The sequence below is a fragment of the Cricetulus griseus genome, chromosome 4, assembly GCF_003668045.3.
Source record: "Cricetulus griseus strain 17A/GY chromosome 4, alternate assembly CriGri-PICRH-1.0, whole genome shotgun sequence".
Taxonomy (NCBI): Eukaryota; Metazoa; Chordata; class Mammalia; order Rodentia; family Cricetidae; genus Cricetulus; species Cricetulus griseus.
In genome coordinates this window covers 160,395,687-160,684,044 of record NC_048597.1, presented here as the reverse complement: position 1 = coordinate 160,684,044, position 288,358 = coordinate 160,395,687, and the positions used below count along the sequence as shown (strand labels likewise).

General features: G+C 46.6%; 2 protein-coding genes across 4 annotated transcripts in view; both read left to right on the top strand.

Moving 5' to 3' along the window:
* The window catches only part of Htr3a (5-hydroxytryptamine receptor 3A), a 10,290-nt gene extending 5,526 nt beyond the window's left edge, over positions 1–4,764 (top strand). The window contains exons 5-9 of one of the 2 annotated variants that reach the window (XM_027412093.2): positions 263–432; positions 2,778–2,938; positions 3,286–3,496; positions 3,575–3,796; positions 4,466–4,764. In XM_027412093.2, the coding sequence (XP_027267894.1) occupies positions 263–432; positions 2,778–2,938; positions 3,286–3,496; positions 3,575–3,796; positions 4,466–4,764 (1,063 nt within the window). Of the gene's footprint in view, positions 1–262; positions 433–2,777; positions 2,939–3,285; positions 3,497–3,574; positions 3,797–4,447 lie in introns of both variants that reach the window. The other variant, XM_035444483.1, reaches the window with a different exon arrangement.
* Positions 4,765–73,307: 68,543 nt separating this feature from the next.
* On the top strand, positions 73,308–252,457 carry Zbtb16 (zinc finger and BTB domain containing 16). Of its 2 annotated transcripts, XM_035444652.1 has the most exons (6): positions 73,308–74,584; positions 163,535–163,632; positions 190,433–190,519; positions 244,966–245,136; positions 249,924–250,091; positions 252,228–252,457. In XM_035444652.1, exons 1-6 carry the CDS (start codon positions 73,317–73,319, stop codon positions 252,455–252,457), a joined length of 2,022 nt encoding a protein of 673 aa, XP_035300543.1. In that variant the 5' UTR covers positions 73,308–73,316. The 2 variants fall into 2 exon arrangements, with proteins under 2 accessions (XP_035300543.1, XP_035300542.1); XM_035444651.1 differs by lacking the exon at positions 190,433–190,519 and having other exon boundaries at positions 73,317–74,584.
* Positions 252,458–288,358: the final 35,901 nt, after the last annotated feature.

The window sequence follows — 288,358 nt, the reverse complement described above, 5'->3', positions numbered from 1 at the left end:
TCTCTGCCTTTGAGAGCTAGGTTGTTAGTGGAGTCAAAGAGAAACACCCTTTATTGTTTGGAGCACAGCTTCCGTAATAGTGGGTCAAGAAGCTAAGACTGATAACACTGGAAAGTTAAGGCCAGACAAAATGTCTGGATTATCTTGCTGTCTAGATCCTCCCTGAATTTCTTTTCCTATTGGGCTACCCAAAAGATCTTTAGCCTCCCAGCGCAAGGATCTGCCTCTTCACCCCACAAACTTATTCCTCTTCCCTGACCAGTGTGGACGTGGGGAAGTCTCCGAACATTCCGTATGTGTACGTGCATCACCGAGGTGAAGTCCAAAACTACAAACCCCTTCAGGTGGTGACTGCCTGTAGCCTTGACATCTATAACTTCCCCTTCGATGTGCAGAACTGCTCTCTGACCTTTACCAGCTGGCTGCATTCCAGTGAGTATGCGGACTTGTGGGTGGGACAGAGGTTGGGGCTCTCAGGCACTTGGGGCCAGGAGCACTCTCTATGATACACCCTGCATTAATCAAGACACCACTTATTTTTCTCCCCCCTTCTCTTCCCTTCTGTCATATCTTTCATTTATCTTGTTCCTTCATGGTTCTGGGGATCTGACCTAAGACCTTGCCCCAGCTAGACAAGCACCCCACCACTGAGCAATATATCCTGCCAGGTGTCTTTTTAATGCCAATGAGGCTCTGTTTCCTATTCCTCCAGTTGGAGCCAATATTGCTGTTCTCACTGCCTCCGCTAGTTGCTACAGGGAGTAATGAGACAGTGTGAATCAGCTCCCAGGCACTCTGCAAGGGACAATTCTTACTCGGTATCTCAAAAAGGATCTGGCAGGAAATGTATCTCAGACCCACCCACTCCTCTTCACCCCTGAGTTAAGACATCCCCTCCTGCCCAGGTGTCCTTGTTCCCTTCCTACCCTAGTCTTCCCCCATGCACTATCCCCACTGTGGCTCATGTTCCCACAGCAGCCAGTGAGCTCTTATTAAGATGCAAATCTGATCATGTCATTTAAACCCCTCGATGGTTTCCCAGCAGTCCTGGGACCCAATCCAAATCCTTGACCTGATCCTGCCCACAGTGTACCACACCAGCTTCATCTGGTGTGTGCCAGCCCAGCTGCCTTCCTCTGGAGGCCCAGAGGTTCTGTCTGTTCTCTTTATCACAGGCTGTTCCCTCTCCTAGGCTACCTACCCCTCTTCCTTCTACTCTTGGCACCCCAAACACAGCCTGATCAACCCCTCCACTCGCCTGATTATCCCCCATGTATCACCACCTCCTGAGAGGACGTCCCATAGTCCCCTAGACTAGTTATCTCTTGTGCAGTTTTTAAAACACTGTTTTTTTTTTCTTACTAATTTCATCACTTGACAACACTTGTTCAGTCCACATCTAATTTTCTCATGGGTATAATTTCAGAGGAGTGGGAACATGGTTTCTGGTCCACTATTAGACTTTCTAGCACAGTGTCTGGCCCTGAGAATTTTTATTGAGTATTTAAGTGCCAGATATTTAGTGGAGGACTTGGGACTGCACTATAGGAAGACAGTCTGTCCTGTTCTGACCTGTTCATTACATTAAACTTCAATTATAGGGGCTAGAAAGATAACTCAGCAGTTAAGAACACTTGTTGCCCTGCCAGAGGACCCAGGTTCAGTTCCCAGCACACAGCTCACAACTGTAACTCCAGTTCCCAGTTATCCAATGCTCTCTTCTGGCCTCCATAGGCATTGCACACATACAGCACACAAACATCCATTCAGGCTAAACACTCATACATATACATGTTTTAAATACAACATGACATGACAGTCTTCCATTTACTTCTCTATGCATATCCACCCACATGTATGTGCATGAACACACACATGAGCTATCTATGGAGAACACATATTGCATATACTATCATACACTGCTACTTGATTCTTTTTAGCAGCAGTGAATCTCCGACCTTTCTCAAAGTTAGTGTGTATGAGATCTTCCTCATAAATTGTAACTGCAATAGACTCATCTAGGTGTATCATTGTTTATTAAGTATTTTCTCACTAATCGGCATTTAGATAGTTTCCTTTATATGTATTATATATATATATATATATATATATATATATACATATATATATTCCATACACTATATATATATATATATATATATATATATATATAGAGAGAGAGAGAGAGAGAGAGGAGAGATATCTGTGATATGGTACAATTGAGGATTTATCTTATTTTCCTAATTCTTATTCAAAGACAGGTAGTTCTGTGAAGGCAGGGGTAAAAACGTGTTTAATTCATTTCCTAGATGAGAAGCTCTAACAAAGAAACATAGAAGGCTGTTTGGAAGGTGTGGTGTCTGTGTGTGTGTGTGTGTGTGTGTGTGTGTGTGTGTGTGTGTCTGTGTGTGTGTAAGTGAGTGAGACAGAGACAGAAAGCTTCCCAATTAATGCTTCCTGCGGTTCTTTGCACTGTGCCCTCAATATAGGCTTGTGAGATAGACAAAATATGTTCTATCACCTCACTTTTTTGATGCCCCTGCAGCCACAGCATGCCCACTCACATGGAACTTCATTTCTATATAGCTGTGGAAACCAGGGCTGAAGGTTAAGGGCAAAGGTCTGGGGTTTAGAGATCTGGCAAGAAGGAAGGTTCCTTGGGTGCTGTCTGGCCTATGCCTCACCTTTTTATACTTGAAGGCTCTATACTTGAAAGTCCAAAGCTGTTTTCTTTTCTTTTCTTTTTTTTTTTTTTTTTGGCCTTTGTCTCTCTTTAGTCCAGGACATCAACATTTCCCTGTGGCGATCACCAGAAGAAGTGAGGTCGGACAAGAGTGTCTTCATGAATCAGGGCGAGTGGGAGCTGCTGGGAGTGCTCACCCAGTTTCAGGAGTTCAGTATGGAAACCAGTTACAGCTATGCAGAAATGAAGTTCTATGTGAGTGGGTGTGGCTGGGCCTGGAGGAGCCACAAAACCGACTAGCCCTCCACATTGGGGATGGAGAAAGGAGGCAAACTGGGAAGGACCTAGTAGCCCTTGTGCCAACTCCAGGTCCATATGCGTTCCATGCAACTTCAGCAAGGGCGATGGGAATGCAATTGAAGCACCCTGTGTTTATACTCAACAGGCATAAGCCTGGTGCCAGAGGAAGGCTATGGGTCTGTTACTCTCCTTCCCCAAGAAATCCATGCTAGACATTCTATAAGACAGTGGGGTGGGTATGGGGTAGTGGTTCCTAGGTTCCTGTCTGCCCAATCACTCCCAAGCTTCTGTCCTGGTCCCAGGTGGTCATCCGCCGGCGGCCTTTATTCTACGCAGTCAGTCTCTTGCTGCCCAGTATCTTCCTCATGGTCGTAGACATTGTGGGCTTTTGCCTGCCCCCGGACAGTGGAGAGAGAGTCTCCTTCAAGATCACGCTCCTTCTGGGATACTCAGTCTTTCTCATCATTGTGTCAGACACACTGCCGGCAACAGCCATCGGCACTCCCCTCATCGGTAAGGCCTTCCCCAAGGAAGTGTTTGCTGTGGTGAAGACCGGCCCCCACCCTTAGTGGATCTCTTTTTCTGGCTCAGGTGTCTACTTTGTGGTGTGCATGGCTTTGCTGGTGATAAGCCTTGCTGAGACCATCTTCATTGTGCGGCTGGTGCACAAGCAGGACCTTCAGCGTCCAGTACCGGCCTGGCTAAGGCACCTGGTCCTACAGAAAACAGCCTGGTTGCTCTGCCTAGGGGAGCAGCCCATAGCCCATAGGTCCCCAGCCACCTTCCAAGCCAACAAGACCGATGACTGCTCAGGTGAGAGAGGATAGGGACACACTCACACATAGAATCTGGAGGCTGTGACATGCCAGGGATGAAGGATAGGATCTGGCAACTGGTGCAGGATGGAAGCAGGAGGATGCTTCAGTCAAAGATGTCAATCAGACTGGAACCTTGCTTCCCTTTTCCCTTTTTAAAAAAGACAGGGTCTTGCTATGTAGCCCTGGCTGATCTGAGCAAGCTTTCACAGAGATCTTTTCTGTTTTGGAAGTGATAGATGGATGCCTTTAAGACATGTACCATCAGGCTCAGCCAGGCCCTTTTGCTTTGCTTTCAAACCCCTCGTCAGTCTAGGTGAATGAAAGGTGGGAGTCATGGAGGCTGAGCCCTATGGACTGAGAAGGGCTCAGAGGAGCTGGGTGTGAGGGTGAGTGCATGCCTTGAATCCCAGAACTTGGGAGACACAGGTAGGTAGAGCTCTGTGAGTTTGATGGCATTCCAGGCTACGTAGTGAGTTTCAGACTATCTAGGACTACATAGTTAGACCTTGTCTTGAAGTGAGAGGGAGAGATGGACACAGAGAGAAATGTAGAGTGTAACTGAGGAAGACACCCAACTTCTGACCTCTATACCTCACCCCTCTGCCACAGCATCAGGGTATCTCACTGGCCTCCCTTTCATACCAAGGCTCTGTTCTTCTTCTAGCCATGGGAAACCACTTCAGCCATGCTGCGGGACCCCAAGACTTGGAGAAGACCCCAAGGGGCAGAGGTAGCCCTCCCCCACCACCCAGAGAGGCCTCGCTGGCTGTGCGTGGGCTCTTGCAAGAGCTGTCTTCCATCCGGCACTTCCTGGAGAAGAGGGATGAGATGCGGGAGGTGGCTCGGGACTGGCTCCGAGTGGGATATGTGCTGGACAGGCTGTTATTCCGCATCTACCTGCTGGCCGTGCTGGCCTACAGCATCACCCTGATCACACTCTGGTCCATTTGGCATTATTCTTGAGTGAACACAACCCAGAAGGGCTGGTTAGGCTAAGGATGGAGGATTTCCCCTTAGGTGCTTCATTCTGTTTCCAGCACCAATTAGTTTGAGCAATCCCAAACCAGTGTCTGAACCCTTGGCTCTGAAACTTAGTGCTGAAGACCCATTCTGTCTCCCCAACTCATTCCCAACTTCCCCACCATGGCTTTTAAGTATAATATCCTAGTTCAAGAGAAACCAAGTATGCTCTAATTTTACTCATCAACACATCGAGCCTGGGTTTGCTTTCCGGTACTTCCTCGATTAAAGCCCTTGGAACTGCTCATTTCCACAAGATTTGGTTTTTGATTGAAGAAAAACTAACCCTCTAGCATAGGTGCCCCAGACTTCTGCATCTATTTTATCTATCCCCTAAGGGCTCCCTTTCCAGGTCACCTGTGGCCACTTCCCTGGCATTCAGCTTTGTCAGCCGATGGGGGTAGGGGGATAATAAAGCACAATGGTATCTTGCTCCGTCTATGACCATTTGTATTGAGCTTTGGGAAAAGTCTGGATGGTGGAATTACCTGTAGTTTCAGTTGACAGATGCTTTCCGGGCGGAGGAACTAGAGAGTGACATGACAGCCATCATGATGAAACAATAGGAGGTAGATGAGTTTGAAGGTTAAGGCTGACCATTTATCAAATGAGAGGAGAGAGGAAGGCTTTCTGCAATCCATTGGGAAAATGCTGGAAGGATCCATGTGGGCCAACTCTTCTAGATTTATGGTCTCTAGGGAGCAAGCTATTACACTGCAACAGAGTGCTGCCAAGGAGATAAGACTTCAGCACCACGGCCAGCACCCTCCCATTTGGTGTTTAGTAGATGCTGACTGCAAGGCTTGGATTGAGGCATCTCCTTTTGCACTCTTAGTAGGTAATGTCTAGTGGCCCTAACCAGGAAGCAGGGCTTGGTGGGAGGCAGAGCTGGGATAATGCTCTTGGACATACCTTATCCTGGTCACCTGTGCTAGACAACAAGCCTTAAGCAAGCTAAGTAACACCCCAACTTCCACTCACCTACCTAACAGGCATCTAGGAGAAGGAATATTCTGTCTTAGTCTCAAGAGTATATAGATGAAGTTCCCTCTGACACTTTATCATGTTCCTATCTTATTCCTCTCCCTCTCTTGAGTTTCTTGACACTCAAAGGAAAGCAAGGTAGAGGGGGACTAGACAACGAATGGCCAGGCTATAGAGACAGGAACCCACCAAAAAAAAAAAAATGTCTGGGATGAGACCAAACAGTTCCATTACCTCCTAAGCTATTCTAAAGCAGCCAACAATAAGAAAGTCAATGCAAACACTGGGGATAGCACCTTCTCAAAACCCCAAACTCTGCCATTTCAGTTCATAAACCACCTGGGAAGCTGAGCAGAGTGCAGAAATTTGGGGCCTTGGGTTTTGTCACATGTGAAAGGGCCCAAGGCTGAAGGAGGGATCACATGGTTTACCTTTTGTTAGGTGCCTTTTATCCCAGAATCCCCGCCAAACAGAAAGAGCTCCTGGATTCTAGCTAGCTCCTCAGGTGACCTGGTATTGAGGGCTCATCAGCACCTCTATCCCAGACACATGGGCTTTTGAAGACTTCAGAATTTCACCTTTATTTTTGTTTTGTTTGTATGCCAATCAGGCTCTGTTAACAAACAGGAGAGTATGGGACCTAGAGTTGCCTTTGGCTGAGCAAGAATGGGCAAGATGTAGAAACAGTTCTCCTTATTTGGGATAGGCTCTGCAATTCCCCTCTTGGAGCCTGGTTTTAGAGTCAAAAGATGCCCCACCTACTAGGACTTCTGTGCCTAGTCACTTGCTATCAGAAGGTTCTTATGTCCCAGGCCACAAGGATAGAAAGATGGACAGTCAATGCACCACTGGCCATTAAGTGGGTAGCTATTGACAAAGTGTTCAACCAGAGAGCTAGTAAGACACTCATCAGCCTATTGATTCCCCATCTCCCCCTTTTTACCCTTCACTCGTAATCAATAGGGCGACAGAGCCCAGTACTGAGGCGGCCAATTAACCACCTCAGGAATGAGCTGCTGCATGTAACATCTTCCGGTCCACTGGCTACATCCAATGGAGCATTGATCTGGCATCTGTGTCATGCTTCCCAGGGATGGGAAACTGAGGCCCAGCACTGGAGAATGTCTCCAGTGTACCAACTTCTCTTCATCAATGCTAATCTTGGACATGCCCTAAGAGGTCCTTATCATGTTTGGGGACACATCCAGTCACTTGCTTATCCCCTTCCTTTCATAACTAAAGTTCAGACTGAGGCAGTCCAAAGAGGCTAGGCTGGGCCTCCAGTCCCTAATGTGCCAACTAAAAAGACAAGTAAAGCCATGAAGAGTGGCTTACATCTGTACTTGTGAGGCTGAGGCAGAAGGATTACTGTTAGTTCAAGGTCAGCCCGAGTGACAGTGTGACCCTGTGGAGAGAGGGTGGTGAAGTTTAACAGACAGAGAGGCTTATGCAGTGTATCCATGTTGAGATAAAACAGATAAGAGGGTATAGTGATCCTAAATTCAGGTTTGGGTTAATGACATAAGCTTTAGGAGTAAATGAAGGGAGATTTGTGGCAAGTGGCAGGATGTATGAATAATTAACCAATCTTGGTCTAGATAAGGACCTGCTACTCCTACCCATCATTGCCTCTTCTGCAAGGTGGTCCCAAGAGGTCCTTGGCTTGAGGGACCAAGGTGGCTCTCAGAAGATAATGGCTTCTATCCCAGAGCTGTCCTCATCTAGGGTGGGTGTAGTCTGAAGTAGGAAGATAAGTTAGACAGACACTCTCCAAGTGACTAACATACAGACCCCAGAGAAAAGCCCCAGGCTCCAGGTAAAAAAGACCATAACAGAGTGAAGGGAGAGAGCCAGCCTTTCATTAGCTCATGCTTAGCTGTGGGGAATCAAGGCCTATAGCACTCTCCAGCTTCTACCAGCCTGCTTTAGTCTACATGGTCCCACTGCCTCTGATCCTGTCCTATGCAAAGGGATAGGCTTCAGGTCTCCACGCCCCCTCCGGCAGGGCACCTCTTCATCTCACCTCCCAAGTGCTCCTCGGCCTTTCCCCACCCACCCTGCTTCTAACAGTCTCCCCCAAACTCCACCAGAGCTGTGGAAGTACACTGTAGCCCTGCAAGCCTTGGTGCTCTACAAGTCTGCAGCTCAAGCAGCTAGGAGATTGCCACTGGCTCCTAGGAAGGAAATGGCTTTTGTTCCTGATGTTGGCCACCTGTGCTCAATGACCGAAAAGGCATGCCCTAGAGTGGACACCTGGCAGCTTTCAGGAGCACTGGGACAGGCATGTTGAGTTTAGCAGCCAGTGCAGGCGGTTGGGGTAAGAGTGGGAAAGCAGGGGGCAATGACGAGGAGGACAACGATACAACTGAGTTCCCCCAGGCTAGCTTAGAGGAAAAGTTTCCTGGTGATGGAGGGGGGAGTGCAGCTCAGTGTTTGCCAGCCAGCTTCTCCTCCATCCCCCTCCTCCCCCAGCCTCTGAATCAATACATTCTGAATCTAATCTAATAACAGAGATTTAACGAGGGGATAATGCGCATGGAGCCGCCAGGCGCTTTGTCTCTTCTTTCAGGAGGCAGCTGGGGCCCATTATCTGGGGACAATGCCCCATGCTAATCACTCCCTCTGCCTCCCTCTGCATGTTTGGGGGAAGGGGTGTTGGGCAAGAAGGGGCAGCTCCTTTGACTGCACCGGAGGCAGTCACACTGGTCCAGCCCACCCCACGCAATTGCCTTGGCCTAACACCAACTCCTTGGCCTTCTATTCCAGCCACACTGGGTATCCTGACCTGTGAGAGGTGGAGGGCATCCCAGCAAGGCAAGCACACAGCTACTAACTAGGTTTCAGATGGGACTTGGGTGGGCTTTTTTGTCTTTCCGTTTTTCTAACTTAGTCCTCTATAATTTAAGCTACCCCACTGAAGCTTGTGATGGCCAGCCCTGAGTGTCAGTGTCGTGGTTAGAGAATTCAACCCTAGTTTTAGGGAATAAGAATAACCCATGCTGAAATAAAAAGCTGGTCTTTCTCTATTTCTCTTTCTCCCTCTTCCCCACTCCTTTCCTTTCTGTTATATCTGGAAGTGTGGAAGTTAGACTGAAGGCAGAACTTCCTGGCAAGGCCAATGCTAACAATGCTTATTAAATCAGGAGTCTGGAAAGGAGCAAATTGCATCTCATTTCCTAGAAACCTTTCAAAAAGGGACCTTTAGCTCAGTTTTCTATTGGAGCTTGCAGGAGGAGGGAGCCCAGAGCTGCGTTTGGACATCCACTGCCTTCTGAAACATGTTTACTGAACAATATGAGTGTGTTGTGGAGTGTCAGACCCCAAGTGTAAAATCTTCCATGCCGGGTCTCCTTGTGTGTCCACCTACTCATCTCTGAAGTGGAGTTCCCACTATTCCCACATCATAGATGTTAGGGGTTTTGTGATCCCAGTGAAGAAATGTTCAGGGAATCTACAAGGCTCTAGTAGAGACGCCCGGCATCATGCCGGCCCTTTTTTTTTTCATTGGCTTGGGTCACATTTGGAACCAGTGAGAATTAATTCTGGTAAGTGGTGGATGGGGACCTTTGTCCTGCTGTTCCCATATTAAGGACAGACCTAGTCAAATGAGCTAGGCACTTACCTTAAGGCCAGGGAACTAAAGAGCCTACTTTTGCCATGTTGCACCCAAACACTGGTGCCCATTCTGCCCCTTTGTTATGTCCCATACTTAGCCCCAAACCTTCGGCTTCCTAACAGAGTTCTGCCATAAAACTTCAGCTTAGAGTTCCTGCACTGAAACAGTGTGAGAGCCTTGCACACTCTAGGATCCCATGCTGAGCCTTGTCAGGTCTCCCATGCAGCCCTATGACCCATGTCTCTTTGTAATGAGCTCTAAATCCATAGAAGAAGGAGCGTTGTGAGAGTGGCACATGGGACTTATAGGAACCCAGGAACTCACTTCCCCGAAGTTAGAAGAACTTTTCCAATTAAGGGTTCAGAAAGAAAGAAATATCCAGCAAGACATCAATATTTGGCCAAGACAACTACAGCTGTGACTTCTAAATTCTGTCCACCAGGTGGCAGCAAAGCCCAGAAATTCTATGGAAAGTCAGGCACAAAGCCTTTTATTGCCCCCCTTCCCTGCTACACCTTCCAAATAAAGACCCCTATCCCTCACCAGTGGTGTCTGCAGCCCCCTTCCTTTAAGGCCAGCCCTATCCTTTGGGCCACCAATAAAGACAGCATTCCTGAGCTCCAAGCATTCAGGCAGAGCAGCGCCCCAACCCCTCTGCCACAGACTTGCCCACACTGAGCCCTGTTGCTCTGAGGCTCCTCCCAGGCTCTGACCATGCTCATCCCCCCATCCACAAAGTTGGCTCTTCTATTTTCCTCCTTTCTGCACATGTGATGAAGATGTGGGTGGCTGGTGGTACGGAACACTGTTTTGCCCAAAGCTCTCTCAGCCTAAGACTTTCTCTCTCCTGCCCAACTCCAGCGCCTTACTATACCAACTTGGAACTACTTCACACCATCCTGGGGGAAAGCAGCTGGTGGGGGGATGGGCACAAGTGCTAGGAACAGGTCAGTGGGTGGACAGACAGGACAAGTGCCTGAGAGACACTCATTTACCCCAGGCTTGGCTCAAGGAAGCACCGAGAAAGACATGGCTGTCCTAAGCAGGGCTTTCAAGAATCCATTCCTTTACTTATCAGGACATGTACAATGTCCACAGTGTGGCTACTGCCATGCCCTCCAATCATTCCCTGTCCCCTGCTCCCCTGAAAATCATCAACCTACTGCACCTGCTCATAGTCAGACCTTGTGAACTCAAGTTCCCTGAAAAGGCCACATCTGTGTTGAAGATTTTGCATATTAATTGACTGATTAGAACATCCACAAATGTGGAGACTTGGAATGTGGCAGATCCAGAACTAAAATTATCATGGGCTATCTTTAGTACCCATTTGTAGGCATTGGCCAGCCATGTCTGGATCTAACTTAACATCCTTCTGACTATCCGGTAAAACCCATTGGAGTACCTTAACTAACAGGCCACCCTTGGGCTTCCATTGACCAAAGCTAAGCATGTCAACAGAGTGCACCTTAGCCCTACAGCAGAGACTTCCCTTCTTTATTAAAACCTATCCACCCGCTGCTCCTACAGCATAGCTGGTAAAAGCACTGTGGCATGCGTTCTTTGACTGTAACCATTTCCACAGTGCAGCAGCAGGTCATTTATAACAACCTGAATCCATATTGCTTGCCACGGACTCTCATATTTGGCTCATAATAAGCCATCTATTTCCCCTGGAATGAAACTGGCTTTTGTTGTTGTTGCTGCTGCTACTGTTGTTTTGTGGGAGGGGGTTCATTTGTTTGAGAAGTCCAAAATGGAGCCACAGGGCTGAGTGCCTTCTGGACGATCAAGGAAAGAATCTGATCTGCCTCCTGGCCTTTCCCAGACTTGGGTCACCTGTGCTGACTGTGGGGAGTTCTGTCCCACCTTCACAGCCAAGTCCAAATGTCTCAGCTCAGCTTGGTATTGGCATTCACTGCCCCCAGCTTGCCCCCCTTCTCTCTCCCAGTCTTTTCTTCCCTGAGTTCCCCTTTCTCACATTATCTTTATGAAAAAGTTGGATTTTTAATTATGCACATGCTTCTGTTTCTGCAGGGGAGCATGGACACATGTGTGCAGGTGCCTGAAGAAGTCAGGGCACCAGATACCCCTGGGGCTGGAGGCACAGGCAGTTGTGAGCTGCTGGACATGGGTGCTAGGAACCAAACTCAGGTCCTCAAGCATAGCAGACAGTGTTTGTAATCACCGAGCTCTCTCTCTAGCCCCAACACATCATCCTCTTTTTCCCTTGTGTGTGTGTGTGTGTGTGTGTGTGTGTGTGTGTGTGTGTGTGTATGTACACATGTGTGTACATGTGTGTGCAAGTGCATATGCAGAGGCCAGGTTGACATTGGGTATCTTTCTTACCTTCTCTCTGAACATGGATGTCACTGATTTGGCTAGGCTACTGCAGCAACTAGCAGGCCCAGGGATTCCCCTGCCGCTGCCTCCCTCCAGCATTAGGGTTACAGGCTCATGATACCAGCTTTCTTTGTGAGTGCTGGGGATCTGAACTCAGGTCCTCATGCTTGCACACCAAATACTTTATGGACCATCCATCTTCTGGGCCCTTATCACACCATCTTCTGGCTCATCTTTCACACAGATCCCTGTGGCTCTAACCTGCCCACACTGATCATCCAGAACCTGCTCATCTTGAGAAGTCTCCACTCAGCACCCAGCAAATGCCTTCCAATTCACAGTGTGTCAGACTCACAAGCCTTAGCGCTCAGGAGGTAGATATCCTTGGCAGGGTCATCATTCCTACCCTGAGATCTTGGGCAATCTTCCCTGTGCCTCCATCTTCCTGTCTATAAAAACCAACATAATAAAGCACCCATCTTGTGAGGGTTTAGTAGATGGTGGATAAGTTTCATTCACCGTTTATTCTTGCTGGGTTTTTTGTTTGTTTGTTTTTTGTAAATCTATCTGCCTCTAGCACAGAAGAGTTGTGAAGTGAGGCAGCCTGGACACACTGAGTTAACACAGAAAGAGAAATCACATTTGTATCAGGCAACACGTGCTGTGTGTTCACCAGGTAAATATGAATAAGCCCTAGACACTCAGGAGAAGGGGACAGGAAAGCTGACTGGAGGCCAGGATGCCAGTTCAGCAAGAGACAGAGGACCAGGTTTGGCTTTTCCCATCTCCTCTCACCCCCAGCGCAGTCTCCTGAGTGGAGATGGTGCCAAGGGCTTCCTGGGCTAAAGGTCCTACCCTGGAATGTGGCTCAGACTTATTCTCCGAAGATCTGAGATACCGGCAACCTCCTGGTCCAGCTTTTCTGTCCAGGACAGTGGATGCAGGAGATGGTGTGGTGATGTCAATAGGACCTTCCAGGTCAGATCCAGTAAATGATGCCTTTCCCTCCAGGTGACACTTGACTAAGGGTTCAAGCTCCATGAGTGCCCGCCCTTTCCTCTTGACTGTTGTGTTCATACCCCTTCTTTTGCTCCTAAGACCTATTCTTGGTGATGAAACTCAAACCCACTAAGCATCAGGCTTATAGTTCTCACAGGGGTCACTCTGGTTTGGGACTGTGTCTACCCAAAACAGACAGCATTGACTTCACTGTTGTTTACCCAGAGAGGTATCCAGAGCTGAGCACTGTGCCTAGCATGGGGTGGAGACTCAATACTATCCAATTAACAAGGGAGTGTGGTTCCTAGTAGAGTTCTTTTCTGTCAAGATGACCACAAAACCAGGGCCTTTCTGTCCTGGAAAAACCACTGCACACGCAGCATGCCATTAAGTGGGGTCATCTGGTGCACCTGCTGCTGCCTTGGGCTTTCTCCAGCCCTTTCAGCAGCCCCAGCCCCAGAGTCATGAGAATCTTCATGTTCTTCTGCCAATCTATCTTCCCCAAGTCAAGTCAAGCTAGTGGCTGGGGTGGGGAATCTCCCACTTTGCTCAGGGTAGGGTCATGGCTTCCTTCCTGACATAGACCAAGGAGTCTGAAAGGTTTCCTGTGGGGATCACAGGTCAAATGTTGCATGATTCAGCAGAGCTTATAGGAGACTGGTGATTCCAAGACCTCCCCTCCCCCAGCAAGATGGATGAACTGGCTCTGGTGCAGGAAGCAGTCGGCATGAGCTGCACAAGGACTACCACTCACAGAAAGGGCATGGTTCTCACCCTTCTCCTCTCCCTTCTCTGAGAGATGGTCTCCTAGGTGAGGCAAGGTATGGTGGGTGTGGTTTGAAGAGGGCACTGCCAGCAGATGAACTCTCACTGTGGGGCTGAAAGTTGATTCAGCAGGACTAGATTCACAAGAGAAGCCTGATAAACTGTTGTTTTAAAGACCTATTTTCTATTCGGGGCATGATGGCACAAATCCAAGCATTTGGGAGGCAGAGACAGGCAGATTCCTATGAGTTCAAGGTCAGTCTGTCCATATAGTGAGTCCTAGGCCAACAAGAGCTAACATAATGAGACCCTGTCCTAAATAAATAATAATAATAATAATAAAAACTGTTTTCCAACAATATTCCAATAATGCTACCTTTGTGAGAAGACATCTGTAAGCTTCCACAGAAAATGTGCTTTTATTTTTACATTTTTGGCTGAAAGGGGAAATGGATTTGTCTGCCCCCCTCCTGCCCCAGCCTCCTAACATCTTCTCAGGCTCCCCAGGTTAAGAGTGGAGCAGAATTCAATAATCCCGTAGCCAGGAAGAGACAAGTACCTCCCTCCCATCCAACCTCCGGTCCTAGATATCAGAAATGGGAAGACATGAGGGTCTGCTCTGGTGCATGCTGGGTCTTGGGCTCTACCTTACTCTCCTAGTGAGCATCTGAGGCCCCAGCTTTACAGGGTGTCTGTGTTGGTTCACACAGGTTGTACACTTGTAGGGTAGAAGGTATGGTTCTCTGGAATGCTTGACCCAAGTCTAACAAAATCTGCATATTTAAAAAGAAAACAGCAAGATGGCTTAGCAGATAATAATGTTTGCTCAACAAGGCTGACGACCTGAGTTCTGTGCTCTCACATATGTGTGTATACATGCTCACAGCCCACACAAAGACCAAATGAAGACAAAGAAAAGAAAAGCCATAGTGGGAAAGATAAAAATCCAATGGCCACTGCCTCAGGCACAGAGGCACTCTACAGTGCCTGAAGGTCTTCTGGGCTCCTTGTAAAGTATACCCCCCCACCCCCGCATGCCATGGAGTTGAATATACTAATGAGGCACTTGATATGTAAAGTTGTGTATAGCACTCCCTGTAAGGAATAGAGCAGGGCAGAAAAGCCTATGCTATGCAAATGAGTCCCAAAGTCCCACTGTCACTTAAGTGCTGCAAAGCTCTGATCCTTGGTATAGTTACTGAACTCTCTCTTCTCTAACCCACTTCTTCCTTTGGAAGTTGTGGTGGCTTGATTGAGAATGTCCCCCATAGGCTTGGCTATTTGGATGCTTCGTTTCCAGTTGGAGGGATTTTGGGAGGTTATGCTAAGGTACAGCTTTGCTGAAGGAAGAAGGTCACTGGGGACATACAATCTGGTCCCAATTCCAGTTCATTCTCCCTGCTTCATTAATGTTTGCTGTTGAAAATGGGACCTGTCAGATTCCCGTTCTAGCAGCCTGCTACTTTGCCATTCTTACCAATATGGAGTCTGCCTCTGAATCCAGAAGCCCAAATAAACGTTTTCTTCTAGAAGCCACTTCTGGTCACAGTGTTTGATCATAGTAACAGAAAAGTAAACAATACAGAAGTGTATCTTCTGTGTGTGTGTGTGTGTGTGTTTCTGTGTACCTGGGCATGTGTGAATCTTAGTAGGAAGGCCAGAGGTCAACCAGGAGTACTATCCATCTTGTTTAAGACATGGTTGCCAGGTGTTGGTGTTGCATGCCTTTAATCCCAGCACTTGGGAGGCAGAGGCAGGAAGATCTCTGTGACTTCGAGGCCAGCCTGGTCTACAGAGAGAATTCCAGGAGAGAAACCCTGTCTTGAAAAACAAAAAAACAAAACTAAACAAAACAAAAAAAGACAAGACATGGTCAGTCTGCAGTTCCCTGATTGGGCTATGTTGACTGCCAGTCCTAGGGTTCTGCCAGTCTCTGCTTCCCCAGCTCTGAGATTACAAAGGTCAACAGTCACATCTGGCCTTTCCCTCCATTTGTTTATTGTGTATGTGTACCATAGAATACACATAGAGGTCAAAGTGCAGACTATGGGAGTCAGTTTTCTCCCTTCACCATGTGGGTCCCAAAGATCAAGCTCAGGTCACCAAGTGTCAAAGGCAAGTCCACGTATCCACTGAGCCATCTTGGTGACTCCACAGTCTTGGCCCTTGAAGTATATATTTTCCTAATAAACTGTTTCTGCTTCTGCTGCAACTGTGTGTCCCTGCTCAATTCCTCCTTCAGGTACACAAAACCCTGAGACCCCTGTGGAGGTACCTCCTGGACCCTGCCATCAGCTGCTATAGCACCATTTACAGGGATGTAGTATGAATGGATTCTCAGAAGTTACCTCACTCAGGATCACTCACACTATCCCCTTAGACACCATGGTTAGTCTAGTTATAATATCTGAAAAGTTCCTGCCCTGCCACCAACACCCAACTCAGGTCAGCTCCTCTCTATGAAGCCTTGCATCCTCTCTGGGTATCTCTCCTGTCCACTGTCTTCTTCTATCACCTGCACATGCCTGTAATCTGCTTGGCTTTACTATTACCCACGCACTGTCTTCCACCCCAGCTGCTAGCACAGTGCCAGACTGATAAAGGCACTGGGATTGAGTGGGAGCTAGGTATAGGGGTGGAAGGGTTAATGATGCTCTTATGCCCCATCACTGGACATAAAACACTACAATCTGGGGAGAAATGCCCTCTCCACTCCTCTAGGTGATAGACTGAAGACAGGAAATGCAAGACAGACTAAGGTAGTAACTAGTCACCACTATTGGGCACGTCCAGCACTTTTGAACAGTAGTGTTCTCTACAAGAGTCAGAACATGACTCAAATCTGTCTAATAGGTCACCCCTTCCTGTCTCTTTTCCACCTCCTTTTACTTTGCAGTGTGGGGTTTTTAAAGCCTATTTTGACTCTCCCCGTTGTAATAAGAAACTAGCAATTAACTATTATAAGGCTGTTTTACAATCGCATGGAAACCCCTTTTATCCACTTTGCCTTAAATGGTTATATCTTTTATCCCTAGTTTTCAGGAATATAAAACTTTACAGCGCCCGCTGCAAACCTTCATACTTTGCTTTCCAGTTTATGGTTCCCTCTGCAGATATAGCTTTCACATAAATAACACTTTCATCGGTACAGTATTGGGGCTGGGTCCATCAGTGGACTTGGGAGTAGAATATTAGTTTTCCACCGAGCCAATGTCCTAGGTAGCCACCATCAGTCCTTTTGCCGCCAATAAAGACTGGACCAGCGGACTTTAAAGAAAGTTATGGACCCCAGTGGGAAAAGATTAAAGTGGTGGGCACCTCCCCCTCCCCTTATGATACTCTGGTCTGAGACCTGTCTCCCAACTCTCAAGCAAAGAATGTTCTAGATACTCCCATTTTTGTGTAAGGAAAGGTTTCCCCAAAGTTACTAGATAGTAGCAGTCCTAAGTTAGGTGGAACTCCCTGTGACAGGCCAGGAACAGAGCTCCCACAGGGAGGGGGTCCTCAGGTGGAGCCTCTTGAATTTGAGTTTCTGTCATTTAATCTGTGCCCCATCAAAACTACAGCTCTGACATCTCACATGGGCTGATGGAGGCCAGAGACTGAATGAGACAAAGATGCTAATGGAAGTTCCCTCCTGGTTGGAGATAAAGCTCAGCTGGTGGAGAACTTGCCTAGCATGCAGGAAGCCCTGCACCCAAGCCCCAGCACAGCGTGGAACTGGGTATGGTGGCACATGCCTGTGATGGAGCACTCAGGAGGTAGAGGCAGAGGAGTCAGAAACTCAGTTTCCTACATAGAGATTTCAAATGTGACTCCAGCCTAAGATACGGGAGATCCTATCTTAAAGAAGTGGGGGAGGAAGAAGGGTGTTAGAAGGAGGAGGAGGAGGACTGCCACATTGTGCTAGAAGGCAGGGAACTCCTCCTGCACCTGACCTGCCAGAGGACCTCATGGTGGCCTTGCTAGATCTTCATTGCATGGCACAGCAGCCAAGAAAGATGCCTCCCAAACTTTCTTCCCTCCTTCCTTGACTCAGGTCAGCCTTGCTATGCAGCCTCACAGCATGGTACTCATTTGTCTTTTATTAGACATTCCCCCTAATAAAATCCTTGCACATTTTAATCCCCTCTTGACATCTGAGTTCATGAGACCTGGAATAATGCACATTTCATTTACATAAGGAGAGGGGAGTATACTCACATCTTGCTCCTGTAGATAGCTTCTAGAAAGACCCACAGCCAGGAAGACAGGCATGCACATGTTTGTATGAAATGCTGGGAGCCAAGGTATATATCCCTAGGTATAGATTTATGTAGGCAAGTAGATGTCAATAGCTAGAAATACAGTTCTAAAAATGATAATCACCCAACACCTGGGAATCAATCTGTAATTAGTGGTGATGTTATGCGTGGGGAGAGCAATGGATGTGTAGCCACAACAACAATTATCTTAATACACATCTTTATTTATACACATGGTTTTACTTAATCCTCACAGCTATTCTACGAGGGGTACAATTACTATCTCTGCATCACAGATGCCGAAAGGGAGAGCAGGAAAAGCCTTCCAGAGTGAGGCAGTAGTTTACTAGATGTAAAGCTTATCAATGAGTAAGTAGGGAGAAGAGGGGGACAGAGGGCTCAGCGTGTATAAATATACATGGGGATAGATGAACAAACTTCCCCTCACGATCATGACTTTTCGTCTGTAACCGAGGACCCAGAAAAGAGCTGTGAATTCAGAATACAGTACTGACTAATCAAATTCAGCTCACTGTCCAGCAGGGATAAGAGCCCCATTATTCCCTTTTTTGGTGGGCAGAAGGGAGAGCAGGTCTCACTATGTAACCTAAGCTGGTTTGGAACACACAGAGATCCAACTGCCTCTACCTCCCATGGGATGGGAAGCATGAGCCACCACATCTAGGACATGGCATTCTCTTATCTTGTTACAGGTACATCCAATGTAGTTTACAGGACAAAGAACTGTACCAGGACACATGCTAAGGTAATAGAAAAAAGAAGCAGCTAATTAAGAAAGTGGCTCACAAGAATGGGAGCAGCAGTGAGTGGGGAAAGGCATAGGTTCAGAGGCTCTGGGCTTCAGCTCTCATGGTCCTTAGTAGTCATGTGCTAACACCTTTATAGGTCATTTACACAGAGCTCACCTTTCCCATGCTTATATGTTATATGCAGCTGGTTTTTCTCACACATGCTGCTTTTTGCAGGCAGCCCAGGTGTGGAAGGTTCCATTCCTCTGCCAATTGGCTGCTTTCATATGCTAACCTTGGTACTGCTTTCTCCAGCCCCTACTCTCCTGCCACAATCTGATGCCAGGAACTCCAGTCCCAACTCTTTGAAATTACTCTAATACTTGGCAGGTAAAAATATATGTCTGTACTTTATTATCATTCTTTATTATTGTTGTTGTTATTTATTGGTTTGTCAGAGAGAGAGAGAGAGAGAGAGAGAGAGAGAGAGAGAGAGAGGTCCTCCCATTGATTCCAAGACTGACCTGGAATTCACTACATAGCCTAGGCTAATTTTGAACTTGTGGAAATCCTTCTGCCTCAGCCTTCAGAGCGCTGGGATTACAGTTGTCAAATATAAGCCCCCTCATCTGTCCTATAACATTCTGTTTTCTGTAACTAGGCTTTTGTTTTGTGTTCAGAATGAGAAGCAAGGTCAGGAAAGCCTTCCCAGTTCCCCAACCCAATGGTGACATTGTCAAGGTCATCTTCCCAGGCCTCTGTGACACTAATGGTGTTGCCCACTTGCACCACTCTGAATCTCTTGACCTGCTGAATGCTTTCCACTTTCCACCTTGTTCCTTTCTCATGGGAATCCTGATCTGGGAACCTTCCAAGAGTTGAGTTCCATCTTTTGAGATGAATCCTGATTGGTCTAAACCACAGGTTCTCAAAAAGAGCGCCAAGACCAGAGATCTCAAATTCAGGGCTGGCAAGATGGCACAGGGTAAAGCACATGTGCCACAAGCTTGACCACATGAGTTTGAATCCTGGAACCTCCAGTGGGAGGAGAGAACCGGCCTGAGCATTGTCCTCTGACCTCTACAGAAACACTGGTACTCATGAGCCTACCCCCACCAACCCCTGCACCTAATAACCACACACACAAGAATAAATAAAATTAAATTAAAAATTAAAATCAGGGGCTAAGGATGTAGAGTGATTGTCTTTCATAGTTAAGTCCTGCGTTCAATCCCAGCGTTTAAACCAGATGTGGCAGCACGTGCCTGTACTTAGGAGTGATAGGCAAGAGGACCAGGAGTTTAAAGTCATCCTTGACCACATAGTGAGTTTGAATCCAGGCTGGAATATCTGTGACTCTGCCTGAAAACAACAGCGATAAAATAAAACAACATAAATTTTGGAAGAGCCTGGGGGATGTCACAGTATGTGAAATAAGCCTGCCACAGAAAGACAGAGATGGCAAGAGTTCATTCGCACATGGAAGAGGAGGTTGTTGATACAACAGAGGATAGAACGGTGGCCACCAAAGGCAGAGAAGAGGGAGAATGGGGAGAGCTGGACAACAGGTTCAAAGTCCCAGTTAGATAGGAGCAAGTTCAGATGTTCTGTCAACAGTGGGGTGACTACAGTCAACAAAAAAGTACTATCAATTTCACAATCACTTCAAAAGAAGATTTTGAATGTTCTCAGACAAAAATGATACACTTGAAGTGACAAATACCATAATAATGCTGATTTAACAATTTCCGCAAAGTGTACATGTATCAAAAATCACATTGTAGCCAATAAACCTGCACAATTACCACATGCCAATTAAAATAAGATAAAACTTAAGAAAAAATACAAATTCCCAAACCTCACTTCCAGTACAGATCTGCTGAGTTGGAGACTGGAGATAGACGGAGCCATACACTCTGTGAGGTTTGGGTTTTCTTGTTGTTGTTTGCTTTTCTGTTGCTAGGGATCAAATCCAGGACCTTTCCCGTGCTGGGAAAGGGATCTTCCTCTGAGTCACACCCCCAGCACACAACCTGTCTTATAACAAGCCTCTAAGTGCTCAAATTGGAACCCACTGGTCTAAGGCAATAGCGATGAGTGGCCCTGTTCTCTCCCCAGCGATTGGGTTAGACTTAGGCATGTGATGAAACCATGCTGATTGCCAATGAGAAATGAAAGTCTGTCTGCTGGTGAAGGAGTGCTGGGAAGGCAGGTGGGAAAGGAGGCCCCTTTTTGTTTACTTGACATAATCATAGCAGATGACTCAGGCACAATGACAGCCAGATCTGAGGAAGCCAAACGGCAAGCCCCGAGTTGACAGTGGTGGAGAAGGAAAACAGAAAAGAAGGGTTTTCTAGGGGTTGAATTGAGTCCCCACTAAGATAGACTGAAGTCTTCACTCCCAGTACCTTAGTATACGGACCTTACTTAGAAAAAAGGCATTTGCAGGTCTAACTGGCTATATTAATGTTAAATTAGAATAAGGTGAACTCCAAGACCAACCAACTAGTGCCCTTGTGAGAGGAGAGAGTTACCCAAGAAAAAGAGATTCACACATCTCAGAGCTACCTCTGTGAGTCAAGCCTATGCAGTTACCAAGACAGCATCATAGCCTAAGGGAAGGGGCATTCCCATGCGACCAGCCATCTGGAGGCCCTATGGCATGCTTGAACAACCTGCAGCTTCTGCATGCACACCTGGACCAAGCTTCTCTGGTGTTGACGTGGCAGCGGTGTAGCTTGGCAGTCTCTTCAGCTAAGGTTCATTGGTCAGAGCTAACTCAGGTGACTCACGAATGTGGGTGGAGACTTTCTAAGACACTAGGAGTTCTTGGGGATCTGTGAGGATCTGCAGGTGGGAGCTTTATGTCAATAAGATCTGTATTTTATGGTCACCACGATAGCCTTTGTTCCTGTGGCCCAGTGAGACTAAGAGACTACCAGAAGACACTGTAACAGTAACAGGAGCTGTTCTAGTTCCATGTGTGGTTCTGTGACAAAATACCTTAACCCAAAGCAACCTAGGGGAGAAAGGGGCTTAGTTTCGCTCCAGGTCCAGGTTACAGTCCACTTTAAGGGGAAATCACAGTGACAGGAGCTTGAAGCAGTTAGTCCTCACACTCATAGTCAAGAGCAGGGAGAGAAGAACCATGCATACTCCCTCACTTGCTTTCTAGTGCTCAGCTCCATTTCCCTGTTCTTACATACATCAGGTCCTCCTGCCTAGGGAATGGCACCGCCCACACTGGCCAGGGTCTTCCTACAGCAGTTAACTTAGTAACTTAGCACCACGAACTGGGCAGTGGTGGTGCACACCTTTAGTATCAGCACTCAGAAGGCAGAGGCAGGCAGATCTCTACAGAGTGTGTTCCAGGACAGTCAGGGCTACACAGAGAAACCCTGTCTCAGGGGGCAAAAGAGGCAGATCTCCAGCCTAGCACATGCAAAGGCACTAAGTTTGGTCCCCAAGCACTACAAGACACCCACACCCACACCCACACACATGCAAGCCAATAAGTCAACTCAATATAGACTCACCTCCCAAATGATTTTAGGTTGTATTAACCTGACAACTAAAGCTGATCAGCACAAGACCACATTGGATTTAACTGCAAACCCAAATCTAGGATCACCTCAGGCTCCTTCATCTTTCAAAGTTCATTGGTATTTAATTCCTATTCTACTTTATAACTATTTTGTCATCTATCATTGTTGCTTTGTTGTGGCTGCTGCTTTCATGGTAGCCATTATTTGGTCTTCCTTTGTGTGACAGTTTATATGCCAATTTGACTGGGCCATGGAGTGCCCAGATAATTGGCCAAACATTATCCTGGGTTTTTTTTTTTTCAAAGGATGTTTTAGATGATGCTAATAATGTGAATGAATAAACTCAGTGAAGTCGATTTCCTACTGTTGTTCCTTTGTTTATTCTGGATGCTTTGCTAAAGGGAGCAGGAGGCTCAGGAAACGTGTAAGAAACAAGAGGCCCCTCCTGAGGTTCTACATGCAGTTAGCAGTGTCTCAGAAAGAGGAGGTTCTTTAGTGAAGCTGCCTATAAATTGCATAGGAAACTGCTGATGCAGCTTTTGTGAGAGGTCACACAGTTCAATGGTACAGATGCCCAAGTCATTCATAGTCTTGTAAGTAACCAACCCAAGTTCCTGCCTGTTGTGGTGATAAAACACTCTGATCAGAAACAACTTAGGGGAGAAAAGGACTTATTGGGATGACACTTGCAGGTCACAGTCCTTTGCTGGGGAAAGCCAGGAGAATAACTTGAAGCAGAAACCATGGAGGAACACTGTTTTCAGGCTTGCTTCTGGGTTCATGCTCAGCTAACTCTCTTGTACATCCCAGGACCACCTCCCTAAGGATGGTGCTGTCCACAGTGAGCAGGGCCTTCCTGCATCAATGAACAATTAAGATAACCCCACAGACATGCCGGTAAGCCAATCTGATGTAGGCAATTCTCTAAGACTTTTCTCATGTGACTCCAGACTGTGCCCAGTTGACAAAGCCAACTAGGATATAACTCCTCACCCATGTTCCTGTAAGTAACCCCAATAAACTGGTTAATTTTAGTTTCTCTTATCTGTCATCAGTGCCTTATCTGGGATAAATACTGTTATTTCGCATCTTCCCAGGGAAAGTCACAGGATACTCACCATAATATGTATGGGCCTCATGCAGTCAAGTTGAAGGTCTGAACAAATCAAAAGGCTGACCCCTGCTTTCAGAAGAGAATTCCTGCAGCCCGAATGCTGTGAGTTAGGACATGTTTCTGTTTTTGTTTTCTTGACCTTTGAGTTTAAACAGAAACATCAGCTCTTCCTTGATCCTGCCTGACTTCAGACTGAGCCTACATCATTAGCTCTCATGCGTCTCAGGCCTTCAGGGTTAGACAAGAACTATATCATAGTACTTCCTATATCTCCAGGTTGCTGCTTGCAGATCTTGGGACTTGATTTTTCTGGGTCTTTCTATCCACTCAATCCCTATTCTTTGGTTTCCATTTCTCTGGAGACTTTCCACTCACCTAGACTACTACAGAAGCCTCTAGAGGATCCCCCACCTAGACTACTACAGAAGTTTCCAGAAGGATCTCCAACCTTGCTGAGGCACTTGGGCTTCTTCCGCTTTGCTTTCAGAGTGGTCTTCCCAAAACATGCCCTGAATGTGTCTCTGTATTCTAGCTGGATCCAGTGACTTCCTGTTCAACACTTTAGCATCTGTGATTCCTCGGCTCCTCCCTACTTCTCCATTCTTCTCTTCTTGCCTCTTTACCCATGTGCATAAACTCCAGCATCATTGGGAATGCATAACTCTTCAAAAAGGCCTGGCTACCTCCTGCCTCTAGGACTCTTCACAGCCATTCTTCCCACTTGGGATGCCTGGGCATCACATCTGGTCTTGATAGCTTAACTCAGAGCCTGCTGCTAATGAATGTTTGTTTCAGTTCCATGCACAGAGTTCAAGAATATGTAAGGCTGGGTGACAACTCCGCCTGAATGTACTGTGTGCAAACATTGGCCAACATGCTCCAAGATGACCACTCATTTAATGACCTCCAGGGAGGGGCCTCTGGCAAAAGCACTTCGTAGGTCATGGGCTGGCCTAGTGTCTAGGCATGGATGTGTGTTTACTTATGCAAGCAGAAGCAGATTTATGGATATCTAAGCTCTATGAAACTTTATTCCAATAAATTCCTTCTAAGGACCTAGAAAATAAATGTGTCCTGGGCTTTTTTGGTAACCTTTAAAAAATGTGTTATTTGCCTTAATATTCTCTCTCTCTGCATATCTCTCTCTCTCTCTCTCTCTCTCTCTCTCTCTCTCTCTCTCTCTCTCTGAACTTTTGATTTTCCTGCCTCCAGCTCCCAAGCATGGGCTCTCAGACCTGTGCTGGCTTATGCAGTACTAGGAAATCAATCATAGGGCTTCATATATACTAGACAAGAATTCTACTGACTAAGCTATATCTGTCCTTTATTTTATTTTATTTTATTTTTGTTTGTTTGTATCTCATTTTGTAGCCCAGGCTGGCCTCACACTTGCTGTAGTCCTCCTACCTCAACCTTCTAAATTCTGGGATCACAGGAGTGAGCCAGCCACACTTAGTTCATCCTCATTTTATAGATAAGAAAAATGGTTCCTAGGAGTTAAGTAGCTTTCCCATGTTCACTCAGGTAGGAGGCTGAGGGACTCTGTCATCTGACCCTAGTTCCCAGTACTCTCTGTCACCTCAGTCTCTAGGGTCACAGACAATCCTCTAAGAGTCCTCTGCCTTCACTGCCATCTTCTCAGCATTTCACTCTTGCAAAGTAAGATGTCTGTGTGTGCCACATGAACACAGGTGACCATGGCTCTGTGATTGGCAGGTATGAGATTGGAAGTGTCTAAGCCATCCCTGACAGCTGCAGGTGTCAGGGTGGGAATTGGAAGCACTACAAAGGAGAGGTCAAGGGTATTGGCTTGAACCATACAGATACAAATCCTGCCTTACTCTCTGGCTATGTGCTATTGGCCAAGTTACTCAAGCCTGAAGTGTCCCAGTTTCTGACTGAAAAACAGAGATGAGGACATACCCAGGTCTTTGTTCGATGTGTTGGTTAATAGGAACTGTTAACTGTGTAAATAGCCAGTTCCCAGGACGGAGGAGCCCCAAGTAAAGAACAGCAAAAATGGCTATGACTAGCATTTTCTCTTAGCTCCATTTCCACCTGGAGTTGGGGACAATGCTTTGAGATAGGACTGGCCCTGGATTCTTAGAGGAGCCACACCAGTCTAGCAGGTGTCTAGACTGAGCCCAGATGAGGGCAAAGGGTATCTGCCTTCACTTCCCAGCACTGAGGGTTGACAAGATGCAGCTGCTTAGGATTTGGGCCTGGTACAGTCTCTGTGGCTATCCCCCTACCTCTAGGCAGCCCTAGTAATATGGGACCCTGGAGAGCAGTGACAACATGGAGCGTCATGGAGCTTTCTGGTGTTGAAAGCTAGCTCTGGCTTCTATTTTGGAACCTAGAAAGGTCATAGTTTCTACCTGTTGGAACGGCAGGAGAGACTCATGGCAGCATCTGGGGTTCCCAGCCTCCTGGGTCCCACTAACTAGGAGACATGAACTTCAGATCCACCAAGTGCAGAGCTGACACAGACTTCCTGCTGAGCCCCACAGGTGCTGCTCTGTACAGAGTGCCCAGTGAGCCACATGCAGGGAGCTATATAAAGAGTCCCGGCCTCTCGGCCCATTCCTGGCTTCATCTGTTTTGTCTTTGGCCATGACTACACCAATAGTTTAGCTAAGTAATAACCACAGTGGCCGGTGGGGCGGGAGTCCTCCAATGACTGGACAGAACACTATTGACTCCAGAGGGCCAAAACCTTCACCCCACACCCAACACCAGCATTGAAAATGCCCCCACGGAACACCCTGTAAAAGCTGCAAGCTTGAGACTGTAGCTCAGTGACTACAGTGTTCGCCTAGTGCACGGAGCCCCTGGGTTTGATCTCAGTCCTGTATAACCAGGCCTGGTAGTGCATGTCTGTAATCCCAGCACATAGGAGGTAGATGTGGGAAGACCAGGAATTCTAGGCCATCCTAGGCTGCACAGTAAATTCAAGTTCAAGGACAGTCTAGGGTACAGGAGACCCTGTCTCAAGGAGGAGGAGGAGAAAAGGAAGAACAGGAAAAGGCACAGTAACAGCAGCCATAATGGTCAGTGAGCCATGTCTGTGGTCCAAACCTCCATCCTCAGACCTTCTTATGATACCAGAGCTCAGCGTCTGGTCCCTTGCTTTGTTATTGTGTTTATAAGAGACTTTGACCCATCCATGCTATTGTCAGGTCAACTGATTTCAAGGCATCCATGGTGATCTGAGGCCAGCATTCTACAGAAGGAAGCCATCTGTGGGGAGGGCAAGATTTGGGGTCAGAAGTGCCCATTTTAATACTCCAATCCACTGACAGTTATGACCCTGTGTGGTCCTCAAAGCAGTATCCCACAACTTACACACCATTGAATGCCGGTTCTCAGGCTCTACCTTGGACCTGCTGACTCCAGAACAGAACAGGGTCCTGAACTCTGTTGTGTTGAGTCAGCCTCCAGATGTTCCTGACGCATACTAGAGACTAGACCAACACTGTTGGCCATACCTCTGGGCAGAGACTGCAGGGTTTTGCTCTAGACAAGACTATTGTGCCTGACAATGCCTAGCTCCTCCCTGTGTGGTTGGGTGGTCTTTGTTGTGCTGCAGACTAAGGGACCCAGGACCCATTCCCACTCCACGCAGGACTTCGGTCTGCACCATGCATGACTTTATACCACACAATGCTGAGGTACACTGCCTGAAACACCACAGCTCAGAGTCCATACCATTGTACACTGTGAACTGCAATGTGTTCAGTATATATATCAAATTTTCTTTTATTTTCTTAAAAAGGAGTTTGCTTATATTTTATGGGTATGAGTGTTTTGCTTACACGTATGTGAACCACATGCATGCAGTGCCTGTGGAGGCCAGAAGAGGGAGCTGGACTGGAGTACAGACCATCATGTGGGTCCCGAGAACCAAATTCAGGTCCTTCACAAGAATAGCAAGTGCTCTTAACTCTGGAGCCATGACTCCAGAGCCTGTTTCTAACTATCTAAAACAATCAGAAAATAGTTACTTTTTTCTTTTTATTTCTTCTCTCATACATTACATCCCAACTGCAGTTTCCCCACGCCACCCCTCCCAATACCCCCTTCCACCTCCCCTTTCTCCCAGATCCCCTCCTCCTCCATTTCCCTTCAGAAAAGATCAGGCCTCCCTGGAATATCGGTCGGTCGAACACAGCATAACAAGATACATAAACATAGGCATAAACCCCCATATCAAGGCTGGATGAGGCAAGTCAGTAAGAGGAAAAGGTCTCAAGAGCAGGCAAGAGAGTCAGAGACAGCCCTTGCTCCTACTGTTAGGGGTTCTACAAGAACAGAAAGCTACATAACCGTAACACATATGCAGAGGGCCAAGCTCAGACGCATACAGCTCCCTGATTGTCACTTTAGTCCCTGTGAGCCCCTATGAGCCCTGCTTAGTTGATTCTGTGGGCTGCGTTCTTCTGGTGTCCTACACCCCTCTGGTTCCTACAATCCTTCCTCTCCCTCTTCCACCAGGTTTTGGAGCCCTGCCTAATGTTTGGCTGTGGGTCTCTGCATCTGCTCCCCTCAGTTGCTGGATGTAGCCTTTCTAATGACAATTAAGCTAAGACACCTATCTAGGTCTCTGGGCTACCCAGCCTCTGGTTCCAGGCCATCCAGGAAGTGTCAGGGGACTAGGCCTCAGGTTGGAGCAGTCGTTGGTTGGCCACTCCCACAAGTTCTGTGCTACCATTACCCCAGCACATCTTGCAGGCAGGACAAATGGTAGGTTGAAGAATTTGTGGCTGGGTTGATGTCCCAGTCCCACCACTGGAAGCCTTGCCTGGTTATAGAAGCTGGCCCGTTCAGGCTCCATATGCCCCATTTCCAGGATATTTCGCTAGAATCACCTTCGTAGGTAGATTCCACTACACTAGGTTTTCACATCCCCTTCCCAAATGCTCCCTGAAATCCAGTCATTTCTCCCAGGACTCTCTCCCTCCAACCCCTCCCCCTCCCAGCTACTTTTGTTATCTCATTCAGGCATTGTGCTCTGCAGTTGTTCAGCACATTGATTGCTTAATTGCCACCAAGCACCGAAGAAAGGAGCTGCTATTCATTTTTGTTGTTGTTTGTTTCAGAGACAAGGTCTCATATCAGGCAGGCCTCAAACTTGTTATGTAGATGAAGATGACCTTAAACTTCTGATCCTCCTGCCTCTGCTTCTGCTGCCTGTGTTCTGATAACAGGCTTTCCCCATCCACAATACCTGCCCCCACATACCTTAGTCTGCGATTACCAAAGAGTTCCTACAAGGAACTGACCTGGAGTCTGGTCCTTTTATCAGCAGGTGTGGGATGAAGGCCTGAACCATGGCCCCACACTGCCATCTGCAGCAGCCTGCAGTTATCAGAGATCTCCATGCAGGTGAAGATGGGATTCTTGGCTGCACCACAGAAAAAAATTCCAAGACCAGTCAATATGAAATAGAGTTGGAATTTATTGGGAAGAAAGTATAATACAGGTTTTAGCCTAGGGTGTGTGCCTGTGTGGGGTTGGGGGCGGTGGTTTAATGGAGTGAGAGCACAGGGGTGCCCAGAGAAACAATGAGAGGTAATCAAGTGTGGGCTCCTCAAAAGAGTGTCCATTAACTGCCTTCATGGTGGCTCCTGGATACACTCAAAAAGCTGCTGCAGAACTTGACCAGGGTCACAGGGTGGCTCTGTGTGTACTGGGTGAGATTACAGCCGATAAAGAAAAACCTGGGTCTCGAGATGTTTTTTCTATCAAGTTTATTCTTATTTGTGAGACTTCCAGGAAATATCTGGGAAAGGAGTAGGCATGCTTGAAGCAAGCATGATTCATTGCTATTTTAATATTCTTATTTGAAAGTTTCCCTGTATAATAGAAATGCTGTCTATTTCAACAACCTTCACAGCAGACACGGCTAATTATGCTGCTTTTTGATTCTCTGCTGGTAATGGACAACCAGGCTCTTTCCCCTTTCTTTCTAGCCTGCCTCAGTTGGTGACAGGGACATGCCATCTGATTCAAATCATATTTCAGATTCCTTCCCTCTGGCACTACCCACTTAAGGGTCATTGGCTTTCAGTAAACTCCAGTGCTCCTAGTCACTAGAGTGACCATCACAGCTCAGAAAGGGACAAGATGGCAGATTTGTCTCCCTTCATGAAACAAAGGACAGCAGAAAGGAACTGTATCAGCGACTTTTCTCACAGCTGCAAACAAATACCAGCAGCTAAGAGATGAAGGACTGCTTTTAGCACAAAGTTTGAAGAGACGTTCATCACAGCAGGGAAGGTATGACAGGGGAGCTTGCAGCTGTGGTTTTGGTTGTGGCTTCTTGTTCACATGTAGGTGGAGCAGGAGGCACACAGGGGACAGGAAGCCAGGCTGTGCTACAGCCTAAAGGTACATCCTACAGATATCCACTTCCTCCATCGAGGTCCCATCTCTAAAGATCCCACAAGCTTTCAAAATAGGCCACAGCTGGGGGTCAGGTGTTCAAAGTGGGGGAGGATAAAGTGTGGTGGTTCATGCCTTTTATCCCAGCATTCAAGAGGCAAAGGCAGACAGATCTTTAAGTTCCAGGACACAGGACAGCAAGGGCAACATAGTAAGACCTTGCCCCCCCCAAAAAAAGCAGGTGGGGGCATTTTATATCCAAACCATAACAGTATCTCCAAACATGTCACAGTAATGAAGAAAGCAGTCTGGCCCAATCAGGCTGCAATTTTGTAGGTTTTGGCCACTATTTCCATACCTGCCCCCCACTGGGATAGGACAATCCATGTCAGATGGCCCCAGGAGTGGAGAAGCTAATGTACTTTCTGATGGTTGATAGCCTGCTCTCTCAAGATTGCCTGTACACACATGTGCGCACACTTACACATACACAAATGCAAACATGCAGTCACATTCTCACTCACATTCACAGACTCGCACACTTACACACACGCACACACAGAGACACACACACTTTTTTACATATGCACACACAGACTCACATAACACACTCTCACATATGCACACCTAGACACATACATGCACATGCACAGACTCACACACTAACACACTCACACATGCATACACAGACTCACACACATATTCACTTGCACACACAGACTCACACACACACACACACACACACACACACACACACACACACGGAAGAGGGAGGGGTCTGAGCACAGCAGCTTAGTCAAGACACTAGATGGGATACGAAGCCATAAATCAGGAAGTTAACCCCGTGGGTCCCATCCTTCTTCGGGTCTGTATGTGCTAGGAGTTTAGCAGTTTAGGGAACCAACTAGACAAGGCCTAACATGGGACTGATCCCATCTACAGGGGTAGCTTCTGTGATCATGATCACATGGTATGTTAGTCTTGGTGGAAGCTGGGCAGGTGGTGAGGGGGGATTCTCTGTAGTATTTTCTTCAACGTTCTATAAGTCTAAAGTCAGGTCCAAATAGGTTTCAAAAAACCCTGTCATCTTTCTCAGTGTCTGTGCCTTGCTGTCATGTTCTCAGCAACTCTTGCCCTTCATTTCTGCTCCTTTCCCCCTTTCACTCTGCCACTGTCCCCTTGTTTCTCCTTTCCACAAAAATCTACACCCCACACAGATATCCACTCTGTCAGCACATTCCATTGACTAAAAGTCTCAGAGATCCCCGTGCTCTGGCCTCCATTCAGTGCCACTTTCTCATCCCTGGGTCACGTCACCTTCCCCTTTGCCTTACCATTACCTGATTCTTTTTGGTAGACCCTTCACTCTGGAATGGATACAGTCAGTTCACTCTCCACTCACCTGAAGCTTTGACTAGGCATCTCCCCCCATGAATATTGTCACTGATTCTGAGTCAGCTACTGAGAACAACTCCACAAAGCTTCATTGTAAGATGGTCCCCATACCAGTATCAGTGGCATAAAGACTTCAAGTGGATCCCTAAACAAAGTCTAACAGGGGCTTCTGCACATAGCACAAAGAATAGTGGTTTGGGTTGGTTAGTTTTAACTCTCAACTCAACAACCTAGAATCACTTGGGAAGATTGGCTTAATGAGGAATTACCTAGATCAGGTTGGCTTTGGGGCTTAGCTGTAGGGAGTTGTCATAACAGTTAATTGATGTAGGAAGACTCAGCCCATTGTGGGCAGCACCATTCCCTAGGCATGGGGCCCTAGACAGTATAAGAGAGGAAAAAGCTATTTGAGAGCAAATGAGCAAGCAGTGTGCATTTGTTCATTTCTCTCTACTCTTGACTATGGATGTGTGAGTTCCCGCTGTCAAGGAAGCCCCCAGTGAGGGGCTATAAATAGAATTGTGAGCCGAAAGAAACCCTTTCTCCTTCAAGTAGCTTATCAGGATATTTTATCACAGCAACAGAAATGAAAGTAGAACAAGTCAGTGTGGTGACACACACCTGTAATCCTACAACTTGGTAGGTAGAAATCGGAAGTTTAAGGTCATCATTGATATTGAGAGTTTGAGGCCAACCTGGGCTAAGTGAGACTGCCAAAACAGAAACAAAATTAGCTGAGATGGGTGTCTCTTCTTGGACTGGATATGAAGATAAGGCAAGGAAGAGGGAGTGGGCAGGGTTTCGGGTCAGTATCTGTACGGTGTGACTTCTAAACAAGAGAAGGGAGGGAGAGGTTTCAAGCCATCTCAGTGGCTTTCATGGTTCTAGTCACTGCTAAGCAGGGGCTACAGGTGATATTAGGGCCACCTGCCCCTTCGAACACATCAATTGGAAAAGAGACTGAGCTTAGAGCAGGGCCCATTACCTCATCCTGTCATACTGGCACCCTGTCAGTCTCTCTCAACTGGGGACTCTCATAACACCCTCTTTAGTCTGGTCCCTGGACTGAGTTCAGTGCACAGCTCTAAAGTCCACACACCCTCCAAAAAGTGCGCTCCTAGTTTGATAACTACCAATTCCAGCCACAATATTCTATGTCACAACAGTAGCAAACCCATCATAATATTGTAGCCTTTGGGAGCCCCATACTGGGGTGGGGTGGTGATCGGTTTATAAGAATCAGTCATTGAGCCAGGTGGTGGTGGTGGTGCATACTTACTCCCAGCACTCAGGAGGCAGAGGCAGGCTGATCTCTGTGAGTTCAAGGCCAGCTCAGTTTACAGAGTGAGTTTCAGAACAGCCAGGGCCTCACAGAGAAACCCTGTCTCCAAAAACAAACAATCATTGGCTAATGACTATACCCTAATGACTATACCCGGAGGGTAGGAACTAAGCTATTCATTCCCAGGCACTTCCAGTAACTTCTAGCACAGTAACTTCTTGCAATTTGAAGGCTGTGACCTCAAAGAGACCTGGGTACCTGCATTGGTAATGTACCCAGCTGGGAGTCTGTGAAAAAAAAGGAACACTGGCACACACTGGCAGGGCAGAATGACATATTACAAACTACAGCTGTTGCACTATTGGATAAGAGGGCCAGGGAAAGCCTTCTTGAGGAGCTGGCATTTGAATAAGAACCTGCTGGAAGTACAGCAAGTGTGAGCACTTAGGCAGTTAGCCTTCATTTCCAGCAGTGCCCTACAGCTAGCTAAGACTCCATTTTGTGTTAACTAGCAGGATGAATGGATGAGCCGTGAGGGTGTTTCCACCCCCCACCCCATGTGTATGTGTATGCAAATACACCTGCATGTTTGCATGCATGCATGCATGCAGACGCCAGAGGACAGCTTCAGGAGTCATTCCTCAGATGTCATCTACCTTTTTTTTTTTTTTTTTGAGACAGGGTCTCCTGGCCTAGCACTCCATGAATAGGCTATAATAACTGGCCAACAAGGCCCAGGAATCCACCTACCTCCACCCATCTCTTCAACACTGGGATTATATGTACAAGATATTTCCAGGCCTGGCTTTTTAAATTCAGGCATTAGAGACCAAACTCAGGTCTTCATGCTTGCGGCAAGCACCTTACCGGCTGAGCCATCACCCTACCTCTCCCTGTGCCTTTCCACCTGCCTAGGAAGGAATCCATGCCCATTCCTAACCCCAAAGTCCAGATGGAATGCTGTGGTCCATGACGCATGCCAACCAGAAGGTCCAATTGCAGACCTCCCCTGGCTTGACCACAGGGAGTCAGAAGAGAAATTGCATATCAAGTCCTATGGCATCCTAGTGAAGAAAACACTCCCAAGTGCTGGAGACTTGCAAACTTGCTGGGTGCGCGTGGGCTGCCTCAGGAGCAACAAATGAGCCTGTGCAGATGGTGCTGAGATAAACGACACCATCTTTTTACTGTAGCAGTACAATTGTAAATTTCTAGAGACATTTATTAGGTGGCGTCTCCCTTCTGTGGGACTGTGCCTGGGCTGGCACGAAGAGCCTCTGCAAGCAAGGTGGAGAGTGGAAACCCAGCTCTAATGGCTTGGTGGGCACCCGGATCTCTCATATCCCTCTCCTCCCGTTCTCGCTTCTGACAATTTATAGTTCAGTTTGATGTGTGAATAGCTGTGTCTCTCCAGTAATATGTATTCTCTGTAAGTATTCCCTGCTGTGGCGGATCCTAAGAGAACTCCATCAAATAATTATCTTCCCTTTTTATTTATTCTCCGTCTTTTCACTTGATCTGCACCACTATAAAATATTCCCATGGTCTCTTCTGAGTAGAAAGCCTTTTTCATGATTGTAAAGTTTATTTATATACAGTATTAACTCTACACTCTGTGGTCGTTCATCTCAGCACTTGCCCAATTTGACAGCGCTCTGGACCTAGGAGAGTTTCCTCCACCTTCCACCAGAACAGGGATTGCTGGGGTCTTGGGGGGTCACCGGCTTGTCCACAGGCCTGAGTGGCTTGGAATAAACAGCTCAGGAGTTTCTGTCAGGCTTTTTCCCCATGATCCTGACCTTGAGAAAGTAGCCCCCACCCCAGGGCCTTTGTAATCATTGCTAAGGCCCCCTTTACCATAGCGTGTCTCTATCTCCTTTAACCACAATTTCTGCTTTCCAGAATCGAGAGAAACTGAAGGTGTGCAGTAGGAGGCCACAGGACCAGGGTCTAGGTTTCACACCACGTTTTTGCCCTTCATGGTCCTCAAGTATAAAATATGAATAAAACTGGCTGGGCATGGCAATCTACTCCTTTAACCCCAGAGTTGGGAAGCAGAAACAGGTGGATCTCTGTGAATTTGAGGCCAGCCTGTTGTACTTACTGGGTTCCAGGCCAGCCAGGGATTCATAGTGAGACCCCATCTCAAAAGAAATGGTGGTGATGATGGTGATGATGGTGATGATGACAGAACAACTTACAAGGTTTCCAAAGCTAATGACTTAAAGGTCACTCAGTATCACTGTCCAGATGCCCTATGGATATGGTGACAAGTAGAATCCTGGGGCTTGCTGGCCAGCTAAATCTGTGAGCTACAGACAAATGAATGAGTCCCTATCTCGAAAAACAAGAGTGAAGAACTCCTGAGGAGGGACACTTGAGATTGACCTCTGGCTTACACACACACACACACACACACACACACACTTATCTATACATAAACAAGAAGAAAGAAGGCACAGAAAGGGAATTTAACCAATATGTACATTAGGAAAAAGAAACGATAAAAGGGTCTCTAGACCTCCACATTTGTTTTTGGATACTGACCTGATCTTTAGATTTAGAGGAAGAATTGGGGCAGGAGGCAAGAGGTATACATAATTAAATTGCCCAAGTCCAAGTGTGGTTGACCATTGTTTCAAGTGACCTGATGGAGTAGATGAGCTGGTTCCCAGGAGTTGATTAATCACCACTTCGGGGTACAGCCTCATCCCCTGACCATTGCATTCATCTGGGGATAGCTTGTCCTGAGATGCTGTGCTGCTCCTGGAATCCAAGCTGACTGCATGTTGAGGACAATGACTAGAGACCTGTGTGTAACAGGACATTGTAAGAGCTGATAATAAGATGTTTCGGTTACTCTTTGTGCTTTCAGCCTTGAAAGGGAAAGAGGTAGGCGAGGTGTCACTAGTTTCAAGACAGACATCTCTTGAGTGACTAACATGTTATATGCCTAGGTAAGCAGGCGACTGGAAGTAAAGGTGGCAGATGCAAAATGAAGGCCAAGGTGCCAGGCTCTATTCTGCTTTGAATGGCATTGATGGCCCAAGTGAGAAGACAGTGTTCCAAAGAAAAAGCAGGCTCTAAATGCTGTTCTGGAGTCATCAGGATCAGAGGAATGGTGCAAACTTATAGCCCTTCTTCCTCCTCTCTTCCCCCTCATAGACAGGGCTGGCATTAGGGTTGGGGCTAGTCTTACAGATGGGAAAATAGGAAGACTGGGAAAGACTGGGAAAGAAGGGGATATGGGAAGGGAAGGGAAGAAACCCCTCATCGCAGAGTCTGGCTGAAGTCTTTATTTTTTCAGTTTTTTGTTTATTTATTTTGGAGGATTGAAACCTTTACTCTTCTGAGAGTCAAGAATTTCCACAAAACTGAAAAAAAAATGCTGTGGAAATTGCCAGCATAGAGACAATATCCCTTTTATACAGAGTTATTAAAAAGTAACAGTGAGTCATGCTTATGGCCTAAGTATATATGATCAAGTATGGCCTTTCTCCTTTCCTAGTTGTAAATTTCTGAGTACTGTCACAAGGAACTCCACTTACACTGAAAGATATGTCCTAAGCCTCTAGTGCAATGGTTCTCAACCAGTGGCTCATGGCCCCTTTGGAAAACTTCTATCTCCAAAAATATTTACATTACGATTCATAATAGTAGCAAAATTACAATTATGAAGTAGTAACGAAAATAATTTTATGGTTGGGGGTCACCACATGAGGAACTGTATTAAAGGGTCACAGCATTAGGAAGGTTGAGAACCACTGTTTTGTGCAAATGCAAAGATTGACCCATGCTCATGTTTTGTGCTTGGAGATTGAACCCGGGGCCTCACACACATCAGGAAATGCTCTTCCACTGAACTTCATATCCAGCCAGGGTGATCTGCAAAAGATGTTTCTGAACTAGGTCTGATGGCACAGGCTACTTGAGAGATCAAGGCAAGAAGGTTACAAATTCAGACCTACTGGGACTACAGAGTGAGTTGAAGGCCAACTGGGCAACTTAGACCCTGTTTCAAAATAAAAACCTTAAAGTGTGTGTGTGTGTGTGTGTGTGTGTGTGTGTGTGTGTGTGTGTGTGTGTGTGTGTGTATGTGTTAATATAGCTTAGTAGCAGAGTGCTTGCCTAGAAAGAAAGGGATCCCTGTGACCAGAAGGAAGAGCAACAGAAGAAGGAGGAAGAACATTCCTAAACTCTCCAAGGTACAAGGCTGAGGAGTCACCATGCGACACCTGTCTTACAGAGGAGATGCACATGGAGATCCACTGTCCTGAAGCTTCCTCTTCTCTCCGAGTCACACCCTGTTCTGTGTGATCCCAGAGCCTCCTTTTCTGCTGCTGACCCTTTCCTTCCACTTCCAAAGGGGTGCAAGGTGAACAGGGTGTGTTGCAAACCCCAAAACTGAGCTAGGGAGAAAGACAATCGCCCCAGTTCCTCTCTCCCTGGCAGCAGTGAGCTCTGTTCTCTCAGGGACCCTTGGAGACTCCTGGAAAGTTCAGTAGCAGCTGCGCAGCATTTAGTCTTACACAAAGCAAGGTTACAATGTGATCTTCTCTGGTTAATAACCTTGACTTATGGAATAATAGCAGGGATGGCTCTGTTCTTTTCCTGCAAGGGATTCTGGCTGCTTAGGAACCACCTTTCCAAGATCCCGTGTCTTCTTCCCCCGTAATGTAAGACTAGAGAGGTCCAGAGGGCTATGGCGATAATCAAATCGCCTCTCACCCCATCCCCACTTCCATTCCCAGCTTAATAAACCATCCTGATCATAGCACACCTTTCCTGACTCTGCCTCTTGGACCAGAGCCACAAACAGCAGAGACTGCAGTTCAGATGCCTCTCTGCTCCAGGAGTGTTCCTGGCAAGGGTTAACTGTGTGTATAAAATTGATTGCGATTTTAGTAATTCGGTATAATCACAGTCTACCAGCAGGTTGCTTTTCCAGCAGGAGGGTTTGGAATTATTTTCTGGAGTTTGCAATATAGAACTTAAATTAAGCCTCAGAAGTCAGGGGAGCTCGGCAGCATCCCTAATGCGGTGCTAAATTCTCAGCAGCACAGTCTCTGTGTTAAAGCCTTCGCTGGCAATTAGGTTCATTAACTATCACAATACCTTATTTATTACTCTCCGTGCCATATGGTTTCCCAGCTAAAGAATGGCGCCCGTTCTCCTCCAGACCATTTGGCATCATAAAAATGTTAACAAATAATATTATGGCTCTCGGGGGCACAAGGCCTTGCTGGGTTCCGGGTCTGAGCGGTGGGAGAGAATATGAAAACATTTTTCTTCTATAGTGAAATAAAAACTTCCTTGAGACAGAAGTATTCAGAGAGTGGCTCATTGCATAACGTAAACCACAGTTTTATTTACCCTCCATAATGGTTATGTCGATATTTGCATCAGCTGGGTCTCTTACTCATCTTCCTCCCCACTCTTTTTGGGTTGTTTTCCCTTCTATCTTTCCCTACTCTTGCTTCTTGACTTCCATGGTATGAGAGCAACTACAGGCAGACCCACCCCAAGGCTCATGAGCCAATAGCCGTTCTTGGTTTGATTGAAATTGAGCCGCTATCTCAGTCAGCTTTCCATCACTCTAACAAAGTACCTGAGAGCATCAGCTTATAGAGAGAAGAGGGCAGATTTAGCTCACAGTGTTGGAAATTCCTGTTGTTTTTAGGATGTGATGATGTGGTACATTATTGTGGGAGTACCTGGCAGAGCAAAACAGCCAATAAGGAATGAGGGGCTGAGCCAGGAACCAAGGTCTCACGACAAACTTCAAAGATATTCCTCTGGTAACCTGTTTTCTCCCATGAGGTCTCATTTCTTCAAGGTTCTCCCATCCATCGGTAGCCCCATTTGGGATCAGTCCTTTAACACGTGGACCTTTGAAGGGCATATAGAATCCAAACTTCAGCAGCTACCTAGCCTCGGGTGTGTGCTCTGCTCTTCCTATCTCAGGGCTCTGTTTCCTGCTCCTTCTTCTGCTAGTGTGCCAGTGAAAACGGGAGGTGCTGCATGAGCCTGTGTTACCCCAGTCTGAACAGGTGTGTTTGGCCACCCAGACCAGGTAGCCTCCACTGTGGAGGAGAGATGAAAGGGAATCAGGTATAAGAGAAGGGGGACCAACCTCCAGGAGAGATGCATCTCAAACCACCTGTTTGAGAAAGTCACCCAGAGAGGATGAAGCATTGCCCACTTCTCATGCCCCAATGCTGGAATGAGAGGTGTTGGCCTTAGAGCTATAGTGAAGGACCACATAGAATCTGCTCTTCAGCAAGCAGGTTCTGGTACTGCGAGGGCCCCATTACAGTCTGAATGTGAACTGTCTTCCATTGGCTCATGGGTTTGTTCATCTGTTCCCACTGTTTGGGGAGGAAATGAGTAGTTGGATGGAGTGGGGCTTGAGCATTATCACCCTACCCAACTTCCAGCCCCCGCTTCTGGTCCCTGACATCAGACACAGCATAACAAGCCTCCTCATACTCCTGCTGCCCCAGTCTGGAGCTACTATGCCTTGCCTACCATGATGAAATAACCACCCCCCCCCGCCAAAGCAGTGAGCACCCTCCCAAAAACATTTCTCTAACAATCTCTTTAGTGTGGATGAGAAACCCTCTTTGGAAAGCATCAAAATGTAATGGTTAACATTGTAACTTAAGGCAAGAGTCCACCTACTGTAACCAGTTATTTGGTTAAGTTGTCTATGGCTGGGTGCTTCCATCTGTAAAATGAGAATAATGATAGCAATACCCATTACCATTTGGTTGGTCCAAAGACTAAATGAATTAAACTCTCCAGGGACCAAGGACAGGAACTAGCACAAAGCAAGTACCTTACAGGGGAGAACTGTGATGGCAAAGGTTCTGTTGGGCCACCTCTTTCTTAACGCTGAAGTTTCCTTTCATTTCCACTATTATTGAGGATTAGAAAGTCATTAAAGACCCATGTGCTAAGAGCTTGATCCCTAGCCATTAATGCTATTGCAAAGTCACACATTCTTTAAGAGATGGGGCCTAATGGAAGGGAGCTGGGTCATTTGGATATCCTTCAAAAGGACACTGAGATTCTGGCCCCATCCACTACTTTGCTTCCAGGCTGTCATGACATGCAGGACTCACTCTGCCATGTGCTCCTCCTGTTATGTGCTCCCTCTTAACAGGTCCAGAAACAACAGGCCAGCTGACCATGGACCTGCAGAACTGAGCTAAAGCTCTCCTCTCTATGGTGAACTCACACAGTGTTTGTTACTATAGTGGAAAACTGACAAGCAACGGTCCCTCTGGGGCATTTAGAAGAACAGACTAATCCCAGTTCCCCAGTTACACCACTCCATCCTTTGTCTGGTCCTGATGCTGAGCTGTATGAACTGAGGTAGTGGCAGGTGACATTTGTTCCCATTCCAATGTCATTTGCTCCATGTGCCATGTATCCTCTGGTTCCCAAACTGCACTGAGTCCCCCTGACCCAAAACTATGGTGACACAGGGTTATAGAGACTTGCTAAGAATCAGAGTCAGAACATTAAACTGGATGACACCTTGGAGGTAGTCGGAGGAGGTGATGTAGTCATAGTCAGACATCTATGACAGGGTGGAAGGGTGTTGCTAGTAAAATCCCTGCTTCCCCAGCTTCTCTCAGTAGAATGGGGGAGGGAACAGTGCTGTGAAGAAAACTCAAACTGAATCCGATAAACGTCAATTGATTCAAAGCTCAAAAAACCTGGGTCCTGCTGGTGGAACTGAGCTGACCCAGGCCCTTTACTAGCTCCAGGGTCCTCAGAAAGAAGAGTAAGTTTTGGCAAAGGAAAGCCTGTCCCTAAGCTGGGTGTGGTGACACAGGCCTGAAATTCCAGCTGCTGGGAAGGTTGTGGAAGGAGGATGGTGAGTTCAAGGCCGGTATTCAAGGCCAGCTTGGCAACATAATGAACCCCCCCCTATTTCAAAACAATACAAGCTAATTAGGAACATTTTTTAATCCAGTCCTTCTCAGGAGCAGGTCTCACAATGTGAGGTGTAGGGATGGACTCCCCACCATTAGCCCAACCACTCCTCAGGATCCTGTCTTTCTCTCCAAGCTGCCTGTCCCCTTCCTGCTCTTTTCCTCCCGTGATTCCAGCTAATTACTGTGTTTCTTCTGTTTTTATGAAGAGGGAACAGTCTCTTAGGAGGATTGCAGGTATGCACCACCACGTGGCTTTGCCTGCTTCATTTTCATGGAGCAGTCCCCTTATTTTTTTTTTTTAAGATTTGTTTTATGTATATGACTTTCCTGCACTGTATGTCTGTGTACCACCTATGTGCAGTGTCTGTGTGTACCACCTGTGTGTAGTGCTTATGTGTACCACCTGTTTGCAGTGTCTGGGTATACCACCTGTGTGCAGTGTCTATGTGCAGTGCCTGTATGCAGTGCCTATGGAGTCCAGAAAAGGATGTTGGATCCCCTGGAACTGGAGTTACCCATGGTGATCCACATGGGACCTCTAGAAGAGCAACAGGTACTCTTAACCACTAAGATATCTCTCCAGTAGATTAGGTGCTTTTTTTTTTTTTTTTTTTTTTTTGAGACAGGGTCTTCCTATGTAGTCCTGGCTGGGAACTCACAGAGATCTGCCTCTGCTTCCTGAGTGCTGGGATTAAAGGGTATATCACCATGCCCACCTGACTAGGCTATTTTTCAGCTTCCAGTTTTGTTTGTTTGTTGTGTGTGTATGTGCACATTAATACACACACACACACACACACACACACACACACACACACACACACACGTGCGCGCGCGCGTGCGCGGGCTCATGCACAGATGCTCTTGCTTTTGCAGGTATATGTAGAGTCTAGAGGAGGACACCAGGTGTTTTCTTCCACCTCTTCCCAACTTGGTCCCTTGAGACAATGTCTCTTACTGAATCTGGACCCTTATTGAGACTTTTCAGCTGGTCAGTAAGTCCCAGTAATCCTCCTGTCTCCGTACCCACCCAATGTGGGGTTACAGGTATATATGGCTGTTCTAGACTTTCCACCTAGGTGCTGAGGACCTGAATTTGGCTTCTTGTAGTAGTTTGAATGTAATTGGCCGCCATAAATTCATGGGAGTGGCACTATTAGGAGGTATGACTTCGTTGGAATGGGTATGACCTTGTTAGAAGAAGTTGTCACTGTAGAGGTGGGCTTTGAGGTTTCCCATGTTCAAGATACCAACCAGTGTGTCAGTTGACTTCCTGTTTCCTATAAGATGTAAGACTCTCAGCTGCTACTCCAGCACCACATCTGTCTGCATGCCATCATGCTCCCCACCAAGATGACAATGGATGAAACCTCTGAAATTGTAAGCAAGCCCCCTCAATTAAATGTTTTCTTTTATAAGAGTTGCCATGGTCATGATGTCTCTTCACAGCAATAGAACACTGACTAAGATAGTCCTCATGGTTAGTTACTCAGTGAGTGTTCTTTCCTACTGAGTCATCTCCACAGCCCTGTTCTGGTTTTTCTTTTTTTTTTTTTTTTCAGGAATCTCCATACTGATTTCCAAAGTTGCTGCTCCAGTTTACACTTCAATCGGCAGGGTTTCAGGCTTTTCTTTCCCCACATCTTCACCAGCATTTGTTATCATTTCATTCATTGACGATTCAGCAGCGATTACTAAACAATGCAATAAAAAGCTCAGAACATCATCCCACAGTATGCAATAAATAAATGCTAGCTCTAGAATCCTTAATGATTATCTGCCATGAGCCAGCCTCCACCATCTATTATATAATATGGTTTCTATACATTACCTCTCTTGTAGGACTTTCACAACAACACATAGGCACTCATTCCCTTCTCTTTGTTAGAGAAGAGGGCAGATGATTTAGTTAGCCCATGTGCTGACTCTGACATCCAGGATAAGGCTCATCTGCTTCATCCTGAAAGGATAGGCGAGGAGAGTCCAACATTCTACTTCCTAGGACCACTAAGAGTGCTGAAGTACTATGACAGATGGTTCCACCCTGGGAATCCTAGTGTCATCAAATGTCACCCGAGCCCAGCACCCACACTATTTGGGAAGGAGAGTATCAGGCCACTGAGCCATGGGGGCAGGGTCTCACCAGCCCACCGGCAGCCTGAGATGGGAAAAGTAATCAGAAGTGAGTACTCCAGAAGCTGTGACCACCCACCACCCCCCACCCCGAGAAAAAGCACAGAGAAGGCCAGGATCAGGAAATTGTTTCCAGGAGCATTACACAGAGACCAGAGAAGAGAAGTGGGTGATGTTAATCCCACGCAGCTGCTGGAAATTAATTTAATGGCGCTGGCACTGGCTCTTCTCCTTCCAAGCCATTCCATCCAAAGCTTGATGGAGTGCGAGGGCTGACAGGCAGCTCAGTATGCCATGCAGCCTTGAATCCACAGCTCCACACCGGACTTCTGTCCCTATGGCTGCTGCCAGAGCTGATGGGGAAAGCTGTCATGGGGCGGGTGTATGTGTGTGTGTGTGTGTGTGTGTGTGTGTGTGTGTGTGTGTGTGTACATGAGGCCAAAAGTCAAACTCACCTGTCTTCCTTAGGAGATATCCACCTTGTTTTTTTGAAGCAGAGTTTCAAATGATGATCTGGAACTCATCAACCAAGCTGGGCTGTCTAGCCAGTGAGACCAGGGATCCTCCTGTCTCTCCCTCCCCTATATTGAGGTAACAAACCCATGTAACCATGATCTTTTAGTTGTGCAGTTTCTGGGTTCTGGAGTTTGAACTTGGATCCTCATGCTTGCACAGCAAGCATTTTACTGACCAAGCAACCCCTCCAGCTCTTGTTCTCTTCTTTCAACCTAGACTTTTCTCCTCTTGAGATGGGACCAGGGTGAGAGAGTGGGAAGACCTTCACAACAGCAAAAAGTATAAACCACATAACAAGCAAAGACAACTGGAAACCATCTTCTCTGTTTTGTTTTGTTTTATATTTTGAAACAAGATCTTACCATATAGCCTGGGCTGACCTTGAACTCGATGAATAGCCCATGCTAGCCTCTGTCTGCTTTGACCTCTCAAATGCTAGGATTGCAGATGGGTGCCACCTTCCCCTTTAAACCCCAAGACCCAGACTCATTTTTCTTAGCTGTTAAGGACAGAAGAAATATTGATAGGACCTTTTGTTCCCTGCATTTGTGCCAGGAGTTCTTCCCTCCTTCACCCTGAGCAGCTTGCACTGAGGGTCCCCCCAGTCAGCAGACACCAGCTTCAAAACAGCTGCCAGGCAGGCATAAAGACCACATGGCTGTTCAGACACTCCATTCAGAGACCCACTATTTTAAGGAAACATGGCCATATGCAGGTTGGTGACATTGCAAGCCATGGAGGAGATTTTGACTCATTAATGCCTGGATTGTGGTAGTATTCAAAACTCCCAGGTAATTCTGAAGTGGACACCAAGACTGAGAATTATGGATGGAGACGAACCTGCTTGACCGGCTGGTGGCCTGTTCAGTTCTGCCTTATGGCCACTAGAGGTCAGCAGGGCCTGGCAGAAGGGGCAGCAGGTGGCCTTGCAGAACACTATGGCTCCCTAGAGCTGACCGCACAGCCAGCCTCTCCCTGTCTGGCCTCCAGCAGGCGCAGATCAGGAGCTCCACTCTGGGCAGAGGGGGGGCTGGGAACACCGCAAGGGGGCGAAGGTGGCCTGCTGACAAGAAGATTAAGGCCTATGAGCTACAGAAAATCAACCTCACTTTAAAGATTTTAAAAAGCTTTCCTGGTTAAAAAGCTCGCGGCCCCGACCTCTTCCCTGCACCAGGGCTGTGTGAGAGACCTGGTTGTTCCAAGGCTCTGTGCATAGTGAGTCAGCCGGGCAGTGAATCTGCGTGCAGGGGCATGTGGAGGAGCCCAGTGAACAGAGAAGATGCCCATAGGATGAGCCAGCGTCTGTACTCCAAAGGCTGTTTGTCTTGACTCACTGCTGTTTTTGCTACAGGAGGAGTAGCACAGAAAGTTCCTTTACCCTGGCTCAGAGGTCACACCTCGGATCTCACTGAGCCCAGATTTCAGATGAGCTAGGGGAGCAGGCCAGGGGTTGAGTCTTTGCCCACCTGTCACCAAGAATATCCAGGGCAGGGAGAAAAGAGCCTTCCTCATCTGGCAGCTTGGGAGAGTTGAAAAGGAAAGCTGGAAATGTCTGACCTCAGGATTCAGACCTGGGAAGGCCCTGGCTAATTTGTAGTCCTCTTCCCCAGTATGGAGTCTGGACAGCCTGTCTGGACGGCCTGCTTGGCCATTGCATATGTATATACTGGCTGTTCCCTTTCTGTGGAGAACATGGGTCTCTAAACCCCCAGGCTGCTTCGTGGTAGAATAAGTTACTGTACAGAAAACATTGATCAAACCAAAATGTTTGATGTTGTCAATCTTGTTTCAGATCTAACTTGCATAGTATTTAAAATCAATCCAAAGAGAAAATTTCTAGCTCTTTAGCTATCTAGCCCCCAATTCCCCATTCTTAATCTGAAAAATGTTTGGGGCATGCTTGTTAAAGGGCTCCCGAGTCCCTTTCTTTAAATCACAAAACAGTAGCAGTCTTACAAAGTATGTGTGTGCCTATGTCTGTATGTCTGTGTATCTGTATGTCTGTGTGTATGTGTGTGCCTGTATCTATATGTATGTGTATGTGTGTGCCTGTGTGTGTATGTATGTATATGTGAGTCTGTTTGTATGTGTGTGTCTGTATATGTCTGTGTATCTCTCTCTCTCTCTGTGTGTGTGTGTGTGTGTGTGTGTGTGTGTGTGTGTGTGTGTGTGCATCGTTGAGATTGTTGTGTAGAGCACAGTACTGAAAGAGGTCAGAAGAGGGCATTGGATCCCCTGGAACTGGAGTTACAGGCAGTTGTGAGCTGCCACATGGATGCTTGGAACCGAAATTGAGTCCTCTTTCAACCACTTTCCAGCCACTTAGTTTTATAGGACTCAAGTTGAAGAAGGGGTGTGAGTGTGGAGCAGGTGTACATTTTGGCAAGCTGGAAAGGGTGAGCATATCCTGTTCCCAAACCTTCCCAAACCCTTGTTGTCACCTGCTGGATGTCCTCAACAGAAGGATGAAGGAATGCACGAGGACTAGAGAAATATATCTACCTGCTGTCAGTTTTCCTGCCTGTGAGATAGGGATATTATTTTTGGTTCTGTCCGACTTCCAAAGCAGATGTGAGGCTCAATTTTCACCACCCCCTTTTCTTTTCTTAGCTTTTATGTGTGTGTGGGGGGGTGGCTATAGGGCTTCACTATGCAATCTGGTTGGCTGGAACTGCTATGTAGGCCAGACTGTCTACAAACTTACAGAGATTTGCCTGCTTCTGCTTCCAGAATAGCAGGATAAAGGGGATAAAAGCAGTGTGCCACCAAGCCCATTACCAACCTTTGAAAAAGCCGGATGTCTGATACAGTGTCCAAAGGGCCTGAATTGTGAAGGATGACAATTTCTCAAAATACAAACTTCAAATCAAACTAAGGAAGCACCCCAGTTATTTGTATATGCTTTATGCCTTCTGTCCTAGTCCAGTTGCACTAGCTGTGGTGGCTTGAATGAGGGTAGAGCTGTGGAACTTTGGGGAGGTGGCGACTTGTGGGAGGAAGAGATTGGAGAGGGGGCCCTTTGAGAGTTTTTGTCTCTCCCCACTTCCAGTTCACTCGTTCTGCTTTCTTCACGCAGATAGACATGTCATCTCTCTGCTTCCCGTCCCTGCCACTTGCTGTCAAGCCTTCCCGCCATGGTGGATTCTCCCTCTCTAAACATAAGTCAAAACAAACCTTCTCTTCCTCATGTGGCCTTTTTTTTGGTTTTGGTTTTAGTTTTTTGAGACAGGGTTTCTCTGTGTAGCCCTAGCTGTCCTAGAACCAGCTCTTGTAGAACAGACTGGCCTTGAACTCCCAAAGATCAGCCTGCCTCTGCCTCCCGAGGCCTGGGATTAAAGGTGTGTGCCACCAACTCCCAGCTCCATATGTTGCTTTTGATAGTGCTATTTTATTATAGCAACTAACTAATACAAGGAGTTTCTAACTTCAAAGAATCATTATGGATGCTGGAATAGCACTTTATATCCCTTGCTTCATGGGACTGTTCGATTTTATAATTTAAGTGGGGTGCCTTCTGCTTGGTTTTTGCAACAAACACAAAATTACAGAATCTTACCATAGGAAGTGATTTGTGCTAGACAACTAGCTAGGGCCATAGCACTTGGGAGGCAGATGCAGGCAGACCTCTGAGTTTAAGGCTAGCCTGGCCCACTCAAGGAGACCATACCTTTTAGTCTTGTTTTTCAAGTGTGTGACCTTGAGCTAATCTCGCCTTTGGAAATAGATATGATACTGTTTCTATTGTGCTGATATAACGCAATAACTAAAAGTACATGATTTATGCATTGACACATTTTAGAAGTTGGGAAGTTGGTCAGTTCTAGAGATGGTAAGGACCCTGCTGCTGTGGTTTCAATCTTTTGAGTGTGTGTGTGTGTGTGTGTGTGTGTGTGTGTGTGTGTGTGTGTGTAATACTTTTAGTCCCAGCATTTGAGAAGTAGAGGCAGGAGGATCTCAGTGCACTTGAGGCCTACCTGATATATATATCAAGTTCCAGGCCACCTATGACATAGTGAGACCTTATCTAAATAAATAAATAAAGCAAGAAGGTGGGAGTGGAGTTTAGTGGGAGGAAGCTAAGTAACTCAGATGGTAATGGGGCACTTTCAAATGGGATATTGGGGTGCTGCTCCATGTTCTATCTCTTCCTGGCCACAATGATGCCATGCATGTGCCATACATACTCCTTTCCATGATGCTCTGTGTCACCACAGGCCCAAAGAGACCTAGGCAAGTGACAGTGGTTGGAAATGTCTGAAACACTGAACCAGAAAAATAAACCTTTCTTCCTTCAAGGTGAAGATCTCAAACATTTTGTCACAGTGAAGGAATGCCACCTTCACAGGTCTACTTCTTAGTTCCCAGTGACTTCTCCCCAAGGCCCACTCATGGTGGGAGAGGCAACACAGCTCTTCAGTCTTTTGTTTTGTTTTGTTTCCAGTGCTCAGGGTTGAACCCAAGACCTTGTACATGCTAGGCCAGACTCTTCCACTGAGTCCCAGCCCTAGCCCTCACTTTTGCAGTGCTGCTGTATGCATTTGTGTGTGTGTGTGTATATGTATGTGGCACTGGGAATTGCGGCCAACGTTTCCTACATGCCATGCAAGCATTTTCCACCAAGCCACTGCCTCTACTCCTGCCCTTATTGTTATTTTTTTTTTTGAGACAGGCTCTACCCTGCCTAGCCTTGAGTTCATGATCCTCCTGCTTCAGACCCCTAAATGCTGAGATTCTAGGCCCTCATCACTAGGTCTAGATTCTGGGCCTCCTGTTATGGGTGCTAATCCCACCCCAGAAAGCTCTACCCTCATCACCTTCCAGTGGCCACACCTTTGGATACCCAATCACATTGATGGTTAGGTTTCAGCTTTATCAATTCTGTAAATACAAACAGGTGTTGTATAGCAAATGCCCTCCTTAACAGGGGCATCCAGAGCCGGGTGTTGGTGGCACATGCCTTTAATCCCAGCACTCGGGAGGCAGAGGCAGATGGATCTCTATGAGTTCGAGGCCAGCCTGGTCTACAAGAGCTAGTTCCAGGGCAGCCTCCAAAGCCACAGAGAAACCCTGCCTCGAAAAAAACAAAACAAAACAAAACAAAAACAAAAACATGTGCATCCAGGAGTTGCCCAATCTTTCAGCATCCACCTTACATGCACTAGACACTGGGTGAGATCCTTAATACTGTGTAAATCAGATGTGGTCAAGCAAGCACTGGGGAGAGAGAGGTAGGAGAATCATAAGTTTAGATCATCCTTGGCTCCATAGTCAGTTCAATACCAGACTGGGTTGCAGGAAACCTTGCTTTAAAAAGGGGGCGGGGGAAGGATAAAGGAGGATGGGAAGGAAAGAGGAGGGAGGGAGGGAATAAGGAAAAATCAGAGAGAAATTACTGTGTGGTTGGTGAAGCCTGTCTTCAACCAATACACACATAAACTTTCCAGGAATGAAGACTAGAACTCCTCGGGGATACCAGACCAAATGTCAGCCTGACTTTGACTTCATTGTCAAGATCACACAAGGAAGGCAGAAAGTTAAACACAAGGGAAGAAAGAAAATAAATAGCTGGCAACTTAGACAAAAAGTGTGCCACCCCAAAGACTGTGGCTATGTGTGAACCACTTACAGCACCCTAACCCTGGAGGCTTGGCCTGAATGCCATCAATAGAAGCCCAGAGCCCCAGGGAGATTCGGAAACCTCCGGGCATTTGAGAACATGGCTTCATCTCAGGACCAACAGCTAGGACCTACATTGTCACAAGAAAATATAAACAAATGAGTTCAAAGGTTGATTCACACTTGGCTGGACTGTAAAGTCAGCACTGAAGGCCATTGCTGGAGATAATTCCCCACCCGTCTCTTGTGTAGAGAAAGTGGGGTACAGCCCTAGGAGGCCCTAACTAATGGCTTGTTAGGATGGTAGCCCTGTGCCTAACAGTGGTGTTTAGACATAACTGCTCCTTTGTCCTCTAATGGTGACTAGGGGTTATATAAGGTTTGTTCTAATTTTGAGACAAATTATGAAGAGGAGGAACCCAAAGAAGGATGGAGAGCTATGGTGATTTGACTAGGAAATGTCCCCTGTAAGTTCATGTATTTGAATGTTTGGTCCTCAGTTGGTGGCACTGTTTGGAGAGGTTACAGAACTTTTAGAAGTGGAGCTTTGCTGGAGGAGGCACCTCACGGGGGATGAACATTTAGAGTCTACCCCACTTCCTATTCTTCCTTTTTGCTTCCTGTGTGTGGTTGAAAATATGACCAGCCAGCTTCCTGTTCCTGCCACCATGATTTCCCTATCTGTTGCCGAGGCTTCCCTGCCACGATGGACTCTGTCCCTCTAGACCATAAGCCAGAATGAACCCTTTTATTTGTTTAAGTTGATCTCTCAGAGTATTTTATAGCAGTAATGGAAAAGTAACTAATACAGGATGTTCCCAGAGTCTTGACCAGATAAAATTTCATGGTACCTATGTGTGGATTTTCCAGAACTAAAGAGGACAGGGGCCCTCTGATGTCGTCTGACCATGTGAATGTCTACATGGATCTGAAGATGTCTATGTGGAGGGATACACACAAGGACTTGTCCTTCTTCCCTTCTTCTAACTACATACCCCACCCTCCTCCTCAGTGTTCAGGTGACTCCCTGCTTTTGAAAGTCTGATGGGCTTCTTTCTAGTTCAGCCTCCTCCTGTCTACTCACCTGAGTGTTCACTAGGACTTCTGGTGGGGCTGTGAGTTGGGTGCAATGACCTTGAAGTACGATGCTATAGAAGAAATTATTTAAGTTTAGACTCCAGTGCTAGGCACAGCCTGGCCAGAGTCAGGGAGCTGTGACAATGCCAGCGTGTTTAGGGCGTAGAGAGTGAGAGCTGGAGATTAGTGCCAACATGAAAAGGCCTTAAGGGTTGTGCTAAGCAGTTTATTGTAGCCAGAAGAGTTCTTGGAGGTTTGTTGTTTTAAGGGTTTTTATTTAAAGTGTAAGGATGTTTTGCCTGCACACATCTCTGTACACCACCAATGCCTGGTATCCATGGAGACCAGAAGAGGGCACTAGATCCCCTGAAGATAGAATTATAGACAATTGTGAACTACCATGTAGATGCTGGGAATCCAACCTGGTCCTCTGGAAGAGCAACCAACGCTCTTAACTGCTAAGCCTGTTCTCCAGCCCCTCTGGCAGGTTTTTAAGAAAGAGACTGAAATCTGCTCTTTAGAAAAATAATTTTAGCATCTATTTGCAGAAGAGCCTGTCTAGATGGATAGAAGCAAGATGGCAAAACAGGCCACACCTTTCCCAGCAAAGGACTTCTTTAACACAAATCAGGCTATATCTATACAAAGAAGTTACCTCATGACCCCATAGCAAAGGCAACTTTCTAAGAGCAGGGCCAGTGGAGGAGTGGGAGTGTGCCTGGCTCAAAATGGAAAGAGACATCACTCTTTGAAGTTGGGCTAGTGCTTGAGAGGGTTGTCTCATAGGGTTGGGGGTGTGGCTTAGTTGGTAGAGTGCTTGCCTGGCATCCACAAAGCCCTGGGTTTAATGTCCAGCATTACATAGACTGGGCTCAGTGGCACATGCCCATAATAATAAATAATTAAGAGGTGAAAGTAGAAGAACTAGAAATTTAAGGTTATCCTCAGGTACATAGTGAGTTGGAAGCCAACCTGAGCTCCTTGTGACCTTGTATCAAAAATAAAAGATGGATACCTTCTGAATTCTGCACCCCAACCACCTTGCTTGCCTTGTTCTGTCCTGGTCCTGATGATAAACCTATAAACAGTAGGTCCTGATGATAAAATTATCAACAATAGGTTCAGTTTCATTCTCTCCAAGGGGAGGGCCACAGAGAGCCAACAATTCTGTGCTCACATGTTAGATGCTCACACATAATGTAAGAAGGCTGACTTGTATGTAACAAACCCGGGTCCACTTCTCAGCTTTCTACTTCAGGCCTTAGTCAAGTGGAATTGCTTCAGAAGCCTCGGGTTTCCTCTTGTAAAATGTTAAATGAGAATCTGAGATGGGACAGTGCTAAGAACAGAGCTGCATATCTATCAGACGCTGTCACTGGGTCTGCCCTCTCTTTGCTGCTGGTGCACTCTTACAGAGCAGGGACATAGGGATGCCCGAGGGCATTTCTTTTTGCAGCAGTATCAGCAAAAATAGCCGTCCTATGCAAATGGCCCATGGAAATATATATTCCTCTCCCTTCCCTGGCTGTTAACTATGTGGGCCTTGATCCCACACCCTCAAAAACATGTTGCCCATTTGTGTAAATTTCCTGGAAGGAGAGAGGAAAGAAAAATAGAACAGGCTTCTCATTTTCTTCTTTCTTTGTACAACTACTTATTGCGTGCCTACTATGTGCTAAATATTGTCCAATGCAGCTGGGTGCCATGCATGAACCACAGTCTAGGCCTCTGTTCTCAGAAACATTGGTTAAATTGAAGGGAGGGCTGAGCAGGCTCAGGAAATGAACAATCAAATAAAACAAGGGAAACAACCTCTAAAATGAGCGAGTGCTGGGAAAACAGGCAAGGCAGGGGTGACTGGGATAGGGGCAGCAAGGAAATAGGGATCGGTAGAAACAAGAGTACAATACTGTGAGCTGGAAGGAGGACTTTGCACCCGGAGAAGAAGTGCAAAGGCCCAAAGGCAGGAGCTGGTGATCTGCCATAGTGGGAGCTTGGGGCCAGGTGTGTGGCACTGAGGCCTGATTTGTGGTTAAGGCAGGTGTAGGTGTGTTTAGAACTCCTGCACACTAGGCCTACATTCAAATCTTCATCCCCACTTCTTCATCTAATTTGGGTCACAGTTATCCCCAAGTATGCTGACATGTCCCCTCATCTTGTAGTCAGTCCTTCCTTTGTGCTGGCCATAGCCTCACCACTGTTATTTCCTTTTCTTTCTGTAACCACAGAACATCGTTGGCAGAGGCAACCTGCAGTTTCCTGCCCATACTGAACCTCTTGCTTGGCTCGCTCTAACCCTCATTCCAGTTTGGATGTTCCTGTGGGTGAGGGTCCCCCAGCACCTGGGCTATCATCACATGGCACAGATCAAAGTTGTAATACAGAATCCTTGCTTTAAAAACACCCACACCACACCTCTCTAGCTGAAGCCCCCAGCTTAATTTCAGAGAATCTGATACAGTTCACAGAATACTAGAGAATTTGAAAGTTGGAGCAGAATTAGGGATAAAGCCAGCTGAACATTTTGTGTTATCCCAACTTGAGGGGAAATACCTTGCTCAGACAGAAAGTGACTTACAGATAGGCCAAAGGGCGCTTCTAAAGAGTAAAGCAAAATGAGTTTAAAATAAAGATACATCTAAGAGGTGGAGGTGAAGATATCTGTGCATTTGAGCAGCGTGGGCTACACTGTGAGTTCCAGGCCAGCTTGGTTACATAGTGAGTTCCAGTCCAGCCTGGGCTACACAGTGAGCACCAGGCCAAGCTGAATTACAGTTTGAGGACCATGTCTCAAAACAAACATCCCCCCCCCAACAAAGCAAAGCAACACTCACAAAAGTCTAAGGCATTTTCCATATAACATCTTCATGATGTTTTTTCCATTTATGGTATTTTATACTGTGTCACTGTGGCTAAACTCAGGGTCTCATGAATAGTAGTAAAGCACTCTACAATCAAGCATGTGCACATGCCCAGACATTTAAAATTAGACACATTTATTTACCTTATTTATATGCATGTCTTCTGGGGGCCCTACATGCCATGGTGCAAATGTGGGGGTCAGAAGACAACCTGAGGGAGTCAGTTCTGTCTTTTCCTTTTTGGAGTCTGGGGATCAAAATCAGGTCATAGGCTTAGCAGCAAGCACTGTTATCCACTGAGCCATCTGATCAGCCCAGCTGGGTTTTTGTTTTGTTTTTTTGTTTTTGTTTTTCGAGATAGGGTTTCTCTATGGCTTTGGAGGCTGTCCTGGAACTAGCTCTTGTAGACCAGGTGGGTCTCGAACTCACAGAGATCCACCTGCTTCTTCCTCCTGAGTGCTGGGACTAAAGGCGTGTGCCACCATCACCCGGCTCAGTCCAGCTCTTTTTAATTTTATTTTGAAAGAGGGTCTTGTTAGTTGAGCCTGGCCTTGAACTTGTAACCCTGATGCCTCAGTTTCCAGAGTAGTGCAAATGATAGGGATTACTGCCACACTTGGCTTTATGCCAGAAGAAATTAAAGCTCAGAGACATCAAGTGACTTGCTAGAGGTTACACAGGAAGTATCTGATAGAGCCAGGAATGAATCCAGATCTTCTAAGTAGGAAGCTAATGTTCATGACATTGCATCATGCTCATTCTATGCCCAATGGGACCAAAAAAAAAAAAAAGCAGCAAATAGACATTACAGAACAGTCTCAAGAGATATTGAGAGTGGAAAAAATGTACTAGCCCTCCATCATTATTTTCTTTTCCTTATCATTAATGGTTAAACTCAATAAAACAAAAACCCTTTTTGGAAAGAGTCAATAGTAAGCCAGTCTTTCTTAGGAAAGAAAGTCACCCGTGTACAGCTACTGGGATAGCTTGTTTGAATGTGTCCCCTTAGAAATAAAGTTGCCTTTAAAGATGGAGCATTGAAGAATTGGGTATCCATAAACTGGAACCATCCACATCTTGCAATAGACTATAGTCAATTTATAGTTTTTCTTGCTTTTCATTACATTTCTCTCCCAGGTAATATTTTTGGCATCTTATTTTTAGATATGGGTGAGGGGGTGGAAGAAGATTATTTTTAAAAAACTGAAATCTAACATGTATATCACTAAAGCCATATGTAATATTAACCTATATGCAATTTAAAATGATTCTTTCAGGCAGACTTTACATGATGACTTTAAAAAGAATAGACTGGGCAGGCTATGCAATACCTGTGGTACTTGTGGTGATGTTCCATCTAAGAGGCCTGTCCTAGACTTCCCTTTGCCCAGGAGGGAGCCAGGTTTGGGACTCTGACAGTCCTAGACTTACTTCCAGCATGGTCCTTTACCAATGTGGGACCTTGGCTAAGTTCCTTCACATCATGGAGGTTACATTGACTTCTGGTGTGCTAATTACTTTTCTTGTTTTGAGACAAAATATCCTTAAGGGAGGAAGGGTTTATTTGACTCACAGTTTTAGGGAATACAGACAGGGAGTGTGCAGCAGTAACAGCAACTCCAGCTGTGGTGACAGGAGCTGAGGCAGCTAGTCATACTGCCCGACACAGAGAGATGAATACTGGTGTTCTCTCTCTCTCTCTCTCTCTCTCTCTCTCTCTCTCTCTCTCTCTCTCTCTCTCTCCCTCTCTCCCTCTCTCCCTCTCTCTCTCATCCAGGATCCCAGCTCATGGAATAGTGCTGTCCCCATTCAGGTTGAATCTTTGCTCCTCAGTTAAACCTCTCTAGAAATGTTTTCACTTCTGTACCCAAAGGTGTGTCTCCTTAGTGGACATTAATCCTGTCAAGTGGACGGTGGGATGAACCCTGGAACCTTCACCCTGGAAACTCTGACTTCAGAAGTGAGAAAACTGAAGGTTAAAATCTGCCAAGCTTTATGTAGCTGTTAAACAGCAGTTCTGGGTTTGCAACCATGTGTGTGATTCCTTATGTGTGCCACACTGCTTCTCCATGGGACTGTCACCGTTGCTAACTCCTAAAGGCACATATTCATCAACTGTGCCTGCCAGAATCATGGTTTTCAAGTTAACTGGAGAAATGGCTCAGAGCTGAGTTCACAGTGCTCTATCACAAGGACTAGAGTTCAGGTCTAAGCACAACTCATAAACACCTGTAACTAGCCAGGTGGTGATGGCGCACACCTTTAATCCCAGTACTCAGGAGGCAGAGGGCAGGTGGATTTCTGTGAGTTCGAGGCCAGCCTGGTCTACAAAGCTACATGGAAAAACCCTGTCTCAAAAAAACCAAAAACCTGGGGTTCATGACTTATTTATTCTGATTATTAATCACTATAGTAGTGTAAAATATGGGAAGATCTGGGTACCAACTAATGGAGTGAGTATTACATCCAATCAAAAGATGGTTGGTTACTCCCACAACATTTATATCACTATTGTACCAGTATATCTTGAAAGCAAGTCACTACTGTAGGTCACAGGATTTATACAAGGGTGATATTGATGACTACTTTTGTCTTCTGGTAATGTACAAGTTACCTTTCAGTAATATGAATGAATGCTAGTCAGTAGGGGAGTGACTACTAGTTAGGTACAAGCTCAATTTCTTCATGTTCAATAGCAGAAGTAAGTGGTATCTTCAGAAGTAGGAACTTATTATCAGGCCGTTGAATGTAACCATTTGCCTTAGAAATAGTCTGTAATGTTTCAGAGGTTTGGGATATATGGGTTACAACCCAACTAGTTGTAACCTATTCCTGGCACTGGAGATTTTTACTTGATGACATAAGATGTCTAGTTGCAGCACTATCTTCCTCATTATCTGGTGATCTTATGTAGATTTATTTCATACACGTGTATATTTTAGGATGCTTCCACAGTATCAGGTCTCCATATGGCTTTACAAAAAGCTTTCATTGTTAATTGTCCCTCCTCATCAGATGAATTTTTTAAGGGTTGTGAATAAAACCAACTTTTATTTTTCCCTGTAAAACATGATCCACTTTGTCAATTTGGAACGATTAATATAAATGTAACTTTAAATTTATTTAAAAACAAAAACAAAAACCATGCCAAAACAAACAAACAAAAAAACCCACCTGTAACTCTAGCTCCAAGGGATCTGATGCCCTCTTGTGGCCCACTTGGGCACCTACCTGTGCACATTCACTTACACAGATACAAATACACAGAAATAATGATTTTTTAAAAAATTAAAATATATTCATTTTAATATGCTAAAATGACTGTCCCTGGGTATGTGTTTATATAGATGCACACACACACACACACACACACACACACACACACACACACACACACACTAATATAAATATAGAACAAATAATAGGAATCTCCAAATCTGCTTCTACCTGGTCACACCGAGGATGGTGGAAGATTTCTTACAACACTATGGCCATTGGTGCTGGATTAAGAGTCACAGGAAACTTTCAGTCTCACTCTTCTCCAGCTCCACTTGTTGGTGAGCTCATATTTGGCCACTCAGTTTCATTGCCCTCTGTGATGGTTGTTAACCAGATAAGCTCTGTAGTCTGCATGTGAGTTGGGCTTCTGGGCATGCCTGTCTTATGTTATGTTAGCTAGCTTAATTGAAATGGAAAGACCTGCCCACTGTGGGTGGCACCAGCCCTAGGCAAGGGATGCTGGACAGTATGAAAGGAGACAGGACATTTCTGTGCTTTGCTTCTTGACCGTGGATGTGATGGGACCACCTACCTCACGCTCTAGGCTGCTCAACTTCACCACCATGATAGAGAATCCTTAGAATACCTTAGAATACCTACCCCCATTTATAGAGTATTTCATCACAGCAACCAAAGAAAAACTAGGGCATCCTCTGAGCTAGCTTTGAACATCAAGTTGTTCCATACGCTGTCACCAAAGACTCCCAAAAGTCTCATGCTGTATGCAGGGAAACAATTCCAGAAGATTTCCAAGAATAACTCAATGCCTTCTATGACATTCTCATGGTAGCCCCAGACTAGTTTTTGGTCCCATGTCCTGACTTTGACTAGCCTTGTGACTTTGGGAACATTGTAGCACTTCTCTGCTCTGTGTCCTCTCTGTAAAAATGATCCAGTTAAATCAGAGTAGGTTTGAAGTACCCATCCGAAGTACCATCAAGCCAGAGGACAAGCAAAAGGTATGAAGAGAAACAGAAGACACATTACCCTTGGCCTGTCTGCACTGCTTTGAGTCCATTCTTCACAATGCCTGCGCTCATCCTTCCAAATCCAAGTAGTGTCACAACTGGTACCATGGCCATCAGTGCTGGGGTCTGTCACTCCAGAAGTGGCCCCTGGTGAAACTGATGCTCCACTTTACTTCTCGGGTTTCCTTGTGGGGTTCACTGGGAAACCTCTTTCTTCACCACCTGTAGAAAACTGAGAAAACTGGGTCTTAGCAAAAGTTATTTTCTGCCCACACTGCTGCTTGAAGGCCACCTGGCAAGGCTCCCAGTGTTCCATTCCCAAGAAAGAGAGCCTCTAACCTGCTCAGGATGACATGGCGGCTAGATTTGAAAAAAGTCCACTGGGTTTGAAGTCAGCCTCATTCCATTTCTCTTCCTTCCACTAAGAAAGGCTCAAATGCCTCTGCAGGAGCAGTGCAAGATAGCTCAGAAGGGGGAGGGAAGGAAGGGGGAGCTGGCTCGGTGATAATGGGCTTGGTGTGCCAGCTCAGGACTTGAGTTTGGATCTCCAGCACATATGTGAAAGCCAGGTGTGGTGGCAAACACCTGTAACCTCAGCTTTGGGGGCACACAGACAGGTGGATCTTGGGGGCTTGCTGGCCAGCCAGTCTAGCCTAAAGGGCAAGCCCCAGGTTTAGAGATAGATTACATCAAGAGAAGAGGATACCTGGAGTTGATCTCTGGCTTCTATGTGTGCATGCACGAGCGAGTATACCTGTACTGTGGGCATACCACACGCACAGCATGCATATTGTGCTGGTTTAAATGACAATGGCCTCCACGGTCTCTCTCACACATTTGAATGCTTGGTCCCTAGGTGGCAGAACTGCTTTGGAATGATTAGGGGGTGTGGTCTTGTTAGAGAAGGTGTGCCACTAGGGGTTTCTAAAGCCTAAGCCAGGTCCAGTGTTTCTCTCTGCCTCATACTTGTGGATCACATGTAAGCTCTCGGCTACTGCTCCAGCACCATACCTGACCTCTGCCATGCTCCCTGAGGTGATGACCATGGACTCACAGTCTGAAACTAAGCAAATCCCCAAGTAAATGCTTCCTTTTATAAGTTACCTTGGTCCTGGTGTCTCTTCACAGTAATCCAAAAGTAATTAAGACATTCAAAGCTACAAAAGAAGAAGAAGAGTAACTAGGGTAAAGTGGCTCTAAATACTGGGTCTATAGGAGCAGGCTGCCTGCTGGCTGTGTGTCCTCTGGTTCAGCTTCTCCTTCCATGAAATGGGCATGGCAAGAGAACCCACCTCCTGGGACTATTTGCAGGAATAACTAAGTGACTGATGATGAGGGCCAGTGCTCAATACAATATCAGCTGCGGTTACTACCATGTGAGCACTGTTTAATAAATATCATGACAAAAATAAATGGCAGCCACGGCTAAAGTGTTTTTAAGTCTACCAAATCCATAGGCATTCCACATGAACTACAGGATCCTGTAGGCAGAGTCTCTCCAAGAGACTGTGGGAAGCAGTTGAGCAAAGCAAGATGAGGACAGATGGAGAAAGCAGAGCAGGGCTCCGTTGGTTACAACGTATCCCCCTCCCAAGCCTCCACCAGTCTTTTCCTGTTTCTAGTCTTTGTTTATCAGACAGTAAGCTTCCTGAGGAGGGAAATCTGGATTCTTTAGCTTTCTCCATCACTGAGGCAAAGCGGGCTTTTGAACAGAGAAGTGGCCCCCATCGCACCCCACCCCCCACCATGCCATGGGCTGTTGGGAGGCTGGCCTCTTTTCTTCTCACATTTTGCAGAGACCAAACTGTTCAGAAAATCAAAACAAGCTGCCCACACAAGGAACTGCGGTCCTGCCAATTTGTGATTATACCACAAGGAGGAAGGAGAACGTGAGTGGAGGACAGAACTAAGAACCGTGGATCTGGGGCAGAGAGGAGCTTATGTGACACTTTCTCCTGTCCCTGTAGGCCTGGATGCCTGGCTCCTGAAGTGACTGTCATAAATATCTATAATGTCATATATATATATATATATATATATATATATATATATATATATATATAGTCTTGATGACCTAGCTACACTTAGGAAGTGGCATGACCTGGCAAATTTCAGCTGCTCATCTCAGCATCCTGCTAATGAATAGATGACAAAGAAAAGAAATTCTGGCTGACAAATTATCTCTGACCGTCAAGGCATCCATAGAAGATCTCTTTCCCAGATATCCCATAATACACAGTTTAAGATCTTGTGAATATGAACAGAGAGTGCTGGATACCTTTAAATTTTTCTTTTATTTAAAAATGTTTATTTTTTTTCTTAGTCACTATTCTATTGCTATGAAGAAAGAGACACCACGACCAAGGCGATGCTAGTAAAAGAAGGCATTTAATTGGGGCCTGGCTTGCAGTTTCAGAGGCTTAGTCCATTATCAGAATGACAGGGAGCATGGTGGCACACATGGTGCTGGAGCAATGGCTGAGAGCTACACCCTGATCAGGTGAAGAGGCTGAAAAGAGAGAGACACCGTGCATGCCATGGGCATTTAAAACCTCAAAGTCCACCCCTAGTAACACACTTGCTCCAGCAAGTACACACCTCCTAATCCTTCCAATGTTTTCAAATAGTGCCACTTCTTGGTGACTAAGCGTTCAAATACATGAACCTATTCAAGCCACCACAGGCCAATTCCTGGTCCCTATAGCCTTGTAGTCATAGCCCAATGCAAAACCACAATTGGTACAACTTCAAAAGTCTTCATAGTCTGTCGCAGTCTCAACCCTGTTTTAAACTCCAAAGTTCAAAGTCTCTGAGACTTGTGGCAATCTCTCAACAATAACCCCTATAAAATAATAAAAAAAAAGCAGTTCACATGCCTCGAACATGCAGTGGCACAGAATACACATTGCCATTCCAAAAGGGAAGAAAAGGAATATGGTGAGGGAATACTAGACCAAAGCAGGACTGAAAACCAGCGTGAAAAACTCCAAATTCTGCACTCCATGTCTGATGTTAAAGTACTCTTCAGATCTCCAACTCCTTCAAGTTTTGTTGACGGTGACACACTTCTCTCTCTCGGGCTGGTTCTGTACCCAGGTCTGTAGCTCTCCTTGTCAGGTCTCCCACACCTCTGACATTTTGGAGTCTTCAATATAATCTAGGCTTCACCTCTACAGTTTCCACCACTTTGTTTCTCAAAGTCTCCATGCAGGGACACCAATGTCACACACATGGCCTTGGCAGCTTTCTTCAGTCATAGATATTCCACAACCCGTTTCTTGTCTTTGACCCTAAAGCTAGAATCTCACAACTGAAGCTGCTTGACAGAGCTGGGACATGGCCTCCTCATTTAATTACATTTGCGTCAGCGTTCTGTTATTGATGGTTTCCTTTACTGCATAAACTTTTCTTTAATTACTTTTCAGAAGTTGAAAGATTAGTGGGGTCTTGCCCTGAAGCCGCACTCCCTTTATTCCATTTAGTATCAGATTTTTCTTTAAACTTTTTATCTCCTTGGACACATGACTTGGCTCCAATACCACCTTTCCTGGTGCTCCCTCTCTCTCAAAACTGTACATTTTGAATTGCTCTTTGTGCAACTTGATCCTTCTCATTATAGAGTTGCATAAGAGTGGTTACTAGTAACCACATGGCAGTGTCAATACTAAGCTGTCTTAAAATCTCTGCCAAAGCCATTAATCCAAAACTCTTCAATTTAGCCTCAGGCAGATTTTTAGGGCAAGGGTAAAACAAGCTCCCCCGCCACCAAAAACTAGTATAAGAATGGTTTCTAGGCCACAAACTAATATTCATTTCCTCTGAAACCTCTTGAGCTGGGCTGTTATAATTTGTACCACTCTTAGCACTACTGTCTTCCACGTTCCTACTAGAATGGCCCATTAAACCCTGCTTAAAAAAATTCAACTGCTTTCCTGGTTGAAGTCCCAAAGCCTTCCCTATTCCTCCAAACAAAAGCATGGTGAGGCCTATCACTTCTGCTCTCTGATACCAACTTCTGTCTTAGCCATTGTCCTACTGCTGTGAAGAAACGCCTTGACCATGACAACTCTAATAATAAAGAGAGCATTTAATTGGGGGTTTGCTTACAGTCTCAGAAATTTAGTCCATTATCATCAAAGCCAGGATTGTGTTGGCACACATGGTGCTGGAGCAGAAGCTGAGAGCTACATCCTGATCCACAGGCCAAGAGAGAGACATTGGTCCTGGCATGAGCTCTTGAAACCTCAAAGGCCAACATTAGTTACATACTTCCTCCAACAAGGCCACACCTCCTAATCCTAATCCTTTCAAATAGTGCTACTCCCTGGTAACTAAGCATTTAAACATATGAGCCCATGGGGGCTATTCTCATTCAAACCTCCACAGCCATTGTCTCAGCAAGTTTCAGCATCCATAGAAGATCTCCTTTCCAGATTTTCCATAGTGCCCAGTATAAGATCTTGTGAATATATACAGAAAACACTGGATGCCCTTAAAAATAATTTTTTATTTAAAAAGTTCATTATCATTTTTGAGACAGCATCTCTCTATGCAGCCCTGGTTGTCCTGGAACTCATCAAAGTAGACTTTAACTCACAGAGATCTGCCTGCCACTGCCACCCAAGTACTGGCATTAACTCAGTGATGTCTCCCCCCACCATGTGTGCATGAGTCTGGAAGAGGGGGTTGGATCATTGGAGCTGAAGTTACAGGAGACTGTGAACCACTTGGCATGGGTGCTGGTACCCAAACTCCAGTCCTCTGTAAGAACAGTATGCACTCTTAACCTCCAAGCCATCTCTCTCTAGCCTCTGGACATATTTTTCAGTTTTGTTTGTTTTTTGGAGTTTTTTTTTTTTTTTTTTTTTTTTTTTTTTTTTTTTTTTTTTTGAGTTTTTGAGACAGGGTTTCTCTGTGGCTTTGGAGGCTGTGCTGGAACTTCCTCTAGGCTGGCCTTGAATTCACAGAGTTCCACTTGCCTCTGCCTCCTGAGTGCTGGGATTAAAAGTGTGCGCCACCAACACCTGGCACCTCTGGACATGTTTGTTTCTAAAGACAAGATCTCATGTAGTCCAGGCTGGCCTTGAACATCCAGTCCTCCTGACTCTGCCTCCCTAGTACTTGGCAGGTGTGTTCCCTCTTGTTCCACATTTCTTCATTGGCCCAGCACAGTGACCTCTCATCACAGGCTGATGAGATGAGTCTCTTTGCTAGGCTAAAGGGAATACTCCCATGCTTGCTTCCCTGGGAAGAAATGCTGGGTGGGCACAGTGGGCAGATGGGAGCCAGCAGCTTCTTTGCGGCCCCCTGGTCCTGTGAGCATAATGCTAAAGGTTAATAATAACCACAACAGGCAGCCTATCATTGCCTCCCTGTCTGGCTGAGAGGTTTACAACTTAAACTCACGGCAGAGGGAAAAATTGGCTCAATCACTTGGAGTAATGGTACATGAAGAGCCAGTTGGGCATGACTGCTACTTAACTCAGGGAAACCAGGCTGCTGCATTTACCGTCCGTACACACTAATAAACATGGAATGCTACAAGGTGAAAATTAACACCACCCTCTGCCCACCTGGCCTTGCTTTTCATTTGCCAGCTTTATCTTTGCCAAAAAAAGGGGTCCAGATTGGGAGAACAGGGCCACAAACCACTGTGCTTAACCACAAGTAGAATCCAAGGCCACTCTTTTTTTTTTTTTTTTTTTTTGAGTCAGGGTCTCATGTAGCCCAGGCTGGCCTAGAACTTGCTATGAACTGAGGATGACCTTAAACTCCTGATCCTCTTGTCTCTACCTCTCAAATACTGAGGCTGTAGGCAAGCCCCATTTATACAATGCTGGGGATGAAACCCAGGGTGTCAGGCATGCCAGGCAAGCACTACCAACTGAGCTATATCCCCAACCTACTACTTCATTCTTTTAAAAAATATTTACGCTAAGAATATCTAATGTTTCACTTCTCTCAGCAATGAGCTGGAACCCAGACCCTCACCTGTCTAGGCAAATGCTTTCCTATTGAGCCCCCCTCCAAAGGCCTTGTTTTGCTTTTGGAAGGAGGTCTCACTAAGTGGTCCAGGGTGGTTTTAAACTCCACTCGGGACATCTTTCTGTCTCAACATGGCGCTATAAACATGCAATACCCCAGATGGCTTTCAGATCTTTGTGCATTCTCCCGGTGACTTTAGAGAGGTGGACAGTGTGATGGCCCACAGTTTCCAAGTGAGGATTTTGCAATGCAGGATCACTCAGATCCTGTGTGGTAGACACAGTACTCAGTCCCTCTGATCAGAGTGTATCCTAAGGGTCCAGATTCCTCTCATCCTCACAGCCCTGATTCCAAAGTATCTGTACCATGTGGATCAGGTCATAGGTAGGAAAGGGGGATGGAGGGCTCTAGGCAGGAGACTTTTATGAGTCATTCTGCATATAACAGGAATTCACTTGGTCTATCTTCAAATATGCTTACCCAATTTGACAGCCAGGCTCTGGGGCTGGGAGAGACGGTGCCACACTAAACAGGACTGAGGCCTGGCTTTCTGGAAGCTCCCAGTGGAGGGGGTGGTCAGAACATGCAACACTCAGTCAGATACAAGGCAGATGGCAGTATGATGATAAATGTCCAAACAGTGCAAAGGGACTCACGGGGGAGGGAGAGATTAATTCTGACAGAGGGTGGAGTGGGGAAAATTACTCAAAGATCTAGCAATGGCTTTCAAAAGAGAAAAAAGAACTGAACTGGTAATGGAGGCAGCATACCAAGAGTCTGGGTTGGAGTCCAGAGCAGCCTCTGCCCTGGGGTATTCTCCAGACTCCCACCTACTCAGCACAGAGGGCAATGCAGTGAACTGTTCTCCAGGGAAAAGCCCTGGGCACTCTTTCATGTTATCTTAAAAAATGGATGTAAATTTTAAACGCTAATCTATAGGATATTAGTATTTGTTCTAATTTTAATATTATGTGCCTTAAACTACCAGTCACTGAACAACATAACTTCATCTTGTGGTTTGTGAAAACCTAACATATAATTTCTTTAAGATTCTCAGCCAGGCATGGTGGCTCACACCTTTAATCCTAGTACTCAGGCGCTCAGGAGACAGAGGTAAGTAGATCTCCATGAGATTGAGACCAGTCTAGTCTACATGACAAGTTACAGGCCAGCCAAAGCTACATAGTCAAAAAACCTAAAAGAAAAAAATGTATTTTATTTTGAGACAGGTGCTTCCTAAGTAGAGACAAGCCTGACCTTGAACTTGCAGAAGTCACCTGCCTCTGCCTCCAGAGTTCTGGGGTTAAAGGTGTACATGGCTCCATCAGGCCCCACACATAAGTAAGAAAATGCATCAGGGTGTATGTATGCTTGTGTGTGGAAGCATAGGACACAACATGGAAGTAGAAGTCAGAGGACAACTTGCCAAAGTCAGTTTCTCTCCTCCTACCATGTGGAGCCTGGAGATGGGACTCAGGTCTTCAGGCTTGACAGCAAGTGTCTTTGCCTGCTGAGCCATCTCCACAGTCCCTGACAATTCCTGTTTGAAGAACAACCCCAGACACTGTGCAGCTGGAAACAGAGCTCTCAATTTTTCTGCTGGCTTGCCTTTCCTCCCTGGGTCAGGGTACATGATGGTGTGTGCTAAGGAGTGATAGTGATCCACTCTGAACATCTTAGGAGTCCATTTCATCATTTCGTGAGTGTACATATACAGACTAAGACTGCACTGACGACATTATCAGGTGATTGCAGTTTCACAGGCACTGTCCTATGGCAAAATTGTCATAGATGTGGCCCAACATTGACCAAAATGTAGTTATAATGTCTCTAGGCATAGTCTGCTATAAGAACCCTCAGGAGGCCAGACCTTATTTTGCAAACAGACAATGGTAACCACAGGTGCAGCCAGTAGTAGGGGAATAAAGTGATTTTCATAAATTCCTTTATTATCAGGAAAGAAATGTCTAATATCATACAACTTGGCAGAGTAGGAAGTACTCCTACTCTGTGACTTTATACTCTTCCAGGCTTTGTCTATAGCTACGGCACTCCCTCTCTCTCTCTCTCTCTCTCTCTCTCTCTCTCTCTCTCTCTCTGTGTGTGTGTGTGTGTGTGTGTGTTTAGAGCTTCTTGTGGGGACAGAGTCTCACTATGTAGCCTTGGCTGGCATGGAAATTGCCAAGTAAATCGGACTGGTCTCAAACTCATAGATCATCTGTTTCCTGAATGCTTAGATTAAAGCCATGTGCCGCTGTGTTTGCTTGCCTGTCTTTCTTTCTTTCTTTTCTTTATTTTGAGACAATGTCTCACTACATAGCTCCAGCTACCCTGAAACTGGTTTTGTAGACCAGACTGGCTTCAAATTTACAGAAATTGGCCTGCCTCTGCCTTCTAGGTGCTTGGATTAAAGGTGTGCCACCACACTTGACCCCTGATTTATATATATATATATATATATATATATATATATATATATATATATATTAATTACATGTGACTGTGGATGCCTGAAGGGGTAAGAAGAGGGCATTAGATCTCCTGGAGATAGAGTTATGGGCACTTGTGAGCCGCCCAATGTGTTTGGAATAGAATTCTGGTCCTCTGCAAGAGTAGCAAGCATGATTTCTTTTTTTTTTTTTTGTAAAAAAAAGATTTATTCTCTTTTATTGTATGTGTGTGCTTTCCTTGCACGTATGTCCGTGCACCATGTGTGTGCCTGATGCCCATATAGGCCAGCTTCCATGTGGGTGCTGGGAACCAAACCCAGGTCCTCTGGATGAGCATCCAGTGCTCCTAACCACCGAGTATCTCTCCAGTCCCCAAAGCAGCCTTGGAATGTAAATCTGCAAGGATAGACTGAAGAGTTGCCTAGTAAAAGCTGAACACCAAAAAAAAAAAAAAAAAAGTGGCATGCTTCCCTTCTTCCCCAGCTCCCAACAAAGAAACGTAGAGTTTTGTTTGTTTTAAAGGCCCCATTATTTCCCCAATGAAAACTTGGGGGTTAATTTTCAGCATGGTGCCTAGGGATTTAGCTGTGGGACTATCATTACCTATAATGGGAGTCATGCCGATTCCCTCCATGCACACTATATGGAAAATGCACCCCTCGATAGCTACAAAAGTTTGGTTTTGAAATTGAGGCTGTCTTTCTCAGCACAAAGCAGATTCCAGAAACACCCAAAGCTACCCGGTGTTGGCCTGAGGCCTGCGTGAGTTTGTGCCTAAGGCAGACAATGCTTTTGTCTCTCTCTCTCTCTCTCTCTCTCTCTCTCTCTCTCTCTCTCTCTCTCTCTCTGTGTGTGTGTGTGTGTGTGTGTGTGTGTGTGTGTGTACAGCCCCAAACAACAGCATTAAAACAATGTACCTCCGTAGCTGATAACAGTAGTAGCTATATCTTACTCCAACGCTTTGTTGGAAACCTTATAAAACCTTTCACATGGTTTGTGACACCCAATGAAATGCTGCACTTTCCCATAATAACCTGAGCCCTGCTGCCTGTCATTAAGGGACCTCTCTTATTAGGCATCTCTTTTTTAAATGGCTGCCATCATCTGGTCCCAGTGTACATTAAATCCCATTATAATTATAAACACACTTCCCCATAACGTCCCTTGCAGATCTCATCCACACTGCCTACCCCCTCAGGGCATCTTTGCACTAATAACAACTCAGATTTGCTATTTGAGTTGACAACATTAGGTCCCAACACCATTTGCAATATGCTGGGTAGAGAAAGAAGAAAGACAACACTTTTGTGTCCTTGATCACAAAGATCTTTGGGTCACAGTGACCCCAAGGCTGCTGGGGCTAAAAAAGAAAATCCATCCTCTGTCCATCTTTGAAAAGTTGTTCTTTAGCAAGGTGTATTGGATTGAAGAGGTTATATAAGTGGAGCTCTGTCTCAATTAACCAATAGTTCCCGAAAATGCCAGCTAGAGTGCCAGCCATAGTGTCCTTGGGGTCTAGAAGTGATGCCCAAGTTTGTGGTCTCCACTGTTCAGTGCCTCATGGTGGGAAAAGAATAATGGAAATTATCATCTAAACAGCCATCTTCACTGGGGTTTCGGAGCCTTAACTACCAGAACATACACTTCACCTCAATACTTTGCCCTTTGGTATTCGGAAAATGTGTCCCATGAAGTTCTTTTATTTAATTTACTTATTGAATACACAGTATGGGAGCATGGATACCACACGCAGAGTTCTCAGTGCACAGGAATCAAACCCAGGGCTAGATGTTTGCTAATCCAGAAGTCTATGGATTAAACTGCATCCTCAATCCAAAGAACCGAGACTTTACATTCACGTGCAAGTAAAACATACTCAAGCACTTGAGTATCTACTAGATGTTCTTATTGTCATTCAAACCTCCCTTCCAGTAGTCTGAGATTCTGGAGAAGGAAGGAAAGCGCAGAAAGCCTTGTATGATCGCCAAAGAGTGGAGTTGCTGGGTCCTCAGCTCAGTACACTGCTACTCAGCCCTGTCCTCAGCAGAGAAAGACAAGGGAAATTAAAAAGCCCTTGGTTTTTTTCATTGACTCCTCCTAATAAAGGCCAGATAATCCAGGCTTGAGCTGTGCAGTCACACAGCATGATTCAAAGCATCCAGTCAGATTCAAACAATCTCTAGGATTCAGCGTCCCCTGGTACCCAAATAAGGATGCTCATAGAACGTCAACAGGGTTGTTAGGAGGACTAACTAAAAAAATATAGGTAACAAGGTAAGATCCACAGGGAATGCTCCAAGTGAGTTATTACACCCACCATCTCCTTCCTGGATATACTCTTCCACTAGCTGAGCTTGGAGAGGATACATGGCTGGGAGGTATATAGGGAAAAGAGGAGATGAAGGAGTGAGGGACTTTGTAGTGGAATGCTACCCATGGGTTAGCTCATCTCTGTCTCAGCTTCCAGCAAGACAGAGACTGGGGCTTCTTGCATTTTGTCAGGAAACTTTAAATGAAGGTTCTGTATTTTGTTTTGTTTCTGAGACAAGGTGCCTGGGGCTAGCCTTGAACTCACGGAATTCGACCTGTCTATCTCCAGAACGCTGGGCACCATCATGCCCCATGGTCTTGTGCTTCTTGAGAGAGATAGAGAGAGAGAGAGAGAGAGAGAGAGAGAGAGAGAGAGAGAGAGAGAGAGACAGAGACAGAGACAGAGACAGACAGAGACAGATTATTCCTATGGTTTTCTTTCCAGTCTGCTCTGTTTTAGGCATTACCGTATGAAATCTCTCATCAGCCTTCCAGGACCCAAGGACACAGCTCTAGCTATAAATGGTGCTGGTTTGGGAGTGGGGGCTGCTGCTGCTTTATCTGGGCCCAATAAACCTTATCAAACTGCTGTGCAGCCAGCCTTCATCGCTAAGTGGAAATGCTCCGGAGCCCAATGCTGGCACTCAGCCCACAACCTCGCCTGCCTTCTCCCTTTCTGTTACCTTCCCCACCTCTTAAATCCAGGCATTACTCTCTCTTTAACACTTACTAACAAGGGCTGGGCTCTTTAATGGGCAGAGTTTATGAAGCAAGGGAGATTTTCACATAGAGTGACTATGGTTGGGGGTGGGTGGAGGCCAGAGCCAGGCAGGAATCCTTCTTTCTTTCCCATTGTGTCCACAGATTCTCTTTCTCTGATTTGAGGATTAATGGGAGAATAGGATCAGAGGTTAATTGTGTGCTTCTCCGGTGACTGCTGGAGAGAGGCTGGTAGGTGGCTGTGGACCCTAGACAGGAGCTCAACAAGTGCAGTGGTTCCATTCCCCTAGCAAGGCACCCATCCATGGGGGGCTTTCCTGTCCCTTATACTCATCCACTTTTGCTTTTTTTTTTTTTAATGGCAGTTCTTTGTTAACTTTCCTCAAATTCCTCTTGTCTCACAGAATCACAGAAGGTTGGCCTTAGCTTGAAAAATCAGGTAGCCTTTAAACAGGATTCCTTTTTGTTGTATACCAAATGACTTCGGGGGGGGGGGAACGACTCCCCTTGCCTCATCCATGTGATGTTGCCTATTAGAGGGTTACTCAATCACTGCTTTCTTCCTTCACTTTTTTATTGTTCTCTTCTTCTGACTTCTCTCTCCCACTGCTAGTCTGAGAACTGGAAGTCCCTTGCTAGGATGGGATGCCTGGTCATTATGAACACCTCACTAGCAGCCCTGGGTAGTCGGTGTGTAAACTTAGCCCTTGCCAGTCAAGGACACAGCACCCCTAACTGTCGCCTGGAGCTAAGAAGACCTCATGACTTGAGGTAGGGCTGTGTGGGTAACTTTTCTGAGACCCCTGGGTGGCGCTCTCCACCACACCCCCAACATCAATGCTCTGGGGCTTTTGCCAGAGGCCGGGCTCTGAAAAATACCTTCCAGCCTCACCCCACCCCCAGCTCAGTGTGAAAAGGAGACCCAGCTTTCAGTAGCTGGAGGAAGGACACATTTTCCTTTGGTATCTCTACCCTAGGGTTGGTCATCTCAACTATACCTTTTAAAAATGGAGAGCTGTTGAGGGGGGGAAAGTATTCTAGAGAGGGCCAGAGCTTTCCCGAGCATGGGAAGGCTGAGTTGAGCTAGGAGCAGGATCTTTAGAACTTTCCATCAAGATTCCCAGGGCCGGGAAAGTTGGGCGCGCGGGGGGTGGGGGGCGATGCCTGAGATTGAGAGTGTTAAAAGTTGTACTCAAGCCTTGACCTCAGCTTGGAACTATCCAGATAGAAAAATCGAGGTGCCGCCCCCTTACCAGATCTCCCCTGGCTCCTCTGGCCAAATCCCGCTAACTCGAACGCTCACCCCTCGGGCAGGCTTGAGAGGCCTGGTTTGGGACTGGGGAAGCAACCCGTTTTAAATCAATGCCTAGGATAAGGTAGGATGCAACCCGAGTCCTGAGGAAAACTTAAAGGCTAGATGCCACACACTGAACTGGTGCAAATACTAGAAAAAGGTACAAAACTCCGTTCTTGAGCACCGAAGTTGGGGGCGCGGGATACACCGCATGCCCAGTGGAAATGAAAAACCCAGGGCTAAAGTGGGGACTGCGCCTCCCTCTCATTCTTCTGACCCCTTGGGAGTTGCCGGGTCCTCTGCGGCTCTTCTTCCTTGCAACCTTTTGCCCTCTCCGCCTAGCCACGAGCAGTGGCCGCTGGAGCCGGGGCAGCAGCTAGATGTCAGGCGAAGCCCGGAGCGCCGAGCGCTGGGAAGGGAGGGGAGCGCCCGGGAAGGGAGGGCTGTGCTAGGAGCGCGCACGGACTCCGCCAGGGCGGGGGTGGGGCGGGGTGGGCGGGCCGAGGCCAGCCAGGGGGGGGGAGGGGGCAGCTGTGGGCAGAGAGCTGGGCTCGGTCGCCAGCACTAAAGATGGAGAGGCGCCGGGGCCTCGCAGGGGAGGGGGCTCGGCGTTGACGTGGGACGCGCCGCAGCCGGTGGTGATTTGCTAACCTAGCGGCAGAGAGGAGTTAAGGGTGATGAGAGCGGGTACTGCGAACTGCCGGGCGATGCCGCCGCTGCCGCCGTGAGATCCGGAGCAACAGTTCCCCAGCAACACCCCTTCCCCGATCCAGGCACACCCCTCACCCCCCAGGCACGCACACCCACCCCAAGCTCCAGGCTCGTCAAGCGGTGAGTGTGTGTGTGTGTGTGTGTGTGTGCGTGTGTGTGTGTGTGTGTGTGTTTATGTATGTGTGTGTATGTAGGGAACCCGGGAAGGACACGCACCGCCCAGCGATCGCCTCCCGCCAGGGCGCCCTGGGGCGGGAGAGGTTTAGGCGGGTGGCGCTAGCTTTGGCCACTCGGCCGCTGGGTTACTGCGGGGCTCTCTGGTTGCTGCTGCTGCTGCTGCAGCGGTCATCCGCGCCGGTTGGGGGTCAGCTAGAAAGCGGAGCCCAGGCTGTCAGCTTGGGCGCAGCTGCCTCCCCAACCTTCCTTCTCCGGGCACAGTCCGGTGAGAGGTGGCAGGCCGGGAGGTCTGCCTGGGCTGCGGGCGCGTGTGGTCGGGATTGGGTGGCTTTGTACAGCCAAGGGCTGGCGGAAGAGCAGAGAGCCTGTGGGTGCTCATATGTATGCGGACCGGTGCGCTTGGCGTGAGATAGGATTGTGCCTTATTTATGTGTGTTTATTCGCTGCCCCGCTGGGGAGCTAGAACCGAAGGAGCCGAGGAGTGGACCTGGGGGGCGGAGGGGAGGGGACTGATACCTCTTGGGTTTTGTTTTCTTTAGAGAAAAACGTGGTGGGATCTTTTTTCTTGATTGGACTTGGAGCCCCTTTTTAAGGAGAGAGGGAAGCTTCGGAGAGACTCCAGCGCTCCGGGTCCTCCTCGGCTCTCGGTGGGAGCAGCCGTGGCGCCGGAGCTCGCTGTGCGCTCCCGGCCGCGCACGGTGGGTTCCCGGGCTCTGCACCTGATGCGTTCGGGATGTCTTTCCCACCCTGGCGCGCCGGCTGCAAGCTTGCCTAGCCCCTCGCACGCTCCCGCACGCGCTCGAAATGCGCACGATTCCGCCAGCCTGTGGACCCACCGGAATGCACAGACGCGCTCCGCAGCGACCAGCTCGCCTCCTCCCCGCCACGCTCCCAGCGTGTCTAACTCGGGCACGCCGGCAGCTGGTGCGGGAGGCCGGCGACCCTGCTGATGGCTTCCCGGGAATCCTGATCCTGGTTGGGAGACGGAGGACCCTGAGATCTTTTCTTGCTTGGCCCCCCACCACTCGCCGCAGGGCTTTTGTGCTTCCCCTTCTCCTTCGGGTTGCGCCGCCTGGCCGGCCTAGCAACGGCGTCCAGCCGGTTCGGACCTTCTCCTTTCTCCGGGCTCTTTCGCTTTCCCTCTTTTTTAAGCGCGGTTCCCTTTCTTCCAGGCGCCTGACTCTCGGGGAAAAGTTGCTTTCCCAAGTTTACAAAAGTCCTGTGCAAGTCTCGGCGGGGGTCGCTGGGAACGAGGGGTGTGTTGGGAGCGCGATCGATCCTCGAGCTCTGGCGGGTTAGCGCTTTGCTCAGCGCCGCCTGGCTGATCGCTGCAGTTAGCGACGGTCCGATCGCGGGTGCGGAGCCGTGGATGAGGGAGAGGGCACCTTGATTTGCCTGAAAGCCCAAAAGGCTCCTTTGGGGGAAGGTATTCGGGCAGCGAACCTTCTTTATTTTGGCTTCTCCCTCTTAGTTCTCTGAAACTCTGATCTCTGCCGAAAGCTCATCATGTTCATGAAGCCTTTGATGAACGAATATCTCACCCTTGTTGATGCCCTCCGTTTCCACTTTGGGGTGGGCAGTAAGAGTGGCCAGCCAGTACCATTAACCTTTTCTTCACGAGTTTTGTGCTGAAGAGTCAGTCCTTAAGACTCCTATTGAGGGTGGAGGAGAGCTCCATGAAGAGTGGCTGAGAAGCCTACCTCTCTCCACCCTCTCCCCAGGCCATTGGCTGTGTGAGATGTTGACCACAGTTAGGCAGAGGCTGTGAGATTTTTCTGTCCATGTCCCAGTAGCTGTTCAGAATTGGGAGCCACTGAGTGATCCAGAACACGCTCTGGGAGAGGCCTTTGTGTTCCAGCCCCATCTTCCCCACCTTCTGGATGTAACTCAACCAGAGATGCTGGTGCCAAAGTCACTTCTAGAGCCATGTCCCATGTCAGTTTTTCTCCTTGTCACTGGACTTGCCAACACCTGGGAGGCATCCAGTCTGGCATGAGCCCTCAAGGCTGTTGGGAACATACCCACCCTCCCATGGTGTCTCTCTGCTTTCTTGTTTTAGAGCATTCTGTCCATTGGGCACTTGTGGGCAGGAGGGAAGAGAGGAGGCTGTAACATCTTGTATAATTGTATACTGGCATGTTAATACTAGTTATGCTAGTACACACACACACACACACACACACACACACACACACACACACACACCTTGGGCATACACAGTAACTTTGAGGAACTTGTAGGTAGAAATGACAGGCTAGAATGTGAATTGTATGTATGTGCCCTTGTCACAGCCTAAGAATGGGTCTGCCAATCCTTTTCAGCCCTGACTACAGAGTGGGAGGACAGAGGCCATAGAAGGCACAGGATGATGGAGAGAGGGCATGGCTAGGAGAGGACAGCCCCATTGCTCGTAGATGTCAGGCTACCACCACATCTAGCAGCCACGGCAAGATTGTCTTGTCTCTTAAGGCCATCTCAGTGAAGCAGAACTAGAAAAACATTGAAGATGAGGGTTTACTTATAGCAGGTTGACAGTAAAGCTGGATGCTTAAGTTGACTTTAGAAGGGGTTAAAACTCGTTCATTTTAAGTATGTTTGTGAGCCTCATGCTGGACATTGGTCTTACATGGGCAGTCTCTATTCTCGGGCTTAAAGAATGCCTAGGACTCACTTGTATCTTCATCTCATTTCATCCAGCAGATGCTACCTACAGAGCAGTTGATTAAACATATGGGCAAGCATAACCTCCTTTTTACTCTCAGAACCCTGGGCTTGTTGTTGAGGCTGATTCATAGATTTCTTGGAAGCCCAAGCCCCTTCCATTAAAACCCTCAAGAGCCTCTTGCCAGAGTGGGGGCATACTGTGATGTTTGAATTCTTATTTTTAGGGGATGTTGTCACTTGGTCGGTTCTTTTAACTCTTCTCTTCTTCCTTTCTCTAGTCCCCTCCACTAGCCTGGGAAGCCTAGCCTGCTGCACCACGTAGAGCAAAGAAGGAAAGAGAGCCCCATGCCTGAGCCAAGGGGAGCATTATGGATCTGACAAAGATGGGTATGATCCAGCTGCAGAACCCTAGCCACCCTACGGGGCTGCTGTGCAAGGCCAATCAGATGCGACTGGCCGGGACTTTGTGCGATGTGGTCATCATGGTGGACAGCCAGGAGTTCCATGCCCACCGGACGGTGCTGGCCTGCACCAGCAAGATGTTTGAGATTCTCTTCCACCGAAACAGCCAGCACTATACTCTGGACTTCCTCTCCCCAAAGACCTTCCAGCAGATTCTGGAGTATGCCTACACGGCCACACTGCAAGCCAAGGCAGAGGACCTGGATGACCTGCTGTATGCAGCTGAGATCCTGGAAATTGAGTACCTGGAGGAGCAGTGCCTGAAGATCCTGGAAACCATCCAGGCATCTGATGACAACGACACAGAGGCCACCATGGCCGATGGTGGGGGCGAAGAAGAAGAGGACCGCAAGGCTCGATACCTCAAGAACATCTTCATCTCGAAGCATTCCAGCGAGGAGAGCGGGTATGCCAGCGTGGCTGGACAGAGCCTCCCTGGGCCCATGGTGGACCAGAGCCCTTCGGTCTCCACCTCTTTTGGTCTTTCAGCCATGAGTCCTACCAAGGCAGCAGTGGACAGTTTGATGACCATAGGGCAGTCTCTCCTGCAAGGAACTCTTCAGCCACCTGCAGGGCCTGAAGAGCCCACATTGGTCGGGGGTGGGCGGCACTCCGGGGTGGCTGAGGTGAAGACAGAGATGATGCAGGTAGATGAAGTCCCTGGCCAGGACAGCCCTGGGGCAGCTGAGTCCAGCATCTCAGGAGGGATGGGGGACAAGCTTGAAGAAAGGAGCAAAGAGGGGCCTGGTACTCCCACTAGAAGCAGCGTCATCACCAGTGCCAGAGAGCTTCATTATGGGCGAGAAGAGAGTGGTGAGCAGCTGTCACCTCCTGTTGAAGCTGGTCAGGGACCCCCTGGGCGACAGGAGCTCCTGGTACCCCCAGTGGAGAAGCATTTGGGCATATACTCAGTATTGCCCAACCACAAGGCCGATGCTGTGTTAAGCATGCCATCTTCAGTGACCTCTGGTCTCCATGTGCAACCTGCCCTGGCTGTCTCCATGGACTTCAGCACCTATGGGGGCCTGCTGCCTCAGGGCTTCATCCAGAGGGAGCTGTTCAGCAAGCTGGGTGAGCTGGCTGTAGGCATGAAGGCCGAGAGCCGTCCTCTGGGGGAGCAGTGCAGCGTGTGTGGGGTCGAGCTTCCGGACAACGAAGCCGTAGAGCAGCACAGGTAATCCCCTGCCCCAACCTTGCGACCATGCCCATCTTCCGGCTCTGATGGCAGTCCTTTGTGCCTGTCCCATCCTGAATCTGGGGACCTGACTCGTCTGTGCTCCTTGAAAAGCAAACAAAACAAAAACAAAAACAAACCATTCTTTCCCATATTAAGGTATAGGAGGTCACACAGTTATTTTCAGAGTTCAGTAAGAAGAAATGGTTCCTATCTAAAGCATGAGGGAACTCATGGGCCCAGCATCTCAGCCCTCCTGTCTGTTTTGCTTTTTGGGCTTCCATCTGGTTTTCTTGTGGTTTGATCTATGCTTTTGTTTTGCCCAGAGTGACTAACTGTTTAATAAAAGTGGCAAGAAAAAGGGCAGGAAGTGGGGGTTCAGGCTGAGGGTCTCCTGTGGCCAGGGATCAAGCTATGTTATCACGCTTGCTTTTCCTATCCCCACTGGTCAAAGATTGTTTAATGGCAGGCCATTGTCTTCAGCCCAGGACAGTAGTATGGGTTGTATGTTGTTTAAGTCCTAAGCATACCCTAAGTCCCAAACATCTGTCCTGGCAGACACAATGTGAGGTAGAGAAGGTTCTAGTTAATTTCAAGGAGAAGGAGAATATAAGAGTTTTGGTCTTACAGCCTGTATAATCTGTTCTTATCCCCCTCTCTGAATCACAAGGGCTAGTCTTCACTGCCTTTGGGCTTCTGCTTTAATCTCTGCAAAATAACCCCCCTTTGAGTTTTTGTGACATGCTTGGTTCAGGACCAGTGCTTTACCTGGAATTGAACATTTGTTACAATATTCTTAAGAGGTAGGTAGTGTTTTTGTTGTTGTTGTTTTGGTTTTCCCCAGACAGGGCTTCTCTGTGTAACAGTCTTGGCTGTCCTGTAACTCTTATCTGTAGACAGGGCTAGCCCTCTGCTTCCCAAGTGGTAGGATTAAAGGCATGAGCCACCATTGCCCCGCTGGCTGGTAGAGGATTTGGTTTTTTTGTTTGTTTGTTTTTACTAATACACAGGAGTCTTAGCGAGACAGAAAGATTCAAACTAAGACTTAACCTGTCATACATTGTGGTTCCTTGTAGCCATCCAGTGAAGAAGAGGACCCCTCCTGAAGAACAGGTGGGGGAACATTGACCAGTGCTCATCAGAGAGGGAGTCAGTAGTGGGTTTGTCTTTTCTGTTTGCCATAAACTATAAGCCCACCATTTACATCCCTCATCCCTGGCCCCCAAATCTGGTTTTCTGTTGTCATGGATGCTAACCTTTTGCACAACTTCTGGCTGGCTGTTTTGCTGATCTTGGGTGGATTTTCCACTTTTGCAAGCACTCTCCTCTTCTTCCATTCCTGTTGCTCATTTAGGGGACCTGAGGTGTGTGTGTATGGGGGAAACAGATATAATCATCTCTAGCCGCAGCTTGCTCCGAAGCTGCCTGATTGGCTGCTCTGAGCTGAACTCTATGGAAAGTGGCACTCAGCTAAAAGTAGCCATTTTTTTCCAGTGATACATAAAATAACAACTACGGATATGTGTCTTCTTGGTACTTGGTCTGCTCAGAAATAGACTGACAAATTGTGCTTGTTTTTGCTTACGTTTTCCTTAAGAGGAAACCCCCTCCCAAACCTGACCGGATAGTTCTGTCATCTTCTCCGGATGAGAGCATGAGGTGAAAAGTGGGGTATGGTGGAAAGTCACTTTTTAAGGTCACTTTTGGGGTGGGGATGAGGCTAGAGAGACAGCTCAGTTGGTAAAGTGCTTGCTATGCAAGCGTGAGGACCCGAGTTGGGATCCCTGTGTAAAAAGCCATGCACACCAGCAAAAAGCCAAGCTTAGCAAAATGCGCCTGTAATCCTAGCCCTGGGGAGGTGAGATAGACAGCCGGTCAGCCTAATCTAAAAGCTCCAGGTTCAACAAGAGGATCCAAGTGGAGAACAACAGAAGAAGATGCCCCACAAACACACACACGTGCATAACAGTGTGCACACACAAATAAGTGCTTTTTCTTCTGACTCATTTTTTTTTGAAAAATTAATTACTTAATTTACTTTTGAGGCAAGATCTTCCTGTGTAGCCCTAGATAGCTTGGAACTGCTATGTAGATCAAACTAGACTTAAACACACAGAGCCCTACCTGTTTCAGCCTCTGGTGAGCAGTGCTGGGATTGAGGTTGTATACCGAGTTCTTGGCCTTTTTCTAATTCCTGAATCTTCCAGGCCTTCCTTCCAGAACCAAGAGTTCTCCATGAGTCTATGTACATAATTTTCTTTCTACTCAGGAAGGCCACGAAGGTACAAAAAAAAAAAAAAAAAGCAAAAAAAAAAAAAAAAGCCGGGCGTTGGTGGCGCATGCCTTTAATCCCAGCACTCAGGAGGCAGAGGCAGGAGGATCTCTGTGAGTTCGAGACCAGCCTGGTCTACAAGAGCTAGTTCCAGGACAGCCTCCAAAGCCACAGAGAAACCCTGTCTCAAAAAAAAAAAAAAAAAAAAAAAAAAAAAAAAACCACGAAGGATGTAACTGTCCCAAGAGTTCTGGGTTTTCATGTGATGGGACCCTAATGGGAATAAATGAGGGTTGGCTGAGCAGTATCCCAAAAGGCTGGGATGGGTAAACCAGCCATGTGCAGGGTGAGCATATTCAGAAGTTCTTCAGCTTTCTGAGGTCAGTTTTAGGGTTGATGCTGATTGAAGTGACATCCAAAGTCACTGGGGCTGTGGCTACCATGTAGTCACCATGAAGGTGAAGAGCTCACCCTTCTGTCCTCTGTGTAGCTCTAGCTTCCTTTCTGTATCCCCCCATTGGCTCCGAGCTCTCATGTATGAGGTTCCAAGCATTCTCATCTACCAGATCCTGTGTGAGGTGGTATAGACTATGTCCCTGTCCTCAAAAGCTTGTCACAATGAGGCTTGATTCTGGAGTCCTTGGTGCTACACCATGGACTGCTGAAAGGAAAAATGTGCTTTTGACTGAGGGTGGAAATGAATCCTTCATCCCGAGCATCTAGATCTGGGGCCACACCCCTGTGTGCTAAGCTGTGAGGTCTGAGGAAATCAAGAGAGGGAGAAGATATTCGTGTGGGGTGTGTGTGTGTGTGTGTGTGTGTGTGTGTGTGTGTGTGTGTGTGTGTGTGTGTGTTTGCACACCAATGTGAGCACATTCGTGCATAGTCCTGGATACCCCAGGCTCAATGCACTTTGCGGGAGGCCTTTCCTCTCCTCCCTCCAGGCACCAAGATTAATACACCACCTCCCCACTCCCCACTCTTTTCTGTGCATTGCCCCCCTCCCACCTATCAGCAATCTGAGAAATGTTCAGTGGAAGAAAAATCATCACAGCTACCAGTGCAAACAGAGAAGCAAGATAGAAAAATCAGATTCCAGGAGCTGTGGGAATTGGCTGGGATCCTAACAGGGATGGCTGTGATAGGGTAGAGGCCACAAGGTTTGTTTTATTTTAAGCCAGCAGGTTAGTGTTGGTACAGATGAAGTATCTGGCATTTATATTCTTGCTTTGGGATGAAGAAAGGGCAGAGTTGCAAGGCAGGAAGGGGGTTGGTTATTGAATTGCATGCATAGGTTCCCTCATAACTTGTTCCCAACCTGGGGTGGCATGATGGGAGCACTTCTTGGCTGGACAGAGAGTGGTAATGAAACATGGTGGGGTTGTGTGTTGTGATTCCTGTACCAAATGGCAAGATATCAAGGAAATATCAGATGGAAGAAGAATGGATGGATGGGAGAAAGGGAGAGAGGGAGGGAGGGAGAGAGGGAGGGAGGGAGGGAGGGAGGGAGGGAGGGAGGGAGGGAGGGAAAATGGAAGGAAGGAGGCACCACTTGGATAAACCAGGTGGCCCTTAACTAACAGAACCTGAAGGAAGCTAGTCAGTGAGAAACCATGATAGGTCAGAAGTCTCCTCTGAATTCTAGACCCAGGGATCTTTCCCAGCAGGTCCCTACATACAAAGGACAGTGTCTGTGAAGAGTTGAGGTCCTATCAGGCTTCTGAAAGACTGGACTGTCCTGGTTAAGACCCACCTGTTTTGTTTCTCTGAAAACCTGGAGCATTTCTGCCTGTGAGTCGGTCTGGATGTGGTCTCGGATCCAGATCACCTGGGTTAGATGTGCCTTTTCATCCCTAACCTTATGCAGTGTCAGTGACTTTACAGAAGCAGCATGGCTGACTGTGTGGAGAAGCAGTCCTCGTTTATGGCTGTATCTGCCCAACGCCCAAGGCAGCTTTTATTGTGCTTCTGGCCTCAGTGCTGCAGAAGCAGAGTGAGGTCCAGATCTTCTTGTATAGGAGCCTCTGCCGGATCAAGTACTGAACAGCCCTCAGGTCAGCTCAGCAGCTTGACTGCATAGTGGAAACTCTTACTTAGCTCTGCAAGGGAGGCTCAGGCACCAAGGAATGATCTTGGCTGGCTCCCTGAACCCCCCGTGTAGAGCCCTTCCCCATGGCTTCGTGGAGCTGGCTAGAGGACACATGAACCATGTAGCTGAGATGTGGGAGCTCTGTCTGCTCAGCTTAGCCTCTCTCACATGGCAGATTCTCTTCTGTGAGGGACCCTGCAGAGGTCTGATGGCCTTTAACAGCTTGTTTTGAGACAGGATCTAGTGGACTCCAGTTAGCTTCAAACTTACTATATAGCTGAGGATGGCCTTTTTGAACTTCTGATCCCCCTGCTTTCACCTCCTGAATGCTGGGAACCACCATACCCAGTTTTCATGGTGCCAAGGATCAGATCCAGGGCTTTGTGTATGCTAGGAAAGTACTCTACACACACCCTGCCCACCCACTGAGCACACACACCCTACAGAGCACACACCCTACTGACTGAGCATACGCACCCCATCACCTGAACACGTGCACCCTACCAACTGAGCACACACACCCTACCCACTGAGCGCATGCACCCTACTGACTGAGCACACATACCACCAGCTAAGGCTTCCCCAGCCTTCTTCTTCCTCTACCGTCTCCTCCCATCTTCCTCTCCCCACCCCCATCTCTCTGTCAATTCACACTGTAGCCCAGACTAGCCTTGAACTCCGGATGGTCCTCCTGCCACAGCATCCCAGATGCTGAGATTGTATGTCTGAGCTTCCATGCTTGGCTTCTAGGCACCTCTGAGGTCACATCAAGTTCTTATAGAACAAGACAAGCCGTGGCGTGGATGAGAGCCCGAGCAGCCACATCACTAATGCCCACTCTCTGCTGTAACACACTATCTTTTTGTAAAACACATTGACAGACTTCCTCTCTTCTAACTCACAGCCTTTTGAAGGGGTGAGGGGATGTGAATCCTAGCTCTGTGATTACGAAGTCGGAGAAGCTCTGAAAGCTAAAAGGTTTTGTGTAAGTTTTCAGCAAACTCATTTAGCGGCAAAAGCTGATGCGAGGCTATATTTATCCTGCTTTATTTTGAATATTCATATGTTTTGCTGCAAAAATATTAATGTGTTTGATTACAGAGTGCTGCCCTAGATGCCACTGGAGCTGTTAAACACAGGTCCCAGTGAGCCTACCATCTGCACAGTTTTGATTTCTGAAGCACCTAGTGGGTTGGTATCATGGTAAGTTAGAGGTAAAGAAAAGATTTGAAAGCGAGTAAATGACTTGCTGATGGTCACACAGCTATAGATGGTTAGACCCAGGCACTGCGCTTGCCTTCTAGCTCATGAACCTTGGGCACACTACAGCAGGCCTTATAAGAACATGGACAGTGCTGTTCTGGCTCAGCTCCATCTGACCTTGTCTTTAGGTACCAGCACTATCCCTAAACTGCCAGGGTTGGAGGCTTCACCCATCTTCCTTGACGTCAGTTCTAAAGGTCGGGTGTATCCAGGCTTTGCTTAGTAGCTATTTACAGTTACTATGTCATTCACAGATTTGCCCCAATCCTATTCAAACCCATTTCTGTTTCCAGTAAGTATCCTTTTGGAGGCGATGAATGATTCTGTCCCTAACCTCCTGGACTCCTGGATACCTAGTCTTTGGAAAGATTTGTGGCTTTCAAGAGAAATGAGATGGCAAAGGCTTTGCCAGGGACCTCTCCAAGTGTCTGTCCAGCTGCTTTGGAGGCCAAGGCTCTGAGTTATCTGTGTTATATCCCCTTCTACCCTGGGCTTTCTATCTGTTATATCCCCTTCCGCCCTGAGCTATCTCCTCCAACCCTGATGAGCAATTCCTGTTGGTTAACTGTGGTTTGGAATTTGCATTGTGGGGTCTGACAACCAAGATGGAGATCAGTTTTATTTCCTTCTGTCTGCACTCATTTGTGTTTTTAAATTTTTCTCTTTTTTTGAGATTGGGTCTCACTATATAGCGCTGGCTATCCTGGAACTCACTATGTAGATTAAGCTAGCCTTGAACTCACAGAGATATACTTGCCTCTGCCTACCAAGTTCTGGGATTAAAGTTGTGCTTCACCATGCCCAGCTTGTATTGACTCTTTTTTTTTTTTAACTTACTTTTTTACCCTGCTAGAGGTTAGTGAGCCATACAAGATCTAGAATGAATTCTTGAAACTTTCATAAATCTGCATGTTCTAGGAAAATGCTAGCGTCTTTAAAATGCTCTTATTCTAAATGCCTAGACTCAAATTCTACTTTTGATTTCTTCCTAATTCAGTGTGTGTGTGTGTGTGTGTGTGTGTGTGTGTTGACTTTGAAGCATAATACAACTGAAAGTTCAAGTATAAGACTTATGAGTCTTGCTAAATGAAGATAAGTGACAAGAGGCTTTCTGAATGTTCTATGATACCTAAAAGCTCAGTTGGCATCCTAGGTGAAAGGGGTGGCTCTTCCATAGTTACTCTGGTAGAGAGGAAGGTTGTCACAGTGTCCACTACTACCTCAACCCCATGTTTTATGTATAGTGAATGTGCTCCTACTGACTGGTCAGAATACTGACTTTATTACTGGCTATGTGATCGGGGTTGTGGTTGTTAACCTCTGCAGGCCGTCTACTCATTTGTAAAATGGGGTGACAATAACAGAACCCACTCAAGCGGTCATTATAAGGAGTGACCTCTAAGTATTTGACACACATGGAAATGCACAGTGCGTGTGTTCTGGAGGTGTTGGTCATTTGGTAGCCATCTCTATTGTGCAGAAGGCCATGCCTACATCTCAGGCCCCTGTGCTGCTGTCTTCCCTGGGAAGTGGACTAGTGCACTCTGGTGTCCCGGGCATACTTTGTCCCATTGACCCAGGGTCTGGTAGCCATTCCAGTTCTTTAAATTTAGCTGGATGGTGCTGCTGCTGTCTGATCCAAATACTGAGCACAGATGTGGTGTCCACTCTCGGTTCACAGGGCTCAGTGTGTGGAGCACTTTGGTGGAGGTGGGATGGGGCACACACACACACCACCTTACTACAGGCAGTCTTGGTCTGGGCTCACATGAATGATGGGGGCTGAGAACTCCTTCTCTAGGGCTCCTTCCCAGAGTGGTTCAGGGACAGTAGCAATCAGTGCTTGTTACATGTTAGTGTCTGGGCTGGGTGCACTCCTGAGATCCGCTTAATTCCTAGCTGGCCTATAAGGGGGATGTTAGGTTTGCATTTCTGATGGCCAAGGAAAGTCCAAGAGCTTAAGTCAACTTGTCTGTGGTAAGCAGGAGAGGGCACCAGGATTGGTGCTTTAGTCTTCTGATTCATTTTCCCCGAAGCCAGGTGACCAGCTCTGGTCTCTCATTTCTTCTGGTGCCTTCAGAGGCGGCCAGTCACCTGCACATGGCACAGTGGACAGGTGTTTAGGGACCGGGACTGCAGAGATCCGGGAAATCTGGTGTCACTTCTTACTGACAAGTGACCAGCTTTTAGAGGTAGAAGCTTTTATGCTGACTGGAAAACAGAAAAACAGAGAAAGGGGGAGAAAAAAGAAACCAATTTTCAAAAATAAAAACTCGGCGTTGTTAACTCCATGCCAGCATAATCAGAAATCCCCCTTTCTACTGTTTCCCCTGAAAAGCCCCCGTGTCCTTATTATGCTGGCTCAGTCTGAAAAAAAACTATGGTTGGGTTTTGCCTATGCGAGGCTTAACTCTGCAGCTGTGGGGAGGGGCTCCAGCCCTTTCTTGTCAGCATGGAAACTTCGGCTAAAACTCCCCCAAATCCTGTTTGAGTCTCAGTTCTGAACTCACTTTCCACTCTGACCCTGAGACCTGATTTTCTTCAGTGTGAACAGATTGTGTTTCGTGTTATTGGGAGGAAGGATCCAAGTTAGGTAAGAGAAGGAACTTCCTGAAACAGCATGGCAGCGCTGAAGGAATTACTAAAAGACCTGGCCACAGATGTTTTGATGAAGAGGAAAAAAAAATATGCTAGTCTTGTCTAAGTCCTGTACAGCCAACAGGAGTGCTCAGAAAGTAGAGACATACAGCACACATGCACTTCAGCCATCAGACAAGCTAGAAATAAGATCCACACTCCATAAAACCCTTACCTCTGCAGAGGACAGGGTGGTGATAGGCAGAAGCAAAACCGAGGTAACCGGTAGCAGCAGGGATGGGCTAAGAAGTTGCCTACTTAGCCTGTGACTCCATCCTGATAGGGGAGCCACCAAGCCCCCATCATCCTCTCCTGGGCTAAGTGGATTAGCTGAGGGTTGTGATCTTAATGCCATTAGGTCTGTTGGCACGATACTCCTCGCTGTCATGAGAAGCAGATCTGACCTAAAGTAATGGCCCTCTGCGTAATCCATCAAGCCTAGAGTACTGGGGAAACATTACTAGTGTTAATTTGGGGGAGTCTTTTATGGTGACTGGGAAAGATGTGGAAGGATGCTTAGGAATTTATTTATTTAAGCCATTCAGCAGGTTAGTGGCTGCCAGGGGTCTACCAAGGCCAACCCCCCATTTCTTCAAGGAAGCCCCTCCCTAATCCCTGAAGCCCAGGCCTGATTACTTCCAGAGTTGGAGCCAGGACTTAGCAGGCTCTTGTTTCTCACTGAGGTGCCTTATTAGGAGCACCTGGCATCATAAGCCTCTAATGGGAACCAGCGCTCTCCTCCTGCGTGACCAGTGACAAGTCGCCCTGTCAGCCAGAGCTCGCCGTGCGAGGAAGTTCTTATTAGCTTTATGGTCAGGAGGGCTTGTCCTGTTCAGGAAATGAATGTTGCCGCTAAAGGTCCTCGGCCCTGACCCCGGCTGTGTAACCTGTGCGGGCTGGGGAGACTCACTCAGGATGCTCAGGATTGCAGCCCCTCTCTGGTTCTCGTCATATGGAAAGAGGGGATCATTGTGGTGTGGTGCAGCCTTGAACTTTTGATTTATGCAGTGAGGGTAACTTAACCCTTTCTGAGCCTGGCGGGCTTTGCAGTAATAGGACCCAGGGTGTGCATCCATGCATGTGTGAGCCCTGGTGTGTGTACATGCATGTCTGTGAGTGTGTGCATGCATGTTTGTATGTGGGTATGTGCATGCATGTTTGTGCATATGTGAGGGTAAGAAGACACACCACATACCAATGCACTATTAATGGGGGGAGTGTTTTAGGGGGTCTTGTGCTTTCCCTCCTCCTTCACCTTTCTTTCCTAAATTCTCTACAGTGATTGTCTGCAGAGTGGTGAGTGGAGAGAACATGGCGTCTGGAAGTGAGATTGGGCTTGAATACATACCCTTCTAGAGCTGGTGGACAGGGCAGGGTTCTTGCATCTGGGTCAGTGGGAGGAAATTAGGAGCATGCCATTTGGCATGGTGCCATCCTAGTCAGTGGATCAGAGTGCACACAGCATAAACCGTTAGCCAATTTGTGGTGTTCACATGGCCCTGGATGGCTGATTTGAAAAGGACATATGACCCTCTCTAATGTCTTCTTCATGAAGTCAAATTTACAGAGTTAAAGAATAGTGTGTGTGTGTGTGTGTGTGTGTGTGTGTGTGTGTTTCTTTCAGTGTATCAAATGTCTTCCCCAAACCCAACATAGCTCCAGGTCCTTAAAGCAAGGCCTGTCTGGTTGTCATACTGTCCCCACGCCTGGGGGAATGTTTCTAAATGTGACTTTTGCTGAGGACAGTGGCATGTGACCTCATTCTTAAGGGAAACTTCTGCCTGCTTCTTTTTGAGAAAAGATGTTTGTGAGTTGTCCGCTCAATGGGTGCTCTACTTGGTCGCTGCTGGCTTAAAGCCCTCTGGTGACAAAGGAGTGACCTGCACCTTGAGGGGGAGCATGTGGAGTGTGGCCGAGAAAAGAGGGGTCAGTGCTGGCAAATGCCTCCTTGGGAACAGACCTGTCTCTGTGTCTGTAGCATCGTTGAAGGCAGCTCACAGAAAAATACAAATAAGTGCCTTCCAAATCATGTGGTTGGAGACAAAGAAATGACAGACTGGTCAGCTGGGTCGAGGTCATTAAGCTTTGGAGACCAAGACATGGGCCCGTTTCAGGGTGCACACATTGGAGGCAAACTAACTTCCTCTTAGACTTCTCTTCTTCCTTTGCATAGCAAAACTGCACACATCTCAAGTGAGTTGGTCCTGCACAGCTCAGAGCAGGTGAAAACTCTGAAGGCACTGGCCACAATAGGACTTGGAAGTACACAGTGCAAAAGGGAAATCGTGATAGTTGTCCTCTAAAATGATCTGCTAAATCAAGGCTCAGCTAACAGTTGTGAATCTACCTCCCTGCATCCCCCCCCACCCCCGCTCCTTTGGCAGAAGGGCTGAAGATGGTACCTAAATGCAACGGGAAGCTAAATCGAGTGAGCCTAAAAACACTTCTTTCCTTGAAGTTCCGTGTGGGAAAACCAACTGGGCCTGTGAAGGCTACAGACCGTGGGGCTTCCAGCACAGTGGATTTCAGGGCCACCACTCACTTTTTCATAATTATCTTCTATTTTACTTCCTGTGTCCTGACAGCTATAAGAGTGGTTTTTTTTTTTTTTTTCCTGTTTGCCAAGTCACAGATAAATACCAACTCCCCCAAGCCAGATTCAGTGGTGTGTGTGGGGTGCAGACCAGAACACATCTTGGCATTCCTTGTTGCAAAAGTGAAAAATATCTCTGTTTGCAGTTAATTTTAGTGGCAGGCAGATCATGTTAACTGGGTGTAATTACTTCCAGATATGGCCGAGGGTTTTGTGTGTTGAGATGAAGGGCCTGGTAAGTGCTCACTTCCTGTGTAAATTAGCCTCTTCCATTCCGTCTTTCATTCTGGCCAGCCCTGGATTGTGTCATTCTCCCGCTTTCCCCCTCCCAGCCTGCAGCCCTGGGGTGAGACTGCTTGGCCTGTCCCTCTGAGTGCAATTCTTTTGTCACCTAGAGACACTCGCTTGTCTGAGTTTGCACTTGGAATAAGAAGCATTTGAAAAAGGCATTAACTGGTGTCCTGGCTGCATCTCGTCTGTCCCACAGATCTGCCCTAGAGCATCACCCAGTCATGTGGACTGCATCTTAGAAATCAGAACCCGTGTGTGTGTGTGTGTGTGTGTGTGTGTGTGTGTGTGTGTGTGTGTACATGGGTTTGCACATGTGTGTGTGCACGTGTGTTTGGATGCACATGTATGAGTACATGTGGATATGAATGTGCATACATATATGTACATATCAGATGTTAGCCTTTGGTTCCTCCACTTTTATTTATTTTTTGTCAGATGTTAGCCTTGGGTTCCCCAAGGGTTCCTCCACTTTTATTTTATTTTGAGACAGAGTTTCTCAGTGACATGGATATCACTTGTTAGGTGGTTAGGATGGCCATCCAGCAATCCTGAGGGATTTGTCTGATCCTGCCTCCCCAGTGCTTGGATTATAAGGGCCAACACATCCAACTTTTTCCTTGGGTTCTGGTGACAGAGCTCAAATCTTCACTTTTGCACAGCAAGCACTTTTCTGACGGAGTCATCACCCTGCCATCTCATTTTTAATGCATTGTAGATCTGCCCTCTCCCATCTGTCTGTCTGGCAGGGTCTCACTGTGTATCTTTGGCTGCTCTGGGACTCACTATGTAGACCAGGATGACTTAGAATTCACACCTGCTTCTGTCTCTTGAGTGCTAGGATTAAAGGTGTGTGCCATCATGCCCAGTAGAACCTTAATCCTTTTACTTTTCTGCCTCAGCAAGCAGGGCATGTGACAATGGTCAGGAGTCTCAGAAAAATGACCTGGTTATTGACAGACTGTGAAGCTATTGCCATAGAGAGGACTTATAGAAGTCCCAGGTGAAGCCACCAATCTTGACAAAGCAGGAGGGACCCACATATGCACAGACCCCTGCCAGAAAGGGAGGAGAAAACCCATCCGAGCAGTTGCCGCCAAGTTGTCTGGGTCCCCAGAATTGGAATGGAGGAAAAGAACATTCAAGTCAGGCTCTCCTAAAACCGGCTTCTGCTCTGTGGCTAGCATTCTTGGTGCTATTTGCATAAGAGGTGACTGTTTATCATCCTGCATCAGCTCTACTGATAACCCTTGTGGTCTGTGGAACAATCTACTAGGAGTAGATGTCTTGATAAGGGCCACCTTTCTCAGTCTGTGAAGATAAACTGTAGGGGTCAGGTGAGGGGTGATGAGTTAGGCAGCAGGGACCAGAGGACGTTGTCAGATGGGGTGCAGTTGCAGGGAAGAGAGACGGCTTCTGCATTGGGTGGCTGTATTGATCTCACGATGTCCCAGCTTCCTGCCCTTACCTCTTGTCCCCCTGCTTCAAGGAAACATTTAGAGACTTAGCTTCATGCTCAGATCAGAGTCGGGTGGTATCGGCCACTTTTGCCCCTCACGGCCTACCTTCTCCTCCCAGTTTTAAAAGCTAGGGTTTACTAAGAATGTCAGCCTGAGCCCCAGCAATATGCCGCTCTCCCTCAAAGACAGTATCTAGGTAAAGGAAAAACTTCTGACCCTAACCCTGGTCAATAAGCTGCCCGATACTCAAACAAAAGAGTTTGGACTGGCTGCTAAAGACAGGTACCCAGCTGATAGCTTTGTTTTGATGTCCTTGCAGTGTTTGCAGATCACCGAGTGGGCTATTTAGAGCAGGGGGTATCCACAGGGCAGACTTACTGGGAAGCACAAAGTCCAAGAGACGCGAAGATAGAGCAGTGAAGTCCAGCATCAGGCATGCATGGGGAGCTGGGTTCCTCACTCAGAAGAGAGGGTTTCTGGAAGGTGGTGGGCAGTGTTAACTTTTAGTCACTATTGGGTTGTTTACAAGAATGTAGGCTTTAGAATGATGTATGATGGCTGGGAAGCGAAGCCATCATAGGATGGCTACAGTTTGCTAGCTGTGTGCCTTGGACAAGCTGCATGGCCTCTCTTTGTCTGTAGCCTTCAGGATGTGTTTTGTTTCAGATGTTCAGAGCAGTGAAGGTACTCCAGAGTTTTAGAGCTGGGCTCCTTGAATGCTGTTGTTTTGGCCCAAGGCAGAAGCTATGATAGGAAGTCCCGTGTTAGCAGCCAGCAAGTTAGATCATAGGGCATCGTGCAAGTGCATCAGGAATATAAAGGTGTTCCCACTTGGGCTAGGGCTGGAGCTCAGTTGACAGAGTGATTATCTAGCATACACGAGGTCCTGGGTTTGATCCCCAGCATTCCATAAGTACAGTGGTACCTGGCTGCAGTCCTGGCAGGTGGGAGATGGAGAGAGGAGGATGAAAAGCTCACACCCTCAGGTTACATAGTGGGTTTGAGGTTAGCCTGGGCTACATTAGATCTTTCCTTAGAACAGCAACAACAAGCCCTCAAAACAAAAACAAAACAAAACAAAAACCCAAAACAAAACAATGAAACCCCTAAACTACAACAAAGTAAGCAACCAACCAACCAAATGAAGGTATCTCTGTAGAATGCTACTATTGTAAAGAGGCCATATTTATCACGCAAAGCTCCTCAGTGCAGTGACGCTGCGGCCATCCCTGATGTTTTTGGGACATCTCTAGGACTTTTCAGAAGTCTGCACTACATTCTTCTGCCTTGCCTTTGGGAAGGTGACTTAGACTTGGGGAATTGTTAACCCTTGGAAATTTTGTGAGTGATGATAGCCAGGGTGGGGGAGGCAGAATCTAGTAGGAGCTAACCCTGGCCCCCAGTCCCTGTGAGTACTGGCTTCGATTCTCAGCTAGGAAGTGAATGAGTCCCAGCTGCTGTGGCTGGAATCCCAGTGAGGCAGTCTCCATTGTGACAACCTGGCCTGGCCAGGTCTCTCACTAATATAGTGTTTCTGTGTTTGTGGTGCAGTCTCCTGTGAGTTTGGGTTCTTGGGAAATCACATTGAATCAACACACACACACACACACACACACACACACACACACACACACACACACACACACCTACCTACCTACCTGCAACTTGGGCATCACCAAATAATAAGGGTCAGAGTTGGGCAGCATTGATTAAGATATCCTAAGGGTGGGTGAAGAGCCTGCTTTGGAATCCAGATTGCACCTTTTTGGAAGGTTTCAGAAGACCAAGGAGCACATATGTTCAAATTCTAGGCTGGTACCCAGTATCAACTCTATGGTCTCAGTTCCCTTTCCTAACAGCGTTATTTTCCTGAGCCCTTGAGGTCAGGCTGTGGGGCTTTTTGCTTCCACTCTGTCCCAGAGCAGTGGTGGAAAGCAGTTCTTCTGAACACACCTCATGGCTGGTTGATTGTCCTGCCTAGCTCTGCGGTAGCCCAGCAGCCCGGCTGGGCAGGGCCTGTGCTCAGCCTGTGTGCCCCCTTGCATTATTTATAGTAAACCCCATGAGCACAGAGTGCTAAAGAGGAAGGGTGAGTCACCCATTGAAACCATCGATGACATAAAAACAAGCAAAATGCTTACTGTGTGTTTTATGCAGTATTTCAGGGCAGGTTGTGCTAATTTGAACACTGGATCTGTGAAAGTGTACATGTGTGTGTCGGGCGGGGGGGGGGAGTTAAAGTTATTGAAGATCTGCTTCTGTGTCTGCCCTCTGTCCTCTGCTGCCTTCAGATCCCTTGGTGTTCCACCACAAGGAGTGCTGGCTCACTCGGTGTGGGTCACCTGTATTTTGGGATAGTTAAGGAATAGCCTGGGGGCATTAGATTGTGCCTCTTCTCTGTCCTTATTCTTGCCTCCTGCTGATGAAGACACCCACCTGCTTTATGCATCAGGTGCTCAGGTGTTTGGGGTGACAGGATCATGATAGAATGTTAGAGTTGCCAGGGCCTTGAGGTGCCTCTGTTTCGACATGTTCCTTTAGAGAAGGGTTACTGGAGTTCTAGGGAGGTTCTGTGATTTACCCAAGACTACACAGCAAGCTAGTGGCCAAACTAAGACTAGGAAGTGGGGCTGTCACTCTCCATCCACCTAAATTATTTCTTGCAACCTGGCCAAGGACTGCCCAGGCCTGCTCTCTACTTCCTCCACACTGGAATCTGACTTGAGGACTATTTCAAACCTTTGTCACTGAACATGGGTCGGGTGAGTTTTGACACAGGGACTTGAGTTTGCAACTCCCCCCCCCCCCCGGCACACACACACATACCTCTTATCTGTCAGCCTAGGTTGTCAAATGTCCATCAAGTCTTTAGGCTGTGAGGGTAATGTCTGTGTTAGGGGGCTTGAAATGCAAAGACTGCTAAAATATGGGGTGTACCCTTGTGCTTAGAATTTTAGCAGAGTTGAAACTCCTCTGAGAGTATGTATGTGTTGGTGTCTATGACTGAGTGGAAGGTAATGGAACAAGAGGCATGTACAGTCAGATGACCTGGCTTCCCAGTGGAGGCACTTTTGTAAAAATGTCCTGAGTTCGTTTGTTATTGGCACTGAAGTGGACCTTGCAACATAGCCCTGTGACATCTTGCTAATGGGTGAGATATATTCACCTACCCCGTGCCCTGTAACTGTTGTATAGTGAAGCTAGTTAGTGCCAGGATCCTGAATAGAGTGGCATTTGAGTGGGCTATTGAAGGACAAGCTGAGCTTTGGGCATGGTGGCTCACACCTGTGATTATAGTGGGAGGAGCCCAAGGCTACTGAGTGCAACCTTGTCTCAACCACCTCTTCAAACCCAAAGGTAAGATTTGTTTTGTTTTGAGACAGGGTTTCTCTGGATAGCTCCAGCTGTCCTGGAACTCTCTGTTTAGTCCAGGTTGCCCTTGAACTCAGACCTCTGCTTGGCTCTGCCTCCCCACTGCTGGATAGAAGGAGTGTACCACCATATCTGGTGTCCGAAAGTAGGATTGGAAGATGGAAACAGAAAGTGGGAACATGTGGTCAGACCCAGCAGACAATGGAGGAAGTCACTCATCTGCCAGGGCTGGGGGTCATCCATGCTGGAATGGTAGATTGGCATCCCCTGGGGCCACCCTCAATGTTGGGATGGGCCTAGAGAAGGGAGAGTTTGCCAATAAGAACAGAGGGGCTGGAAGCTCAGTAAAGCCTAAGTTCAGATTCTGACCCTTACAGACATAGTGTCCTGAAGGCCCTACATACTGTGACCACCTTGTCCCCTCAGTGAAGGATTCTGAGGATTTCTGGGCATACACTTAGCATCCATTACACAGTATAGGGAGAAATGTAATTGTTCAATAAATGTAGCTGTTGCTCAGTTTTGGACTGTATCTTGGGATAACTGGGAACCTTGGAAGGTGTTTTGAGAAGGAGCCTGGCCAGAACCCCACACTGATGTCACTTGCACTGAGCGTGCCTTTCACTGTCCCCAGCCTCTTTTCTGTCTTCTAGAAATTGGCTGAAAAGGTGCTTTGAGGGTGGTTGACTGTCCCTAAAGAGACTTCCTCCCCATGTCTCCTATCTGGCACTCTGTCAGTAAGAGATGAAATAGACCCTCATCACCTCAGGTCTGTGGGCAGAGAGCCAAGGAGACTAGCTCTGAGGAAGAGGGGCTTCAGCCTGCAAGATCAGAGAAATGGCACCATGACACTGGTTCCCCAGAAGGTTACCCGCCTCTCTTTTAATAGCAATGCGAGGGACCAAAGTTAGGCTAACGGTCAAGCCTCTCTTTTCGCCTACACTGACAGCAGGGGCAGAGCGGGAGTCTATCTCTCACAGGCCATTCTGGGCTGTGGTTGTCACACCATGCAATGTCTACAAACCGACAGTGGCCAGGGGAGATAAGGGCCCCCGTTGTGTAATGAGGGCCGTGGGCTGTTTGCCCGATGGATCTGGCCCCTGGGTAACTGCTAACCTCAACGGAGGGGCGGCAGGCTTGGCAGCGCCCAGGCCCCTCACCGACTTGCTGGGGCCTTTTTGTGGTTGGATAAAGGAAGCTCATGTAGGCCGCCTGCAGTGTGGAGGCCTGGCCCACAGGGCTGGCATGCCTTGGTTTTCTCTCTTCTTTGTCTTTTTTGTTGTTCATGAGAGAAAGAAAGAGAGGGAGAGGGAGAGAGAGATCCAAAGAGAGACACAGTCTGTCTGGGCATCTCTCACTTCATTTTAGCATAAAATAAAATGAATGGCGCAAGCTGGGAGCCCCCTGGGCCCTGAGTCCTTGAAACTTGGGAACCTTGGCTGGAAAAGAAGCATAGCTGAAGTTTCTAGAAGCCAGCAAATGCTTGCAGGAGCAGCAGAGGGGGCTGTGTTGCTGTTTCCTCTCTCTTTTCATCCCTGGATGCATAGGTGGGGTCCAACATAAGTCCTTTGACTTTTAGAAGTCTCCTGGTTGTCTGAGATGGGCAATGACTGAGCAGGGCCATGTGGCCACCTGCTTCTCAGTCTATAAGCTGCTCCATATCCCCCATTAGAGAAGTTCTGTGGGTCTCTAAGCAACTTGCTCCATTTCCAGGGTTCTTAATGCCCTCTAGTATTCTTCCTGGGGAGGGGCTACAGGCAGGGACTCAGCCAAAGCCCCTGGCCTGTATTTTGTAAGGTGTCTTTGTGTCTGTCCCATGGGGGCAGTGGCTTCCCTTAAACAATTGTGATTTCAATTCCTATTGTTATTCTTACAGCCCTCTTCTAAGTTTCTGAACTTGTAAAACTTTTTCTGATGGCATCGTGGTGGTTATATTCAGTGACATAACCAGGTGAATTTGCCCAGTTTAGACATGAACCAGGCTCTGGCCTCTGTTGTTTAACACCCTAGGCTTACATTAATATTATCTCCCCTGATTGTCTCTTTCCTGTTTTTGGTACCATGTGCTCTTGGTTATCTTTGAGCTGTTTGACTGATCCCCAAGGCTGAGGTGATATTTTACCCCCAGAGAGGGTAAGCATGTTTTGTCTTTTGCCTTTAGCTTGAGTGGATAGTCCCTTTAGCTGGTGGTTGCTTAGTGCCCACTGTAGGGTTCTGGCTCAGGGATGGGCAGGTACAGGAAAGTGGTGATTTAAAGGAATCAGAGGCAGTGACTCATATTGATTTTAGCTTATCTGACCCTTTAGCGTGAGGCTGCCCTTCCCTCAAAGTGTCCAGCTTGGCTGTGAGTTAGAGCAACTGAGAAATGTAACGTATGCCATCCTTTTCCTTGCATTAATTAGGGCTGAGAAATCCATTATTTAGAGGGATCCCAGCATCCGGAGGAAGGCTATACAGCTTGCTATAGAGATCTGCAGCTTCAGTCTGGGGCCAACTGGAAGATTCCCAGGTAGCAGTTTAACAGGGGAGGAGTGTTGGGAAGTAGTAGAAGAGTCCAGTGGCTGCTAATGTGGGCAGGGGGTCCCTGGCTCTTCCTCCTACATACTGTGCTGTCTTCACTTTTCACTGTCCCCCAATTTCATTTCAAATACTCATCAGGATCCCTTCAGGGCTGATTGTGGTGGTGCACGCCTTTAATCCCTGTACCGGGGAGACGGGCAGGTGGACCTCTGTGATTTCTAGATCTGTCTGGTCTACAGAGCAAGATCCAGGACAGCTAGGACTACATGGAAAAACCCAGCCTCGAAAAACAAACAAACAAATACCCACTCAGAGATGGCTCCTCTTTGTCTGAAAATTTACCAAGACAGGGAGAACTAAGCTACGGATATTCAAGTCAGAAACCATTTATTGAGCACTTGTTGTGTGCAAAGCAGTTGCTCATGCTGTGGAGAGCTAAAGAGACCTAAACTAGAGCCCAGAGAAAGACAGAAAAGACAGCTGTGCGTGTCCATTGTGTGTGTTCCTGTATCTGGACACATGCTCAACTATCATAGGAGTGAGGCTGAGGAGAGTGAGGAGAGCAGAGAAGAGGGAGAGGGGAGAGGGACACAATGCTGATGAAAGACTGGGGGGAGCTTCATGGAATAGGTGGCACCTGGCTGGTCCTTGGAGGATAGCTAGGCTGTGGTCAAGCACCTCTACTCAGTAACTGCCATTTGTAGATAGAGGGGAGCAGAAGTGTGGCAATGTGAGAGTGGAGCCAGGGCCTCCTCACGCACAAATCAGGAGCTAGAGTGGAGAATGAGCGTGGGAGCCTCGGGAGAGAGAGTGAGCTAGTGCCAGGTTTGGATGCTTTGGGCGCTAGGCTACAGTCAGGTTGTTTGCAAGGCTTGACTCATCGGGGTTAGATGACAGATAGCAGCAGAAGGCATATGTGGAGAGATAGATAGATGCTTTCTGAGGTTGCTAGGTCCTCTCTGATCACCCATTGTCCCTAGTAGTAGGGCTGGGTGATGAAAAGGAGTCTTGTGGTAGGCCTGGACTCCATGTACTGGCTTTCTCTGAAGTTCTTATTCCTCCAGAAGCTCTGAATGATACTGAGTCGGTATCGCCATTATAATTTTTTTGAAGCCTGGTTGCATGCAGAACATAGAGTAAACATTCAGCAAACCTCAGTGCTTGGACCTACTTTACCCATAATACATTTCTTCTCTGCAAATTCAGATTTCTAGGATCACCAGTGCAGTCCTTTACCAACTGACAGTGCTGCTCTTTCAAAGGTGACTGCTGGCCTCTCCTGTGAACCTCCTGCCCTTCCCCTCTCTTCCCAGGTAGTCCTTTAAACCCTCTCCCTAGGTACACAGCAATGGTCTCATACAGGGAACTCTGGCATCTGTGGCACTCCCAGATTGGTTCTTTCCTAAGCGGCCATCTCTGTGGTTCCCTAGAGTCTATTCCTCCAGGCATGAAATGCCTGTGCAGGCTGAACACTCCTAATCCGGAAATCTGAAACTTTGTAAACTCCTGAAAGCAAAGGATCTCAGATTTCAGATCAGGGATGCTCAGCTTGGAGGGCTGAATACACCTGTTCCAAATCCTAAAGAGATCTGGGGTCCGGAATGGTGAAGTGTCTGTGGGTAAATGTGCTCTCTACCAAGACTGACAACCTGAGTTGGGACCCATGTGCTAGAAGGAGAAAACCAACTTCTTGCAAGTTATCCTCAGACCTCCACATACATACATACAGTGGCACACAAACTCTCACACAAAGAAAGAAAAAAGGGAGGAAGGAAGGAAGGAAGGATGTAGAACACTTCAGAATCTGAAATCTGTTCCCAAACATTTCTCGGAAGGAGGAAGGCAGTGTGCTCTCACTGTGTCACTAGGTAGTGAAGGAAACCCTCTTCCTCAGAATGAGGGTGCTCCCCAAGGGACTGTCTCTGTGTCTTCTTTCTCTCCAAATCTCTTTCTCTTGGAAGTCCTGTGGTTTCTGTGAGTGTCTCTCTCTGATGCGCACTGCTGGAAATCTGATCTCCTATTAGTTGTTTTTGTTTTTCTCGTGTGTGTGTGTGTGTGTGTGTGTGTGTGTGTGTGTGTGTGTGTGTGTTCCATTCCCCGTGTGTGTGTGTGTGTGTGTGTGTGTGTGTGTGTGTGTGTGTGTGTGTCCATTCCCCTTGCCTGCTGAGCACAGCAATCCTGCCAGGAAACAGAACCCAGTATCTCTCAAAGATGCCTTAACATTACTTCTCTAGACCCTCCTTTGTGACTTTATTTGTGAGGGAGGCTCTGCCCTATCCTAGGCATTTACCTTCAGACTTTGGTGCTTCTTGTCCAGCCATTTGCCTTGCGTAACTGCCATCATCCTCGTGAAGCCAATTTCCCCACCTTCAGGTAACCACCCAGGTTGGTCTAATCAGTGCTTCCCTCACTGCTTCCTTTCTAGGCCGTGCTCCACTCTAGAGCTGTCAAGAAACTAGAGAATTCTTTGCTCAGTGTCCAAGCCTTTGATGAGCCTAGATCCAAGCTGCATGTGTACTGTCCCCCTCTTTCTCAGCCTGTATTGGAGAATGGCCACCTCTCAGGGAAGAGGCCATCTTGCATCTGTGCTCCCGCCTTGAAGTCCACTGTCCATATTCTTTGTCTCACCTGCTTGTCCTTCTTCAGGCCTCAAAGCAAGCCCAGCAGTCCCTTTCTAATGCCTTCAACAGTCCCTCTCTAATGCCTTCCTGCCCTCCACTTCCAAATGGGAACCACCATCCACTTGGTACTTCTCTATAAGACTCAGATCTGGAGGACAGCCCTTCAGGGTGAGCCAGGATGGAGGGGTTGAGTGCTGGCTGTTTCTTTGCTTGTGAATTTCCTGGGGCTTGTTATTTTCTGGGAGTTCATGGAAGGCAAGGACTTGGGGTCAGCACCTGCTGGTTTGGTCAACCCTGTTACTATACTCTTGCCTTTCACTTTTCAGTCCTTCCTGTAGCAAGCTTGATGGCTGTTTCTCTCTGTCTCTCTCTCCTCTATCCATCCCTCTCTCCTTCCCTCCATCCCTTCCTTCCTTTCTTTTTTTGGAGACGGTCTCATGTAGCCCAAGGTAGCTTCAGACTTTTTATGCAGCCAGGGATGACCTTGAGTTTTGGGTCTTCCTGCCTTTACCTTCCAAGAGGTGTTACAGGTGTAACTGGTTTCCATCTCCCCTGTTTTCGGGGAATGAGGGAGAGTTCTAGAGTAGAGGCAAAGACTATGGTTTTTGCTCTGCTCCAACACTGGTTGGGAAGGATATAGATTCATGACCTGTGATGTATCAGGTAGGTTGCCTCAGGGAGCAACCTCTGATCCCAAAGGTCCCAAGAAACAGTAAGTCTTGTCTACAATGCCTGGAGACCTTCCTTGTCCACCTTAAGCTAGAACAATGGGAGACCAAGGCTGTAAGATGTTAGGGGAGCAGGCAGTAGAAGCTCTCTATGCAGTCCCAGTGTGCCCACTGGGGGCTTGTCCACTAGGGATGAGGCTGCACACCTAGGCTTGCCAAAGGCCATTTGGAGCCTGCAGTTTGTGAACCTAGTGTACGTGTGAACTAGGGAAAGAGATGAGAGGAAACTGGGTGGGAAGTGTGAGGGGGGTGGTCACCCCTTCTCCTTTCTTTCTACACCCAGATGGAAGGTGCTTGGGGCTGCCCTGGTGTGACCAGCAAGTCTTTAGGAAGGAAGCAGGGGATTCTGGGACACTTCTCGGCTCTTGTTCCCTGCTGGGATTGTTCCTGTAATTAACATGGGAGGTTCAGAAGGGGACACTTGGAGCTCAGCTGGTCCATGGCCATCCAGGCAAGACAAGCAGCATTACTGCTTTGAGTCCCATTTTATGGATCAGTGACCGAGGGCCCCCACCCCTGCTCCGCACAGTACTAGTCATTCTAGGTGACTTCCTGACTCTATTGTGCTATTCTCCGCTTTCACATGCTGCTGGTGGCTTAAAGGGACAAGAGAGGCCTCTTTGCTGAACTGTCACACCAACATCTGAGTTCTGAGAGTGTGGGAAAATAGTCTTGTTTTATTCTCGGAGTCCTAGTGCAGGGAGTGTAGCCTCACTGGCTCAACCTTGGAACTCCTTGTTGAGCAGGAGCTTTCTGGTTTTGCTCTAGGAGGCTCATCAGTCTTAGGTCAGTATCTTTCATGGCAGTGCCTGGTTTTCTGCGGATGAGAAGGTGGTTTGGAGACCTATGTGGCTTAGGCCATGTTTGGGCAGAGCTTCTGAATTTTTGGCTCAGAGTCCCAAGCCTATTGGTCCTCCAGTCCTGGGAATCCCAAGGGCTCATTCTCTTGGTTGCTGTATGGGTCAGGCCTGTTCTGTTTTCTTGGTCATGCCCTTCCGCTGGACCTTTTGGCATCTCAGATACTCATAAGGTACAAATGGCCAGTCTAGGCCCCCCTTGGTTTTTTGTTGGTTGGCTGGTTGGCTGGTTAGTTGGGTTTTTTTCCTTACAACATTTTATCTCCATTAGGAAGTTAGTCAAATTTGTTAGTAACTTCTCATTAAGTTCCCCAGTCCCTTTTCCTTTTGTGGGGTTGGTCATGAAACCAAGAGCTATGCACACATTATGCCTGTGCTCTCCTACTGAGCTGCATACCTAGCCCAGTTCATGAGCTCAGAAATGTTGGTATAGCACTGGCTGCAGCCAGAGTGAGGACCTGAGTTTAGATCCTAAACACAAAGGTTTGTGCCTATAGTCCAACACTGGGGAAAGTGGAGATAGGCAGATTCTTGAAGCCCATTGGGCTATCAGTAGAGAAACAATGAGCTACATGTTCAGTAAGAGATCTTGCCTTTAAAAAGGTGTGTGTCAATAATTGAGGGTGATTTCCAGTGTTGACCTATGGTCTTCATATGAATACACACATATGTACCGACACATGAACACATGCATACATATAGAAATAGATAAATACATATGTATATATATATATATATGCATTAAAAATATATTTCATTTTGAGATAGGGTCTCACTAGGTTGCCTAGGTTGGCTTTGAATTCACTGTAACACAGGCATGTCTTGAACTCTCCATCTTCTGCCTTACCCTTATGTGTAGATAGGATCACAGGCCTGTGCCACCAGACCAAGCATGCTTATCCCTCTTTCAACTGAAGACTTTGTCTTCCTCCTACCCCATCTCTGTGCAGAACTTGTGACTGTCTGGGTGGTACAGGAGGAGGACTAGGAGCTGTGTCTCCTCCTTCCTGACTGTAGACACCAAGCAATGTGGTTTGAATGAAGAGCCTTCTACCACTGTCTCATGTTTTTGACCATCTGCCTGCCCACTCCAGCTATGAACTATCAATTCTTAGCCTGTGTGGGCCAGGTCCTGGGAAGGTGGGTGCTGGTGGCCATGGTAGATGTAGATGGCTGAGCTGTTGGGTGGATTTGGATGGGCTTCCTCTGTGTTTAATGAGTTTGGTTGTTACTTTATTGCAATCTTTTTCACTCCAAATTTCCCTCCCTTGTTCTCTGGCACCTCACCTGACATGGCTTCTGATTGCACTTGAGGTTTGCTAGAGCAGTTCCCTCTATGTGTGGCTGTGACTGAGGGTGGACTCTTTGGTTCCTGCCCAGTTGGCTGAACAAATAGAGAAAAACCCACTCCCCCTCCCTCTCCCCAGCTGTCGGTCTGGGATGATTTTCCCTGGGATCATCTTTGTTTTGACTAAGCAATGTACCCCCTCTTCATTGGCACCCTTAGACCAGCTGGGCTTCAGGGGCCTGAGGGTCATCCGTGATGGGTGGGGTGAGCAGAGGGCTGATCTAAGTGACAGTTCCATTGCTGTAGAGAAGAAGGTTAGTCAGAAGAACAAGTTAAGCAGGTGTCTTCAGCTCACAGTTCCCTCTTAACAGCCCTGATTCTTGGTGAAGGGACACTGTGTTCATGTCACACAGTCATTTTGGGTTGAGGAGGAAGAGCTGACGAGAGAAAGGTGTGGACTGTCAGGAGGGTCCAGAGCCCCCCCCCCTCTCTCTCTCTCTCTCTCTGTGTGTGTGTGTGTGTGTGTGTGTGTGTGTGTGTGTGTGTGTGTGTGTGTTTACACCCATGCGCCTGAGAGTGTGTCTAGCTCTGGCAAATCCCTGACTCTGTTGCTGGCCAGGGCATGTGGTGGCGCAGGTCCTGATCTTGCCTTCACTGGAATGATGGATCCCCGCCCCCCAGACCCTCTGTGCTTCATTAGATGGTCTGGGCACCCTCATGGGAAGAAGTGATGGAGGAGATTCCATGTTTCTTTGTCCAAATAGCAGGTCCCTAGACAGCTTCACAGGACCATTCTCTCTGTATTGTCTTTTGCTTTCATTTTTTTTTCTTTGTACATTAAATCCATCTGTAGCATTGGAAAAGTAAAAGAAAAAAAAGGATTCATATTAGCTCTCTGGGACATGTCACATACAAGGGCTGTTTTGAAATGGTGTCATCAAGACATTTTTTTTCTCTGTATTTATGTGTTTGGAATAATATTGACGTCAGTAGTTCAGCCATTGAGCCTTCCCCGGTTAGCTCTTTAGTGTAGTCACTCATAAATATTGCTGTTTGGATCTTGTGGTAAAACAAAAACCCAGTGAGTTCACTTATCTAATCTGAGATGTGGGTTCACTCAAACACTTAGGAAGGTTTACACTTATGGTTAATGAGAAACTTAGGCCATTTCTGTGGGTTACAGAGCTGTGGTTGTTTGGGTGGTACCCATGTCTACGGGTCAGTGGGCTCCCAGGCAATAATAGGTTGAAGGCCTCCAGATGGGGCCATCACTGCTCAGAAAGTTTCCGTGTGGGCTCAGGTGCCATTGCTAGTAGGCCTCTCGGTGCTTTTGTGTGAATTAGAAAAGGCCCCCATGTTGTGGGAGGATGTGGTTCTTAGAGCCTGTGCCTTGGTAAGCTGGACCTGGCTGGATCTTATATCTTCTTTCCCACCCTACCTAACATCAGACGCCTGAGTTCCCAGGCCCAAGAGTCTTTTGCAGCTAGAGAAGTCCCGAAATAGAAGCTGTTCTTTATGTGAGATGTTTTGAACTCTTGGTTCACTGAGTTTCTGAAGAGCATGGCCTTCAGAATCCCGTCTGTTAATCCCTCAGCCAGGTTGAGCCCTCAGGTAAGCAAGCAGCTTCTGTAGGGCATGCAGCACCAGGCTGCAGGTCACCATAGCAAGGTATGGACAAATGTGGGGCATCGCTGGCTGCTCTGGTGTCCTGAAGCCAGCCTGAAAATGTCACATGGAGTTGGTGGCATCCTTTTAGCATGGCTGTCTCTCGTGACCAGGGCCAAGAAAAATAGCACAGAGGTAGGAGTGGTGAGGAACGAAGACATGTGCCCACGTCTCACAGCCACAGTCACCACAGTCCTTAGGCTTAGCCTGGGAGAGCACTGGTCTTACATAATCAGTTTCTCACACATTAATAATCGGCAATGACCAGGAGACCTGTTCACTGGGAAAATTTTGGGCCTTTGCAAGAAGATCCAATTTCCTTTCATATTTAATTTGTTTCATCAAGTCTGGGTCTTAAATGTGTGCATATGTGTGCACGTGTGTGTGCGAGAGAGAGAGAGAGAGAGAGAGAGAGAGAGAGAGAGAGAGAGAGAGAGAATGTACAAATGTGTGCATACGTATGTGGAGACCATAGGTGACTTCTCCAGTTGTTCTCCATGTTATTTTTTGAGATAGTATCTCTCACTGATCTTGGAGCTTGCCAATTTGTCTACGTTGTCTATCTAGCAAACACCTGGGATTGTCCTGTCTCCACTCTCACCCCCTCACCTCCCAGTGCTGGGATCTTAGGTGTACCCCCCACATTTGGCTCTCTCTCTCTCTCTCTCTCTCTCTCTCTCTCTCTCTCTCTCTCTCTGTGTGTGTGTGTGTGTGTGTGTGTGTGTGTGTGTGTGTGTGTGTGTGTGTTGGAGATCTGAATTCAGGTCTTCCATGTTTGTATAGCAAGTGCTTTACTGACTGAGCCATCTCCCCAGCCACACATTTGGATCTTTTTGTGGGGGTGGTGTGTTGGTTTTTTGAGACAAGGTTTCTCTGTGTAGCCCTGGCTATCCTGGAACTCACTCTGTAGACCAGGCTGGCCTTGAACTCAGAGATCCTTCTGCCTCTGCCTCTGCCTCCCAAGTGCTGGGATTAAAGGTGTGTGTCACTATTTGGGTCTTTTAAAAGCCATTGCTGGGCCTAGTCTAAGGGGTGAGTGAGCACACAGCATAAACTCTTAGTCTCTATGCCACAGCATACTTGGGCACTGAGCTGACAAGCTACTGAAGTGCCCATGGGAAGTAGACCAGGCCCTGAGAATAATTTCCATTTAACTAATTATTATTCTTACTCCAATAGATTTGAAATCTATTTAACTTTTCAGGGTCCCCTAGCCTTTTAAGTGTTTCAAGTGTACTCTCTCTGATAGGTTACCTTTTCTCTCCCTGTAGGCTATAATTAGTGTCCTTTACACAAAATTGGCTTAGAATTGGATTTGGAGAAGATAAGAATCAAATTACCAGTATTTATCTTGTAAATTCCAAAAGATCTACTTAAGACACTGTATTAAAAAAAGGGAAAGAGAGAGAGAGGGGGAAAGAGAGAAAGAGAGAGAGAGAAATAGCCATAAAAGACAATTTATTCTATGAAAAAGCAAATTCCTTGTGGCCTGAGCAATCCAAGGGCATTTTAATGCTTTATTTCCAAAATTCCCATGCAGAATCCTAAAATTGCCTCTTCCCATGCCTGTTTGTTTGGGTTTTTCCCTCCAATTGAGTATCTGAAATATGTTGCTGGGCTTTGAACAGTGGAGAGGTATGGGTTCAGCTTTCATCAAAATTCGGGGAGTTTGGCTGATCTATTATCTCTGTCTTGTGGTGAGATATATAAACCTCTTATCTTAAAGAGATAGGTACACTTTTAAAATAAAAAAATCCTCTCTCTCTCTCTCTCTCTCTCTCTCTCTCTCTCTCTCTCTCCCTCTCTCTCCCTCTCTCTGTTGTTTGCTGCTGTATATGCCAAGATAGTTGGCCTGAGAGCTTCCTGAGATTCTCGGGTCTCCACCTCCCATCTCTCCCCAGGAGTTCTGGGACCCAGGATGCAAAACACTACCTTGGTGCAGGCCTTCATCCTTGTATGGCAAGTGCTTACTCACCAAAGAAATGGGCACAGATTTTACATTGGCAATTGAAGTTGAAGCTGGTGGGAGACCATATCTTGGGGGTCTCCTGTGTGCCATTCACCCTATACACACCACTGTGCTCCTCTCCATAGGCTGTGGTGTTTGAAGAAGGCCATGTGAGAAAACACACCAGCATTGTAAGCACTTTCTCAGAAAGGTACCAGCCAGTGAGAGCCTGTGGAAAGTGTCCATTAATCAGTGCTCTGCATTACCCATGCTCCACAAGGCTCCACAAATCTTTTGTTAAGTTGCCCTGCTGGTGTGAACTCTAAGTTTTCCTCTGTCGAATCAGGTAGGGTGAGGCTCCAGTGGATGTCCCCATCCTGTGGCAGTGGTGGTACTTCTGTGACCACCTACCTCCTGCGTGGCTTTCTGCTTTAGTAACGTCATCGAGTTTCCTAGCCCAGTTCTGTCCTTTTTTGGTTCTGATGAGAGTGTTGGATACCAAAGGGGAGAAAAAAAGACAAATTCTTTAAAAGGAACAAAAATATGTTTTGTGAGCAATTCTACTTCTGGATATCTACCCAGAAGAACTCAAGACAGGCATTTGAATAGATACTTGCACGCCCCTGTTCACCTCGGTGCTATTCACAATAGCCAGAAGGTGGAAGCAACCCACGCTCGCTTACTGCCACATGGGTGCACAGACAGACTGTGTGGAATACTATTCAGCTTTAAAAAGGAAGGCCATTCTGGCACATCCTCTAACACAGATGGTCCTTGAAGGCGTGATACTAAGTGAAATAAGCCAGACACAAAAGGACACATTTTGTATGGTTCCCTGTATCTCAGATACCAACTCTGTATGACGTAAACTCACAGAGACCCAAAGTAGAATCAAGAGATGAGAAGAATGTGTGTTTAGTGGAGACAGGGCTTCAGCTGACAGATTCTGCTGAAGGTTTCAGAGTTTTATGTATGTACCAAATGGGATCGAACTGTGCACTTTAAAACAGTTCAGAAAAACTCCCAGTTTTATGTTGTGTGTATTTTTACTATCATAAAAAAACAAAAAAAACGGGTGTTTGATGCTAATTGCTACACCTGGTGCTTGAGGCAAAAATTTCTTAGAAAATAGTTAGGGCCTCGTGCTATTAACAAAAAAAGAACCTCTTGCTAATTCACAGGAGCATATACACACAGAGACACACATAGACATCACACACACACACACACACACACACACACACACTACACATTTCTATCCACCCAGTACTCTCCTCTAATCATCATTGTTACAAGCACATAATTTCCCTCTGGTGATTTTTTTTAAAATCAGGATCTTGCCATGTAGCTTATGAATTAGCTCTGATCCTCGTGCCTCAACCTTCCAAGTGCTGGGATTATAGGAATGCCTTTCCAGGTTTATCAAATTTAAAACTTTTGTTTATGGTATTATATCACTCCCCCACCCGAGTATAGGGGGAGCATTATTAGTTGTTGCTGTTTGGGGTGCTGGATATTGAACCCGTGACTAGTATATTACCACCAAGCTGCGCCTCCAGCCCTTGCTTTTCTTTTTGCTAGTTTTATCAGATATGTTGGTTACAGCATTTTAATTATCATTTGTGTTTATGTCTAGCAAGTATTCAAAGCTCTCTTCATAGTAAAGTATATTCTAACTCTTGGCCCGAATATGTACTTGGCCTCTAGCAGAATTCTAATTGGACTTCTGTGTTGACTCCTTGTTTTTGTGATGTTTTGTTTTAATGAAACATTTTTTTTTTGAGACAAAGTCTCACTCTGCAGCCCAAACTGGCCTGGAACTCATAATAAAGGTGTGCTGCACCACCAGGCCAGCCTTCCCTTGCCCCCCCCCCCAATAATTAAAACAAAATCTTTAGCTTAGAAAGGAAATTCAATCTAGTTTTTGAAGCTTTTATCAGAGAAGCTTCACAGAGTTTGGACCTGGCCCCTTTGTGAGCAGGCTTTGGGAGGGCTTACATTCCTCTCCTGTGATAGGCCTCACCTACCCTGCAACCTGTTGCAAATTTGGCCTAAGATTTTGTGAGTTTCTGAGCAGAATAACCCCCCCCTGCTCTTTTCTCTTTCCTCTCCATTTGATTTCCACTTACATGAAACCGTAAAATCTCCCAAAGAAATACTAAGCAAACAACAACAAAACTCCCTGAGCCCCAAAAGGTTAGACCTGCAAAATGGAACAGAAGAGACCCCACTTCAGCCCCTGACACAGGCAGGAATCAGGGAGCAAGGAGCAGCCTTGTTCTGGGCTTCTAGAGACTTAATGGCCAGCATGTGTAGGTATGGGGCTCACCATATATATAGTACCAGGCGTGTGGGCGCACTTGTGGGGAATCTGAAAAAACATCATTTGGCATTTCTGGGTTTATTTTAATCTTACAACCTTTAACGCCAGACACATAGCTGCTTTCCCACTTAATGTAACTATACATTGATTGCTTTTAATTAGTGTTGGATCTTTCTTGGTGTTTCACAGCTTGGGATATATAAAAAGTCTGACTTAAATTAAAAGAAGAAGAAAAAGAAGCAGCTAACTCTTGACAGTCTCTTGAGTCTTAACAGAAGCCAGCCCTGGAGTCTGTAAAGCCCTCCTTGCCTCTTCTTGTCTTGAGTTGTGTGGGCAGCCAAGCAAGGGATGAGGGCAGAGGGCCTTTTCTCTTCAGAACCTAATTAAGCACCTGTACTGCAGTGAAGGTGGGGAACAGCCCCATTTTCACAGCATGGCCAGTGGATGATCCATCAAACCAGAGAAATGGGGTGTCGACCAGAAGAAAGGGGTGGGGGCCCCTCCTTCAACACTCAGGGACCTCTAAGGCTTATTTGTGGTTCGGGAGGCAGAATTCTCCATATTTGCTTGCAAGCCTCTGTGGCCCTGGCGAATTCTACAGTAAATATTTCAGACATCCTCAGCTCTGCTCTCCTCTCCCTGCAGTAAATTACATATTAAAGTAGCCTGGTAACTGAGCACTGGTTGCTGTGAGATAAGGGCTAGGAAATCAATATGTTTGCCATGTGGCTGCTTGTTTATGACACCTGCCTCTAGAACAGTTGAGCAATGTTCTGTTTGTTAAGGCTGCATTTCAGAAGCCTGCATCCTCCTAAAACACCCGAGATCTTAACGGGGAGAGAGAGGTGCTGCTGCACAGATATTGATTTTAGTTTTTCCAAGAGTGGAATTACGCTTGGAAACAGTGCTCACAACTCATGAGTCCCATGGCATTGCCAATATGAGGGAGGTAGATCCTCTGTTCTTCGTGTGTGTGTGTGTGTGTGTGTGTGTGTGTGTGTAAAAGCTATTTGTATAAAAGCTGTTTTATGATGTGGTCAGTTGACAGACGGTGTGCAAGGGGGGATACAGAAGAGCAGGTGTTGCTTAGATTTCTTTCTTCCACTTCTGTTATCTCCAAACTCCTGATCTGTCCATTTTTAAAAAGAAAATAGCAACAAGAAAATACAGCTGTTGGGAAATGAACATGCCAACCTGTCGCTAGTGGAGTTTCTTTTCTCTTCTCTTCTCTTCTGTTTTGAGTTAGGGTCTCATGGAGGCCAAACTGGTCTCAAATCCCATATGCATACTAAGGATGACCGTGAACTCGTCCTGATCCTTCAGCTTCTACCCACCAAAAGCTGAGATTATAGCTGTGCAGCACCTCATCTGCATTATATGGTGCTGGGGATCGACTCTTCATACTAGACAGGTGTGCCACTTTAACTCAGCCAAATTCCAAATCCCCCTTCCAGTGTCCCTCCTGCCCATCCCTCCTGCCCGCCCGCCCGCCCTCCCTTCCTCCCTTCCTGTCTGTCTTTCCCTCCCTCACTTCTTTCTTTCTTGAGACAGGATCCCACATGATGTAAGTCTGGCTGTCCTGGAACTCACTATGTAGACCAGGCTGGCTTCAAACTCACAGAGATCCTCCTGCCTCTACCTCTAGAGCACTAGGATTAAAGGCATGCCCCACCACTCCTAGATCTAGTGGGTTTTTAACGATAGACAAGACTAGTTTTGTGACTGAACCTACTGGTGGGCAATGTTTTTGATTGTTTTTTTTTTTAATAAGGTCTTAATATATAGCTGTGGCTGTCCTGGAAGTTGTGTAGTCTAGGCTGGCCCCAAGCACCTCAAATTCATTGTACTCCTTCCGCCTCAACCTTCTAAAAGTGGGATTATAAGAGCGAGCTATCATGTTCCCACCAGGCAATGCTTCTTAAAGCTATTGAATAATACCCCAAGTGAGCAAAGCATTAGTGTGAGTGTGCATGCATGGTTGTGCATGTGTTGGAGGGTAAGGGTGCATGAGGCTGACAGCCTAGGAGAGAGGAAGATGACAGCCTGGGTTCTGGCCATTTAGCCTTCCATTTTGTAAAAGAGTAACATCAGTACACCTTCCCTTCTTCATCCAAGTATTCAGTAGAAACAAATGTGTATCCACAGGGGTGGGCCTAGGCCCTATCGGATACGATAGACTCTGATGACACCCTATGGAAGGCCTCACCATCCAGGGGGAGCAGAAAGGATATGTGATAGATAGGGTTTTAGTTGGGGGGGGATAAAGGAGGAGGGGAGGGGGAGGGAACTAGGATTGTCATGTAAAACAATGTTGTTTCTAATTCAAATAAACAAATCTGCAGAAAAAAATAAGAAACAAATGTGTATCTAAGCATATTTCTCAGGGGCCACTGGATACGAGGCATAAACCCTATATTGTGTTGGTGTGTTTGGGTGTGCCAGCTGCACACACCCCACTGTGTTCTGCACCTTTCTCAGAAGAATGCAGCCCTGCTTTCTGTGTTCTGTCACTCCAGTGAACAGACAGCCCTCTCTCCATTGCTTTGTCAAAAAAAAGTGAGATAAAGGTTTAAAAAGAAACATGACCTCCTCACGGAAGCACCCCAGAGGCAGCTGCTGCTTGGGCGGATGCCCCGTGTATGCCTTCTCTTGGACAGGGGACATGATCTCCTAATGACACTAATGTATTCTGAGGTGTCATGGTTATGTTTGTGTGTTTTTAAATACAGATTGGCAGGTTGTCCTTAATCAATAGTGGCAAAATGTCTCTTTTCTTCCTACTTTCCACATGATGGTGAATGACTTATCTGATCATACTGCTGCCTATACAGAGTTCAAGATGACACTAAAAATAGGGTGGAGGTGGCTTAAGGTGGGAGAGCTTGGTGAGTTGAGCAGCAGCTGGGGCTGCATAGCTGGGGGGCCAGGAATTAAAGAAGAAAAAAAAAACCCTCCCTCTTCTTTAACTACTGTATTCATCCCCTTTCCTCCATAAGGCATGGTAATTGACTTATTTTGAAAAATTAGTATATACTTAATATTTTATCTGCATTTTGTAGCTCTAACCTAACTGGATGACAAAGATGTTCAAAGTAAGATTGGGTTGAACAAGAGTTACATACTCCAATTCAGAGGAATGCAGTCATAGAGTGATATGAATGTGTTGGGGTATCGGCAAGCCGGCCCCTTTCTTCTTGAGTTTACTGGGGAATGCTGTCAGCAGATGGAACCCAACGAGGATGCTCGTAGTTCTTTAGGTGTTTGGGGAGTTTTGTAATTGTTGAAATTACTGAGAACTGAGGAGGTGTTACCCCCTGTCTCTTTCTTCTTTCTTATCTCTCTTTCTGTGTTGGGGGATGAATTCGGGGGCCTCATGCATCCAGTACAAGCACTCTGTCATTTGAGCCGTATCTCAGGCTCACACTGACCTTTCTTATGGACCCTTTTATGAGATGTAACACACTGTGCTTCATGAAATTATTAACATGTCATGAAACTGGGATAATGATCAACTCAGAGTGAGGTCAGATGATGTCACATTCCCTGCTTTCAGAAGGGCTGGCCTGGGAGCCCAGACCAATCCCTAGAGAGTGGGCCACTCTGGAGTCCTTTTTAATGAGATACTCACATGGGCCACCACCTCGGGGAATCAGGGGACACCAACAATAAGAAACACTATGAACTATTTTTTTGTAGTTGTGGTAGTGGTGGTGGTAGTTGGGCTTTGGGTTGTCTCTTCCTATGCATGGGGTTGGAACACTTGGCTATGATCCAGCCTTCCATGCCTCCTCCAGTGTAGCCATGATACTTTGTCATTGAGTCTGACATTGAGGGCTTCATCTGTTTAAGCAAATTTATTTTAGGGTGTGACAGAAATCTGTGTTATTGAACAGAGCAACTTCATGCTACAGGATTCCAGATTTTGGAGTCAAGCTCGGTTTCCATCAAGACCTTGGCTACTCTTGAAACTGCATCTTGTGCCATCCCTTATGCTTCTGAAGGTCACACTCTGTTTGATTGAGATTCTGCCCCTGTAAGAAGGGCATGGCACTGCCTAATTGGTGAGATCATTGTGAGGATCCCGTTTTAAAATTACAAATATATGGGCTGGAGAGATAGCTCACTGATTAAGAGCTCTTACTGGTATTCCGGAGTAGTCCCTAGCACCCACACTAGGCAGTTTGCGACTGCCCGTAGTTCCAGTTTCTTCCTATCCAAGTCCCACTGGCCTCCACAGGCACCAGGTACGTACGCATGTGCTACTCAGAAACCGATGCAAACACGTGCACACCTCATAAAATACGTGTTTATATTCCTCGATGTTATTGTATTACACAATAAATGTTAGTTTTCCAAATCTTAAGAGCAGAGGATCTGAATTTGTTTCCTTGTATTTTTCATGCCATGGCATAAATGGAGGCATGTTGTTCATTGGTTTCTTAGTCAGTAAATACATGGCAATGAAAAAGGAATTGGTGATGCCCCTGGGAGAGAAACAAGGTAAGGTGTTCTCCCTTGCAAAGCCTTTTATTCATGAAGCTGGTGATGTTCTACCGACTAGAAGTCTCTAGGGCTGACTCATTTTCCCTGTCCCCAGCCTCAGCATCCAGGACCTCCTTCTATTGGGATGGTCCTCTGGCCTCTAGCACCTGTAGTGGATTTTAAGCGAAGGCTGCGACAGGCATACTCACCCACTTGTGAGACAAAACCCCAGCGGCTCTGCCCTGCAGACTCTCAGTGGCTTTTCATAGGGAAAAAAATCCTTAAAACATACTTAGAGGAGGCTTTTCCTCTTTGGCGGGAAGGCACTGGAGAGTTGCTGGCAGCTTTGGCTTGTGGTCTTAGGAGCTGGGGCGCTGCTATTCCTAATGTGCGCTTGGCTTTTTATGCATGGACTGTCCTCCAGCTCCTGGGCAAATTTCTCACTCCCCGGTTTTCTGGAGAAAGGTTTGTCATTTGTCATCACCCTTCTCATCCATCACAGCGGTCAGGGAGGCACTGCCTATGCTAGTGGGGAGGTTAGGGAAAAAGGTTATATGTGGTTTTTCTTTCTTCCAGGTACAGCTCTGTCCTGCCAGCCTCCCTTTCCACCCCTATCCCCCCACACACACACTTTTCTTATGGAGGAGTGCATAGGCCTGTGTTTAGGGGACCATTCTGGTGTGTGTAGGCAGAGGGATGTGTTTTACTGATAGCCCCTAGTTGGTCTTGTCATCCTGTGGTGTGGTTGAGTAAGAGGTAAACAGCCATTTAATTATTTATTGGGTGCCTGGAGGATTTTATAGGCAGAAGAGCTTAGGGCAATTGCAGGAAAAAGGGCCAACCCTGGGGCTTCTTGTGTGGCTCCCTCTTTGAGACTGACACTTCAAAAAAAAAGATTTATTTTTAAAATAATTTGTGTACGTGTGCATGTGCAAGCGTGTGTATGGGTGCCTGCAAAAGCCAGAAAAAGGATGTCTGATCCCCTGGAGCTGAAGTTACAGGAATAAGCTGTCTGGCATAAGTATGAGTGCTGGGAACTGAACTCTAGTCCTTGAAGGATCAGCAAGCTCTCCTAACCTCTGAGCTTCTGACTTATGCTAAGCACACCAGATACCCTGGCATGGAGTGACAGGTGAACCACCTATAGCCCCATCCTATAGCCCCATAGCAAGTTTAGTATTCCATGGTTGGAGTATTAAAAGACCCTAGTTTCAGGCAGGTATGCGGGTGATGACAAAACCAGTGGTCACCAGATGGCACTTAATTGCACTGATCATTATTTTTACTCCAAAGCATGATGGTTATTGATGGTTAGAGGTGAAGGGAACCTTGAAGTTATTGAGAACCTTCTCCCATATTGTGGGAAGCAGGGATGAGAATGGAGATGGCATGGAGTTCAGGCCCAGCTAGGGGTAGTTTACCTAAATGGGGGTGGGTGGGTAGTGAGGAATGCTCAGAGAGATGTTGCCAGACTTGGCCAGTGCATGAACAGTCTGCTGATACTCGCTTTCTCTTAAAAAAAGAAAGAAAGAAAGAAAACGTTTCTTTTTTCGTGTGTACCGTCTGCTAGGACTAAGGAAGTTTGGGTGGCTGCTTTATTCACTTTGGGCAGTAGAGGCTCAACCTGCATGTGTGTTTTGGGGCCCACATGTGACAGCCAGTGCAGCCTTTCTTCTCTTTGCTTTCTCTGATCCTTCCAGAGAGTGAGGCCCCTATCTCTTGGGGGGATTAACTCCTTGTGGCTCCAGGGTCGTTGGTACTCCCCCACGGGCAGCATATCTAACCCTCTCTGCAAACAGGATGTTTTCTCTCTACCTTATCAGATGGCCCAGGAGATGCGTGGTACAGATAGAGGTAACGATTAACTCATCCTGAATTACCAACTTAACCACTGAGCAGAGGGAGGCTTTGACAGGAGCAAAAACAGATTGGGCCCTCTGTCTTGAAAGGAGGCGTAGGAGCAGGCGGTCAGGTTGCCTGCTTGGGCAGCTCACCCCAACCCCACCCCGAGGTGGGTTTCCAGCTCAGCAAATCAAAGAGAAATTGACAAGCCATTCTTTCCTGTATGTGTGTCAGGGGAGGAGGGTGGGGGGGCTAAATAATTGAATGTGTAGTTATCTACTCTGCTTTCTTTCTTTGCTCACTCCCATGCTTCTTTTTAGACTGGCATTAGGACTAAGGGGTCGAGTTTAAGCTTGTTTTTGAAGAGGCAGAAGGAAAGGGTAGGAACCTATTTAGACACCTGGGCAGTCACCTTTCCAGAGTGCTGTGTTTGGATTGCATACAAGTTTAGACTTTCTGTTTGTTTCATCCCAGGCTGAGCATGCGTAGAAAACCAGGGACTAACTACATTCTGTTTGCCAGCCTTGTAAAAGTTCCTTCTTGGGAGGCAGAAAGGACTGAAGCAGGACAGGGAGTTGTCTAGCATAGTTTACAGGATAGACACAGAGCGTGTTTGAGCCTGCAGACATGGGCTGCTAGGCTGGGAAGGACCCAGATACCTGAGGAAACACGTCAGCCTGACTTCTAGCCCCATGATTTGAGTGGTTCTCACTTGTTTAGCTGGGCCATTTTTACCTTGCTTGCCACTCTCCCTACTTCCCTGGAGCAGGAAGGGAAAGGAAAGTGGCTCTGAATTGCTGGTCCTTGGCACTGGGCTCTGCAAACTCCTTCCATTCAGTGGCTATTGGCCATTTGCACTCTTTAGTTATGGCTGAAGCTACAGAGAAAGGTGTGCCTCTTGTCACCTGGACTTCAGACTAACCTCAGCCACAACAAAATGACAAGAAGTCCTTCTTGGCACAAGGGAATTTCTTATTGCTGGTTCTTATGTGATCAAGGCTGCTTATTGCCCTGGAAGCCATGCTTCCCTTCCATAGCCTATTAGCAGAGCAGGTCGGCAGCCTTCTAGCCCTGAGTGTAGCCATCTGCCTGGGTAGGGAAGAAGCATTTGCAAAAGAGACTCCTTGTTGAGTTTGGCCCTTGCAAGGTGAATTTAACAGCTCCTTCTGGTAATCAACCCTAGTTTAATCTTGTTATCTGAATGTATTTTAGATTTTTACAAGTGTGTGGGCCAAGGCTGGCTGGTCAGCCCAAAACTCTGAGTTAATTCCCTGGGGTTGAAACCCTGGGTGGGGCTGTACTTTGGGTGGAGGTGGTTTAAAAAAAAAAGTGTGGGTTATCTGTGTAGGTTTCAATTAAGGCTGCAATCTGGCTTGTCTCTGGGTTCCTTGTTTGTTTATAAACTGTGCTTAGGTGAGGTTTTTTCCACCCCCCACCCCATTGCTCTTCTTCTCTAACAGTCTCATAGGTAAACTTAGAAGGAAGACAGATACTTCTCCAACTGTCACCCAGGGTGCTATAAAAGAGACATTTGGACAGCGGTTCTACAGGGATCCTTGTCTTTGCTCAGTGTTAACACAAAGGGATTGGGGTAGCCCCATCACCAGGGGGGAAGACAGTTTTTCTTCATTTAGCTTTTAATTGCTTTCTTTCACTTTTATGTATAAAAGATTGTCCATTTAATTAACTCAAGAATGCAATTTCAAAACCACTAATGCTTTACACATGATAGCTTTTAAAATAAAAGTAGCATTCTAATATTGCATAATGTTTCCCTCTCCCAACACCCCCCTCCCCGCCCAGCCTCCGCCCCTCCTCTCTGAATTAACCTTTAACAGTGGAGGATTGTTAGAAGAAAATGCTGCCCCTCTCCATGCCTCTTAGCAGTGCCACATTGGTGGTGGTAGTAGCCCTTCTGAAGTGCTTTGTCACTTCTGTGAGGGGGGGTACTTCATGTCACCTCTCCTGTGGCCCATTCCAATTTTGAATTGGTCATCTATGGGTCGGGGTCTCTGTGGCCCCTGCTCCTTTCTGCTGCCTTTTAAGAAACATTGATACTCTGAATGGCTATATGGGAAAAACAAGAAGAAAACTGCAACTTAATGCCTGGCTTTCTTAGGCTGTGTAATTAGAAGCTTGTTTGTAAATTGACAGAGGTGGGGGTGTCTCTGACTCCACCCTGATTAAGAAAAAAGAAACACTACATTTTTATTTATTTGTATGTGTGCATGTGGGTAAGTGCACACACCATTTCGCTACCATGTGGGTTCAAGGATCAAAATTTCAGGTTGTCAGGATTGGCGGCAGGAGTCTTTACCTGCTGAGCCATCTCCTCTTGGCCTGTTCTCCTCTCCTCTGTTCTGATGGAACAGAAACCAGGCATTCTCCTATCTCTCCTTGTTCCCTTATCACTTCAGAAAATGTTGGGAATGTCTCATGCTCTGAGCATTTAAAAAAGCACAACAAAACATTTTTCATTAGTCTTTGGTCATTGTCTTTGTTAGTCCTCCCTGCAACGTCTCCCTCCCTCCTCCTTTCCTTCCTCCTTGTCGTTCCTCTTTTTCTTTCTCCTCATCTTTCTCCCCCCACCCCCCCCCCCTTTTAGGCATGCTCTCACTCTGGTCCAGTCTGGCCTGGAACTCATTATAGACCAGAGCCTGCAAACCTTCCTTCCCAGAATCCCCCACCCTACCACACTAGGATCACAGGCCGGTGCTGCCATGCTTACCTCATCTGCTCTTTAGTTTTGTCATGAAGCCAAGCCCAGCCCTCCTACTGCCATCCTCACTCAGTTGTTGCATCTTGCAGCCAAACCTAGGAAGGGTCAGGGTGCAGAGGAAGTGGACTCTGGGACTTGGTGCAGTGATCCCAGGTCCTGAGGTGACCACCCAGGTTTACTTGCTTGCTTATTATTATTATTTATTTATTTACTTATTTATTTATGAAAGATAAACCAGTGGAGTCCCCAAAAGGTCAGGGATGTCCTGAGTCATGCTCCCTTCCATCCAGGGTTCAGATGACATCCTGTTACCTGATGGAGGGTAGGCCCTGGCTAGAGCACCCAGGGTTCAGATAGACTCAAGACTCAACAATTCACTGGCCTGCAGCAGCTGCTGTTTCAAATCAAGAGAAGAACTTTCTAAACTTGGACACCCCATGAAACCGTTTGCATCTAGGGCTGATTTAATACTCGCTGTCTCAGGTGAACCATGTTTTCCTGTGTTCTATCTCCCCCCACCCTACCCCCGTGAGGAAATTCAGTGACTGCTAAGAGTGGGGGCCACTTTGCAAAGAGCTCCTTTTTCTTATAATGCCTTAAAAAGCATGGCATTTCCCAGCCAGCCACCATGGTCTTTGTGCTATATTTTTGCAAGAACAATTGAGCAGCTGTAGGAGTTACTACACAGTAATTCTCTTTTGCCAGGATAGGAGTCTGGCAAACACTGGCTATCCTTGAACTAGGAGATACGGATACGCATGTGCCTTGGGAGAATCCTATGCTCTGGATTTTGTGTTATGCTGGCAAAAATGTTCCTGAACAAACGTTTTCTGATGAGGAATTAGGGCTTCATTGAGGGGTGGTGGTGATGGCTAGAGGTGACCTACCCTTACAGCATGTTTTTTGTTGTCCACTCTTTGTGGAGAGTGGGTTTTCAAATTAGCCTATAGTGAATACAGTGGGAGATTTGAGACTTACTTCATGCTTTCCCCTAAAGCCTGTCCTCCTTATAATGAGGTCCCTGTCTACCTCCCACCTTTGCTGTTACTGCTGTTGCTGGTTTATCCCTAGTAAACAGTCACTGTAGAAGAAGGAAGAATTTTTCTTGTTGTCTGTGAGCAGAGAGGCTGATGGGAACCATGTGGCTTCATCATTCATCTGAATATACAACACCTTCCCTGTCATGTAGAAAGCTATTCCTGAGTCTTGTGGCTTGGGACTTAGAACACCCATCACCTGCAGTTTCTTAGAGTTCTTTCTTCCTGTCTTTTCAAAAAAAACAAATAGACAAAAAACAACAAACAACCCAGTGTGGATTTGTAAGCTAATGTCTATGACTGCTGTGGTGGCCACAATATTTGATTTTTATAGAATTGATGGCTATACTTCTCCACCGGCCTCTGTATTGCTCTCTGCCTTTTTATTCTGGAGAGAGTTCATTTTAATATCGTGGTGAAACTTGGCACTTCTCCTGAGACATATAGTTATTAGGAGCTTGCCAGCATGGCTTGATGAAGGTACATGGCAGAGATCACTCCTTTCTTCCTGAGGCCTAGGGAGGTGGCTACCTACAGTGTGACAGTCTCTGAACTCAGCCATTAGACACTTGGCTTCATTCTGTCTGAAGGACAGGCCTCAGCATCCGGTGTGACAGATGAGAAACTTCATTTCCACCGATGAGAAGTTCAAAGTAGATATTTAGCCTATGCTTTGAAGCTGGTATCTGGAATTGAGACTTGGGTTTTTCTGATTTGTGGAATGTGTATTTGTTTTCTCTCTGTTGGTCTTGAAATGGGCAGACTAGAGTGCCAAGGCAGGGCCGTCTTTATCTTCAAATTGTGGCTCTTCTTTCCCCCTTGTTGGTGACAGTGGGGTGCAGACTAGATACAGCATGCTGCCACTAAGTAGCAGCCTGAGGCAGTTTAAGGATCGCTGTTAATCCGGATTCTTAACTTTCCTGCTGAAAAGAAGTTTAGGATGGGCCAGAATGAAGCAGAATTGAAGTTAATTAGGAACACATTTTAAGATAGATTCAAGTGTGGAGATTAATAGAAAGAGGAATTGGGGCAAATAGTAAGACATAGCCAACTTCTCAAGAGTTGCATTTATTTAAATGTTTTAGTTGCTATGTATATAGTTTTGGCCTCTTCTGATCCCCCTCCCAGTTTTTTGTAAATGAGATTGTAGATGGTTTCTGAGGTACATTGGTTAAGATTACAGTTGACAGGATAAATCCACAGGTCACAGAGTAGAGTACATGAACTAAGACATGCCTTTTATTATAAGTGAAGTTCATTGTCTTGTTTGTCAAGAGTCCCAGAAAATGCCAGGTTTATAGCTGGTCATGGAGAAAGGCCATATATTACCATAAGTATTTGACCCTAAAGCACATTTATTACTATTTTAAAATTTTCATTAGGAATATCACTATATGAAAGTAGCAATATTGAGAGCTGGGGAGTTGGCCCAGCAGTTGCTATGCTTACAGATGACTGCAGTTCAGTACCTAGCACCTAAATTGGGTGGCTCACGACTGCCTGCTACTACAGCTCCAAGGAATCTGGCACCCTTTTCTGGCTTCTCCGGACTTCTGTACACACACACACACACACACACACAGAGAGAGAGAGACAGAGAGAGAGAGAGAGAGAGAGAGAGAGAGAGAGAGAGAGAGAGAGAGGGAGGGAGGGAGGGAGGGAGGGACCAACATATACATATAAATAAATAATAAAAATAAGAGTCTAGAGAGATGACTCAACAGTTAATACCACTTGCTACTCTGAAAATCCAAGTTCAGTTCCCAGTATCCACATGATAGCTCATACCTCTGTGTGACCCCAATTCCAGAGAATCTGGCATCTTCTTCTAGCTCTCATGGGCACTAGATGCTCTTATGATGCATATAGCTATACAGGCAAAACACACTTACTCACATAAAAATAAAAATAACTATATCTTTAAAATAAAAAATATAAAAAGAATATTGTCTTAGGTAGGCAGCCTTCATAGAAAATTTTGTTAATTGTGCTTGAATCCTTGACTCTTACTTAGAAATTTAACTAGACTCTGGGGTGTGGGGATCCTTTCCTTTCCAATGCCCCCTTAACTCTCCATCTTTATGTCCTTTTTCACTTTGCTTCCTCAGTGTCACTACTGGTGTGGGAAGAAGGTAGACAGATTGTCCTAACCCATGACCAGCTTAACTTAGCTAAGGACTGGCACTTTGGAAAGGGGGGCTCAGGTGGAGGAAGGAGAAGAGATTAAGCACCCGCTTCATCCTTGACGTGTCTGTCTTCTCCTGTAGCAGAGTGCCCTTGGTCCTGTCAGTAGCTCCCCATCTAAGTGTGACCACTATCCAAGGAACCTTGTTCTTCTGATTCTGGGTTTCTTTTGCCCTGTGAAAAATGCCTCTCTAGAAGTCATGGCTAGCCTGTGGTGAGGTCTGGCTGTTGGGGTGTGACATCACTGACTTAGCCATTTCTTTGCCTAGGTAGGATATGCCTGTCTCTTCCTCTGACATTTCAGACCCTCTGACCCAGCCTGTCCCTCATGACTAGTGACACTCATTCGAAGAGACTTGGGGCTTGAGGGTGATGGAGCTGCCCGAGGCCAGGTTTGGGGAGCACACGGACACCCAGATGTTTTGCATAGTTTTTCCATTGCCCTGATTCGGAATGTGTCCCCTCAGGATGGGTTATGGCCTGGAAGTGAGTCTAAGATAAACATCCTTGCCCACACTGTTTCACATTGCAAAGGCATGGAAATGGTTTGATAGAATGGCTTAAGAGTTGAGGAGAGAGGAAGGGCAGAGTAGGGGGTAGGGGAAGGCATAAGGACTGGCTTTGGAGACAGGGCTGTCCAGGGCCTGTGTCTTCCAGTGGTTTCAGCAGAAAACAGGCTTCACTGAGATAGTGCAGTGTGAGCAGGGCTGCTTCTCCCTGGGAGTGGCATTCAGGCAGTGTGATGTATTGGGATAAAATATGGAAATCATGGTTTAGTTGGCTTTCTGATTAGGATCTTTAGGGAAACTGGTATGGCTTTGAAAAGCCAAAGTGTGTGTGTGTGTGTGTGTGTGTGTGTGTGTGTGTGTGTGTGTGTGTCAGAGAGAGAGAGAGAGAGAGAGAGAGAGAGAGAGAGAGAGAGAGAGAGAGAGAGAGGAGAATGTGCTTGCATAAGGAACATGAGCTTTTCTGAAAAGCACATACGCACATACTCAGGGACTTCAAAGGCCTTCAGCATTGTTGTGTTCTCATAATAAATGCTGTTTAAAAATGATCATTTTGGACTCTCAGAAAAAGAGGCATATTGAGTGTGGAGGAATTGTGGAGGGTAGGCATGAATGCTGGAGAGGTACTTGGGGCTCTTGGTGGGAAGCCCCAATGCCATGGAAAAACTGGGCTGTCTCTTTCTGGATGGCTTTCATCCTTTTTAGTTTTCCTTTGGGAAAGGCTCAGGCATTCTCAGTGATTCTGAGGTACAGGATAGGGCAACCTGCGTGCACATCCCACAACACCAGGGCCTTCCATTTTGGTTGTCATCCCACCTGGACGACATTCTCTCTCATAGGGACTCAGGGGATACTCTGGAGTTGACAATGTCCAGGCCAGAAAACTTGAAGGGTTTCTATACAAGACTCATTTAAAAGGATGTGTGGTGATGCCGAGGTTGCCATGTTGATGACACTGACACAGATTCTAAGCAAAGGGGCAGGCATCAGGATGAGGCCAGGGCAATGTGAAGGGGCAACACTTCTCTCCTAATCTTGATGCTCCAGTGTGCCCAGGAGAGTGGAGATGTAAACAATTCCTATTGCCTCCAAGATACAGCATCCAATCTAAACATGATTAAGCTGATTTGATTTTATAGATTGGAATTTCTAAGTGATAGAAACGGATGAGGTTAATGTGAAATATTTACTTAATAAAAAGCCTCATTACCTGATGCTGAAGGGTACAGGGAAAAAGGATTCTTGGTAACACGCTTGATCTTTTGGAAATGAAGTTGGATTCAAGTTTTCTTGGTAAAAACTGAATTCTGTGATCTTGTTTTTACACATGCTGTGCTTAAATATTAACACCAATTGAGCAAATTGCCTTTTAACTGCCTTTATTTGCTTTCATTAACAGTATAATTTAAAAGCTCAAGAATTTGCATGGAACCTGTTGTGCATGTTGGGGGGCGCTATTCATAAATTAATTAATTGTGAGAGCATTATCTTTAAGGAAGGTCACCAGATACTAGGCCAGTTTCAGAAAAAGCAATGGTGTGTGCTTTGCTATTTCTTAAAGTAATCTTGTACTTTTGGTTTAGAGATCTGGGGAACGTGCGCGCGCGCGCGCGTGTGTGTGTGTGTGTGTGTGTGTGTGTGTGTGTGTTAACTTGGCTGGATCAAGAAAAATTTTAATGACTGGGCATGTTTTAAGTTAAGTTGACTGAACCTAATTACACTGTAGTATCAGAGAGCTAAAGGCAATATCATTGCTATTTAAGCACTGGTTTCAAAGTGAAAGCCAACCTATGTAATTGGCTGAGCTCCCTAAATTCTTTACCGCTGTCTGGGAACTCCTTTCGAACCCTTTTCTTGCTCCAGCACCAATGGAAAGAGAGGGACCCTGTCCAGCACTGCCAATCATGACATGGTCCTCCCATTGGGGATAGCTCGTCGGACTCCTCTTGCATGAAATTACTCTAAATATCTTGAAGTCTGCACAGTCCTCTGACCTCAGCTGCTTCCTTCTGGACAGATGTTCCCGCGGTTGAGAACCTTGGCCAAAACAAACGTTATGAATGGGATGAGGAGACCACTGTGTCCTAGGGAAGCTGGAACCCTGCCTCAGTTCCTCTGGGGGATATTTGACACATGCTGTTCTGACACCCCTGTTTTGACAGCACGTCCCTGTTTCACCCTCTTCTCACACACATTCCTTCTCCTGGTGCTGATGGTGGTTTTTATAATTGATTTAATCTGTAGTCTACCTTTCCTGGGTCTGCAGATGCCAGGATGCAGAATTTATTTATCTTGGGTGTTTTTGTTGGCTGCTGCTGACACACATTTACCCACTCCATCCCCAGTGCTCCTAGGTCCTCTTTAAGAAAGAGTCTCTGTGTTCATCTGTCACGTGTGTGTTACTCTGGGGGAAGGAGGTGGAAATATTTTAGATAGTGTATACTTTAAAAGTCACATACAAAACCCAAGGAATGCAGAGGGGGAAATGGGCAAATTGACCACATCAAAATCAACCAAATTTTGCATGATTTTTCTATTGTGTTTTTGCCTTTTCTTATACATTTGTTGTTTTTCCTCTCCCTCCTTTTCTGCTTGCTTGCTTGCTTTTGTTCTGTGTTTTTAAGGGACATACCCTGTAGCCTAGGCTGGCCTTGAACTCACTCTGTAGCCCAATCTGGCCTTGAACCCAATTAAGCTAAAGCTTTCTGAGTGCCAGGGTTACACACTTGAGCCTCCATACCCACTGTTTCTTTGTGTAAATGAATCTTGGTCTGTCATCTGTCCGATGCATAGGAAAGTATTTACCTGGTCTGTCGCTTACTTTGTGATTTTGATTCTGAGTCCTCTTATTACATAGCATTTTTATTCATTTAACTTAAAAAGTATCACAGTGATGGCTTTAGAGTGGATAATATAAAGTCTGAGATAATCACATTTTAAAATTTGAATATGAGAAGAGTATTTGGATGACAGAAAGGGAGGGATGAAAACAGAGGGGGGGAGAGAGCACTGTAGGGGTGAGGACAAGAGAACACTATCTGAGTCTGGATCTGGTGATATGATGTCAGGAGGTTGTTTTCTCCCATAATCCTGTCTGAGCTTTTGAGGACCACTGGCCAGGGTTTAGCAAGCATCTGAAGCATGTAGGTTTTCATATTTCCTGACTCATTCTTGAGTTGCCTGTCTAGAAGGCCACTCTTCTGTGTCTAGCCCTTCTTATACTCCCTCCCAACCCTTGCAGAAATGTAGGCTTCCTGAAGTCATCACTTGTCCCACCCTTCATTCATATCTGTTTTTGAGGGTACGTCTTGCCTTCTGGCTCATGCTAGAAACCCTTCTACAAGTCTGATTCTCTTCCTTCAGAGGCTACTCGCCATCTCTCTTGTCTTTAGGTTCCCCATCTCTATCAGTCAGAGTGCCATATCCAGTCATAAGTAACAAAGTTGCAAAACAGATCAACTCATCCACTCTTTTCTCCTGTTGTCTGTTCTTCAGAAGTCAACACTGCAGGTATTTGGCTATGAGTTAGGTTAAGGTATTAGCTTGGAAACCAGCTGGGGTTTTGGGAAGAAAGGACTCAAAAGTGGCTAGCATTGCTCTCTCTCTCTCTCTCTCTCTCTCTCTCTCTCTCTCTCTCTCTCTCTCTCTCTCTCTCTGTCTCTCTCTGTCTGTCTGTCTCTCTCTCCAGTATTTATTTATTAATTTTAAAAATTTTTTTATTTTTTTATATATTTGAATTACAAACAAGATTGAATTACATGATGATCCCAGTTCCCTTCTCCCTCCCTTCCTCCTCTACCACCCCCCACAACTAAAATCCTACCTGTCATATGTCCTTTCTTCTAATCTACACCTGACTCAAAATTTCTGCTTCCTCATGACCTCTGCATCCTTCCTTTTCTTCCCTTCTCACTCTCATAGCTTCCTCTCCCCTCTTCCCATGTTCACAATTTAGCATTGCTCTCTTAACTCCTCCCCTAACTCCGTCTAAGAACCCTGCCATTATGATCATTTTCTAAAGGTGAGATCAACGGTTTATCTTGGGTACCTGCCATGCCTTTTGCCTGGAGTTCAGCCATGGGGACACAGAGTCAGAGTCTTTGCTCCCATGAGGCTATTGTCTAGTTTGGAGCTTAGAAAAATTGTTTAGGAAGACAAAATAAAATACAGGCATTCTACAAATGGCCCCTTTGAGTTCTCTGGTAATTCTGTTTTGCCTGTCCATTTTGTCCTTTCTTTGCTTTTGCCACAGTTACTCCCAAAGTTGACTCTATGGCAGATATCTGGATAGATACCCAATTTATGTGTGCATCCATCCATTCAGTCAGTCATTAACAAAAAATTGCACAATTAATAGTAACTAGATTAAACAGGTTTTCCAAACACATGGGATTAGTGGCCTCTTATTCCTAAAATGAATTATTAATTAATGGTAGTAACAGGTGTAGGGATAAAATCTCTATAAAAATCATCCTGTGTATTGTCATTTCACCTCCAAGTGACAGAAGTATTATTCTTTCTTTTCATTTAGTTATTTATTTAGATTTTTTGAGACAGGGTTTCTCTGTGTAGCTTTGGAGCCTATCCTGGCACTCGCTCTGGAGACCAGGCTGGCCTCGAACTCACAGAGGTCCACCTGCCTCTGCCTCCTGAGTGCTGGGATTAAAGGCGTGCGCCACCAATGCCCAGCTTCCTGTTTTATTTTTATTCATTATCATTTTTACATGTTTGTGTGTGGATGTATATGATGTCTGTATATGAGTGTAGGTGCACATGGGATGACACATGTATGGATGCCATAGTAGCCAAGTGGCAGTCAGAGGACAGCCTGTGGAAGTCTGCCATGGATTCTGGAGATTGGAATCAAGTCATCAAGATTCGCTGACAAGCACTTTGACCCACTGAGATGTCTTGTCTGCTCATATTTGCTTTCAGACAGAGTTTTGAGTAGTCCAGGATGGCCTACTATGTATCCAAGGCTAACCTTGAGCTCTTAACTCTTTCCTCTACCTTCCAAGAGCTGGGATCACAAGTGTGTGTCACCATGCCCAGCTAGCTAGTACTATTTCTATCTCCATAGTATGTGTTCAGAAAATAAGTCAAATTTTTATTCTATTTACCCATAGGTAAGTTTCAAATAACCTGGATTCTAGCAGCAGAGGAGATACATGTCTGCTATAAAGTTAGGGGCCAGTGAATGCTTGCTAGAAGATAGAATAACGGATGAAGACTGGAGGTGGTATAGTCCCAGCACTCTGGAGAACGACAAGTTCAAAGCTAGCATGGACTAATAAGTGAGTTCTAAGCCAGCTTTGCCTACTTAGTGAGGCCTGTCTCTAACCAAAAATATCAGAGGTAGAAAAGTTATTTGGGGTTAAAGCAGATGGGAGGGCTAGGGACACACAGGGAGTTTCTGTGTGCCTGGATAACTTTCTTTAAGTTTTAAGCTAAAATGTTATACGTTTGTTTATTCATCTACAGCCTGGCTTCAGATTCAGGGAACATCTGCTTCAGCCTCCAGAGTGCTGGGGTTCAGGCCGGAGACACCACACCTAGTTTTAGCTTAGTTTCTAAACCTGTTGATTATCTGGATTATCTTTTAAATTTCCCATAATTTCCTTATGTGGTGGATCTGTGTCTTGGCTGTGGTTCCATGCTGGGAGCTGGTGCTCATCTCAGCCACAGTGTTTCTGAGTTTGTTTAGGTTCTTCTCAGAATTCTTTCCAGGAACAGAACATACTTTTCAATACGTGGGACAGAGGTCAGGGTGGAAGTCAATGTGTCCCTGGAATGTTCCAGGCCAGGGCTCTCGTTCACAGAGGTTCTGTAGATATCTCTGTGCAGACCGGACTGGCTCTCAAGGCCCAGAGACACAGCATTCAGGCACAGCATTTTTTTTTTCTTCTTCTTCTTTCATCCGGACCTTTGTTTGGTGGGAGGTAGGAAAGCAGGTTGTGTGGGAAGAAATTCTGTGTTGCTGAAGCTTTTCACACCCCTTTGATTCCTCTTCCCTCACCTCAGCTCCGAAGGCTTTATGTCTATCCCTGGGAAAACCCCTCTAAAGAATGGAGCCATTACCTTTATACACAGAAGCGAGGGTAGTAGGGACAGTGTGCATGTCCTCAAACAGTTAAAGTGTTTGGGGTCTGTTGCCTCTCTGGAGGTCAAAGGTGAGGCAGACTTTTTTGTTGGTGGCATCCCCCCACCCCTCCCCCCACCCTTAAACTCCCTTTCCTTGTTATCTCAGCTCCCAAATGTCAGCTTTGATGTCTATTGTTGGGACTTCAAGAGGACTCTTTGCACATTGGCAGGTGTTGGTTTTAGTGAGCAGGCGGAGAGTTCCACATTCTTGGGGGCAAAGAAATGGATCCCACTGCATTCCCACCCCAGGAGCAGAGGCTCCATTGCCGCCCCTCTCCCTGGCTGTACTTGCAGAGCACCTCTGGTCCTGGTGGGTCTGAGAGTGTGTGGTGCAGGGTCCTTTCCTCCCTCCCAAGCCTGTCCAAAGGGATCTGCCTTCAAGCCTCAGAGCAGCTTAAGGGAGGTCGTCTAACAACCGCGTATTAAGATTTCATTAATCAAAGACACTTCCATGGCCCCTTTACAGAAACACAACTACTTTGGCTGTCCTCTGCTGACAGCCCGATAATTTATCTTTTCCAGAGGAAGGGAGGGGAAAGGGACAGAGAAGCACTTGGGGGTCCTACTTACAGAAGGGATCCCTATGCCAATTCCTGGCATGCACGTGTGGGTTCACAAATTGATTTTAGGGATCTGTACTCTAACCTCACATATGCCTTCAAAGCAGTGTGCAGCCAGCCACATCCCCTTCCCACATAGCCCACACAGCAGGGAATCAAAATCACTCCAGATCTAATACTCCAAGCACAATAGATGGACTGACTGTGTCTTTTTTATTTGCAAGGAAGTGTTCACCTCTGATTCCCAGCCCCAATACATGTGGAATTTGGGATGACCATATGGGCGCGTGTGTGTTTCCTGGGCAGTTGGGGTCAGGGGAGGGGTGATGGGGACAGTAAGACTTAGGAGCCACTGATTTGAAATGTACAGTCTTCCTTTTCTACTCTACAGAGCTGCTCACATGCAGGATGGCATCTGACCCTTGGTAACCCTTGGTTCTGGATGTAACTATCCAGATATTTCATCACTCTCAGAGCCTCTAGAGTAGGTGGTAGAACACTGCATTGGCTCCTTCCTTCCTTCCTTCCTTCCTTCCTTCCTTCCTTCCTTCCTTCCTTCCTTCCTTCCTTTCTTCTTTCCTTCATTCCTTTTTTTTGGGGGCGGGGAGTGGGAGTAGCTTTGAACTCACTTTGTTGAGCTCATCAAATATTAACTCAGTACCCTCTAGATAAGTTTGGCTTTGTTGGGAGATGTGCTGGTGAGGTACACTTTGTTTCTTAGCTCTTAGGGGTCTAGAACCATTACCCAAATAGCTATCATAAAAGATGAAATTTAAGAAAGTCAGTGGGGGCTGACTTTCCCATCTGACCAACACGCCCAATGAGCATTTATTTAATCCTGCCTGTGTGCCAGTAGAGATGTAGAAATCTAAAGACTTGGTCCTTGTTCCCAAGAATTGAATGATCTAGCAGAGAGAGTAGACTTGGAAATGTAGAAACACAAGGTGGTATAATCCAGGTGGAAATGAAGGAGGAACTGGGTGTGAAGGAATCCCGTTGTCTGTCTGGGGAGGTGCCATAGACAAGAATGGACTGGAGTGATATCTAAGTAGGGTTTTAATGGACAAATAGAAGGGAGTGATTATAGAAGAGGGAAAGACATTCTAGAAGAGGCAGCATGTGCAAAGGTCCTGGAGAGGGACAGAGAGGTAAAATCTTGTGTCCTCACTGTGACTTGAGAGCTAGAGAGAAGTAGGGCTAGAGGTGAAGTTGAGGCTTGCCTGAAGGTCTTTCTTGCCCAGCAGAGGGGCCTACACTTCATTCTGTAAGTTTTTGAGAAGGCGTTGAAAGGGCTTAATCAGGAAATAAGAGAAAGAGTATCTTAATGGAGAACACTCCGAGAGCTGAATTGAGGATGAGTATGTGATACATTAAAGGGCACCACTGAGAAACCAGTTGAGTGGTTCGGGTGAGCAAGAATGAAGGCTGAGTGATGTCAATGTCAGAGGTGGGGGAGGAAGGTGGAGGACAGGGGTCAGATGGGCAGATTAATGGGTGCAGGGAGATTTAGGGCGCAGGCTGAGAGACATAAGAGCTGCTTGCTTAATAACTGGAGGGTGGTGCAGATGTGGCTGTACTGGGTAGGAGATACTGGGTTTTGGTTTTGGACATGGAATTTTTGTTTGTTTGTTTGTTTGTTTGTTTTTGAGACAGGGTTTCTCTGTGTAGCTTTGGAGCCTATCCTGGCACTTGCTCTGGAGACCAGGCTGGCCTCGAACTCGCAGCGATCCGCCTGCCTCTGCCTCCCAAGTGCTGGGATTAAAGGCGTGCGCCACCAACGCCCGGCATGGACATGGAATTTAAGGAAGCCTTTGAAAATCTACATGGAGGCAGCCTGTGTACTTACAGTAGGTCTTGAGGGAAAGAAGGGGTGTGTGTGTGTGTGTGTGTGTGTGTGTGTGTGTGTGTGTGTGTGTGTGTGAGAGAGAGAGAGAGAGAGAGAGAGAGAGAGAGAGAGAGAGAGAGCAATTTCTCAATTGCTCTCCACTTTATTCTTTCACTGAATCTGGAGCTCAGCAAGTCAAATAGACTGCCTGGGGTTTCTCAGTCACTGCCATTACTGGGTGACAGGAGTGTGCCACCACACCTGACTTTTTGCATAGCTACTAGGAATCTGGACCCAGGTCCTCACGCTTGCATAGCAAACACTTTACCAACTGATCATCTCCCCAGCCCCAGGAAGGATATTTGACAAGCAGAAGATGTCAGCCTACAAATTCAGTTGTATTCACTGACTTCAGATGATATTTTCAAGTGAATACGAATCAGAGGTATCTTAATTCCGCAGCAGAAAACGGTCTTTTGGAGTTCCTTGAATCATGAGAAGTGTTTTCATCAAAGCCCTTTATTCATGGGTGTGCTGACATCTGGGGAGCAGAGATAGATATTTTCCTTAGGTCTGGGCTCCTGAGCCATGAGCTCTTCCCTCGATCCTAATTAATCCTTTGTAGTTAGTGACTGATGAAATCATGCTCTATGAAATTTTAATCCTTGGCTGTATGCACGAAAACTGACTTTATCACAGGACCCCAGGTGTGTGTCAGAAATTAGTGTGTGGAATCTATTGCATATTTGATTGCCTTATAAAATCCACAGGATCTGGAGGAAACAGGCTGGAGTGTCAGAAGGTTGTTTTTATTTCCATGTCCTTGCCTAATAGTCAAATGTATATCATGTAATCTTGGCCAGTGGAGACAGTGTAGTTAGCTGTAATGCCCTACCTGAGGAAAGTATATACCCAGGGGGACCAGGCAGTTGGAACCTGGTCCTTGGCTTCATATGCTGCTGCCTCTGTCCCCTTTGCTGGGAACCAGATGACAGAGTGAGTCTGGAGTGAGGGAGTGAGAAGAGAATAACGCTTCTGATACAAGGCAGGGTTGAGGCTCTGCGATGAGATCACATGCTCTGGCTTTTGCACGGACTCCAAATGGTGTGCTATGGACTGGAATAACAAGAATAAGCAGTGTGCATGCTGTTCAGATGGTAGCTTAGGGCGTGGTAGTTCAGGTCAGCCTTTTGACACAGCATTTAAGGGCAGTTGTACAGGTGTTCATGCCTCTGCCCCCACAGGTTATTCTCTACCATAGATGTGCCCCCTGTGATAACTCTGGAATTATCTGTTGGAGTTCTCACCACGGACCTCCCTCTTAGGTCCCCTCTAATTGGGCATCCACTGCCACCATGTGTGCTATACTAGCCATCTCCTTTCGATGCAAAAAGATAACTGACAGGCAGATATTTTTGTGCAGTGTGGGATTCCCGAAGTTTAGAGTTGGAAGCCTTGGTGACAGACTCCCTCCTAGACAAGTGGAAAACTTCTGTTTTAGGGGTTTTGCAAAGCAATGAGAGATGAGTAGGTCTCCCTGAGCACCATACATGCCAGTCCCTGTATAAAAGCCAGATTCCTTTGGATCTGACAAGAAGGGCAGGGTTCCCTGGGCGCTGTGGAGGGCTGAGCCTGAAGAGGGGATTTGATGGGTGGCCTCTTAGGATCTTCCCAGGAGGAAATTCTGTAAGGGAAGAAGTGACCCATTCTGTCTGATCATGTAAAAGTGGCTTCCTGGGGACAGTGAGCATCTGCCTGTACTTTCACAAGGATCCAGGAGGCTGTTAGAGCCACACCAGGCCTCTGGAGTGTATATAGACTCCCAAGGCAGAGCCATGGTCCAGATGCCGCAGATGGGGAGGGACCAGGAACAGAGTAGTTGGCCTGGAGCCAGTGGGGTTCAAGACCAGCTTAGATCAGATTTCTCCTCACCCCTTTTCCTTCTCCTAACTACTTTCTCCCACACCATAATGCCATTCATCATCTTGACTTTAACGCATTCGACGTCTCGTCCTTGGAGGTCATGGCCTCTTGGTGTCTCTCCATTGCTGCCTCTGCTACAGCAGAGAGTTTCCCTTCTAATCTTCCCCATGTGCTTCAGGTTTCTCCCCATGGTGCTGGCCTTTTGGTCTTTCTCTATGCCTTCTCTGCGTACATTTGGACGCTCTCTTTTAAACCTGACCAAGCTGTAGGGTGGCAGTGTCGTATTCTCATTGCTGACATGATTGGTTGGTTATATCTGTCCATTATCATATTTAGTCATAGCCATGACCCTAGAGATGAGAACTGTTCCATTTCTGTTTTAGAGACGAGGAAACTGAGGTCCAGCTGGGGAACCATTCCCACACAGTTGCACAGCCTTGAAGACATAGAGCGAGGCTTTGAGGTCATCACTGACGGATTCCCTAGCCCATACAATTCCCATGGCACCACACTATAGCGTTCTGCAGACCTTTACACATTTTAACCTTCCTCCCAAGACAGGTACTTCTAGCATGGCCTTTATTTTTGTTGGCAGCTCTTCATCTCAGACTGTCATAAAGGATTCTCTGAGGTATGAAGTGTCATGACCCCTGTCTAGGGCAAGTTTGGCTATGGGGTACTGGCTGTCCTCTAGGATGATTCCTAAGCCCCAAGTCCACAGATTTCACGGAGACTGAAATGGCTGCATTCTTCATAGACACTGGGCTTGCCTGTTCCAAAAATGGTGATTTCTATAGCAACCATTTATTCTAGCAGATGTGTGCCTGGTATGGTTGGCAAGAAGGGCGGGATCAAAAATGGAAACGGCCTTTTATTCTTCACTTCCTGAACGCGTGCCCTGTATATGAGGCAAACAGGAGGGGGAACCATGGCATCCTTTTAGCCTGTATAACGTGTAGGGCCCAGCGCAAAGGATCTGTTGCTTCAGGCTGATTTCTGTCTGCTGCTTAAGCTGGGCTGTTTAGTGGCGGAACTTTCTTTGGCAGGCATTCCCGTTGGTTCCAATTCAATGACTGTCTGTCACTTTGGTTTCTGCAAAATGTAGACATTTATCATAAGGTGGTTAATAAATGTGGAGGGCACAGTAGCTGAAGATCATAAAATCTGCCGTACTGTGTGTTACCCAGGCTCTTCGGTTGAGGTTTTAGGTTGAAATATATGCATACATATATTCAGCTGAAGCCAAATAGAAGATTTGTTGTCCTAAAACAGGAGTTTCTTGGAGCCCAAGGGCAAGAAAACAGGCCTGGTTTGAAAGGTGAGGGAAGAGAATTAGCATCTCTCTGTTGGGTGCTTTCTTTATATCCCTGCTTAGTCTATGTCGTCAGCTTCATCTTCATCTTTTTGCCGGGTGAATCTAAAAGTGGCCTCCCCAGGAACTCTGTCTCATGCAGCTGAGCTAGTGTCCACACCTGGCTAGTCACCCACTGAGGCTTTGTTGTGAGGACCATGGGTGTGTTCTGCTCAGAAGCACACTGCAGTGTCTCCAAGTGTGGCTTACAAAGACATGTACTTCTCACGGTTCTGGTGGTTGGATTTCTGAGATCAGGGTGCTGAAGGATTCATGCTGAGAATTCTTGGTTTGTCTTCTCCATGTCCTCATCTGGTGAAAAATGAGGCAGAGAGGGCTGTCTTGGTCTCTTGTGGTTTCCTTTTCCTCTTCTTTTTGAGACAGGATCTCTCTATGGCTTGCTTGGGCTTTCCTTGTAGACCAGGCTGGCCTTGAACTCAGAGACTTCCCTGCTTCTGTCTTCCAGAAGCTGAGATTATAGGTACATACCACCATACCAGGCTTGATGGGGTGGGGGGTGTCCTCTTTTTATAAGGACACTAATGGGGTTAGGGCCCCACCCTTACGACCTTGTTTAACCTTAATTGCTTCCTTATAGGTAAGTCACATCCAGTGGTATTTGAGGTGAGGCTTTCAATATGATAATTTAAGGATACTCTATAGTGTAGTCCATAGCAGTTCCATAGTTGAATATGGCTGCTGGGATCCACTCTTGCTTTTTGTGGTTTGGGAGGAGCTTATCATGCCCTCTAAAAGGAGTCTACCACAAATAGAAAGGGTGAATTGCTACAAGAAAAATACTGCATGCCAGATTGGAGTCTCAACTACCTTCTATTTCTTTTTCTTTCTTTGAGATAATTCTGTAGCCATCACTGTGTAGTACAGCTAGCTTTGCACTTGCAACAAGCCTCCTGCCTTAGCCTCTATGTGTCCCTATGCCTGGCTTCAACCTCCTTCTTGGTTGCACTACAGTTGAAGCTAATAGCTATAGGTTGTATGTGTGTGCCCATGCACACACACATATATACATGCATATACACAATAATACATCGATATACATGTATGCACATCTATATACATGTACACATGTATGCGTATCTATTTGTATATGTATTTGCAAAAATATACGACTTTCTAGAAAGAGTTTGTCTGAGGATGGCTTTCCAGCCCCTGCTCCATACTGAAACCAGCTGGCCTGTTTATTTACACATGAAGTTTGAATTTGAGGAACATACATGTTTTTCACTGTCACGAGTCCCCATCTTTCAGAGGAATTGTTGAGGACACCTGAATTTGCCATTCTGCAGTCTGTAAATGCTATGTGACAGAAGATTTCCTGACAATGGCCTTAAGGTGGGTTTTTTTTTTTTTTATGAAACGGTGAGATCTGATCTAGGGACCGCAGACTCTTGTCACCAATGGCTAAATGGGAATGTGGGCACCAGGCCTTTGCAGGGAGCCTCCTGCAGCATACAATCCCCTGCCAGTGGGATCCGTGCTGTGACAGAGACCAGATGATGAATATATTTTTAAACTTGGAAGCCATGAACCACTTATTATTTCTGAATTAGGAATCAAAACATATGAATAATCTCAACAGGGGTTCAGCAGATGCATTCTGCCTTTAAGGTCACTTTGCTCTGGGGAGATGGTCTGGGGTGATGGGAAGCCAAGTCCAGCCCATTTTTCTAGTGACTCGTAGGACATTCGTGTGGTGTCTGCTCAATTACCCAGTCTCTGTGAGTGTGATGCAAGGTTATACTGTAAGTGTGATGCCATGGAGTCAGGGCAACACTTGGAAGCAAGCAGCCATCTTTATTTTTTTAATGCCAGTGTCAGCAGGTGCTGTGAGGAGAAGATGGGGTCTAGTGGCTGTGATGATTGAAGAGGCAGTGGCCTGAAACAGTGTTTTTAGACGTATCATATATACTCTCTTACTCCTTCCCTTTGCCTCTCTCTGCATGTCTTCCCCCACACCCCTGCCAAACAAGGTCCAAACTGAGGTGTTCTGGAATTCCACTGTCACTAAACTCTGAGATTAAGGTCAATCATTTAGGAAAGAGGTGGTGGAAGAGGAAAGCTCCCCTCCCCAGTGTTAACTCGTTGGCCCTGTAGCATGGAAGAGCCTTCACCATTCAGGCCCTGACACATCGGCAATCAGCATCTCCTGGATACAGCCTTGAAACCCGAGCTGCTTCACGCACCAGGAGACAGTTAAGCCAAACTAGCTGATGACAATCGTCCTGTTCTTAATGACTGGGCAGGGTGCACCTGTTCCGGTCTCTCACCCATTCTTGTTGCTGCTCAGACACAGGTGTTGAATAACCAAATGCAGAGTGCTACTCTGAATATGAGGGTCATTAGGGACAGAATGCTTTTTCAAACCTCAGGGACCTGCATTGCAGCTAGAGAGCCACGAGCAGGCTCAGCTTGCTCTCTGAAGGGAGGGGACCTTGGGTGGGCACTTATTGGGCCTGACCTTTTCATCTGAGTCAAATGGATCACAGAACCTTCCTTTTCTCTACCTGCTGGTTTTCCAATAGTTGCATCTGATGACTGTAGCAACACTCATTTTGAGAAGCAATGCAAGCAAATGCTTAAAGAGTTAACAATAGCCCCTGTCATCCTCCATCCCAGCCATTCTGTAAGGTAACCAGTGTGTGTTTCATTTTTATGAAATCATTTCAGAACAACAGAAGAGTTCCAAGAAACATTCCGAGTACCCCCACACCCCCTCTACCAAATTGGGACATGCAGATATTGAACGAAATGTGACTTCTTTTTTTTTTTGGTCCCATGTAGCTGTAAGCTAGCCCTTTCCAGTAGGAGGTAGGCTGTGCTGTCGTTTTTACCTTATAGGTTAGGAGGTTTGTGCAAGATGTGCTTATTGTACGGTAGTCTCCAGGCTTCAGAGTCTCTGCTTAGGAGGGCTAGATTTATATATGGCCCCATAAAGGGAATCACCCCACATACAGATCTGTTTTCTCATGAGGTGGCAACAGGGGGGACCAGAGAAGCAAAGCAGCCCTTCCTGAGGAGAGGTGTGGGAACCGCCCACCGGCTTCTAGAGAGACTTGAATTTGTGTACTTCAACTCTTGGAACAGATGCACCCTTATTATATAAGAGGAAGACCTCAGTACCCTGGAAATCCAGTCATGTGTCACTTGTCTGCTAAGCCTGTGCTCTTAGATGGATGGCTTGGAACAAGGGACACATGGAGACTGTCATGTTGAGAATCCTCCTGCCTCTGAACCTATTGTTTCTGTAGCCTCTCCTTGCAATCTAGTGTCTTTGCCTAGGAATGGCTATGGCTTTTATCTAAGGCACCTCTGCCCTCTCTGAATTAAATGAATGAATTATATCATCATCAATATGAGACAAACCTTGTACTCTGTATTGAAATATTTTAAGAGGGAACCACAAAGCTGAGTGTGGTGCCCTGTGCCTTTAATCCCAACACTGGGGAGGCAGAGGCAGGCAGGATCTCTTGAGTTGGAGAGAATGCCTGGTTTCCAGAGTGAGTTCTAGAACATCCAGGGCTACAAAGAGAAACCATGCTTGAAAAACACCACCAAAAAAAATCTTCCTGCAGCTGCTGCCATCAGAGAGCAACAACCACAGCCCTGAGCTACCCCATGGCTGTAGGCCTCAACAAGGTGATGAAGCACATAGGAGGCACCGCTGGCACCATAGGCGTGCGCCTCACCAGACACATTGTGTGGGGGTGCACACCCTATGAGCAGTGTGCCCAGGAGCTGCTCAGGATGTCCAAAGACAAGCCGGTGCTCAAGTTCATCAGAGAGAGGATGGGCACACACATCCCTGCCAAGAGGAAAGCAAGAGGAACTAAGCAACGTGTTGGCAGCTATGAGGAAGTTGCTGCCATTCCTTCCTCAATAAAAATTTATGCTGGGTGGGGGTTAGGGGGAGGTAACCACAGAACAGGACTTTGAGAACTCCCTTCTCTTGGTTTCATTGTCTCTGGATTGGTTCCAGGAAGTGTGATGTCTTGTAAAGAGCTGAGCTCTTGTGTGGAGTACAGTGGGGAAGGAGCCCTTGGGAGGGGACAGAGTGTGGCTGTTGGGAGTGGCCTGGCATTGACTTCATCCAGGGGTGGGGTCTGGAACCTGGGCTGCTGTGACAGTGGCTAGATGAGAGTCTGACTGAGTGGTCAGACATGACACCTTTTGAAAGTGAGGTCCTTTGTGTCCTTAAGTGCAATTAGAGCCCCAGGTCAGGTGACTACTTGTGGTCTGAAGACCCAGTAAGCAAAGATAGTTCTCTATCTTTCCATTCCTAACTTCTGGTAACAATATTGGCCTTCTCCACAAACATCCAGGAAACCGTTCATGGTCCCCAGTGGTTTGAGGTGCAACAGCCTTGTCTTCCCTGGCAGGTTAGGAGTCTCTTAGGGTCGGGACCTTGTCTTTCTTCCTTCATCAAGCAGGGCCTAGAGGAATGTGACTCCTCAGCCCTGTCTTGTGACCTGAGGTTAGCATTCAGTAGCTTCTCTACCTGTAGAGGACTAGGTCTGATTCCTTGAGTCACATATCCTCAGGGTGAAGACAGGAGTGGTGAACGAATGTTCAAACCCCTGCATGAGTGCACTGTTCTGTGTGGCTTCTCTGTGAGAAGCCTCCTTTACATACTCACCCTGTGTCACAGCAACCCACAGATTAAAAACTACGGTGACCTGCACAGCCACTGGCATCAGAATCCCATGGGGTACATGGGTAAAACTCTCTGCCTGCTTGGATGTACTGGAATCTGAATCCCTGGGGGTGGAAACTGATAAATGTGTTAAGTAAACCTCCCAGATACTTATAACATCTCCCTATTTGGCCCTTGCATACTCCCACGCTCATAAACACAAACATACATACGCCTATGAAATGGCTGCTTTTCGATTGAAAGTGTAGCTCAGTGGAAGATCACTTGTGTAGGATATACGAGGCCCTGATGTTTAATCCCCAACACCAAAGAAAACACACACACAATTTCATGAACGCACTCACACACAGTCTGCTTCTTTTGCTTTTTAGGATGCTTTGCTGTCCAGGTGTCTGTAGGTAAGTGGCAGGGGCAGGAACACAGAGGGTGGGTTGGGGGTCAGTGCTGGAGTTAGGCTCCTGACTAGAGGTACCAAGAGCCAGGAGCGTCTCAGAATGGGTTTTTTAGTAGGGCTGCTTGGATGGCCGAGGGCTCGGGGATAAGCTTACTCTGACATTGATGAAGCCTCTACACACTTGGCCAGCCCACAGACCTCTGATACTCCCTGCAGGAATCATGTGCTCTTAGCAGTCAGGGTGTAGGGCTTCGAGAAAGGTTATGATGTTACTCCTGTGTCCGGGAGAATATGAATAAGCATAGGTGACCAAGTAGAGTTGTAGAATGTTGCAGTGTTCCTGCATGGCAAATTTAGGGTTACTCTTGATTGTCAACTTGACAGGCTCTCGAATCACCAGAGACAACCTTCTGTGTGTTTCTGAGGGAGTTTGTAGATTACGTTAATTGAGATGGAACACCCCTCTAGGGTGGTCATATATGTATGTATGTATGTATGTATGTATGTATGTATGTATGTATGTTGGGGCCCCAGATTGAATAAAAAGGAAAAAAAGTGAGCTAGCACCAGCATCTATATCTCCCCGCTTTCCAACTGTGGATGCCACAGTAGCTATGCTACTTCGTATTCCTGCTGCTGTGCCTTCCTGCCTGATGGACTGTACCCTCAGATTGTGAGCCAAAATAAACTCAAGTTGCTCTTGTTAGGTTGTTTGTCGTATCAATGAGAAAAGTAAGCTAATACAGTGAGGCTCTGGGTCCTGAGTGTAGGGAAGTCTTCCTCCCTCTGCCCAGCCTCCAGACACATACATCATTAATGGTGTGGGTGAGTTCCTGAGGACCTGGCTGGCAGTGGGAGTGGGGTTCCTGGGCAGGAGTTTAGGCTTGCCTGGATTTTAGCCTTTCTTGCTCAGCTAGGTAATTGGAAAACCATTTTCTGGGAACTTGAGTCCCCTTTTGTCATTGTCCCATCTGACTGCTCCAGTGAGGTGTGAGAAACCATGAGACCTGCCTTGGGCAAGCTTGGGATCTCTGGATGTTGGTGATGGGAAAGGGCAGGCCCTGAAACACAGGTGCTAGCTTTTCATGCACTCTTCCCACTCCTGCCTGAGCATCTGGAAGCAACTCTTCAGGAGAACCTCTCCCAGCTTGAAGCAGAGGCATGAGCAACTTGGCCTGTGGTTAGCTTTACCAGTGGGCTGCCACCAAGCCACTCCTGCACTGCAGTGGCCATGTGAAAGGTGAAGAGAGCGGGCATGGTTCAAGAAAGTGTGTACCATCCATGTGGTCTCAATGGGGCAGGAGTATGTTTGGTGCTCTGTCGTCCATGTGTACATGTGTGCCTCATGCCTGCAGAGGCCAGAGGAGCATCAGCTCATCTGGAACTAGGATCACAGCCAGTTGCAGTCTATCATGTGGGTGCTGGAAAATGAACCCTGGTCCTTCAGAGATCAGCAAGTGCTCTTAACCACTAAACCATCTTTCTAGCCCCATTGTGGTCTTTCTAAGTGAAGTTAAGGTTCTCGAAGACAGAGATGTGTTGAGTCTTGATTCTGGCTAGTGAGAGCCTAGGCTAGTTTAGAATGGGTGTGAGTTAGTTCAGTCAATTTACCTTTCCCTGAAGTGGTCATGTGCCTGTAACCTGTTCCTTTTTCCATGTACCGTTAACTTTTGGTAGATTCTCCTCCTAGGACACTGGAGAAGTCTGGGAGCAGAGTGCAAATGGGCCTTCAGTCTCTAGAGCAAGAAGGGACTAGAAAATTGGCCTCAGTGTGGGAGAAGGTCACATCTCTGTGTGTATGTAGATGTCTGGAACCTTGGCTACATGGGGCATCCCTTTATCGTAGCCTCTGTCTAGATGGGTAGAGCTCAGTAGCTCACTCAATCCCCAGTATAGTTTTGTCCTTTACTTCCTGAGACTATTTTCCTCTCCCTTTCTTCATTTGAAAAATAATCAGCAAAATCCTTATTTCCATAAGCATTTTTTTCCTGGCTGTAAAAAGCTGAATCCTAAACCCATTATTATAGCTGTTCATGCTATTTTAATCTACTCTGTTTAGAGGTGAGAGGGTAGCAGTGAATCTGCAATTACTGAGTACATTTGATCCATGGCACAGCCACCGGAGCCGGAGGAGAACCCTCCCGAGTAGGGTGGTGCCATGCGTGGCAAATCACTTTCAAATTTACTAAAAATATGCCCCTCTGCAGCCATGTAGATATCATAATTTTCCTCCCCAAGCCTTCTTGAAATTTCTGTTCACTTCCTGCCTGGTGCTGGCTCTCAGCACATACTCCTTGGCTGGCCTGCTCGCTCCCTTTCATTCTTTCTCTTGGCCTTCATGCCCACACATCGTCTGGCCTCTGTTGCCCTCCACCCTGTGCCTTGTTTCTTGCCCCCCATTTTCATCTCCTGCTCAGAAATGTTTTCTATTCTACTACCCGGCACGGTAGTGGAAACCATTTTTGGTTTGCCACGGTCAAGAAGGAGAATACTTAGCATTTTAAATCTCCTAGCTATTTCACATTTAAACAAGCTGGCAAGCTGGAGCGGTGCCGAGCCTCCTACATACAGTAATTGTTGCATCCCTAGGCTCCCTTTTCTATCTCTGTGCCTATTTCATTCATTTTTCTATTTGCAGCCAGTGCAGAAAATGGGCCGCTCCCCCTCCCTAGCTCCCGAATCCCGCTTTCCATCCCGTGACCTTGGCTTCCTCGAGTGCCTCACTGTAATGAAATGTGGCATGGCCACATGGATCTTGATAAAATATATCAGTGCATGAATTGATTTTCATATTGATTTCCTTGGACCGGCAAGGTGTGTGTATGTGGAAAGCAAGCATCTTGTAATGACAGTCCTCGAGACTGGTGGGGATGCCTGGGGAGGAGCAGGCTTTGTTTTCTTTTCACCTAAGAAAACTTTCTGCTTGTTAGCACCAGGGAGAGGCTGTTGTGCTCTGTGGGTTCGCTCTTAAAGGGAGCAAAGTGCCAAGGTTGTAAAGGCATACAGCCTGATCCAAGAGAGAGAAATATACCAAATCTGTGTTCCATGACCCAGCCTGTTAGAGAGAGCTAGGAAACTATCATGTTATATATTGAAGGCCATGTGCACCCAGCAGTATGGAGGGTCTGGGTTGGGGAGAAGTGCTGGCACCTCCCCCTGGTCATTTCCACTTTCCCTTTTCAGGCTAGTTGAGGTGTAGCACTTGTGAATTTAGGACTGATGCTCTGCCCTAAGGAAATGTGTATAATTCATGGTGTGTCAACATTGATGGCTGGGTGTGCATTGGAATGTGTGCTTGCAGCCACATACAGGCCTGTGCGTGCCGAGTTTACGGGATATGAATGTGACAATGGTCTCTTGCCTTGGTGGCTTTTATTACAAAGCAATGGATAACCAAAAGAACAGCGTCAAGACAGGATCAAAGCTTTATTTCCCCTCCTCTGTCACCACATTCCCAGTTCCTTCTCTCAACTTCTGCATAGACGCTATCAGCAATAGTTCAGCTGATAGTTGACAAGCTTAGGGAGTGTGGCTTCACGTGATCCTGTGTGTTTGTCTGAGCTCATGTAAAGAGAGTAAGTCTGTTGAAAGAATTGTGGTAATTCATGGCATTTTCTAGCTAACTAGAAAATCCCAACTAGAAAACCTTTTTGCTTCTGAGCTCTGCTGAAAGTCCTTGCACCATGGAGTAGCACACCCCCTGCTTTGGTAAGTACCAGGAGGCAAAGTCATTGAGTGCTTTGACATCCTGTGGTCTTGTGGCACTCCGAGACGAGTATCTTGGTTCTCAGTCATTGCGTAATGGCATCGGAAAGCATAGAACTGGCTTGGATTAATATAGTCAGTAGTTCTCTGCCAGGGATGGCTTTATGCTCAAGGATGCACTTAGCAAAATCTGGAGACAGTTTTAGTTGCCACAATGTATGTAGGAGAGTTGTTGCTGGTATATACTGGGTAGGGCTGGGACTATTTCTCAACTCACAGTCTCCACACCCCCCCCAACTATAAAAATGTGCTTGGTCCAAAATGACATCAGTGCTGGGATGGAGAATCCTTGCCCTGAGACAGGGTTTTTAAATATTTTTGTTGTTGTTTTTGTTCAAAAGTTTGTATTAAATTCTTACATGTAAAAATAATTTTTCTCCCCACAGGCCTAGTTTTTCTTGAGTCAGGTGTTGGAAATGCTCTGACATAATTGAAGTTCCTAATTCACTGGCATTTATTGTTCTAGAGAACAAACAAGGAAAGCTGCCAGTGTGCAGATCAGCAGGCCTGTCCCCAGATGGCCGGCCTACCCGTGAATGCCTAAATTCATTGACTCATGTAGGGCTATTCAAAACCACAAAAATCACATGAGCTTTAAGTTGGACTTTGAGAGCTCATGGTCTCACAAGGGGACATAGTGCACCCTTGTTTTCTTTGCAACTCATACCAAATTTTTCAGAGACTTCTGATACAACTTTCCAGAGATGCCAGGCTCTTGGGACTGACTGTTCAACAGAGGCAGTTTGGCACTGTGTTACACACATCTTTAATGTATGTAGGCTCTGCACTGCTTCTTGACTGGCCTGATGTGAGTCTCTGGCAGAATGCTTTGGTCTTGGTGAGACAGATGGGTGAGAGGGCCAAGGTAGAGATTTTGTGTGCTTTGATCATTTGTTGGACAATGTCATTGGAAGTCACTGATTCCCATATGATCCATCTTAAAGTAGAACCTCACCAGGTAAGAGGGGGGCTTAAGGAAAACAAAGGACCTCCTGTTTTGGAGTAAAGGGAAAGCTTTAACTTTTCGATGTAATCACAAGTGAAGCTTCAGCATGGAATGTTCTGGAACCCTTGCATATTGCTTTATTGACCTTCTCCGCTGCCCTCCCACATGCTGTAAAAGAGAAGTGAAGTCGGTATGTCTGTCTGCACTTCTGGTGAATACAAGTAAGATAGTTAAGAGACAGAGTGTCCTGTTTTTTATTTCGTATGCCAACCATCTGTCATGATGACCTCTGGAAGGGCCTCATTGTTTCATACACACTGAAAAGGGAAAGAAAATGCCCCGTAAGGTTGGTTTTCCAAATATCTTTCAAAGGACAGAGACATTCTGTGGAAGTGTGGCTTGTATCCCATGCTGTATTTGCTCGTCCGGTCTTGCCTTCTGGTTTCTGCCAACAGGAACAAGAGGGAGAGAGGGCTGTTGGTGAACTTGGGGATGGAACCCTGATCTGGCTCTGCGGCCTTCTGGCTATGTGACCTTGTGCAAATTCCTCACCCTTGCTGAGCCTCATGGGGACCACAGTATACTCTCTAGACCCTCTGCAGACTAGCTTTCTCAATTAAAAAGCAGAAAAGCACTGTAAATTGCCCAGAGCTGTGCATATATCAAGCACTTTGGATGATGCTTAATTGCTATGTGGGATGGACAGCAGGATGCATAACAGGCATTGTTCCTGAGGGGTGTGAGAGCTTCTCCTCAGCCACTCCTCTATTGTTGCCTGTCTTGGGTCGCCTAACCTGCTGTTAGCTAGCTGGCATGCTTAAGAGAATTGGAAGCTTAGCCAGGGTCTTCCTTGGTATGTTGTAGACCCAGAGTGGATGTGTCTCCCGTCCTTTCTCTTGATGGAAGAGTATTTATAGCTGGGTACAAGTATAAGTCAGAAGGTTCTTATAAAACACTGTTGTTACTGCAGTACAAAGTTAAAAATGCTTGAGGTTTCGGCTTCTTGGCTCTTCCACGAGGCCATGAATATTTTATGGGAAAGGAAATACTTAGTGTCTGACTCTTTTTATAGTGCAACTACTCACAGGGCTGGGAACCTTCCAGATCTCGCCAAAATCAAAATCACTGCCCATACATCCGTCCCTCTGTTTCCTTTTCAGAATCACCAGAGCCCCACCTCACGGAGGTGTCTGGTTCTCTAGGTGAATGGCCCCATTTGTAAAACAGGGGGGTGCAGTTTGCAGTCCTAATAGTTTAAAGTCCTAAGCTAGAGGTGGGGTGGGCCACTCACTGCTGGCCCTGGCTGCACTGGTTGGTACCAGGTTGGCTTGCAGGCAGAGTGCCACCACTGCTAGGTGCCCATCAGCATTTTCTGCCAGAGTCTTCTCTGCTTGGGAAGAGGTATCCGGGATCACCAAAGTCCACTATGATCTTGGAACATAAAAATCACCAGCTTTATCTGGATGTGGAAGTATCTCTCTTTTATGCCAGCCCTTGGGAGACTGAGGCAGGAAGATCTCCAGTTTCAGGTTTGTCTCAAAAAAACAAAAAAACAAAAAAAACAAAAAAAAAACCCCAAAACAAACAAACAAAAAAACAGTGCCCCCCCCCCCCAGCAGCAACAGATTAAGCTTAAAGTCTAGCAGGCCCCAAGGGACTTCTCCTTTCACAGTTAAAGGTGGGTGAGATACCCTTCCCGGGCTTTCTCTTTGTTCCCTTCAGTGACCCACATGTAATGCAGGAAAATGGGGCCTTTGTGGTTTCAGCTGTGGCTGGCTTAGTGGGGACTCAATGAAGAGGAAAACAGGTCCCCTGGCAGGCGAACACAGTGGGAGTTCTTCATTGCTGGCCTCAGTGGGGGCCCTCTGAAAGCAGGTATCATCTGGCTTAGACTCACAGTCCTCAGGCACATGTTATGACTACAGTTGCCCTAGACCAGGTGGCAGGTCAGATCACAACATCCAAGGACACTTGACCTCAGGTAACTAGCCCGGTGGGACTTCTCAGAGGGGGACACAGACAGTAAATGTCTCCTGTGAGGTGAGCTAAGTGGCCTCATCTTTATAATAGCATCTCCAGACCCCCAAGTGTAAAGCATGGCTTCTAATATGCCCAGGGCCACAACTAGTTGTCCCCTGTGCCATCTCAAGACACAGACCTTTTAAAGATGTGTTTTACTTTTGATTATGTGTGATACGTTAGGTACCAGCAGAAGCTAGGACCATTGGATGCTCCTGGAGCTGCTACTGTAGGTGTTTTGAGCTACCTGATGTGGGTGCTGAGAACTGCATTCCAGTCCTCTGGATTAGCAGTTTACACCTATAACCACAGAGTCATCTCTTCAGCCTCCTAGGACAGATTCTTTTAGTGAGAGGGAGTTGGGGAGAAAAGTTAAATGTAGTCTGAATCTCAGTTTTACCCTTTTATCAGCTGAGCTCTGGGAGTTCAGGTTTCCCCTGAACCTGCCGTCTGTACTGCCCTTGGCTTCTAAGTGGTCTAGGGAAATGGTGTTTTACACACCCTCAGTGGTCATGTTACTATGAAGCAGAGCTCTGATTGCTCACGATAGCTCCATGCTTCCCCCACCCCTTTACTTCTTGGTCTTCAAACTCAGCAGTAGCAAAAGGCAAAGCGGGCAACAGAAAGCTTATGGGATTGTGGGTTTAGAGGCTTGCTTTTCCTAATGTTGTAAAGGTCAAAGAGGAGCAGTCACCCCACCCCCAACTATTATTATTCTTAATAGGATTTGGCACAACATTTTATACCTAGGGTTAACCTCAGAGACAGAGTATTTAGCTGGATGTTGATATTCAATGTCCATGTTAGATGAATGTGATAGATGTCAGGCTTAATGAATTGGGAATCTAGACTGGGGGTGTAGCTCACTTAGTGGGGTGCATGAATAGTGTACACAAAGTCTGGGGTTTAGACCCGGGCACTGAATAAACCAGGCATTGTGGCCCATGCCTGTAATGCCAGCATATAAAGTGGAAGCAAGAAGATCAGAAGTTCAAAATAATCCTTGACAACATGGAAATTTTGAGGCCAGCCTGGGCTACATGAGACCTGTCTCAGCAAACAGAACAGAACAACAAAACAAATGGAATCCTCAAGTGTTGTGAATCTCCCTTATTCTTGGCTTTTTCCATTGGAAGCCACCACCTGCCCCGCACCTACACAAGACATGGTTTCTCTGTGTAGCCTGGCTGTCCTGGAACTCACTCTGTAGACCAGGCCAGCCCTGAACTCAGAGATTCACTTGCCACTGAGTGTTGGGATTAAAGGCATGCTTTGCCATCTTAAACAATGAAGACAGGTTAAAAAAAAAATGGAGCCAGAAAAAGAAGAGAGAAAAGACTTGGATCAGTACTTGTTATATGACAGACAATGCTCTGTCTTTTTAACATCTGCCTTTCAAGTTAATGGCAGATCAGTGCTTAGCTGTAGCAATTGCCTGGCTCTAGGAAATGAAGCCAGGGAAGGGATGGTTGTTGGTGAATTGTGAGGCAACTACAGCCATCATTTCACAGTGGGCCTTCCCCACCCAAGAGATGAAGGACACTGACTATAGGCAGAGGTAAGCCCCCATTCCCACTACAGAACCCAGGAATTGTGTCTACTGAAGACTTTGTCTTGCCCTTTGTAGTTTAATCTTGATAAGGTAAATGTAGTTTTAACCAAAGATGGCATCTCTTCCCTTAGAAGTAGCTTCATGCTATCTCTGGGGGTTTATGTCATAGCTCTCTTTTCTTAACTAACATGGCCTATACTGAAACTTACTGTTGCAGCCTCTTACATCCCAGATCTCTGCCTCTGTTACTTGTTCTGTATGGAATTTCGTTTCTGGAGGTTATAAAATACATTTAAAAGAGATCTGTCTGGATGCTTGAGTTCATATACTCTGTGGTGCCTAGAAGAACCTTTAGGTTTTCTGAACTAAGAGTTGGAAGTTTGTTTCTTCTCATTTCCCACATCCAGGAGTGTCCCCCTTGGGTATGTTGTTCTGGAGACTACCAAGGTTTACCTTTGAAGTCAGTTCCTGTCATCTGGCCACTGCTAACAGCTGTTAAAGACGTCATTATGTGTCTGGCCCCTTCTTCCCAGCTCTTTGGAGGAAGAACCCTCCAGATGAAAGTGCACCGGGGAAGACAAGGAAGTGAAAAGCACACTAGAGAGATGAGGAGTCTGAATACGGGTTCTTTGCACTTCTCAGCGTCACTGGGCAGGAACTCGGGATGCTTGTTGGGGACACAGAAGTAACACAAAGAGGATATTGAGATGGCAATTAAGAATGTATATGATGAGACTGGACGATTTCCAGGCTCCTTAATCCTTCCAGCTTTCTTTTGAAGAGAGGCTTGGAGGCTTCCAACAAGGTAAAGACGGTGTGAGTTAAGATTATGTCTCTTGGAAGGGAGATGACATTTCCTGCCCGCTGTTATTTGTTTCACTGAGTTGACTATGTCCCTCTCCTTGGTCAGAGAGAGCAGGGTGGGTTCTGAGGAGCAGGCACCAAGCAAAGGCATTGGAGGACTGTGTTCTGAGTCCTTACTTGGGGTTTCCCTCCTGGCCCCAGGAAGCACAAAGAATTGGCGTGAGGTGCTGCTCGACGGCTGTGAACACATCATTTTGTTGTGGTGATAAGTGTAGTCAGTGTTCATCTCTGCACTGGTGGGAGGTAGGAAAAGGACCTCTTAGGCAGGTGCAATACTTCACGTGGGTTCATGAAGAAGGCAGCAAGCAAGGTGTGGTCTGTTGAGCACTAAATGAGGATTCCTGAAGGGACCAGGATAAAAGGATGCATGACAGCTGTTGGCTGGCACCATTCCTCAGGCCTATGCTCCTAAGGAGGAGAGAAACGGTGTGGGAGGGCAGGAGGTGGTTCTTAGGACCAGGTATGGATTTTAACTGTGGGAGTGGGGGGACAGACCATGTGAGTAAGGAGTGGGTAGGATTTACTATTTTAGTCTTGGTAGACTTTAGAATTTTGCAACAGAGGCCAAGGAAGGATGTAAGAGCTGAAAGAAGGATGGATAGAGGTTTGGAGGTGGGTGTGACCCCAGATGGCAATAATCGTTACATATAGAAAACAGGCTATTTTTTGCATAAGTTGCTTGGAGCTTCCACGCAAAACTTCTGGTACTCTCTGTGCAGCCTTAAGCCTTGTATCTCCCCCTTTTGTCTCTTCTCCCTTGTTCCTGTTGCATTACTAGTGTGCCCTATTTTTTTTTTTATTTGATACGCAATGCCTTGCATTCCCTATTTGGTTATAGACTCTTAGCAAGCACAGCCGCTGTATCATGGTGTTTGAAGCTCTTCACAGTGACTGGCCATATGCCTTGCATTATTAGATGGTAAGCCTGAGTGAACAGAAAGACTGTTTCTTACTCTTTTCTTCTCAGAGAGCCACTCGCTCATTTTCACCATCTTCTCGCCTGTCCCAGGCCAGTTTTAATCTCAAAAAAAGAGGCAGATGCCAGCCTCTTCCTCTTCCCGAAGTGATTCTGTGAGGATTTATAACATGTACATTCTGAGACATTGATGAGTGTGTGGAAGTGGAGAATTTGCTAGAACATGTGGAGAGCCTTCTAGGCTGACACTTACAAAAAGTGTGTGTAGGTGTACATGTGTATATACATGTGTACATGTTTCTTTTCATACACGCAGGCAGGTACCTCAAGAAACCAGAAGGGGCTGTCAGGATCCTTAGAACTAGAGTTACAGGTTATTGTGAGCTGCCTCATGTGCGTGCTGGGATGAAAACCAGTCCTTTGGAAGAGCGACAGCACTCTTCACCATCGAGCCATCTCTCCAGACACTGGGCTGGCATTTTTTGATTCATCGTCTTCTGTTGCTGAATGGTCAAGATAACTCTCCTCTCCATTCCTGAAAAAGAAGGGATAGCTTCTAATTCCCTAGCACTTCCGGTTTCCTCTTTCCTACTTGTTAATATTTTTATTGTACTTCTGTCCTGCCTCTTCCTTTGTGAGCACCATTGGCTTGTTCAGGTGCTCATTTCAGCTTTCTTTGGAAATGGAAAAGCCTAATTTTGCTATAATAGTTCCTTAATGATTCTCTAAATGGAAGTTGCTTACTTCATCTGCTCCCCCACTTCTCAGATATTAAACAACCATCCCCAATAGGTTCCCTTCTTTCTCCCTCAGAGACCAGCAGTTTGCTCAGCCAGGTGGTAAGAGATAGATGTTGTGGGGCGGCTGGAGATGCTTACTTGTCCACACATGTGTGGCAAGGGTTCTAGGGAGGGTGCCCATTTCTGTCAATTTTTTTTGACTTGTTATGTTCTAACCACAAACAAGACTGAGCATGTTGGCAAGTGGCCAAGCAGAGTGACTGGCAGGAAGAGCCTGTCATTTCAATATTCTTACAAGAAATCCAGTTTGCCATGAATGGGAGGCTGTGAAGGAGGTTGGAGGAGCAAAAGCCTGGCTGGTCTCCAAGGCCAGATGTTCTGTAGTGCCAAATGTCATGATAGGAAGACTAGCATTGAAGCTTATAGAGCGTGTCAGACCCGTGCTCTTCAGCTACCACACTGGCGGTGTCTTCCCTTCCTTCCATACCTCTCTTTCTGCTCCCCAGGCCTGTCTCTCCCTATAGCTTTGTTGTTTGAACCATTTGTACCACTCTGCAGTGCTCATAATCTCAAGTTGGCGTGTGTCCAGGATGCTTCTCCTTAGCCAAGAGTGGTGCCTTGCTTCTGGGCAGTGCCTGCTCCATCCTTGGTATCTGCTCAGACCAGTCCTGAGCCCACCTCCCCAAGGAGGCCTTTGAGGGTTTGTTTTTGTTTTTGTTTCATTCAGTCTGGGTCTTGTGATCTTTAGGACATGGCATCTGAACAGGTGTGTTAGTCTTGTTTTCAATATTACGTGGTATCTTTCTGCCTCACCCAAAATTCTTTCTCTCCTTCCTGTCTTCAGTGTGTACATGCCCCTCCCTCCGTGTGTGTGTGTGTGTGTGTGTGTGTGTGTGTGTGTGTGTGTGTGTGTGTGTGTGTGTGTGTAGAAGCCTGAAGTTGGCATCAAAAGTCCTTCTCAATCACTCTTTACTTATGTTTTGAGACAGGATCTCTCACTGAACCTGAAGCTCACTGTTCAGCTAGACTGGATGACAAGTGAGCCCCTGGGATCACCCTGTCTCCACCCCCCAACACTAAGGTTTCAGGTACACAGCTTTTATGTGAGTGCTGGAGATTTGATCTTGGGTCTTGCCCTTGGAGTGTTCTGGAAGTATTTTACTCATCCAGCTCCTTGTCTTGTGTTTGCCTTTTATTGTTCACATTGCCAAATGGATTCTGAAGCTTTATAGGTTCTGGGGAGCAGGAGATGTGGAGAGAGAGAGAGAGAGAGAGAGAGAGAGAGAGAGAGAGAGAGAGAGAGAGAGAGAGAGAGAGAGAGAGAGACTCTGTGTAATCTTGTTTCTCAACCATATTGAATTGGTGGCCAGTTTACCTGCTAAAGGGGATAGAGTAACATGGCACAACCTTTGTGCTGCATATTTTTGTTGCCATATGTGTCCTGTGGTGGTGATGGCATGTTTAATGGACTGGAAGTAACAAAGGGAAGCAAGGCTCTTTCAGGTTTCCTACCTCATGGAGCCAGGGACTCTTAGTAGGCAGGCAGTAAGATCAGTTTGCTTCAGTCTCCTTCCTCTTTCCTCCTCCTAGAAGCATCCTGTGTTGCCATCTTGTTCTAACCTAATGACTATCTTTGGAAATATTATCATTTGGGCACTTCATCTCTTTCCCTGCTCCAGTGGTCCCTTCCCACACCGAGCCTTCTGCTCCCAGCTAAGTCCATTGTTCCAAGAAAGGTGTTGGTAGTTCTTCAGTAACTGTATCAGTGAGAACAAAGTCCCCATACTTTTTGCCAGGATTCTGCCTGATCTAGCCCAGGTTACCACCTCTGGTTCTACTTTTCCATGGGATGAATCAGGTCAGTCTCCCAAATGCTTGTCCAACTAGGCTTTCTCATCCTAACACCGGTCTTAGACATGCAAGAGTTTTCCATTTTTTGACACTGCCTGGGTGGATAGAGCCATCTCATGTAAAAACCCCTAAAAACAAGCTCAGCTTTGCCCTGTCTTTATGCCATCTTCAGCTACAGCACCCACAGTTTCTCTGTTCCTCTTTTGTGCTACCATAACATTTTGGACATAGTTGGATATTTTTGGACAGATCGGCATATCACTGCTTCCTCCTTTTTGGATTCCTTCTATCATTTTCCCGTTCTCAGTCTTTTCTTCTAGGTCTGTGTCTTGGAACTACATTATACACTGACCAGGGAACATGGGTGTCTCTCTGCTCTTCAGCCCACTTCCTCTACATGTGTTCTCATCACTGAGCTTGTTCACATGCAAGTCTTCAACAGCTGAGTGAAGTAATGTTGCCATCACTGCCCCTTTTGACAGGTGAGCAAACGGAGAATCCCAATCCATTGTAGACCTGGGATGTGAATGCAGGGCTAGCATCATAGTCGCCACGGCTCCTTAAGCTCATGTGATTGTCTTAATCATACCAGGCTCTATCACTTGATGGTCTGCGCCAATGTGGGCCAGTTGTCCTGTGTTTCTGTTTCCTTCTCATCAAAACAAAAATCATCAGTGCCTCATAGGATTGTTCCAAGGACAGAATGGGAAGAAACACAAAATATATAGAATAGGGGCCATTGTAAGTACTTAGCTGTATGTTGGACAAGTTTCTCTTGGTTCTCTGCTACTGGCATCATCTAAATATTATTATTTGCGTTCTTTTTTGTGTGTCTCTAGCCACTGTGATCTTGTGGGTGGAACAACCCAGGACTTTACACATGCTAGGCGAGTTCTCTTCAACTGAGCTCTGCCATCAGTCTTCTTGCATCATCGTAGTACCCAAGACAGTGTTGTATACCTGGCTTGTGACCAGAAAATGCTTCTTCAATGAGTGCAAAGGTGCTGGGGCTTCTAGAGGTGCCTTGGAGACCAACACACAGTGTGATGTTGTCTTTGCCAGGGTCCAACCTTGGCATGCTCTTTGGGGTAGCAGTAGCTGAGGGTAAAAGATGGCAGGGTTAGGTGGAGGCTGCAGTCCATAGCCCTCTTGTTGCTTGCAAACTTTTCCCTTCCCACCCCCTCCCCGGTAGCTCTGTGCCCTGCCAAGCCTGTGCACAAGCCTTGAAATGACAAAGTACCCTTTAGTTAATTGCACAACGGATTGCCTAGAGTTAAAAGTTCTGATTTATATGACTATAGCTCTAACTGCTCAATAACACAGGCCTGTAATCTACTTTCATTTCAAACAGAACGGTGATTTATAGGGCAGCATGCCGCTTTAGCTCAGAAATGAGGTGTTCAACATATGCTCTGTTGACATAAATTTGGAATTTATCGCTGTTGTCAAAACTGCCTGTTGGACAAAGGTGGGTATTAAGGCAATAAATGGCTCAGAATAGTTTTCTGTCACATTTCCTAACCATTGTATTCAGTCTATTTGAGGGAAAAATATATACTTAAAAGTAATCAAATGTCCAAAATCCATGCATCTTGTTTTGAATGGAGAGAAGAGAGAAGATGCAGGGGTGGTGATGGGGGCGGCACAGAAGCCTGGGGAGGGGCAGGTGTGGGGGATGGTGGAGAAAGCATTTTGTGAAGTTATGGTCCATTTAAGAGATTCCACTTTGCTTCCTCTCCTCATCCCCATTAGGAGGTAGGCTTTCCTTTCTCATTTACAAAAAGGGGGAAAGAAAAATGAAAGCTCATTAAATAAAAATAGTAAAGGACACTTTATGAGTGGGCTTAAAGCCAGCAATGTCAGTGAGGAGTTAGTGAGTAGGACTCAGAGGGAGGCAGGGAAGGATTTTGTTTATGGAGAAATAAAGCCACCAGCTGGGGTTCGGTTCTTTGCTAGGTTGTGAGTACAGCTTTTTCCCCAGATGCCATCTTCAAGCTTGAGGTGCCTGCGGACAGGGTGAATATTTGATTGGCTGGCTGATGGTGGGAAGGAGCTGGTGTGTATTGCACCCCAATCAAGTCTGATTGAATTATTACCCACCATGTGACCAACATCCACCAAACACTCATCCAGCCAGTCAACAACATATCTTTTCAGTAGTCATTATTCACATGCCTTTTGTTGGACTTGAGAAATTCAGATAAACAATGCAAAGCTGTCTTCTGGGGTTGCCCACGTAAAGGGAGACACAGAGAAACAAGCAAGTGGAAGTTTCCCAGTGCCTTTTGTGAAACCATAGACACGGGTCAAGGCACGGTGTGTGGTTTTAGGAAACGAGTTACTAGGAAAGGTGATACTGACAAGATGGCCCTCTGAAGGCATCAGGTCACTCCTGGGGAAAATGGTACTTTGACAATTATACTGCCGCAATAGGACTTTATTTGTTTGTTTGTTGAAACAGGGTCTCGCTGTATAACCCTGGCTGGTTTGGAATTTAATATGCAAACCAGGCTGGCTTTAAACTCGCAGAAAACCACCTACCTTTACCTCCTGAGTGTCAGGATTAACATTATGTGCCAGAATGCCCACTGACTGTATTCTCTTAATGCATGATATACTGTTGACATACAGGTGACTACTGAAATATGTCACTGGATTTTCTGTATTGTGTTTATTATTATTATTATTATTAATTTCCAGTGCTATGAATTAAACTTAGGGCCTTGTCCTGGTATTGAATCACGTCCTCAGATCTGTCATATGTTATAAAAAGCAAAGCCCCAGGATCACACCATCTCAACCAGGGCAGGCCATAGGCAGGACAGGGGTCTTAGTGAATGCTGTCAGAGTCGAGGTTAAGAGTCTATCTCCTTTCTCCTTCCCATTTCAAGATAATAGCCTCAGTACCTTGTGGACTGGTGAGCACCATGCTGAGAATGAAAGCTTTGCAGGGAGGAGCAGCCTGGATTGGGCCACAGCTGCTCCTTGGGCAGTGGATATTATGCATGGCCTGTGAGCTGCCTGGAAAGTCAGGAGGCAGAGGAGCATGCGAGCTGCCTGGTGCTTTCCTTCTGAAAATGAGGCCCAGCAGGAAGGAGGATGCGTGTTTGTTGCCTTTATTTTATTTTTCCTTTTATCTCTACCCACGTGCTTGGACCGTCTCAGTATTGATAAATGTGCTCTTCTCTCTCCCTCTCTCTCCCCCTCCCCCCACACGTCGTCTCCATTCTCTGGCTCATGTGTGTGTGGCACACATACATAGTCTTGTGCACCCTGAGCATGGACACCAATTGTAAACCCCCCTTTGTGTGGCTCACACCCCTCCCACCCGCTGCCTTTGCCACCAACTCCTGTCCTTTTCACACAAAGTTCCCCGTTGGGAAAACTCATAATTTTTACACCACACAGTCTTGACTGGCCATTGCTGGAATTACTGGCTCTTTGAAGTGCTTTCTGTTGGGGCATTTACAGGCTGTCTTAATTACCTGCAGCTTGCAAAGGACCTTGCTTGGTCCTGCCTTTGTTTGTTTGTTCTTTGCAAGGACTCTATGCAGAAAGAGAACCTGTTGCCTCTCTTCTACAGAGAGAGAATAAGGAGACAAGAAGTTTAGGAGCTATGCACAGCTTCTCTGAGTTTCCTGCTTCAGGGCCATCTGCCTCTTCAAGCAAGCTCAGGCAGAGAGGGCAAGCTTCACTTGTGGCTTGCCCAGCTGCCCACTCTGTGGGCCCCTCTCTTAGGATTTGCCAGGGATGTTTTTTGTTTCACTTGCATGTTTTTGAGATGTCTGTGTATGTGTGTAGGCCATGATTCAGGGATTGAACGCAGGACTTTGCACATGCTAAGTACATGCCCCACCACTAAGTTATACCCCCAGCCCCTGCATTTTCATTTTAAAGCATTAAGTCTATTTGCAGACCACCCAGCTGAGACAGCAGGGCTGTGAAGTCAGACAACCTTCTGTTGACCAAATCAAAGTTGGTTGTACTTGAGCCAGGATCTCTTTCCCATTTTTTAAGCTAAATCTGTTTAAGGAATGGCATCATTAGATTATTGAGTCTGGACTTGGGATGTGGGGAAGGGTTTGAAATAAAATATGTGAAAGTGGTACTTGATTTGAGCCATCTGGTGTTTTTGTTTTTCCTTTTCTTCATTTGTTTTTCTATTTGATGCTTTTTTAAAAAAGTACTCTTTCAGGGATTGGAGAAATGGTTCAGTAGTTAAGAGCCCTTGTTGATCTTGCAGAGGACCCAGGTTCAGTTTCCAGCACTCACTTGGTAGCTCCCAACCATCTGTAACACCAGCTTCAGGACATTCAGCTACTCTTTTTCTGACCTTGGTGGGCACCAGGCAAACATATGATGCACATACATACATGTAGGAAAATATAAAATAAAACATACACATAAAATAAAAATCTCAAAAAACCTTTACAAGAAGTTAAAGTGACTCTTTGGGGTACCCATGGAGCCACCATCTGGCCTGTTCTCTGTGCAGGTGAAGAACTAGTGTGCTCGAGGATTGTGGGACTCTGTCCTCTTCTCTGCCACCTTCACAGTAGGACTCTTTATTCGTTTAGTCCAAAACTGTATTGTGTGGCTGGAAGCTACAGGCATTGCTGATAAAAATGTAGAATGGTGCAACTGCTTTGAAAGACAGTGTGGTGATTCCCCAACATGGTAGCATGAATAATGCCCTATGACCCCCATCATTGCTTCCCTAGGTACATACACACCAAACAGAAGTGAAAGCATTTGGTCACAATTAAGACTTGTGAACTGAAGGGGTCCAGACCAGGCTGGTGAAACCCACAGAAACAGCTGACCTGAACATCATGGGAAACCAGCATGAGACTGATCCAGACCCCAGGAACATGGGTTTCAGTGAGGAGACCTCGGAAATCTACGGGACCTCCTGTAGTAGTTAAGTACTTATCCCTAGCATAGGTGTGGACTTTGGGAGCCCATTCCATATAGAGGAATACTCCCTGAGCCAAGACACGCAGGAGTGGACCTAGGCCCTATCCCAAAGGCTACAATAGACTCTGATGACACCATATGGAAGGCCTCACCATCCAGGGGGGAGCAGAAAGGATATGTGATAGATAGGATTTTAGTGTAGGGGGGATGGGAAGGGAGGAGGGAGGGGAGCGGGAACTGGGATTGTCATGTAAAACAATCTTGTTTCTAATTCAAATAAAAAATCTGCAAAAAATAAAGTTGGGCAACCCCCCCCCCAAAAAAAAGACTTGCGAACTGATGCTCATAGCACCTTGTGATTGTCACAGACACTGACGATGAATGGACAGGCACACTGGGTGTGGCATATTATTCCACAGTAGGGAAGAATGGGGGAAGCTAACACAGGTAGACTATGGATGAAACTTGAAGAAGTATGTTGTTCTGTGAGAGATGTGGGACCTAAAGAGGTCCATGTTATTGTGATTTCCACATCTATGAAATGTTTAGATTAACTGAATCCACAGAGGATGGTAGGTTAGTGGTTGCTAGAGGCTGGACTAGAGCAGGGAGGGAACAAGACAGGCATTGTTAGTGTAGGGGAAATGTTCTAGAATTAGATAGTGGTGGTGGTTGTATAACTCCGTGAATGTACTAAAACCAGACCTCTCAGTGGTACACTTTCAAAGGGTAAATTGTAGGGTGTGTGGATAATATCTCAATAAAGTTCTATTTAGAACTACCCACTGACTGTGTCCCAGGCGCCCTGCCAGATTCTGACATCGCACCAAATATCTCTGCCTTGATGGAGCATACAGTCTAGGTGAGGTAAAGAGTAGTCAGAGCCCATTGTGTACCTGCAGGTTGTGTTAGATGGTGGAAGGAAGAGTAGGGAAGTATAGTAATGGAACCCTGTTGGCATAGAAGCTACCCCGGCAGACTGTGGCTCAAGTGCGGTCTGGCTGACTAGAGAGCTGGCACACAGGTTCATACAGACAGAGTGGACACTGGTAGGGAATGAGTCAGCATGTCTTCCCTGTGCAAGTGGAGTGTGGGGGGGGTGACTTTGTTCTATTTCTTTGCCTTGAGGCTTCTCTGTGCTTCTCTCTGGCTCAGGTGGGGAAGTCTAGACAGGTTCCCAGTGTGTGTTTTCTGGCTGGTGGTTTTCAGGAAGCACCTTCTATGTGAAATGAGATGCACTCTACCTTTGGGATTATACAACCTGAGGTGACTCCATTGATTCTTTTCTGCCTTTCTCTATGCCTCTCTGTGTGTGTCTCTGCCTCTCTCTGTGTCTCTGTCTCTCTGCCTCTCTGTCTCTGTATGTCTCTCTGTTTTTTCTCTTTCTTCTCCCTCCCTCCCTCCTTCCCTCCCTCCCTCTCCCTCCCTCCTCCCTCCCTCCCTCCCTTCCTTCCCACCCCTCCCTTCCTCCCTCCCTACCTTCTTCTCTCCCTCCTTCCCTTCCTTTCTATCTTTTTATCTGATTGGGTTTCACTATGCAACCCCAGAGCTCATCTGCAACTCTCTCTATAGATCAGTCTGGCCTCAAACTCAAGACATCAGCCTGCCTCTGCCTCTGTCTCCTGAATGCTAATATCAAAGGGTTGTTTTTTTGTTTTTTGTTTTTTTTTGTTTTTTGTTTGTTTGTTTGTTTCCCTCATTGTTTTAGAAGAAAGAGGGTGGGGATGAGTCACCAGGTTTTGTGTTTGTTTTTAAGTAAAAATCTGTCTCAAAACTGAAAAAAACTCAGGCTCAAAAACTGGAAGAAAAAAAAGGTAAAAATCTTTGATTTCCCCCCACTTCTTCATTAAAATGACAATAATTCTCCCTCTGTGATTTGAATGTGATTTGATGTCCATACAGATAATCTGCCCGGCTCATCTCTGGTGTTCATAACTGATGTGGAGAGCCCGGTGCTTAAGCTCAGAATCCTTATAGAAAGTAATTTAATTTTCAGTGTAGTAAAGCGGGAAGAATGAGGCAATATACATTAAAAGGGTTTTCAGAGTGGTTTAATTCCAAAGGCATGGGCTTGCGGGTGCTTTAAGAGGCCTCTGTTCTTTTCCACAATGGTCCAAGTTTCTGTGCAGGTCCCTGGGATTTAAAGGCAGCTCTCTGACTCCCTGACTGAAGTGGAATCCTAAGAAACAATTCCTGATAACCGACCCAGGCGACACGGGAGATGGAGAAAATGTAGATCTTTTTGAAAGCTGTTTTCTTAGAAACTGGCTATTTGTGCTGGAGAAAAACCTTGTATGGGAGACAGAGAGAAAGATTAAAAAAAAATCAACCCCTGCTCATCCATAACCATAGTCTGATTCCCTTATAGGGCCTGTGAGGATCTGGAGAGAACACTTTGGATTTATTTCTGTTTCCCCTGGGCTGACATCATCTAGTATGCATCATGGTACCCTGTTTTGGGTTTGGAAAAAGCTCAGGAAAGCTATAAATCTTGAAGCTTTTTACTATTTTTCTTTTCTCTCGTTCTCTTTAAAACACACACACACACACACACACACACACACACACACACACACACACACACACACACAACTTCTTTGTTAAAAAAGAAAAACTACAAACGTGTGTATTGATCCCTGCCTTCAGATCTTAACTGCCTTGGCTGTAATACCTTGCTTACATCTGCCAGGTTTTTGTGCAGTGTTGCAACATCTCCTTAATCCAGTGAGCATAAATAGAACATTTCAGTCATATTTGGCTACCAGCAACTTCACAGATAAGCATGCTAAAACCTTGTTGAAAGAGACTGTATGTGATTGTGCGCGATACCATCAGCGCACAGCCCAGAGCCCAAATGAAAAACTTTTGTTCTTGGTGAAATTTGTTGATAGAGATATTTGAAATAAATGACTTCAGAGAACTCAATATTTTTAAAACAAGGGGTAGGTTATGTAACAGCCAGGAGCCCCGGCTGCCCAATGCTCAGAGGCCCCGAGGGCTCTTAGAAAACCTCCTTCCTTGGGGAGATAGCTCAGCATGGGTCTTTGTCATTTTCTATATTGCCCTTGCTCCCAGCTTCCCCATCTCTTCCTTCAGTTTATTTTTTGTTTTTCTTGAGAAAGGCTCTCATTATATATAGTCCTGACTGACTGGAGCTCCCTATGTAGACCAGGTTGTCCTTGAACTCACAGATATCCACCTGCCTCTACCTCCCAAATGCTGGGATTAAAGGAATGTGTGTGCCATCACTCCTGGCCTCCTTTGATTTTCTCTTTGGAGACAGGGTCTTCCCTCACTGTATAGCACAGGCCAGCTGTATACTCACTGGAGTCCTTTGGCTTCAGTCTGCCAGGTGCTAGGATTTAGTGAACCAACACTCCTGGCTGCTGACATGGCTTCAGTACTCAGAAGCCATCTTATATGGAGTTAGTATACTTGGTGTGGTTAGGCTTCAAAGAATGCTCTTGTGTTTCCTATTTTTCACATATATGTGGAATATATATATTTGTGTATAGTGTGTATTGTTTGTGTGTGTGTGTGTGTGTGTGTGTGTGTGTGTGTGTGTGTGTGTGTGTGTGTGTGATGCATTCTGGTATTTGTATACATGTATGTGCATGTGTGTGGAAGCCAGAGTCTGGCATTAGGTGTCAGAGGTAGTTTTCCTTGTACTGAAGTGTGTGGGTGTGTGTATAGAAGGAAGGTTGATTTTTTTCCATCTCCTACATTTTTCTCTTCAAACTCCCTTTTCAGTTAATGAGATGTATTATGTATCTCAATCCCCACCTTATTATTTAAAACAGGGTCTCACTGAATCTAGAACTCATCAACTACTTAAGACTGTTGGCTTGTGGTCTCTAGGGATGGGCCCATCTTTTCCACCTTCCCAACACTAGGGTCACAGATATACAAGACCACAGACTTCTTCCATGGTTGAGCTAGAGATCTGAACTGTAGTCCTGATGCTTGCCTAGCAAACACTTTACCTACAGAGCCACCCCTCCAGCCCTCTGATGCTTTTTGAGGCATAGGACTATCCTGCATACTCATTTGTCAATCAGATTGGCCTTGGACCCAGGCCAGTGACATATGCATGGCTCTCTTTCTGAGGACCCCTAACAGAGCAGGAGAGGTTTCTTTCTTGGGCCTGAGGTAGTTTTCCTTGTACTGAAGTGTGTGCATGTGTGTATAGAGGGAAGGTGGGTTTTTTCCATCTCCTACATTTTTCTCTTCAAACTCCCTTTTCGGTTAATGAGATGTATTATGTATCACATGGAACCCTCTATATGTTCTGGGCTCAGTGATAAAGACGGAGAGGATGAGTGTGGTGTGGACCTTTCACAAAGGGGATAGAGTACAGCCAGTGTAGACTGCATCAGCCCCACCACCTTACAGCTTGTTGAAGCTGACTAGCAGGAATCCAAGAGATTGTCTTGATCTAGCCTTGCCTGGCTGCAAAGATGTGACGGTAGAGGCTAGAGAGAGAAGTTTGGCCAAGGTTGTCTGCTGATTGCAAGCAGACCTAGAGTGAAAACCACATCTCCACTCCCAGCCTGTAGATGCATATGACCTGGTAGAAGGTCAGCACGTACCTCCTGTCTAGATGATTCTTGAGACATGTGGCTTGGTATTCCTTCTTCCCTTGCAAAGACTCCAACCAGAATGACTACCTGTTTGTCATCCTCTGTGGCCTCTGCGTCCCTAGATCCACCCCCTTCCCCAAAACCTGCAGCAGGGAGGTGTTAACTAACATTGTTAGTTCTCTGTTGTTTTTTAAATTGCTTCATTGAAATCCTTGGCTTTTATTAGTATATTTACTTTATGGCATACATAAAGATCTGTATTAAAAAATAAATTGTGTTGTAAAAGCATTGGGTAATGTTTATTAATATTGACTAGTCAGGGAGCCATGAACTATATTGCTAGAAGGATAATTTGTAGTAATACCAGCTACCGCATTTGAAGCTTGTCAAATGACTGTCTAATCACCACATTTAAAAAAAAAAGAAGTGGGTAAAAGGACAATTTCCCTTCTGCCTCGAGAAAATGAAAGTGACCTGTTCCTTTCATTTCATTTCATTTCAAAGAGACCGGAACTGTCCTTTCTTTCTCTCTCCCTGGGGCTCAGGCCCACTCTCCAGCTCCAGGAAGGTGCATGGGGCTACATGGCAGTGGCCAGATGTGTCCCTCTGACTTAGAGCAACTAGAGACCACCTCACTAGAGATCTCTCCTCTTCCATGTCTATCTTCTTAAGTCTGCGCTGAAGGCGTTGAAGGCGGAGATGGAGGCATGATCCTGTCCTTAAAGAGCTTGGAGTCCTGAGGAACTTACAAACAGCTTGGTCTTGAGTGATGTATATAGCATAGTGTCACTGGGTATGACTAATGACCTGCCCAGCCTGGAACATGACACTGTTGGTGGCTTAAGAGACATTCTCTGAGAAGATCTAATGTCACCCTTAGAAGGTAGGGGACATTCATCAAGTGTCCTCCGGCCGTGTGAAGAGCTCACTTTGGTTTAGGGTGGAGGCCTGTGATAGCACTCACTGTTCAGTGGTTTCCTTTCCCATGAAGATCCCCAGAGAAGGTTGAGTATTTTGGTACATGCTGTAATCCCAGCATTAGAGAGGCAGGGGGATCATGGGCATGAGGCCATCCTGGGTTACAGAGTGAGTTTAAGGTGAGTCATGGTTACATAGGTAAATCTCCAGAGTTCTCATCTTTGTGTCAGCACTTTCTTAGACTACTGTTGACTGGTTGACCTTTGCCTTGTCATTTGAAATAAGGGTCTGTGGCCTCAAAGTTAGTACTTTTTTTTAACCACAGCAGTTTTAAGGAAGATGAGATAGCCCAATATTGAAGACTTTGCTCTCAGTTTAGTTTCTGTTTAGAAAGGTAAGTGAGCCCAGCCAGATGGTTTTACAGCTGAGCTGGAAGCCTATTTCTTTTGAGTCTAGAGGTTTTGGCCTAGTTCATGTTGTCCCCACAGGGAGAGATTGGCTAGGTGTCAGTATTTGTTGACATGTTCTCTTTCCAGAGAGGCCCAGCAGGTTTGCATGGGGTTGGCTTCCTGAGTAAGTAGAGGACCTTCAAGAAGGTTGTTGCTTTGGTGGGCTGCAGGCTTTTGAGCATGCATTTAGACTTTGGTCTGGATTTTATTCACAGAAGCTCCTGTCTCCTTCTGAAGAAGCACTGAGTAGGTCAAGTCTGTGATATGATGCATAGCTTTAAATGTATGTAAACTTGACATAACCTTTAGTCACCCAGGAAAAGAGTCTCAGTGAGGGATCATCTACATCGGATTGGCTGGTGTGCATGGCTGTGCTTGGCTGTATTAATTTATGTGAGAGGGCCCTTCTGAGTAAGTGGCACCATCCCCTAGGTAGGGGAGCATGAACTACTTAAGAGTAGAGAAATAGAGCTGAGCATAGGCAAGGAAGCCAACATACATGGTTCATTTCTCCCCGCTCTGCTCTTGACTGTAGATGTGACCAGCTGTTTCCAGCCCCTGCTTCAGTGACTTCCCCACTATGATGGATTATAACCTGGAATTTTAAGTAGAAATAAACAATGTTCTCTCCTAATATGCTTCTTGTCAGAGTATTTTATCATAGAAACAAAAAATAAAATTAGAACACATCATGGTCATGCGATTAGAAGGGCTTGAGATGCAGGCCTGTAATCCCACCTGCTCTGGAGGCTAAGGTGCTAGGAGGATTAGAATAAGTTCAAAGCTTGCTTGGGTTACAGAGGGAGTTCAAGACAAACTGGTGACCTAGAGAGAGCCTGTGTCTTTATGAAAAACAAACAAACAAACAAAAAAATAAACTAGGATGGGAGGCAGTACCTGGTGAACAGGCTTAAGGTCTTTAGTCCCAAGTACCACGGAACAAACAAGAAGAGTGTAAGATGGCCAGCTTCAGGGAGCTGCCATGTGTGGAACAGCACTTGATGCCTGGTTAGAGTGGGAAGGACCTTCATGACCTCATTGGCTTAGTCTGAATATTAGCTCAGAGGATACACCCCTTAACTGAGAATGGGTAGAACTTTATCTGAGGTCCACCTGTGCATTCTCTCCCACTGGATTGTCCCAGTTAACAGGTCCTGGTTCCCTGTACTGGTCTCTCCCCTAAAACTCACAGGTCAGCTCATTTTAGCTTTCTGTTAGCAGAGTCAGGGAGTTCAGCCCTTGGGCTGTTAGAACTGAGAGCTTGTCTCTTACCCTTTCTTGCTTTTAGGTAGGCCCCATCTTTGCCATTTATCCCTATACAGAACATGAAAAGACAGGAGAGGAGGCATGGGCAGTGCTGGACCTTGGACTCCTTCAACCCCCAAATCTAGAAGCCAGAGCCTCTAGTCTTTTTCTCTTAGGGATGCCATGGGCCCCTTTCCTGGTCTTGCCCTCTTGGTCTTTGACTGAGTGGATGGAAGGGGATTGCATCTGTCATGCAGTCAGGGTTCCCCTAAGGTTAGGGCCAGATGTCTCTGGGGACTGAGGTCAGGAGGAATTGATTCTTGCTGTCATTCATGTTCTTGTGCTGCCCTTTTGAGCTGGGTTGACAAAGACCTAGCCTGGAGGTGTGAGTTTGTTCTCAAGCTTAACATTTATCATTCCAGAAAATTGCCATTGGCCTTCCTTGTATAGATGTCAGGAGCCACAAGATAAGGTCTGGTTCTGGAATAGAGCTGCTGATGTGGCTGTTGCAACTCGAAATATTTCCAGGACAAGCTGAGGAGTGCCCTATACTTCCTTTACCTAGAGGGGTTTCTTTAGTCTATAACAGTCACTTTAGAGTGGGCCTTACAAAGCAAAGGCAAGATAGAATTAGTGTCTGTTGCTGAACAGCTCCCAGCCCAAACCAGAGTTTTTATGAGTTTCAGATTCAGTGAGCACAGACAAATCCCAATGACAACCTGGCCACGGTGGTTTTGTTAGTGAGAGTTGCATGGTGAGAGAACTAATGAGAAAAAAAAATGAGTCCTTCTCTTGTGTTGCTAAAAGGTTCAGATTTGCTTAGATCTAATTTCTCATAATGATTCGGCTTCCTTGCGACTATAGGTAGAAATGGTCAGGAATTACCTTTTTCACCTTCTGGGATATAAGTGAACATCTCTTCCCTGCACTGTGAGTTACCTGTTAGGTCAGGCATTTCTATGAGATGGATCACCATAAAGGGTGGGGGAGAACTAGGGGCCACTCTTCAAGAACAGGTAGGGACCTGAAACATATCTTCTATTGAGAGTGTATAGAGTGGATGGAACCACTCTAGAACCAGGTTACTTTCAAAATGGTGGCTTCCTCTTGGTGAGTGGTGTACAGGAACTCCATCATCATTGGAAGCAGCACAAAGAAAAGTGAGAACCTAGGCCTTGTGAAAAGACAGGACTGGACCAGGGAGATGTGTTGAACATGGCGAGGAGAAAGGCCTGTAGATTGACATTTTGGTCTCAATCTCTGCAGAGAGTAGTGACAGTGGGTAAAGAGGATTGACAGTGACCTCATTCATAGTTGTCATTTTGCTTTAGTTGGATTGCTGTTGCCATAGGGGGTCTTCTGATGACTGTGCCAGAGTCTGCTGGTTGCTGGGTCTGTAGAATGCATTCATGTCTTCTCTGCCACTTGGGTTTTCTTACAAGTAGGAGAATCCTCTGCTTCCGACCTTCTTCCTTACTATGTAAACAGTCATTTTAAAGATTTTTTAAAAATGAGTACACTCTTTGTTTAGGGTTCCCTTTTAAGTCCCAGGCAGGCCTGGAGGTTGTCCCTCTTTCTGTTTTGAACTCTGTGTGCTTGGCCTGGCTCTCCCTGCCAGTGAAGCATGACCTTTGTCCTTGCTACATGTGGACTCACACGGGTGCCATGCTGGTCCCTGGGAACCTGTGTGGGGCACTGAGTTAGTAGGTCAGTTTCAGGGCAGTGTGCTTCCCCTGAGAATTGGGCAACACACAGCCCCAGTATCACCGAAGACTAGAAAACTCACGGTGACTGAAATTGTCCTGAGGGAATGCTCCTGATGACTTCTAGAAGTTTCTTTCATGAAAAAAAAAAGAGAAAACACAGGCCCTCTGGATTAGAAGGTTTTAAAATGAATAGATTGCTGAGTTGAGTCTCGAGTTTTGTTTGCTATATCATAGCTTGATGGCCTGGGTGTCATAGTACATCACAGTATACAGTGATAAGCAGTTCATGGCCCAAGAAAATAATAATGTCCCTTACAGGAACTACTTAGAGGCTAGGTCAAAAGGATATGGCTAAAGATTTTGAACAATAAAGCATACCTCTACCTAAAATTTTAGTTAATAAGCTGTATAATTTTACAAATTAGAAAGAATTTGATAGCTGGACATGGTGGTGCACACCTGTAATCCTCACACTTGAGAGGCAGAGGCAGGCAGCTCTCTGAGAGTTCAAGGCCAGCCTGGTCTACATATCAAGTTACAGGCCTGTCAGGGCTACATCGTGAGATCCTGTCTTGATAAAATAAAGTAAACTTCAAGTGATTATGACAGCAGTTTATGACAATGTCTTTAAACCAGCAAGGGCTGGGTCAGGATGAGAGTGTGGGTGTTGTTTTTATGTGCTGGGCATTCCTCCCTGCTCCTTGCTACACCTACACAGGAAACAGGCTGTAGTCCATCACTTTCACATGGGGCCAGTCTGGTTGGCAACTGGAAGAAAAGCCACTTTCAGTCATTGCTGAGCAAATCTACTAATATCCAGGGAAAAAGCAATGGTGTTACTTAAGAGATTTGCTCTGGAACCCTTGAGGGAGAATTGAGTATAGGCTGGTGGGGTGTGCTCCCCATATCTGAAGACTGACCATTCCACAGTCCTTTGGGAAAACAAATCCGCATGGGGTCTGCCCTCTCATGATTCCAGGCATGGAAGTCCTTGGAAGATAACAAATCACAAACAATTAAGGGTGAAAATCAGCTGGACCCAATTTGTACTCAACTTTCAGGAAAGTACCTGGGAATCCACCCTTGAAGAGACTGTGTTGTGTTGATATCTCTTAGAAAGGCAAACATTTATCGTGCAAAGGACAGGGCTCGCTCCCCACTGTGTGTGTGTGTGTGTGTGTGTGTGTGTGTGTGTGTGTGTGTGTGTGTGTGTGTGGTGTGTGTGTGACATTCCTAGGTACCTATTTAAAAACATACTTTGCCCCAAACACTATTAGGACATGCCCCAGTACCCTGACATTGTGAAATATAATCAGAGTAAAGAATGTTCAGTTAAAATGTTCTGTACTCTTTCTCAATTTGGATAGATCAGCCACAGCCAAGAGTGAGATAACGCGTGGGGGATGGGTGGGGCGACCTACAGTGTTGTGGGAGACCGTGTGTGTTTATGTGTTTGTGCTTGGGAAATCATTTGTCTTTGGCAAGGGGGAAGAGGAAGGCAGCAAACAGAACAATGTGATTGAGAAAGTGTTCTGCAAAGAGAACTGTCTGTGATCCCTATCAGAAAGCTATACACATGGCGTCTGGTGCTATCCTCATGCTACGGTGGCCCATTGTATGACATGCTGGGGAGCACTGAATGATTTTGGCATAGTTCTGGGATCTGTACATTGGTAGCCATGTGTGGTTGGGTGACATTGTGATATGGGCACTGCCAGTCTGAGCACATACTACCCAGTTTTCCCTAGCATGGGCAGCACTAGCTTCAAAGCCCACTGTGGTTTTAGCACATGATCATTCTGGACCAGCAATGGTCCAGGCTCTAGGAGAGCTGAGTCCTCCCACCTGCCCCACTGCCCTCAGATCCTGTCTCTGGCTGCCACTCTCTGTCCTGGTGCTTAGTGACAGGGAAGAAACAGACACTGGGGTAGGTGTAGCTGGATTCCAGATCCAGCAGTGACCATTGGGGCTTAAGAATAGGAGGGTGATAGAGAGGAAGGGCCAGCTCTGATCTCTCCCCAGTGCTCAGCTCCCTATTGCTGATCCACTGGGTTCCTTGCAGCTGACCAGTCCCATTGCAAAGGGTCTTGGCAGAAACACCTCAACAGGGAGATAGGCTAAGAGGTAGCATTGTCTTGGAGCCTGTAATCAGTTGTCAGGGTAAGAACATCTCACTGTATAGAATCTTAATGGTGGTGAATGAGATGGCATGTATGGAAGAATATTAGTAAGCTAAAGAACCTTATTCTAGATTGAAAGTACCCATCGTCTCGAAATGCTTCTGTCTGTTGGAGGTGGGAGGTAGGTTACAGCTACTCAAAGGACAACTGGATACTGAGAGAGAGAAGCATCCATGTCCAAAGAGCCTGTTCCTTCTGTTTCTTCTTGGGCTTCTTTGGAAAGTACCTGTCCTGGACATTGGGGGTGGGGAGAAAGCCAAGACACTGGTGCAACCTTCAGAGTCTAGCAGGTGGCAGGAGCTAAAGTCAGTCATACAATTTAGTGTGTGTGTGGGGGGTCAGAGACGGGGGTGGGGTCAGGGGCGGGGGCTGAGTTAGTGTTGCCTGGAGGCAAACAAAGGCCAGAAGGGCTCCATTTGTGATATGTGCTAGCTTGACAGTGAGCCCTCTGAACTCAGATCTGATTTCCGAGTCTGAGTACCAGTGTTTAAAGTGATAAGAAGTCCCTGCACTTCTAGGAACAAGATTGGGAATGGATACGGCAGTCCATGGACACAGGGGGCACATGGAGACTGTCCCAGAATCAGGGTGGGTGAGACTCTTATCAGTACCTCACTATCTCTTTCTCCTGTTCCCACCACTGGGAATGGCTGTGAATGCCTCCAGGTGTGGGGTGAGGAGGAGGGAGCTGCCTTCTGTCCAGTTGGAGCTACAGCAATCTGTCTTCTCCTCTCCTCTATAGGAAGCTGCACAGTGGAATGAAGACATACGGGTGTGAGCTCTGCGGAAAACGGTTCCTGGATAGTTTGCGACTGAGGATGCATTTACTGGCTCATTCAGGTAGGCAAGGCCTCCTTCACGGACCCCATGTTGGTACAGACAACTACTTCCTGTCCATTTTCCCTCTCAACTCGGAGCTGGCCATGGTCTGATTGTCTTCACTGCCCGCCAAGGCTTTGGTCCACCTTGTCCCTTGGATCCTCTTTCCAGTTTCATGGAGCAGAAAAGCCACCCTGAGAGTGTGCCCATCAAAGGAACCCATCCTCGTGCTCTCCCCTGGGGTTCCCAGGCCGTCACTGGTACCCATGCCCTGTGCGATCTACCTTCCAAAGTAGACTGCAGTTTCATTAGCAGAAACAGTTGTGGAATTAGGTTCTCGCTGTCTAATGAATCTGACTATTGGGCTCACATTATACAAGAGCCTTTAATTAAATAGATATAGAAAGGTTGGAACTCAAAGCTAGTTATAGTGTGCTGTCTTTTGCAAGTTAATTTTATCCAATTCTAGTGGGGTAGACTATGTGGCTGCTAGTAATTTTGCTCATGTTTGGGCAAAACCGTTCTGCCCCAAGAGGTATGTGGAAAGAGGAGAAGCCCTTGACACCCTGTGTGCCTGGTGCTGTGGGTACAGGGAAGGACCCTGCAGATCTGACCCTGAAACTTTGGAGCTGAGGGCACAGCCTGCCTTTTACTGTAGAGCCTGTAACTTCCCTGCCAGGTCTCCTCCCTCTAACAGCTTTGCTTTTAAGCCTTGCACTTATATTTTAGGGGAGAAATGCAGGCTGTCTGTCTTCTTTGGTCTTGCTCTCCTTTTGTGGGTGACTACCAATATCTGCCTCTGCTTTGGCTATAGTGCCTCAGTCTCTATATCTGTCAGTGCAGGTGCTGCCCCCACATAGAAGTGGGGGGGTTTGTTTTTGTTTTTTTTTTCTGTTTTGAGAGTTAGGTGACAGAATACTAAATGTCTTCACAGCAAGTTCCCTGGTCTGCAGTTGGTGATTCACAGATACCATGGCTCCTACCTAGACCTCCTTCCCTGTTCCCTGTCCTGCAGCTGTCACCCCGGGGCAAGCCTCATCACCTCTCGCCAGATGCTTCCTGCCTGGTGGGCTGTCTGTGTACTATTGTTCCTCCAACTTGCTGTGTGGATGATGGTCTAAGTTCTCATTGGCAGCTTTGTGGTACCCCACTGAAACTTTGCTGCGTAGCCCACATGACTTTGCTCACTCATTGCTTAGCAAATGCTTTGTTCTGTTCATCACATTCTGTCTGCATGACAGAACACTTATCCCACCTTTCCAGGTTTTCCAGACCCTATTTCAAAATAAGACCACCTTTAGCCATTCCCCATTTGTAAGAAGTAATCATGACTTCGTCTGGTGCCCATGTTTCTGTATCTGATGCTGTCTTTGAGCAAATTCTTCCTTCCTTGTGTTACTGTTATTTCTGGGCCAGCCTCATCTCCCCCTGTTGAGAGGCAGGATAATGCAGTAGAAGAAACGTGGTCACCTACCTCCCAACAAGGTGACTTGGCCTTTCTGAACCTCTGTCTGCATCCTTGTCTGTAAAGCAGGAATGTTTAACTCCAACTCGGAGAGCCTGTAAGGCTCACACAACCTCTTTCCCATTATGCCCACTGTGTGGCAGGTGCTTGGTAAGTATAATCTCCCTTCTTTGTCCTTACCAGACAGTAAAGTGTTAGGGCACAGGCTTGAGCCTGTGCTATGTCTAACACATTGCCTGCAAATGCTTATTGACTAAATGAATATAGCCTGGGCGTCAGATGAGCCACTCGAGTACTCTAAGGTCCTGGCTGGTCTCACTGGCAGCAGAAATCCTTTCATGGCCGAGGGGCTTGATGGAATGGGAATACACTAAACCTCCTGGCTCTTACAGGCAGTGGGAGCAGGTGTGGCATCTCTGCTATAAAAACCATGTCTGCAGCGTTGGTGGGTGTGACTGAGATATGTTGAGAGCTGCTGAGTTCTTTCTGCTAGGTAGGTTTGGTGGCCCCACTTCTGACAAGACAGTGACTTTGCCTCACTTGGAAGTGGTGGGTCCCTGGGGGAAGTCCACTTTGGTCCTATCAGAGGTACCACGTCAGGGTCCCATAGTCTTAACTGTATGCTTTACAAGCTTCAGGAAGTGGGCTGTGCTTTCTTAGTTTTCCATTTCAGTGCTGATGTATTAGCCACTGAAGGCTGACTATGTTATATGATTGGCCCCTGTGAAATCCATTTGCCAATGCCCTTGTGAAGGAGGACTTGGTGATGAGTCACCATTTTGTTTTAATTCTCCCTAGCACACAGCTCTTAGCCTGTAGAGTCTGAGACTTCCAGTCTTTGCCTTTTCGTCCAGTTGCCCCGCAGATCCCTCACTCCTGTATAGGTGTGTCTTGACAATCAAATAGTATCAAAGGACCTGGAGGCTGGACCACTTCCTGAAACCCTTGCTCCCTGCAGAGACCTGAGCTTGCTGCAGGTTGGGGTCCGGGCCTGAGGGGTTCCCAGACTTCTAGCAACCCCTATACCAGATAAGAGAACTCTGTTGTTCTAGGGGATATTTATTTTTGCTGGTCTTGGTGATCTATACCTATCATCCCAGCACTTGGGAAGTAGAGAGAAGGGCTCAGGAATTCAAGACCAGCTGCAGCTACACAGCAAATTCAAGGCCAGCCTGGGCTATGTGATACCCTCTCTTAAAAAAAAAAAAGACATTTATTTGTTTATTTATTTATTCATTCATTCTGAGACACACCCTGGCTGGCCTGGAACACACTATAGACAGCATATATTTTTTGCTTCTCTGGTTTGAAGGCTCTGTGCTAGGAACTGACAGTGAGACCAGCCTAGGGATTTGTAGTGCAGACCCATTTCTTTTTAAAGGATAAAGCATTGGAGCTGGGAAGGTAAATAGTTGCCCAGGGCCCAGGGAACCTGTTTTTGTCTTTTTCTTGTATTTTTAAGAACATGCTGTGGAAAAATGAACCCCAGCCTGAGCAGGGGTCCTGGCAGCTCCCTAGGCATTGCTCTGCCCTTGCCAGGCTTCTCCAGGCTGTCTCTTCTGCTCCACCGAGCTGCGTGCCTCTCCCTTCCTCCTTCTCTTGCTGGTGCTGGCCGCCCCACCCCCTCTTGGCTAGCACAGCCTGTGTTTGTTATTGTAGTCCTGGCGCTGAGCCAGGTCTGGCTATGAGCCAGACTTGTGGGTACAGTATGTACAGTGAGTGCTCAGCCAAGTTTGTCATCATACTCGATTATTTTTTTTTTCTAATCTGGAAGGGGTGGGGTGAAAACAAGAGTTTCTTCGATGCTGGAGGAGAGAATGCGCTGGATTCCATGTTATTTCTGTAAGGGAAGCACTCCAGTCGGCTTGCCTTACCCCTTCCACATTTTTCCTTTCCCTGTCCCTTCCTCTCCTCTTCACTTCCCTATCCGATGAAATCAGCCTGTAGGAGATCGACGAGGCAAGCTCTTATTTGCAGTGACTAGAATACTAAATTTACACTCTTAAATCAGTTTTCATTGTGTTGAAATTGACAATTTGTTTAATTAGAAGTTTGCCCTGTAGGAGGCCCTTCCGAGAGGCTGCTATTTCTCCCCTCCCCTCTCTTACTTTCTCTTTTCTAGTTGTGTTGTTTTTTTAAGACCCTAAATGGTGGTAGTGAATGTTCAGTTTAATTGAAGTTTTTATTCCGATTTGAATTCGTTAACTACCCAAGTGTTTATGAGATATACCTGATGATAACAATAAGTTTAAATTAACCACCAACAACCTAACTCATTAACTAATGAGTGATCTGGCTGAGTTCGGCAGTTTAGAGATGGTTTTAGGGATCAGAAGGGCTGGAGGATTAGGGCTGTGGCTCACAGAGGGAAGAGCAATGACTTCATTCAAGTTCCTGACAAATTTGGGATAGGGTTGTGGCAGGGAGCAGAAGAGTATCCCCCCAGCCCACCATCCATGTCCAGAGATGACTCCAAGGCCTCATTTATTGCCTTGTTCCCATGGGAATCAGGCCTGGAAGCATTTATAGGTCCCCAACTCTTTGCCTTTGCTTTTTCTAAAGAGGTGATTTACAGCTGGGATGTGGGGCTAGACAGACCACGGACCATAGGTGTGGCCTAGTGGGTTCTGAACTTGCCTGGTATAAGCCTTGCCGTTAGGCTTATATGAACTTGCCCCATCTTGGCGTGGCATACTGAAAGCTTATAAACACACTGCAACTACTTGCTCTGTTTTGGACCCAGCTATTACCTAGGAGGGGTCTGAGTGTTTAGGTGGTCAGGTCCCATTCTGGGTATCATTCACTTTTGGAACTAGTGCATGATTAATATTCATCAATTTTGAGTGAGGTTGTGCGTATTTAACAGTGATGGATGTTGGAGCATCCTTCCCTCCAGGAACTTGGTCTAGTAGGAAACATCAGGTTGGTTATAAAAATAGTGCTGAAAGAATTGTTCCAAGTGTCAAGACAGAAGTATGGGAGAGATTCAGAAGATGTGGACCCTGAACAGAAGGTGAAAGCTGTGTTCTAGAGGAATCACAGGAGGCCTCACTGTTGAGGACTGACAGTACTGTTTGGAGAAGAGTTATGTGTGTAGAGTGACAGATGAAGGGCCTAGAACAGGGACGAGACAAGATTGTGGAAAGCCTTGAGGGACAAAATGATTTGTAAGTCCCCAGCACTGGAAAACCTCTAACATATTGAGAAGGGAATGACATTGTTTTCCCTTCAGAAGGGACTGTTGAGCTTTGGCCATCGATTGGCCTGGAGTGTACGACATGTGAGACCCCCTCAATAGTCAAGACAGGTAGTCCACATTGGTCATGGCTGCAGTGTGGAATCCCAAGCTTCCTACACTCGGGTAAGCTGTCAGGTGGGGGTACCCCACACACTTTTCCCTGCTTGCTCTTGCTGGTGCTTAGGTGCTGCCAGCCATGCTGGTTGAGAACCCACCCCTGCCACTAGGCTTGTCTCCATGCTCAGAGCCACAGCAGAGCAATGACGGCTTGGGGCAATGGGTTTTGCAATTCCAGTAAGAGCTTGGGGTAGCCCTTGTATATTATCTGAAACCTGAGTCATCCGTAGAGCAGGTGAAAGTACTAGAAGGGGCCAGAAGCAAGATTGGTTTTCTTCGGCTCCTGTGATCTGGGGGAAAAAAAATACAAGTTGGCAAAGATCAGTGAGTTGACCTGGTTTCCTCCCTCCCTCCCTCCCTCCCTCCCTCCCTCCCTCCTCCCTCCTCCCTCCCTCCCCTCTCCTCCCTCCCTCCCTCCCTCCTCCTCCTCCCTCCCTCCTCCCTCCCTTAGCTTTTGGCTTCAAGGTTCTTAAGACAGGAGGAGTGAAAGCATGGCAACTAGCAAGTCCCTGTGACCGCTAAATGAGGGGTCCCCACAGTGATGATCAGAAAGGCTGCCTTAGAGTTCAAAGATGGCTTCTCAGGACAGCAGTTTGGAGTTGGCCAGGCACATAGTCTGTAGCCAGTCCTTTACCCTGTCTCCTTTCCAGGGGTTAACAACTTCCCTCTCTGCTATCAGGGTAAAACTGGAGACTCCTGGAAATACCTGGACTCTTTACTCCCTCCCCAGGCCTTGAGAGGTGCCCACCCACTGAGCATTTCTGTTGGCAATGGGGCTTGCTCTGAGGTGCACACACTGGGGTAGCAGAGAAGAAAGAGCTGCTGGGAAAGCACTTTCTCCTGTCTCTCTTGAACACACTTTTCGCTGTCTCTTCCTCTCCCTCCTCTGAAGTTGGCCAGCTTCCTGAACTTTTTCCCAGAGCGGTGTCGTCACTGGCCTGCCGGCAGGGCTGGATGTTCTGCCAGCATTCCAGAGAGTTTATGATCGCTTGCAGATGCGTCTCCAAGAACACACTGTACCCAAAGCAGAAATTAATGCAGGCTTGACTGCGGTCCAAGCCCCTACACGGGAGAGAGGAGAAAGAAAACAAAAACTGTTTAATGCTGTTTATAAATTATACACTGGCTGATGAAAAATACATTTCTTTCCTGCCCCCTTTCACGCTCCCCCTTCCCTGTAGCCCCCTCCCCACCCCCGCCCCTTCTCCATTTCTGCCTCAAGAGCCTCAGCTGAGAGCAGGAGAATATGGTTTTGCTTTTTAGCTCCTGTTTTGGCTGGGATCCGAAACCCTGCCGCTGATTCCTAGCCAGAGTGTTTTTCCCTTTACCTGATGAAATACCCTGATTTTTCCAGCCCACGTGGGCTGTTTTTGGTTTTGTTGTTTGGGTGGGTGGGGATTTTTTGACCTGGGGTTTTGTTTACAGAAAGTGTCATATGCCATTCAGGGTGCCATGCTAGTCCTTGGAAGATAAATCTCCCACATCTACCCACCTTAGTGTCCCTGAGTATATGCTGTGAGATACCAAAGCCTTCAGTGCTTGACCTCAGGCTAACTGAACTGAGAAAGTTGAGGAAATTCTTTGCAGTCATTGTATTAAACAGTATTACCCACCACTTTGCTTCCAGCCCCTCACCTATAACCTGTGTGAAGAGGGGGTTCACATACTCCCCAGTACACACACACAACTGCATATGTTACTGTAGCAGAACTGTGTAACTCATTCTGACTACCCCTCTGGAACCCACCCAGCTTCTTCCCACACCCCACAAGCCCCCCTATCCCAATTTATTCTATAAATTCGTTTCTACATTATGTCTATCCATTTACATGGCTTTTGTGTTTTTTAATACTGCTAATGTTTATCATTTGCCCAACAGGCTCGACAGATTTTGCTTCCTGTAGAGCATTGAGGCTTTAGAGCCCCCTCGTTGCTAAGTAGCAGTCTCTCTGTACTGTAATGGGCTGATTTTGTATTCCGTTCAGCGCTGTATCTTATTTTTGTATGCAAGACAAAGTGTTTTGATGGAGGACGATTGCGGCAGTGTCTGGAGGCTGTTTGGAGTTTTATGGGCTGTACAGTACACTGTGTGCTCTCCGAACAGAACACAGGCTGTTGAATTTTGGATTGGATTTGTCATTTTTCCCCGCTCAGAGAGGAGCCTGTCAGATAGAACATGACTTTAAGGGTGGAAGAAAGAAAGTGGGAATTATGTAATATCCCTTTCCTCTCTCCCTTTTTCTGTCTCTCACTCTCGCTCTCTTTCAGTGATCTTTCCATTCCCAAATAGGGTGACACACCCCCTTTCCCACTGCAGCATGATTTTGCACAGCTAGGTGGTGACGTTCCTATTTGGAATGAATGGTGCCCTGAAGGAGAGAATGGGACATCTGTCTGCCTGCTATTCATTGGAGTCTTCTCCCCTTTGCTCCTTCCATCCCGACTAGGTTTTGGACCCCTTTACTAGCCCTTGATTTTATCTGAGGAGGAGTAGAATGGGGTTGCAGGGTGGGGCTGTTTTTATGGGATGGCCCTGAAAGCAATGATGTTTTGTTATTCTCAGAGTCTTTATACCTTTGTTGGGCTTCCTAGATATGCCCTGTGACAGGTGTGTCCCTGGGTGGGCTCCCATGGCTGCCTTTCCCTCTAGCCTCTATTCCCGAGTCCTTGAGCCAAGAAGGGCCCGTGTGGTGTAGGGTCCAGGTCTGCACCTGCAGTTTGTGTCCTGCCTCGTCCACCATGCTACTGCTGTCCCTCAGTGCTCCCCCGGCAGGGGCAGGTGTTTGTTTTGCAGCTCTTCTTTCCTCTGCTTCCACTTCCCCCCAGTCGCCTCCAGTCTCACTTCATCTTTTTGTCACCGTCCTCATGTCTGTGTCAGCAGCAGCCGTTGCTTGACACTGCTGTGTGTTTTCTGTCTTCTTTCCTGTGTCTTCATCTGTCTTTGTCACTGTCTTCCTTAGCCTGTCTTCTCTCATCTGTCTGTTAGTCTGTCTGTTTCCTTTGTTACCACCCTCAGTGTTGCTTAGCCGAGAAGTTGGGCAGCAGTCAGAATGGAGAATTTAGATCGCTCTGGCCCAGAGGCCTAGTGAGGACTCTTGAGCACATGACGAGAAAGCTCCAGGCACATGGGAGCTTACATGTGCTGATCCCTTACCTTGAAGGGACCAGAGTGGGTTCACTCTGGCCTGGCTTCTGTTCTTCCTGGGTCCTCTTTTATACTGTTTTTTTTTTTTTTTTTTTTTAAGTGGAGTTAGATAGAAGAACAGGGTTAGATTTTGCAAGGCCCCTATTGGACACTGCTTCTCAGAATCCCATCACCAGACCCCATGCTCACACAGGTGTGCACTGTGTACCTACCAGAGCATGGAAGGTTCCAGACAACCCTTACCAACAGTTCTCCTATACCCATGACCTGGTAAAGTGCTTGGCAAACAGAAAGCTTGAATCCCTATTTCTGAAGCAATGAATATCCTGTAACTAAAGTTAGGGGGCTCGGTGGGTAAAGGTACCTGCTGCACAAGCCTGCTGACCTGAGATTAATCCCTGGATTAATCCACATAAAGGTAGGAGTGGACCTACTTCACAGGTTGTCCTCTGATACACACACACACACACACACACACACACACACACACACACACACTACCACCACCATCAACAGTAATAATACATACATAAGTACTACTAGGGGAGATCTGGGTTTGGTGGGACCTGAAGCTTATGTGGATTTGGGTGCTTCCTTTAGAAAAGGATTCTGAATATTCAGTGTTTGGGATCTGCTAGGAAAGGGGTGGGCGCCTGAGAGAGACAAAAGCTGCAACACCAGTCCATCTGAGGGCTAGACCTCCTTGTGTAGACCTCCAACACAAGGAGCAGCTGACTGAAGCCCCCACTCCCACCTCCAGCCCAGATGTAATAGTTGGTAGCAGATAGTGGGGCAGCTGTACCTGTTGGCTGTTGGTTTCTAGTCTTCAGTATGTGGGCCAAGTCTTCCTCTTGTTTTTGGTAAACTATTGCTGGTCATACTACAAGCTTCTTAGTACCTCATGCTCTGTTCTCAGCCAGCATGGCTGGTTGTTGGCAGGTAAGTCCTGAGTTCTGTCATGCCCTGAGTTTTTAGACAGATAGATAGCTATGGTAACTGCTAACCTAACGAACTATGGGTTGGTATGGTGATCTTTCTGCCTAGGTCAGTGGATATGGTTCTTTTGAAGCAGAATCTAAGTCTGGCTAAGGTAGAGGACTAGACCTCTTGCAGAGTGTGTCTTGGATGTCTGTGTGACTGGGAGAGGGAACCTGGAGGTGATGGGAGGTGCCTGGAGAGGTCCAAGTCTGATCTGTGGAGCTCACGGATTCATCTGGACCAGGCTAGGGGTGGGTAGGCTTGGACAGATGATTGGTTAAGAAGGTAGCTCCTTGTTGGAGGGTCTGCAGTAACAACCAAAATGAGGGACAGTGTTTTCATCAGAAACTGTGTGTGCACATGTATTTGTGCGCACAAGTATGAGGGGAAAAAAGGAGATTGAGACGAAGTGTTTACATGAAATACTCAAAATTGTTCCTCTGCTGTAATGGGCCCACACAGGCCATTACCTTGAAGATTTAAAAGCAAAATGAGCTCACAATGTCTAGTGACTGCCACCGACATTCATGCTTGGTTGCAAAGCCAGCGTTACCTTCGGCTTCTTTGTTGGTTGTTAATTTTTGGATGCTGGTGGCACACCCCCACCCCTTGGATTCCTACAGGAGGAAGCTGATGGATGGATAGATAGGAGTGTTTCTCAATGAGACCCCAGTGAAGAAGAACCTTTTCATTTTCAGCACAGCCTCTGACCTTTCAGGCCAACAGAGCAGGTTTCTCTGAGGAATCCAAAGGGCCAAGGCTGAGACTCCAGGTTGACTTTGGCAGGGGCAGCAGTTTGCATTTTTTTTTAAAATTTAATAATTTGGGTTTCCTATGAATGGTTCTGCATGGTGTGCAATAGTATGCATTTTCATAACTGTCTCTTCCACTTTGGGTAAAGGAAGGGAGGGAAAAAATAACAGCAGCAGCATTCTGTGGGCAAAGGAAGAAAACAAGAGAATGGGGCAGAGAACAGGCTAAATTTAAAATTGTAATTGGCTGACTTCCACTGGCTTGCGGGTGTTTTAATGACTCATAATAACTTCATTTAAAACCAGCTGAGCAGAAAATAGATTGGAGAGGAGCCTCGGGCCATTATGGATTTGTTTTTTTTGACAAGCTCGGTTTTCAGCAGCCAGGAAGGCTCTCAGAGAGGGCTTGGCGCTCTCTCTCTCTCTCTCTCTCTCTCTCTCTCTCTCTCTCTCTCTCTCTCTGTCTGTCTGTCTCTCATGACTGGTAGAGATTGTATTAAAAAAACAGATAGTTTTTCTTTTTAACTCTCCCCCTTACCCTTTTTAATATTTTTTAAAAAAACTGATTAAAATAGAAGCCTTGGGGTATTATTTTAGCATCTTAAGATTCCCCCCACACCCACATACACTTTTGATGTGGTAAACAGAACATAAATAAAATTGTTTTGGAAATGACTGAATTAATTAGGTAGTAAACCAACTCCAATGAATAAATTCCCTGTGCTGGTTTGCTCTCACTCTCATCCATATTTTCACCAACCCCTTCCTCTCTCTCCCAGCCCCTCCCTCCTCGGAAGGAGACCCTCCCTTTTACATGGCAAGGCTCTTCCATCCCAGGGGCAGTGTTCAGTGATTCAATTGCCCTCCACACTGTTCACTGGGATTTCCATAGGACTGACTCTGTCCAGGAAGTTTTAGGAATTGCCAGAGGAGGCTCTGACCTGCCGCTAGTTATTTCTAAATAAAATCCCGCCTGTTTCCCATGTTAGGAATGGTGCCAGGACCAGAGACTGGTTGGTCCCTTCTTTCCTATCTTTTGAAAGTCAGCCACTCGCCACAGGGTGCACCTGGCTAGTCAGCACGGAGATCTTCTCCATCTGATTGCTCTCAGCCATCCACTGGGTTGTCCCCTCTTATGGCACCTGTCACCTTCTTTGTTTGTTTGTTTGTTTCAGTTGTTTCCTTCCATGTGCTAGGTCCTAGGCTCTTGGGAACATAGGATTCATGTACTACTGTGTTCCCCCACACTACCTTGCATAGGAACCTGCAAGGTGGTTAGAACTCTACTGCCTTTTGTGTAAATGGGCAGGGGTGGGGCAAGAAATGGACTAGAGGCTCTCTTGTGCTGCCTCAATCCCTGGGACCAGCTGCCTAGTCCTGAAGAGGAAGGCAGGGATCTTATCAGTAGCCTGTTTCCTTGCCTTCCCACAGCTTAGCACATAGTAGGCAGTCAACAAGTATCTGAATAAATGAATGGCTTTGGGTGCACAGTAATGGATGGAGATAGAGAGAAAGGCACTTACTGTGTGCCTGCTGTGTCCCAGGCACAGTGCAGTTCTGGCATGTTGACAGCATTGACACCTGATGCTGTTTATAGATGAGGACACAGAGCCTTCAAGTATCCCCTGCTTAGCCTGCTTGAGATCAGGAAGCCAAGGGTGGCAGAGCTGGATCTACTTAGACCCCTCCCTGTGCCTGAGCCTGGCTTCACACTGTTGAGTGTCACAATTCCTGCTTTTCTGTTTATCTACTAATGCCTTACAGATTGGGGAGGTGAGATAGGAGAACAAAGGCCAGGAAGGCCTCCATCTTCTGAGGCTCTGAGGTGGGAAGCACCATATTGGATGCTGCCCCAGAGCCTTGCACTGGACCAGCCACCAGGAAGAGGAGTAGTTTGTTAACCTTTCCTGCTGGGCCAGGGCAGCATGCGTTCAGTGACTGTCTGCCACATACATGGCTGTCACTCTTCTGTATTATTTTGGAGGGCTGAGGGAAGATGGGTCTGGGAACATCACTAGAGGGTTCATAGGTCAGTCAGTATGCAGCTTCACCTTCAGGGAGAGCTTGGCAGTGCCATGCCCTTTGTGCCTCTCCATTACCATGCCCCGTAGAGAGGACAGAAAGAGACCACTACCTGTGGTCTTCTATCTTCTCCTGGGAAAGGCACACTGGGCTCAGGAGTAAAAAGGATAGCTTGCTTGTTCTATCCCCCTGAAAGAGGAAGGATATGGGTGCTAATAGCTCTGTAGGTGTCCAGCATCTTGTAGCATGTCCTGTTCTGAGATTGTGGTCCCCCTGGCCTTTCAGACCCTGTCCAATGGAGCTGTATCCTTTGACATGAGACTAGTTTTGTCTGGTATAGAACAGCCTCATTGTCTCCAGGCACAGTCTGGGGTTACTGGAGCCTTCTGGGGGAAGCTCTCCACCTAGTGGGAATCAGATTGTGAAGGTTGGGCAGCAGAGAAACTTGAGTGACGGTGCTAGACCCCACCCACATACCAGAAAGGAGAGCATGATCATGTATGAAAACAGCGGCCAGCAGATGAACTGAGGGTCAGTGGTGTACAAACCCAGGCAGGAGAGACAAGAATTGGCACTACTGCCCTTCCATGTCTTTTGCTAATGAGTTAACTGAAGGGATAACATGAGCCTGGAAAGAGAGGGGTGTTTACTGTCCCCACAAGAGAAACGAGTAGATGCTATAGGAGTTTGGAGCTTTGAGAATATCCCTTGGATGATGTGGGAGGTGGGGGTGAGGAAAGTAGTCCAGAAGAGGCTTGGTGGTGTTTAAATGGGTGGGGTGCCCTTTAGATGTAGTGTCTAGGAGGAGCTCAGGCTGGTGTGTCCTTTCCAGGTGAGAGGAAGCAAGAACATATGTGAGCTAGAATGAGCCAGGTAGGCACCTCTCCTCCTCTGTCTCTGGTGTCCATAGTGGGCATCAAAAGCTTAGAACCCTGTGTCTTGCATCTGAGGGTCCTCAGGTAGCTGGGGGTGTTGTGGTCCTCTTGATTGGAAGGTTGAGAATCACTCCAATGAAAATGAAAACTGCTGTCAGGCATGGTGTGGTGGGTAGATGCCTGGCATTCCAGCACTTGGGACGCAGAGGCAGGAGGATTGAGAATTACAGGCCAGCTTGGGGGTACACTGGAGGACTGAGGGTTGCAGGTAGAGCTCAGTAAAAGAGTGCTTAACCAGCATGCCCAAGGACCTGTGGGCAATCTCAAGCAAATCAAGAGAGAAGGAAAGAGATGGGTAGATATGGGAGAGGGTTCTGCAAGCCTCTGCCTGTGAGTATTTAGAGCATTGCCTTTGGGTGAACTGAAGCTACTGGGCCACCCTGAGGACCAATGGAGGAGTTATGAAGATTTATCTCAGCTAAACATCACCCCAAACCCCAACCCATCTCCTTAGATCGCAGGGCAAATGCCCCTATGTGTGCATCAGTGAGAGTGGGCTGGCTCCCTCGGCTTGAAGTCAGGACCAAAGGCTGCTGTAGGGACGTGGCTGTGTCTGCAATTCAGTGTGGCATACTTGCCTCTTCTAGACTCAGCCCCCTTATCCTGGCCCCCACTAGTTGGCACACACTCCTTTCTCTTTTCCCCCAGCCAAGCCCATTTGGAACAGAATTCTTTCACTTGCCAGAGGGGGAAAAAAAAAAAAAAAAAAAACAAGTTCTAAACTTTTCATTAGGTAGTTGGGATAAAAAGCCTTCTGGGGTAGGCGGATTAAACCTCGCAGCTCTCTCGATGGCTATTAGAAGCTAATTGAGCACCTAGAGCTCATTGGCACTGAGTTCTGCTGGCGTAATTATGCAAGGCCACCGTCATTCCAGTAACAAGGTAACTCCAGGTAAAGAGAGAATGCCCTGAAACTTCTGATTCGTTGGAGTCGTCCTCAGTTGCTTTCCTTAAAAGCTCCCAGGACAGACAAAAGTCTGAAGGTGAGACTTTGGTGAGACAAGCTGTTGTCCTGGGTGATTACTGTCTCCCCAGCCTGAGTCTTCCCATGGAAACAGCCCAGTTTGTCTGGTAGAGCCCTGCTGTGAGCTAGTTTGGTCTTGATTGAGGTTTGGGGTCTGGAGTCACACGTTGTAGAATGGAGGATGCCGAGGAGCAGGTGGAAGCTTGAGGGTTGCCCCAGGAGTAAGAAGGCTGAATGAGGAACCAGGAGACTCCCAGGGCAGTGTCTTCCACAGGCTTGGGGGACAGGGCCTGTAGGTCTGTAGGTATCTACAGGTATCTGTAGGTCTCTCTGGTATGGGTGGGAAAGATGTGAGTCTAAAAGACTAGGACCAACTTGGCTTTTAACAATGCCTGGAGGACTCTTACAGTAGGTGACACTTTCTCTGCCACGGTGTTTTTCCACTGAATCCCACCTCTACCCAAAATCACAATCAGGAGGCCTGAGTGGGGATGGCTTCCCTCAGGGCTTGGGCTCAGTAGGTGCCAACTGGACCTTGAGTATGCTTTGGAAGGAGCCCCAGAGCATGGCCAAGATGATCAGCTGATCATGTCCTCTGGGTGGCCCTGCCTGGCCTCTGGCCTGCCACCCATCAGCATTGAATCATGCCCCTAGGAGGACAGCATGTAACTTGGTTTCCCAATATAGCCCCTGCCCTGCAAGGTGACAGGAAGAGTCATTGTCACTCAGGCACTCCATCTTTCTGACACCACATGGCTGACCTGGCTTTCTTCCTTCACTTCTCAGCCCTACCCAGCCTTGAATTCTGCTCCAGGGGCCTCCGTAGAGCTGGGTTTTATTTTAGTTTTTAAGTGAACAATCTCCTGGTGTTGTTTTCTAGCCCCTGCCTTCAGTCTCCAGCCTGGACTGAATCGTTCCCACCATCTCCACAATTATAAGTTTGTCACAGTCAGAGCTGAATGGAGGCAGCCATGTGGTGTTTGGTTAAATTGTAAAATTAGCTAGGAAAGTTAATGAGGCATTTCTGCCTCTGCTTTTCAAAAAGCAGGGATCTTAGGAAGGTGCTTCAGGTACCTTGCCTAAGAAGGAACAGGGGTGGAGGTGGGACCCAGGCAAGGTGGCACATGCTTATAATCCCAGCACTTAGATGTTGAGACAGGAGGATTACCACGAGTTTGAGGCCGACCTAGACTGCATAATGAGTATCAAGTTTGCCAGGACTACCTAGCAACGAGACTGTGTCTTAACAACAACAACAACAAAGAAAGAAAGAAAGAAAGAAAGAAAGAAAGAAAGAAAGAAAGAAAGAAAGAGGGCAAGGAGCTCTTCAGACTTGCATAAGACCTGTTTTGAGTGGATATTACTGTGTCCATTTTGTGGATGATGCCATGCTTATTACTTACTGTCTGGGCCTTCCAACCTACCACTTCTCTGGCTTGAAGTTCACGTGGTTCCGCTTGCCCACTTGCAAATGCTGACCCTCACACTCTGGAAGTCACAGTCTCAGAGGTGCGTGCAGAAGCGCTGCCAATAGTCTATTTTCTGCACACACCAAATTCACAGGTCCTCTAATTACACCAAACAAACCATTCTGTTTTCCAGCAGCAATTCGATGTCATTTTAGTTGTCAGGAGCACTTTAATAGTGCTATGGGCTTCATCCTGGACATAGTCCCCTACACCCCCTAGACCTTTTGTATAGAGTGAACCAGAAACAGCCAGTCATGTTTTCCCCCAGTTGGGGAGATGGGCATTAATTGTGACAGGCAATGTTTTTGTTTTGAGAAGTGTGGCGCCTTGAGCCTTCTGAATTTTGAGCCTGAAGCCGACAGTGCTGGGATTGTAATGTAACACCTCAATTATGGTGCAGGGGGTCAGGGAGCCAGACTCTAAAACCTACAAGGTTCCTTAGATCCGTGGCTGGAACCACAATTAGGGTTTCAGAAACACCAAAGGCAAGCCAATGAGTGTCGTTTTTAACCAGTTTGAACATTTTACTACTTCCGAGCATCAGAAGCACACCCGGGCTGGAGAGCTTGCTTCTTGTCCTCAATAAAGCGATTAAGTTGAATGGGTGCTGGGGAGTATTATTAGGCTGAGCAGGGCTAAAAATAGGCCCGCTCTGTTTTCTGAAAGCCACAGCAGGCCTGAAGAGGCTGGCAGCCTCGAGGTGCCACTGAGGGGGTCAGAGGAAGGGAGCGGAATCATGGCAGGCCCTTGGGCATGGGGTCTGAGATGGGGTGGTGAGAATAGAGGCAAGGCAATCAGGTGGAGGGACTTCTCAGCTGTCATCTAAAGTGTCGTCACAGCAGATAAGGTGGCCGGCCTGGTTGCTTCTTGATTTATTTGAAGAATCCACCAGGAGAGAGGGGGTGGGGAAAGAGAATGAGGGTATTAATTCTAAATGATTGGCAGGTCCAGATTTTAGGATGGAAATTTTACCTATTTAGAGCCCTTAGCCTGTTATAATGTTATAGGTAAAGGGGTTCAATTAGGGCAGTGAGAAATGGGGGTGTTCTCAGAGGGATATGCAGAGGAAGGTGGGGGTGGGGCAGCCAAGAGGGAGGATGCTTTCAACAAAGCCTTAAGGTAACAAGGATGCCCAGGAAGAGTGAGACAAAAGGACTTCTTGGTAACTGAAGGTCAGCCAAGAAAACCATGTCTGTTTTAGTCTTTGGAGAATGCTGTCATTTGCTAACGTGAGAGCCCATTTCTCTTCTTTGAATACTATTGCTTCTTGTGGCAGGGCATTTTGCTTCCATAGAACCAAGAGGAGACTATCGGAGGAGACATCCTGGCCTGGACACCTGGGAGAGCTTGGATTCCCATGTGGCATTTCTAGATGAGAACCTCTACCTTTGGGGGCTTGTACAGCTTACACTCAAAGGGATAATGCAGAACTGGCCTGCTGAGCCCTGGCAAATAGCTTCTCTATCTGTGTGGTAGTGGTCCCACTTGTTTCAGTGTTTGAAGTCCTTAGAAAGACTGTGTCTTGGTGAGTGTTGAAATATGATTACTACTTAAGGGAAATTTAGCACGTGGGTACACACACACACACACACACACACACACACACACACACACACACACACACACACCACAAGTTTCAAGTGGCATTGGAAAGGTGGCTGGAGTAGGGAGAGAATTGGGGGGGGGGGTCTTGAAATCGAGGTGATGAGAGATATACCTGCATGGTGATCCCAAAGAGATCTATCCATTTTGAGAAGACAGGGCGTTCTCCTTGGTTAGAAAAGAAGGAACAGCCTGAAAAAAGGAAGGATCAGAATGCTCTTGATGGAGGGAGGCTTCCCACCCTCAGGAGATAAGTCCAAACTCGGTACTCAGTAGTAGTGTCAGGGGATGAAGGGACCATGCAGTGGCAGTGGCAGGCACAAGCTTGAAGCTTTATAGGGTAGCCATGACCCCAATCCTAGCATGGCATCTGGGGTCTCTCTCTCTCTCTCTCTCTCTCTCTCTCTCTCTCTCTCTCTCTCTCTCTCTCTCTCTCTCTGCCTCCCTACCTCTCTCTTTCTTTCTCTCTGTCTGTCTTGAGACAGGGTTTTACTGTATAGACCAGGCTGGCCTCAAATTCAGAGCTCCTTCACAGCCTCTACCTCCAAGTGCTGGGATTAAAGGCATGTACCACCACAGCTAGCTGGTTCTTGTTTTGTTTTGTTTTGTTTTTCCTACTGTCCAAGAAGCCTTGTGAAGCTGAAGATAACCCTGGGAAGTATGGTCTATGTGTGCAGGGTATTCATGTGCTCGTATTATGCATCTAGGATGGCAGCCTGGGACCAAGCCATCTGAGGAGTGTGGCCTTTAAAGATAAGAGGAGGTCCAAGGCTCAGGTAAAAGACAGAACTTTGAGGTTGCTTGGTGCCAGAACTCTTAGCTGAACATCTGAAAGTCAAGTCAGCAAGGAAGATGTGTAGAGTTTGAGTTCTTGTATCCCATAAAATGGCTGAAATTCCCATTGTTATTTCCCTGGCTTTACAAAAGAACCTAGCCAGGTGGCAATGCCAACTCCTTTAGACCAAAACGCTCTGAACACCCAAATGCTGACTGTCCCTGGGGCTCAGGACTCAGCCTCCAGTGTGGCGTTTTTGGTGCATTATGGACCCTGGCTAATGATTGCTCCAACATCGAACTCTGCTCCATCAGGCCACCTGAGGGAACACAGGGTATTTTCACCAGAGAGATGTCCCTGCTTAAAGGAGGCAGCCTGCCCTTGCTAGATGCAGCCAGCACCAGCCTTCCCAGTGCCAAGCTGTGAGCAGTCATGTTCCCTTTTGTAAGCATGGAAACTTGCTTTGGTGTGACCTTCCAGATGCTTCTCTGCCTGCCCCACTCCATTCAGTTCTCCCTCCCTCCCCCCCCCTTTAAAACCTGTGATTTACCTAGGGATAGGCAAGGCTCACCCATGGTTACACAGCTCAGGTAGTGACAGTCAAAGACCCTGAGTGCATTTCCTTTATGCTTTTGGAAACATCTTAGTTGTTCTTAAGCTGGTAATTTACTATGCTCTCTGTAAGTGTGGCTTTGCCTTCCTTCCCAAGCAGTAGGGTATGTATTCAAGAGCATCAAGATAGTGTCTCATCTAGCCAGGCCATTCACTTTTATAATGGGCCCTTCCCTCAGGAGTTGGGGATGCATGGGGAGACACCAACCTGGGTGGGAGCTGTTACTCATCAGCTTTAGGACATGAAATTAGTCTGTAACCACCCTACTGATGGTGACTTGGGCTCTTATTATGCATCAGGTTCTTATTCACAGTTTCTCATTTAAACTATTGTGTGACGGTGAACAGTGCTCTTTAAAAGAGAGATGCAAGGCTTCAGAGTTCATCCTGTACCACTAACAATAAGAGGAACCTAGCGCCACAGCACTGTAGGACTTCCCCAGGCTTGATCATCAGCCTTGGTCCTCATTAGTATAACATATGTGAAGGAAAGTCTCTTTCTTCACAGCCCTTATTATAGTAGGACGCATTTGTAGGCTCTTGTGCTGTTCACTGGGGTGCTTTGATTGCCCAGTCATGGAAGTTGCTAGGGGGACCAGAGACTGTAGTCAAGTAAGACCCTCCAAATAAGCACTCTTAGATTTGAGGATGGTGTGTGTGTGTGTGTGTGTGTGTGTGTGTGTGTGTGTGTGTGTGTGTGTGTGTAACTATAATCGATTTACCCTCAGACTTGGATTTTCTTTGAAATAATTCAGCGTCACTGGATTTTTGTGTTACCTTCTGGGTGGCTAATGATGCTGTTAAGAATTGTCCATGAATGATGATGGGAATGGACTGGAGAGGCACCTTGCCCTTGACCTCCCAGACTTGGTCTGTCCTTATAACTGCTGCTTTGTACTGGGATCCCCTGAGAATCACACTGCTAAGTGGCACCTGTCTTTCCTTAACTTCTGCGGAATGAAGATTACTGGAGTGAACTACTTTTCTCCTTTCTTTTTCTTTTCACTTTTCTGGGATTGGAATATGTATTCTAAATGTTACACTATGTCCCTTGCATGCACTTATTTGTTTTATGCATCTTATATATTAACTTTGGGGAATCTAATGGAAGATATATTGATGTTGATGATATCTAATATTTATCATGTAGTTACAATATGCATGTGTGGTGATAAAGACTTTACATGTGTAATTTAAATTAGCTGTCCCTTAATCACACAGGAAACAACTCACTCATTCAGGGCGATGGCTAGGGATGGTAGAATTGTGACTTGAACTTAGGCTTCCTTGATTCTAGAATGCATACTTTAGTGACATTTCTACTCAGCTCTCCACTGTGTATGTGGTGGAGGCTATGTTTCTAAGCCTCATGCAAGGAGAGTCTCATGCAGCTAAAGTCAGCCTTGAACTCCTGATCCTCGTGTCTCTACTTCCAAAGTGCTGAGATTATGGAGGGCACCACCCAGCCAGACTCTAATGCTGAGAACTGTGGCAGAAGTTCTTTCAAAGCCTTTCTGATTCAGGTGGGAAGAATTCAAGACAAAGTGTTGTTCTTCCTATGGGACCTGGGACAGAGACTATATGATTCCTGCAAAATCTGAGGCTCACTGGGCACCATGCTACTCTTCCAACTATTATAGGGCCTTAGTTGGGTGTTCTCTCATATCTAGCAATACCTTGCTGGTGCCCCCAACCCACCCCAAAGCCTCATCTTGTGCAGAGTGTTCCCTGAGCCATCCACAAGTTACCCACCTTTACCCACATCAACAGTTGAACCTACACATGGCCACCCTTAGCTCACTGGATACCCTCCCATGCCTATAGGCCTCTGGCTTTCTGCACCCTTCCTTTGATTTGGGACATTGCATCTCTGGCCTCTCTGCCCCCTGTTCTACAGTGAATGAGGCCAGTGTCCTCACTGCAGTGTCAGCTGTAACACCTTAGAACTATATCCTGGACCACCCCAGGACTGCTGGCCTCCCGTTCAGTGACATCTGCCCAACTGTTCCCTCTTTCCTGTCCTGTGTCCCTTATAGAAACTGATCCTTTCCAGTTTTTTGTTGTTGTTGTTGTTGTTGATAAAAGAAAAAGATGAGAGCTGGGGAGAACCAAAGAGGGCCTGAGGCTGCAGGCAGCTCTCTTCAGGAGTACATAGCTCCTTGAGGGAAGGAACACGCAGTGCTGGCCTTTGGAACTGGCAGCCAGTGTGCTGTTCTCTGTCTGATAAGAGGTACTGTAAATAAAACTGTACACCGTGGCCTGTTGTAAAATGCCCGAGTCTGCACTCATTGTTCTGACAGCTTATGCTTTTTTTGGGTCTGCTGTTTTGGTACACTCTGTACTTCCTTATGTAAGCAGGCATGCATATCTCATCAGAACATTCAAGATGTTTATTTTAAAATCGCAGGGAATTAAAAAAAAAAAAAGGACACACCACTCAACATCAGATGCTGGCAAGACACTAGGTGTCCCCGCCCCCGCCCCCAGCGGTTCCTTTTTTATTATTATTAGCTTGGGGGTTGGGAAGGCTTTGAAGAGGGAGGAATCTTTGAATTTTTTTTCTTTTCTTTTGGCTTCTTCTGCCTTTGCTTCCCTAGAGAGACATCCCTCTGTATTGGATTGTGTGTAGTATCTTCTATTAATTTCTGTATGCCTAGGACCTGCCCATACCCCTACTCCCAGCCTCATTTCTGGTTAGGAAGACAAGGGAGGAGGTTCTATACTTTTGTCAAGAAGACTAGGCCAGAGGAGGAGGCCACTCTGGGGAGTGTCATGGCTTCCACTGGGCCTCAGCTCTGTTGTCAGTGGAATCCTACATTTAGATATAACTTTTATGTTTTTGCTAGTGCCTCTGCTGGTTTTGGTTTGAATTCTGTGAGCCAGGGAGTTGGGGGTGGGATACCCTCTTCCTCCTTGCTGAAACCTTAGACCAGCTCCAGCCTCAACCAGGCTGTAGTGTCTACATCTTTTCTTCTCACCAAACCTTTACCTGATTGTGCAACCATCTACATGTGGCCTCTGTCTAGCCTGGGTAGTACCAGGAAGTCAGGGCACAGTGGGAGAAAGTGACTCTGTTCTGGCAACTCTCTATACTTCATTGTGATACTGAGAACTTCCTTGGGCTCTGGGATGTGAGGTAATCTAGCAGGGGCAAGAATGTCTGTTTGTCTGTCTCTAACTGTCAGGCTTATTGACCTTCAGATAAACTTAGGGGTGAGGGTGTCCCACAAAGCAAATCACTGCCAGACAATGAATGTCCATCCTGGCCTCCCAAGGGAAGTCTGCCTGGAGATGGGAGGCTCAGTGTATACTGAAGGGAAGGGCTTGGTGCTGTGGGGTACACAGTGGGCCTAGAGAAATGGGAACCCCACTTTTCTTCCTTTCCTGTGAGCTTCCTGAGTCCCAGAGAGAAAGCATGTCCTATAGTTTCTACAAAGGGGTCGTAGAGAACCCAGAAGGTGTAGAGTCAGGACTCTGCCACCCCCAGGCAATAACTTGGCAGAGCTCTGAATGCCCACTGTCTCCTTCTCAGGCCAGTTTTATACCTGTCTACTCCCATAGAACTTCCAATGTGCTGGGGAAGACAGAGCAGAACCCGGAAACAGGCCCATTGCAGGGGGCTCCAGGGGCTCATTCCTGGAAGATTTAAGAGCTGGGTAACTGAATTGCTGTTGATGCTGACATATTGGTCCTATGGCAGATTTTTCTGTTCCCCTCAACAAAACAATCACTCATTTTTAAATCAAGAGGACGAGGAAGGTATATGTGTGTGTGTGTGTGTGTGTGTGTGTGTGTGCGTGTGTGTGTGTGTTGAAATATGTCTTTACAAATGTGAGACTCACTTTATACAAGATAAATGACCCTCAAATAACAGTGCATTGAATCTCAGTAAAATCAATCATACTTTAATTGCACAAAGGCGGTGTTTTAAAGGAATACTGGGTGGCACTGATGGGGTAGCTGCTGTTTACTGGTCCTCTGTCTCTACCCAATCAGGATGCTGTGCACTTGACTCTATGGTTAGCTGTCTGGGGGAACCACTCTTCTGGATCCCATTTTACAGATGAGATGGCATGCTCGTGGTTAGATAGCTTCCTGAGTGTCGGAGCTACTGAGTTCCTCTAGAGGCCAAGATCAGCACTACTCTGTTGGACCCAGTTCCCAAGCTCTTAACCACAATGTAACCCCTTTGGGGGGGGTATTAATAACATCAGTGATTTTCCAGCATCAAAGAGTTTTGTATTTATTAATATTTGGCATCTGCCTCAAAGACACAACACAGGGGTCAGTGAGATGGTATATTGGATAAAGGGACTTACCACCAAACCTGAGGACCTGAGTTCTATCCCTGTAACCCACATACATGATGAAAGCATGCCCCACCCCACATAATAAATGAAAATGCACTTTAAAAATATAAAGAGTACTAGACAGATAATGGCCAATCCCATTTTGTAGCCAGAGAGCTGTAGGTTGACTGAGGCGAGAAGACTTGAGTCTGGTGTGATATCTACAGTATCAAGTGTCTGGCTCAGGCCTGGACCCCAGGTCTCCTTGGTTCACTGTGATTGATAGAAAGGATTGGATGGGGCCAGCTCCCTGTCCTTCCTGTTCCTCTCCCTCTTCTGTTTAACATCTCTGTCTCCAAGTGGTCCTTTTCTCAACTCCATCTGCCACTCCTCTCACTGACCCCAGTTTCTATCCACCCTGGTCTCCTTGTTCCTACTTTGCCAAGAGGATATTCCATGACAGTGGTCTTGTTTTTTTCTGCCTCCTCTCCTCCATTTTCTCCACAAACTCATCTGAGGCTGCTGCTCTGATCCCCCCCCAAAAAAACAGCAGCCCTGCCCTTTATCCCCCTCACCAGCTGTCTCTCTGCTACAAACTACTACCTGGCTTATTTTGTTTTGGTTTTTTAAAAAAAGTGCATTTACATCTTGATTATAAGCTCCATGAGGACACTGTTGTTATCTTCTGCTTTTATTGATGGGTATCCATGAAGCAGCCTCGTGTTGGGAAGGCTATGACAGTCATGACCATCTTGGAGCTGTGTCCCTGGAGTTTTTATGACTCTGTGATGAGCCCCCAGGGCATTGTGTGTGGGTAAGTATCACTGCTAGGCTCATAAACACCCACCCTCTTTCAGCTGGCATGGCCACCTTCGACACTCTACCCCCAGCCTTTCCATTGATGCTTCTAAATGTATCGGGGCTGGATGATGTCACTGTAATGCATTTCAGGAATGGCTGTTTGGTTTTATACACATTTGAGTTGCTTTGAATGCAAAGCTGACATCATACCAAAGGCGGCAGTGAACAGCATATGCACAGTAAACAGCCAGAGACTGTCTCATTGATTAACAGATGAGGCCTCTATTATCGATCAAAGCTTGGTGAGGAAATTTATCACTTTTAATTTCAGGGCTGCCAAATATTTCTGCCTCTGAGCCAGACATTCCAGAGACAATTTAATGTACAGCCTTCTTGGGAGAGGGGATTTCATCTGGTGTCCACTTTGCTCTTAGTTCCTCGCCCTGCAGAGTCTCAGGATGTGAGTGTCTCTGGGCAGGCATGGAAGGAATACTGGGGCTTCATGAATGGGAGCCAGCAGTGAGAGCCATCATCTGTGGTATCCAAGTGGACCATGGAGGCTGACCCAGAGTCCTCTGGGGAGAGGGACTTTTCACATGCTGAGCTTAATATCATGACTTAAGCCAGTGTGGAATGAAGGTGACATTGAAGATGTGGTCAGGCTGGGATTGGGGAAGCAGTCTTTTGGTAGATGTGTGCTGGTCTGTTTTTATCTTCCTCTGAACCCTGGGTGTTGGTGTACATTCGCCCTTCATTTCCTCCCTCCCTTTCTCTGCCATGAAAGTGAAACGCTACTCACAGCCCCATTGATGGCTGTTTCTAAGAACCTCTCCACACCACGTCTCTTTGAAGCTTACAGCACTATTGGGCTCCTAACTCGATTGTGATAACAGGGCTCCAAAGCAGTGGCCGAGCCCATGAGGTGCCTGCCCCTCCCAGTCTTCTTTGGGGAGTTGTGAGAACAGATAGAAGAACCAAAGAGAATCAGATCCCTCACAAATCCACCAAAAATCATTGGTGGTTAATGATTCAGGCCAAGGGGAAGTTGCTCATTGTGAGGGAGCTGGAACTGCATCCAGCCCAGCTCCCCGATCCTGACCTTCTCTGCTTTTTGAAGCATTTCCAATGTATCCCTTCCCCTGAACATGGATGAAAGTGGTCCTATCTGTCACCTCCAAACACACAGACACAGCTTTGCCACCGTCCCTGTAGAGATTTTCTTGGCTTCATTTTCAAAGCTCTGTAAGCCATGGGCCAGGTGCTTGGCCTAAGGATACCCTGTGGCTTTCAGGGACACCCAGAGGTTGTCGTAGGCTTCCTCCTGCCTCCAGATGAAACTCAGCCACAGTCACCCGAGGCAGATGATTCTAATTATTTTGAAGTCTCTTCAGGAAAAGCAATTTCATATCTGCCCTGGAGTGCTTTCCCTCACATTTATCCAGCCAACTCCTGTGCTGAACACATACTAGGGTATACATAGCCTGTAGGTCGATGGGAGTACAGGTGTCAATGAGACTGGGGTCATCACACTCTGTAGTCCTTATACTCTTCATTGACAAAAACTGTTCTTTGGTGTTTAAGTCTCTGTAACTTGATCTATATTCCTTGAGGCATGGATTTTCAAACTTTTTTATGTGACAAGATCTTTCTTTGTAGCCAAGGCTGACCTGGAACCCACCATGTAGCCTAGGCTGGGCTTGAACTTGTGATCCTTGTTTCATTTTCCTGGCTGCTGGGATTACAGATGTGCACAATCATGTCCATCCTCAGATTTGTTTAAAATAAAGTACTAGAATGATTTTTTTTCCAAATGCAACCTGACATGAAGCCCCGATACATGAAATGGGTAACTGGATGAGTATTTAGAAAAGAGAGGGGAGGTGGCCTAGTTATCCATAAGGCATCCTTGCAGATGGAACCCTGAAAAACCTGAAAATAAGGAGGATTAAGAGTTGTAGAGTCAGGCTGTTGAGATTTACATCTGTGTCTACCCTCTGTTCTGTGTGACAGCTGGCACATCCTTAACCTCTCTGAGCTGGTGGTTATCCATCTGCTAAATGGAGGGTGGTAGGGGTGAATACTCCAAATGTTATTGTTAGGACTTGATGAAGCAATACATATTCAGCTTTTAGCATCCTGCCCAATATATAGTAAATCTATGGAAAATCCTAGGTGGATTGAAAACAGCAGCCGGGTTTACAAATGTGCAAAGAATCGTCTAACACTTACAAGGCTGTAAGGTACTGGTAAGACCCCTGCCCCAGGCACACAGAAGGAAGAGCTCAGTCACAATGAATGGTACAGGGCAGGTTGGAAGAGGCAGAGCAGTGAGGTCTGGAGGGTATGCCCTTGGTGCATGGTCTTGAACGTGAAATGGCATGGAATAAACAGGAGTGAGACTAGGACAGACACATAATGGGGAGCCAGGCAATGCCTACAAAAGGTGCTAAGGGACAGTCTGGCTATGGAGTTGCTTGGCTCGCTGGGCCAGGTTATGGCAAAATGAAGGAACTGAGAACCAGCACAGATTGCAAGTCTCTTACATAAAGAAGTATGAGAAATTATACGGCCTTCAAGGGAGGATCAGACAACCTAAATCCAACCCTGAGTCTTCCAGTGGTCCAGGCATGATACTGCAAAGGTTGGGATAAACGAGGATTTTCCCTACACAACAGAGATGTCCACAGTAAAGACATTTTGAAGAAAAAGCACCAAGACTTGAGACGACGACCCTTAGATGAGATGCAGAAGACTACTGAGCAAGTGATGTGATGCTGTTTTACATTGACCTGGTGACACTGTTGCTTTGAGCTTTGAGTATGGCTCATGTTGGCTCTGAGAATACTGATGGAGTTTGGGTTGTCAGAGGCTCCCACCATGAATCAGGTGGACAGTGCTGTAGACAGGATGATAATGGTTTCCCAAAGAGTTGGGCTCGAAGGATGGTGTGGCCAGAGAAAAATGTCACCTTGCTCAGCTGTGAAGGCACGGGTATCAGAGCTGAGACCTCAGTGATGTCTAGGGATTGAAGGCCTAAGGGATGCAGAGAGGCAGAGGAGCTGTAGAAGGAAATGCAGTGATGAGGGGGAAGGCAGCCCCTTCAGAGAGCCACCACAGCCTACTCTGACTAGAGGGGAGAGAGGTGTGGAAAATGAAGCATGAAAGACAGCACGCCACCAAGAGCTGTGTGCATCCTAGGAAGGAGTTTGGGCAAAATCCTCAAAGTACTGGGAAATTCTGCAGGGGTGTTAAGTGGCCACATGCAAGGGGCAGTTAGAGAGTCACCAGTGAATTAATTTTGCACACACTGACTCAGAGGGTGTGTAGATATAAGTATTTTTCTATGAAATACAAGGCAACTGATGTCCCTCCTTGTTGGTATCTTTTGCTCCTATCCATCCACCCAACTGAACTGGCCTTTCATCTTCATGAGACATCTTACCTAGACTCTTAGTTTTGTCTGGACCATGCTGATTTTATTTCTTCTCCTCCAGAGACCTGGGTGAGCAGTCACCTGTCCAAGGTAGATCTGGGCTAGCTACTGAGGTTATGGATTATCTCTGACTCAGAATCCTGTATCCCTGCCACTTCCCTACTACCCAAATGCATTCCACCCTGTGGACTATGGTTCTAATGTTAGACATTTCTTTCTTTCAGCGGGTGCCAAAGCCTTTGTGTGTGATCAGTGTGGTGCCCAGTTCTCAAAGGAGGATGCTCTGGAGACACACAGACAGACCCATACTGGTGAGTGTCCCTGACTCCATTCTCCAGACTGCCCAGTATCTTAGTACAAAGGAGGTCTGGGGATTTGGTGCCATTCTCATCCTGACAACATGGTATCATCATGTCCAGAGTCTTTGTGGATGGGAATAGGCTTGTGTTGACCCCTTTCCATGGGGCTGGGCAAGGGTTACAGATAGGACAGTTCCCTGTGAGAACTGAGTTAGGCCAATAACGAGCCACTGAGCCTCCATCTTCTCCAGGTGTCTTTGTGTGTTCTTGCTAAGGCCCTGGGGAGTCTGTGGTGTTGCCTAAGTATCTGTTCCCCTAGCTATTGGTCAGAAACCTCTTCACACTCTGTCTGGTGAAATGCAGAAACCCTGATGTTGCTACACTGTCTGATCCTCTCTGCTGTAACAGGTTGAGTCATCATCTCTAACACATCCATCTCCACACAGGGATGTATTTGAACAGTATTAACTGGCAGAGATAGAGCTCTATTTGATTCCACAGTGCAGATTTCACAGAATCAGCATCATCTCATGACTATGATTGACAGCCCTGTTGCCTTCTTGGCCAGGATTCACACTGTTTGGTTGCTTACCATGTAGAGGCACCATTCTGTTTGCTTTCCATGATCCCTCTTGGCTAGTCTGTCAGGAAGCCTGTAAGCTACTCTTAAGTCACAAATGAAGAAAATAAGTCTTAAAAGAGGGCAGAAGCTTGCTGAAGTCAGGAACAGGGGATAAATGTGACAGTTCAGAGGTTGGACTGCCTGGATTTCATACGGACTGGGGCAGTTCCTAAATGGAACTGTGGATTAATTACTTAACTTTTTTCATTTGGGTGTCCCCATTGATTATAAAAGTGGAGCAAATGACAGTATGGATCACTCAAACAGTGTTTTGTGGGGATTAAATAAAAATATTTTACCTGAAGTTCTTCACAAAGTGGCTCATAGTAAGTATTTAATGAATAGAAGTTGACTGACACAATTTAACAAATGTTTATTGTAAAGTGGGGACATTTAGGCATTTAGGATACAGAAGCATATGAGAGAGACAATCCTGACTCTCATGGCACTGGAGTTGCTGCTGGGACATTGAGTATAAGCCACAGCATATGACACAATGTCAAATTAAAGTGGGTGCAGCCAAGAAAAACTAAAGCAGGTGAGTGGGAGAAAATGAGAGGAAGAAAAGTGGGATTTCAGATAAAGTGGCCATGGACGAAGGCTTCTTTGACAAGGTGACATCTGAGCAGATGCCTGAGATGAAGGATGAGCCACTCAGATGCCCCACAGGCCTTGAGGCCAGGTGAGCCTCATATGTTCAGAAGAACAGTGGGCGGGACAGAGAGCAAAGTGGCCAATGAGCATGGAAACAAGGCAGGTCTCTCAACCCTAGAATTTGGGCTTTATTTTGTATTTGCTAACAGTTCTTCTGAGGAGCATGTTAGTTAGTTGTTTCATTTTATCAGTGACAACAAGCAGTTTAAGGATGGAAGGGTGGATTTTGGCTCACTGAAGTTACAAGTCTGTCATGTCCCTCCTCAGGTAAACCTCTTTGGACACAGCTTCTCATGTCCAGAAGTGTGTCTCCCAGATGATTGCAAATCCAGTCATGTTGACACTGAAGATTAACTATCACAAGGAGCGGGGAAATATTTGCAGATCATGTGTTAAACTTACAGCTAGAAAATATAAAGGGCTCTTACAAGCTGAGAATACAATACTAATAACTAAAGTAGAAAATAAGTAAAGGAAATGGCACATAACTCCAAAGATAGACATAGCCAAAGTGCACATAAAAAGATACTCCATGTTATTAGCTGCCTGAGAGATGCAGATGAAACCACAGTGAGGTACCACTCACTCACCAGGATGTGACTCTCCAAAAAGAGAGATGAAGATGCGGGGAAAACCAAAACCCTCAAATGTTACCGGAGGGAAGGTAGAGGCGGGCACAGCCACTTTGAAGAACCACCTGGAAGCTCTTATGATGTTTAAACATAGAATCACCAGATGACACAGCAGTTTTACTTCTTTCTGTCTACCAAGAGAGATGAAAATGTATGTCCATACAGAAACTTGAATATAAGTATCCATAATGTCAGTCAAGTGGAAGTAACCCAATGTCAGTCAACATACAGACAAGCAAAATACTAGGAATACACATGCAATGAATGAGGTTTGGTTGAAAAAAAGGATTGAAGTATTGATACATGCTATAGCATGGCTAAACCTTTAAAAACATTCATTGAAAGAAGCCAAACAGAAAAGTCCATGTATTATATGGACTCCATTTATATTTACATATGTCTAGAATGGGCAAATCTGTACAGGCATTGGAAATTATTAGTAAATACCACAGGCTCAGATACTGGGGATAAGTAGATATTGACAGCTGAGGGATACAAAGTTTCTTTGGGGGAAGACAATCACATTCTATAATTGACTGTGGTGATGATTATACAATATATTAAAATCCATTAAACTGTATACTTTGAAAGTATAGATACATTGCATGTCATGTGTAACATAGGTTTTAAAGCTGAGTGAATATGTATGTGTGTGCATATGTAATCTGACATTGTCAGGAAGACTAACTGGTAGTCCACACATGCCACCTCATGTATTTTCATAGATAGATAAATACAGATATATAAATACATGTATATCTATATACACACACAAGCTTGAAGAGAGAAGGGAAAGACACTCTGTTGGGGGACTCTTGGGGAGAACTCTGGAGATAAAACTCAGGACCTCATGCTTGCTAGGTATGCACACCACACTGAGCCACATCCCTAGTTTCCACTGGAAGATTTTGAGTGTTAGTGACTTAACTTATACATGTGGAAGTGCACTTGTATTGGGAGTTGACCATAGAGAATGTTCCAGCTGTTAGCTGCTGTGTAAGACACCACTCCAGTAGCCCCTTAGAGAAACCAAGTGTTCTGAAGGATGGTTGGGCTCAGCTGGGTGGTTTTCGCTTTGACTTCCTTGTGGCTGCCATTGGCTGATAGCTGGGGCTGGCACCCTCTGAGTAGTCCAGGTGTGTGTCATGGTGACTTCTCCACTTACACACCTGACTTAGGACTCCTCCAACGTGGCCTGTCAGCAGTAGAGCAGCCTCTGCCTGTTTCTGTAGAAGACAATAACTCAGGCTACAGGAGCCCAGAAAGCACACAATGCCAGCTCTATTACAAGCTGGGAAAACAACTTGAAACATAGTCTCACCTCTGCTCTATTTTGCTGTTTAATATTGTCACAGGTCACCCCCAGATTTAAAGGAGTAGAAACCTAGATTTCCCTTCTCAATGGGGAAGTGGTGAGAACCTGTAGGGAAAGAGAAATTAGTGGTGGCCATCTTGGAGACAAGCAACCACAGTGCCTAGAGGATCCAAGGAAGACTGGGTTGGATTCTAGTGCCATTTTCTTATTGCTAGACTACACAGACTCAGGAATCCCACTCTGGGAATTCTGACCTAGGATGGCTGAGAGTAATTTTGACTTTTTCAGGTAGCTTCACTCTGTCCATCTGCACCAAATTCGAAGTAGCGGAAGCAAGCTTCCTTCTAAGCCTGGGGCTGGGGAAGCAGAGTCCTGAACTCCAGGACTCTGTTGGTTGCTCTCAGACAGACCCAGGTGCTCACTGATTACCTGCTGTGGCCCTGGCACGTGTCTAGTAGGTGGTAACAGCACGGCCATATTCCAAGAACACTGGAGACCCAAGCATGGTCTGTGAACTTTGCTTTCTCTCAGAGACCTTGTGGCTTTCTGCCAACAGAGAGAGGCTCCATCTGAGAGAAGTCAGCTATGTGAAGACAAAGTGATGGTTGTTTAGTAGACCACATGTGACTTCCTCAGTGAAGATTGAGAAAACTAAGCTCTGACAAGGGTGGAAAGTGAAACAATTGAGATGAAAGGCCAGGGTAGAAGCTGGGTGTAGGCTATGGGAAAACAACCCCAGAAGAGCGTCAGTTACTTCCTAGCATAGAACAGGTACTCAGTGTGGCAGTCTGCATCACTCCAGAGTATCTTCCTGCTGCATGGCAGGGCTCCTGCATCACTAGTGATAGGTACTTCCTGTCAAACCCTGCTATACCCCTCAGGCTGCTCTAATGTCAATGAAAGAACATGTGAGTGCCATTTAGCATCTCTGTTTTAGAAAGGAGGCCTCAGGAGCCAGAGCTGGGCCTCGGTTGCTAGAATGTTTCCTGGCAGTGTGAACCCCTGGGTTCCATCCCCACCCAACACCACCTACGTGGAGCATGGTGGTGCATGCCTATAATCCCAGGATCTCCAGAGGTGGAAGCGGGTGGATCATTTCAAGTTCAAGATCATTTCCAGCTAATACTATATACAAGACCCCGTCACACACACATACACACACACACACACACACACACACACACACACACACACACACAAACACACACTCACTCACACAGGGGCCCAGGAGAGGAGTTCCAAGGGAATGTTAAAAATAATACTGGCTGGGTATGGTGGCACACACTTTTAATCCCAGCACTTGGGAGTCAGAGGAAGGTGGATCTCTGTGAGTTTAATGCCAGCCTGGTTTATGTAGTGAGTTTCAGGACAGCCAGGACTTCATAGAGAGACCCTGTCATAATAATTAATAATAATAAGAAGAAGAACAATGATGATGATGATGCCACAAGAGACAGACAAGCCAGAGAGCTACCAGGAGAATGGAAAAGGGATCTGGAGAGGAGGAGGAATGGAGACCCTGGGGACAGTACAATACTGCTGTGTCACTTGATACTTTTAATACATCAGTTTATCAATCACCTACCTTAGCAGACCAATTTTACAGATAAGAAAGTGGAGGCTAGAAGGTACCTATCAGGAAGTCCAGAGCTGAAACCTGTCCCAAGTCCAACTTTAGTGCTCTCCCCATAAATCCTCAGCTGCCCTCACTGTGGCACGCCACACTGTCTGTGAGCCTGTGGCTTGGACAGGTCAGGGAGAGCCTGTTCTGTCATTTAATTCGTGGCTCTGTCCTGACCCACTTAACTAAGAATTCCCAACCTTCTGATACCCACATCTTTATCTTGTGGAAGGATATAATTTCCCTGATTCAGATTGGCCTGGACATTCCCTGACCAAGGGCTCCAAGGGATGTAACAGCTAGCATAGGGTACTATGTGGGATGGGAGATATGTATGTCCTGCAGGTAATTACTGAGCCCCAAAACTGAATCCAGGAGAAAGTAGCTGCAATTCCAGTGTCAGCTAAGCAGATGGTAACATCACCTCTCCCCCTTTTGACTCCACTTAGCCTGGATTCCTATCCTGGTGCACATGACACCCCCCACACCCCTCCCCGAGATCTCCATGGGCTCAGGCTGGCGTTTCAGGGAGGCCATCCTTATGGTGGGGCTGGGCTCTGGCTTTGTTGTCACATTCTGGTTTTCTGTTTGGGTACAGCAAAGACTTTGAGGAGATAAACAGAGATCATTTTACACCTTTTATATTATGACAGATACATACTGCAAAACACTGCTGCTTCCAAAATGTTTGGGTTGCAGAGCAGGGAAGAATTAACAGCCAGGCAGCTCCCGGGAGGCTCGTGCTTCATTTACACATCAGAAGTTTTTTTTTTTTCTTTTTTTCTTTTTTTACCCTGTTCAGTCAAACTAGAGTGAGAAAACACATGCATGGGTGTGCACATTCATATGCACACCCGGGGCACCTCCTGGGTTCAGTAGCAGGACCATCTTAAATTAATAAGTAGTTCTTTATGTCCAGATAAACTGATAAATACCATTAATGGCTTAATTTATACTCTGGGTTTGAAATTTGACACATGGACACTATCTTGGCTCAAGAAACACAAGTTGTTTTGTGCCCGAGGTTTTAATGACCGATCAGTAATATAAATTGCTACATCACTGAGCAGAAATAGCCTCTCCTTGTCATTTGATCTGGAAACTTCTCCGGCCAGGCAGCAGTTAATAAATTTAAAAATAATTACCCTCTTTATTCAAAGTCAAACTAATTAGGAGTGGGTTTTACAAATCATAATGTTGTTCCAGCCACTGTACATTCCCTCCTGAGACCTGAACAGGCCTAGGGGCAACAGACAATGCTGGATGGTGGTAAAAAGAGGGCAGAGGTGCTGTCTTGGCTGCTGGGCTTAAAGGGCGTGGCTGGGACAGTCTGCATTATGTCCCAGGGAGAAGGCGGGCACTGTTACAGAGGAGACCATGAAGATTCCCTTCAGTTCTGGCCATTCACATGGAACTCTGCCTATTTTGGTGTGAAAATGGAGGAACTGGGGTCAAGGCTGGTCTGTGTGGCAGCCAGGCTGAGAGACAGAGACAAGGAGCAGGATGGGTGGACATGGTACACATACTAGAAGCAGAGGGGTGAGTAGGGTGACCTCTGGAAAAAAAAATTGCTTTCTCAGAAAGCGTGGGTCCTAGTGAGTGGTACAGGATCACGTAGCACACTACAGAGGAAAGGGCCCCTCCAGACTACATGAGCCTTAAAAGTCTTAAGGGCAGAGTTTGGGATGCTAGTGCATGGTGGCCCAGAACTTTGGATCTGGTGTCACACAGTCTTAGCTTTGTCGTTTATGCATTTTATCATCTTGGTTGTTTAACTCCTTTAAGTCAGTTTGCTCACCACAGTATCAGAAACATGTGGTGCTTGCTGTGTATGGTGTATCATGAGGATTTGATCTGATAATCCACGGAAGCACTCAGCAGAGGGCTTGCGTTCAGGAAATGGTAGCGGTAGACACTGCTAGTGTGTCATCCAAGTCTTATTAGAGATGGAGAGCCCTTATCCTCTCACTAGGTAGGTGGAAAGTGGAAGGGCTATGTCCATAGTGATGGTGATATGGAAACTGACTACATCAGCTGCTTTCCCAAATTGGCGGTAGAGACTTCTAGGATCCTACTTATGTCCTCCGGCCAAGACATCAGCTCTAACATGCCGGTCAAGCCCACAACCACTATAGCACATGAGAGGAGTAAGAGCACAAGGACTTCTACACTCTGAAGAAAGTCATGTGGCAGATTGATAGACATGAAGAACCCAGGGCCTGGAATGTCCAGTGCTACCATTGCCCTGCCTTAGGTAAACAAGACTAAACTAATGCAGAACCAGGGGCCAGGATTAACCAAGTGTTCCAGCCTCAAGCAGCACCAGGCATGTCCCCATCACATCTCAGGGGAGGCCAGGGTAATGCCATTGAGGAATCAGGAAAACAAGAGTTTCCTGGTGACATCTCACATCTGCCCTCCTCCGGCACCTAGATGTTCTGAATCTCCTGCTTCTCCTCAGACTTTCTACCCCATCCTACCCTTTCTTCATAATGAAAGAGAAAAGCAGACAAAAGATGACTAGAGACCATTCCTGGGTTTTGCCTTTATGGGTACACAGAATTAAAACATGAACTTGCCCCCAAGAAGTTTTAGATTCTTCTGCCACAGCCTGCTTTAGAAGATCCTCTGTGTTGACAGGCTCATTTCCTGTCAATCAGAGGAGGTGATCCAGGTTGTTTTGTCCCATTATTCCTTCATTCACTCTCTGAGTTTTGGAGGGAGTGTTATTCTGGATATGCCAGGTGCTGTGTGGATGTAACTCATAATGGTGAATAAAACTTGGCTCCTGGCTTCCTGAAGGTCACAATGCTTAAGGGACATGAGTGAGCAAGTTGAACTTGGCCTTTGATGTGAACATTTGACGAGCTGGCCTTCATAGGTACTTGGCAGTACTAAGGCAGATGCTATTTCTCCCTCATCTTTGGTGAAGAACACTGAGACTTAGGGGGTTGGGAGACACTGGTCCAGGACTGAGCTAGAATAAGGGTCCTATGCTTCTCCCAGAGTCCCTTCTTTAGTCATTGTCTTCTCTTCCTGTGGGGTGTGGGCATTGAATCTGATAGTCATGCCAGTGGCATAAAGCCCATGTTTGGGAAAGGTAGTTAGTTATGAAAAAAAAAAATCCAAACTAGAATTAGGACTCACATGATTTCATTTTGTGCCCAAGCTTCTCTCCCCTCTGACTACATAATAAGAACTTTCTTTCACTGGCCTAGAAAAAAAAAGTTTAGTTTCCACATTGCCGTGTGATAGGGGAAGCCACTCAACCAGACTCAAATATTTAGACACTGCTTTTCATGGACTTAAAACTCGATTCAAGCAGGTCTCTCAATCCAGAAGCCATGGATTAAAATGCACCAACAGCGAGAGCTGTGCTATGGACTCTGCCTTTTGCTTCACCTAGGGAGTGGGCACAGGAGGACACTCATTCCAAAGACCCTTCCTTTCTTAGGGAAAAGGAGACTAGAAGGTTTGGTTACTTTTCTCATTGTTGTGACCAAATAAATATCTGACAAGAAGCACCATAGTGGCAGGAAGGGCTGATTGTTCTTCACCTTCACCCCCCCTTTTCTTTTCAAATCTGTGTCTCCAGCTCAGAATGATGTTGCCCACGTTCAGGGTGGCTCTTCCTTCTTTAGTTGGTCCTGTCAAGAGATGCCATCAAACATGTACCCAGAGGTGTGTCTCCTGGGTTATTCCAAGTCCATTCAAGTCAACAGTTGAGATTCACCATCCCAGAGGTAGATGTGTGCCCACAGCTGTTTGACTCCTTGGATGATGTGAACTGTGTCTCCAGCTTTGCGTGTTGGCATCCTGCTTCTCTGACCCATGCCTCACCTTTGCTATGTCAGTGACACAAAGGAGTGAGGCGTGCCCTTGACTAATCTTCAGGTGGAAAGGGAAGCACTTGTTTGAAGGGCTCTTCACAGAGGCTGGCTATGGGAGGAATTCAGGAATAAATAGAGGCAGAGTCAAGGGATTAAAGGGTAAAACCAACATGTCCTCCCCTCAGGATCACTGCCAACCAGCCTTGTTTATCTGCTGACCTGAGCCTGGCTAGGAGGACATATTGGACACCTAGAAGCCATGTCAGGTGGCTGGATCCAGGCCTCAAGCACTGTCTCTGCCTCGCAGGGCCCAGCCCCAAAGGAGGCAGGACAGAGAAGAACTTGCAGACAATGAGAAATAACCTTGATCTCCCTGATACTTTACGGAAGAAAGGGCCTCAGGCCCCTGCCCAAGGTGGAAGGTAGTGGGGAGGGCAGGACAGTGAGTCCTCAGCTGGACAGGCAGACTCCATGCTGGTTGGCAGGATCTCACTATTGAAAGCATAATAGCATTTGACTTTTATAAATATCAGAGGTGATTCGTATAGCATTTCACATGCCGTGCCAAGGAATTTAACACGAGGAAGCTCAAACCCCAGAATGGCCACAGAACGTCATAGGCACTTTGGGAGGGAGGGTCATGTGCTGCTGTTTGTACAGTCAGTGCTCCAGCATAGATTTACTCTTGACCTAATTTCATGCTGTTACTATAAAGGCATGCTTGATGCCTAATATAGAGTTTTATTTTCCAAGCACAGATCTCTCAGCTCTGCGGAAGTTGCCTGCTGTAGAGTCGGGAGGGGCCCCCCAGCTGTCACTTGCTGGTCTATACAAATTGCCTTCTGCCCTGGTTGCTCCCAGGGTCCCTCCAGCCACCTTCTGGTGGTACCCCCTATAGCTGGTTTTTAAACGAGCATTAATGTTCATTTTTAGAGCAGTTTTAGCCTTGAAGCAGAATTGCCTAAAAGGAATAGACTTTCCAGGAAGTCCTTGTTCTCATGCACCACTGTCCTTCCCTGCTGTCACCGTCCTTCAGTGCCATGGCTCATTTGTTACCCGCCCCACCTGTGGACCTGCATGGACTGAGCATGTCACTTCATGGCCCAGAGTGGACATTTGGTTCAGTCTTGGTGTGGGTCATGTTGTAGGCTTAGAGCAGTATATAATGACACATGCCCACCATACGGAGTGATTTTGCTGCCCTGAAAATGCTTTTACATTGTGTAAATGTAAAATTATGTGGGTATTCTGGGGAAGGGGTATTACATACGAGTGCATGTGTCTGAGGAGGCCAGAATGTGTGTCTGATCCTCTGGAACTGGAACAAAAGGCGGATGTGGGTGCTGGGAACTGAAGTCGGGTCTGCTGTAAGAGCAACACATGTTCTTAACTGCTAAGCCAACTCTCTAGCCCCACCCCAGTACTTTTCTTTTTCTGTTTTCTTTTTAAAGATTGGGTTTTGTTTGTGTGGCACAGGACCCGGAGCCCAAGGCCTTGTGCATGCTAAGCAGTGCTGTGCCACTGAGCAGCATTCCCAGACCCTGGTACTGCAAACTCAGGCTGTCAGGCTTATGCAGCAGGCACGTTTACCTGACAAGCCATCTCCACAGCCTCAGTTTTTTCCTTCTCTCCCTCCCTCCTTCCCCCTCCTTTTCTTCCCTCACTCACTTAGTCCGCACTGGTCTCAAACCCCCTATGCTAGCTGAGGCTGGTCTTCGATGTCTGATCCCTCCTGTCCCCACCCTGAAAGTGCTAGGATTCCAGGCATACACCTCCATATTTGGATCTCCATACTATTCAAGTGAAGCATCACTGCCTTGGGCAGTGTTTTGAGCAAATCAATGGTGTTTGATTATCTGGAGATTGGTGAAAAAGACTTGAGTCAAGACGGGTTAGAGAGGACTCAAGCTTCTCGACTCTGGGCTCACCTTGAACAATCACTTTCTGACAGACATTCTGCTTGGGGTCTTGAAGTAGAGAAGTAGCAGTGGGCAGGACCTGCATGGGCCTCATTGTCTCTCACCTCCTACCATGACAGAAATGATGCTGGACACTGTTGTTGGCACAGAGGGAGATAGCATGCTACTTGAAAGAGACAATAACTTAGGAGACAGGAGAACTAGGTTTTTATCCCATTTCTGCCACAGTCAAGCTTTATGACACAGAAAAAAAAATGGCTTCATTTCTTTGACTCTCACATGTAGGGTGCGGGAACTGGGTAAGAAAAATTGCTGTTTAGGGATTGTGTGATCCAGGGCAGAGCCTAATATCTGATCTTGTATTGACAGTGTGAATTTCTCTCAGTCTGTCTTCATATTTGAGAAGTGTTTAGAAATATGTAAATGGCACTTGGGGGTATAGCCCGGTTTGTAGAATGTTTGTCTAGTGTGCAAAATGCCTGGGTTCAGTCCCCAACATTGCATAAATTGTGCATGGTAGTGCATGCTTGTAATCCCAGCACTCAAGTGGAGGCAGAAAGGTCAGAATTTCAAGGTCACCTTCAGCTATATGGTGAATTTGGGACCAGCCTGGGCTACATAATATATACTATGTAATATATATATATGTATATATATGTATATATATACATATTAATAGACATCTGTTGTAAGTAATCAAACAGTATCTAGAAAATGCTTGGCTCAGAACTACTGGAGAACAGTGTGTGTCTTAGTGGTAGCTGCGGCTGATTCTACTTTGAGGTCTGCAGCTTCTTTCCCTCAACTGTAGACGGTGTTGGCTTTATTTCATAGCTTTGCATTAAATACTACTGTGTCTGCATAGGAGACTAAAAGGAAGACCTGCCATTTAAAAACTGCTCTAGGAGCTAAAGGGGAAGTGAAGTGTTTGCCACTCTGTGGGTCTTTAGTCTTCAGCACATCTGCATCACCGATGGGGGCCAGCACAGGTCCCAAGAAATTTAAATAATATGACTGATCAGGTGGTAGGGCCAGATGCAGGTGGATTCCCAACAGTGAATAACATAGTATTGGAGACTTCCCATGTCCTTTCTGCCCAGTTTCCATTCAGATTGCCCCACTATCAGAGTCCCTGTGGCTAGCCTTAGTCACCCCCCCTTCTCCTCTGTCCCTTCCCATTGCCATTTCTGCTCTTGTTCTCTCCTTTCTGACACCCACTCCTTTTCCCAGTGTTTCCTCTGCTGCCCACTGGCAGAAAGGAGTTAATAAAAACCTATGTGTAACTGAAACTTGAAAAGCCATAAATCGCCTTATTTTTTCTAGAATGTTGGTAGCATTTTGATTTAATAGTTGGACAAACACAAGGGCCTATTTTATTCAGAGTTTACAGGCCTCAAGGCTGTTATTCCTCCAAATTTAATAGCATCGAAATTGCAGGGTTCGCTATAATTTGCCTATCGCTTGCTGCTCCGCCATTGATGTTTATTGTCAGCGGGATGGAATCTCAATCCGACTCACTTAGATAACATGTCTGTTAAACATTTAGATAATTGTACAATCATTAACTTGTCACATTATTTTAGAGATTCAAAACAGAGGCAGGGTAAGTAGAGGTACCCAAGGGGAGTGGAGATGGGGGGAGGAGGAGGAAGAAGAGGGAACCTCTTTGGAGTTAGATAACCGGAGATGAAAGAATTGATTGCACACACTGCCGTGTCATCCAAGGTGTCTGAGTTATGGAGGTGTGTGCTGCACTGATAGGCCTGTGGTTTTCCCCTTCAACTCGCCTTCCTAACCACACTACCGTGACAGTCAGGCCTGCTGTTTGATGACCCCTGGGATAGGGTGGCAAGTGCTCAGAAGTCTTTGGTGCTTCGTCCCCAACTTTGGCTTTTATGGACGGAGAACTGATTTTTCCAACATTGTCAGGAAATCTGAGTGTGAGATTACTTGTAACTAAAAAGCATCGGGAATGAATTAAATGGCCATAGATAGATTCTGTTAACCCTGATACCTGACCTGGAATGATGTCTGTGATGTTTTGAAGGTCTTTTTTCAAAAGCATATTTTAAAATAAATTTTGAAGGGAGCTCGGGGACCTCTCAGTCTGTAAAGTGCTTGCTGCATGAGCATGAGGGTCTCAATTCGGGGACTCCAAACACTTGCATGAAAACCTAGCTTAATGTAAATGGAATCTAACCTGCAATATCTGGAATGCTGTATTTACATTAACAGAGACTATTTTTAGAAACAGGATTGAAGGGCATTTTATTTTCTGTTTTGTCTGTTTTAGTAATTATTGTGATTAGACATTTGCCACCTATATAATGCTAAAACCCTAAAGTCATGTTACAAAATAGGAAAACTGCATATCTATATCTCATTCTTCCCATGGAGCGAGATTTCTAACAGGAAATTTTGAGAGAGATCAAGGGTGTTCACACCCTGGTCACCTTGACAGATGTCTCAGTTTCCTTACCGTAAAGACAGATGCCAAATGGAGAACTCAGGAACCTGGCATGGGCCTGTGCCAGACTCCAGAGGTCAGGGACTATGGGAACAACTACAGCAATAATAGTAGGGCAGCAAGACAGGAATGTAGACGTAGCCCTCAGAAATAATGGGGTGCAAACCTTCTGGTTTCAGAAGGACCTGGGGCAGGGAAGTTGTGACTGTATGTCATTCTAGCTTTGAATAGCCTGCCATGTCCTGTATCCCCAGAGCCTACACTGTGACTGGGGAAAGAAGAGCCTCACCATTGCCTGGAACAGCCTATGTGCACCCAAGTGACAGAAGAGTAGAGGAAAATACAAGTTAATAACAAAAAACAAAAAGCAAAACCACAGCTTAGTATTTCCCCAACTGTATTGTAGATAATGCAGGTATTTGGGGATAAGAGGAGAAACAATATAAATATCTTATAGATTGTAAGCTAAATAATGCATATATTTAGAAAAACAACTTAAATATTTCATATGATGCAGTGTAGATTGCTGCCTAAATGATGAAGCTGGCTGCTGGGGCCTGCAGGTTGAGGGTGAGGGTTCTGTGGAGGCCAGAATGGAGGGCAGCAGGGATTCAGTGAAAGAATGAGAGACTGAACTTGATAAAAGGTAGCCAACTATCACTTACATACTACCCAAGTAAGTTGGGAGTTCTGAATTTTTTTCCCAACTGTGTCTTAAACATCCAGTATGGTCAGTTTCCAATATGCAAGAGAAGCAAACAATAAGTTAAAAGAGTTTCTTTTCTACTGTGTGTGTGTGTGTGTGTGTGTGTGTGTGTGTGTGTGTGTGTGTGTGTGTGTGTGTGTAAGTGAATGCCATGTGTGTGTTGTGTGGCTGTGGAGTTCAAAGAGACCATTGGAGCTGCTGGACCTGGGGTTACAGGTGGTTGTGAACTTCCTAACACAGTTACTGGGAACTAGACTCCAGAAAATCACCAAGTATTCTTAACTGCTGAGCCATCCCTCCTGTCACTAAGATTTATATTCAAAAAGCAACTTCAACCAAAGGGCACTAAAAAACACATACTCACACAAAAACTTACAAATGACTTCATAGTAGCAGCCTCCTAGTCCAAAGGTGGAAACAATCCAATTTTCATCAGCAGATGAATGGATAAATACATGGTGGTATGTCCATAAAATGTAATATGATCCACCCATAAGAAAGTGAAGTACTCCTACATACTACATGAAAGAGATCTAAATGGAAGAATGCACATGGAAAAGGTATAGCCATGTGATTCCATTTATTTGAAATGTAAAAAATAGGGCAGGCCCCAGAGAGAATGGGTTACTGGTTGCCAGGGACTGAAGTGAAGAGAGACATAGGGGTGAGTGATTACTAAATGACTATGAGTTTGCTCTGGGAGCAGATGAAAGCATTCTGGAATTAGTGGTGGTGATGGCCTTCAGCTTTGCTGGATTCATTAAGAACCACGAGTAGGGTGAAATTTTGGGGTGTGTGAATTACATCTCAGCTAAGGGCAGATATTTTTGGGTATGTGAATTAGATCCAAACTAAAATAAAAGTCAGCTTCAAGTGTGCCTTTTAAAGAGACAGCTTAATCCCACATTCCTACTGTATCACAGGACTGTCCAGACAGGTAGCACTTGGCATATAGGGATACTTAGAGAATACATGAGACTGTGGCCAAACAGACTGTCTCTGTTCTGAGATAGAGGTGGGAGAGCAAGACAAGATGATTCAGGGATGCCCCTTTGCTGTCACATTCCTCTATTTCAGAAGTATGAAGGAAGGCATGCCTTTGTATGGGTACAACATCCACAGAGTCAGGAGACCAGGCAGGTGTGTGCTGGGAAGATCGGGGCAGAAAAGCCAGCTCACATCTGGCCTTGGAGGAGTCACTTGCCAAGGACAAGACATGGCAGAATTGACCCAGCAGCTTATACAAAGAATGAATTCCACCAACAATATGGGCTCAGTGTGGGAGAAATTAGAAAGCACATTGAGTCCAGGCCTATGCCCCAAGTCCCACCTGCTTCTCTCCATCCTTTTAAGCACCAGTAGGGTGGTGAGAGGAAAAACATGCTGTTTTGTAACCAACCTGTGCCATAATGGCCATTTGAATAGATTCCTTGTATTCACCCTGCCCCATCCATTTTCTTCTGTGAGCCCAGTGTGCCTTGCTTGGGCAGTGAGGGACTGAATTCCCATCCAAATGTTCTTTCTGGAATGGTGGAAGCAGTAGGTCTCAGAAACCAGCGTGTCACCTCTTCCTTATTTCAGCTGCTGTCAACAAGACAAACAGGGAAAGCTGGGCAGTGCTGTGGCTGCTGTCCACTGGCCATTCCAGGAAGGCTCAGGATGCTGGGAACACATCTTCTCCCCACCTTCAATCTTCCTTGAAGCTGTTTCCTTCCGTTTTCTTCAGCCTTGCAAATGGCCGCTCACCCAGGGCAGGATTTAGGCAGGTGATTTATGTCTTCTCCTCACGTAACAAATGACACTGCCCCAAGGCTGGGCAAATGGAGGAACACCCAAGCATCAATTTATTTGCCAGCTTAAAATCTGTAGTTAAGTAGCAAAATTAAGCATTTCCATACATACTTAAGACCCAACTAGGGAAAAAGAATTGTATAGAGTTGATGAACTCTGGGCAGGTAGTAAGGGGATGGGGGGGTGGTAGATAACAAAAGGTTTTTGTTCTAGAATGCTTTCTTGTGAGCTTTAGGAAAAGTTACCTCACAAAGGGATTGTGGGTTTGGGTCAGATGAAATGTTCCCTGCCCCTACAAGGAGAAGATCCATTACAGATTGGAAATGACTTTGTCTCTAAGAGCCCGTTGTCAGATGGGCTGTGCCTTCCCTTCAGCCAAACAAATATAAAATGCTTCCAGCCTCTGCCTCGATTTTCTATTACTGTTTCACGGGACTCCAGAGAGTTTTAAGATAGCAATTTGATTAAGCTTATGGGGAAGATTCTATCAGATAACATCCTCTTTCTGCAGGTAGAGAGAATGTGTTCGAGTATTAAGTATGTTTTAAAGGTAATTATCTTTTCCATATTCATTTTAGTTACAGGAAATGAAAAGGGGGAGTCTTGGCATCTGTAAGTTGCCCCTTGGGCCCTGGAGTCACTGTGACATCTCTCTGGGGAACACAGTGAAATGTTTTTGACAAATGAGTAAGCACCAAGTGTTTTTGAATTTGAAATGATTCAGAGGTCTGCCGCCACCATCCCTGGCCTGCAGAGAGCTGGTCTCAAAGGTGAGGGCTTGGCGTTGACCTTGTCTGACTCCCCAGCTTACATTCCTTGTTCTGGAATGCTCCTGGATGTCCAGAGGGGGCTTGGCTGTTACTCAAAAAGAAGGCTGGCCTCCTTACAGGGCATTATGGTGCTGCGTGCCCCACCTCCCAAAAGCAGAGTCTGGAATCAGCATTTTGTATACACCTGGCCCAGCTTTAGGGTGTCCTCAATTGGGAGATGTCAGAGGTCCTAGGATTCTAAAATCTCTACGTTCCTAAACCATAGAACTGGAGCAGGGGGTCTTAGAGAGTGTGCCTCAGAGCCTTAAAGATGTTCTGTGGTTTTCCCATGACCACACAGCAAGTCAGACAGACACACTCTGTGCTCGGGACAGAAATCCCTGGTCTTAGAGCACTCCTGCTTTTTAGTATATCTACAACTTTGTACAGCCACAAACAAACAAAACAGCCCCCACCACCATCACCCACAATTTCCAGGGCGGGAAATTCTGTCCTGTGTGCATTCTATCTTGGTTAGTTTTTTGTCAGTGTGTCCCAAGCTAGAGTCATTTGGGAAGAGGGTACCTCAATTGAGAAAACATCCCCTTCAGCTTGGCCTGTGGACAAGTCTGGGGGCATTTTCTTGATTGATGATTGATGTGTGAAGGTCCAGCTCACTACTGTGGGTGAAGCCACACCTCAGCTGATGGTCCTGAGTTGTATAGGAAAGCAAGCTGAGCAAGTCATAAAGAGAAAACCTGGAAGAAGTGTTCCTCTGTAGCCTTTGGATCAGATCCTGCTTCCAGACTCTTGCCTTGACTTCCTTTGATGATGGACTGTGATGTGGAAGTATAACTGAAATAAACCTGCTTCTGATTTTGGTATTTTAAAACCGCAGGAGAAACCCCTAAGTAAGGCACCCTCTGCAGTAATTTTGGAGGATGGGGGTCTTCACAGAGAGTCTTAGGAGCTTTGAGGGCCTGCAGAGACCCACAGCAAGCGTGGTATTGACACTGTGCAGCTCCATGAAACCCACTCTGCCCATTAGCTGTGGTTCTAAGTACTTTGCATTTCTTCAAAATAGGAAATTCTGGCTCCCACCCTAAACAACCCCACCCTCCAGAAAGTGAACCATTGCTAGGGAGAAACGGACACACATGTGTCTGAAACAATATAGAATACGATGACTGGATGTGGTACATGCTCTGGAGATTGAGGGTGATATTTTCCATGTTCCTTTAGTGTGCCTGCAATCCTCACTATGGGCAGAAACCCACAATTCTTACATGCAGCACCCCCTATGTTACTTCCCTGGTGTATGTTTGCTCTGTGGTTAATTGGCCTGAAGCCTAAAAGGAAGGTTCCTAGGTTGGAAGTTTACCACTTATGCTCCATCCAATACACTAGCTTGCACAGAGACCTCTGAATGCCTGCTCCATCTTTATTAGTGGTTGGTGGCGATGGAGGAGTGGCTGTGAATATGTGGCATCACAGGCTGTGTTCTGGATATAAAGAATGTTGACATCCATGGTGTGTGCTTCCGCCTGTGTATTCGACTTCTGTCCTTCAAAGCATCCCCTGGTCTTATCCCAAATACCTGTTAGACTCTTGTGAGGGGAGCCAGCACAGTGGCTCGGTAGATAAAGAGCATGTCCCAGAATCCATGTAAGAGAGTAGAAGGCACACATACCCACACATACATTGTACACACTGACGACTGATGCTGCTGCTGGTGGTGGTGGCCATGATAAAAAAATGAGTCTTGTGAATCAGGATCTCCACCATGTCAGTGATCTTCATAGATCCTTACATGATTCTTATGTGTCACCAGAGTCCAAAACTGCTGGGAGGGATAAGATCAGACTTCGCTGTGTGGCCCAGAAAGTCGTCCCCACCCCCAGGTAGTCATTGACCTCATTGTTTGCTATCCTATAATGTGCCTATACAGAATACTTCAACACTGTGAGTTGAGGGTGATATCTGGACCATTAGGCATCATAACCCTTTGGCCATCTTATTTCAGGTAGTCACCCAGTAGAGATTTGCTGTGTGGTTAACCAAAAACAGTGAATCACGCTTCCTGGTTGGAAGATTTTTCTGTTTGGATTCAGACTTATACTTCCTTCTTAACAACTGTAGCCCCTTGGATAAGTCACTCAACCCTCACAAATCTCAGAATCTTTAAATGAGAAATTGAACATCAGGGACAGGAGAGATGGGTCAGTCAGTAAACAGCTTGTCATGCAAAGGTTGAGCTGAATGGGACTCTCAGCACCCAGGGATAATCCAGGGACATCACTGGGGAGGTAGAGACAGCAAGATTTCTTGGGGTTGATGAACAGCTAGTCTAACTGAAGGGGTGAGTTCTGTGGGACTTTATCTTTAAGAAAAAAAAGGTGGATAGCTGGGCAGTGGTGGCACGAGACTAATCCTAGAACTCAGGAAGCAGAGGCAGGTAGATCTCTGTGAGTTTCAGACCAGCCGCATCTATAGAATGAGTTCCAGGACATCCAGGGATACACAGAGAAACCCTGTCTGAAAAACAAAACAAAAGGTATGCAGCAATTGAGGAAAATACCCCATGTTGACTTCTGAATTCCCTGTGCCTGTATACACACACACACACACACACACACACACACACACACACACACACAGTTATACAAATAGGATACCATACTTGGACACATACACTTAAACTTCAGAGAGAGTGATGTGAGGACCAAAATTACCCCAGAACAAAGCAGACTGTTTGTAGGTGATGAAACACAGCTTGGGTTTAAGTGGCAGCCATGTTGTTTCTTCTCAGGACCCACGGGGACTTTGGTTTCGGTGTGCTCTGTGGAGCTAGTGCCCTCTGTGTGTCCTTCCATCCCAACCCTCTGGTCCTTTCTTTCCTGTGGCTTGCTTCCTGCACCTGCCACACTCTGCCCTGTGCATAGGATGAATGCCGTACAAAAGGCAAATCCAACCACTATTATGTTCTGAATGGTGAAGAAAATAATGAGGGAAATAGGCTGAGCCATTCAGGTCTGAAGAATCCAATGTCAGGTGGTGGGCAGAAGTTAGGAGGAGAGGTCCTAAGATTGTGATCCTTTGTCCTCTGAATGGGTGTGTGAGACAGACCCCACATTATCCGCTAGGTTGCATTCTTAAAGAGATTGCTTACACCTGCAAGTCTTTCCTCTATCAGATGTGGTTTGAGCACCAAACATTGGCACCTTGCTGGCCTTCTAGGAACTGGCAAGCTTGCCCAGAGGTGCCTGCTGGGTGGCTGCACAAGGTGAGTGCAAAAAGTGTGGATACCCAGCCCTGATGGGGTTAGCAGGCAGAACTGATAATGGGGCTCTGCTTACACTGAACTTTTTCCCTTTCCTGTCCCCTCCTGCTTAGAGTAAACTTACTTTAGTGGCCATCACTTGGGTTATGGACCTTTGTGTGTGTGCCTGTGCTTGCAGGCTTTTACTAATCCCCTTCCTGGGTTTTTGAGGTTAGGAGTGTCTGGGATTTGCGGAGGGAGGAAGGGTATAAAAGGGTAAGGCAGGAGACCCCGGTGCCTGGATTCAGCCTCCCACATTCCGGAGATCCCCAGAGGCCCCTCTCCCCAGACCCTTCAGCTCCGAAAGCCATTGTGCTCGCTTCTGGCCTCTGACCCCGAGGCTCTGGGAAGCAGCAGGTTGTTGACACATGGACAATCATTTCTTGCAAAGCACAGGCCTCCCCTCACTCCTTCCCTCCTCAGCTCCATCTCTGTCTCTCTGTCTCTCTCTCATTCTCCCCCCCCCCTTTCTCTGTGTGGTGACTTTCCCTAACCATGAAGGCAAGAGCAGCTGGGGGTGGGGGGAAGTTAGCTCTCCATCACAGAGGGCAAGAAGAAGAGGACCCCCCATTCCAGGTCCCCCAGTCAGCTTCCCAGTTTTCCGGGGGATTTTCCTTCTATAGTCAACTGGTGCGGAGGTGTGAGTCCCCTCCACAGCCACTTGGATCCCAGTAGTATGTGACAGGAAATGTCCCAGGAGGAGCCTTTCTTTTGTGAGTCTCACTTATGTGAGGACCTCACATTTCCTCATGAAGGATCTCTGTGTCTGTCCTCTGCAGTCACAGGAACAATGAGCTGCCTAGCCCTGTCGCTGCTACTTGTGAGGAATAAGGCTTCAGGGAAGTCATTTGTCCTTTCAGAGGTTTGGTTTGCTCTTTGGCAGAGGAGGGTCAAATAAGCTACTTGCCTAATGGGCCTACTGTGAAGCACAAATAGAAGTTTGTGTCAGGGAGTGCCTGTCCGCTGCAGAGTGCCGGGCAAATGCATACGTGGGTTGCTGATGGCTTCCCTTACAGCGAAGGCTAGAATTTTGTGAGTATTATTCTTACTGGAGGATGGGGTTCCCAAAACTTTTCCTCCTCCCACCTCACCTAGGCCTTTTTAAAAGCATTATTCAAAACCAGGTGGGGTACAAAAGAGAACCCTTGAAATTTTCAAGCACCACTTTGCATGGCTTTCACCTTGGTCTTAGTAACTCTAACCTCATGGCTAGCCAGGAGCCAGTTTGCCCAAATAAACTCATCTATCTGTCTTGCCAGCAGCCAGGCAGCCCCATGCAGTGGGCTGGGTCAGTACCATTTCTCCAGGAAAGAGAAAAAAAATAGCTCGTTAACTACAGAAATATCTCTCTCTTGTGCTCTAATGCTGAAAGAAGTGGATTAGTGTGGCCATATTTAACCTTTGACCCTGAGACAAAGGCATTATCAAAATTAGTTACTAAGAGAGTCTGTCTTCTCCTCTCTGCCCCCACTTCCCTGTTTGCAGGGCTTGGCTAGGATCTTGGTAAACTTCAGAGCCAGAGCAAAGGTTTCGAAGGCCATGGTTGCCTTGGAGACATTCGGGGTCTTTCATTCACAGTCCAGGCTCTGGAGATAATCTAATGTGGACTAAAGGATAGAGCAGGGATCTTGCACTCATGTGTGGGTTGGGCTTAAAACTTTGCTCTGAAACCAGCCTTGTTTCTGATGTGGTTGAAGATCGGCCCTATTAAGATGATCTATTGGAATTTAGAGCCTTATTTTCAGAATTTTTAACAGCTGTGTACACTCAACTGCCATTTGAACTCAAATCATGAGTTAGTCTCAAGGACTGGTACCCAACACCTTCTATATCCATCCCTCTATCCGTCCTGGAGTCAAGTCCCTTTGCAGCTGGAGGTATGGCTAGACCTAACTTACCCCTGGGTTCAAAGATCATCCTCTCTGTTATTGACTGCCATCATTGCCTGGGCTAGTTGAACTCTGCCTTTGTATCTTCCTATCTGGAACAACATAGTGTTCCATAGTAACACCCTCTGGAGCTATGTCAGAGGTTAGATAACTATGGGATACTTTTTCAGTAGTTAGTGAATATTACCTGCCGTTGTCAGTATTATTGTCATTACCATCAGTATCCTTGCCACATCTTCTTCATCACCCCCTAAGTCCCCATTGGCTTCCCCTTAGACTGTCCCTGCCACACTGGTGGGTTTTTTTAGGGGGGGTTGCCCAAACTTCTTGCTTCCTATTTTTCCTCTCCCCTAGATTTTTTTTTGGGGGGGACTGTATACACCCCCTAACATTCCTGGATGGAGTTTAAAGTTTGACTTTCTTTCATACCAGGAAGTCCAACTTGGCCTGGCAGGACTGGGAGGGGAAAACACTTTCTTTATAAGCTCGTGATGAAAGCTGTAAAGCAAGATGGTCAAGGGTCTGGCCAGCCCTGGCTCAGGATTAAGGCCAGCCCTGGAATGCTGAGGGGCCTCTCTCAAGAAGCGAGTATCTATTTACAGTGATGTCTCATAAACCCCAACGCCAGGGCGAGGGCAGGGGGACTTGCCCTCCTGGCATGTGATTGATTATCTGGTATTTATGCCATTGAGAACTTGTCAGCGGTCTGGGGTCATGGGGTCATCTCGTGTGTCTTGCCGCCATCCCACCCCCTTTTGTACAGTGTGGGCCGGGTGCATTGGGCACAAAACAGCTTTTTCTTTTCCTTGGGAAAAGGGGGAGGGGAGGGGGGAGTGTCAATGAAAAATTTTTTCAACCTTTCTGAATGTGCCCTTTTAATTCTAAAGAGCATTTAATTAAAAGTAGCAAGAAAATTCATCTTAGAAGGGTTTAACTTACCTTAACAGATACTTTTGTGTCCCAAGAAGCTGAGTGACAAAAAAAAAAAAAAAAAAAAAAAAAGCAAAGGAACTGAGTAAGAGGTTTTGTGTCTCCCTCCTCCAAATAGCATCAGGGTCCCCTGAAGCCGCTTTCACTTGCTGGTTCATATGGTCCTGGCTTAAGCAAGAAGGAGAGATACTGGGTTTTTATTCACATTGCCAAGCAAGGTTCCTTTGCTGCTTGTTGTCTGTACAGCTTTCTCTTGTTTTAGATGGAGGCCCTGAGTTGGATAGGTAAGCATTGTCACCTAGAGGCAGCATCCAGGCCCTGGGGTCTCCTTCTGACCCCCTGCCCCAGTGCCTTTTCATCACTTAAAGCTTTCGGCCACCTGGAGATAAACATCATGTCAGTGCTGTTGTTTTTCAGTTCAGGTGCCTGGATCTTGGAAACCACTCTCTTCTTCCTTGTGTTGGAGCCATCCCTAGCTTCCCTTCTGTGCCTCTGAGCCAGCGGTGTGTGCTTGGAGTTCAGAGGAATTGTCCCAACTTTGTGGGAAGTACTAGTCCTCTCCTCAGCCTTAGTCGTAAGAGAAGTCTGGACACCCATTGACTAGCTAGAGTCCTGCTGAAGTTCAGGGATGGCCACAGAGGAATTAGTGTCTATTACCCCTGTATGCTGAGGGAACCTCCCAGACTTGTGACAGGCCAGAACACTAGTATGGAGTGCTGTTGTTCCTCGTGGTCTTGCTGCTGGGAGGAAGTGGCACCTTCTGAGACCCAGCCGGGATCCCAGCTTTGGGATGCCCATGATGGTGAAGTATGAGAGGCCTTCCTGGGATGTTGTGTCTGCCACTCAGCTTACTAAATCACCATGCAAAGCCGGGCAGAGGGATTATGTGCATAGAGTTAGCTATGTGTTTGCTGTAAAAGTTGATGTCCCCATATTGCAGGGTTGTGTCCTTCCTCTCCCACCCACACACCATCCTCCACAACAAAGAATTGTTGTCTATAGAATAGCTTTAGAAATCCCAATCCCTTTCTATTTCCTCCATTCCCATTCAAGTTAAATTAGTGAATGCTAATTTGGGTTGATGGGACACACTGCAAGGAAGCTGGGGTTCTGGCTCCTGCTCAAGGAAGGACCAGCATGGCGATCCACATTCTCTCCAGAGTCACTCAGTGCCCTGTGCCCTGTGCCCTGTACCATGTGAATTCCTGACTTGGATTATTTTCTTAGTCTCATATCAACTGGACAAGGTAAACATTTTTGTTTACTAAACACCAAAAACTCAGGCTGAATGCAAGTAGACTTCTTTGGGGTCATGTAATAACCAACATAGCTAATATCGAAATTTGCTTTAAGCTAAGTAGTAACAAACATTTCCAACACACCCTCTCCTTGGAGTTGCTTAAAAGCCCTATAAGACAGTTACTGTTATTGTCATTTTTCTGAAGATGAGACAGGCACAGAGGACTCAGGCAACTTCCTCCAGGTCACACAATAACAGCAAGGTGGCAGTGGGGGGAGGTGGGGAGGGTGGATCTGATTCACAGTGAATGACACAGACAAGATGGGAACCCGAGCCTTCCCAGGCCAGTGCTCAGCTGTAGCTGTGTTTTTTCTCACTATCCTGACATCCATTTGTTGGGAGACACTATACAGAGACACATATAAATCAGCCAGAGACCAGCAAAAGGTCACTGAAATCACACACCAACCTGGGTGGTGTGTGGAGAGGAATTTGGTGGAAGACCAGGTATTCTGGTTTCTCACTGGACTCCCAGAGTAGGAGGCCAGTGTCTTCTTTTTATATTATTTTTCCATTGCATTCATTTATTCCCCCTATGTGTGTAGGTGTGTGTGGGGGGGTACACATAAGGTCAGAAGACCGTTTGCTATAGACAGCTTTTTTTCCCACCATGTAGGTTTCAGGAATTGAACACAGGACTCTAAGCACCCTTACTCATCAAGCCATCTCATCAGCCCAAGAGCAATGTCTTATCCATCCTCCATCTCTGGACCATCTCAGGGCTTATAACATGAGATAAATGACTAAGAAAGATTTAATTAGGAGCCTGGACTGACTCTGTTTCATGACAATACTATTGAGAACTATCTACCTCTTGTATGTTTACCAGATCCCAGGGGCCCTTCCAGCATCCCTTTGGGTCTTAATATCTTCAAGGTAAACTGAGGCATAAGAGAGGTATCTATATCTTGCTAAAGGAGTCAAAGCCTTTTGGCTTATCAAAAATATATTTTTCTATTTTTTTTTAAAAGGTAGGCTAGGGGAATGGTTCAGCAGGTAAAGGCATTTACCACCAAGGCTGATGACCTGGGTTTGATCCCTGGTAGGACAGAATTGACTCCTGTAGTTGTTCTTTGACTTCTATATGCATGCTATGGAACCTGCACAGCTACACACACACACACACACACACACACACACACACACACACACACACACGCTCACGCACATGCTCATGCACACGCGCATGCACACATGCACGCACGCTCTCACACCCCACACACAGAGAGAATAAACAAAAATAAATAAAAATACCTAATTTTTTCTGATTACAAATCCTTTCCTTTTCCTGACATGGCAAAAAGCAGGAGTGGAGGAACAAATGCAGAGGTTAGCAAGGGCGTGAGCATGGTATGCAAGTTGATTGCATGAACTGGTCTTTCATGTTCCTCGTTGGGAGTCGCCTCTTTGATACAAGGATTTCTGGATTTATGAAGTTAGCTGTGTCCAGTTGATTGAATTGATAATTCAGCCCCCAAATGTTAGAAAGAACAGTCTTTTATGTCCCTTAATGAGTGCTATAAAAATAAGTGGTGAATCTAATTTTATGAATGATCTTTATGACTTTCCTGATAACTAGTATTCGTTCAGCACAAAGAACACATAACTCAGGCTGGCCCTGTGCTGGCTGCCTGGAGCCAGATGACCTGTGTTAGGAGTCCCATAGCACCAGACTTGAAAGACCTGGACTCAATTGTTCCAGCACTGCTCTGTCTTGGATCATCAAGCTGGGGTTCCTCGTTTTGGGGAGGTGGTGGTATTACATTCATTGATGCAACAAATTGATGCTTTTATTAATAAAAGCAACTTAAAGAAGGAGAACTCATTTGGTTCAAGGTTTAAGGAGGGATATAGTCCACTGTGGTGAGGAACACATGGCATCAACAATCAGGAAGCAGAGAGAGAGCATTGCCGGTGCTCACTTGGCTTCCTCCTGTTTTCTTCTTTATTAATGCTTGTGGGATGGCACTGTCCACTTGTAGGGTGGGTCTTCCCTCTCAGTTAAATCTCTCTAGAAAGACTCTCACAGATGTTATTGGATGTGTCTCCTAGATGGTTCCAAACCTAGTCAAGCTGACCATGGTGGAGGCAATGAAAAAGGAGTCACTAGTCCTGACAACATGTATGACCAAGAACTTAAGCCTCAGAATTGGTTTTCCTGAGAAGAGGTTGGAAGGGCGAAATGCAGCAGGATATTAGATGTCTGGTGGAGGGTATTGATTCTACAAGTAGGTTGTCTGGTGTGCTAAGCAGGAGACTGGAAATTGAGAGGATGACTCCTTTTATCTTTATCCAACAATGAGAGGAAAATCATAGGGAGGGAGGGAGGGAGGAAGGGAGGGGTGAGAGAGAGAGAGAGAGAGAGAGAGAGAGAGAGAGAGAGAGAGAGAGAGAGAGAGAACAGGGAACAGAGAACAGAGAACAGGAGCTACAGCTTAAGTGAGACATTGGTGAGAACTTTGTGAGGTGCAAAGATGTCCCTGTGTGTGTTGTGTGGGCACACATATGTCCTGAACTTCTTAGTGTTTTATTGGCCTGTCTGTTTTGAAAGTTCACTTTGAGTTGCTTTTTAAAAGATTTTATTTTTAAATTATGTGTATAGGTGTGTGGGTTTGTGCTTGTGAGTGCTGTAGAGCCCGAGGAGACAAACAGGGCATCCCGATCCCCCTCCCCCCACCAGCTGGAACTCCAGGTGGTTGTGACTCTTGATGTGGGTGGTGGTGGGAACTGAATCTGGGTCCTCCAAGCTTTTATAACCACTGAGCCATCTCTCTACACCCATGATCACAAATCTTTAAAAATAGCAGTGTTGGCTGGAGAATTCCAGCCTTGTCCATGAATGCCATTTTAGAAGGGCTGGCCACTTCTGTATCAGCAGAGGCAGGGGCTTGGATCCAGTGGGTCCATGGTGCTGCCTGAGAAATAGATAGGTAGGCATTGGACAGGTGGAAGCCCTTGGATTGTATGTCCAGGTTTGCAGACTGGAAGTGCTGGTGAAGGCCAGTCAGGGCAGGGCAAAGCTGGCTGTGGTCACCATTTGTCCCTTTCTCCATTTGTGAGAACAGGCCCTGTGGCCCGAGTGAACCTTTCCCCAGGCTGTTGAGCTGTGAAGACAACAATACAGCTTTAGGGGCTCTAGCCCCTCTCTTCCTGGTGCTCACTGTCCCTCTGAAGACTGCTGGATGGGGCAAGATCCTCCTCCCCATGCAGATGCTTAGCTGTGGTGTGGGAATGAGTCTTGGCCTCTGCTCTTACGCCCAGCCTGCCTGCTGGGTCTACTTTCCCCTTCTTCTTCCTCCCCAGGCTATGAGCTGCTGTTGGGTCAGAATGAAACTGGGTGACAAGGAGAAGGAGGGCTGCTGCTGAATCTTAATCTTGGGATGCGGAGACTGATTACCTTTGCCAGTTAGGGTCTGAAGAGACTGTCGAGACTTCTGGCCCTCAGCCCAAAATACCCAGAGGGAAGGCAGCCTGAGCCTTTTACACAGTTCACCTGGCTGTTGCAAGGCTGGGGACCATGAGAAATAAGAAGCTACCGCGCGCGCGTGCGCGCGCGCGCGCGCACACACACACACACACACACACACACACACACACACACACACACACGATTTTCAGTGAGCCCGCATGTCACTGAATGAGCCCTGTTCACTGGCATTATTAGAAGACCCATGCCTTTATTGCTTCTCTGTTTCAAGTAAATCCTGGAGTAGGGGAACAGAACTGCTAACTACACATCTGGTCTCCTGGTCCAGAGATCTCAGCTCTGGGCGTGACAGACATGAGGACAGGTCACATTCATGCCAAGTGCCTAGTTCCTTGAGGTAGACAGAGATGCACAGATGACTATGGGGGCCAGAGGAAGAGTGTGCAGACATCCAAGAGACAGATAAGGGTCTCTGAAAAGGAGAGACCATGAGGTTATAAAGAAACAGCAGGAATTAACTGGAATCAAGGAAGCGAGAGGAAGAACTACATGGAATCAATCACATGTATTTAAAAATCGTAGCCAGAAAGAGGCTTAAGTGTCATAGCAGAGACCACATTGTAGCCATAGAAGTCCCTAGAAACCCTTGCTCAGGGTGTGTTCTTTAACCCAGCTCCCTCTGGTTCTAGCGGGCAGATTGACACTTAGACCCTGCACTGTGCTGAGGAGTCTGGGGTAGAGTGGGGCAGATTTTGGAAGGGGTGCAGGTGGCTTGGGATTGATTGGCTGCTGTCTATGAGGAGTGAGGAGGAAGGGAGAGAGAAGTGCTAGATGACTGGATGAGAAGGTAGGATAACACAGAGACTACAACAGGTATCTAGTGTGGGCAACAGACTGACCTGTTAGCACCAGCAACCTAGGCAAAGATCGAGAGACAAAGATAGAGATCTCAAGGTTGACTATGTTGACCATATATGAGGGACCCTCCAGGGAGCACTGGGATTTTGTGGATTTTGCCCTCATAAGAGAAGTCTAGGCTGCAGTCATTGGCTTTTCAGTGTTCACTGAGACCATGAGAGTTGGGTTCTCTTGAGACAGAAGTGGGGATGAAACTTAACATACCAAAGCAAACACAGTATGGATGAGTGTGGGGGTGAAGGAAGGTGAAAGGGGGCTTTTGACTGGAGGGTCCTGGAGGAGTGAATTGGAATCCTCAGAGCCAGGCTAGAAGGGCTCTAAGAGTGAGGAGGCCCCCTGCTGGCCCAGCTCCTGCTTGGGTGTCTACTATTGCTCTTGCCTTCCTGGGCAGTCGAGTCCAGGTGAAGCCTCAACACTGGTTTCCCTGGCTCATCCCTGTACACACATGCCTCTGTTCTCTGCGTGCTGTGCTTGGTTCCATCTCATTGTTGGGAGGGTTATAAGCACTCAGGTTCCTTCCAAAGAGCACAGAGAAGTGGGGACCCTGGGCCCCTCCTCAGACAGTCCTCATGTTCTTAGGGTACCCAGTTCCCACACCAGATTCTGAGATGAACACTTCATTTGCGATGTGTGTCCTGTTTCCTCTCCAGACCCTTCCCTCAGTGGTGTGGCACTTGGGGACCAGCTGCCAGAGTGATTGACACAAAGCCAATCTATAAATAAAGTCTTTTTCTTTTCTCATAAAGACTTTGTGGTTGAGTTTGCCTTCAAGGTCAAGATCAGACCTTTCTAAATAAACACATATCAAAGGATCATTAGCAGAGCAGCACTGTTAAATTGAGATATTAACTTCTGTCAACTGCTTGTTTCTTTTTTGTTCTGTAACTCATGACTGCAGTAGGTTTTTATTATTTTGTCCTTAGGCGGTAGCATCTGGCTTCTGTAGAGACTGTAAAAATTAAAAAGCAACACAAATCATTGCGAGAGAAAAAGCAGTAAATTCAATGATAAGAATTTAAAATTAAAATGTTGCAGAGCTTTTATATTCTGCAAAACACGAAACGAATGAGTCTGTTGCCTGTTGCCATAAACCTAGCCCAGCTAATCGTCTGCTCCAGTTTTTTCCTGTCTCCTTTGCTCATCACCATCAATTCTGTCTGGGCACGAGGCGAGACATAAAGTGAGAGCTCTGAGCGTGTGTGTGTGTGTGTGTGTGTGTGTGTGTGTGTGTGTGTTTTGCATGTGCATGTATAAGTGTGTATGTGCATATGCATGTATGTGTGTACTTGTGTATGTGTACATTCATGTGTGTTTGCATGCAATTGAGGAGCCTCATCTTTTGGCTTTCCTAGCCAGAAGATTGAGTTTCTGTATCAGAGTCATTCATTCTTACTGCGAAATAGATTTGTGATGGTGGGCCTAGCTGTGTTCTAGGAGGTAAGGAAGATTAAAAGTAGATTTTTCTCACCCCTGCTCTGGAGAAACCATCTGTAATTTGTATGTGAGGGGGAGAGGAAGCTAAAGAGATGGCTCAGTGATTAAGAACACCTGCTGCATTTGCAGAGGACCTGGATTCAGTTCCCAGCTCTCATATTAGGCAGGCAGTTCACAATCACCTATATCCAGCTCAGGGGAATCACACACCCTCTTCTGGCCTCCATGAGCACATATTCATGTATACAAACACACACACACACACACACACACACACACACACACACACACACACACACACTAATAAAATACATATTTTAATTAAAAATAATGTTCTCCACTAACTAGATAGAAGACAGTTTAGGGTGACTGTTCACAGGGCTGTGTTGATGTTATCCATGTTCTATGCAGTATTGCCAGGAGCCAGTGGTGGCTTTCCTTAGAACTGGGTTACTTTGAGCTATTTGCACAGTGCATCTGGCTTGAGACCTGGAAGCACTGGTGTGTTTGGGGTGAGCATTTGTTGAAGTGAGTTTACACCCCCATGTCTGAACAGGACTGTGAGCCTGGAAGAATGAAGTGGGGATCATACAGGTCCATTTGCTGGTCTGACTCCATGAGACGAGACGAGAGTGCTTTGTCCATGATGAGTTTCTCTAGCCCAGGGAGAGAGCAGGAAGGAGTGGGCCTTGGCCTCCATCAAAGGGAATGAAGGAAAGTGTGAAGATTAGGGGACAGAGAGGTCGAGTAAAGAGGGTATGACTAACTTGAGGTCACGGAGAGAGGAGAATACATTGTTCTCTGGGCCCAGATGGTCCTTGGAATAAATCAGCCTAGGCAGAAGCAGACTTCCAGTACAAGGAAGTTGGAGCAAAGGCTCGCCTGCCATTGCTCAGTGACACAACCCAGGCCCCTGGCCCTGAATGGCAGCCATTCATTTCTCTGCTGAGGGTGTCAGAAAGAGGGGATGTGTGTGTGCACGTGCACGCATATGGTGCGTATAAACATGTCCTTTTATAGCCCCTCATTCTCACAGGCAAGTGTGGGTGTTTATGGGGTGAGGAACATAGGGAGGTTTTTAACTTGGAGCCCAATACTGAGAGGTTTATAAGCAGCTGTTTGTTTCCCTTTGTCTTGGGCAGTGGAAGGAGAGCCCTGCAAGGGCAGGGCCTACCTAGGTCTCCTTTATCAGTGTTGCTGCTCCCCACCCAGTGCAGGTCACAGAAGGTGCCAGAGGAATGAAAACAGTCAAAGCACAGGTGTTTGTCTCCCCTCCTCTACCAATCCATTGTACATAAGTAAATGAGTGGATCAATAATTATGTGCTATTTCTCACATGGCTCCCCTCTTAAGGCAGTGTTGAGGACTGGGTGAGGTAGGGTAGCGACATTCCCTATAGCTGTCACACAGGTAGGTGTCACTGTTATGCATGTTTCCTAGTAGGTGTCTTCACTATGGTCCCTGCTTGGAGACTTGCAGGCTTATGCAGGACACAAGCTGGGTGTGAGCATAATGCCCTGTGGCTGTGTTGCTAGCAAGGAAACCAAGAGGCAAAGTAAGACTGTCTGTCTCCTCCGGCTTGCCTGTGGTCTCCCCCCAAAGGCTGTGGCATTTCCTTTTCCTTTACAAGAATCCATGGAGGCTTCTTAGGAGTGAGGATAGGGCACAGTTAGGCGGTAAGAGCACTGAGTAAATACCAATGATCAAACAGATTCTCCCTTGAGAGGATTTCTTCCCATGAAGATGTTAATTAATATAAATGTACTATCCTCACATTCTGAGGCATCCGTTCTGTTCAGGCTGCCTACAGCTGAGAATTCAAATCTGCTTAAGCTGTATTCTTGGAATCTTCATCCATTGGAATGTAGCTCCAAAAGAGAGTCAAGCTAGATCTGACCTGTTTAGAGGCTAAGTAAGTGGCTTTGTCTTAAAATGTAAAACTAAGTGCATAGTGGAAGTCGGTGAAGACATCTCAGGCTGACTTGCAATTGAGATAGATTTTACCCATACCCCAAAGCCACCCCCCAGCCCCTCCTACCTTCATCTCTCACCTTCTACTCCATTCTGGTTTCCAGCAACCTTATGGTATTCCAGAAGATCCATAGCTTATGTTGCCACCATGTCTAGTGGGGTATTGTTTCTCTCCCATTCATTTCTAAGACCTTGTCTCCTCCTGCCTGTCTCATGAATGCTTTTCTTCACTAGGCTCCTTGGAGTGGGGGTGGGGGGGAGTGGTGGGGGTGGTAGTCACTAGCATCCGATTCCTCTGACTGCTGGATTTACCAGGGGACTCCCAGTCTTCTCTCACCAAGCCATTGTTCAGTTAGCAACTGAATAGCACAAGACTGAAGAATGAAAGGGGATGGAGGTGGCTATGCTATATATTCTAGGAATGTTTGGAAGTTCAGGTGCCACGGAGTGACAAAGGGCTGGTGGCCTGACTAATGGTTTGGTTCTTGGACTAAATACTTTGTCTTTGTGACCAAATACCTGATAGAACAACTTAAGGAAGAGGAAATATTTCTTCTGGCTCCTGGTTGTAAAGTTCAGCTTATGGTCACTTTGCCCCATGTGTTGGGACAGAGCATCCTGGAAGCAGGAGTGTATGGTGGAGGCTTGAGGCTAATCTTCACTTCTGGATGGATGGAAAGCGGAGAAGAGTTCATGCCAGCCCTCTCATTTGCTGTCTCCTTTTCCCTTATACTCTGTCAGTGCCCTCAGCCCATGGCATTGTGACACCTGTTATCTGGGTGAATTCTTCCCCTCTCAGTGCCTGTCCAGTCTCCCAGGTGACTCTTAAGTCCAGCCAAAGTGACAATGAAGATTGCCCACTACAATGCTGTCATTTCCTTCATGAAATAAGTCAGTCTTGGGTGACTGCTGTGTGTGGATGAATTTTTCAGATAGGCATCATTGGGATGGCAGTTTCCTTCATTCTTGCTTTCCCATGGATCTGGGGACTTGAAAAACTTTGGAGGACCCCAACTAGACTCGAATGGGAATGTTTTGAAGGTTTATCAGATGCATGCCTTTCAGTGATCAGTATCCATAATCATTCCGATCTGACTGAACAGAAGATGCCATTTATGTTGTCTGGTTCTCAGGGGGTCTTTTTCTTCTTCAAAATTTTTTGAAAAAGAAAGAAGCTTTTTAACCCCACTCCTTCCCTTAAAGAGGAGGAAATGTTAGGAAAGAGGAATAAAGGTGATAAAATATATACTTCCTTGCCTTACTTTTAAGAGTTCTTTCTTGGTTGATGGGAGAATCAGGAAGTAGCAGTGAACAAAGTGTCTGGGCAGAGGAAGGAAGCCAAAAGGTATAGGCCACACCTTGCCTGGGAGCTGGTTCATCTCTGGAGGCTACTTGGCTTGTCACATTGCTCACAAGCATAGCTGGCACTGTGTTCACAGCTGACAGGTCTCTCAATCCGCAGGACGCTCTGTGGAGTCTTCAGCCAAAGCAAGAACAACTCAAATCTGACAAAAGCTTGATCAACTCTTTAAAATACATATATCCATCTTTATTCCCCCAGCAGGATGGGTATCAGAGGTTATAATTTATGTGCATGTTAATTACATGGTTTTTGGCGTTTCCATTAACCAGCCTTGTTTCTTGTTTCTGCAGTAGAAATTGAATTTTAGAAACTATGTATTTTACATAATCACCATGTGAGGAGGGATGAAAACCCACCAAAGATGGGACTTGGAGGTTTAGTGCCCTAGCTCAGTGGATTTGAACATTTAAGCCCAGTGTGTGTCTTAAGACAGCTTCTGCAGGAAGGAAAAAGCAGTAGGACCATACAGTAAGGACAGATACGACTTCTGGTCCCTGTCGCATGAGGCCAACAGGAATTCTTGGTTTGGTGTCAGGTCCCAAAGTATGGTGTTCGTCCACTGCATTTTGCAGCTGTGACCATGGATAATACTCAGAGGTTGTCTGTCTTTCTGCTGTGCTACCCATTCTCTGCTGTTACACTGGTGTCAGTGACTCTCTATCGTGGAGAATCACTTGGGTAATTCAGCACCAACAAATACTTCTGGGACGGAAGGAGAAGCCAGACCCGCTTGAGGCTAATTTTCTGGATGGATGGAAGGCAGAGAGAGGTGCATGCTAGCACTCCCACTTACTGTCTCCTTCCCCCCTTTACTCTGTCAGTGTCCTTGGTCCCTGGGATTATAACTCCTATTGTCCCAGTGGATTCTTTCCCTCTCAGTTAAATCTTCACTGGAAACTCCCACAGAGTGTGCCTAACCAGTCTCCTAGGTGACTCTAAATCCAAACAAGGTGACAGTTCAGATTGCCCACTACAACTCTGTTGTTTCCTTTATAAAAGATAACTTCATGAGACAAAGAAGTCACAGCTGAGTGCTATGTGGATTGGTTTTTCATGTAGACATCTTTGAAATAGCAAGTTCCTTCATTCTTATTTTTCCCATGGATCTGGAGACTTGGAAAACTTTGGAGGAGTCCTGTCTAGACTCAAATGAGCCTCTGCTGGAATGTCTTGCTATAGGTAGATGAATAGAAATCTGCTTAAAGAATATATGGGCCCAAAAGCTTGCACCTCACAGGAAATCAGTCTAGGTAGCTGGAAAGGGAAGGAAGGCATGTTTCCTTGAGGATAGGAAGAGTCAAGGGCTATGGCTTGGGCTCTGGAAATCATAACTAGTAACTCTGGCTCACGCTCATGGAGAGGGAGTACTAGGTTCATTTGTTCATGCATTCATTTGCTGTTAACCCCTCAGCAAATATTGAGTACCCAAGATGTAGCAAATAGTTTATTAGGTTCTGGGAATTTGGTGACATGAAAACAAGAGTCTCTGTCTTCGTAAGTCTCATGCCTTCTATGAAAACAGATAAGCACTTAGGCAAGTCATGTAAATACTGTCACATTGTGATGCTGAATGTCCAAGACTGTGTTCAAGGGGCCCACTGCCTGTGGATAGGGCTTTGGGAGGTGGTTTCATCATAAGAATGAGGGGGTTTTAGTTAAGACGGTTGGGTAGTGGGAGAAAGGGGAAAATGGTAGCCTGAGGGCCAACATGGGCATTTAAATGTCCAAGTGTGGGAGAGTTAGGGCAAGTTCATGGAGCTGAAAATGGCAGTGGGGAGAGAACTAAGATTCACCGTTAGAGAGGGGAATGAGTACTCCATGTGGAAAGCCTCCCCAAAACCATTGTCGGTGTGCTGATCTCTTCCTAGGGAGCTATTAGGAATCATAATCAAGGATATGACATTAAATGATAGCAAAGACAGCTACTTCAAGGGAAAGGTGTGGGTAGATTGAAGGGCTTTTGCCACAGGCAGAGAGACTATCTAGGATGAGATTGACATCATGTAGGCAAAATAAAAAATAGTAACAAGCTTGAGCTCAGATAGTTGCAGCAGGGATGGATAGGAGTGCCTGAGAAGATACCCGGAAGCTGAAGAAATTTGGCTGGTATGCAGTGAGAGGTGAGAGAAAAACCTATGACCATGCCTGATTTTATTTTTCTTGCATCACTGAATGATGATGGAGGTGAAAATAGAATGGGGGCAAAGGGGGCGCTTATTGCTAAGATAATGAAGAGCTTGGTGTGATAACAGTGAGATTTGAGCCACTTGGATGTGGAGAGGTTGACAAAGGAATGGGGACTTATTCTGGACTTATCAGCATATAACTGATTGTCTAGAGTCCTGGAAGTAGGAAATTTTACATAATGAGACTATATAGAAAGAGACAGGACATCAGGCCCTCCAAGGCAAGCAAGACTAGACACGGAGTCAGGGGTTGAGAAGGCGTCTCAGGGGGAAAAGAACACAAAAGGGTAGAAATACTCTCTGTTAAGAGGTGCTGTTGATGGTAATGGAAGAGTTTTAAATGCTGCCCAGAAGGCCCTGAAGAGTAAGAGGAGATGTGTCTGTTGAGCATAGTGGCATGGCGACTACTGGCTATCTGAGGTGGGCAGTTTTGGTGTTGGTGGAATGATGGAGGCAGGAATGTAATGATGCTGGACTGAGGAGTGCATGGACACTTTGGAGGTGGAGGTAGCATGTGTGGTTGGCTCCAGGATAGAGGGGGTTAAACTGATAGAAGTTGGGGTGGTGTGTGAGCATGATAGGAAGATAGTTGACAGGGAAGCCCAGGGATTGGCCAGCAGTTGGAGGAGGACTGTTCCACATGCCTGAAGTATGGACCAAGCAAAGAAACAAGGAAACAAAGGGGAGAGGTTGGAAAAATCAAAGAGCCATTCTGGTGGGAGGAAGCCGACTAGAGAACTTTGCAAGACATGTAAGTAGATTTGAACTGAGAAGCTGCCTTTTTCATGATGCAAAGCCTGGAATGTTCCTGTAAGTACCTCCTGGGCACCCTGAATTAATCAGGGTGCATCTGTTAGTGTACACTAATTCAGTGTACCAGACTTAAGGCTGTTAGTGCATCTGTAGCAGTGTTCCTTAGACTGGGTCCTAGATAAAAAAAATATATATATTTCCTCACCGTTTGGGAGGCTGGGAAAACCCACACTAAAGTGCCAACATCTGTTGAGGGCTTTCTCACTGGGTTATCCCATGGCACAGACAGTAAAGATAGTAAATGGTGTGGAGGAAATAAGACCAAGAAGGACAACTCATCATTTATAAAGGAACACATCTCATCCCGTAGGCCCCACCTCCTAACATAGCCAATTGGAGTGGGGAGGGCACATTCAGATTATTGCAATACCTAAATTAGAAAATCATAATCTATGATGTACCTAATTGCCCCCCTCCCTATAACACCCTCATGCAACTGGCTGGATCTGTGATTTGAACAGCTACTGTTCAACCCTTACCATATGTTATCATGATAGACGCTTCCAGATGTGACCTGACTCAGAAGCCTTGTCTGGTGGGTATTGTGAGCAACACTAACAAAGAAGAAACTAAAGGTCAGAGATAGCAGGTCACTCGCATGTGATTATATATACTCGGAAGTAAATGGCAGGTGTGGAAGTTGAACCAAGGTTTGGTCTACCCGAAGAGCATAAATAAGCTCTGTGCTATGTTCTTCTCAGCCTGCAAGCTTCTTGGGGACAAGGAGTCCTAGATTGGCATTGTCGTTTTGGAGCTTGATGCTCATGCTACCTTTTGTTTGTTTGTTTTTGTTTTGTTTGAGGTAGGGTGTCACTATGTAACCCAGGCGCTAGAGCTCACCGTGCAGTCCAGGATTGCCTTTTGCTTGTGTGAATCCTCCTGCCTCAGTTCTCCCAGTGCTAAGATTCTATGTGTGCATCAGCACAGACTGTTTGGTATTGCATTTTCTTTTCCAGTGTTAGGAGCTGAGGCTAGGTTCCCTCTAGGCCTTTCTCTATAGCATCCTGGGTGTGCAGGCATTAGGGTGTGGCATCAAGGAGAATATTACATACCAGTTGTCTGTAGAATGTGCCATCCAACCTCCTTTTCCTGGAATAACTTTAGTTAATCAGGAAAGTTGTAAGGGGCAGTATGGTGTGTGTGTGTGTGTGTGTGTGTTTCTTATCTGTAATGAAGTTCCTCTCCTACCCTTTTGAATAACAAGATGGGCAGTCCCTTCTTTACAGGCTTTAAAGTCCATGCCATGCTCTAGACACTGCTTGCTCAGGTTTCCTCTCCATTGTTCTGCACAGCAGACCTTTAGATCGACTGTCCTCTGGCCCACACCATCATTCCTGCTCAGTTCCTCACTAGGACAGGAGGTCTAGTGAAAGCCCTTGGAATCCTCCAACGATAACAGTGGGGCATGTATATAGCACAGGGCAGGACTGAAGTACACAGGAAAGTCCTGGGGCCCCAGAGGGCAATGGCCTGCCACCACTAGCATTCCATGTCAGATATTCCTTCCCAGCCCTTCACACTGTGTGCTCACACCCTCTGTCTACTTCTGGGGCTCCACATACAGCAGAGTGATGGAGAGAGTGAGGTCGGAAACAGGGAAGTTGTTAAAGACACGAGGCCCCATAGGAGGGAAAATACTTTATAGGGTCACAGCCTACTTTATTTTGTAGAGTAGAAGTCCAGAGAGAGGCCGGGTGTTGGTGGCACACGTCTTTAATCCCAGCTCTCGGGAGGCAGACACAGGCAGATCTCTGTGAGTTCGAGGCCAGCTGGGTCTCCAGAGCGAGTGCCAGGATAGGCTCCAAAGCTACACAGAGAAACCCTGTCTCGAAAAACAAACAAACAAACAAACAAAAAAAAGAAGTCCAGAGAGAGAAAATTCACTTGTAGTCTGTCATCCAGCCGCTCAGCCTTCTTTCCCATCCAGTAAAATTTCATTGGTCATCTGTTGGGATCAAGTGATACACTAGTGTATGAGAGAAATGGACCCCACTCTCAAGTAGCAATCACTCTGACAGGGAAGGCAGGAAACAGCCTTAAACTTGAAGGACTCACTGATGTCAAAGCTGAGAAGCAAACTTAGCCCTCACCCAGTGTTGTTGAAGGACCCTCACACTGCTCTTCCAGTCGGTAAACTGAGAATCTCTTCTGTTCTTGATGGCAGGTGGGAAAGTTTAGCTAAAGGAACCCAGATTTTGGTCTACATACTTCTTGGCAGTAGAGGGGTTGGGAACTTTAATCAAGCCTAGACCATGGGTTTTAGTCATCATTATTTTAACTTGGGTAATTGGGTAATACTTGAACCATTTTTAAGAGTGTCCTTCAGTGATACTAGCACATCTTCATTGTTACATAACCATCACTGGCATCCAACTCCAAGACTCTGGTCATCCTGTAGAACTGAAACTGTGTATAGTGAACCCTAAAGCCACATCCCCTCCATTTCCAACCCTGTGAGCCCTGATGGGTGGTTTTTTCTTATAAACCTGGATTCCTCAGAAAGGCGAAAGCCTCTACACATATCATCAGAATGATGTCTGTGTGGAATGGGGATTAGCACAATACTATAGTGCTTGCCTGGCAAACGTGAGGCCCTAGGCTCAATCCTGAAAACTGTTAGAGACAAGAAAGAAAGAGCCGGGCATTGGTGGCACACGCCTTTAATCCCAGCACTCGGGAGGCAGACACAGGCGGATCTCTGTGAGTTCCAGGCCAGCGTGGTCTCCAGAGCAAGTGCCAGGATAGGCTCCAAAGCTACACAGAGAAACCCTGTCTCGAAAACCAAAATAAATAAGTAGAAAGAAAGGAAGGAAGGAAGGAAGGAAGGAGGGAAGGAAGGAAGAACAATGTCTATGAATGTATAAAGTAAAATACATAAGACTTTAATAGAGACCTAAATTATAGGTGCCAAATACTTTTTGAAAAAAATCATTTGTGCGCCGGGTGCAGTAGCAAACATCGTTAATCCTTGCATGCAGGAAGCCAAAGAATGGTTGCCAGTCCAAAGCTACCCTGAGATATACATAATGAGTTTGGAGGCTAGCCTGGGCTACATAATGAGTTTGAGGCAAGACTGGACTATATAACAAGACCTTACTGGAAAAAAAAAACAAAATATGTTTAATACAATAACATTTGTTACTCACTGTTATTCTATGAACTAACAAGACGTGGTTAAATAGCTCTCATACTTTTGTAGGTGTGGCTTTCGTAAATGACATTTCCAATGTGGCATGAAAATAGCTATCCATGACAAAGGTGCTCCAGGCACCATGAATCCAGCTGCTTTGCTGTTAGCAGTCCCAGTCCAAAGAACTGCAAATTTTCTCAGTGAAAATCCAAGATGCTCTATTCCCCCATCCAAGTTCACCATCATCCTGAATTCTAGCCCCGACAGTTGGGGAGCTTCACAGGCTTCTGTCTAAGAAGGCTTGCTGAGACTCGAGTTTGCCCTGCCTGCAGGGGCAGAGCAGAAGGTGGGGGCACGCTGATGAGCAGGTTGTGGCGAATGAAGCCCTCCTCGTGCCCAGCATCATAGGAGTCCAGCCAAAGGAAAAGCTCCCCATTCTTCCCCGGAGGCAGCCAGCCTGCTGTCTGAGAGGGGTGGGGCCAGTGCCCTCTAGAAGTGTGCCTTCTGGCAGCTTCTCTGCCCCCCTTCCACCCCCTTGTCCAAAGGCCTCATGCAGAAGGGAGCCATATGGCCCTTTGTGGACACATTTTCCCTGGGTACAGTATCTTCCTGGTGTGAATGCGGGACCTAATGCCCCAGAGTCAGCTGCCCACCTCCTCCCCCACTGCTCTCTCCCCACACCAGCCTAGGGGGAGAATCAAGTTGTTGTTGGGGGGGCAAGCTCACAGAATCGGGGAGCCCTTTGGAGTCAGGGTGAGAGAGAAGTGTCTCAGTAGCACCCACACCCACGCCCACACAGAAAACAGTTGAAGTGAAGTCAAATGTCTCAAAGTCAGATCCTTTTTAGTATGAATTTGCTGTGTCTCATTCTGAGCACTAATTCCAATTTAATTGCAAGTGGCCTGAAGCCTCTTCAATAGGAGTAACAAATGGTTTGATTTTGTAAACTTCATCAGACTGCATTTTAAATGCGACACAGTAGCCCAACTCGAATGCCAATGAAGCAGTGGAGTAGCTCTCTGTTTACTAATTATCCGTTTTTACTCCAAGCCACGCTGGCTGGCTTGTCTGATTAAATCGGATTTGTGGGATAGAGAGCAGCTAGCTGAGTTTTCTCTATAGTAAACGAGATTGAAACTATGGGCCGCCTGGCTGCACACTGTAAATTATATTTCCTTTTAAAGGGGACGTGTCTCTTTTATTTCACCGTTATCCCCCTGCATATTAAACTTTTACAGCACAAAAATGGACCCGGCAGCTTCTAGATGTGGCCTCTTGTTCTCTACCTGGCATCCCCACTCGTGTCTGAGATGAGAGGAAGATACTGGGAGCTACAGTCTGTGGTCCCTCACACTGTGCCCACTTTCCTTTTAATCCCTTTCTTTCTTTCTTTCTTTCTTTCTTTTTTATACTAGAGTTGAATTTTTCTCTATTATTTTTTCTTTCATTATTTACAAAGGTCCTTGAGATGATAGGGATTCTTAGAAATCGTACTGATTTAGCTGAAAGAGTTCTACAAGAAGACTCTCCCACAGAGTGATGTCAGTATTGGGCACAGTGAGCTAGAGTGGGCAGAGGTTGGCCATACATTTGGTTAGCATAGGCTGAATGGCAATGGAACAGATTTTCTAAAAATGTAAATGAATTATATTAATCCATGCCGCAATGGCAGACACCCTTCACTCTGAACAAACTGAAATAGGATCAGCAGGCATCTAATACCTGTGGCCCAGCAGATCAGGACATGTTGCAGTTATAAGTGGGGTGGGTGTGGTAAAGGTTCTACCCACCTATTGGTTAGTTCTAGGGTCTGTCTGCCCAAGGGCTCTGAAGCCCCTTCCTTCCTTCCCTCCTTCCATCCCTCCTTCCCTCCCTCCCTCCTTTCTTCCTTCCTTCCTTCCTTCCTTCCTTCCTTCCTTCCTTCCTTCCTTCGTTTTTAAGATAGCAAATCAGTGTCTGTCTCTGGTTCTTCCATGAATAAACACATGTACATGTGCATACACTCCACACACACACTCACACTCACACACACACACACACACACACACACACACACACACACACACACTCATACAAACATACACACTCACACAAACACATACACTTACATAAACATACACACTCACATATAATCACACAAACACACACTCCACGAATTCCACACTTACACTCCACAGACTACAGGAAAGGAAGGAAGGAAGGAAGGAAGGAAGAAAGAAAGAAAGAGAAAGGAAAGGGAAAACAGAGAGAGAAAGAGAGACAGAGAGGGAGGCACGTGTCCGTGTGCCACAAGAAATGAATGCTGGGCATGTTGAGTGGGGTGTAATCAGACTGTACTTAAACTCTGCCATTTCTGAGACTTTTGTCCTGAGTTTCATCCATTCTGCCCTCACTCTTGGTGTCTGTCTTTGTGTCTGGAGCTTTTTATGTGTTAATTTGCTTTTGAATGTCCTGCAACATTAACACGTACACTTTTCCCTTTTGGCCCATTGTGTGCTGTACAGTACATGAAGCCTCGTGGTGTCTCTGATAGCCTGGTTACCGTGGGAATGAATGGCCTGCCATGCTCTCGGGCCTACAGTCCTCTTTTTAATTGTTGACAGTAAAAAGCATTTAAATGCTGCTTAATTTGTAATCATCTTCTGGGGGAGAAGGAGAGGAACCATTAAAATGTCAGTAAAATGAATACATCTTCTCTTTCTATCTTTTTTTTTTTTTGGTTTTGTTTATTTACAGGGGATTTTTTTTGCTTTTCCTTGCCAGTGTTTGTCAGATATTGTAAATGCTCTGAACTAATCAGTATTTCACTTATTTCTAGTTTCTGTCTCCCCGCTCTCTCCCCACTCTGTCTCTCTGGGGCTTTCTCTTGTCTCGTTTCTTTCCTGTACCCCTTTCTTCTACTTGGTTTTCATGCCCAGGTACATTTCCCCCCAAAGATACCACTTTTGGGCTCCATCCATACCTTTTCTGGAGTCCTCGTGTGACTCTATGGGTACTAGAGAAATGGTGTACACGGAAAATGTGAAGAACACTGAAGAACTACCTGGGAATCATTTTTATAGTGGTATGGAAGTTAGTCCCATTGTTAGCTGGAAGCTCCATGCTCTTTGGCAAGCTCTGGGTGTTCTACTGAGAATGTAGGGGCCTACTGCACATTGGGACCTGGCTAAGAACACGAGGCCACTGTATTCAGAGAGGCCAATTCACTCTCTCCTCTGTGTGTTCTCCTTGCACTTTGCTATCATCCTGATGCTGGGATGTTGGACTTTCTGTCTCTAGTTGGCTGCATTCCCTCCCAATCAGCCAAACCCTTGCCTGACTCAGAAAGGACTCAGGGGTCCTGGAACTCATCATATGCATGGCCAATCCTAGTAGTTCACTAGGTCTCTCAGGGTGGTTCTGTTAGGTCTTGCTTTCTTCACTTGCTAGGAACTTCCATCTCATGGAGTCCATTGGGATGCTTAAGATCTGGATTATCATTTCGTGGTACCTAGTCAACATCAGGTTCTTTCTCTGCCTTGCTTGTGACTGTGTCAGCTTGTGACAGTGATTCCCATTGAAGCCTACCAAATCTCCCTAAGTAAAAGGCTGTCATGTCAGTTTGGGAAGGAAAAAAAAAATTACTGAAAAGCACTCGCTACTGTCCTCCATGGACCTAGAACATTGCATATTAGAGAGGGACATATTCTTCAGAGGTCTTTCCTTTACCCCCCTCATTTTCCCAAGAGCCTTCCGAATCTAGACAAGAGCGCACCGTGTGTCCTTGAGCCAGGCAGGCCTTTTAGCGGGGCTGCCACTGCTCTCTGTTCTGTTTAACTTCTTCAATGGGGAGTCTACTATGAAAGTCACAGGAGGGGTGGGGCAAGAGGACAAAGGCTGGCCTGTCTCATGCCATCCTGACTCCTCATCACACACTTCCAGAGCCTTTCTTCCCAGAAGCCCCTAAGACCAGATGAACTGGACTCCAAGAGACCCCGTTTTCTTATAGTCCCCAGGCAGCCTTGCAGAGAGTAACAGATCACCCACTGTCCATAGAGGTCACATATCTTTAGACCATGGATGGACGAGCTGAGTTACCTAGATGAGGGTTGTAAGAGCTCTCAGTTTCTGAAAACCCTGCGAGATGACAACATCACTCACCTTGAAGCTTTACCCCAGTGGACAAGCCCAGTAGGGAAGCAAAAAGATGTTTTTCCCCCTAGGCCCTGGAAGAAGTTGGCATGCCATCCACCAGTACCAGGCTCCACACCATCCTTCCCCCAGATTGGCTAGGTCATCAAGGCACCTCCCTGACAAAGTAAAGTCCCGTAGAGGCCCTTGCTTCACACCCACAGGGCTGGACCAGAGTCAGGCTAGGTGAGGCTCTTGTGGGCGCCTGCTTTTCCTTCCAGGACTGTTGAAGTTGGTCCAATTTTTCAATCGTGGGCCAATTAGTTTCACAAATGGGGGCCCCTGTGGTGCCAGGGCACATTTGTTCCGGGCCTGCGCACTGGCCAGGCCCCATTGTCCTGCTTCCCACCCCTGTGTGGGCCCATTGTCCCCATCTCCAGCAGGCCCTGCTTACTGTTGATTTATATGGGCAGGCGTCCTGCGGGCTCCAGGCTTCCCTGCCACAGCTGGCTGAGGTGCTTAAGGCCTTGGACTCCCTGACCTTTGCCCCAGTCCTGCTGTCATTTTGAAAGTTACAGACCAGAGGACTGCATACTTCTCCGGATTTACTTTCCATCTCGACCCCCCCCTTCCCACTTCCCTTCTAGCTCCCCCTGCTCTGACTGTCGAGGTTTTAAGTTCATTTTAGAATGTCTGAAAGGGTCCAACAAGTAGCCTGGGAAGCCAAGAGGACAGGGGCTGCTGGAGCAGGTGGAGGGATTGTAATAGGCAACTCCTCCTCGCTGAGGCTGCCCCTTCTCTTAGGTGCATTCTGACCCTCCAGTTCATGCATTCCAGTCTTATATTCAATTCGGAGATATAGAGTAACCCCACAGGAAACCAGCATGTGTGATGTCATTTTTTCCTTGGCACCTTTTTTGTCAGGATTCCTTCTCCTTAGGGAAGTCGGCTCTCCATGGTAAAGTGGGCTGTCCATGGCGGCTGACAGCAAGGAGCAGGTCTGGTACCACTATCATCACTTTATTCTCTCTTGTAAACCAACACCTCCTCATGACTTCCATTACCTTCCTTCCTTTTCCACCCCCTTTCTGTAGTCCCCTCCCATATTTCCTCCCCCTCTTGGGTCGGTTTGTTGGAGTGATTGACAAAATTAGTAAATCCATTCATGTTACTTTTATTGTACAGGTCTCAATAAATCCCGAGTGTCCGGGGCACACCTTAATGAGCTAGTGAGCTGACAAATTTGTTTACTGTAGCTGGAGGTGCTGGGTAATGAAATGTGCTTGTGTCTGGGCTCACTGCTAAACAAATACCCAGTTTCTAGGAGGCAGCAGGCTCTGCTAGCTGCTACAGCCCAAGGAAGCAGCTGCATTCCCCAAGAGGCTGAAACTGGGGTGTGTGCTTGCGTTTTGAAAAATGCAACCACTCACCCATCCATTGCTTGATTTTAAAACAAATTTCAATCAGCTGTCCGAGCCTTCCCCCCTTTTATGTTATTCATTAAGGAATTTCTATTCCTTTGACAATACCAAACCCTAACTAACATCCCTCCTTCCTGTCATAAAAATAATGGAATGTATGAGAAGTGTGTAGGTACCTCCCTGGGTTCTATGACATAAGAAAAGGAGGAAGAGGGGGAAGGACTGGAGGAGACTGATGGATTGACAGGGTTGAAAGGGACAGGAAGGCTAGAGGCTAAGGTTTGGGCTTCCTGGATAGGTTGGAGAATAGGTGACCAGCAATAAGTGACTATGTAGGAGACAAATACTGATGCTAATTTAGTTTGATGCTAATTTGGCCTGAGGGTTCCAAGGTGTTACTGGGTGAGCAGTCATAGGCAGAAAGTGGTTGAGTGGGATGTAGCTATGCTTCGGTGGCAGATAACATTACTGAGGGGTCAAGCATACTAAGATGTGCTGCTGTTGGGTGGATAGGGTTCTCTCGGCAAAAGATAGACACCCAAAGAGAAATCAGAGGAGATGTGAATAGGTGGCTTGTGGTCCCTCATCCAGTGGTTCTTTAAGCCCTCAGTGTTGGCTCAGGGGAAGTCAAAGAGAAGTTCTGCAAATATGAGAATCTAGGCATTTGTCTCCATTCTGTCTGCAACCTGCATCCACACCTCCAGGCCTTTACCGTCTCCTAAGATGTTAGCAGAACCTCCTGTCTTTGGCATGAGTCACCTGTGTCTGTCTCTGGCACAGTGGGTGATGCATCTCTGTACTTTCTTCAATGACAACCTGGAGGCACATACATGGAGGAGAAACCTGGGGGAAGGAAGGGTGGAGGTAAGGATTTAACTAATGGTTCTAGCATCTCAAGAAAGATAATCCCCAGGGGTCAGAAGTGAAACCTCCTTCCAGGGATAGAAGAAGGGAATGCAGGTAGTAGTGTTTCCAGTTAAATTGAGGTTTTTACTTAGCCCCAATTTGATAGTCGTTCCCATCAGGGAAGCAGATGCTCTGGGTAGCAGGAGAGATGACTCTTCCTTGCTGAGTGGGATTGGACAGCAGAAACCCATCTGTGTTCACACACACACACACACTCACACGCTCACCCCACACACACACACATGGGATTGGACAGCAGAAATCCATCTGTGTTCACACACACACACACACACTCACACACACACACACACACATACACACACACGGGATTGGACAGCAGAAACCCATCTGTGTTCACACACACACACTCACACACACTCACACACACTCACACACACACACACACACACACACACACACACACACACACGGGATTGGACAGCAGAAACCCATCTGTGAACACACACACACACACACACACACACACACACACACACACACACACACACACACACACACACACCCTACATGTACACCCCACGTGGAGCACTCGTAGTTTGCTTACCAAAAGAAATGGAAGTATATTTAGCTTCCTCTCCTCCTTTGATTAAGGAACCGCTTGTCGAGGGAGATAATAAAAGCCCTGCTCCAGGAAAGCGTAGCACCTGAGCGCCTTTGCCAGCTGCGAGCCCCTCCGATCATGTTCCTTCCTTTCTTTCCATTCAAGAGCTAATTGGCATGGAAATGGCACAGGTGTAAACATGAGGCTTTTGTGTCTCACGATTTCAGACCCCATCATCACCTGGACAAGATAAAGGCCGGAGACCTATGCCATCCCTCCTGCCTCCTGTTCCACCCCGGCCTGGCTTTCTCCCAATTTTGGCTAAAATTAAACTTGTTTTTAAATCAGCAACCTGTAAGTTGTACCTGTGTTGTACCCCAGACTGTCTGTGCTGCTCTTGGGGGACATGGCATGGCTCACTTTCTCCAGTGATAGTGACTTGGCAGCATCCTGGGTTCCTCTCAGAGACCTCTACCCATATAAAGCCAAATTCATCAGAGAATTCTTCAGAGAAGAATTTCAGGTTAAGTCAATAGGAAGTGGAATTGGAGAGATTTTTTAGAAAAGGTTTTAAGATAGATTTAAGTATGAGGGTTAATGGGAAGAGAAACACTTCAGGAAAGGGACTTACCACCCAAGTATGGGTGTGAGTGTCTCAAGAGGGAATTTAACTGAGATGTTTTAATTGTAGCCAGTATGTGATTTTGGTATCTTCTGAGGTTATGTCTCAAAGGGTTGATAAGGCAATGACCCACAAATGAAATTGTAGGGTGATTTCTGAGGGACACTGGACAGGGTTACAATCTAGTAGGTTGAAACCACGGGTCATAGAGACTTCACAAGGGAGGTGGATATGTTTTTCACTGTAAATGGAGTTTCTAATTTTGCTTGAGAGACTCCAGGAAATTGCTGGTTTGTAGTTGGGAAAGTATAAATACTATGGCTGGTCATATACACTTAGACATGGTTCTTATTTGAAACACATCATATAAAAGAAATATTGACACCATTCACAGCAAATTGTGCTGGAATTCTTTCTTTAAATCAAAGTCTATATGTGTGTTTGTCTGCATGTGTGTCAGTTTATTGTGTGTGTGCCTAGTGCCTGTGAGGTCTAGAAAAGGCAGTTGAATCCCTTGGAACTGGAGTTACCAGTTGTGAACCACCACATAGATGCTAAGAACAAAATCTGGGTCCTCTACAAGATCAACAAGTGCTCCTAATCACAGAGCTGTCTTTCCAAGCTCTGTGATAGAACTATTGACCATCAGCCAGAATTTAACTAGATACTTAAGTTGAGGGACTCCTGTCTCTTCCCATGCCCCCTTAATTTTCCCCTTCTTTCCTGCCTCCTTAGGATTTATGCACACAGGTGCCAGGCATTCACTTGGAGCCTACCCATGCTGCCTCAATCCACATTCCAAATTTATCCTTGCCATCCCTCTTCCTAGTTCAAATCCCCTTTGGGCGCAAGTACTTAGGGAGTCTAGACTAAGACACATCTCCTCACTCTTCAAAAATATGAGGGGTGGGGTTGTTGGGTCCTTTTTCTGGTGAAGTGATTCTCTTTAGGCTAAGGCTGAGTTTTGTATCTAACATTATAATGGAATCCCCAAGTTGGTAGAAAACAATGCATTTGTGGCAAATACTCAGCAATGTTTGTCAGTGGCTTCGAGGCAACACTAGGATATGAATGTTGGAAGCAGCAGGCGGGTTATGAATTTTGTGGCCTCGGCACAGAGGCGCAGGTACAGGACTATGTTGGTCAGCTTTCTGTGAGTGTAACAAACCACAGGTAATGAAACTGTGGCTAGGAAAAGTTTTGCTTTACAGTTTCGAAAGCTCCATCTCACAACTCTTTGTGATCCTCAGGCCTGTGATGAGGCAGCACAACCTGGCATGGAGCATGAGAAGGACCAAAGCCTTCTCATCTCCTGGCCAAGAAGTGAGAGAGACAAAAGGAGAGATGGAAGCCCCACCCCTCACTTTCAAGGGCATTCTACAGTGACCTGAAGACCTCCTTCACATTCTACAGTGACCTGAAGACCTCCTTCTGAGGGCTTCCCTCACTTCCCTGTAAGGCCAGGTTGGGAAGTGAGCTGTTAGCCCATGTCACGGGGGGGTCCTTTTTGATACAGTCTACAGTTACAGCAAGGACAGCAGTTGCCTGCCCCAGGATCACAAAGCTGAGAACAGCCACACTTCCAGGCCAGAAGTAGGGTCTTCATACTGTTTTACTCTATGGTATGGAGTGACTTCAATGGTCAAGAGTTTTTGCTTCTGAGCAGCATAGCTCAGTTCTGTAGTCTGACAGACATGGTAGGTGGTGTCTTAGTCAGGGTTACTATTGCTGTGATGAAACACCACGACCAAAAGCAACTTATGGAGGAAAGGGTTTATTTCACTCACAGTTCCATATAATAGCTCATTTTCAAAAGCAGGGAGGACGGGAACTCAAACAAGGCAGGAACCTGAAGGTAGGAGCTGGTGCAGAGGCCACAGAGGAGTGCTGTTTACTGGCTTGCCCCCATGACTGGTTTAGCCTGCTTTCCTCCTTCTTCTTTTTCTTCTTCTTCTTCTTCTTCTTCTTCTTCTTCTTCTTCTTCTTCTTCTTCTTCTTCTTCTTCTTCTTCTTCTTCTTCTTCTTCTTCTGGGGGGTAGGGTGGGGTGGGGGGTTGAGACAGGTTTCTCTGTGTAGCTTTGTAGACCAGGCTGGCCTCAACTCACAGAGATCCACCTGCCTCTGCCTCCCAAGTGCTGGGATTAAAGATGTGTGCCACCTGTATAGCTCAGTGGTGATACTCTTGCCCAGCATGCGTGAAACCTTAGTCTGCTTTCTTACAGCATCCAGGTCCACCATCCCAGGGGTGGCCCCACCCACAATAGGCTGCCTTTGCTCCCCACATTAATCACTAATTAAGAAAATGCTCTACTGTCTTGCCTACAGTTGGAGGCATTTTCTCAGTCGAGGTTCCCTCTTCTCTAATGACTCCAGCTTGTGTCAAGTTGACATAAAACTATCCAGCCCAGGGAGCCACTGAGTTTGGCACTTGTGTATCACCTGGCATTAGTAGTTGCCATGGAGATAGGGTAGGATTGTGTGGGAGGCTCTTGATAGTGGCCTTGCTTTTAGACTTAATTCTAAGATCTCACCAGCCCAAGCTGTCTGTCTCGTGCCATGACCTACTGACCACCCATACCCCTGCATGCACACACTCTTGTCATCATCCCAAAGTTCCTGTGTATTGTCATTGCAACATACAGTTATCTTGGGCCTACTTGCATTAGCCCTGTGCTGTGTGTTGGGGGAGATAAAGTTGGCTATCCTGGTTCCTGCTTTGGCAGCTTAGTCTTGTAGGCAGAGCTGAAGGCAAAAGTAAATGCAATAAAGGATTTTATGGGTTGTAACAAGGAGTACTCAGTAGAAGATGGTGTCCTTGGCACCAAGTCTTAAATAGTACAAGTCATCCAAGGTGCCACTGCTAGGGTCAGCTTACTACAGAGTCAATAAAGCAACGCATGCTTGTCATTGTGCAGGGCTTCCAAGAGTCACCTTCCAGGTTGTTCACTGTACAAGGCGTCCAGCTGAGGAAGAGGTGGAGATTAAAACCTAGCTCTTTCTTACTAGCCAACAATGAGATCTGTTGTCTACCCAGAGGGAGGAGACGGGCTTTTCTAGTCTAGAGAAAGGCATCATTTAGGTTGGCATTAGCTCCACAACTAACCACTTTGTGAAGATCTTTCAAGCAGGTATCTCATTTGCTGTTCTTGGCAACCACAGCAGTATGGAAAAGGGTGAACACACACCCAGGGAAGTTAAATGGCTGGCATGGGATCCCAAGGCAATGGAAATGGCTTTGGGAACCAGAATCCTTGCTCCTTTTTCCTCTCTCCATCTCACTGACCATGATCTCTGGAGACTATCTCCAGAGAGTCAGAGTCCACCTCCTTCATGATGGGACTAGCTCTGATTCTGATTGTTGCCTCCGTGGAGGATGGAGCTCAGGCGGTGCAGACAGTGGAGTATGCTAACGCAGCGGGTCCCTTGCCCTGCCACACATCTCACCGCAGCTAATGAATTGCTAATACAATTTTCTAGATAATTTTATTTCCATAGCCCCACATTTTAATGTGTTTCCAAAAGCTAGCATTTATTTGCTTAATCTCCCAGTGTAATAGAATCGGCCCTGACTCATCATACATGCAAACAATCAGCTAGGCAGAAACGACAGCAAATTGTTTAATAACTCACATCTAGTCTTTAGATTTTTAACTTGCACGCTCCAATGGTTTTTCTTGCGTCTCAGATACTCTTCAATCCTTCCCTGGTTTTCTTTTTCTTTCTTTTTTTTTTTAAAGTCCTTTTCTTTGACCATGAATGTTTGGTTTTCAAGCAGAAGAGTGGGGAAGGTAGACACAGAACCTCTAAACCCTCTTTTCAACTCCCCCACCCTGAGTCGTGGTTGGTGGATAAGTGGCCAAGGAGGGATCTTGTGCTCATGTGAGGTCCCAGGCAGGAGAGAGAGAGACATCTGGGGCCACAATATTTCTTTTTAACTGATAATCATGTAACCTTAAATCTGTCAACAGTGTGCAGAGCTAGCCATTGGGGATTTTGTGGGTACCACTTTTCCCAAATAGAGCCCAGTTCCTATCAGGCCATTCTCTTCCTGTCCAGAAAACCTCTGGCCTCATCTGGTCCCCACCTTCCTTGTAGTAGCACAAAAGCTGTTAACCCCCTCTTTCTGCTTTCAGCCATGTGGGACCATCCACACCTTGGCTACCTAGAGAGACACTGCCCACCAGGCTGTTGGACACTTGTACCCGTCTTCAGTCAGTTTGAGTTGCTGTAACATGTCCCAAAGGCTGGGCAGTCTGAGATAGGGATTCCAGCATGGCTGGGTTCCCAGGAGGTCCCTCTTCCTAGTTGCAGACTGCAGACTTCTGACTGTGTCCTGTGTCCTAACTATGAAAATGGATCCTTTTTTTATAAGGGCACTAATCTTGTTGAGGAGGGCTCCACCTTTGTAATAAAAGACTTGGTAAAGCCCCCACCTGTTAATCACTGGGAGGATAATGATTTTAACATACTCATTTTTGGTGTGAGTGAGAGGACACCAACGTCTAGACCTTTGCCATCCTCTAGTCCTTCTATGGCCCTGCTTTGCCTGTAGGATGGCATCTGTACTGTTTTTCCTGGCACATGTGATGATCTGACCTCCCAGGTTTTCCTGGCTTCTCTCCATCCTCTGTTCTACCTGCTCTGAAATCCATCTGGAGTGTTTCCTTAGCCAGGGACGGGTATCTCATTTCCTACATTTGCTTCTCAGATGGACCCCATTTCTCAGAACAGAACTCAAAATCTCTTCTGAGGCTTTTGCAGAGTCACCCTTGTCTCACCCATGCTCTGGGTGGTATTTCTTGACCGGTGCCCTCCACCCCAGGCTTGATATCTAAAATTCTCTGCTCCATCTCAGCCTCTTGGTGATCACTTGGTAATGGGGTGAGACAGGTCAATGGACACAAATCAAGTTCAGGCCATTCTGTGAGATGGAGGTGACCCACTAGGGAAGCCTCCAAGCATCTTAGGAACAGCAAGGGGACAGAATGCCACAGGAGACTCAGTCTGCTCCTCTAGGTGGTGCCTTTCCGGGTGTCCTCCTGGAATGCCATTCATTCACCCTTGTTTTCTATACTGGGGATCTCAGAATAAGAGTAAGATGTCTTGGCTGGTAAAAGGCCCGGCTGTTCAAGAAGCCTGCTCCCTCAGGCTGATTTGAGGCAGCTGTTTGAACACCTGGCCTAATTGGGGCCTTCTGTGGGGTAGAGTCCAGGGTACAGAGGGTGCAGGTGCTGGGAACCCTCAGCTTAAAGAAGCTGGGACTGATGTGCTGTGTGTTAAAACGTGTTGTGGGTGGACTCTCCTTGTGTTTACCAGGCTTGCTTGGACACTGAAGGACTCCGTGTCAGTCCTCGAAGCTTCTGCCAGGCAGACTGCTTCTCTCAGCATGTCTTTTTCCATCGGATGGGGCTGAGGACTTAAGATCTCTCCCAGAGATCTCACTGGCTCCCTCCTGCTGTGCAAGTATGAGGACTTGCATTTGGATGCCCAGCACCCACATAACAGCTAGGCATGGCTGTGTGTGCCTGTAATCCCAACACAGGTAGTGGGGACAGGCCAATCCCATGATTCAATGGCCAGCTAGCCTAGCCAAAACTGTTCAATGAAAGATCCTATCTTGATGAAATAGATGGAGAGGCATCCTGATGTCAACCTATGGCCTCCAGCAGTGCCACACACACAATACTCTCTCTCTCTCTCTCTCTCTCTCTCTCTCTCTCTCTCTCTCTCTCTCTCTCTCTCTCTCTCAAAAAAAAATAAAGTAAAAATAAAGGGAGTCTGATCAGTGATTTCTGGAATCAAATAGACCAAGACATTTCTAGATTCCTGATTCTACCTCTTTGTCACTGTGTGACCTTAGGCAAGTTATTTCATCTCTGTTTTTCTCTTTGTAAGAAGGTAGCTATGAAAGCCCACCCTACAGGGATGCAAGTTTTAAATGAGATGACTGCACAGATAAAGCACCTAGCTAAAATGGCCTTTATTGTCTCTCCTTCCATTCTGTCCTCAGAGCTTTGGAGGACATTTTCTCCCCCCATGCAGCCCTCCTAGTTATTGGTAGTTGAAGCATGGCTGCAGGTACTTAGACTTCAGTGTCCACAGAGAGGGGCCATCAGGTAATTGTGAGAAGAGAGAGGATGGTGATGAGTGGTGGTCCCCACCTTTATTCCAAACTGAACCATGTATGATCCTGAGGAGGCAAGAACAAGCCCTCCCATTGGCCCTAGCTCTTTCCAGTCAGGGAAGCAGCAAGGCTCTTCATTGTCCCATCCCTTCCTCTCTCACCTGCCCCTGGAAGCTTCCTCATGTCCCCACAAAGCAGCCCAAATGCTCTGACACTCCCTCCATTTGGACTAGACTGACAGACCTGACCACCTTTTCTGTTTGTGTCCCTAACACGAGGGACAGCATTATGCTCCTGAGCACAGGCCATGCTGCCCAGACACTGGCAGAGAGACAAGCAGAAGGAGCTGATGTTCTTGGGGAGATGAGATCCAAAATGGCAGACAAGGAGCTATGAGCTGAGACTGAGCTGGAAGGCTGTAGGTCCAGTGTAACATCAGGAAGGGGTTAATGAACAGAAAATAGCAATCTGCCTTTGTGGGGTTCAGTGAGGCCCATGGGCTACTGGTCAACCAGCCGAGTGGGAGGGCAGAACTGAACAAATATCTCATGGGACTCATTAGTTTTAAATCCTTTGACAACTTCCCATTGGTCTTATGATGAAACTGGCATGGCTGGTCAGGACCCCACAAAATCTGGCTCCCGGCTCGTCTTTAACCTCTTCTCACCTTCTCCCTCTTTCCACAGTTAGGACTTGTCATCCCTACTCTACTTAGTTTTGGCTCCCCTAAGTGTTCACAGACTCCATTCCATCCTCTTGTATGTTCTCTTGGTGCACTGGGTGCTGAGTGGTATTGAGATTAGAGCAGGTATACCAGTATGCTTTTCCATCATCACAGCCCTCAAAGAGAGTCTTCCTTGTAGAAAGTATCACAGCACTATTTGTGGAATGAAGTGGCTCTCGAGATTCCTGATTACCTAAATGAGAAAGTGGTTAGAAGGATGTGTTCACCAGGCGATGGTGGGGCACACCTTTTGTCACAGCACTGGGGAGGCAGAGGCAGGAGGATTTGAGTTTGAGGTCTCCTGGTCTACAAAGCTAGTTCCAGGACAGCCAGGGCTACACAGAGAAACCTTGTCTTTAAAAAAGAGAAAGAAGAAGGAGGAATAGGGGGAGGAAAGAAAGAAGGAAGGAAAGAAGGAATGAACAAAGGGAGGGAGGAAGAAGGAAAGAAAGAAGAAAAAAAGAACGTTGTCTACAGCTAACCTCAGGAAATGAATGAATGAATGAATCCCTCCACTGCTCCCAACTGCAGATTCTTTGGAGATTGGAATGAGTTAGTCTACTGTGCTTCTCTCTCCTCAGATGAAGTTTGTGGTTTTTAGAGAGTTACATTAACAACAATGGCCAACCCGTATGATCCAGGTTATTGTTGGTTTTCACAGGTTCTACCTCATCTTCCCACCCCTGTCTCAGATACTATAAATTTCCTGTGATTACAGGCACCCAGTCACCCACCTTCTCCTACATTGGACTCAAGACACTTGTAGAAACATGTTTGGCCATCTGTGTGGTTTTGGGTCTTTCTCCACTAATCTTTAGGTCTCCTGGATGCTGGACACCTGTTGGCATTTTTCCCTCTGGAGCTATATTCAGGTTGCTCAGTCAACATTGCATGGCCTGTGCTAACCCTGGGTTTGACTTTGAATTTGATTTCACCTTCAGGGATGAAAATCTGGCCTTGGGTCTCTGCCTTACTGAGGTTTTCCCACTACTGTCTCCCACAGGCACAGACATGGCTGTCTTCTGTCTGCTGTGTGGGAAGCGCTTCCAGGCACAGAGCGCTCTCCAACAGCACATGGAGGTCCATGCAGGCGTGCGAAGCTATATCTGCAGTGAGTGCAACCGCACCTTTCCCAGCCACACAGCTCTCAAACGGCACCTTCGCTCACACACAGGTAGGCTGGTCGGGGGGGGGGTGGGGGGCGGCATCTCTAGACCTTATATCTGTTATATCTGGGTTTAACTTCCAAAATGGCATGGGGGAGGAAGGGGCGTGTTCCAGGTTGAGACATTTATAGCCTTTCTCTACTTGAAGTTGGACACAGAAGGGCTCCCATAGAGATTGAAATGTTAACAGTTCTCCCAACTCACCCCCGCACCTGTAGACAGTCTGTCTGTTCCCGGCTTTCCACACACAGCACAGAAAATATTCATTAAAAAAACAAAAAACAAAAACAACTACCATACTCTTGATTTCTACTCTCAGAAACTGTGATTTAGCGGTCCAGGATGGGCTCTAGATCCCAACACCACTAATAAGTGTTCCCAAGGGATTCTGATGCAGTGGGTACCAGAGTGCATTTTGAGAAAACTGGCCTAACTCTATTACAGTCCCACCACTTCCTCAATCCATCCAAGAATAGCACTGAAGTCAGCTCAGGGCACCAGAAGGCACACTGAAGAACTCATCCTGCCTTCACAACAGAGACAGGGGGCCTCTACTTTGGCCTTAATGTTGTCTAGAGAAGACAATGAGAGTATTTGAACAACAAGCCAAGAGATAGCCCTGTTCAGCCAGTTCACACAATGGGGTGAAAGACAGGGTATGTGTGAGTCAAGTAGGCAGGGCTAGTTGCCCAGTCCTAGCCTATCCCTGCCACTACCCTCTAGCTTTAGGGAATAGGACATCCAGTGTCAGAAGGCCTTGAAGGAACCTTTGGTCTTTTCCTAACAGAGGAATAGATGACTTAATTCCTTTCTTTGCCCTAAAGTAAAATGAGATCATCTCTTACTGTCCCGGGGTGAAAGAATGGCACTTTCTGAATCATATGTGTCTGTGTGTGTATGTTCCTGATCTGTTTTTTGGGAGATCTGGGATTAAATCTCTGTGAAAGAATGTAGCAGAGTACATACACAGGTCTACTAGAGAGGACATGAATTCCCTGCATGCTTCACGGATGGTTGGAAGAATCTCATTCTTCAGAGCCTTTTCATAGCTCGGGTAGAGCGTGTGGCTGGTCCTCACATGGGTGACAGGCTCTGATGAGTAAGTTTTACTCTCAGGGGCTGAGCTGGACTACCTTGCCAGTTGTAGGCATTCTCACCAAGGAGCCTGCCTTGGCTCTAGGTTCTGGATAGCATCCTGGTTAGAGGAGCACAGTGCCATACCATTACCAAATGTGAATGGCCCACAAGATGCTTAGGACTGCCTCAGGCTAATCAGTAGAAAGGAGGAGGTCTTAGCTGGTAAGGTCCAGCAAAAGGAACCAAAGAGAAAGGAGTATACGCTCGATGAGTTTCTCTACAGTATCTGTATACGAATCTCCCTGTAAGATGTAGACACCATCCCATCAATGTCTCTCTCCCTCAGCAGGTCCCTAAGTTCAGTCTTAGGGAAGATGGCAAGCCTCCTTTAGCCACTTCCAGGTATGCCACTGGGTCAAGTCACTTGACTTCACAAGATGTGATGATCCAGGCCCTACTGAGTCCACCCAACATGCAACTTATTTTGCCCATACCAACTTCTCAGAGTTCAGTTAGCCCATGTCATTCCTGCCCTACCCCTGCGTCAGCTATGCTTCAGATCCCCAGCAAGGACAGAGTTAGGGAGAAACCCTTGCTTATTCTAGAAACACAGACATGTGTGCCCCTTGCGCTCACACATTCAAGCACCCATTGATTTTCACACCAGCCCAGCACAGGCTCTGCACACCCCCGACACAATGCCTCATTAATATTCTGTTGTTCTTGGCCCATTTGCTGCTGGGGCCGGTGTTTAGCATCAGCAGCTGTGTTTGGTACGTTAGTCCAGCCATGCTCTTGGCATTGATGGATCCTTGATTCACATGGCTCATCATATAATAAACTCTCAGCTGCACTGAAGGGAGGGACCAAGAGAAAGGGATCCAAGGAGCCCAGGGGCTGGGACTAGGGTGGGAAGGATGACACTGGGCTTGGCCAGAGGTAAGAAAGCCACTATGTAATGACAAACTGGGGAAGAAGAAGGGTCACAGGTGCCTTGGGTAGGCCAGAGGGGCTCTAATTAGTCTCGTTTGTCCTGCACTTAATGTCAAGCTCATTAACGCGTCTACAGAGTTAATCAACATACCACAAATTGGATTTTGACTTCTGTCGCCAGTTTTATGTACATTATGGCCAGCCTGACATGATTAGCTCTCAGGGTGAGGGTTGTAGGTCTGGTAACCATTGAGCTGTAAAACCTGGGTGGGAGGTGAGGGTGGGTATGAGTCTTGATGACTTGTCTTTTTTTCTTTCTTTCTTTCATTTTCTGAATGTGTTTTATTCTTTCCCAGGGCAGACTCAAGAGAGTTCCTATTTAAACTCATTTAACATGTGATCCAGTTCGTAATTAAATTCATAAAAATCTGGTCAAACAAACCCCTCTGCTGTTTGTTAAACTCTTAGGGCCCTCCTCTGGAAGCAAGAGGCACACACAGGCAGCCAGCCCTCCCTCATGGCAGCCCCTTCTTCCTGGGCAGGGGGAGAGGGGGCTGGGTGACTGCCGATGTACGTTTTAATTACCAGCTTCGGCTGAAGTCTCATGTGGCCCTTGCTTTATTTATTTATTTATATCTTAATGAGGATACTGAATCTTTGATTAAAGTCGTAATCGTTGCCGATTCAGGAAGGAGGGGGAGCTAGATGTCAGACCAGACGGGGCCACGTGTGCAGACAGAGAGTCTTATACACAGACTGCCCCCGCTCTACTATGATAGACCCACAGTAGAGTAGCACCTGTGTCAGTGAGGGCTAGCCTCTTGGCTTTGATGGGGCTGGGAACAGGTCCTCGGTATAGTGCTAGTAGTGAGAGACAAGGGTTGGTTTCCCCAGTTCAGAACTCCAGGACTCAGTCCATCTCCAGCTCACTGGTCAGCGAAGCTTCTGACCCGGGACAGTGCCCCAAAGATGGTGAGGACTGGATAGAAGGGATGGTTCTTTGGTTTCTTTAATGGTGCCCCACCCACCCCTTTTGCCCTCGGTGCTTTTTGTTGGCCAGTGAACAGACCACCCAACAACCACTCCCCACAGAGTCTCAGAAACCGTTCCAAGCCATCGGAGGAGGTGAGAATTTATGTGGGTTCAGGGGCCTGCATTCAGGAAGAGGGATGTTTGGTTAGCGGCCCACGGAAAGGAGACGGCAGAGAGAGTAAAATATCATTTTAAAGAGGAAGTGAAGGCACAGGCCTACGAGTCTATAAGGAGAAGGACAATTTATGCCGAGGCACGAGCACAGTTTGACATGGGGATAATGAAAAAACGTAGGTCATTGTGGATGACTTAAGCCTTCAGCAGCTGAAGAGAATGTATGAAATGCGGAGGACATTACACGGTTGGCAGCCTCGCACATCTGCAGAGGAACAAGTGAAATACAGTGGGCCATTCTTTACCATAAACTGTGGTTGTTGGAGATGCAGCCCAGAGAAATTGTAATTACAGTGACAAGACGAATCAGCGATATTTAAATATTCATGAACAAAGTCTGGGGTGATCAATCTATCTTTATTGTCTGCGCCTTCACTCCTGTAATGAATAAGTAGCTCAAGTCCTCACCTTTCATCCCCTAAGCTCGACACCTCCGTTACAGAAATGCAAGGTGGTTAACCCCACTCCCTACCCCCTTGGGCCACAGGGATGGAAGGGTGGAGTGTCCAGGGGAGAAAATTAAACTAATGGACATGATTCTAGGCTGAGGAAGGGCTGGTCTCACAGTCCAGTACCCAGAATTCTCCAAGAGTTGGTTCTGAGTCATTCCTGGGCAAGCACTGAGGGGGGGGGGAGAAACACTTCTAGGTGGCCCTGTTAGTCAATACAATACAATGTGTCACTTAGCCATGTGGTAAGTGACCAGTGTCCAGACCCTGGGGCCAGACCAGAGCCAAAGTTCCAATCTATCTACTTCTAGCTAGGTGACCTTGGGACAGTGGCTAAGTATCTCTAAGCAACTCCCCTGCCCCATTTGTAAAATAAGCACACCTTTCATCAGAGAGTTTCCATGGACATGATCTCTGTGAAGTCTTCAGCTAGCAGTAAGAATATGCCAAATATGGGCAATGTCAACGGGAAAGAATTCTTTTAAACGTATTTCTATGAGTAAAAGACCCAAAGTGTTCAATATTCTTCTCTTTGGGGACAGAGAAGGAAATATAGCTTAGTCTGCCTGAGGAACCAAAGGGAAGCATCCAAATGGAGGTGGTAGATGAGCCGGGCTTTGAAGGATGGCTAGGGGTTCACCAGGGAAAGAAGTGGGAATGAAACAGAGGGATTGTCAGTTAACTGGTGAAGTAGCAGAAAGAGCAGATGACATTTGGGAAGCAAAAAGAAGCTCCCTGAGTCGGAGGGGTATTTTTGAGTTTGGGGAAGCTAGGCTGGAGTGGCCCCTGGCCCCAAACCAGAGGGAAAGGGAGAGGAGGTAGTGTAAGACGAGGTCTCAAAGCCCAGCTCTGTTCCACCCTCACAAGACCCTGCTTCCTGATGGTTGCTGCTCTTTGCTGAGCCAAGCAGGCTTTCTCTTCTGGGACTGGCTGTTATCCCATGGATGGCTTTAGGGCTATAGTGAAATCTGGGTAAAAACACAGGAACCTCTGTTCATGTTGTGGGGACCAGTCAGGTCACCTTTGAAGGTGGTGAGCATAGGCAATCTGAGGACACCGAATGTGCCCTGCTGTCCCTGAAACAGAGGCAGGAGGAAGCAAGGGTCTGATTGAACCCCTTGTCCTTACAGGTGACCACCCGTATGAGTGTGAGTTCTGTGGCAGCTGCTTCCGGGATGAGAGCACGCTCAAGAACCACAAGCGCATCCACACAGGGGAGAAACCCTATGAGTGCAATGGCTGCGGCAAGAAATTCAGCCTCAAGCACCAGCTGGAAACGCACTACAGGGTTCACACAGGTACCCAGGGCAGGGATGGGCCCCAGGCTGGCTCTGGGACTTGGGTGGTGACTGGGAGCAGGTGGTCCAAAGCAGAAGCCCAAGTAAACACAGTTCAAAGTTCAACCAGAGAAAAAAAGGGATAATATGGAGGGATGGCTCGATGGTGTGAGAGTGCTTCCTGTTCTTCCAGGGTATCAGAATTTGTTTCCTAGCACCCTCTTCAGGCCTCAGAAGGCAACACACACACACACACACACACACACACACACACACACACACACGAATACAGAGAGAGAGAGAGAGAGAGAGAGAGAGAGAGAGAGAGAGAGAGAGAGAGATATGGTGGTCTGAGTACCATGATCCTTCTCTCAAGGCCAACGACATTGTCACTAATCAGGTGTGGCAGATATTGGTAACCAATTGCAGCACGTCTCATGGGCCCAGTCAGTCCCCTGAAGCAATCACAACAACAACAACAACAAAATCATCCACGAGTGCTATTGGCAATATGGTCCTTATTCCAAATCCTGAATTAAGGTTAAGTTGGCCAGATTAGTGAAAAGTGAAGTTTGAGTGGTTTCATTTTGTTCCATTCATGGTTGGAGGCAGAATCAGAGGGCATTAAGTTATGATAAGGGTCAGGAAATTGTGGTATTGGTTCTGGTCTGTTCTGAAAAGAAAGGAGCCAATGTATTTAATAGGAGACTGTTCCATCATGTCCGAGTGCTTCCACATTCCTTTTTACACAGAGGAAATGTGAGTCTCTGCTTTTGCTGGGGTCTCAGGACAGACAGGTAGAAAGGGTTTAGAATCAGAGGCAATAGAGCCTAGAGCTGGCCTCTACTTAACTGAAAAACCTGTTCTATTTCTTCCCCATTTCAAGTTCAATGACATCATCTTGGTTGCTTAAAATGGGCCCCAGTGGGAATATTGACCGCATAGCAATAGAGCTATGTGTCTTTGGAGAGCTGGCTGTTAAATACCCACCCCCTGCAGTCCACCAGCTGCGGGGAGGTAGCATTTTCTGTGAGGCTGAGGGTGAAACAGAGCAAAGGAAGATGCCCTTTCTGACTAGTAGGGACAGCACCCAGTCCAAAGGAGGGCATGGTGACCTCAGTTGGCTTAAGGGAGGGAATAGCCTGGGGAGGGGCAAGTAACCAGCAGGAGTGGAAGGCAGAGTTGTTCTCAGAACTCATTCTTCTTGCCTGCACTCTGTTTTTCTTGCCTCTGGCTTAAAGCCACAGGAAGGGATGGGGTATTCATTGCTGACAACACAAGTAGCCCAAGGGATATCCCAGAGTTCTGGGGTTTCCTCAGTCTCTTGTTGTGGGATGTGACCTAGTGGGCAGATCATTAAATGCATTGGCGATGACTATTGTAAATAGCTGGTCGATAGTTAGATCACTTTGGCTGTTCATTACTTCATTATTTGCCGGGGCCTCGGCACGGAGGAGTATTGATAGCTAGATGGCTGACCAGTTAATTACTGTATTGAAACAAGGTTCCCTTACATCTCTGCTCAGCTCCAGGGGACTCTGGTGGAAGGGATAGTCTAGATTGAAGACTAAGGTGTCATTGTGCTCTCCTAGGTTCCCTGTACCACCCCTCTGCACAAGCCCTAGAATGAGAGGTAAAGTCTGGGGAGGTCCTTAGAGAGTTAGTGTGTAGATGGCCCCAGATGTGATGTGTTTGAAGGATGGGATTCCTTGGATTTCCCCTACCCCTCCTTACCATCTGTAACTCTAAAAGGACTCCACCCATCCTCCTGTTTCTTATGGAAGAGCTTTGTTATGACCAAGCATCCTGAAGGACTTCAGAGACCCACTACCTCTTTTCACAATACATGTTTCCTTAATTAGAAGGGAAGCTCCCTGCCTTAAGATAGTATGACAAGGGTCGAAGCTCCATGGGCAGTTACTAACTACCAGTGACTGGCCACATTAGCTTATTCGAAATAGCCACAAAATGAAATAGAAGTGCAGTACCCCAATAGCCATACCCTACAGCCCTGTGTGATCAATTATTGCCATATTGGATGGTCCAGCCGTTGTATTGGGAAGTTCTGTTGGAGACTGCAAGGCTAGAAGGATAGACATTCTCCAACAAGCTCAAGTGGTCCTCACATTTCCCTGTCCTATCTTGTCTCCTCCATAGGTGAGAAGCCCTTCGAGTGCAAACTCTGCCACCAGCGCTCCCGAGACTACTCAGCCATGATCAAGCACCTGAGAACACACAATGGCGCCTCTCCCTACCAGTGCACCATCTGCACGGAGTACTGCCCCAGCCTCTCCTCCATGCAGAAGCACATGAAGGGCCACAAGCCAGAGGAGATCCCACCTGATTGGAGGATAGAGAAGACATACCTCTACCTGTGTTATGTGTGAAGGGGGGGCCACATGCATACACATACGGTAGAGCAGCAACGGGAGCCTGCAAAGACGAGCTAGAGTGAGATAAAGTGGAAAGACTTGCGGAGAAAAGAAAAGGGGAATAGAAAAGAAAGAGAGAGAGAAGGAGAAGGAAACTTGGTAGTTACTTGGCCTTGGATTCCTTCTGAGGTTCCAGGTGATCTGGCTGTCATACCGCTGCCCCTTCCCTGGGGTCTCTGCCCTCCTTGGTTCTCTTGGGTGGGTGGGGTGGTTTTGCTCATTTACACAGTGGCATATTTTTCTCTTCTCCACAACCTAGACCTTCCTTTTGTGTTCAGAAATGGAGACCAGGAAGAAGCAAGTGTGGGATCCTCTCGTCAGAGCCACTGTCTCTGCCCTCACTCCTTGCTTCCCCTCCTCTGAAGAGGGTGGGAGGGGAGCAGAGAGGGCAGCTGGAGGCAGTGAGGAGTAGTGTCTCTGATTGACACTGGCTCGAGTGGCAGCTCTGGCATACTGGGGACAGACTGGGATGAAAACGGCTTTCTGCTATGCCCAGCCACACCTGGTGCCCCTCATGGTCTCCCAGAGCTTTATGGCTCTTCTCACCCTTGCACCTTCTTGATGGCTGTCCTCTGGTCACAAAGGGCTCACACCCTATGTGGATCTGGGCTGTATCTTCCTTAGGTCCCTCCTGGGAAAAGCTGTGTCAGATTACAAAACTCCTTCCTTCCTTCCTTCCTTCCTTCCTTCCTTCCTTCCTTCCTTCCTTCCTTCCTTCCTTCCTTCCTTCCTTCCCTTAGCTTTCAGAGAACACAGAACAAAATAAAGCCTGCACTGTACCCTAGCCAAACCCCCTCATGAGCAAGATTCCCGCTGGTCTGCTTTCTGCTTGCAAAAAGGAAAGAAAACAAAACAAAAACCAACTAAACATATATTCCATCCAAACAAGCACACATAGCTGTAGCTCCACTTCAGCCCCTAGAGGAAGGAATGCCATCATCCTATTGAAAGGTCCCATTGTCCAAGAGAAGGAGTGGATGCCCTCCTGCAGGTGAGCTTTACCTGCAGGTGGGAATGGATGCCCTGCCTTAGCAGGGTGGGAGGGCTAGCCACCGGGAAAGTTGCTATCACACTGAGGATCCTTTAACCCCAGATCTGGAGATTAGCACTGAATTCCTGGCTCGGGTCCTCTCAGCCCCCAGGGAGCAGGGAGGAGGAGCTGATGGCGCTTTGGCCTCTTGTTACGTTTGCTTTTAGCACATTGTACTTGAATTACCTCAGTTTTTATTTTTTTGTGACCTCATGAGCTTTTCAATCCCCTATCTCTTTTTACCCTTTGGTTGGGGGGGGGGGTTAATTGGAGGAATGGGGAGGGTGTACTTTTCTGTCCTAGCATAAGTTAATAGCTGGCTTTGAATCTGACCTGGTAGACATCCCCCCCCCCGCCGGCCCCCTTCTCTGGCTGGAAGCTGTTAGAAAAAGTGGACCACTCAGGATCTGAATGGAAGGCCAGGAATGCTGAGGAGGTGGTGGGAATGGAGGGAATGACGATTGAATGGGTTCTCACTGTCCCTATAGTGTCACTCTTAGCACCATCCAGGGCTCAGACCATCAGTGCCCACCTTAGTTTAGCCTGAGATACTCTAGAGAAAAGTCCCACTGGTCATAGAATTATCTGGGCTGTTCAGGCTTGAGCGGGAGGGCTGATATTAAGATCTGTACAACCACATGTTCCCCTTGTGCTGTTACCACTGCCAAAATTGGTCATATTTTCACGGCTGGTATGCATGTGAGGGGCTGACCAACCTGATTTTGTTGTGCTGGGTGAGGCATTGTTTTTCTAAAAGCTACCTCTTCTGTTTGTCCAGTCTTTCGTTCCTTCTGCAGTTCTGCCTCCTCCCACCCTCCAGCCTCCCCACCCTGAATTTTGGAAAGCACATTTGCAGTAATCCCTTGTGCTTTGGGATGAGCCCTCCCTTCATTTCGTGCTTTATGTATAAGGTAATTGCTGTTTTCCTCCTCCTCTTTTTTTCTCTGAGCTGTGTTTTGATCTTAGGTTTTAAAGAGTGGTTTAGGGAAGCTGTTGGCAGTGGCGAAGGGCTGTGAAGAATAACAGAAAGTCCGAAGGATGGGTGCTGCTGTAACCACTCCTCCTGTCCCTCGGCCAAGACCCCATCCCTCCCATCTTTCCCTTCGATCTCACCCACCATATCTGAAGGCCTTAAAAATTGTGTGTTGGGAGGATGTACTTGGGGGTGCTTGCCTCTCCAGTGTGAACTCGAAATGGTAAGGTACAGAGGGCGTTTTTTTGGAACTATAGTTAGTGATGACTTAGTGCATTGGGAAGGTAAAAAATTTAAACTTGAAATAGGTTGCCAGAACAGTTGTCGTGTTTATAATGTGAAAAGAGAATCTTTTTAGGGAAGAGCTGTCTTTAAAAATCATTATGCACTATGGCTTCCTCCCCCAGTTCAGGGGGAGGGGTAAAGTGGGAACTGCTGACCTCCAGGGGCTCTGTAAATCACAGAAGACAGTATTTCTAGCAGTAAGATGTTATTCAAAATGGGTGGTGAAGGGGAAAATATCCAAATATTCCATAGAACTGGCTGGTCCCTTGCTTTCCAGCCCTTCCCACTCAGCTTGCCCTCCTGTCCTGTCCCCCACCCATGCCCAATCATAAAAGTGTGAGAGGGCTGAGCAGATCTTTGCAAATTGTAATATTTTTGTAGTATTTGTTAGTTCCTTCTTCAGTTCTGCAGGACCTTGCTCTTTCCTTTTGTAATGTGAATAGGGAAAAAAGAGATTTAAAAAGAGAAAAAGTAAAAAAAAAAAAAATTCACCACCATCAACAGCAAAATATCACTTTGTACGTATGTGCGCCTGTGCATAAGTGATTGTGCTTGTGTTGTGTCCAGTCTGTGTGCGTGCGTGCGTGCGTGTGTGTGTGTGTGTGTGTGTGTGTGTGTGTGCTTGTGTTGTGTCCAGTGTATGTGTGTGTGGCTGGAAGTGAAGTCATACTGTGTTGTCTGTGCTGCTGTCTCAGTGTTGGCTGGTACTCACTCAGCACCTACCTGCTCTGTCTGTCCCTGAGGGCTCTGGGGATTCTAGCAGAGGTGGGGACAGCTTAGAAGAGACACCTTGTTTCCCTTGCAGCCCAGACCCCAAGATGCTCCAACAGGCCTCTCCCCCAGCTTCCCACTCACAAGGAGGAAATGGTTTTAAAGTTGCCAGGGCCTTTTCTACTGGGTTTGATGGCCAACGGGTAGGTAGGGGGCTGTTGGGAAGCCTCTGGAGCATCTAGAGTTGGGGACACTAGAAGAGTGGAGACACCTTCCTTCCCAGGGAAGCTCGAACTGTATTTATTCCACTCTTTGAGCCTTCTGGTTTGTCACTCCTCTGCCTTTAGCCATGCTCTTACAGAACCCCGACTTGCTGCTGCCTTATCCCGCCTAGTAAATCCAAGCTGCTTACTGGTCCCACCCCTGGCCCAGCATCTACGAATGAAACCCTTAATGCTTTTGGTGACATTGATCCTTCCCTCAGTGCTCCTTCCCTCCTCACTCCTTTGCTCATTTGAAGCATTAAAATCCTATGTGTATATGGGATAGACAAATATATATATATATATATACATATATAGAAAGAGAGATATAGCAAGAGATATAAAATAGAAAAACGTCATTGCTGCTCAGCTGCTTTACATGAAGAAGAGGAAGGCAGATCTGGGGTACAAGGGTGGGTCAGAAGACTGGGGGAACCCAGTGATTCGTACAATCCAGGGATGCCACACAGGCTTATTTAAATCTTTGTGCCTGAACAGTTTTTTTCAAGTTGAGAAAAAAAAAAAAAAAACTGCTGCAAGTTTTTACAAGTGTATGGTACGCTTCCAGATGCAATGGGTGCGACCAGGATGAGAGGGCCAGGGTCCCTTCTTAGAGGAGAGCAAGCAGGAAGCACTTTTGGTCTTGGGCCATGGGGGGTGGGGGAGTAGAGTGGGTAGACTTTTGGCCGATCCCCTGGCAAGCCAGACTATGGTGGCCACTGGGGACATTTATGTGTAAGACAGATGCATAAAGAGCTGGGGTTCTGTTGGTTTATTTTTCCTTCTGCTTGTTTGTCACCCCTTTCCATCCAGTCTCCTCCTCTCCTGGAGCTCCCGCTTGGCTCCTGTGGCTGCACTTACCTGGAGATGCCAGGAGGAGGACTGACAGCAGAACTAATGGGTGGAGGGGGGAAAGAGATGCCCAAAAGAAGGGTGTAGGACAAAGAGAATAGATACGATCAGGGGAAAGGGTGAGGAGAAAGGAGTAAAAGCCCCAGCAAGCCTGCCTACCAGCAGCTCTGAGTCCTCGGCTCCTGGGTGGCCCACTTTGCAGACAGGGTCCCCTCCTCCCCACATGTATCATAGTATTTGTTCACATAGTGTTATGCATGAATCCTTGTGAGGTGAAGAACCGTCATGATGCACCATGCCATCACCCTATATATAAAAAGATAAATATATATATATATATGTGTGTGTGTATGTAAGTTATAGCACTGAGGGCCCTGTGGCCCTGCTGGACCAAGCAAAACTAAGCCTTTTGGTTTGGGTGTTATTTTCTTTTTCTTTTCTTTCTCTCTTTCTCTCTCTCTCTCTCTCTTTTTTTTTTTTTTTTGCTTGTCTGATGTTGTGAGAGCACAAGTGCCAGTCCAATTGCTTTGTATCACAGAATAGTGTTTTTTAATTCATCAATGTTCTAGTTAATGTCTACCTCAGCACCTCCTCTTAGCCTAATTCTAGGAGGTTGCCCAATTTTGTTTCTTCAATTTTATTGGTTCTTTGGTTGTTGTACAAATCAATCTCCCCACCCTAGTCTCTTTCTCCTCCTTCCTCTCCTCTCTCCCCTCACTCACCCGCTGCTTCCCTCAGGTACCCCTCCCTCCTGTCAGCCCCATCTTTCCCTCCCCTTACCTCATTTCCCCCCAGTCCAGATTGCCAGTTCTTTCTGTCCACTAGAAGTACGCTCCCAATGGCCGCTTATCCACACATCCTGCCTTCGTTCCGTGTAGATTGATGCGTTTCTTTGTAACTTCAGTGTTTCTGACAAGATTAAAAAAAAAAATAAGGAAAAATGAATTTACTGCTGCAGGTTTTTTTCTCCATGTGTCACTAAGTGAAGTTTGTGCCTTCTATAGCAAAGAGAATATTTTTTACATCCTACTAACAGTAGATTTTTTTGTAGTGAACATTTTTTGTATTTTTATTTATAAGTCTCATAAGAAAAATAGCGATGTTCAGTTGTATACCTTGAATCTGCAGTTAGAAGAGAATAAAGTTAATTCAGTCATCTCTGGCTCCGAGTGTCCTTTTTAAAGATGGGCCCCTCTTTTTCCTGACTTGGGTGGGAACACACTGGAGGAACCAGGGTTTCTGCCTGGAGATGAAGGAAGAGAAAGCTGTGTGTTAACATTAAGTCTTGGTTTATTTTGCATTCTTACGGCTCAGTGTGTCTGTGTGCACATGCAGACATGGACCCACTCTAGGTGGCAGTTTTCTCCTTCCACCACATAGGTCCTGGGGAAATCACACTCAGATCCTCGGATGACAAGGTCCTTTGCCACTGAGCCATCTCAGCAACCCCATATTCAGACTTTTTTTTTTTTTTTTTTTTTTTTTGGTTTTTTCGAGACAGGGTTTCTCTGTGGCTTTTGGAGGCTGTCCTGGAACTCGCTCTTGTAGACCAGGCTGGTCTCGAACTCACAGAGATCCACCTGCCTCTGCCTCCAGAGTGCTGGGATTAAAGGCGTGTGCCACCAACGCCCAGCCACCTTCGGCCTTCTTACATGACACTTCAGTGCTACTTTTATAAGTCACACACCAGGAGGATCTGACACAGGTCACAGGGCCTTGCAGCAACTGTCTTTACTGGCCCCCCCTTCTTGTCTCAAAATTTTTTGTTATATTTTATCACACACACATTTATTGTGTGTTATGCAAACACATGAGAAGAGGTAAGAAGACACCTCTGAAAAGGTTGAAGAATTATTTTATTTTGTGTATGACTGTTTTGTATGTATGTATGTATGTATGTATGTATGTATGTATGTGCACCTTATATAGGCCTGGTACCCTCTGAGGTGATAAAGGGGCCTCAGATGCCCCGAAAACAGGGTTAGAAATGGTTGTGAGCAATCGTGTGCGTGCTGGGAATGGAACCTGGGTCCTTGGCAAGAGCAACAAGTGCTCTTAACCACTTAGCTATCTGTCCGTCCCAGAATGCAACTTTGGGAGTTGTCAAGTCTCTGTTTACCATGTGAATATTGGGATCTGAACTCTGGTCATCAGGCTTGGCAGAGGTGCCTTTGTCCCCCTGAGCTCTCTTACCAGCCCAACCACTGTGCTTTTGGGGGATGGGGTTCAAGATGCACTGGGAATTCAAGAAGAAGCACTCAGAGGAGTTTCCAAGTGTGAGGTGACTGCTCAGGATCATGAACTGGCACTTGGTGATCAAACGAAGATCAGATACCAAAACAGGTTGCTTTTCCCTGGCTCTAAAAGCAGAAACTCCTGCCTTCCTCTGCGTGCCTTCTTCGACGTTAAGTATACTTCAGAGTTTCCTCAACACAAAGCTTCCACCCAGCTGAAGGTCCTCAGTTCTGTTGCAAAGCTGGAGACTTTGCTCAGTGGTATGGTGCCCGCCTGACATGTACAAAACCTGGGGTTCTATCCCTTCCTCTGCTGCAGGTGGAAGCCCCACCCAGCTCATCTTCAGCCCTACATCAAGTTCTGCTCAAATCTTGTATGCATAAGCCCAGCATCTCAGCCTTTCTCCTCTACCTTCCCACTGAGACCCAGATGAGGACTCAGACCCTGGCCACCACAATGGGTCACCCCAGTGGTAACAATGTTGAGCATCGACCTGGCCCACAGCGGACTTCCAGTCACCAGCCCATGTCCCTGCACTTCCCCTGCCTTGCAATTTAGAGAAAGTCTACCTCTGTCTCTATCTCTTTGTGTGTCTCTCCTCTATCCTCTCTCTCCTCTTTCTTGCTGGCCCTGTAACCCTAACCCTTCCAGGAAGAGACCCAACCCAGGACAGGAAGCCCCCATGCCCAGAGCCTTTCTGTTTCCCCTTATCTTCCACGCAGGTATGCTTCTCTCTTTTCCACCCCTCTCCTTCCTTTTCTCCCGATCCCTCATTCTCTTATTTCTAGATGTCTTTTGCCCTGAACCTTGGTCCCATGTCATGCCCTCCCCCCAGGAAAACAGTTCTTGGCCCAAGATGTGTATGTTTTCATTGGGATCTGCTCCCCTCAACCCTTGCCCCTCTTGGCTAGCCCCCGCCCCTCCCCCTGCACTCCGCCCCTCCCTCAGGCCTCAGCTTTCTCTTGACAGATGGGAGGGCAGTGGGCACTCCCTCTTTAAAACAACATTTAATCGCCGTTTTCTGTTCTTGGACATCAAAGCTGGGGCTTAGGCGCTGCACTGGGGTCCTGGCGGCGCGGGCTCTGGGGGAGAGGAGGTGAGTGAATAGGGGCTGGCTGAATGGGCTTTGTGTGACTGCCGGGGTCTGCCTGCTTTACATGCTCTTTGACCCAGATATGATCTCATGGAGAGAAAGGGGCCCGGCCAGGCCAGCCTGAGAACGCTCCTCCGAGGCCTGCCGCAACCCCTCCTCCCTCCCTGGGCAGCGGGCCGCAGCTGCCCTCTGCCCCAGCCCTGCAGCATGGGCAACCTCCTCCAGGGCAGGCCTAGCCTGTGGTGGGGGTGGGGTGGGGCACGAGGCTGAGGTCAGAAGAGGGGACAGGCAGCTGGGCTGGAAAGATATAGCCCCAGATTGGGTGGATAGCGATCTTCTCACTTGTGTTCTCTGCGGTGGTTGACTGGAAGTCCTCACCGCGCGCGCGCGCGCGCGCGCACACACACACACACACACACACACACACACGTACACACGTACACACACACGTACACACACACACATGTACACGTACACACACACGCACACACACACGCACGCGCACACACACGCACGCACACACATGCACACACACACACGCACACGCACACGCACACGCACACACACAACGATCTTGCTATTCGTTCTTGTCCAGTGCCCTCTCACTACTGCGTAGGTTCTAGTATACCCTTGATGGGTCTCTTTCCAGTAGCTATGGATGTGGTCGTGTCACTCCCGCCCCATAGCTAACAGAAGCCTGAAGAAGTACCAGGAAACTATGGACTATGGCAGGCACAAAAAAAAAAAAAAAAAAAAAAAAAAAAAAAATCCAAGGACTTCTCCATCCAATCAACACACACCTCTCTCTTCACCTGGCTTTTCATAGCCACTCCCTTCCACCTCACTGACCCAGAGCCTCTGATCCCAGAATCCGGAAGGGCATGTCTACCTGCATTTTCTGCATCTCCTCCTCCCTCTTCTATCCTGTACTTTGCCTTCAGAGAACATAACATCCCCTCCCCCCCAGTCCAGTCCCCGCTGGTTTTTCATTACTCCTAGGATAGGGTCCAAGCTTCCCAGTGAGACCCTCAGTGGCAGTCCCTCCTTGACACCCCAGTCTCCTCCAGATCCACCCCCACATTGCTATAGTCAACTTTATCACCAGGATTAGGGTCTTGTGCCCTGCGGCCTTTGTTGTGTTGTTTTACCAGCTGAAAACAGCCCAGAGCAAGCTGCCTGCTCCCCGCCTGGTCCTCTCAGCCTCCCCAACGTTCTTTCATCCCAAATACTCCCTTTCTCAGGATACTTTCCCCAGCTGCCTGAGATTGAATTCGGTGCCCTGTTACTCAGAGTGCATTACAGTCACCCAAGCTCTCCGTTGTCCCCATCTTCACACATCAACTTCCTTGAGGTTAGGAACCATGTGTTCTGTATCTTGGTGTTTCTGGAGCCTAACACTGCACTTGGCAGGTGCCCAATAAATCTTTGTTGACTACATGGATGGGAAAAAAAAAAGATGGAGGGGAGAGGCAGTTCACTCTGGAACTGAGGATGCAGTTGTCAAGGGTGAGGGAAGTGAGCTAAGTAGAAAGAAGTCCCTCATGTGCCCAACTAGGTACCTCCCCATGACATCAAGGACCGTTATGTGCTAGGCAGGGCTCAGTGTGGACTCTTGGTGCCCTGCTCTTGTGCCTGCATTTGTTCCTAAGGTCACCAGAAAACAAGAAGGTATGGCAAACTCAGGACAGTGGCATTTTGTAGCTGGGGACTACCTGGCTTGGGCCGATCCAGGATGGGTGTCTTCTCATGCAGACACAAGGTCTTTGCCCCATAAGGAGGCCTCAGCTGTCTCTAAGCTTCCAGGACCAGAGCAGAAGCTCTCTGCACTTCCAGCTCCAGCCACTCCCCTCCCAGAGTGCCAACTCCCCTGGGTTGCTTTTTTTTTTTTTTACGCCCCAGGGGGTGCCTCAGTGAAAGTGAACTCGCTCATTTAAACCTGACTCTGCAGCCCTGCAGCCCCCTGTAGAGCTAATTACCCTGTAGTTCCAAACTGATTGCTGTACACTAAGCTTAAGCCCTCCTTTATTTATTTACTGACTACATTAATAGCAAAGGCAAGCGGCTCTCAGCTGCTCTTGACTGTACACTGCTGGCTGTTCCCTGCTGCCCTGCTTCTCGATACCTGACATAGAGCCCCCAAACTCACCACCCTAACCCAATCCCTGAGGCCAGACTATAATGAGAAGTCACGGGTTTGTCCCTACCATACTCCTGACACTCTGGGCTCTTTCTCTGTCTTGTTCTTGGGCAGTGGGAGAGACAACAGCCAGAGCTCACCATATGGAGGGGTGAGTGGGGCAGGGGGTGGGAACACCTTTCATTTACAGAGCATGTAATAAAGAAGCTTCCATTCAGCCTCACAGCTATTGAAAAGAGGTACTGGCCACTGGCTTCCTTTTACAGGAGAGTAAACAGAGGCTGTGACACTTTTCCTTTCCTTAAGGGCTTAGCCTTGTCTCTATCCTCACTCTCTCAGGGTTGACAATCTTCATTCTGTTGCCTGTTCCCACAGCAGCCACCCCTTGTCACCAGGAAGGAATTCCTCCTAGCGTTGAGTCAAAACCCACAGACTCTCAGGGTTTGCTGCCCCATTCATGGACTTGGCTAGAATTTGCTGGAAACCAGGGAATATTTCCAGGAGACATTCCAGGGCAGGCCTGAGTCTCACACCTGCAGAAGTGCCCCCAAAGACAGTCAGCTACAGTACCTGTGGCATGGTGCCTTGCCTCTTTGCCTTTCTGTGGCTCAGAGGGCCCGCAGCTGTCCACAGTCATTGTCAGCTTCTGGGATGCCCCCGAGGCCTCAGGGCAATACTGGGTCCTAGCCATGAGATACAGCAGCATTCTGAAGAGCAGAATGGCCCCAAAAGGACAGAGGGAACTGAATCACTTTCCTTCAGACTAGCTTTGTGGCCGTCATACTGGGTACCTCTGACAGTTGGGGTTTGGCAAGAAGAACCTGGGACTCAGAGTCAAAAGGGCCCTGTGTTTCAGACCAGCTCTGCCATGCACTGTATGGCTTTGATTGCATGTGAAGACTCTCCAAGGTCCCCTCTTTTCAACTGTGAGATAAGACAGCAAGTTTTAGCCCATCTACCCTCAGGACACTTGTTTTGTCAACTGGAGTAAGACACCCAGATCAGTTTTCTAAAGACACCTATGACAATGGAAGCTATAAGGGGACAGGGAAGGCATGGGATGGCTTGGAAGGGAAGCTAGAGGCCTAGGTGTTCCTTCCTAGACCAGAAGACCAGGGTGCTGAGTGGCCTGAAACCCACCACAATGCATAACTAGAAGCATAACTCGGACTCTGTCTCCACCTAGTGGATAGTGCCTGAAGTTGCTTCTGCTGCTCAGGCAATCTGGAAAGTAACTGAAATCTGTCCCTAATACATAGGCCACGAAGAAGGATGGTTAAACAGGAAGTATGAATTTCACTCATGCCAGGGAAGGGACATAACTTGGTAAGGTGGGGGTCAAAGGGATTTTCTGAGTCACCCTGAGCCATTACTTCACCCTTGACTTTTTATCCAATCTTCCCTCCCATTGAACTCTTGGCCATTTAGATCCCGCTCTCCCCATGCCTCAAACACTAATTCATATTTAACCCTCACCTCATACAGAGGGAGAGACCAGACTCAGATGGACTGCAGCTTCTCAACACTTTTCTGCCAAGAAAGACCGAGGCAGGCCAGCAGAACTAAACACCCCAAGGCTAGATGACAAGAGGTGATGACAGGAGACTGTGTATGGGACAACAACCTACATCCTGCGTTCCAGAACCTTCAACAAACCCAGACTAAAAATGAAGTGGCTGTTGCCTTGACAGAACTGTCTTAAGCATCACCCCATCCTTCCCCTGCCAATTGCTGGCTGTCTAGACCTCAGTTCTTCAAGACAGTCTCTCTTCCTCACTGGGATACCTAGGGCCTTAGTTGATGGGCCATCATGTCTCTTACCCTTTGTCCCTTGGCACCTCTGGCCATCTCAGATAGTTGCATTAGAATAGGTTAAAGACACCTCCCAACACCACATTTCTGGCATTCTAAGGCTTTGGGTAGTTCTACACAGCCTCAGAGAAAAATCACTGGCTCCATATCACCTGTTAGCTTTCCCCGTTTCTTTTAAAACAGCAATTGGGATACAGTGAGCTTCTAGTGACACCAGGTGGACAGAGGAGGAAATGTACACATGACTGTCAGGCTGATGAGAGAACTTTCCCTAACCACTAGCCTCTTGGGAAAGAAGGAAGTCACAGCAGCAGAGGGATTTTCCAAGCCTGACCTGAGAGATGCTGACCTGGCCTCGGAACTCTCTTAGCAATTAGCCTCCCGGCTTCACCCCCATCTCACACACGAGCACTTGACCTTTCCTTGAATTCTCTACAGAACAGCTGAGACCAGGCTGGGCTGTCTAAATTAGATTTCTCTGGTCTCAAGGAAAATAAAACACAAGATGCACACAAAGAGCATAGCATGACTGTTCACAAGTCCCAGAGGGTCACAACACTCCTCCCCACGGTTCCATCTGCCTTCAGGGACTTGCAGCTGCCTCTAATCCCCACCACAGATGAACTCTACTACGAGGGTAGCTCCCTGAGTGCTACAGGATTCCAGGGTACAGAATTATGACAGGCGAGGTGCCCTGTCCAGGGTCAACTCCTCCTCTTGGTCTCTGCATCCTTTCCTACAGTCTTCCTAGGCTCTTGGCTTGTGTTCTTCTCTCTGGGCTACCCACTTCTCCTCCCCCCCCATTTATTCCTATAACTGTGTAGACCAATCTTTTTTGCAGCTTAGGATCAAGGATCAGTTAGTTCTCTTATGTCTAAGTAAACCTAAACACCTGGCTTTTCTGAATTTTCTTTCTTCTTGGGAAGTTTTTAGATCTTGAGAATTCATGTCTTAATGGCAATGGCTACACACATACACTAACCATGGTATCTCCACTTTGTACTTGTGTAGGTTAGGTCTGTACTGGGCTTGGCCTGCTTTTCTTGTTATTCCATGGAAGAGTCATGTTGAGTGTTTTAGCTTCTGGCTACCACAGGACTTGAAAGATGTTTGAATGTGACTTGTCCCTCCCAAGCTCATGTGTTTGAACCCTGGGTCACTAGCTGGTGGCACTGTTTTAGAAGGTTGTGGAACCATTAGGAGGTGGAGCCTCCTGAAGGAAGTGAGTCATTAAGAAGGCTTTGAGAGTTCCTATTCCAGCCCCACTGGCCATCCACTCTCCATGTCGTGACTACAGCCTTAATGTAAACTGTTGCTTCCCGTTCCTGCCCCCATGTCTTCCTTACATGAAGGATTATAGTCTTTCTTAAACCATGAAAAGGCTGCTAGGAAAGGCCCTAAACAATGTGGCCATGGTCTACCTCTCTGAAACACTTCCTTCTATTATTCTGTCACCTTGGTGCCCAGCTCCACTGTCTCCCACCTGTTTCAAGGACACAGCAAGCCTTTGCATGAGGGCATTTTTTCTTTTTTTTAAACTATTTTTAATTTATTTTTTACATTTCAGTCCGAGTTTCCCTCCCTCCTCTCCTCCTGTTCTCCCATCCTTTCCCCCATCCCATCTCCCATCCTCTCCTCAGAGAAGGTAAGGCTTCCCCTAGGATAGCCCATCACCTCGTTGAGGCAGGACTAAGCACCCCACCCCACCCCCCACTCCATGTCTGGGCTGAGCAAGGTGTCTCTCCATAGAGACAAAGTCAGTTTCTGCATTATAGTTATATCTTAGTCCTACTGCCAGTGGCCTCATATACTGCCTAAGCATTACCACTGTCACCTGTATTCAGGGATCCTAGTTTAGTCCTGTGCTGGTTCCCCAGTTGACAGTGTGGGGTCAGTGATCTCTCACTACTCAGGTCAGCTGATTCTGTGCGTTTCCCCATCATGGTCTTGACCCCTTTGTTCAAATATTGCTCTTCCCTCATTTCCATTGTACTCTGGGAGGTCAGTCCAATGGTTAGTTGTAGCTCTCCGTATCTGCTGCATGAAGGCATTTTTTGCCCTTTGTCAAAATTTCCTTGGCCCCACAGACCTATGTATAGCTCCCTCTTTCACATGCAGTTCAGGTCTCAGCTCACCCATGCCTGACTGTGCCATCCCAAACTTGCTTTTCATAACATACACCACCACTTGCCATGATCCTCTTGTCTGTGTTTACAGCCCTGTTGGCCTTGTTGGCCACCATATGCTTAGTTACAAAATGTGCTTGCCACACAGTTGTTATTACAACCAATGCTGATGTTTATTTTGTACCACTGTGTGTCTGTTATTTGTTGTCTTATGTCTTTCCATTTTTCTCATTAGAGTATTATATGCTAATTATTAATTTACAAAGTGGGGACCAGAGAGGGAGAGTGAACTCATCAGATAAAGCTACCTGCTGCCAAGCCTGATGACCTGAGTTCAGTCTCTTGGACCCATGTTTCGAAAGAACCTGCTCCCACAAGATGTCCTTTGACTCCATCCTCATACTAAGTGCACAAATAAATAAATGTAAAAATAATTGTACATGTCCTTCTCTCTTCTTCCTACTCTCTGCAGAGTCACCATGTGAGCCCGGGAAGACAGGATGCTTCCGTTGGCGGTTGGCGTCTGATAAGGCACCGACTCCTCCTCCACCTTTGGCAGGAGTGCACCCCTCCAGTCCTCCCTCAGCCCAGGAGACTCTCAGCACAGTGGATACCCGGTATCTGTGGTACTAAGACATAGCCTTCAGTTACAGCATAAACATGAGTTATCACTGTAAGCTGGAAATGTGAGACGAGACTGCAAAACTGCCCAAAGTTAGAAATACAAGTATCTGCTATTTTGTGTCTTCATCCATAAGGTGTACAGGGGCCAACAGGACCACAGGGCTGACTAGAAGGTCAGAATAAACAGATGAGGCAAACACAGACCTGCTGCCAGCAATGCATCCACCAGCAAGATGATGACAAGACCCCCCATTTTCAACTCTTGGATTACGTCTGCAGATCACTAGCCCTGGCAGAAACCCAAGCAGAATACAATAGATGTTAAAAATTCAACTAAAGCTCTGAGCAATTTGGCAGATTCTCCCAGTCTGAGAAGCAGTGACCTGGGGAGATGAGGAAAACTAAAGGATTAAAAAATCCTGTATCCTGGCTTTCAGGATCTCAGTGTTTCCCTGTTCCAAACCTGTCCTGTAGACATTGTAAGTGCCCTGATAATCAGGAGCTCTAAAATCAAGTCTGTCGGAGGAGAGTCAACCCTTGTCCCCCTAGTGTTGCCATGTTACAGTTTCGAAATCTGAATTAAAGGTGAATTGGAAAGAAAAAAAAAGGTACATAATTGTACAAAATAATTGTACAAAATAATGAGTTTCACTAGGACAGTTCTACATGTGTGTATTACAGTCTGTGTTAGCTATTTTTCTTGCTATGACAAGACACCCAAACAAAAGCAACATTAAAGAAAGGTAGGGTTTATTTTGGCTCATGGTTTGAGGGTGCAGTTCATCATGGTGAGGAAGTTGTGGTGGCAGGTGTGAGAGACAGGTGGCCACATGGCAACTGCTGTCAAGGAGCAGAGGCAGACAAATGAGGTGCTCAGCTTGCTTTCTTCTTTTTACTCAGTCAGGGCCTCCAGCCCATGAGACAGTGCTGCCTGTATTCAGTTTGAGTCTTCCCTGCTCAGCTAAACCTTGGTGAAAACACCTCATTGACACATACCAGGAGGTGTGTTTCCATGGTGATCCCAAAGCTAATTAAACTAACAAGAAGATTGAACCATCACATCCTTTGATCGTATCCCCAATCCCATCACCTTCTCTTGTTTTAGGCCTTTATTGGAAGCATTTTAAAATGAAAACTTTCAATGATACTCAGATGCTATAAGAGAATAAAATAACAAACACTTCATAAGTCCATCATCTATATTCAGAATTACAAAGACATTTTCAATCCTGCTCCATCTTTCTCTGTTTTTGTCATTTCTTTGTTCCGTATGTATGTATGTAAATATGTGTGTGTGTGTGTGTGTGTGTGTGTGTGTGTGTATTTAACTTCTCAGTTATCACGTCATTTTGTTTCCATATATTCATTTTTTAGAACATGAATTTCATTTCAGCACTGGGGAAGCAGAGGCAAATGGATCTCTGTGAGTTCAAGGCCATCCTGGGTCCATATAGTGAGTTTTACAGCCACATAATAAGACTCTGCCTGGAAGAAAAAAAAGAAACAAAAGCTTTCTTCTATAATGGCCGTGCTGTTCAGGAAATTTTAAAGATTGGGAATGAGGGACTGGAGAGATGGCTAAGAGCACTGGCTAGAGAACCTGGGTTTAATTCTTAGCATCCATTTGGTGGCCTACAACTGTCTGTAACTCTAGATATAGACTAATGCCGTCTTCTGACCTCTGTGGGCACTGCATACACACAATATACATTCCTACATGCAGACAAACATTCATATACATAAAAGTAATATAACTAAAACTTAAAAAAAAAAAGATTGGGAAAGACTCCTCAATAGCATCACTCAGACTCTGTTCAGATTTTCATGACTGTCTTAAAAATAACTCTTTGAAGTTTATTTGTTTTATTAAGGAGCCAAACTAGGCCTACACATTACATTGGTTTGTATTTTTCCTGAAGTTTTGTTTCCCGAGCTGTTGACTTGCTGAGGGCAAGTGTGGGACTATCAGAGCCTGCACTAGGGCCGGGGTTATGGGGATGTAATCTGGGGAGATCCTGTGGAATGCAGTCATCTGGTTGACCCAGCTTTAGGTCAGCAGAGTGGGGACTACTGGGCTCTGTGAGACATTTGGAGGCTTTGAAACAACCAGTGGCCTAGCTCTCTTTATGGCATCACTGAGGCGATGGCTGAGAGCAACCTCACAGAACAGCTAATTGCACCTCTTGTCTTCGGCTAGCTTCTCCCAGATGGCCAGAACATCTGTAAAATCCTCCCCCTTGTTTACAAATTTGCTCTTTATCTTGCATCCTTTGGAGCTTGCTGGGAGAGGGTCAGTCTCCGAGCACCACTTACTATGGTCCCCAGACCAGCTGTGCAACAAAGCTCATGGAGTTTTATCCTCTCTGTTCAAACACACACCAGAACACGTTTTTATGATCCTATTAGTTACTTTTCTCATTGTTGTCACAAAACACCGACAAAAGCAACCCAAGGAATGAAGGGGGTTTTTGGCTTATAGTTTTGGGGGATACGACTCAGTGTGGTGGGTAAGTCTTGGAGGCAGAAACATGGACACATCGCACGTACAGTCAGGAAGAAGAGATGAACGAGATGCTCAGCTCACTTGTCAGTCTGGGCCCCCAGTCTATGGAATAGTATTGCCTACATTCAGGATGGGCTTTCCTTCCCCAGCTAAACACTCCTGGAAACAACCGGACCGGACAGATGCACTCAGAGATGTGTTTACCTGTCGATTCTAAATTCGTTTAGTTGACAATGAAGAGCAACTATCACAGGTGGGTTGAATTCTTATTCTGTGACCTGCCCTGAACTTTTCTTAAATTAACTATTGAGAAGGCAAGCAAGTAACTTCGGCAGGCAAAGTTGTGTGCAGACCATGTTTGTCGTCTGTTCCTCCTGTGGCTATCTTAGAACTCTTGGGCTCAGGACGTTGGAATTTCCTAATGGGTATATTAACTTGACAAGGGGAGAAGAGGAGATCAAGGGTCTGGAAGAAGAAGCAGTGAACTCAGGTGAGGAAGGCTGGACTCCACAGTGTCGTCTCCCCGGGGTCTTCATTCCTTTCTGGAGATCTGCGCTTCCACATTGCCTTCTCTCCCCCACTGCAAACACTTCCTTTAGTATAAATTCCTCATCACGAAGGTTTATGCAGAACACATGGTCTCAGATTTTATTTACCTGAAAATCAATTTTTCTCTCAACTTTGAGGAGTGCTCTTGTTGGACGTAGAAATCTGAGTTGATACATTTTTTTTGTTGTTGTTTTATTTTGTTTAGAGTGTCTACCTTTGTCTCCTGATTCCACTGTGTCTGATGGGAACTCAGTCATGATTTCCATCGTTTTTCTCCTCCACAAGATCATGTCCTTTCTCTCTGGTTGAGTGCTGTAGAACAATCTTTTTGTATACTGTGAATATATATTACTATCATTGGCTAATAAAGAGCTGACTTGCCAGGTAAAGAGCTAATAAAGAGCTCTACTTGGCAGGTAGAGGTTAGGTGGGACTTTCGAACAAAGAGCACGGGGAAGAAGGAGGGCAGAGTCACCAGGAGACTCAGAGAGAAGCAACAACATGCCGTGCTGAAAATATGTACCATCATGTGGCAGAGTCTAGATAAGAAATATAGGTTCATTTAAAATGTAAGAGCTAGTTAGTAACAAGCCTAAGCTATCAGCCGAGCATTTATAATTAATAAGTCTCTGTGTGGCTATTTGGGAGCAGGCTGATGGGACAGAGACCCTGCCTACAGGTTGAGTTTACATTTTTAAAAAGTTAGGTCTGATGTGCTCAGGGTGAGCTGGAGTCTGACTGAGCTTCCTGGGTTTGTGGTTGTTCGTGTGTCCCACCAAATCTTAGAAACTTCTGATGATGTCTGTCTTGTGTGTTTCTGTCCCCCTCCTCCTTTCCTTCAGGGAGTCTCTTTCTAAGTATGTTACCCACTTTAATATTTTCCCACCGGTTACTGACACTCTGCTCATTACACTTTGGTGTAATTTTTCTCTCCTCACTGACTGGATAATATCTTTCGTTATTAATCCTCTTAGCACACTGCATTACATTTCATGCATGAGCCTCACACTTGGCTCACAGCAGGCACCCTCCATTCTCCTTCTCTTGTCTCCCCTCTCTCCCTCCACTGGTTCTCTTTCTGCTCTTACATAACACATATCCATGCATATTTAGAATATTTGAACGTATTTATTTAAACCTAGATTTCATATGAGTGAAAAGATGTCCTATTTGTCTCTTGGCCCATCCTACTCTCTTGCTCTCTCTTCCCTCCTTGCAGTTTACTTTCACCCTCCACACCCTCCTTTCCACTCTGATAGCATGTATTTTAAAGTCTACATCCCATGTATGAGACAAAACAGGATGTTTATCTTTCTGGGTCTGACTTACTGGCTAAATATGATGATCCCTACTCTCCTCCATTCTCAGCAACTGGCCCCATCTCTGTCTTCAGTATGATAGAGTGTAACTCCACAGCCGTATACCTCACATTTTTTTTATCCTTCTGATTGTATAATTTCTACATCTCTGTTTCCAAGTTTATGGATTCCTAGTTTTGAAACCTCAGCCTGCTGTTAATGCCATATTGCAAACTCTTCATTTCAGACACCGAGTTTTCATTCCACAACTCCTTTAAAATAAACTTTTTCTGTCAAGATTTTCTTCTTGTGGCTCATTAAAATAACCTTTTCTTAAACTCTTTGAACACATTCATAATGGCTTTAAAGTCCTGGTCCATTAATTTTAGCATCTAAAAGTCTGTTTCCATTGACACTTTGTCATTTTACAGACAATATTTTCCTATTTCTTGATATATTTAGCATTTTTTTTCCTGGAGGCTGGGAATTGCCAGTGATATGGTGTAAGAAGTCTGGGTTGTGCTATTAACCCATTAAGTGTAATAACCTCTTTCATTTCCCAAGTCATTTTGGGTTAGTGTTTTCATCACAGAAACAGAAAGCAAACTAGAGCACAGGAGCTGGGGTGATGGCTGAGCTGGTAAAAGCATTCAGTATGTGTTTTAGTTTGGTTCCTGTTGCTGGGCTAAAGCACCACGACCAAAAGCAACTAGGGGGAATAAAGAATTTATTTGGTTTATAAGTTATAGTCCATCATCGAGGGAGGGCAAGGCAGGAACTAGATGCAGGATCTGAAGTAGAGATCACGGAGGGATTCTGCTTACCGGCTTGCTTTCTATGGCTTGGTCAGCTTGCTTTCTTATCCAACCCAGAACGATCTACTCAGGGGTGGCACCGCTTACAATGTGAGGGGTTCTCCACCATTACACCCACCATTAATCAAGCCCACAGGCCAATTTGATGGCGTTAATTCCCTAACTGAGGTTTCTTCTTCCCAGGTGACCCTAATTTGTGTCAAGTTGCCAAAAGCTATCCAGCACAACGCACAAACATAAAGACCTGAATTCGGATTTTCAGAATCACATAGAAAGCCAGGCATGACTGCTTGCACCTGTAACCCCAGTGCTGGCTCAGAGCAGAAGAGACAGGATGGTTACTGGGGTGTGCTGGCTGCCAACTTAAGTGAAAAACACTTCAGGGAGAGGACTTGTCCTAGGAGAATGAGAGAGAGACACACTTCTCTTCTGACCTCCATATGATGTAGACACACACACACACACACACACACACACACACACACACACACACACACACACAGGTCAGAAGGGGGTGTCAGATTCCCTAGAACTGGAGTTACAGTCAGTTAACAGCTGCTGGACTTGGGTGCTGGCAACCAAACTCAAATGGTCTGCTCTTAACAGCTGAGCCATCTCTCTGGCTCCCAAGAGTTTATTCCATGGTGAGTTGGCTGCAAGTTGGCCCGAGGCAAGGCTTCATTTATGTCAGGGGCAGGGACTGAGGCAGCAGAAAGCTGCTACCTCATGGGTCTGGGAAAAAAGAAAGAAAGAGGGACACTGGCAACCTAGTTCTCCCTCAGGGGCACATCCTTCCAGGCCCTACCTCTTAATGGGTTTGCCACTTCTCCATAGCACCACAGGCTGGGAACAAAGCCTTCAACACATGACCTTTGGGACATATCCAGGATCCAAACTGCAGCTTTGCAGCACTAAAACATAGGTTATGTTCCTCATGTTTCTTACAAATAAGAAAAAAAAATAGAGACAAAGAGAGACCGAATAATTTATTCAAACACCCATATGTTGTAGACAGCCAAACCAGATTTTGAATCTAGGAAGTTCAGCTCTAGACTCTGCCTTCTTGTGTATCTCACAGCAGTGGGAACTCAGTGAGTACATTTTAGATGGGCTTAGATGGCTCTCCCATCTCTTCTTCCTTTGTGGCCCAGTGTACTAGTTATTTCTTTATTGTTACCATGACAAAAAAAAAAAAAAAAAAAAAAAGAAGAAGAAGACAGAAGCAATGTGTGGAAGGAAGGAATTCTTTCAGCTCACAGTTTGAGGGTACAGTGCATCATGGTGGAGAAGGCATGGCAGCATTGTACAGTGGCAGAGAGCTGGCAAAGAAGGATGGATGCTGGCTTCCATTTCTCTCTCCTTTTTATTTGGTCCAGCACCCTCACAGACTGGCACAGGAGACATCCAGGGTGAATCTTCCCTCCTCGACCTTCTTGGGAAACACTCCATAGTCCCAGTCAGAAGTTTCTCTCCTGGGTGAGTTGACAATGAAGAGCAATCTCTGCACCCCTTAACCTGCTGCACCTGCTGGAGAAAACACCAAACTCACATTGATCTGGAATGTTCCTCTCTCCCTCACCCAGACTGTAGAGATTCCCTGGAGAAAATGACCCTTGGCAGACTGGGCTCCTGCTGAGTTATCCAAAATATCTGACACATTTGTTCCTTTTTACCTGTGAGTCATGGATTCCAGGGGAGCCTCCCAGGGTCTCACACTCCATGGGTGCTCAAGTTCCTTATATAAAGTGGTTGTTGGCACAGAACCCAGATATCCTCCAGAATATTTTTGAAAGAGTTATTTAAAAAAAAAAAACAACAGTTTTTAATTATGTGAATGTGCCTGTGTGTCTGTGTGCAGGTATGTGCACATGGGTGCAGGTGCCCATGGAGGCCAGCAGAGGGCGTTTGAATTCCTTGAACTGGAGGTACAGGTGTTTGTGAGCCACCCAATGTGGATTCTAGGAACCAAACTTGGGACCTCTAGGAGAGTAGTACTTGCTCTTAACAACTGAGCCATCCCCGCATCCCTCTCAGATGCACTTGAAATACTCTCTAAAGTGCATACAGTGACATGAGGTAAATGCTGTGCAAATAGTGGACATAGTGAGTAGCATGTCACTGTGTTCAGTTCAACACTTCCCCCCGCCCATGTTTCTAACACCTATGGGTCTAGATACAGAGGACTGCGCTGTGTCTCTTTGACCCTCAGTTGCCACAGATTTCTTTCTCACTTCACATCTTGAACACCTGCCCCTTCTCATCCCTATACTTTCAGGAAAAACATCATTTCCAACTGTGAATGCCGTTTCCTGTGCCTCCTCATAAATTTGACTTGTTTTGGCACCCGTCCTTGCTTTTCCCTTTCCTGTCAAAATATTTAGTGTTTCTCTGTCAAAGCTTCATCCACTTTTAGCTACTACCCTGTGTCTCTCACAGCCAGACTTTTTTGCAAGCTTGTTTTCGCTCCCTGTCTGCACTCCCTCTCACCTCAGCTCACTCCAGCACCACAATCTGGCTTCTGTTCACTGGCTTTGCTGATGTAAGACTGTCACCTTTGATCTTGATTAATTCGGTCCTTGTGCTTTCCTTAAGTCTATTTACTCTTTTAGTAACATCTTCATTTGGATGCTTCATTCATCTGTTAGTGTCTCTTCCTGTTTACTGAGTATTCAAGGCCATGAAGTTTTCTCTCTCTAATTCATGCCAGAGCCCCCCTCCCTGACCCCACAGATATTTCCCGTTTGTTTGGTTTTGTTTCCTCTTTCATCTGAGTGTTCAAGTGAAAATTATAGCATCTCTCAGTAGCCGAGTCTCAGGTTTCATGGTTTTACCATCCATATTTATTCTGTGGCACTTTGACCTGAGGAGATACTGGATTATTTTTAATAGAGGGTTTTGTTTTTTAATAATTTCTCTGTGGCTTTCTGTATAGTCAACTGGCATGTCTATTCCATTGGTAGTTTGAAGAGAAATTTTCTACTTCCAGATTATAAAGCTCTGTGTTAATTAGCAAAGTTTTTATTATTAGCTACATGATTTCTGTTGTTGTTGTTGCTGTGTGTCCAGTCAGTGAGTGTGCAGGTGCAGGAATACATGCATGCCCATGCAGAGGCCAGAGAAGAGTATACAAGAGTCTTCCTCGACTTCCTTTACTGTCTTGAGACAGGTTCCCTATCTAAACTGTAGCTTGCCATTTTGGTCAGTCTGGCTAGCCCATGAGCTCTCAAAATCTGCCTGTCTTAGTCTACTAGTGCTAGAGTTACAGGTATGTGTAGCTGTGCCCAGATATTTCTTTTTTTAATGTGGGTGTTAGGGATTTGAACTCAAGTCCTTCTGCTTGCAGAACATGAGCTCTTACCCACTGAGCCATCTCCTTATATGTTTTTGTTTCCTGTGTCCCCAGTAATTTAGGGAAGCAAGAGGAGAGGAAACCTCTACTTTTTCTCTGGATTGACCCCCCCCCGCAGTTTGTTGCTCCTCTCTACATCGTGTTAAAATAAAAGAGACATCTTTATGATTATTTCGTAGCCCAGGACACCACGAGGAGAGGATGAGAGAATTGTTCCTGTGTAAGTGTATCAGTCTGCTGGTGCCAACATAACAAAAATTTCCACCTGGGCACCCTTAGCAAACAAATTTTTGTTTGGAGATTACGAGACCAAGATCAAGAAAGGCCTTCACTGTGTGGGTTTCTTCCGTGGAATCTCTCCTTGGCTTGTGGGTGGCTGCCTTGTCACGGTGTCCTCTCATGGACTCCTCTCCCTCCCCCTCCCCCTTCTTCCTTCCTCTCCCCCACCACTGCAGGTGTCTCTCCTTACTATGATGCTGGTCCTATTAGATTAGGGTCCATCCTTAGGACAAAGACTGTCTCTAAATATTCACATTTGTAGTTTGAGATTCAATGGATAAATCTAGGGGCAATACAATTCAATCTGTAATAACGGGGATGGAAACTGGGGGAAGCAGAAAAAGAGAGGGGCAATGCCTTCTCTCCTATCCAGAACCAGGTAAGCTTCCCCAAGGGGAGACTCTAAATTAGATTCACGTCTCTACTTGAACAAATTCATTTCAATCACATTGCAAATATTCCTTACACAGCATCTGTTTCCAACTTAGAGCTCTCTGTCTGTGAGTCCTAGATGTCGGATTTTTATTCAGGTTCTTCAGCCTCAAGCTGAGCATGCTCAAAACCTTCTCATTCTTTCACATAACCCCACACCCTTTAAGTAAACCTGCTCTGCCCGTGTTGTCAGTACTAGCAGCATCTGTCAGTGGTTGGGGCAGAAACTAAAGTGTTATGTAGGGAAGTCTGGTTCAGTAAACACTAAATATTAAAGCCTAACTAGGGGCTCAGTTAGCCGGTGCAAGGCCTGGGTTTGGTCTCCACCATCCTAGAAATATCAAGTGTGGCGGTACACATCTGTGCTCTCAGGTGGGTCAGGGGGTTATCCAAAGCCACATGGCAAGTTTGAAGCCAGTCCCAATCAAAGCATCTCAACTTCTCCCTTATACCCAAGAGTGTTCACAGGAGTTTCATTTACTTAAATAGTTTGAAGGCTTCCTATAGAACAACATTAAGGAAAGGAGAAGAGACTGGACTCTGAGCTATAAGCTAAAGCCACTGAAAAACCTAGGGGCTGAGGAAGGAAGCATTGGATTCTATTGGAGATGACTAGACAGGAGAGGTGACAGAGGCTAGTAGCTACTGGGAGGAGGGCTCAGGAAAATCTCTTCATTGGCTGCTCCATCCTTCACTCAAGTGTTTAGGGGTGGGGCTGTGGTTGGGGGTAGGTTCCTGAGAGTAGTTTGATCAGGAAGGGTCTAGGAGATCTGGCTGTTCTTCTGGGAAGGCTTACTGCTTTCCGTGACTCTTTGGAAAGCCGTAGCATCTAGTGTCTCACATGGCTCCCGATGCCTTGCATCTTTGAAGTCTCCGCAGATATCTACTTGGATTTCTTACTTCGCCAGAACCCTTGGACGGCAGATTCCTTCATTTCTTCTGAAATTCTTTTTGTATTTCAGCCCTGGGAGAGGTTTGTGAGCTAGCAGAGCACCATGCCACTTTCAAATAAGATGTTCATTCCTTCCAACTAGCACAGGTGTGTGTGGCTGGATTTTGGGGTGGTTAGTTTTAATTATCAACTTGACACAGTCTAAAGTCATCTGAGAGATAGACCTTTGAGAAAGTCCATGAGGGATTACCTTAATTATGTCATTAATATGGAAGACCACTGTGTGTGGCACCATTCCATGGACTAGGAATTCTGGAATGTCTAAGAGTGAAGAAATCAGGATGAGAACTAGGGTGCATGTGTTCATTTATTGCTCTCTGCTTTTGACTGTGGATGTGATGTAGTGACTAGCTGTTTCAAGTCCCTGCTGCCTTGACTTCCGGCAGTGATGGACCGGAACCTGGAATGGTGAACTAACACGAATTCTTTCCCCGCTTGAGTTGTTTTTCCTGAGTATTTTATTACAGTCATGAAACAAAGCTAAGTTACAGAGAGGAACTGGTTGCCTTCAGAGTGTAGATCCTCCTTGAAGGAAGATAATTGCTGCCCCTGACTTTCGGTGTGTGGTGGGAGACCCTGAACACCTCTAAGTTTCTAAAATTAAGATCTTCCCTCATCGGATCTCAGCTGCAGTCTTTGATGGTCCTGGGCAGGCTTATTTTCTCTTTGTCCCTAGCAGGGGAAGCTATTAGAGCTTCAAGAAATGTAGGAAGCCTCCTTCCAAACACAGTATGTCTTTTATTGTTTTGCCTAGTTGTCCCTGTGACTTGTGAAAGTGTCACAGTGAGTGGTTTTCTTGTTTGTCACTAGATGAGGAATGGAGTAAGCAAGCTAGAGCATTAAAATCAAATAATGGACATTGTCCTCTTTAGTTTAAATAATAACTTGACACAGTCTAGAGTCATTGTAGAGGGAAGCTGGACTGACCCATGGGCATTTTGGTGTGAGACTGTTTTGATTCTTAATTGATGTAGAATGGCCTACTTCACTGTGAGCAACATAGTCCCTAGGCAGGTGTCCTGGGACTATATAAGGAAGCTAGCTGAGCTGAGCATGAGCCAGCAGAAAGTCCAGAGAGTCGAGGCAGCAAACAGTGGTCCTCTGTGGTTCCCGCCTTGTCCTCCCTCAGGGATGGACCAAAGAGTGGCCAAAGAGTGTTGTAAACTGAGGTAAATTCTTTCCTCCCCTAAGTTGCTTTTAGCTGGAATGATTTATCACAGCAACAGAAAGGAAGTGACAGGTGTCTTTCATGGATCTCAGAAGAAGAAGAAATCCAACATAATTCTCCAATTAAAAATTTCCTGCAATCAAATTTTCTTAAATCTTTGACACCTGCAGCAATTTTTTTTGTCACTGTACCCCCCCACCTCGAAACAAATGAACAGGAGAAAATAGCAACTAATGGCATGCTAAGTTCAATAGCCCATTTTTCTCCTTGGATCTATGGTGGCTCTGATTCTGAACTGCAGGTACATCTGAACTGAGCAGTAGCATGCTTCCTGCTTGCAAAACTGTTCACAATTTGTTTATTAGAACTACAGAGACAAGTAGTTCCTGGTGTGCTCCAAAAAGGACCAAGACTTCCAGGCGCTCTGCCATCTGAAGACGTTTAAGAAGCAGTTAATTGCTCAGGTAGGCAGATGGGTTCAGGCAAGGGAATCACTGCCCACTGAACAATAGGTTAGAGGCTGGGCCAGAGGCAGGATTATAACAGGACCCCTGGGGCCAGGCAGGCTTCTCTGCTCACTGCCCTTTTTAGCTTACAAGTCTCTCAGCAGGGTCCATTGCTGCAGCAGGTTTGTGCCAATGCTGACTGCTGGAAAGTGCTGTTTGATCAGGCCCTGCTTTTCCTTCCGGGTCCCACTCCATCAGGGAAGGTTCTGGAAATACAGTCGGTGCTTAATGCATGTTTGTTGATTGAGTAGAGGAGGGAATCCAGTGCCCCCACAAGAGCAAGCCTATTCCCTCCTCTGGAGTACTCCTGTTTCCGAACCTTCCTGCCCTCAGTATCCATACCTAGTCTTTTGGTGAGGGCTGTGAGTGCAGATGAAATCCGGCATTCCAGAGTTTGCATTTCCAAGTGGTTCACTCTCTGCTGCCAGCTCCAGCAGGTCTCTAAGTGGGCTAGAAGGGGCAGAGCCGTTTGGAATGTGTGTTCCCAGAACCTGGCTTTGATTCTGAGAGTTTGGGTCTGTCATGGTTTGAATGTGAACTGTTCCCCATAAGTTCTTGTGTTTGAATATTTGATTCCCAGTGCGAGTGGCACTGTTTCAGGAAGTTGAGGACCCTTTGGGAGGTAGGACCTGTGTAGAGGGAGTGAGTTATTGGAGGTTGTCTTCTGGCCTTGCTTCCATGTATTTTATACTTCTTGGTCTTCTGAGATAGAATGTGAACAAGCATCTCATATTCTTGCTGCCACAGCCACAAGCTGCTCCCATTGTGGTACCCTTCCTACCACGATGAATTATGTGCACTCAATCCATGAGGTAAAAGAAATCCTTCTTTAGGTTGCATCTTGTCAGGGATTTGGTGAGGAGAAAAGTAATTAACACAGAGTGTTCTAGAGTAGGGGAATGTAAAGGAATGCTCTAGTTGACACCAGCTATCATTAATTTATTCATTCAGCTCCTCTCTGCCTGTGGGAGGTCTTGGTCACTGACCACATGGATAAGAACTACTTGAAGCTGAGAATACAGCTGAGGAAGATGTTGGACATTTGGTCTCCAGGGATGAAATATGCATATTCCAGGGAACAGGGAAAGGATGTGGGTTGCATCTCCAGGGTGCATAGCTCATATCCAAGTATTTACCAGGAACATCATGTAGAACTGTCCAGGAAGATAGAGACTAAGAAAGGAGGGGAGCTGGGCAGTGGTGCACGTCTTTAATCCCCACACTTGGGAAGCAGGGGCAGGTGGATCTCTGTGAGTTTGAGGCCAGCCTGGTCTACAGAGCGAGTTCCAGGACAACTTCCAAAGCAATTCAGAGAAACCCTGTCTCAAAAAACCAAAAAGAAAAAGAAAAGGAAGGAAGGAAGGAAGGAAGGAAGGAAGGAAGAAGGGAAACAGTGGGACAGAGAGGAAAAGGGCAGAGGGATGGATGAGCCTGGCTCCTGAGCAAAGGAAGGGACAGGAACAGGTGACTAGAAACAAGCTTGGAGCCACAAAGAAACTGCCCCAGGTACACGGTCAGGCCCAAGCAGATGTAGCAGGGTGACAGCCAGCTCAGCATTAGTGAGTTTCTAGCTCTGATAGTTAGCATCACTGATATTCCAACACCAAACTCCAGACCTTCATAATAAACCTGAGGAATCTCTGTGGGCCTCACAAGGTGACTTTCACTGTTGAGATTTTCAACACAGAGAAGCCCATCTCTGAGGTTGGGACTGGGGGATGGAACCATGAATTTACTGACTATCTTTGTTAGGGTTTCTATTGCTATGAAGAGACACCATGGCCATGGCAACTCTTATAAAGAAAAACATTTAATTGGGGACTGGCTTACAGTTCAGTTTAGTTCATTGTCATCAAGGCAGGAACCATGGCAGCATGCAGGCAGACATGGTGCTGGAGAAGTAGCTGAGAGTTCTATATCTGGATCCAAAAGCAACAGAAGAGAGAGTGAGCCTTCTATGCCAGGCTTGAGCTTCTGAAACCTCAAAGCCCACCCCCTAGTGACATACTTCCTCCAAGGTTACACCTATTTCAACAAGGCCACACCTGCAATAATGTCATTCTCTATGAGTCTATGGGGGCCATTTTCATTCAGATGACCACACTGACCTCATATAATTTCAGAGAATGAGGAAGAGGCATTATGGTGCCTCCATTCCCCCAGATAACATCCCTCCCAGTAACGTAAAACACATGGAGTTGATCTCAGATCCTGAAACCTTTAGCCTGCAGCTACAACTTGAAAACTAAATCCAGAACTGGGGAGATTCTTTAAGCACCTGTTTTCTTTACACAACACAAATGACATCCTGAGAGGGGTGTCGAGAAGAAGTTAATGTACATGACTACATGGTAACTGAGCAGAGTGCATGGCAAGGGACACTGACAGTAAAGAGAACAGAGTCACTGCAGGGACTCAGCAAAGGCTATGGGGCTCACTGGGTAGCTCTGCTGACTTCAGAGTCTCTGTTTCTCCTTGTGCTTGCTTGAGTTCTTGGAAGCCATGGGTTAGGCAGAGGATAGAGATGCTGTCAGGCCTCCACTGCAGAGAAAACATAAACAGAATGCATATAGAGCAATGTCAGTGGGCCCCTGGCTTGACTAATAGCTGACTTTGTGATCACGTCTCCCCGTGGGTTTTGCTTTCTTCATCTATAAGATGGAGACACTGGGAGTTTATGAGAGGGAGTGAATGATGATGAACATAAGTGTGTCCCGTGAGCTGAACATGACCCAGTGGGCACTCTTTGCTTTCCAGAGAGAGCCACGTCCAGGTACTTGGGCATTGTAAATGACCTGATGGAAATGAGGATATCATAAGTGACACTTGTGCTCCTCACTTTGGCTATCAGACTATTGGAACAATGGACCCCAAGAAATTGGTTTCCCACAGTCCTCTCGACCACCTCGCTCACTTTCCTCTCCATTAACCTGCTTTATTCGGAGCCCTCACAGCAAATACTTTCCATGTTATTATATGTGATTGCTAGGTAAATAGGGATGTTTACTTCAAGCAGGGGAATTTATAATATACTGCACTAATGGTCTGGGATGGAGAAAAGACTTGGACCAGAGACATAAAACCACACTTGCCTATGTGGAGGGCTCCACAGGATTGCATGGAGTGAAAAGGGAGAGCTCCCGCCATCTGCTTTTAAAGGTAATTTGGGATATGCACAATGCTTTCAATGGTCCTGGGGACTGAGTCTAGGACCCTACAAGGCTAGGCAGATGCTGTACCACTGAATATGTCCCCAGGCTTTCCTCCTTTAGTTCCCACTTTGAGACAGGGTCTCACTAAGTTGCACAGGCTGACCTTGAACCTACTTTCTTGAGAGGCCCAGAAAGGCCTTGGGCTTATGATTCTCTTGTCTCGGCCTCCTGAGTAACTGGGATTGCAGGTCTTTGCCACCAGGCTCCTCTGGCATCTGCACAGTTTCTGGGCTCGTGCACCATGCCCTCTATTGTCACCTCTTCTAAGGCTGAAGGCTTGTCTAATGAAGTGACAGGCTTCAGCACAGGGAGGTGTGGCCTTTCACCTTTAGTATCCCAGAACCTCAGTTTCCTCATCTCTAAAATGGAAACAACATCTGTGCTGGCTACTTTTATGTCAGCTTGACATACGCTGAGTTATCTGAGGGGAGGGAACCTCAATTGAGAAATTGCCTCCATAAGATCAAGCTGTAGACAAGCCTGTAGGACATTTTTCTTAATTAGTGATAAGGGAGGGTCAGCCAGCCCACTGTGGATGGAGCCACCCTGGCCTGGTGGTCTGGGGTGCTATAAGAAAGTAGGCTAAGCAAGCCTTGAGTAGAAAGCCAGTAAAGAGTGCTCCTCCAAGCAGAAAGGTTGAGTCAGGTGTAGATTGGAAGAAAGGACATATGACAGGTAGGATTTTAGTTGGGGAGGTGGTAGAGGAGGAAGGGAGGGAGAAGGGAACTGGAATGTCATGTAATTCGATCTTGTTTGTAATTCAAATATATAAAAAATAAAAAACTAAAAAAGAAAAAAAGTGGCCACCTACAGAGTGAGCCAAGCTTCCATCTTAGCTCATTGCTCCTCTATGGATCAGGTTCCTGTCCTAACTTCCTTCAATGATGGACTGTGATGTCAAAGCACAAGCTAAATAAACCCTCTCCTCCCCAAGTTGCTTTTGGCCATGGTGTTTTCATCACAGCAATGACAAGAGCCCTCCAGGATATTATGATAGCCTATTGAAAATGAATACACACACACAAAGGGAGCATAATCCAACAGGGTAATTTCTTTTGACAGAAAGGGTGAGCCATGACCCAAACCAGGCTAGCAAGCATGCATGAACAAGATAACCACTATCTTACTTGGCTGTTCCTCATTGGGGGAGGTTTAACCTCATAGTCTACTCCCAATTGGCTAATTTGCAAAGTGGGGCTACCAGGAGAACAAAGGGACCCAGTGGAAGGAAGGGAAGTGAGGAAGAAGCAGGCACATAGTCTTTAAATCTGTTAGTAAAGGAAGATTGACCTTCTCACGCCCTCAATGACATACACATGGTAGATACATATATAAATGTTATATATGAAGATCAAGGCCTACTTTATGTATTCGTACAAATAAAGAGTTCCAAGAACTAGTGTATCTGTTGTTTTTCTCATTGCTCTGACAAAAGACAGAGGTTTGTTCTGGCTCACAGTGTGAGGGGCTCATTCTGTGTCATGGTCAGGGAAGCCATGGTGGCAGAAGCAAGAGGTCCGCAGGTCACACCATGTCACAGTCCAGAGGCAGAGTGACAAGGAAGTAGGACCAAATGGAAACTGATACTTCTAGGTGAGAATCCATGAAAAAGAATAAGTAGAGTGGTACCACGGGGAACAACCAAGGCAGAGAGGCCAGGGAAGGCTGTGAACTGGGAACTAACACAAACACATCTGAGCTTGAACTTGCATAGAGAGATTGCGTGAGAGCAGAAAGTACCTAGTGCTGAGCCCAAGCCCTCCTCACTCAGTAACAGAGCAGAACAGAAATTGCTTCTGGGAGCCGGGTGTGTTGGCTCATGCCTGAAATCCCATCACTGAGGAGGCCGAGGCAGGAGATTTCCAAGATTTTGAAGCCTGCTTCTTGGCTACATGGCAAGTACCAGACCAACCTGGGCTACAGTGTGAGACTCTGTCGAAAGAGGGCAGGGAGGGGCTCTGGAGAGGTGGCTGGGGGGCGGGGGGGTTAGAGCATTTTCTGTTCTTGTGAATAACCTAGGTTCACTTCTCATCACCCACACTGAACAACTCCAGTTCCAAAGGATCTGACGCCATCTCTGGCCTCCATAGGCACCTGTATTCATGCGGTGCAAATAAACTCACAAAAGCACACACACATACACATAAGTTTTAAAAAGAAAGGAAAAAATGATTTTAGAAGCAAGATCTACAGGCAGAATGGAGCCACTCCCAGAATGGACCACTCTGAGGGCCTCCCACAGAGGAATTGCCTTTTAACTCTTCAAACCCTTCCTTCTTCTCTCCGGGTCACCTCTTGAATATCTGTCTCTAGTTGTCAATATTGGGCTATAAGGGGCTTTTTATTCTGGTCATAACAAGATGTCTCTTGGACTTTGCCTGTAGCCATGGCAACCAGAGTAGTACAATACAGTGGTAGCCAGGTCTCTGGTGATGATAATGACACCACTGATACTCCCTAGAAAGGGTCAGGAGACCCTCCCCTGGTATTCCAGCGATTACTCCTTCCCCTAGCTGCAAGTAATTTTGGGAGATGCTGGAGAATAAGGAAGTGAGAGGTTGATCAAAGGCAGGACTCTATGATGCAGCTTCCATGGGGGTCACTATCCATGATAGTTTGGGACTTCATGGTGATGCAACTGTTTGGGGGTCACCCGTGTTCCTGTTAGAAACCCCTCACCTGTGTTCTCTAAGAAAGGCCAAAAACAAAACAAGACAAAAAAAAAACCCTCACTGGTCTCACCAAGTTAGATTTTGGTGAAATCATATTTTGATCTGTCATTAGTGCCCTTATGGAGTGTTTGGACATGGGTTAATATCTGTATCAAGACAGAATGCCTTGGGAGGAAGAGTTGTGCCCCTGCGGGACTGCTCTCAGACCCTATAGACCCAATCTGGAGTTTTCATTGTTGTTCTTTCTCTGGACACAAGGGGGCAGCAGAGCTCTGAGCTTCGCAGGCTGCAGGGTCAATGTGGGCTGGAGGACTCTTCCTCCCTCTTTTGCTAGCTCACTGCCTGATTATTTGCCAGCAGCCACCCTCTTGTCCTTCTAGATCCCATCCTCTGAATAGGGTAATCAGGAAGAGGAGGGTTGCAGGTGGCACAGAACCTCCTGACCTTCACTTGAGTTTATGCAGTATTCATTCCTCTTCCTCCACAGCAGAAGCTAAGGCCCGGGAAAACTCACCCCTGCTGGGAATGTGTCCCGGATGACACATCAGAGCAGAGTTACGCCAGCTGACCTTTGCAGGAGAAATTTTTCCCAACCCTGAAACCTCCCCAAAGACCATGAAGTTGGGGCTAGAGAGCCTAGCACAGTGGGTAGGATATAGCCAGCTCATTAGATCTATGTTGCACTTATTAAGACTGTGTGTGCTGTCCTTAGTGAAGTATCGAAAGTCGGGCCCCTCCAAAAGTTTATCTGATGGGCAACTGACCATTGCAATACAATACAGCAAGTTCCATGAGAAAGATGTTCAGGACAGTGGGGAGCCCAAAGGTGGTGAGCAAAGGCTTCCTGGAATTAATGCCCAGGCTAAGTTTAAAGGATAAGCCAAGCAAAGGTGGGGGAGGGGACTTTTTAAGGAAGGGGACCCACAGTGCAAGCAAGAGATCAAAGTCAAGAAACCACGTGGGCGTTGAGAGGGTTCCAGTTCAAGAGGCAAGCCCCTAGTGTTGCAACCGAGAGTAGACTCACGCGCAGTGAGTTGGCTATGTGCCTCTCTTCAGAGAGTTCAAAGGGCTTTCCAAACAGCTTGCTTTGGAGAGCTGACTGCAGGCAAGGGTTAGCAGGGCTGAGGAAAGTTGGGAAGGAGAGTGGAAGGCTGGGAAATTGATTTTCGAGTGGTCCTTTTCCTTGTGTGTGAGTGTGGTGCTTTCATTTCCTTGTGCCCAAATAAGTGGCTCTTTTGCAAACTGGGAACCGACGGTGAAACTGACAAAGGAAGTTGAACTGCAGAAGCAAAAACCCCAAGACTAAAACCTCTTAATTAGGTGACATCAAAATTAGCTTCCTGATTAGGGAACGTTATCATCTTGATGAAGGCAAACTGAGCAGGCAGGCAGGTCAAAAGAAATATCTGCAACAGATAAGACCCAGGGACTTGATATCTGCTAGAAGACACAGAGAAGGGCAGGTCCCAGTAACAGTGAGATCTCAAAGATCAGAAGGAGTAAGGGTATGACTGGGGTAATTTACAGAGGAAATTTTGACACTAGCAAGAGTGGGTTTTGTTGTTTGGTTGATTTGTGTTTAACTTTCACCAAGTTTCTTCATTTTTGAAAAGGGATGAGGGAGGGGGTTCACGGCCAGACTATGTCTTAGCCTCCTTGTCTCAAGGGATCAGTGGATGACACCACTTGGGCCAGATTCTGCAACCTCCTGATCCACCCTACTTTCCCCCACTTTCCTATGGCCATAACTCCGTGACCCCAGCTGACCAAAGATCCACACAAGAGACAGAAGAGATCTGAGTGCCTGATGACTACAGGCTGCCTTCCAAGCCTCCACCCACTCACTGTGGGGACAAAAAACTAGCACTTTGTAAAGCCAGTGATCTGCGGGGTTCATTATACTGTTTGTCTTAACTTGCTGACATGCAGGCTTAGCTGCAGTCAAACTTCTCAGAGAAAAGCAAAAATATTTTAAAGTATATGACTATCTTTATTCTTATGTCAGCAAAAATCAGTGGATTGTTTAAAGAATAAAACTGAGGAGGCTGAGGAGCTGGGGTGTAGTGACATAGAGAAGTTGATGGGGATGTTGACTGGGATGGCCTTACTGGGACAATCTGGTGAACATATTAGGATTCGGAGTTTCCCCTCCCATTAGCTTGTCCCATGTAAACTCACTTGCAGGTCTACGCAGAGGAGACACGGAAGTCTGTGGAATCATTGTTTGGGGGCATGGGTAACAATCTGAGTAGATGTCACTGAAGGACTGGATAAATGGGTGGAGGGTACAAGTCATGGAGAGCTGTGCAGTGATGAGACACAATGAACCTTGTGCACAGAGAGACTTACAAAATAATAACATAGGAGCCCAGGGGGTAAAGATGCTTGGGCCAAGCATGAAAATCTGAGTTTGATTTCTGGGGCCCATATGTAGAAGGAGAGAAACAACTTCATCAAGAACAACTTCAACAACACACACACACACACACACACACACACACACCACTGACTGATGTAATAAATTTTTAAATCTATCTGGATCAGAATGTAATTTAGGATGGGGAAAAAGAAAACAATCAGTTGGTTAAGTTTCCCTCTACTCTACAGTTTTTTAGTTCATTAGCTCTCTGACAAGAGTTTGCACTGACCATCACAGTATCCATCTTTGAGGTTTGGTTTTCTGCAAAGAATCTGATTCCCAACAAGTTATTACTTCTATCTTTATTTTTTAAGGCTGTGTTCAGCCTTTAGTGCTTTTTATGATTTAATAGGTATCTTCTTTTAATCATCTGACCACATGTTTTTTGCTTTTTTTTTTCAGAAACAAAATAATAAAAGAGAAACAGCAAGATAAAATGCAACCTTGGTCCTGACATTTACTCAGAATATAAAACTGTTCGTCTTTGACACACATACAATGCATGAAGGGAGAGAACACTGAAATGACATTGTTTGTGCAGCACACGTAGGAACAAGACAGATACCCCTGATAGGTGTTTTACCACTGCAGTAATTAACAAGAATCAAGACAGACATCATTGGAACAGGACATGGAGCTCACTGGTAGAAAGCTCATCTGGTATACACAAAACCCTGGATTCATCCGGAGCACAGCATAATTGCTGTGGCACCCCCCCCCCCCCCCCCGTGACCCCAGCACTTAGGAAGCACAGGCATGAAGAGGAGTGCAATGCCAGCATTAGCTACATAGCAAGTTTGAGGTCAACTTGAGCTACATGACATCTTGTCTCAGAATGAAGGAAGGAGGAAAAAAAGAAAGGAGAAAGCAGAGGGAGGAAGGGGCAGAAAGAAACCATTAGAACAGAGAAGAGACCTAAAAGATGGGGTGATTTGTGTCAGCATGGGGCAGCAGTGTCACACTGGGAGGAGAAGGCGGAAAGGCAGGGGGCAGAGCAATCCAAATAGCTCAACGTCTCAGCTTCTGCCTTCTGGGGACCTGGGAAGCCCTGGCCTGGCCACTCTGGACTTTGACACTGCATCTGTGAGGCACACGTGGTTCCCTGAGCCACCAGCCACAGCACAGGAACTGGTACCAGCCTCTACCAAAAGCCCTGACCCCAGCTGTCCTCTCTACAGGTCACAGAGCATGTAGTGAGGATGGAGCTGGAAACTGGCCTGGTTTAGCTCCGCTAACTTCCCCCTGTTGTCCCACTCCAAGCCAAGCAGTTTTCCACTTACAGTGGCCGTCTGTCTCCTCCCCAAGGTGTCATTTTCAGTGTTGGTGGGAACCAGCTCAGTGGATTTCATAGCCAGTTTAAAACTTCGAGAGACGTGATTATTGATCAGATATGTAGAGTTTCTGGCTGAATCTATGTGGCTGTGCATCCTCAACCTGTGAGTGTGTGTGCTGTAGGAGCCACGAGAAAGCACTGGTCTCTGTACACGTAATGGTTCCTCATGTCTGATGGGCACCTCCTTGTGGACTGCAAAAACACGGTTCCCCTGCCATCCTGCAAGGA

What these genes read in the sequence shown, in the direction of transcription:
- Zbtb16 (XM_035444652.1), top strand. Translation starts at nt 73,317, where the DNA reads ATGGATCTGACAAAGATGGGTATGATCCAGCTGCAGAACCCTAGCCAC. An exon ending in GAAGCCGTAGAGCAGCACAG is followed by an intron (nt 74,585 to 163,534) that starts GTAATCCCCTGC and finishes TCTCCTCTATAG; the next exon opens with GAAGCTGCACAGTGGAATGA. An exon ending in ACACAGACAGACCCATACTG is followed by an intron (nt 190,520 to 244,965) that starts GTGAGTGTCCCT and finishes TGTCTCCCACAG; the next exon opens with GCACAGACATGGCTGTCTTC.